At 43.2% G+C, this 288,358-nt stretch overlaps 2 protein-coding genes across 5 annotated transcripts; one reads left to right on the forward strand and one right to left on the reverse strand.

Annotated features, from left to right (window-relative positions):
* The first annotated feature begins 38,746 nt into the window (after positions 1-38,746).
* On the forward strand, positions 38,747-140,852 carry PHIP (PHIP subunit of CUL4-Ring ligase complex). 4 transcript variants are annotated; one of them, XM_075268287.1, is made up of 40 exons: positions 38,747-38,946; positions 39,060-39,118; positions 39,247-39,276; positions 39,763-39,822; positions 62,299-62,449; positions 62,536-62,634; positions 63,782-63,942; positions 65,640-65,861; positions 66,415-66,515; positions 66,766-66,836; positions 69,973-70,073; positions 72,637-72,677; positions 74,046-74,144; positions 74,299-74,446; positions 75,568-75,702; positions 80,907-81,035; positions 81,301-81,526; positions 86,115-86,249; positions 89,963-90,146; positions 92,290-92,413; positions 94,745-94,882; positions 98,095-98,189; positions 103,043-103,268; positions 106,726-106,845; positions 112,713-112,820; positions 115,693-115,817; positions 118,054-118,136; positions 118,697-118,808; positions 120,838-120,899; positions 121,120-121,275; positions 121,362-121,482; positions 126,083-126,208; positions 126,720-126,792; positions 127,260-127,310; positions 132,445-132,594; positions 134,596-134,748; positions 134,921-135,084; positions 135,725-135,972; positions 136,448-136,609; positions 138,677-140,852. In XM_075268287.1, the coding sequence occupies exons 1-40, from the start codon at positions 38,904-38,906 to the stop codon at positions 139,393-139,395; spliced, it is 5,511 nt and encodes a 1,836-aa protein (XP_075124388.1). In that variant the 5' UTR covers positions 38,747-38,903; the 3' UTR covers positions 139,396-140,852. The 4 variants fall into 4 exon arrangements, with proteins under 4 accessions (XP_075124388.1, XP_075124389.1, XP_075124390.1 ...); XM_075268288.1 differs by having other exon boundaries at positions 138,680-140,852; XM_075268289.1 differs by having other exon boundaries at positions 121,123-121,275.
* Positions 140,853-156,019: 15,167 nt separating this feature from the next.
* IRAK1BP1 (interleukin 1 receptor associated kinase 1 binding protein 1) lies at positions 156,020-159,692 on the reverse strand. Its single transcript, XM_075266665.1, has 4 exons — positions 159,406-159,692; positions 158,338-158,403; positions 156,457-156,587; positions 156,020-156,269 (listed from the first exon to the last, which is right to left on the reverse strand). The coding sequence occupies exons 1-4, from the start codon at positions 159,688-159,690 to the stop codon at positions 156,020-156,022; spliced, it is 732 nt and encodes a 243-aa protein (XP_075122766.1). The 5' UTR covers positions 159,691-159,692.
* Positions 159,693-288,358: the final 128,666 nt, after the last annotated feature.

Raw genomic sequence — 288,358 nt, forward strand, 5'->3', positions numbered from 1 at the left:
AATCTGTTCAGACATCAGAAAGTAAAGAGGAATTTTAAACATCTGCCTTGGATTCCTCTTTATTTTCTTCCCCCTGGCTCACAGTGGTGGATGCAGAGAATCAGCATGCCCTTGCAGCTTTCCACCGCTGATTAGGCCCAAATAAATGGGTCTAACCAGTCTGGAGTCTCAAGCCGCGGCCTCCGATTCAGATGCAAAATCCGCACCAAGATCCAGCAGGACAATTTTTTTTGTGCGTTCTGCACTAATTGTTTTCAATGGTCAGAATGAGGGAAGAATGTGCCCCTGATTTGGGGGCGAAATCCGCTGCAAAATCAGCTCCAGATTCCACCATGTCAACAGGACCTGATTCTGTTAACAGTGCAATGATTGCTCAATGCAAAGACTGGAAGCGCTCAATGCAGAGGCTGAGTGCCCCCCCCCCCCACAACAGATACATATATAAATATATACACAGACAGGATATAATAAATATATACAGGGACTTAACTAGCATAGTCTTGGCCCCATAGCATACTTTTGACTTGGTTCCCCCCATGGCATAGCCCCCTTTTCTGCTCAACACACAGTATAATGCCCCATTTAAAGAGAACCTTTTATGTCCTTGGGCACATGTGGTTTTATAGACCGCTAGAAAGCCGACAGTGCGCTGAATTCAGCACACTGTTGGATTTCTAGCAGTATATAAAACTGTTTGTGCTGAGTACACAACTATAACCCCTTACCATACACCAGTTTTATATGACTGTAATACCCAAACTGGGGAAAGAATGCTCAAATTGCACCAATTTCGGTCCTATCTCCTTACTAAATGTGGATTTAAAAGCCTTTATAAAAACACTGGGTATCAGGTTAGGCAACACTCTTGTAGGTCTAGTCCATAAAGACCAGGTGGATTTTGTAGCTAATGATCAGTCTGGTGAGAACACTGTAAATCTTGTGGATGTCATGGTGAAAACGGACTCCCCAGTTCCTCTTTTCAGTTTGGACAGAGAAAAGACATTTGATCCACTCCAGTGACCCTTCTTGTTTGCCACTTTTAAGAGATACAGATTGTATGAGCCTTTCCTCGTGGCACTTTTTTTGCCCTATTCCACCAAAGCTGTAAGTTAAGTCCATGGATTTTTTTTTATTTTTTTTTTTAAATGTAGATTGTGAGCCCCATATAGGGATCACAATGTACATTTTTTTTTCCTATCAGTATGTCTTTGTAGAATGGGAGGAAATCCACACAAACACAGGGAGAACATACAAACTCCTTGCAGATGTTGTTCCTGGCAGGATTCAAACACAGGACTCCAGCGCTGCAAGGCTGCAGTGATAGTCACTGTGTTAAACCCTACTCCATGGATTTTCTCCTTCAGCAGTGATACATAACAAAACATGAGGAGGTTGCCAATTTTTCCCCCCGTTTTTATGCTCTGTATGGAACTTTTAGCCACTGAAATGTGATTAGGCTCAGATGTACAATCCTGATATTGGTGGAGAAAGTTAAAAATCTCTCTTTTCATTGATAATAGCCTCCTAATTCTCTGTAACTCTCTACAGCAAAAAGAGAAGCTTTACCTATAAATTTCCCACCTCATACTTTACAGGCCCTAAAACGTTCCTTTACCTATGGGTGGAAGAATGACATTATTATGTCTTTGGGAATTCAACTTACATTGTTATACAGCAACCTGTATAAACTTTCCACCATTCTTTCATGACATCTCCTCTTTACTTTCTAGGTGGGTTACTCTCCCTCTCTCCTTTTTCTACTATTTTACCTAAATATTTATATCTCTTTGAAAAACTACACTTCCCAATTTCCTATTTTCCTTCATTTGCGCAGGTGCACGCCACATCCAAGTGAGTATGTTGCTCAGTCCTGCTTTCCCCTCTTTCAGCAGGGGGCTTCCTGTATCAGAAATGTATAACTACCAGTGCACAGCTCCACAGAATTTCTTGTTGGGTCGCATTCAAGCACTCAATAAGTGCATTGATATAGTCATGCTGTGGGTTGCCCATACCCATCCCAACTCCTTTTATGGGTCCTATGATATATACTAGGAATCTCTGCAGACTATGTGACAAAAAGTTCCCTTAATATCCTTGAAATCTCTGATCACATAGTTTCTATTCACCCCTTCTCCCTCCTAGTCTCTCTGCCAGTTTGATCAAACCCTGGGCGCTCTATTTAGATGGTATAGTTGACCTGCACATCAAGAACGTTCTACCATTTTCATCTCTTAAGTCTAAATTTGGTTTACTATTTGCCGCATCCCAAAAGAGGGAACCGGAAGTACTAATGACAGTGGTGATGTCACAGGGTAGGCCAAGCACATTCAACTCCTCCAGCCCACTTCCCAGGCTGGAAACTGACATGGGGGGGGCCTGTATGGTACCTGATGGTGGAGGTAGTTGTGTCCTCGGGGCACTTCCAGTTGGAGTCATATGGTGGTGGCAGTTGTGTAGTTGAACCAAAATAAAGCTTTAAGAATTTATATCAAACTCATGCAGCTTTCTGATGGGGGTAGTAATTTCTTCCTGGTTGGCTACTCACAGACTTGGGATGAGGAGTGGCAAGATTATAATGGTGATGGGGTGTCTTTACTCCACTACAGTTAATGTACTATACTCTGCCTCTCTCAGTATTAGATATGTGGGTTGAGCATATACCAAGATACAAAATGGGTTCCGGCTGATAGTTTCCTATGAAGCACAACAAATATCCTCCTACTAGGCACACTCTTGGACTCTAGGATATAGACAGTGAGATTTTTCCTGTCTTAGAGCTGTTTTCTGCCAAATCACCTCTTCCACAGGGGCTGGCAAGGATACGTAAATAGATCCAGTCTCTGTGCCAGCACACACCGACCTAACTCTCCAACAGTCCTCTGGAAATTTAGAATCCCCCCCCCTCCCCCCCTCCCAAACCCCCAGACCAGTGGTGTGTGATTGGCCAGGGATGTACTGAACCTCTAAACTAGAGAGGTTGAGAAGCAGTGTGAGATACCATGGGGATAGCACATAAGTGAAGCTTATGTGTTATCAGTGTAAGCATTTTTCCCTCATTGAGCCTAATCCAGAGCAGAGTGCGCGGCTTGATTCCAGTGCAGTGCACCGGCTTTCAGTCACGGCTACCCGTCATTTGGACTGGAACCTGAGGCAGCCTCCGCTTCAGGTTCTGGTCCAAAAGACCCCGTCTGAACTTACCCTAAGGGTCCTGTGCATGTGTGTGATCTGTTAACAAGTGTCTGTATGTGGTGTCTCTATATGTTTGTGGAAGTGGGTCTCCCTCCCCCAATTTGTGTCCAGTACGCTAGATAATTATTCTATTAAAGTCTGGATTATAGGCAGGGTTTATTTACACCTGCTCTAGATTTAACATTGTGAGTTTTACACCACGTACCACTGAATCACTGCTAATTCTGGTCTCATTTCAGTAACGCCCACATTTATCAGTGGTATTGTTATTAGCACCACTTTTAGAACTTTTAACAGTGAACAATTAAAATTTTAGTGCACTTTTGTTTAGTTATTTATTCATTTTATCACAGAGATTACTCTGAGACGCTGACTTTGGGTATGTTCCCATGGAGGAAAAGGTGGTGGAAACCTTTTCCATCATGTGAACTTTTTGCGCAGCTGGCCACGACGGGATGCCAATTTAGCATCGGCATTCTGTCACGGCGTTCTGCTCCTGTTTAGGCCCGAATGAATGGGCCTAAACAGGAGCGTGTCTCTAGCCATGGACGCTGCGGTTGAATCAGCTGCGGAATCTGTGGCAAGATAGAGCATCTTGCTTCTTTTTTCGCTACTAGCTAGCAGGAAAAAAAAAAAAAAGCGAACGGCTCCATTGAAGTCAATGGGAGCCATTTTTGCAGACAGAGTTTGAAGTGGATTCCACATCAAAATTGGCCTGCAAAAAACTTAGTATGAACATGTTAAATATTATGAAATTTACAATATTCTCTAGCACACTAAGGGTTAATACTCTACTGACATCATACTTTTATATTTTGGGAACATGGGTGTGGTTAGAGTACACCATTTTAGAAATCTCCTTACATAGCAACAAGATGGAAGGTAAAACCCCCTCTCATGAATATAAATGAGTAAGAAATACACGTGTCTGGGTCTTTTGGGAAGACCATGGTGGGTGACCCTGGCAAGTGGTCATTCATGGAGGACGTCCTGACTAGCCCAAGTCCATCAACCAGATGACAAGCATGAACCAAGCTGTAACTACAAGATATCCAGATCCAGAACACCCAACTTCTCTGAAGATGTAAGCTATTAAGAAATTGACTGATATTTATGTTATTCTGGACATTTTCCCTGTTCCTGTGCTTTCCCTCAAGATATTAATAAACCTCTACACAGATTTATAACAAGCTGACTCCTCCTATCATGATAAGGCCTCTCAACACGTGGTCACAAGTTTCACCGTTATACAGAATATTTTACAACATAACCTTACTCAGGGGTGAACCTGCCCCTCTCGCCGCCCGAAGCGAACGACAGAAAGCCGCCCCCCCACCCCCACCCCCACCCCGGGGGCTTAGTGAAGGGAGCGGGGCTTAGCGCCGTTCGCAGGCAGAGAGCAGGCACGGAGAAGACCTGCTCTATGCCTGAGCGTGAGGGGAGGCTGCCGGAGCAGCGCTGCTTCAGCGGCCTCCCCAATCCACCGCTCCGTGCTAAGCCAGTCCAGGACAGCTTGTCCTGGACTGGCTTAGGTAAGAAAAAATGCCGCCCTCCCTGGGGCCCTGCCATAGCGCCGCCTGAAGCGCTCGCTTCAGGTCGCCTCATGGGAGGTGCGGCGCTGCCCTTACTGTTCTGTGTTATCTCTGGTGTCCTAAGTGTTCATAAACACTCATTTAAGCTGAGTTCTTATCAGTTTGATATGATATGAGTGTTTATGAAAACTTAAGACAACAGAGATAACACTTAAAGAAAGGACAATCAGCTTCTCAGAGGTATCTCTAAAAGAAGAGGAAAGAGGAACTTGCACTATATGAAGGTAAGTGATGGCTGCAAAAGAAGGAGCAAGCGCAATTTTTAATAACTCCCTATTAGAAAAATGTTTTCTACCCAATAATATATACAATGCAATGGAGTTTAAAAAAATTACCACAAAGATGTACATATCCTAAGATTCAATACTTATCCATGTCTTTTTACAAATATGACCCATATTTACTAATTCTCTGTAATATTCAGACAACATAAACTTAGAGGAAGCAATAAAAAATGGGCCAAACACTGTCTGATGTAGCCTGAAGTTAGACACTATTCTATTACTTCCACCAACTCTTTGTTAACTTATTTTAAGACAAATAAATAATATTTAAATAATAATGCCAACACAACTCCACTTTTGAGCAGTAAAAAGTTAAAGGGATCCTATCATTTAAACTCAATTTTTCTGCCTATCACGTAGGAATAGCCTTAAGAAAGGGTATTCTTCTCCTACCTTTAGATGTCTTCTCCGCACCGCCGTTACATAGAAATCCCAGTTTTCGCTGGTATGCAAATGAGTTCTCTTGCAGAACTGGGGGCGGGCCCCAGCGCTCAAACAGCACTGGGGGCGTCCCCAATGCTATGAGAGAGCTCTCCAGCGCCGCCTCCATCTTCTTCAGGAACGGGTCTTCTTCGCGTCTTCTTCCGGGGGTTGGCTTCAAACTTCCAGGCCTCGTACAAAGCTGACTGCGCATGCCTGCTGGTCGCAAGAAAATGGCTGCTTACTATACTATGTAAGCGGCCATTTTCTTGTGGCCAGCGGTCATGCGCAGTAGGCTTTGCCCTAAGCCAACCCCAGGAAGAAGACGCGAAGAAGACCCGTTCCTGAAGAAGATGGAGGCGGCACTGGAAAGTTCTCTCGCAGCATCGGGGAAGGCGCCAGTGCTGTTTGAGCGCTGGGGCCCGCCCCCAGTGCTGTGAGAGAACTCATTTGCATACCGATGTGCCATACAGTGGCGCGGATAAGACATCTAAAGGTAGGAGACGAATAGCCTACGTAGCCTAGCTTAAGGCCTACGTGGTAGGCAGAAAAAATTGAGTTTAAATGATAGGATCCCTTTAAACGTGTTGCCTACAGTTAATATTTTCTTCACAATACACAATGAATGCATCTAGGAAGCTCTGTGTGAAAAAAATTGGTGCAAACTATGCCCTAAACAGGCGCACTGATGTATGCATGGGCCAATTTATTGATTACAATGGTACATATAATATTCCAGTGTAGAATTTGATAGATGTTTGCATCAAAAACAAAAATCAATAAGAAATAATCAATAATAACCAACTTGCTTTTTTTAAAAAAGAAAAATCTTTAAGGGCTCGTTCACATCTGCGCCGGCACTCCGTACTTCAGGTTTCCGTTTCCTGCCTAAAACAGAGGCAGGATACAGAAACCTGCAGGAGTCTCTCTCACCCATTCATTTGAATGGGTGAGAAAGCTGTCCGGCCGTGAGCGGCAGTGAGCGTTTTAGGCTCTCCGCCGCGAAACCGGGTTTTATAATCCGGACACAGAGTCGGACATGCAGTACTCTGTGTCCGGATTTAAAAAACGGTTTCGCGGCGGAGAGCCTAAAACGCTCACCGCCGCTCATGGCCGGACCCTGTCTATGGTTTCCGTCTTCTGGCATGCAGAAGACGGAAACCATAGAAGGGAGACCCTGAACGCAGGTGTGAACCTAGCGTAACAGGAAATCTGATCTTGGTAAATGGATGGTCTTCTCAAAGATCGTCAACGAGGTGGACTTTTGGAGAACTGTCATTGAAATTGAACACCAATGTTCATCTTTCTATTTTCTAATTATACCTACTTGTCTATGTAACACTCATCTCATTTTTATTATATCTTGTTACTAACATTAGGGTTTCTATAAAGCATTCGACATTTAGGTAAAACTATCATTATAAATACTAGATAGGACAAAAAAAACCCCTGAAATCTTTGTTTATATGTAGCGTGTGATGCTGTGAATGTGTCCCTTTAGAGTAGAATGAAGATGAACAGTGAAGGGATCTAGGGACTTTGTTTCCACAGTAAACAAAAAATAAGAGTATGGCATCTGTCTGTTACTTCCCTAGAGTATGCTGTGACACTGCTTGTAAATGAATGATTATATTGCCCTGTATTAGTTTATAGGGTCACAGGTACACGGAGATGGAGAAGTGCCATGAAATGTATAACTCCACTCCATTTGCATCTTTCTGGAAGTGCTGCGCCTAATTATTAAGGCTCAAAATTACTCTCAGAAATCTTTAAACATAAAGTATCACCTATTTTATTTCTTAAATTTCTTAATTCTGTTTTCTGTACCTGATTGTGCGGCTACTATATTGCCCCTCCTTTTTGGTCACATTTTCTAGCATAGTAAAATAAAGAAAGAACAAAGCCCTATTTATCACTGAAATAAGATGCAAAAATTATTTGAATAACCCAAAGGAAACATATGTTAGAGCCCTCAAAACCACATGTACAAAAAAAATCTGAAAATGTGTCCAATCCTTAACCAGGAAAAATATCTGGGTCCTGAAATGGTTAAGAGACATACAGTCCTATGAAAAAGTTTGGGCACCCCTATTAATCTTAATCATTTTTAGTTCTAAATATTTTGGTGTTTGCAACAGCCATTTCAGTTTGATATATCTAATAACTGATGGACACAGTAATATTTCAGGATTGAAATGAGGTTTATTGTACTAACAGAAAAAGAGCAATATGCATTAAACCAAAATCTGACTGGTGCAAAAGTATGGGCACCTCAACAGAAAAGTGACATTAATATTTAGTAGCTCCTTCTTTTGCAAAGATAACAGCCTCTAGTTGCTTCCTGTAGCTTTTAATCAGTTCCTGGATCCTTGATGAAGGTATTTTGGACCATTCCTCTTTACAAAACAATTCAAGTGCAGTTAAGTTTGATGGTCGCCGAGCATGGACAGCCCGCTCTCAAATGAAATGAAAACAAAGATTGTTCAACATAGTTGTTCAGGGGAAGGATACAAAAAGTTGTCTCAGAGATTTAACCTGTCAGTTTCCACTGTGAGGAACATAGTAAGGAAATGGAAGACAACAGGGACAGTTCTTGTTAAGCCCAGAAGTGGCAGGCCAAGAAAAATATCAGAAAGGCAGAGAAGAAGAATGGTGAGAACAGTCAAGGACAATCCACAGACCACCTCCAAAGAGCTGCAGCATCATCTTGCTGCAGATGGTGTCACTGTGCATCGGTCAACAATAAAGCGCACTTTGCACAAGGAGAAGCTGTATGGGAGAGTGATGAGAAAGAAGCCATTTCTGCAAGCACACCACAAACAGAGTCACCTGAGGTATGCAAAAGCACATTTGAACATGCCAGCTTCATTTTTGAAGAAGGTCCTGTGGACTGATGAAACAAAGATTGAGTTGTTTGGTCATACAAAAAGGCGTTATGCATGGCGTCCAAAAAAACAGCATTCCAAGAAAAACACTTGCTACCCACTGTAAAATTTGGTGGAGGTTCCATCATGCTCTGGGGCTGTGTGGCCAATGCCGACACCGGGAATCTTGTTAAAGTTGAGGGTCGCATGGATTCCACTCAGTATCAGCAGATTCTTGAGAATAATGTTCAAGAATCAGTGACTAAGTTGAAGTTACGCTGGGGATGGATATTTCAGCAAGACAATGATCCAAAACACCGCTCCAAATCGACTCAGGCATTCATGCAGAGGAACAATTACAATGTTCTGGAATGGCCATCCCAGTCCCCAGACCTGAATATCATTGAACATCTATGGGATGATTTGAGAGCGGGCTGTCCATGCTCGGCGACCATCAAACTTAACTGCACTTGAATTGTTTTGTAAAGAGGAATGGTCCAAAATGCCTTCATCCAGGATCCAGGAACTGATTAAAAGCTACAGGAAGCGACTAGAGGCTATTATCTTTACAAAAGGAGAATCTACTAAATATTAACCCCTTAACGACCGGCCCATAGGGAATCTACGTCGGCACTGACAGGTCCTTCCTGACTGCCCTATAGGAAAACTACGTCGGGCAGTCAGGGAAGGATTCCCTGTCAGTGCCGACGTAATTGGAGCAAGTCTTAGCTGTATCTTACAGCTAAGACCTTGCTCCATAACCCCCCATCGGAGGGGTCTCCGATCGGGGTTTTTTAACCCCTTCAGTTCCGTGATCAAACATGATCGGGGCGAGATCGGGGGGTGCCGATGTCTCTAACATGGAGCCTGGGGTCTGGCCAGTGACCCCAAGCTCCAAGAGACCCCCAATACCTGGTTGATCCTGCCCGGGGAAGAGGAAGTCAGACGCAGGCAGCCTCTGCGTCTGACTTCCTCCAGATGCTGCAAGACACTGAATGCTGTGTCCTGCAGCGTCTAATAGAGAATTAGTGATGCTTTTATCAAAGCATCACTAATCCAAGTGTCCTAAAGGGACACATGAAAAAGCAAGAGAAAAAAAGTGAAAAATAAATAAATAAAGTGTCTGATAAAAATGAATAAAGTTATAAAGCCCCAAAATTCCCTTTTTTCTATAGAAAATGAATTATATTTAAAAAAACCCTAAAAGTTAATAAAAACAATACATATTTGGTATCGTCACGTCCGTAACAATCTGAACAATAAAACTGCAACAATATTTAATGTACACGGTGAACGTCGGAAAAAAACCCCGGAAAAAACCCGCCGGAAGTAGTGATTTTTCGCCATCTTACCTTACAAAATAATCATAATCACCACACAACAGTACCAATAAAATGCACACATTGTCCCGCAAAAAATAAGCCCTCAACCAACACTGTCAACCAAAAAATAAAAATGTTACGCCTCTCAGAAGATGGCGATACAAAAAACATTGATTTATGTCCCTAAATGTGTTTTTATTCTACAGAATTAGTATCGCATAAAAAAATAACATAAATGAGGTATCGCCGTAACCGTACCGACCCGCAGAATAAAGGTCACATGTTACTTATACTGTACGCTACATGGCAAAAAATTTAAAAGTTAGAATGCAATGCCAGAATTGATTTTTCTTTAAAAAATCCAGCAAAAAAGAGTTAATAAAATGTATTCAATAAATTGTAGGCACCCAAAAATGGTGTCATTACAAAATGCATCTCATCCCGCAAACAACAAGCCCTTATATGGCCGCGTCACCATAAAAATAAAGAAAATATAGCATCTAATAATGCGAAGGCAAAAACCCCCCAAAAATCGCCAAATCATTAGAACACAACTGGCTGCGTCAGGAGGGGAATATATAAGCTGTGCGAGCGGATATCAGGGGACACCCCAGATTTACAGCTTATGAGGGAAAAGACACCAGAAATGACCCCCAGAGTGACTCCCCCAATTATAGGAGCTCCTGGAACATAGTAGGGAATTTGGTGTTTGCAATGTACTCCGCACCGCTTATATATTCCCTCTTCGCCATCCGCTGTGCAGTCACGTCTGGGATACTAATACTCACTACACCCCCTGATACATTCTTTGAGGGGTGCAGTTTTCAAAATGGGGTCACTCCTTTGAGGAATCAAGTTTTCTGGTACGTTACAGGCTCTACAAACATGGCATGGCATCCGGATACCAAACATCTGAATCTGTACTCTAAAAGTCGCATCGCGCTCCTTCCCTTCTGCGCCCTGCTGTGCGCCCAAACTGCAGTTTATGCCACATTTATGACACTGGTGTATCTGGGATAACGGACGTAATGTCATATCTGGGTATAAACTGATATTAGGGCACAGCCGGACACAGAAGGGAAGAAGGGTTATTGGGTTTTTGGAGCACAGACGGTTTGGTTTTTGGATGCCATGACACTTTTGCAGAGCTGAAGCGCCAGTAAAGTGGAATCCCCTGATATGAGACCTTATTTTGGAAACTACACCCCTGAAGGATTTATCCAGGGGTACAGAGAGCATTTTTAACCCCCAAATGTTGCTATAACTTATTATCCATAAATGAACACGAAGCTGATTGTGAAAGGTGAAAATGACCATTTTTCCAGGAATACGTCATTTCAGTGCGTAATATATTGTGCCCGCCTTGTATCAGAGATGAACGCTCTAAAAGCTGTTGTGCCCGGGATACCCGCTTACCAGTGTTTGGAGTGTGTATCTCTGCTGACATAAGTTAGGCACAACATATCGGGCACTGAAATGGCGAATCTCTGGAAAACTTCATTTTTAACTTCTCATTATCAGCCGCAATTTCATTTCTGGAAACCAAATAAATGCAACACTCAAGGGTTAAAAATGCTCGCTACGCCACTTGATAAATCCCATCAGTGGGCTAGTGTCCAAAATGGGGTGACATGTCTGCAGATTTCACTTTATTGGCAATTCAGGGGCTTTGCAAAAGTGACGTCCAAAAACCAAAATAGCGCTCCTTCCTTCTGTGCCCGGCTGTGCCCAAACAGCCTTTCTACCCACATATGGCATTGAGTCCGTTATCTGGGGTACACCAGTGTCATACATGTGGGCATACACCGCCATTTGGGTACACAGCAGGGCGCAGATGTGAAGGAGCGCTATGTGCTTTTGGAGTGCAGATTTAGATTGTTGGTGTTTGGACACCATGTCATATTTGCCGAGACCCTAAAATTTCCCATACAAAATGGGGTTACTTCTTGGCGAATTCCAGTTTACTGGCACCTCCAGGGCTCTGCAAAACCAACATGGCGCCCCGAAAGTACCTCTAACTCTGTACCCCAATAGCTAAAAAGCGCAGTGCTCCTTCCCTTCTGCGCCCTGCTGTGTGCCCAAGCAGCAGTTTACACCCACATATATAATTTTCTGCCCCTCGGGATGGCCCCTTAATAGTTTTAGGAGTGCAGGTCTCTGACAGCACAAAGTGGGTGCAACGTATTGGGCACCGAGATGGCAGATTTCTTTAAAAATTTCAATTTTCATTTTGTACATTAATTTTTGGGAAGCATTTTTAGGCTCAAAATGATAATACCCCTTGATACATTCCTTGATGGGTGTAGTTTTTAAAATGGGGGTCACATTTGAGGGGTTTCCATTGTATTGATACTTTAGGGGCTCTGCAAATGCGACATGGCACCTGAAAACTATTCCAGTCACATCCGCCCTCCAAAAGCCAAATAGCGCTCTTTCCATTCTGAGCCCCAACATGTCCCCATACAGCAGATTATGGCCACATATGGGGTATTGCCGTGTTCAGGAGAAATTGTGCAACAAACTGTGGGGGGCTTTCTCTCCTTTAACCCCTTATGAAAATGAAAACTTTGGGGATAAAGGGACATTTTAGTAATTTTTAACCTACACATCCCTAAGTTAGTAAAATCTGTGAAACGGCTATAGGGTCAAAATGCTCAATATACCCCTCAATGAATACCTTAAGGGGTCTAGTTTATAAAATGGGGTCATTTATGGGGGGGTTCAATTGTTTTGGTAACTCAAATCTTGTTTGAATGTGCAATGGGCCTAAAATATCTGCAAGCAAAATTTGTGTCTTGAAATCCAGTTGGTGCTCCCTTCTTTTTGGGCCCTGCCGTGCGTCCGTACATAGGATTAAGGCCACAAAGTGTACATTTTTGAACACGGGAGAAATGGGGCCATCTATTTTGGGGTGTTTTTCTTCATTTTCATGTGTTATGTGCAAAAAAACTGCCTTTAAAATTACTCTTTTGTGTAAAAAATATGAAATTTTTTGTTTGACGCAAATTCTTTTAAAACCTATGGGGTCAAAGTACTCTCTATACCCCTCAATGAATACCCTAAGGGGTCTAGTTTATAAAATGGGGTCATTTATGGGGGTTTTCAATTGCTTTGGTAACTCAAATCTTGTTTGAATGTGCAATGGGCCTAAAATATCTGCAAGCAAAATTTGTGTTTTGAAACCCAATTGGCCCTCCCTACCTCTTAGGCCCTACTGTATGTGTGTACATAGGACTAAGGCCACAAAATGGACATTTTTTAACACGGGAGAAGTGGGGTGATATATTTTGGGGTGTGTTTCTTCTTTTTGATGTGTTGTGTGCAAAAAAACTGGCTTTAAAATTACATATATTTGAAGAAAATGAAAATGTAATTTTTTTCATCATTTGTAATAATTCTTGCAAAACAATATTTGTTTGATCAAAATGCTCACTATACCCCTCAAAGAATAACTGAGGGGGTCTAGTTTTACAAATTGGGTCATTTAATGGGAGGTTCTGTCATTATTCCACCAATTCCTGTCTGCAAACAGAGCTTGGTACAGGAAAAAATCACACACTCAAAATTTCCAAAATTTGCTTATAAACTTGATAAACTTGTAAATTGTCTAAGTTACTCAAATATGCTAAAATTATTTCAAATATGCTTGAAACACAAAAGGAACATTTGGAAATATATAACTACTAACTTTTTTGCCCTGTATTATTGTGTATATGTGAGATATCGCAGCTAAAAATGGAAAACATTGAAAAATTTTCAAAATTTTCAGCATTTGCGAGTTTTTAAATAAATTTACGCAAGTTATATCAGTCTAATTTTAGCTTCTCAGTAAAGTACAACATGTCACGAAAAAACAATCTCAGAATCGCTTGGATGCGCTATACTGTTACAGAATTATTCACTGATAAAGTCACACAGGGCAAATTTGCAAAATTCGGCTTGGTCATTAAGGTCCAAAACAGGCTGGTCACTAAGGGGTTAATGTCACTTTTCTGTTGAGGTGCCCATACTTTTGCACCAGTCACATTTTGGTTTCATGCATATTGCACATTTTCTGTTAGTACAATAAACCTCATTTCAATCCTGAAATATTACTGTGTCCATCAGTTATTAGATATATCAAACTGAAATGGCTGTTGCAAACACCAAAATATTTAGAACTAAAAATGATTAAGATTAGTAGGGGTGCCCAAACTTTTTCATAGGACTGTATATCTCTTAAAGAATTAGATACATCTCCTACACTCCATGTTCTGGAAACTGAAATCTGCAGCCAGTTAGGAGTTGGTGTAATTTATGTCATAACATAACTATAATATATGTCAGTTTCTAAAGTAAATTATAGTAAACTGATCAGGCTGTGGGAGGCCACGCCTCCTCCACCAATACACACCCCAACATGCCCAGATGTCCTAAAAAGTCAAAACAAAAACAGTCATGTGCAAAAATTTGCAACTTTGGTTATACATTTTATATGAGAATCTGCTGTGAAATGTATGATAAATTCCCCATTGATGTTTTTTTTAAACATTGGGTAGACGTAGATTTTTTATGTACATTGTGAGCCCCATATATTGATCACAATGTACTTTTTTCCCCCTATCATTATGTCTTTGGAGTAGGGGTGGAAATCCACACAAACACAGGTAGAACATACAAACTCCTGGCAGATGTTGTACCTGGTGGGATTCATACCTAAGACTCCAGCGCTGCAAGGCTGCAGTGCTAATCACTGAGCCACAGTGTTGCTCCCATTGGGTAGAGTTATGCAAAGACAATTAATATATACATAATATTTTTTCCAGTAGGTGGTGCTCCAAACCAAAGTTCACTTGACTTATACTGATACAGGAACTGGTTAAAATTTGCTTGTAACACAAACACTGCATTCTTATAAATTTGAAACAACTATTATTGACGTATGATAATCATATATTTGACTGTGATTTTTTTCCAGTAACAAACTACTTTCTATAAATATTGTCTATGTATATTAAAGAAGCACTCTAGTAAACACACTTTTTCCATCCCTGCATCGATCACCTGATTGTCTCTCACACTCCAGGATTCTTTCATATATACTTCATTCATATCCCTGCAATCCAGATTCTCATCAGCTCCTGATCAGACACCTTTCTGGCTTTTATATTTCTCTACGGTCTGCTATCAATCCCATGATGCCTACACACAACATCACATGGACGATATAATTATAATTCTCTCTATATTCACCTAAATAATGTAATAAACTATGAGTGTATATATACAGTATATGTATATATATATATATATATATATATATATATATATATATATATACACTAGCTATAACGAATTTGTCAGCGGCCCTCTGATGCCTCCGCAAACCACCTGCAGCGCGGGACGTGGGCCCAATGCCCCTCTACTTGTGGCCAGAGCGGGCCTGCCCCCAGTATCTTGTCCCCCCCATCTCTGCCCCCGGTATCTTGTCCCCCCCATCTCTGCCCCCGGTATGTTGTCCCCCCTATCTCTGCCCCCAGTATCTTCCCCCCATCTCTGCCCCCAGCTTCATGTCCCCCCCATCTCTGCCCCCAGATTAATGTCCCCCCTCATCTCTGCCCTCAGTATCTTGTCCTCCCCCATCTCTGCCCCCAGTATCTTGTCCCCCCCATCTCGGCCCCCAGTATCTTGTCCCCCCCATCTCGGCCCCCAGTATCTTGTCTCCCCCCATCTCTGCCCCCAGTATCTTGTCCCCCCCATCTCTGCCCCCAGTATCTTGTTCCCCCCATCTCGGCCCCCAGTATCTTGTCTCCCCCCATCTCTGCCCCCAGTATCTTGTCCCCCCCATCTCTGCCCCCAGTATCTTGTTCCCCCCATCTCTGCCCCCAGTATCTTGTCCCTTTCCTATGGGAGGCTGCTGCTGATGATGACTCAGCTTCCTGTTTGCCTCACACACATAGGAGATAATAGGAGAGAGGCGGCTGCTGGGAACTTCCTGAGCTGGCTGGAAGCTCATTAGCATATGAATAAAAATGGACTTATTCAGAAACCACTGAGGCAATCTACATACTAAAGGTAGGTGTGGAATAGCATTTCTAAAGCCTATGCAAGCATGTGATTAGTTAAAAATGACTTTTCCCAGTGATAGAGCCCCTTTAATATGCTTGAAATCTCTGATCACATAGTTTCTATTCACCCCTTCTCCCTCCTAGTCTCTCTGCCAGTTTGATCAAACCCTGGGTGCTCTATTTGGACGGTATAGTTGACCTGCACATCAAGAATGTTCTACCATTTTCATCTCCAAAGTCTAAATTTGGTTTATTATTTGCCACATCCCAAAAGAGGGAATCGGAAGATGGAAGTACTAATGACAGTGGTGATGTCACAGGGTAGGCCAAGCACATTCCACTCCTCCAGCCCACTTCCCAGGCTGGAAACTGACGTGGGGGGCCTGTATGGTACTTGATGGTGGAGGTAGTTGTTTCCCCGGGGCACTTCCAGTTGGAGTCATGTGGTGGGGGCAGTTGTGAAGTTGAACCAAAATAAAACTTTTTGAATTTATAACAAATTCATGCAGCTTTCTGATGGGGGTACTAATTTCTTCCTGGTTGGCTACTCACAGACTTGGGATGAGGAGTGGCAAGATTATAATGGTGATGGGGTGTCTTTACTCCACTACAGTCAATGTATTATACTCTGCCTCTCTCAGTATTAGATATGTGGGTTGAGCATATACCAAGATACAAAATGGGTTTCGGCTGATAGCTTCCTATGAAGCACAACAAGTATCCTCCTACTAGGCACACTCTTGGACTTTAGGAAATAGACAGTGAGATTTGTCCTGGCTGTTTTCTGCCAAATCACCTCTTCCACAGGGGCTGGCAAGGATATGTACATAGATCCAGTCTCTATGTCAGCACACACTGACCTAACTCTCCAACAGTCCTCTGGAGATTTAGAATCTCCACCCCCCCCATCCCCCCCAGCCCAGTGGTGTGTGATTGGCCAGGGCTGTACCAAACCTCTAAACTAGAGAGGTTGAGAAGCAGTGTGTGATACCATGGGGATAGCACATAAGTGAAGCTTATGTGTTATCAGAGTAAGCATTGTTCCCTCATTGGGTCTAATCCAGAGCGGAGTGCGTAGATGGATGCCGATGCAGTGCACCGGCTTTCAGTCTCAGCTACCCGTCTTTTGGACCGGAACCTGAGGCGGCCTCCGCTTAAAAACCCCCGTCTGAACTTACCCTAAGGGTCCTTTGCATGTGTGTGATCTGTTAACAAGTGTCTGTATGTGGTGTCTCTATATGTTCGTGGAAGTGGGTCTCCCTCCCCCAATTTGTGTCCAGTACTCTAGATATATATTCTACTAGCTATAACCCCCGACTTCGTCAGCGGCCCTCTGATGCCTGCGCAAACCACCTGCAGCGTGGGCCGTGGGCCCCAACGCCCCTCTACTTGTGGCCAGAGCGGGCCTGCCCCCAGTATCTTGTCCCCCCCCATCTCTGCCCCCAGTATCTTGTCCCCCCCATCTCTGCCCTCGGTATGTTGTCCCCCCTATCTCTGCCCCCAGTATCTTCCCCCCCATCTCTGCCGCCAGCTTCATATCCCCCCATCTCTGCCCCCAGTTTCTTCCCCCCATCTGTGCCCCCAGTTTCTTACAGCGATGATGCTGGCTATTATGAACACCCTTCTAACAGTGGGGAGAGGTCGGTGCCAAAATTATCGGCACCGATATCTCCAGCCCCAGGGCACATAATTCAGCACACTGTCGGCATTCTAGTGGTATATAAAACTACATATGCACAAAAATGTGAAAGGTCCTCTTTAAAGGGGTATTCCCATAACTCTTGTTCTGCAGCCTGAAGGCTCTGTACTCTCTTCACTTCCTGGATTTCTTGCACATTGGTGGGTGGGGTTTCACTTGCTCTATCTGCTATGATCCACAGTATGACGCTGATGTGGAAACTTATGTAGCAGAGCTGGATTTGAGTCAGCTTGCATTATATACAGAGGTAACGGAATCCTTATCTCAGCCCTTATCAGCCAAATTCAATTAAACCGGCTGATAAGTGGAAAAGCTGAAGACAGACAGCACAGTAATCCCGGAGCTCTCACCTCCCCCTCCCCTATATGAGGAGCTCCATTGCTTGACAGCCCCTCCCTCCCCCCCTGAGAGCAGGCAGCTAAGTCACTTGCCAAATGAGCAGATAATCCCAAGGGCCAGTGTCAACAATGAAGTGAATAAATTGCTGCTGAGCGGAACAGCTAGTGAGCTGGGCAAGGCTCCGTCAATGATGGGCGACGTGATGGCCAAACAGTACCACCAGTAGTAAACAAGAAAATGCTAATCTAGTGTAAAGAGAGTATAATGATCCTTCCTTAGTCACCCCCTCCCCCACACACAGATTGGTGCTGAGGAAAGTGATGGACCGACCTGGCACTCAGGGCTCAGGAGGACAGACAGCAATATGGCGGGTACCATATTAAACAACCATTGGTTGCTGCCTGTCCTCCTGAGTGCATACCTCCCAACTTTTGAAAAGTCGAAAGAGGGACAAAATGTGCGGCTCGCGCAACGGCAAATTTAGCTCTGCCTACTTTTATGTTGACTCCGCCCATTCTCATTCATTTTTCACATGCTCCCACACAGTATAATCCTCCTACAGTCACCCGTAAATTATATGTCCCCCCTCTATCTCTCCCCCAGTTTCATATACACCCTTCATCTGCCCCCAGTTTTATGTCCCCCCTCCATCTCTGCCCCCAGATTCATGTCCCCTCCATCTCTGCCCCCAGATTCATGTCCGCCCTCCATCTCTGCCCCCAGATTCATGTCCCCATCTCTTCCCCCAGATTCATGTCCCCTCCATCTCCGCCACCAGATTCATGTCCCCCCATCTCTGCCACCAGATTCATGTCCCCTCCATCTCTGCTCCAGATTCATGTCCCCTCCATCTCTGCCCCCAGATTCATGTCCCCTCAATCTTTGCCCCCATATTCATGTCTCCCCTCCATCTCTGCCCCCAGATTAATGTCCCCATCTCTTCCCCCAGATTCATGTCCCCTCCATCTCCGCCACCAGATTCATGTCCCCCCATCTCTGCCACCAGATTCATGTCCCCTCCATCTCTGTCCCCAGATTCATGTCCCCCCATCTCTTCCCCCAGATTCATGTCCCCTCCATCTCTTCCCCCAGATTCATGTCCCCCCATCTCTGCCCTCAGTAACTTGTCCCCCATCTCTGCCCCCAGTATCTTGTCCCCCCCATCTCTGCCCCCAGATTCATGTCCCTCCATCTCTGCCCCCAGATTCATGTCCCTCCATCTCTGCCCCTAGATTCATGTCCTCTCATCTCTGCCCCCAGATTCATGTCTTCTCCATCTCTGCTCCCAGATTCATGTCCTCTCCATCTCTGGCCCCAGATTCATGCCCTCTCCATCTCTGCCCCCAGATTCATGCCCTCTCCATCTCTGCCCCCAGATTCATGTCCCTCCATCTCTGTCCCCAGTGTCATGCCATCCCCTCCTTCATCTGCCCCCAGTTTCACGTTCCACCTCAGTGTACACATTAAACTTACCTTCTCCTCGCTCCCCCGCTGCTCTCTCCGCACCTCTCTCTCTCTCTCTCTCTCGCACACAGTTGTAGGTGCGATGTGACGTCATCACATCGCGTCTACACAGCCACTAGCCGGAATGCAGCAGCAAAGCAAGGAGCTGAGCTTTGACAGCTCCTTGCTTTAGTCGCGTCTGTATTCTGCGTCCTCCGGACACAGATCTGAGTTGAGTGTGCGAGCCCACGCGCGCACGCTATTGGGAACAGTGATAGCAGCCAAACAAAGCAGTTTTGATAAACCAATGTATTTAGGAAAAGTCTTATATCCACATAAAGTAGCAGTATAGATAGGATCCTTGTTATGGGACAACCCCTTTAATTATTGAAAAACATATTTTACATGTAAACAAAAGATGGAGTCATATGCCCCAGCTAACCTAAAAAGAACAAGCAGAGCACAGAAACATAGGGCATATCCAGCCATTAATAAGAAAAATGTGACTTTTATTACACAAATACACATCCATATGATGTAGAGAGGCACAGAACCCCTTTGTTGCTGTCCCAGTAGGACAAAAGATTATAAATATAATCAATAAATTTCACAATCATATGATTTGTCAACTGCCACAGACTAAAAATAAAATATTACCTCCAAAACTGCAATGTTAAATGACACCAAACAAAAGAAAATATCAAGACATAATGTGTCACCATCACCAATAAAGAATCACTAACCCTATCCTGTCCTTGAAGTATAAAAGTGAAGGATGAAAGCCAACGAAAAAGACAAATATGTATATACAGTATGTGGATATAAACTGTGTGATCTCTTTTGCAAAAGAATGCGTAGGCATATAGACACCTGTAATAGTGCAAGAACAAGAAATCAGAGAAATAGGTAAGCTAAAAGGACATGAAATAACATAAAATAAAGAAAAAAATAAAACAATACCAACAAAAGATCTGGGAGGTGTGGGGAACGTAGCTTTGTAGCAGCAATGGTGCAGACTAGAGATGAGCGAATACCGTTCGATCGAGTAGGTATTCGGTCGAATATTACGGTATTCGAGATATTCAATTCCAAACGCAGTAAAAATTTGAATCCCCTCCCACCTTACATGGTCCTTTTTTTGCACCAATAACTGTGCAGGAAAGGTGGGACAGGAAGCAGGAAAACGTAAGCATCAGTTTGTGAACTGCAAAGGGACATTGCAAAGGGACATGGATGAGGACAGGGACGGGGACGAGGCCAGGGGCGTGGAAATGCAGCTGGGGAGCAAGGTTGCGGTCAAGCTACAGCGCATCCAATGGCTACTGGTGAGGGCAGCCAGCATCGCGCTTCTCCACAATCCCTGGCTTGATGGCTACATTAAGCAGGGTACAGGGTACAACACTGACCAGGCCCAAGCACCAGGAACAGGTTTTGCAGTGGCTAGCAGATAACGCTTTGAGCAGCTTTTTACCAGCCAGTCATCCATTACCTCCAGTCGTCTTCCTAGCCAAGAGTCTGCCCCTCTTTCCTCTCAACATGCCCAATCGTCCCACCTTTGCCCCCTCCCAGGAGCTGTTTTCGGGTCCTTCTACCATCTCACACTCTGTTCAACCACTTCCCTAATCGCAGGAGCTAACAGATGACTTTCTGTGTTCTGATGCCCAAACACTGGAGCATCCACCATCTCCTGGCGATTTTGTGCTTGTGGATCTGCAACCCATCATCAGTGATGATGACGAGACACAGTTGCCATCAGGGCAGGCTGTTGTCATGTGCGGCGTGCAGGAGGAGAAGCAGATTGAGGAATTAGAAGAGGAGGTGGTGGACGACGAGGCGACCAACCCGACCTGGGCAGGGGTGATGTCTAGTGGGGAAAGCAGTGTAGATCTGGAGGCAAGCGCAGCACCAAAAAAGGTGGCTTCAGGCAGAGGCATGTCCAGAGGCAGAGGACAGCTGCTTCACAGAAGCCAAGCCAGACCCAGCAAGGCCCAAGATGTTCCCTGTCCTAGCCACTCAAATAAAACTCCCCCATCGAGGCCACGTTCCTCGATGGTGTGAAGATTTTTCAATGTATGCGCAGAGGAAAAATTTTAGTGCGGTTTGCACACTGTGCAACTCCAAACTGAGTAGGGGCTCTAAAAAGAGCAACCTTACCACCTCAGGCATGCGCCGTCATTTGAAAGGCAAGCACTGGGCTCAGTGGGAGAGAGCAAACGCAGGATAATCATCGTCCAGCGTTGCCGCCACTGCCTCTTCCACTGTGTCCAGTGCTGTCGCTGCAGTCCAGACCACCAGCCAGGACACCTCCACATCTTCTTCTGCCTCTGTCACTTTGGGGACTTCACCCTCATCCTCCCCTTTTCCTGCCTCCGCTCCTTCTCCTACACCATCATGCGCCTCTTCCCAGCAACCCACCATCTCCCAAGCGTTTGAGCGCAGGCAAAAATATAGCGCAACCAACCCACATGCCCAAGCCTTAAATGGGCACATTTCCAAACTGCTGGCCCTGAAGATGTTGTAGTTCAGGCTTGTGGAGACTCAGGCCTTCTGTGACCTGATGGCAGCTGCGGCACCTCGCTATGCCGTCCCTAGCCGTCACTACCTTTTCCGGTGTGCCATCCCCGACTTGCACCAGCACGTGTTGTGTAACATCAGGCGTGCTCTTAGTTCCGTACTTTGCACTAAGGTCCACTTGACCACCGACGCGTGGACAAGTGCATGCGGACAGGGACGCTACATCTCACTCACGGCACACTGAGTGAATGTAGTGGAGGCTGGGACCGGGTTGCAAAGTGGGGCGGCCTACCTCTTCTCCCCGCCCAAGATTCCTGGCAGGGGTACTGAACCACCCTCCTCCTCCTCCTCCACCATAACATCAACCCCAGCTGCGAACTGGAAACGCTGCAGCACTGGCATGGGGAGATGTCAGTAGGCCATGCTGAAGCTCATCAGCTTGGGGAACAGACAGCACACGGCCAGCTTGCCAGCCTCCAACACGTTCCATGCCTGGTGGTTTTTTAAAACGTACCCCAATGTTCATAAGCTACTGGTGAAACTTGGCACTTGTGCGCCCACTTTCGTAAGTCGACAGTAGCCGCTGTTAGCCTCCAAAGCCTCCAGCAATGCCTACATCTGCCTGAACACTGGCTGTTGTGCGATGTCCGCACATGCTGGAACTCGACGTACCACATGTTGAGCAGGGTGTGTGAGCAGCAGAGACCCTTGATGGAGTAACATCTCCAAAACCCAAGGGTTCCTCAAAGTCAATTCCCGCAGTTTCTGCACCATGGGTGGCCATGGATGGCAGACTTATGCGAAATACTAGGTGTCTTTGAGGAGTCGACCAAGAGGATCAGCTGTGACAATGCTCTAGTGAGTGTAACCATCCCGCTCCTGTGTGTGATGCGAAAATCCCTCATCGCCATATGGGATAACGCATTTCATGCTGAGGAGTCAGGAATAGGAGCAGACCCATCCCAGCAGGATAGTCAATGCACACTCCTGTCAGCTTCTCAGCCTCTAATGACGGAGGAAGAGGAGGAGGAGGATGAAGTGGTAGATGAAATCATTGTCACACACGAGGCTAGCGGGGAAGTTCAGTGTGTCCCATTTCTTCAGCGCGGATGGGGTGAAGGCGAGGAGGAAGAGGAGGAAATGGAGACTGACCATTCCGGTGGGGGCAGCAAAGTCATGTCAAGTAACACTCTGGCACACATGGCTGACTTCATTTTGGGCTGCTTTTCCAGTGACAAACGCGTTGTCAAAATCCTGGAGAGCAACCAATACTGGATTTTTGCAATCCTCGACCCCCGGTATAAAAATAATATATTGTCTTTCACTCCGGTAGAGGGGAGGACCAATCACATTCATGAATGCCACAAGTAAATAGTGCAAAATATGTTGGAAATGTTTCCATCAACTCTCGTTGGTGGCAGAGTGGACAGCACCCCCTCGCCAAACTACCACCACTGAGGGGCCTAGTGTCACCAGGAGGGACAAGTATAGGCGCATGTTGCGTGAATACCTGGCCGACCACAGCCCTGTCCTCTCCGATCCCTCTGCACCCTACACTTATTGGGTGTCAAAGTTGGACTTGTGGTTGGAACTTGCGCTTTATGTCTTGGAGGTGCTGTCCTGCCCTGCCGCCAGCGTTCTATCAGAAAGGGTCTTCAGCGCAGCCAGTGGCATCATCACCGATAAGCGCAGCCATCTGTCAGCTGACAGTGCTGACGCTGATCAAAATGAACTGCTACTGGATTGACCCATCATTTGCATGTACACCAGTGTTAAGCACCCCAACATGAAGTTCCATGTGTGTGCTCCAGCTCTCCAGTTCCTCCTCCTCCACCATCACAGTTGAAAAACAAAATTTAAATTCACCCCATTAAGGCTCACCTCAAGGGCCTAATATTATACTCCGACAAGGCTCTATTCATTCATACAGCATAATATTAGGCTCCTACAAGACTCAATTCATACCAAGAGCATAATATTATGCTCCTAAAAGGCTCAATTCATCCCATAGGAGCATAATATCATGCTCCTACAATCCTCAATTCATCCCAACAGCCAAAAACTAAAACTCTGCTGTTTAAAGGCTCAATTCACCCAAAGGGCCAAAAATACTGCTGGTTAAAGGCTCAACTCACTTCAAGGGCCAAACACAACGCTGTTTAAAGGCTCAACTCACCCAAAGGGCCAAAAATACTGCTGGTTAAAGGCTCAACTCACCCAAAGGGCCAAAAACTAAAACTCTGCTGGTTAAAGGCTCAACTCACCTCAAGGGCCAAAAACACTGCTGGTTAAAGGCTCAATTCACCCAAAGGGCCAATCACTAAAACTCTGCTGTTTAAAGGCTCAACTCACCCAAAGGGCCAAAAACTCTGCTGGTTAAAGGCTCAACTTACCCAAAGGGCCAAAAGCACTGCTGGTTAAAGGCTCAACTCACCCAAAGGGCCAAAAACTAAATCTACGCTGGTTAAAGATTTAACTCACACAAAGGGCCAATAACTAAAACTCTGCTGTTTAAAGGCTCAACTCAACCAAAGGGCCAAAAACACTGCTGGTTAAAGGCTCAACTTACCCAAAGGGCCAAAAACTAAAACTCTGTTGGTAAAAGGCTCAACTCACCTCAACAGCCAAAAACACTGCTGGTAAAAGGCTCAATTCACCCAAAGGGCCAAAAGCTCTGCTGGTACAAGGCTCAACTCACCCAACGGGCCTAAAACTCTGCCAGTACAAGGCTCAACTCACCCAAAGGGCCTAAAACTCTGCCAGTACAAGGCTCAACTCACCCAAAGGGCCTAAAACTCTGCCAGTACAAGGCTCAACTCACCCAAAGGGCCTAAAACTCTGCTGGTACAAGGCTAAACTGACTTCAAGGGCCTAATACTCTGCTGGTTAAAGGTTCAACTCACCCAAAGGGCCAACAAATCTCTGCTAGTTAAAGGCTCAACTCACTTCAAGGGCCAAAAAACGCTGCTAGTTAAAGGCTCAATTCACCCAAGGGGCCTAATACTCTACAAGTTAAAGGCTCAATTCACCCAAAGGGCCAAAAACGAAAAACTCTGCTGGTTAAAGGCTCAATTCACCTAAAGGGCCTAATACTCTGCTGGTACAAGGCTCAACTCACTTTAAGGGCCTAGTACTCTGCTGGTACAAGGCTCAACTCACCCCAAGGGCCTGAAGCTTGGAAGTTTGGAAGGGTTCACCCCAAGGGCCTGAAAAGTAAATTTTTGTATGGCTCAGCTTAAGGGCCTCTAACTTAATTTGGAAGGACTCACGTGAAGGGCCAGAAAAGTAATTTTTGGAGGTCTCACCACATCACACACACATAAACAATGACAGTTAAGGGTCGGGGCTGTTGGATTTCCCATTGCTTATGCTATCTGTGGTTGTCATTGGCAACGTGATTTAAAGGGGTGCATGCTAATGTTTCTTTAGCATAAAATTTGTGCTTCTGTCCATGCTAATGTAGAGGAAAGAAGGTTTCCAAGTATTTTTCCACTTTCCATATTGAGTTTGGAGTGTCTAGTTGATAGGCTGTGATAGTGGGGTAATACTGGGACTTGGGCGTGTTAGATGCACCCAGGCATGCTTCCCCTGCTGTCCCAGTTGCATTCCAGAGGTGTTGGAATCATTTCCTGGGGTGTCATTGTGGACTTGGTGACTCTCATTAGTCGAATAGTGGTTTCCCCTGAAACAAGCATTTTTTCCCCATAGACTATAATGGGATTCGATATTCGGTCGAATATTGAGGGTCTACTCGAAACGAATATCGAATATTTCACTACTCGCTCATCTCTAGTGCGGACCCAACCAATCAGAGACAGGGACATAATGTCTGGTGCAAACAAGTTTATTTGGAAAAACAGAAAAATAAACAAAGTATGGGCACCTCAACAGAAAAGTGACATTAATATTTAGTAGACCCTCCTTTTGCATATTGCACATTTTCTGTCAGTACAATAAACCTCATTTCAATCCTGAAATATTACTGTGTCCATCAGTTATTAGATATATCAAACTAAAATGGCTGTTGCAAACACCCAAAATATTTAGAACTAAAAATGATTAAGATTAAGAGGGGTGCCCAAACTTTTTCATAGGACTGTATTCTTGATAAGAGACAAGTCCTGAGATATTGCAGGCCATAGTAGCACATTTAGGCAACAAAAACTGCTCATAGTAGGACGAGTAATATGCAGCCTGGCATTGTCCTGTTGAAAAATGTCTTCTGGGAGAAATGGCTATACTACTGCTTCCACATCCAAATCGATGTAAATCTGAAATGAAGACTAGTGTGTCTAGCCAATGTGCATTATGCCACACTACACACTCCAATCCCAGGAGTAGGACCAGTGCGATGTTTCCTTTTAAAGGCCTCTTCCTGGCGTTGCCCATGTGGTCATACCAATGTCTGTCTAACATTGAACCCAAGACAAAAGTGGGATTCATTGCTGAAGAATGGATCACTATTCTGCTCCTTGGCCCCCCCTCCGGAATAGCAGCATCGCTCCTGCCGCTGCTGGCTTCATGCAGGGCAGGAGCGTAGCGATGTCGCAGGCTCCGGCACCTGTGCTGGCATCTAACCCTCCCCAGCATCCGCCTCTCTATTACAGCGGATGCTGGTTCTGTATTGGCGGCCCCTTCCCCTAGAGGATAATCTTACAATCAGACAATCTGTACATGCAGAGGTTCACCTATGCACACTTCTTGCTTTCATTCTTATTTGTTGTTGTTCTCTCAACCACCAGGATATGTAATGTTGAACAGTGCTGACATCTTGATTTAGGCTCATAAAACTGGGATTATAAACAAAGGCTTCTCACTTCAAGTATTCTGTTCCTCGCAGTTTGCAACAAGTGGCGATAACTGGCACATTGATGAATGAGAGGCGTCGCAAAATCATCAACCACCACTTGACCCATTTTTTGAGGTTCTATGTGGCTAAGAAATTTAGCTTCAATCTGGCTTTTATGCCACTCCCACATGTAACAGACGGGAGCTAGGTGCTTGAAAATTTGATCATTTGCACATGTTAGTGACACATGCTACTATGTGGATTTGTATAAAATTACAGCTTATCCTTCTTAGGGCTGCAATTTCAATGTTGATAAGTATATATTTCTGATTATACTTTTTTCAAATGTTATGCTTTATATCAGTTAACATCAAAATGAGTAGGCAGTAACCATAAAAACATGCATGTATAAAACAAGAAATATAAATAAACAATAAAATAAGAGTAGGAAGAATAGTAAGCTTCAACATGTACCATTTATAAGTCTTTTGTAAGATTTTTAATGACAAATGCATATAATTGCCTGTGACCTATATCTAGATGGGAGGATTCTGCTGTGTCACCCATTCTAAAGACATGCCTGGTTAACAGGGGAAAAGAAGAAAAAAAAAGAAAGATAAACCGAGTTCTGACAAAGACAAAGACAAGCAAAAACACAGGAGGTGCAACGAATGGAAAGAGGGGATAGGGAACACAGCCAGTTCAAGAATACGACATTGGGACTCAGGAGAAGAAGTCAAAATTTAGCTGACTACTGAAACACCACCCACAGCCACTCGAGAGCATCAAACTTGAAGATTCCTCCACTATCAGTGTTTCCATCCTCCAGGTGTGGAGGAACTCCTGGAGCCACTCCATTAATGTGGGGCGACTACACTACACCAGTGTCTGGGGATGACTGCTGTAGCCCCTGTGTGGAAGTGACATAGGAGGTCACCGCCGTTCACCTTAGGAATTTTTCTGGGGATAACTGAGTGTTATGGTTCAGATGCAGAGCAGGAAACAGATTAGTGAGTATGTAAGAAAGAGATAGCAGGACCAGGCCTGATAACTACCAGTAATAAAAACTGCAACCAAAACGCGCCACACCCCGAGCAAATATTTTCACAAATATTTAGATTTCAAACAAATTCCACATTACAGGGTTCACACTACCATTGGATTCCCTTATGAAGGTGTCCATTAAAACCCCCCAAAAACAAAACAAAACAAAACAAAAAGACACCTATCATAACAGACAATAACGGACATTAACTGATGTTAATGTGTCCATTTTTTTTAACTGATCCATTTAATGGATCAGATAAAAAAACGGACATGCTAGAATCAGTTAAAGGGGTTATCCCATCACAAGGATCCTATCTATACTGCCTGTTAATGTGAATGTAAGACTTTTCCTAAATACACTGCTTCAGCAAAACTGCTTTGTTTGTCCACTATTTCAGATAATGGAGGGGGGAACTGAGTGCTGGAGCTATTATATATTTTTTAAGCTTTTTTTTTTTTTTTAAACTATTTTATTAGTCCCCCCCCAGTGGGCTTGAACCTGCAGTCATTTGATTGCAATTCCCATAGACAGCAATAGAACTGTATTGCCGTCTATGGGACTTTCTGTATATTACTATTGCGGCTGAGGGGGAAGGGGTCGCCAATACAGAACCGGCATCCGCTGTAATAGAGAGGCAGATGCTGGGGAGGGTGAGATGCCAGCACAGGTGCCGGAGCCTGCGACATCGCTACGCTCCTGCCCTGCATGAAGCCAGCAGCGGCAGGAGTGATGCTGCTATTCCGGAGGGGGGGCCAAAGAGCGGAATAGTGATCCATTCTTCAGCAATGAATCCCACTTTTGTCTTGGGTTCAATGTTAGACAAACATTGGTATGATCACATGGACATGGCTTCATGCAGGGCAGGAGCGTAGCGATGTCGCAGGCACCTGTGCCGGCGTCTAACCCTCCCCGGCATCCGCCTTTCTATTACAGCGGATGCCGGGTCTGTATTGGCATTGTGAAGGCTGGGGAACTGACTGGCCTCACCAATGCCTAGCTGCATCGGGACCGCGCACGCAGGGCCAGCGGCATAGAAGCGACGTCATGTTGCCGCTGGCTTTGCATATGTAACCCCGCCCCCCAATGACGCAACAAAGCATGAAGAAAGAAGATTTTACAGCAGCGAAGACTGGTGAGTATGCGACGTGGGAATACCCCTTTAACATCAGTTAGGGTGGGTTCACACAGAAACTGGACTGGAGACGGAAATCTGCAGTCAGTTTTTAAAGGGGCTCTATCAGCAAAATTATGCTAATAGAGCCCCACATATGTGTGAATAGCCTTTAAAAAGGCTATTCAGGCACCGTAAATCTTATATTAACCCCCGGTCCCGTTTTTAAATAAAAGTATTAAAACATATATGCAAAACTTACCTATTGTGCACCATGGGCGGGGATAAACAATGCGCCGTCAGGTTCGGGCACGCCTGCCTCTTCTGTCTTCTTGGAGTAACGCCCTCTGGTTCCATGTCTTCCGGCTTCTTCTCTTTAAATTCCGCGCCTGCACAGTAGCACTTCCCTACGAAGCGCTACTGCGCAGGCTCACTCGCCATTTTACTTAATGGCAGTTCGCGAGTGAACCTGCGCAGTAGCGCTTTGGAGGGAAGCGCTATTACGCAGGCGAGGGATTTGAAGAGAAGAAGCCGGAAGACACAGAACCAGAAGGCGTTACTCCAAGAAGACAGAAGAGGCAGGCGTGCCCGAAGCTGACGTCGCATCGTTTATCCCCGCCCATGGTGCACGATAGGTAAGTTTTGCATATATGTTTTATGTTTTTAATACTTCTATTTAAAAACGGGACCGGGATTTAATGTAACATTTACGGTGCCTGAATAGCCTTTTTAAAGGCTATTCACACATATGTGGGGCTCTATTAGCATAATTTTGCTGATAGAGCCCCTTTAAGCTCATTCATTTGAATGGGTTTACAAAGTGTTTGCCTGTGAGCGTCTTCTGCCTCTCCGCGCAAAACTGTTTTTTTTTTAACCGGACACAGTCAAACATGCAGAACTTTGTGTTCAGTTAAAAAAAAAATGATTTTGCCACGGAGACCAGAAGACGCTCACGGGAGGACACTGACTGCTGGGTTTCTGTCTCCTGTCGACAGAAGATGGAAACCCACAAAGCCAAGACCGGGCGCAGATGTGAACCTGCCCTTAGCGTAAGTTAGCATCAGTTAGAGTCCATTTTTTTTATACAGTCCGTTTTTTATTTTGTTTCTGCTTTCTGAGCACGCGCAGAAAACAACGCACATAAAATAACGGACAGTAACTGATGTCTATCAGTTACTGTCGTTATAAGTCTGTTGCCCATAGACTTCAATGTTAAAAAATAACGGACACTTGCCATCTGTCAAGAATCTGTTTTTTCAACTGGACACAAAAGTTTTGCATATAGGATTTGTTTGTCCGCTGGAAAAAAAGGACTTCTGACAAATTGGGTGTAAACGGACACAAATGGACACTAACAGACGAAAGATAAAATCCCATGGAAATTTTAACGGATTTCTGACGGTTTATCTAGTGTCCGTTGCCAAAATCTTGTAATGGACAATAGCTACGGACACTACTGAGGGTCACCAACGGTAGTGTGAACGCCCCCTTAGAAATGACCAGATCAAACAGAGCACTTCCATTTATGTAAGTATTTGCAGGCAGAGAGCAGGCACGGAGAGGACCTGCTCTCTGCCTGAGCGTGAGGGGTGGCCCCTGGAGCAGTGCTGCTCCAACGGCCTCCCCAATCCACCGCTCAGTGACGGTGACCCTAAGCCAGTCCAGGACAGCTTGTCCTGGACTGGCTTAGGTCAGCAAAAATGCCGCCCTCCCCGGGGCCCAGGCATAACGCTGCCTGAAGCGGTCGCTTCAGGTCGCCTCATGGGAGGTGCGGCGCTGGCCTCCATGGACATTATACTGTGTGAAGGGGCCACTATGGGACATTATACTGTGTGCAGGGGCTGCTATGGGACAGTATTCTGTATCCAGGGGCCTCTATGGACATTATACTGTGTGAAGGGGCCGCTATGGGACGTTATTTGGAGGCCACTTAGAGATGTTCTAGGATGTATAAAAGGGGCATTATATAATGTGCGGGCCGGGTCTTTACTTTTATGTTTTTGTGATTTTATGTGCATGTTTTCTATGTGAATTTTTCATTAAGTAGATGTGTTATTTTTAATTATTATGCTATGGAGCATTAAAAGTTCGATTTTATACATTTTTTGGTTTCTATTGTGTTGCTGGAAACATTTTTTTCTTCCATTTGTTTTGCTCCAAGCTGAGGAGTTTTTTCCGTGCACGCATAGATTCTTGTTTATAGCCACTGTTTTAGCTGTGGGGCAATTTTTTTTTTGGCTTTATCACCACTATAACATCTTAGGGCTAGTTCACACAGGGGCAATGAGGCAGATTTTGACAGAGGATTTCGCCTCAAAATCTGCCTCCATACAATGGTGGTCTATAGAGACTGCTAGCTTTCGTTTTTCTGCAAGCAGTTTTTTGCTGCTAGCAGAAAAAAGAAGCAACATGACCTTTCTTCAGGCGGATTCCGCCTGAGGAAAACAATAGAAGTGAATGGGAAGCAAAAAAAGCCTAGCGTTTTTTTGCAAAAAAACGCGACTGAAAACGCCTAGTGTTTTTTTTCCCAGTCCATTCACTTTAGGGGAGGGGAAAACCGCCTGGCGTTTTCTGAAGCAGTTTTTATCAAAAACTGCTCCAGGAAACGCTCCAAAAAACACCTCAAGGTAAAAAAAACTGCTTCCTAATTAGAAAGTGTTTTTTTTTCGGGACCAAAATCAGCCAGGCGGTTTTTACGTGTGAACTAGCCCTTAGGTGACACAGTAACCTGTTAAAGGGGCTCTATCACTGGCAAAAGTCATTTTTAACTAATCACATCCTTGCATAGCCTTTAGAAAGTCTATTCCACACCTACCTTTAGTATGTAGATTGCCTGAGTGGTTTCTGAATAAGTCTGTTTTTTTTCATATGCTAATGAGCTTCCAGCCAGCTCAGGAAGTTCCCAGCAGCCTCCTCTCTTCTATTATCTCCTATGTGTGTGAGGCAAACATGAAGCTGAGTCACCATCATCATCAGCAGTCTCCCATAGGAAACAACAGGGAGAGGTGTGCACGATGTATTGTGCACCAGTCTAATTAGCATATGAATAAAAACGGACTTATTCAGAAACCACTGAGGCAATCTACATACTAAAGGTAAGTGTGGAATAGACTTTCTAAAGCCTATGCAAGGATGTGATTAGTTAAAAATGACTTTTCCTTGTGATAGAGCCCCTTTAAATGTAGTTTGTTATTAAGACCCATCATATTAAAGGGGCTCTATCACTGGGAAAAGTCATTTTTAACTAATCACATCTTTGCATAGGCTTTAGAAATGCTACTTCACACTTACCTTTAGTATATAAATTGACTCAGTGGTTTCTGAATAAGTCCATTTTTATTCATATGCTAATGAGCCTCCAGCCAGCTCAGGAAGTTCCCAGCAGCCTCCTCTCTCCTATTATCTCCTATGTGTGTGAGGCAAACAGGAAGCTGAGTCATCATTATCATCAGCAGCCTCAGATAGGAAAAAACAGGGAGAGGTGTGCACGATGTATCGTGCACCAGTCTAATTAGCAAAAGAATAAAAACTGACTTATTCAGAAACCACTGAGGAAATCTACATACTAAAGGTAGATGTGGGATAGCCTTTCTAAAGGCTATGCAAGGATGTGATTAGTTAAAAATGACTTTTCCTAGTGATAGAGCCCCTTTAACTCAGCCCCACAGATAGATAGGTTAGGGCAACTTGATTTGAATCTCTGCCTATGTTGTCACGATATCATTGGTTTTGTCAATATGAAAAATCAGCTATTTGGTGCAACTTTTGCAGAGCATGAAGAACAAACCACTAACCGTGAGGTTAAAGTGTCTAAAATAAGGGCTAGTTCACACGACAGTGCACAGCATCCGGTCGCGGCTTTCCGCTCCGGAATAGGCCCAAATGAATGGGCTTAGTCCTGGAGAGTGCTGTTGTGAGGCAGACGACGTGGCTGATTCAGCCGCGGAATCCACCTGAAGAAAGGGCAGCTCTCTTCTTTTTTCCGCTAGTGGGAACAAACCGCTAGCGGAAAATAGAACGCTAGCGGTCTACATAGATCTCTTTTGGCGGATTTTGAGGAGGATTCCGCGTCAAAATCTGCCCCCTCTTGCCCCGTGTGAACTAGCCCTAAGGGTCCTGTTGTATTAGGAGATCAAAGGACCTCTGGAAAAATTAAAGAAGATGAAGAACACCTATGAAAAACGAAACAATATACTAACAAGCAGAAGCACAGATCCACAAAAAGTCCACTGTAGGTGGAAAAGTAGACATGATCTACTCGGAGGTTCATGGTCTAACTCAGGTCTCAGTGTTGTTGACAGAAGATTTTGGAGAAATTTGTTTTCCAACTTATCCTGCATTAAAAAAAATCAGAGATTGAGCTATTCTGCAAGAGAGAGTGGTTTAAGTCCATTATCTATTATGCTAGGTTCACCCTAGCATCGTGGTCTCAGTCGTTCGGGACTCCCAAGCGAAATCTCAGAATGGAATACCGAACGCGGATGTGAACCAGGCCTTATCCAGCAAACAAAACCCAAAGCAAGCCTTAATACAGCTACATTGGCACAAAAAGAAAAATATCAAGGATTTTGAACCGTGAAGAGGCCCCACGTTGTGGAAAAGCACTTTTCTTTGTTGAATTTTTTGCTGCTGGTTTATGAGTCAAGAGGCTAAAAAGGAATGGGACATATGGCATTTATACTTCTCCCTTCTGTTAAATTCACTCTCGTCTTTTGTTAAAAAAATGCAGCAAATTCTGCAGCTATTCTGCAAGACTGTACTTTAGCCTAAAGGGGTTTTCCAAGAGTTAAATGGAGTCTGTCAGCAGTAAATCCTATTCTACTAATATTATAAACTAGCTGGTACCTGCGACTTCGTCTGCGGTGATTGTAGAAGTGGGTAAATACAGGTGCGGGTAAGGTTTTAGTAGTGTGTAAAAGATATGGGATATGAAATGTAGCTTTGTATCTTAACTGGTAAAGTATATGTAAATGTCATTGTGTGGGGTTAGGGGCTAGGCTGTAGAGGGCAATAGGAAGTTTTGTGGCTTGGTATGGTTGAAAGTGTGTGAGATTGCAGAGATGGAGATGTGTGTTTTGATTTTGTGGGTGTCCTGGGAAAAACGTATGTGCGCTATTGTGACGAAAAGTTTTTTGCGCAATCGAGTGTAGTAACTTTGTGGAAACTTTCAACCAAATCGGTGGAGCGGGTTTTGCGTGATTGAGGAACAAACATCCAAACACACAAACTCACAAACATCCAAACTCACAAACGTTCACTTTTATAATATTAATAGGATGTGAAAGTTTGTGTGTTTGGATGTTTGTTCCTCAATCATGCAAAAAACGCTGAATGGATTTGAATGAAATTTGGCACATAGATAATTTGTAACCTCGATTAACACATAGGCTACTTTTTCTCCTGGTAAACGACATGGTTTCACAGCTGTTATGAATTTATGTTCACACTAGCTGTGTACCGCGACTTTGTCTGCGGTGATTGTAGAAATGGGTAAATACAGGTAAGGGTAAGGTTTTAGTAGTGTGTAATAGGTATGTGATATGAAATGTAACTTTGTATCTCGTTTTTGCTGTAATCCAGAGAATACATGAGACTTTTGTGTTGAAGTTAATTTGTATTTCAGCTGCTATACGGTGTTGTTATAAACTGTACATAGTGTCTTTGGGACACAGGTATTTCAAGTGAATATACTTCAATACAAGACATTGTATGATTTGTTATTTTCTGCCAGTACATGTAAGTTTTGGGCACAGGATATTCTTGAGCAAGCAACATAAAGTTGTCGATGTGAGAAGCATGGTGTGGCCAAATGTATTCCTGCTACTTTCAGCGTTTGTCTTAGCGATTTATTAATGGTCATTGTAAAAGCCAACTTAAGGGGAAATTGTAGTCGTTTGAATTGAAATGGGAAATTATTTGGTATAATTGGAATGCGTGAGATTAACACACTGTCACCTTTAGCTGCTCCTGTAAGAATAGTGGCTTCAATGATATTTGTTCTTAGTTGTGTGACACGTAGCCTCGTGCCATTACACAATCGAGGTGCATCGAGATTACGCATGAGTAGAACAGGAACGCCAATCTTCAGTTCTAGTTTATGTGAAGTGACGCGGGGTAATTCTACGGAGTTGAGGAATTCCACAGGGAGTCGGCAAACATGGCTGCTCCGGAGCGTTTAAGAAGTAGTCTCCTGAAGTATTGTTAAGGTGAGGGGCAAAGTGGCAAAGTATGTGTAAATGTGATTGTGTGAGGTTAGGGGCTAGGCTGTAGAGGGAAATAGGAAGTTTTGTGGTTTGCTATGGTTGAAAGTGTGTGAGATTACAGAGATGGAGATGTGAGTTTGGGTTTTGTGGGGGTCCTGGGAAAAACGTATGTCCGCTATTGTGACGAAAAGTGTATCCAGTGTAGTAACTATGTTTGTGGAAACTTTCAGCCAAATCGGTGGAGCGGGTTTTGCGTGATTGAGGAACAAACATCCAAACACACAAACCCACAAACATCCAAACTCACAAACTTTCACCTTTATAATATTAATAGGATACTATATTAAGCAGCTCTTTCAGCAGCTTATCTCAGCTTCTGATAACGCTAGGTCTGTCATCTTTCTATTTAAACACTCAGCTAACCCTCAGTGGATTGTGTACATGCATTTGCATATTATCTGATCTGCTCCAGGCAACATGCTTACACACTGGATGGGAAAACACCTTTAATCCAAATTAGCAGTTTGCTACTTTTAAACATGCTGAGGGAAAAAGAAAATCTACTTTGTTGCAAAATTCTAAAACAGTGAGAGCTATGACGGTAGCCTGAAGTCATAGAGTTCTCCTCAAGCGGAGCTGAGGAGGTTCATCGACGCCAACACCACACTCATTATATGGCGTCCCAGCAAGCTGCTGAGATGCCGGAACAATCACGGGCACAGCACAAGGAATGAGTTCAGCGGCAGTCCAGCTTGACAGCTGCTGAAATACCAGAGTAGGCGGATTATCAATGCCAACAACATGCTCATTATATAGCTTCCCAGCGAGCTGCTGAGATGCCGGAACAATCACGGACACAGCACGAGGATTGAGTTCAGTAGCAGGCCAGCTTGACAGCTGTCAAAACGCCGGAGCAGGTGGATCATCAATGCCAACAACACGCTCATTATAGGGCGCCCCAGCAAGCTGCTGAGATGCCGGAACAATCACGGGCACAGCACGAGTCATGAATTCAGCGGCAGGTCAGCTTGACAGCTGTCAAAACGCCGGAGCAGGCGGATCATCAACACCAACAACACGCTCATTATAGGGCATCCCAGCGAGCTGCTAAGATGCTGGAACAATCACAGGCATGGCGTGAGGAACAAGTCCGCAGCAGGACAGCTTAAGAGTTGCCAAAATGCTGGAGCAGGCACACAATCGACGGCAGCAATTTGTTGAATATAGGCGGATCATCGATGACAACAACACGCAGATGAAGTCGCAGGAAGAGGTTAGTAGGTTATAAATCTAATCTTATTACCTTGTAGAGGTGATTCTACAGTTTCTAAATCTGTCTCTGTTGTTCATCTTTGGAGTCCCACATTATCATGTAAATCACTATTTCATTAATACATAAATGATGGAAAGGTGCTTTGGGGGCGTGTCTTAGCTTGCCTGGGCTTTGCTGTCATCACTATATTTTAGAGAAACAGACTTATACCCTCATTTGCATATGAATAAAATAATACATTTATATAGTTTTTCTTATGGTTTAACACCAAAAATTCCAAAACTTTACAGAAAATTTATTTATTGGAGTCACCATATTCTGATGTCCATACCTTTTTTTTCCCCATGTATATAGGGCTGCACAAGGTATCTGCTTTCTTGCAGGGCCAGATGTACTTTTTATTTATTTATACGATTTTTGGGCAAAATCTGATGTTTAGATTTTTTTTACCACTACAGCAGTCATTTTCAGTTTAGAGATGCATATTTTATTTGAAATCTAGGTGATTTGAACATTTATTTATTTACTTATTTATTTGTTCTTAACAGTTATAATAGCCACTCACCCCCCACTAGGGGATTTGAACCTGTGATCTTTAGCTAGAATTCTTTGACAGTCGAGTCATTTACGGTGGATGTTGTGAAATTGCCAATGGTATAAATACTGTATTACAAATGATTACATGTTCTAGAAGGATTGCTAAAAACGTTAAAAAAAAAGTTAATAATATGTTAAAATTTTTTAAGAAGTTATAAAAATTACTAAAATTAAATTGGCATTATTTCCCTGATTTATTATGTTAAAAAATAAAGTAATAATAAAACTTATACATAATTGGTATTGCCACGTTTGATATGACCAGAACTAAAAAGTTAACATGATCTTTTACCAGCATAGTGAATGCTGTACGCAAAAATTGTTGTTTCTGTTAATGGAATGAAAATTTTCAAAAAATTGAGTGCACCCCAAAACAGTACTAGTAAAAAAAGGTGCCTTTAGACAGCTCAATGGTTTAGGGTCTTAGAATAAGGTGTTGTGAAAGCAAAAGATTTACTTTCAAAAAGCATTCTTAGTAGAGTTGAGCGAGTACTGTTCGGATCAGCCGATCCGAACAGCAGGCACACATTGAAATCAATGCACGCAGCCGGCACGCGGCGGGTTAAGCGGCCGGCTGCCGTCAAACCGGAAGCACCAGGTGCTTCCATTTATTTCAATGCGTGCGTGCTGTTTGGATCGGCTGAACAGTACTCGCTCAACTCTAAGGCCTAGTTCACACTGAGTTTTTTGCATCGGAACCTGAGGCGGAGGCTGCCTCAGGTTCTGATCCATAAAACGTGTTGCGGAACTGAAACGTGTTGCTTCCAGCTGCGCACCCGCCTCCGGATCAGGCTCAATGAATGGGCCGAGTCCGGAAGAGGGTGTGTCTTCAGGCTGACTCGCGAGGCGACTCGGCCAAAGAATGAACACCTCGCTTCTTTTTTCCGGGAGGCGGAAGAAACGGCTCCCGGAAAAAGCTCCTGCGCAGCTCCCATTGATTTCAATGGGAGCCGTCTTTTTGGTCCGGGTTTTGAGCCGTTTACGGCCTCAAAACCCTGACCAAAAAACTCCGTGTGAACTAGGCCTAATTCTTAGGGCAGGCTCACACCTGTGCCCAATCTCCGTTTTGTGGGTTTCCGTCTTCTGCCGACAGGAGATGGAAACCCAGCAGTCAGTGTCCGGCTGTGAGCGTCTTCTGGTCTCTGTGGCAAAACCGTTTTTTTTTAACCGGACACAAAGTCCTGCATGTCTGTCTTTGTGACCGGTTAAAAAAAACCGCTTCACCACGGAGAGGCAGAAGACGCTCACGGGCGGACACTTTGCAAACCCATTCAAAAGAATGGGTTTGTAAACTGACTGCCGGTTTCCATCTCCTGTCCAGTTTCTCAAGCAGAAGACGGAAACCTGAAAGCGGAGAGCGGGCGCAGGTGTGAACCCGCCCTAATTGTTCAAAAATAGTAAAATGTAATAAAAACATATTAAAATAAAAAAATAAATAGGGTTCGTTGTAATTATATGGACCTACAAAATAAAATTAACATGTGATTTATACTGCATGCTGAACAATATAAAAATGAAAAAACAGAAAATTTAATAATTACTTATTTTTATTCTATCCCCAAAATAGATTTTTTTCAATGCATTTTATGAGCTTCAGAATAGTTCCATTAAAAAATACAGTTTGTCTCAGAAAAATCTAGCTGTCACATGGCTATGGACAATGGCAAAATAAAAAAGTTATGTCTCCAAGAAAAAGAGGATTAAAAAGAAAAGTATGTCTTGTCTTGAAGGACAAAATAGGCTGTCTTTAAAGGGTTAAATCGACTCCGCTCATAATACCGTGGTACATAATGGTGTCACTCTGTAAATTCACTCCAGTGACTGCACATTCATCCGCTCACTAATGACACGCTGAAATCAGGGGGTTCTCAGGAATGTGGAAGTTATGCAGAGTCTGCAGGAAGAGCGGGACTTTTTTCTTGCCTTCTTCAGTGCTGGGCGGAGGGATACAATAGGCGGTGAGAGCAGCTCTCTCTCTGGCTTGTTGTTTCCTCCTCCCTCCGCCTGGCTTTGCATGGTGGAGAGCGGAGGCTTCCCTTTCTCCTTCCTGCTCCAGACCCTGACAGCTCCAGGGGCAGGGCCCGGGGATCCGCTCCGGCGGCGGTAGCGGGAGGAGGAGGCAGTGCAGGCAAAGTGGAGGAGGAGGGGGGGATACCCAGCAACCCCAACATGTCCTCCTCCAGCAGCCAGCACAGCACCGAGCTGAAATCCGGTATGTCCCCCCTCCCTGTCCCCGCCAGCAATAAACAATATGTGTGGATGTATAATCCGGTACGTGCAGATGTAGATGCGTGTACCCTCATCGTCTGTTTCTGTGTCTTGCAGAGCTCTATTTCCTCATTGCCAGATTCCTAGAAGATGGACCCTGCCAGGAGGCAGCTCAGGTATAAGAGAAGCCACATGAAGGGGGTGGTTCCCCAGCCATTCAGTGGACTTCGATACCAGCCCCCCAATATTTGTGTTGGGGGGCATTAGGATATGTAGTAGTAATCTTCTCCTCTCTCTCCCTCAGGTCCTGATCCGAGAAGTGGAAAAGAAGGAGGTGAGCGGGGCTGCGTATGGGGGTGGGGGGTTCTGGGATGGGTCCCCCCAAAATACTGTGCCTTCTACACTGTAACCCCCCGTTATCACAACGTCGCCCCCCTAGAGATCATATCGAGCGAATCCTCTCAAGACAACGAGAGAATAAATGCCTAAGAGCTGAGAGTGCAGCACCTCCTCCCCCTTCCTTGCTTAGGCAGCGTTTAGCAGGGGGCGTGGGGGCGACGTGTTTATTATTGGGGAGCAGCAGGGGGGCACATTTCTTCTTTCATCCCCCTGCGAGGTTTTGGGGTGGTCACCTGGCGGGTGTAGCGCAGAACCCCCCAGGGAAAGGACTGAAGAGAGGCGCTGGAGTGAGGCATGAGGGGCACGGTGCAGCCACAAAGCTCATTTATAAATGGATATAAATATAAGTAGTTTTTCTACAAGTTGACCAGGATGTGTGGAAATATGAGCAGACCCCTCACTCTATCTCCTTCCATTGTAGCTGCTACCCAGGAGGGCGGACTGGACCGGCAAGGAGCACCCCAGGACTTACCAAAATTTGGTGAGTCTCCTACTGCTGAGGAAAAGTTTTTATTACCTTATATTTTCGCACAGTGAAATAAAATTGAATTTCCCGCATTTTTTGGACTTGCCATTGATGTATAGTGCATGTTATAAGCGGTACAATAGGTGTGAGGGGACGGGACTGGGCTCGTTGCGCTTGTCGGGGAAGAGGGTGTCACGGGCTGTCATTTGGGAGGTGACAGGGTCCTGTGTCTTGAGAAAGTCAGGTGAAATCCATTTTAATGTGTGAGAAATAAAAGAGACGTCATGGATGTTGTGCGGCGGCGAGCGGGAGGCGGGGCCTGCAGCCCTGGAAGCAGAAGCGCGAGAGGAGGGAAGGAGGGGGAGGGCTTTGTGCACTGAGCTGCCTCACACACACTGCCTCAGGCACAACTCTCACAGCTCACATCAATGTCACCAAGTACTTATTCAGCCCCAAAATGGGCTCAGCTGACCGAGAACTCGCCTTTCTTTAGGCTGGTCTTGTGACAGAGGCTGTGCTGTTAGCAGCCTTCTTCTAGGCACAGCACTTGAGTTGCTTTAGTGAGTTCCATAGTTTGTTTGCTAAGCATTTCTCTCTCCGTAATTGCTAGAACTGATGTGGTGTTTTTTTTTTTTTTTTTTTCTCAAGCTGTTGGAACTAAATCTAATTAATGTAATGTTTTATCTGGGGACAATTTGTATTCTTGTTTCAGGTCTCCTAGCTTGTAGTACTTATGGGCCTTTCCCTCAGTCCTAGTTGGTCACAATTAGTATTGTACTTGTATATTTTGTATACTCTTTGTAAACCCTCAAATTTACAGCAGCATGTGATAAAAGGTGCTCTATACATACATCTTTCCCAGTGACCTGAATGGCAGTTCTTGTTTAGGAAGTATGTCAGTGATCGCAGTGTGACCACCTTCACTGGAGCTATACTGGATGCAGCACTGGTTTTAACCTTGCTTGCCTTGAACCAGTTTGAGGGTACATTCACAAGGAGGAAAATGGTGTGGAATTTCAGCGCTGAAAAAAAAGCGCCTTCCATTGACTTCAATGGGTTCCTTTTTCAGCACTGAAATTCCACACCAAATTCCTCACCATTTTCCTCCGTGTGAATGAACCCTGAGGCTGCGGGCACACATGGGATTCTGCTGTGGCATTTCTGCAGTGTAACTGCCTGTGGTAGAAATGTTTTTTTGCTGCAGGTTTAAAGAAGACTTTTCATCACTTGGGGCACATGCGGTTTTATATACTGCTAGTTGCGGGAAAGCCAACAGTGCACTGAATTCAGCACACTGTTGCCTTTCCAGCGGTATATAAAACCGCATGTGCCCCAACTGTTGAAAGGTCCTCTTTAACACCTGTTGCTAGTGTAATTTTCAATGCAATGTAAAGGTTTAAAAACTGCATCAGAATCATGCTGTATGTTTTTGCTACGGTTTGTGTGTGTGGATGAATTTGTTGAAATCTCATCGACTTCACAACTACTATAATTCACAGTGGTCTTCCTGCTGGCAGTCACCGTGGACTTGTAAAATGTGACTCTGAACTTAGCATGGTTTGAGTACATTCTATTTCCTCACAATGTCCTGATGACACTATATGCCTATTAATTTAACATCCCACAGGAGTGGGTTGGTAGTGCAGGCACTTAAAGTTATGTAATTGTCAGTGATGTGTTTTGTCTTGCCAGTCATAACTGATTTGTGAAGGTGGTTGTTGTGGATGACTGTCACTTGTGAAAGGGGTTTTCCAGTCCCAAATCAAATTTTTTTTATACTAATGACTAGAGATGAGCGAGTACTGTTCGGATCAGCCAATCCGAACAGCACGCTCGCATAGAAATGAATGGACGTAGCCGGCACGCAGGGGTTATGCGGCCGGCCGCCGTCAAAGCGGAAGTACTAGGTGCATCCATTAATTTCTATGGAGCATGCTGTTCGGATCGGCTTATCCGAACAGTACTCTCTTATCTCTACTGATGACCTATCACACAGGGTGAAGGTCTGACACCAGGACCTTGAACAGATCAGCTGTTCTTGGCATCCTCTGGGTGTAAAAAGCTGCTAGTGGATGGATGGCACATGCAGTACCGCTCCTATTCAAGTAGTTCTGGTGAATTGCTCCTATTACGTGAAGTCCACTAGCTGATTTTGGCACTTGGAGGCTAGAACAGATGATCTGTGCAGGGTCTTGATGTCAGACACCCATAGATCATATACCGATGGTCTGTTCTTTAGATAGGTCATCAATATGAAAATTGTTTGGGGGCCAGGGAACTTCTTTTGAAAATGACAAAATGGTAATCAATCTCTGCTATCTGTGAATTTATCTGGGTTTTTGACAGTGCCATTCTTTTGGAAGGAGAGATGTGTTACAAGAGAGCCTAACAAAGGCTGAAAATATCTACTCATAGATATACCTTCAGGCCTTATTTGATGTGCATTCTCAAGTCGCTGCAGGTTACCAACAGGTGGCAGAAAATGATCTAAATGGTCATTTGGCTGTCCAAAATAGTACGGGATTGTCTGGGATAAGTTAAAAATGCAATGGTAAACTAAACCCCCTTCCCCTGCCTAACTTCTAATTTACTTACCGTATATACTCGAGTATAATGGCTGGTTCACACTAGCGCTTGTATTCCGTCTGCAAGGAGACCCCCCCCGGACGGAATGCAATTGCAAGCGATGCCCGCACGAATGAATTGTGCGGGCAGTGCACGGCAAGCACACGGAGCCCATTATAGTCTATGGGCTCCATGTGCTTAACTGCACAGCGCTTGCATTAGCGTTGGTATTCCGTCCGGGTGGGTCTCCTTGCGGACGGAATACAAGCGCTAGCGTGAACCAACCCTAAGCTGACCCCCCCCCCCCCCCCCCCCCCCTAATTTTACCACAAAAAACTGGAAAACTTATTGACTTGAGTATAAGCCTAGGGGGGAAATGTAGCAGCTACTGGAAAATTTCAAAAATTAAAATGGTTTTCGGGTGCAGTAGGTGCTGGGAAAGGGGAGGGGGTGTTTTGGTTGTCTGTCTGCCCCTTCCCGGAGCTTGGTTTTCCCCCCAATTGGAACTCAGCCTGGCTGAATATAGAGTATCTGCAGTGCTCCTATTAACCCCTTCCTATTAACAAGATCACTGCAGATCCTATATTCAGACACAGGGATACCTAATGTGTATGTCTCACAGTGATTTTCTATTTGTATATGTATTCTAGGGAAAGGAGAGATTTAGAACTTTTTTTTTTTTTTTTAAAGCTTCTTTTTTTTTTTTTTTTTTTTTTTCCACTATTTTATGGGAGATTCTATACATTACTATTGCGGCTGGTCATAGACAACCAACCCCCCCCCCCCCCCCCCCAAAAAAAAAAAAAAAAAATAAAAAAATTTTTCTTTGCCTGACTCGACTATAAGCCGAGGGGGGGCTTTTTCAGCACAAAAACTGTGTTTAAAAATTCGGCTTACACTCGAGTATATACTTAAAAGAAAAAAAAAAATCTATAATTACCCCATATCATCAGGGTGGTCATGTGACCTCCCCAGTCACACTTTCTGATATTGTAGTGATGTTCTGTTTCCCCATTTCCGGAAACAGAACGCTACTAATGCTAAACCCCCCACCCATCATACTTACCAACCTTCATTCTTCTGGGAACGAAGCGTCACTTCCTTCCTTCTTTTCTACCTGCGTAATAGAGCCTATTGCTCAATGTCTGACACACCTGAATAGGAGAAACCTGTCTTCCACACTTTCATAGTAGAGCTCTAATGTGCAGACACCTCAGAAGTTCACAGAAGAAACTGATTTCCAGGACACACAAGACAGGTAAGTATGATGGGATTGGGTGCACTGAGTTAGGTAGGTAGGGCTAGTAGTCTGTGAGCTAGCTAGGGGAAGGGGGTATGAGAGAAAGGGAAGGAGATCAGAGTGAACAGCAGTGCATCATGGATATTGTAGGCTAAGACAGCAGACAGCTACTTGTAAACAAATATAGATGATTCCAAGAGCTCCCAGAGAAACTCAGAAATAACTCAAAGCACTGCTAAAGGTATTTGGGTGCACTTAATAACCCATTAATGGCACTAAAATATCTTTTTTTTTTTTTTTTTTTCTTTCTTCCCCAGAGAACTCCGTTAACATTAGCAAAGATGCTTCCGAACATACTATAGATACAATGCATTGAACAAATTATTGGTGGAGTTCTTTGTGATTTGGTCTTTTTTGATTGTCAGAAGATGGTAGATCTGATATTGGTTTAAATGGAGTGCCTAAAATTTAAAAACCAGAACAAGAAAAAAAAAAACCTAACCCAGTCAGTTCCTCCTCCTTTGCTTTTCCTAATCTGTCTAAATTTGGCTTGCGGTTATGTTGTCACATAACCAGAACACATGTTGCTAGTGCTACTGTGCGCAGCCTGCATGGCCTGCAATGTCTCCCACCAAGCATGCCTGGTACATCATTGGTTAGAAATTGCAAAGGAATCTGCCAGCATCAAATTAAAATCAATTGTATTCAGTGTGACATAACATTGCTCAGACAAAAACATTAATAACCTTCCTGAAAGCATGCGAAGCTGCGTAAGTGTATGTCTTTCTGTGCATGGCTCACACTTGGCTCTGAATAAATTGAGATGTTTTGGATATTTTGTTTGGATTTTTTTCATTTCCTTATTAGAAATGAGCGAACACTATTTGAAACAGCCGTTTCGAATAGGACGCTCCCATAGAAATGAATGAAAGCGGCCGGCACACAGATTTTGTCGGCAGCCGGTCGCTTAACCCCCCCCCCGCGTGCCGGCTACCTCCATTCATTTCTATGGGAGCGTGATATTAGCGTGTTTCGAATAGTGTTCGCTCATCTCTAGTCCTTATCATTAACATGTTTATTTGTAATTTAAAGAGTTTGCGCAGGCTAAAATAGTATTTTTTATTAGGCTGGGGGTGGTGACAAAAAATGTAACAAACAAACAGAAAAAAAAGGCTCTCTGGAGTCCTCCCAGGGCGGTCTGGTTTTGCTACTTGGCTGTCGTCTTTTGTAGAAGACAGGCTGTGACATCCCGGGTACCTTCCGCTGATTGGTCTCAGCAGTCACAATGAAGTAGCAGGACTGGACGGTGCTGGGAGACACTGGAGCACTGGGTACAGGTGAGTGTGTTTTTGTATTTGGTTCTCTGGCATTTGCCCTTCAATCCAGAATTCTACTGATATGCATGAACTTGGTCGAAGGGCTTATGTGGATGAAGTGGTAGTGCACAAATTTATATTGTTTATATTAAGTGTTCAATTTAAAAAAAACAAAACCTGAAAAACATTATCCAGACCACCGGGGCGGTCATGTGACCGCCCAGGCACACTTTCTAATATTCCTGTGACGTTCCGTTTCCAGAAACGGACCATCACCAATACTAACCACCCCCCTCAACCCATCATACTTACCTGTCTTCATTCAAGCGTGTACAGCTCCTTCAGCGATAGGTTACGTCAACTGCGCTGCAGCAGCGAAAGGTTCTGAAAGTCCTCTCCATCAGCCATTGCATACTTTAGCAGTGCGAACTAGAGGGTTGAAAAATCAAGAAACGATTGCCCTCAAGTGGCATGCAGCTTGCTGCCTCTTTGTACTAAGCCACTGTTAGCAATTCATCTACACAGTTTAATTCAAATGCTGGTATGTATTGTATCCATTTGGTTGCAAGATTTCTGTGTATGTGATGTGAGATCGGGGTCTGTATTGTTTTGTTTCTACCGGAGCTGGGGAAAATATCAACTTCCCTATGTGGACCAATAAAGTTCTGTTTTAATGTAGTGCAGACACCGTCACATTTTTAAATAGACAGGCAGTCTAAAACACAGTAGCTGCTACTAGATGGCAACTCTGACATATATCTTTAGACTCTAGTATTTATACTGACTTTTAGTTGTCTGACTTTGAGCCAGAATTTTGACACAATTTTGGCATGTCTTGGTACATTTAAAGATGTCTATCTATCTATATATAATTTTCATATTGGGCTATGGAAGGAGAAAAAAAATAAAAACAAAACAATAAAACATACTCACCTGGCTCCGGTCCACTCCTCCTGCTCTGGTGTTTTCTTCCCTGCTGCATGTGACCACTAAGGACAAACTATGTGATGTCCAGTGTCCTTTCCTTAGGCCGCTGATTGGCCTCAGTGGTCATGTGATGGGATCTCCGGCAAAACAAGACAGCGGACCAGCAGGACTGGACCATTCTGGGAGACACCGACGCATTGGGGACAGGTAAAAGTGTTTTTTTTTTTTTTGTTTGTTTATATACCTTCCCCAATATATCTATCTATCCTGGACAATCTCTTTTAATCCACACTCCTCTTTTTCTGATAGTCCACACCCATGTGTACAACAAGTCAAAAGTTGTAGCCCAAACAAGAGTTATCGGATTGCGTCACAAAGTGTCAGTCTTTCCCATAGCAATCAGGTTCCAGCTTTTGTTTTGAAAATTTAAGGCTGCGTTCACACGGAGTTGTTTGGCTCAGGAATTTGGTCAGGAAACTGACTCAAATTCCTCCTCCAAAAAACGCCTCACCATACAGTTCTATGGTGAGGCGTTTTTAGGAGGATGAATTTGAGTTAGTTTCCTGACCAAACAACTCTGTGTGAGCGCAGCCTGAAGGGATTTCTCACAAAGGAAAGGACCTTTTGAATAGGTGATAAATGTCTAATCTCTAGGGGTATCAATCTGCTCATTCCTTCTCACCCTGTGACTGTCATGAGGATGAAGTTAAACGTGGTGGTTACCAGTTTGCTCTGTTGCTCCATTCAAAGTCTGTGGCCTGCTGGTGATATATAGATTGTGTGTGCTATGTTGAAAATGAGTAATGTAGCTTGCAGTCTTTAAGTAGTAGGCACTTCCATACTGAAACTTTGTTTGTACAACAGGTGTTTCACTTATAATATATAGTAGTCACATGCAGTGTTGCTATTTGCAGTGAATAGGATTTTCCTGTGGCATGAGAAGATCACCTGGAACTGCAGATGACTGACTCTAGTAACTGCTCTTTACTTTTCTGCATCAACTGAACTAAGCTAGATGTTTTCTGATACCTGGCACGTTGCATTCGCTGTATAATTAACCCCTTCCGACCGCAGGCATTTTTCGTTTTTGACTGCCCTCCTTCTAAACCCCATAACTTTATTTTTCCGCTCTCAGATCCATATGAGGATCTGTTTGTGGGACAAATTTTTCTGTTTGTGGGACAAATTTTTCTTCATGATGCTACCATTTAGTATTCTGTATAATGTTCTAGGAAGCTGGAGAAAAATTCAGAATGGGGTGGATTTGAAGAAAAAGTGCATTTGTACGACTTTCTTACGGGCTTAGTTTTTACGGTGTTCACTGTGCAGCCAAGATGAAATGTCTCCTGTATTCTATGTTTTAGTATGATTCCAAGGATACCAAATTAATAATTTTATTTACATTTTAACCCCTTAACGAAACTCCAAAACTGTGCCTAAATTATTATTTTTTTTCTAAAAGTCGCCATATTTTGAGACCCGTAACTTTTTTTTTTATTCTTCTGTGTACGGGAATGCATAGGGCATTTTTATTTTATTTTGCTTGTGTAGGTTCAGGTGTATTAGTTATACAATTTCGGGGAATTTCTATTGTTTTGATCACTTTTTATTCAAGTTTTTATCAGAGGCAAAACGGTGAAAAAAACTTTTGACTTTTTATTTTCCCGCCATGACATTTACCGTACGGGAAAATTATTTTTATAGATTTGTAGACCAGGTGTTTTTGAACATAGGGATGCTTAATGTGTCTGTGTTTCCTAGTGTTTAAGTACTTTTATGTGATCTAGGGAAAGGAGGGTGATTTCTAATTTTTAATTCTCTATCTACCTATCTATAATTTCTTTTTTTTTTTTTTTCTTCCAATCTTGCACTTAGGGTCTTGACCCAAGGGGATCTGATCACTTAACATTGTAAAAATTTACCATTTCTATTGTAGGCTACATAGAGAACCCTGCAATAGAAAGTATGGAATGACAGGCTTGAGAGCCTTCACAAGGCTCCCAGCTGTCATGGAAACAATGCCCGCGATCAGAATGGACTCTGATTTCGGGCATTAGGTCAAGGTCTCCCAGTCAAGGAAAGGTAAATGTAGTAACAGGACAAGAACCTAAATGTTGCTCTTATTGGAAAGGAGTGTGTAGGGTAATGTGTTCAAGCACAAAACAAGAGTCCACAGCTCAATGCATCTTATTTCATTGTACTCAGTTGCGGTTCTGTGTGCCCGAAAAAAACTTCCTCCGGTTAAGGTCACGATACAGAATCACAATAAAAAACTTTTTCAGCACAACAGAACCGATGTCTTATGTCCTTAAAGAAAATAAGGACATAAGACATCGGTTCTGTTGTGCTGAAAAAGTTTTTTTATTGTGATTCTGTAGGGTAATGTGTTGCCTTTTCAGAGTCCATGCCATAGCCTCCAGGTCTCTGCTGTTTAATGAAAACCTCTCTGTTTGAAGGCATTTAACTCCTGACATGCCAGGATCAGATGAAGAGCCTTATTTTTCTATTGCATTAGTGATCAGACCCTCTGGATTTCAAGTCCTCTAGAGCAGGGGTCCCCAACCACCGGTCCGCGGACCAGTACCGGGCCGCGGGGCATGTTGCACCGGTCTGCATACCGGCGGCAAGGAGTCAGCAGCTGCTCCACAACACTGACGCTTGGCTGTTGCTCATCGGGATAAGGTAAGCAAAGTGCGGGGTTGAGCCGGGACCTGCTGGATGTCCGGGATACTAGTACTATGCAGGACATGCAGCGGCTCTTGGCTCCACCCCGCACTCGCTTACCAAACTTTGGGCAACTACATTACACTTCACTTGTCCCTGTGACGTGTAACGTAGCTGTAGAGAGGCTGTAGTGAAGTTAATAGCAGCATTAGGAGTGATATCTGCCATCAGTAGCCATCTTCATAACCTGCAATGTCCGTCAGTTTGCACTTTCTCTTGTGTTTTCATATGTACATGATTCTAACTTACACCCCCATGCTTAACCCTGCCCCCATCCACACCCCTTCCCACCCCCACCGGGTCATAGAAAAATTGTCTTGCTGAAACTGGTCCCTGGTGGGAAAAAGGTTGGGGACCACTGCTCTAGAGGGTCTAATAAATGCAAAGAAAAAAAAAAAAAAACCTCATAAAAAAATATAAGTTCAAATTCCCTCCCCCTCATCCCTAAACATATATAAAAGTACATAAGTAATGTGAAACAACTGTACACGAGGTATCCCTGTGTCCAAAATCACCTGGTCTACAAATCTATAAAAATATTTATTCCATACTGTAAATGCCATAGTGGGGGAAAAAAAATCAAAAGTGCTAAACCACTGTTTTTTCACTGTTTTGCCTCTGATAACAATTTTAATAAAAAGTGATCAAAGAAATAGCAATTCCCCAAAATGGAATAATTAAGGTACATTATTAGAAAAAAAAATGGATTTTTGTTAAGGGGTTAAAATTTAAATAAAACCATATAAATTTGGTGTCCTCAGAATTGTACCAAAACATAGAATATAGCTGACATGTCACTTTGGCTGCACGATGAATGCCGTAAAAACTAAACCTGTAGGAAAGTTGCACAAATGCACTTTTTCTTCAAAACTACCCTATTCAGAATTTTTTTCAGCCTCCCAGTATATTGCACAGAATCATTAATGGTAGCATCATATAAAAATAGTTTGGAAGGTAGGGGAGTGTGATGAGACCCTCAGTTATGTATTTTTCTTTGAAATGTATTTTTACTTGTTCATATTAGTCCTACACATACATACCTTTAGTTTTTAGGAATGTTGTGTTTAAGCTGTGTTTACATTGGTGGGCAATTTTCTTCAGTGGTTTTGGGTGTATACCATGGGAGATTGGCCTTTCTGGCAAGCCAGTTTATTACTCCTGGGCAACAGATGTCTAGGGAGGGAGAGGAGGCTAGTGACCTTGAGTTCACCCCCAGACACATACCTTTCCCAGCACCTAGGAAGATATCCCTCTTTCCCAGGCTTCTGCAGTGGGGGGAAAGAGGAGGAGGGCTACCTGGGATGGAGGTGTGGGTCGGGCACTAGCCATATGCTGAAAGGAAGACCTGGATTCTTTGTCACTCAGCAAAGAGGCAGCAAGGAGAGTTCTGATCCTGGAAAGATGTGAGGTATGTCATGCTGTGGACTTAAACTAGTGTCCTGAGGCCTAGCAGTGAAGCCGAAGTGCTTTGTTCAGCCTGGACAGCATGCAGCGGACACATGCTTTTTAACTGACTTAAGAAAGTGGCCTGAAGCCTAGGAGTGAGACTTCAGCAAACCAGACCACAACTTTTTGGTATTATACTTTTCTACTCTTTTACTCCCCTTTTTATTTTCTGTATTGTATTGTGCTTTTACCTGTATTTGCTTGATGCTACTCTGATGTATACTCTGTGTATGTTAGTACCGATCCACTCAGGGTAATAACTATATAAAGATTTATACAGTTCATTTCATAATATCCTGTGAATTCTGGCACTCACGTGAGTGGAAGGTAAGAATGGAGATCATGGGTGTGCCAAGCGGCTTGGCAAAAGACGAGATTCTTCAGAGTCAGAAACGAAAATCGAAAAATTCCTCAGGCAGGAAGGGATTAAAGGTAAATAACCTGAAGATTTCACTCCTATTCAATAGTATATCCACACAGAAAACACATAAAATAATAGATGAAGGTGTACACAATTTATATTGTAAACATCAACTACAACAACCGCTCATGCTCACGAACGCTGATACAGAAGGTAAGCAATATTTTGCGGTTATTTACGAATATATTAAAAATCTATACTACACATGGCAAACTGACACCAAAATCAAACTTTTTTTTTTTATTTTTTTTTAGGTTGCACAGCACACCATATATAAAAACACTTTTATATATACACATTTCATATATACAACCTCCTTCATGCAACTTTGCAGCAAACAACTACAAACAAAAACTGCACAAAATTTCAAATTAGCCAACATAGTGCTCAAGCAATCCCTTTCTGCCAACAAAAATGCCACCCTGGGCAGCAACGTGGATGGCAGGGAAAGGGTTAAAGCATCTCAGTTAATGGCACATAAAGTGAAACATGTCATTTTGTATAATGTGTTTTATAGGTACTAAAACATAACTCTCTAACACCCTCCCCCCCCCCCCCCCCAATTTCTTTATGGCTTCCCTGGAATATCAAATATCGTAAAGAAGGACGATTTGTCTTTCAAAAAACAAGCCTTCCTATAACTTTGAACAGAAAATATAAGACTAAGGACTCTTGGAAGACAGAATACAAAACAATAAAAATGAAATTCCTGGCCACTTTGGTGGTGTTGCTCCATGGAATACATGGTCAGTATTATAGAGCCTGTAGTTTGAGTTAATGGAAATCACTAGAGACATTTTGCTCCCATGACACAGGCAGATACAAGTGACAAGTGAATAAGGGAGTTTTCTGCGACAGTGAAGATGCTGGCAAATAGCAGGCATGATTTTAACTTGGCGTAATAATTAGAATCTATTTACAGTAGATCTTGTTTTGTGGATTTACCAGAAAATGTAGTTTACGTGTAACAATATTTACCCTTAGTATAGATACTTTCATCACATATGTTATAACACAAGGGTGGGCAATTAATTTTCCCATGGGGCCGCATAACAAATTGAAACTATTCTAGAAGGCCATGCGCGCTGTGGCACATTTAGCTCCACCCACTTCTACATTGACTCCGCCCATTCTCAATCATCTTTCCATGTGCCCCCACAAAGTATAATCCTCCTACAGTCACTTGTACATTATATGTCCCCACATAATTCTGTGGGGCAGTTGGAAGGGAACATTATAAAGTCCCTCTCCTGGTGCCCCAGTTTAAACTGGTGGAAACTAGAGGGGACATGAAACTGGAGCAGCTGGAAGGGGACATTAACAGTGGGGGTAGTTGGAGGGAAACAATAAATTAATTGTAGATAAAGTGGGACATTATACTGGGGGCAACTAGAGGGGGACATTAAATTCAGGCAGCTGGAAGGTGGCATTAAACTGGGGGCAACAGGCGGACAGGTCCCCTTCCAGCTATCTCCACTGTTTAGTGCCCCCCCTTCATCTACTCCCAGTTTCATGTCCCCCCTCCATTTCTCCCCCAGTTTCATATCCCCCTTCATCTGCCCCATTTCATGTCCCTGCCCCCCCTCCATATCTTCCCCAGTATAACATTCCCCTTCCATCTCTGCCCCTAGGTTACTGAGACACACATAAACGGACACACACAGACACACACTCACACACACTCTCTCCACCCTGCATTTCACATCTCCCTCCCAATACCTTAGGACACACACCACACGTGTCTTCGTCCTGCTGGCACTAAGACACGCTTCCCTAGTCAAGCTGTGCGGGCCAGACTGAATCAGTCAGAGGGCCAGATATGGCCCGCGGGTCGTATATTGCCCGGGTCTGTTATAACATGACTTTACATGATTTATGAACTGATTCAATATGCTTAACCAGTTTAATTTCTGTGTTGACCATAGCAGGCAACAGTGATTGGTTGGAAAATAAAAGAAGTACTTTAAAGTACAATTTCTGATCCAACCCTTATACCATTTCCCCTGTCTCCCCTATAACTATAAAGTAATAGAAACAATATTCCCTTCTGCTTTTAACATCCATTATATTTCTATAGTGTGACCACTAATATTTCAATTTCTCTGACTAGTTTGACCTTATCCTTTCATTGATAAAATACATATTATGAATTCAGCGCACTAGGAAGCAGCAGCTTTCTTCATTGTAGTCAAAAAATGTGCCTAACCTTAATTTTAGATGTAGTTTGAAGATCTAAAAACATTCCTTACATTCTTTGCTGCATATACTGGAGCTGCTAGACTCCCTTACTTTTCCTGAAAGGACTAATGCAAACGTCATTGTGAAAGCCAGTGTTTTAGAGGAATGGTCTGCAGTGTGGGACATTAGAGATTTAGACATGAGATTAGTGTACAGTATGTATTATTTGGGTAAACGTTTCATTGAAAGGAGGGGTGGGAGTATTTTTCACATTACTTATTCTCTATAACACTTCTGTTCTGATGCTGCCCAGGTCCCCCACTGGTCTCTGCTTCCTGGTCCTATTTAACGGACAGTCAATGTCCACATCCAGAAAACAGAGACCAAAGAGAAGTCAGGCATTTCTTGCTATAATGCAAATGTTGAAAACCTGGGAAGGAGCGTCAGAGAAACCTGCTGGTGAGCTTCAACATACATGTGACATACATTTTTAGGTGGGTTTCTACTGTGGCAACTTAAACAAGAACGCACTGCAGAATTTTGCTCCTAAACTTCTATAGCATTTTCATATCATGTGACCTTTAAGGGAGTCTGTCAGCACAAAATTGAGTTATAAACTAATCACTACCTTGTAGGGCTGTCGGCACAGTTTATAATGATGTATTTCTTATTCAGGACTGCTGCTCAGTTCTTGTAAAAATAAAAATAAAAAAAATTGTCCTATCTTAGGCAAATGAGCCGAAAAGGGCTTTATAGGCGTTGCTTTCCATCAAATGGCTTTATGAACTGTTGCTGGGGGTGGGGGTGGGGGTGGCTGAAGCCAGCTTCCTTAACTTCTGAGTGCAGTGTGTTGTCATTAGATACTGTATACACTTTACAGTTAGTGGACGGAGTTGAGCATCAGGTGGTATAGATATATTTTTTAATTGCCCAATATGGATGGATTGAAAACAGGGCGATTGTATTTTGAGAGGGGATTAAAGTTCATTTTCTCACTAAAGGCATATGAAATGTTGGCTGCAAGGATTACAGAAATCAATGAAATCAGTGAGGGAATTGTTTCTGTATCTAACATGAAAACTGGTACAAAGACTAGGGTAGTTACTGTGGGAACTGTAAAAAAAAATAAATTAAAAATAAATAAAACCTTGGGCTTATTTGCATTTTCTTCTGTTAATAGCTATTATAACTCTGTGCTGACATACTTTGCTGATGCAGATCTTTTATCGATTTGTAGCTCGTCTGAATCTGTTTAATAATTTAAAGGTAATCTGTTATTGGGCATTTTATGTAGTTTTTGTTTCTATTTGTTATTGCTGCCTAGTTGCCAGGTTTGTCTGTATAGATTTGTGTACGTGATATCATTTTGTCAGCTATAGGAAAATAAAACTATTTTTATGCATACATATGGCTTGTCTCAGCTATCACGGAGTATTAAACTCTTTCTGGTGTCCCCTATTACAAGGATAACTGGATCAAAGCAATCACTTTACCTTTTTAAGTTATTACATTTCATCATCTATGTGAAAAAGTAGAGGTGTCCTATAAGATTTTCAAACCTCTCTTCCTTATTCATGCCACTTTGTTACATTTCTGTTTGGAAGGCCATGGGGGGGGGGGGGGGGGGTGTTTCCACATTTAGATTTCATGCTGCAGTTTTTGAAGCCAAAACCTGGCGTGCACATAGGAAAAGATAATTGGCAAATAGTACCTTTTATCAATCTTACTTTTGTTTTAGCTTCAAAAACTCAATTTCAAAATCTAAATGTGTAAACCCAGCTTTGTTTTTTGTTTTTACTTGTATGTTTTGTCTGGGGGACAAGGTGACTTAATGAAATGTCACCAGATCTCAGCATATCAACTCAACCACAGCTTTGGAGGGATGAGGTTTGGGTAGTGACTAGAGATGAGTGAGTACTATAGCACGCACCCATAGGTATGAATGGAAGCGGCCGGCACACAGACTTTGCCGGCGGCCGGCCGCTTAACCTCCTGCATGCCAACTACGTCCATTCACTCCTATAGGTGCGTGCTATTCAAAATTGGAGTTTCAAATAGTACTCGCTCATCTCTAGTAGTGACCTCAGCACCCTCATTGCTTTAACCCTTTCCTTGCTGCCCACGTATCTATAAGTCTTCACAGGGTTGCATTTTTCTAGCCAAGGATTTATCTGAAACGTCCTTCTAATGCCGATATCTTGAAATCTTTGCATCAGATAGCATCTTAAGAGCTGTGATAGGAGGAGCAGAATGCGCACAGATGATTCATCATCACCATCATCTGTGCATATCCCCTCTTCTATCAATCATATAGCATACTATACCTTTTTCCTCTGATTGTCACATTGAGGGATTATGTCTTATCCCTCAGAGCCTTATTAAAGGGGCATTCTTATGTAATAACTATCAGCACATAACCAAAAAGTTTGTCGCTGTCACCCAGACGTTTACCATAGTCCAGGACGCAGCATCAAAAGAGTTGCACCAAATATTTACACAACACTTAGTTATCAATAAAGTTTACATTTGACCCTATCCGTACCTGAGATTTCTAGAGTAAAATATCCCTCTAGCGATATGTTACATGCTCAAATAATAGTAATAACGATTATTACTAGAGATAACATAAATTGCTATAATTTTATAGGGCATAAAAATTATATTTTTATGTGAACTCCTACCGTATTTTCCGGACTATAAGGCGCACATAAAAACCTACGATTTCCTCAGAAATCGTAAGTGCGGCTTATAGTCCGGTGCGCCTTATATATGGATGGAAGCGGCGGCAAAGTCTGCGTGCCGCTTCCATACATACATAAAAGGCACCGTAAGGGTGTATTCACACTACGGAACGCCGGCGTGTATCACAGCCGTACACGCCGGCGTTACAGCAGGGCTGCCGGACACTCCCCATTCATTTCTATGGGAGCCAGCATGCGAGCGCTCCCCATAGAAATGAATGGAAAAAAGCAGTCCATTCATTTCTATGGGGAGCGCTCGCATGCCGGCTCCCATAGAAATGAATGGGAAGTGTCCGGCAGCCCTGCTGTCACGCCGGCCTGAAACAGAACGTGAAACTTACCGAGCGGTGCAGGGCGAGCGGGCATTCAGGCCTCCTCTTCCTCCGATGTCCTGACCACTTCCTCCGGCGCTCGCGAACTAATGGCCTGGGCGCAATATCATGATGCTTCTACTACTGCGCATGCACCCAGGCCATTATCAGCGAGCGGCGGAGGAGGAGGACGGAACATCGGAGGAAGAGGAGGCTTGAATGCCCGCCCACCCTGCACCGCTCGGTAAGTTTCACATTCTGTTTCAGGCTTTTATTTTAAAACGGGGGGGGGGTAGTTTAATCTAACTTTTACGGTTGGGCTCTATCAGTATGATTTTGCTGATAGAGCCCCTCCTCGCCTGCCGAGCGCTTCCAATAGAAGCGGCTGGCACGTGGGGGGTTAAGCGGCCGCTGGCAAAGTCTGCCTGCCGCCGCTTTCAATAACATATAATGCGCACCGGACTGCGGCTTATAGTCCGGTGCGCCTTATATATGAACCTAGACGGACTATAAGGCGCTCATGGGCAATGCGGCTTATAGTCCAGTGCGCCTTATAGTCCGTAAAATACGGTATTTAATTTACATGCACAAAATTGGCGTATTTCTGCGATTTTGGCATTTAACACCCGCTCCTGTAAATATATATATATATATATATATATATATATATATATATATATATATATATATATATATATATCTCTATATATATATATATATATATATATATATATATATATATATAGAACTCTTCACACCTTGCATTTTTTTTTTTGAAAGTACATTTTGATTGCAGAAAGGGATTGCTTGAGTTGGCACTTTAGTTGCAAATTAGAATTGAGCATTATTTTTATTTTTTGTAATGTTTGCTGTAAGTTGCATGAATGTGGTTGTATATTTGAAATATTAAGTTGTGATTTTATTTATGGTGTAATTATGCTGTGCAATCTCAAAAGAGAAAACATTCACTTTAAATCAAACTAACATGAAGGTGCCTGTTTGCACACAATCTGTTTCTCACAATGCTGCAGGTGTCTACTTTAAAGAGGGCACATTCGGTGTAATACACTGCTAGAAAGCCGACAGTGTGCTGAATTCATTGGCTTTCCGGTTCTGTGCCCCCGGTGAAGAGCTATTGGCGCCAGTACTGTAGCTCTTCACTGTCAGAAGGGTGTTTCTGACACTGAGTCAGGAACGCCCTTCCTCACAGCACTATAGGCGCTGCTGTACTGTGAGAGCAGGGAGGAATGCCTCCCCTACTCCTGATAGTGCTTGTCCATAGACACCATTGATGCCAACAACACGCAGACGAAGTCGCGGGCAGAGGCTAGTGTGACATATATTTGGCATATCTAGTTTGGACTGAAATTTGTCAACTTGCTAGACATGTGGACACTCAGAAAAAGAATGTGTGGCTCAAGTGCACTAACATTGTATTGTATTTTTAAATATTTCGACTCAGAAAACTAAAGGTATAAATGTAGACTAGACATTGTAATGATATGCCAGATTTATCATCCAGTAACAGCCAGTGCTATAAATCGGGCATATTTTCAGACTGTTTGCATTGTGTCTATCTAATAGTAAATCTGACCCAGCGAACGCTTAAAGCATTGCTAGGGACAGTGTTGGAACTTGTTTTCTAAAAATAAATTAAAACTGGTTAATAAAGTGTTCCTTTCCTGATCAAAGTCGAGACTAAAAAAAACTATCTAATGATAAGTGTACTGTTAATGTTTTGCTTTGGACTTGCACATGCTGTTTCCTACTGATTTAGAAACCAGTGTATTCATTATTCCTATGTAAACATCTTGCTATTCCCTTGTTAGCCCTTGGAAGTAGCGATTTCATTATTTTATTTTTTTTTCTATCGTGGCTGCTGCACCACAAACAAGCCCCTTAGGACCAATGGGAAATAAAGCACCTGCTACTTGATTTTGTTAAACAATTAACTGTTCAAACACTTGTGTGATCAATGAGGGAAATATGATAGTTATTTTATATTCCCTTCATTCCCTTCATTTTAGATTGTCCTGACACCTGAATAAGTTCTCATGTAGTGGCAGCAAACACTTTCAACACATCATGATGTGTCTGGATAACCAGTCAAAATGAACCAGTGTTCACATTGAAGTACATTACCAAAGTGAGACATTTTTTTTACACGTTTCACTCTGGTAAAAGTCACTCTGAAGCTGCTTTGTGACCTGCTCCTTCAACCAGAATGAAAAACAGAAAATTAGCTTTTTTTTAATCATAGAGCTTTCTTCTTAACTTTAGAGAATAATAGTTATGATTTATTTAGCCATGATGAATCTATTAGAATCTAATTGTCATTTGTTAAAAAGACCAAACAAATATAATTTAGCGACATGTCATTAACCACTGATTCAACTGCTTCCATGTGTGTTATGTGGACGGTGATGGTCAGAGGCATGGATATAAAAGGAAACAGTTGTTTATAGTTGTGCAGTAAATAGATACAAAAGATATGCACTCTTTACAAGGGAAAAAATTATTCCCATAAATGGGTGCCAAAAGTATTTGGGCACAAATTGTAGTATACTGCAGGACACCAAAATTTGATGTATGAAAAAACTTTATTCCATAATCTTCATATAATAGAATGAATAAGTATGTGTAATATATATATATATATATATATATATATATATATATATATATATATATATATATATATATATTAAACCCTTTCACTGCCAAGGGTCTCTGGAAATTTTGCATCTTCGGCTGCCGGAACAATTTTCACAGTTTTGAGATGGACAAATCAAGCCTAAATTGTAACATTAGAAAAAAAATCCCCCCCCATACCTATATTTTTTTTTTTTAAAGTAGACACCTGCAGCATTGTAGAATGCCACTTGGTACTGTATACAAACAGGCACCTTTATGCAAGATTGATTTAAAGTGAATGGTTTATAGAAAAAATAAATAAATAAAATAAATATATATTAGCTGCTAAAAGTGAAAACCAAATAAAAAATTATATGCATCAAACCTCCTAAAAATAAGAGTTCAACATGTGCAGAGTTCATTCATATCACTATGGCCTATACCTGCATGCACGTGTCTTCAGAAAATCACTAGAACTGGAAGGAACAAAAATCTGCTTTGAAACTGGAAATGTTAAAAAGTATCATCCTATAAAATGTAAAGTGCACCTCTAAACCCTATATATTTCTTGAAAGTAGACAACATGAAGATTACATGTCTCAATGGGTAATCAATAACATATCTACCTTCATGTAACTTTGTGACAAGCACAAAAATTTGTTCAATCACACATTCATATACAAAATACATTAAAACAATAGCTTAAGGTGTAGACTGTGTGTGTAATAAATACATAAAATTACAAAGCTATACTGTACCTAGCAAACTGTGACACCAAAATCTAACTTTTGAGATTGCTCAGCATACCGTATATAAATACTCAACTTAATATTTCATATACACATCCACCTTCATGCAACTTTGCAGCGAACAGAGATTACAAGCAAAAATTGCACAAAAATTAAAATTTGCCACTAAAGTGCCGTCTCAAGCAATCCCTTTCTGCAAACAAAATGTACTTTCCAAAAAACTGCAAGATGTGAGGAGTTCATATATACCACATATATATCTTTATTTCCATGTGCGCATGTTAAGAAATGGCAGAAATGTGCCAACCCATTTTGTGCATGCAAAATAAATAGGACTTTACATAACAATTTTATTTTCTACCCCCCCCCCCCCATAAAATTTTTTAGAAATTTATACGTTCATCTAGTTGATTATCGTTATTGCTATTATTTTAGCTTTTTAACAGGTATCGCTAGAGACGTATTTTACTCTAGAAAGCTCAGGTATAGACAGGACAGGGATTGGGTGAAAGATGTAAACTTTATTGATGACTGCTGATGAGGACATGATAGGTCCCATAAGTAAATGTAGATGGATACCAAATGAAGGGGAGATCTGTCTGAATTCTACAGTTAGACAACAGGTAATTTCTGTTTCTCTTACACTATGATACAGAAGTTCAACAAACGTTGATAACAGTAGTGTGAACATGCACTAATGGTGTCACGTACGGGCCTTCATAACACGTTTCACTGGTGCAGCTGACAGGGGTTAACACAAATACACTACTCAAGCTTGCACTCGCCCTTTACTCAGGCTGCAAATTGAGAGCAAGTCACACCCTAAATACACGTTGCCACCACCACTGATTTATTGGTTCATTGGAGACCTTGCTTGCATATACACTTCAAAAAGATAATGGGTTCATAGAGCATCCACAAGGTATCCTTAAAGGGATTCTACCACTAAACCAAGATTTTTTTTTCTAATTGCCACGTCGGAATAGCCTTAAGAAAGGCTATTCGTCTCTTACCTGTAGACGTGGTCTCCGCGGCGCCGTTCCTTAGAAATACCGGTTTTAACTGGTATGCAAATGAGTTCTCTGCAGCAATGAGGGTGGGCCCCAGCGCTCAAACGGCAATGGGGGCGTCCCCACTGCTGCCCGAGAGCTCAGTCCAGCGACGCCTCCATCTTCAGCTGCAACCCCGCCTCTTCTGTCTTCTTCTGTCAGTCCAACCTCCGATGCCTGCACAGTACACTCTTGTATTGAACTACAAGAGCAAGAGTGGCCTCCCAACAATGGCCGCCGGCCAATACAGGAGTGTACTGCGCAGGCGTTGGAGGTTGGACGGACAGAAGAAGACAGAAGAGGCGGGGTTGCAGCTGAAGATAGAGGCGTCGCTGGATTTAGTTCTTGGGCAGCAGTGGGGACGCCCCCATCACAGTTTGAGCGCTGGGGCCCACCCTCATTGCTGCGGAGAACTCATTTGCATACCGGTTAAATCCGGTATTTCTAAGGAACGGTGCCGCGGAGACCACGTCTAAAGGTAAGAGATGAATAGCCTTTCTTAAGGCTATTCCGACATGGTAATTAGAAAAAATTCTTGGTTTAGTGGTAGAATCCCTTTAAAGTTAACACTTTAGTACCAAGATGGTTCGTTCAGTGTTAACAAGTGACACACAAAACAAACAGCTATAAAATAAAGAGGAATAAAACAGAAAAATACTTGAGTCTTTGGTTCCAGGAGCTTGGAGATCTTCTTTAGTGGCTCTCTTAGCTAACTCCACAGATGTGACAAAGAGTCTAGGTGTTCTTCTTAGTTAAGGCCACTGTCCAGCCACACCTCCTTACAAGGTATTCCACTGCAGGATCCTGGGGAATATGCAAATCAGTTTTCCAGGTTGTAATTAGGAAAACCATTCTTCTGCTTGATGCCTCTAGGACAGCCCCTTTTAAACATCAGGCATGGCTTTTCCAGATAGCGTAATACCATGATGTGAGATTATTGCCAAACTAGTATATCTATTCCAAAAGGAACAGACTCCCAGCTGTGGACATCGCTGTTCAAAATGGAAAATGGCTTGTAAGTCTCCATACGCCTACAAATGTGCACTCTCCTTTAGGAGTTTTCTTTGTCCCTGACCACTGCATGATCATGAGAAAGAAGGAAAATGTTTGTTTTGGTACCGTGTTAGCCAGTGGTTATAAAATATAAAAAACAAAAAAAAAAACTTTGCAAGTCTTCAGTAGGTGATACCTTTTTTAATGGCTAACTCATAATGATGACAGAATATGACGTTTCGAAGCTTCCTCTGAGCTTCTTCTTCAGATATAACTAAAAACACTTTCTAGAGGCTGCATATTTATGTACAACAGGACACACAGGGATAGGATTACAGGAGGGAGGGGGGGAAGAGGCTTATTACTATATACTTATAACAACAAATTGATTGTTGTTATAAGTATATAGTAATAAGCCTCTTCCCCCCTCCCTCCTGTAATCCTATCCCTATGTGTCCTGTTGTACATAAATATGCAGCCTCTAGAAAGTGTTTTTAGTTATATCTGAAGAAGAAGCTCAGAGGAAGCTTCGAAACGTCATATTCTGTCATCATTATGAGTTAGCCATTAAAAAAGGTATCACCTACTGAAGACTTGCAAAGTTTTTTTTTTTTTTTGTTTTTTTATACATGAGAAAGAAGGATGTTGTCCTGGATGGTGAAAAGTGGTGTCTGGGATTGAGCTTGGGTAATTAGTCCTCTCCCTCTTTTGGCATCTGTTTGTCCAGGGGTCATAAAACTGTGTGGCTGGAGCAAGAAAGAGCAATACACATAAAACCGCTGAAGCAAATTGACCAGCAATGTAATCCCAGTATAGGACTAACGGGATTAAGTAATTTCTACATAGAGCACCACATATCAAAGAAAATACATAACTGGGGATTCTCTCATCATTACAAATGGGAGCATGTTTATGTGTGCCTTCCATTTGCGCAGAAATCAAAACTTTACAATTTTGTGCATTTTGTTTCTTACAATCGAAATGTGACTGCATGTCTGCATTGTTAGAAACTCTGGCATTGTGGAGGAAGGCATTGTATATGGAAAATTAGGCTTTTTGGGGCATTTTAGAAAATAGAATATTTATGAATTACTTGTTGAGATTGAACCTGCTTTTCTACTTTGGGATGAAAGCGCATCTGAAACATCTATCTTGTTTTATTTTTATTTATTTATTTATTTTTCTCCCCTCCCCTAGGTAAAATACTACAGACACTTGGCCCCTGACCATTTACTACAAGTATGTCAAAGGGTAGGACCACTCCTCGAGAAAGAGATTCCTCAGAGTGTTCCTGGAGTCTTAACACTATTGGGAGCTGGCCGCCAGTCTCTACTGCGCACAAACAAAAGTATGATTGTACTGTAACTATTTCTCACTATATGTAATTAAATGTATCTTTCTTGGTGAGGTAATTTTACTGTTTCTGTTCCATAGGCTGCAAACATGTTGTGTGGAAAGGCTCTGCTCTTGCAGCTTTACATTGTGGAAGGCCACCAGAGTCTCCAATAAATTATGGAAGCCCACCAAATTTAGGTGAGTGCAGTGGATGAAAAAACATTATTCGATAAAAACATAAAACAGAGGTACAGTATAATTTGTAAAAACCTTGGTCTTACCATAGTTGTGCCAACCCTCACAGTGGACGCATGGAAAGCAGAACCTGTAAGAAAGTGGTACAAATGCAGTTTTTCAGTTATTTCACCTCATTCTGAAATTTTTTTTTTCCTAGCTACTCAGAAAATCAGATGGAATATTGAATGATAACATTACAAAGTACAGTTTGTTATGCAAAAAAATAAGTCCTCTTATGACTTATGGATGGAAACAAATCAGGGCTTTTGTAAGGAATGTAGTAAAGAATAAAAATCAGATAATGGCTGCTGCTGAAGGGGTTAAATAACATGAACTGGAAAATCACTTTGTCATGCTCCCTTCTGATAATCACCTATCTTTAGTGCAAAATGCAGAAACTGTCAACTGTATAAAGCAGTTATTAAATGTGGTGCAAAGCATGTACGTCTAGTTTTTGGTGCAAATTACGTCATGCCAGAATTCTGGTGCAATTTAATTTGGCTGTCTATATAGAAGCTTTTTTATTTTTCTTTTATATATATTTTTTTAATAGAACTAAACATATCTTTGCATAGCCTTTAGAAAGCATTTGCCCATGACTTCGTGCGCGTGTTGGTGTTTGCGCCGACCGGCCAACTCCCCTCCCGCGGGCCCACCTCTACCGCGCGCCCCTGCCTCCCCCAAACCCCCATCCTGTGCGGCCCCCTCCTCCCATGCGCAAAAGCATGTTTGCTCCAGTGCAGACTTTCTCTTACACTCCATTTGCTGCAGCTGTCACCAGCCGGTGCGGCACAGCGGGCTGAACCGATGTTGCCGACGTCCGCGCAGTTCAAGGCTATGGAAGAGTACTGTCAAAGGGATGTTCCTCACAGCAAGGCCCACATTTCTGACAGTGGAGAGATATCTGTGCCAAAATGAACGGCACTGATATATCCAGCTGCGGGGAGCATACCAGCAAAGCTGACAGTGCTTTGTAGCAGTATGTAAAACTGCATATCTCTGACAACATGAGGTTGGGTTTATATGTCAGTAGTTGAAGAATTAAAAAAGGACATCTAAAAATTTTTTATCTTCAAATGTGATAGTAATGTTCAAATTTATTTTACAGCCAGTACGCTTTTTGCAAGAAAGTTAAATGGAAAGTACAAGTTTCAGTCGTTGGTGCCAACCGCTGTCTATCAACACATGAAGATGCATAAGCGGATTTTAGGTCATCTCTCTTCCGTTTACTGTGTAACATTTGATCGGACTGGCAGAAGGATATTTACAGTAAGCTGATGTAGGGCTGGGTATTTAATCAAAAAATAACCAAAAGTGACCATCAATCTGGGTATCTGCAGGTAAGTGCTTGCAAATAATGAAATAAATGATATGCGCAAAATCATGTTGCCTATTTCGTTATTTGCGAACACGAGCCTGCAGTTTTGTTTGGACTGAGAATGTATGTCTGAACTGAAACTGCAATTATACTTTGAGGTCTCTTTAGACCCCAGAGTATAATTACTGCAGCCCCATGGGAGGTAGTGTTCATGTTCCCTGGGCTCTGGAGCTGGTCTTCATTGTGTTCTTGACTCCTGAATAATGTCTGGGGCCGCTGAGGTGTCATGATGCAAAAACACAGGCATGACTGTGTCTGTTATGTTTACGTTTTTGCATCACAATATCATGTATGATGTCATGGTCCCTTTCTTCATTCATCAGGCCTGAAGACCAGTTGCAGCGCGAGAGCCCAGGGGAGGTGAATAACACTTTTTTTTTTTTTTTTTCTTTTTTTTTTTTTTTTACACTCACCTCCATGGGCCTCCACCTATCTAACTCTGGGGTTTGAAGAGACCCCAGAATATAATAGCAGTTCTTGTTTGAAATACATTGCGGGGGCGAACTCTTGCATGGTTCGCCCAACACTTACTCATACCTGAAAAGGAGCATGATTTAAGGGGCATGGCTTAAATATTCGCCATTAGTCAGAATTGATGTAAAATGCCACATTATTCGCAAATATTTGATTTAGGTCATAATCACACAGCCCCAAGTTGATGATTTTTTTTTTTATATATGTTAGTATACGTTTTGAGGGAAAATGCCTCTAAATTTAGCTTTTTTTTTTTTTTAATTTTATTTTTAATTTTTTTTTAAACTCATTTTAGTGAAAATTGTATTTCAAATACAAAATAAGAAAAAACAAAACCGGAAACCATACGCACACCAAGAGCAAGTGAAACATAAACATAAAATGCAACATCGCCACACCAAGTAGGCCACAACCCACCCACCACACACATAACATTAGAGAGGCCCCTCAAATAAGCATAATCAACGGGGACAAATATGTAAAACATTGATAGTGCAATACAATCAGTATACCCAGATCATCAAATAAGCAAACGCAACCCATACTAATAAAGACATTAACAAGAATACATCACAAAAATATGAGAAGTTGTGGATACTCCAAGCGTCCCTCCCCTTCTCACGGCATAAATGAATTTAGGGCATTTCGCAGTAAGGGAGCCGTATATTGAGTTACAGAGGAACTGCACCATGTCGCCCATACCCGGAGAGCCACAGCCCCTTTCCAGAAAATTTTTATGATCTGACAAACCCAGATCATGTGCCAAAAGTCTGACTGTAGACAAGGACACCTGAGGCAACCTGGATGGGGCAGTCATCACATTTTATGTAGTCGGGAGGGGGTTAGGTAACATTGATGCAGGATGAAAATCTGAATGAGTTTATTGTTAGTTGAGGGGGGATACATACTGAGAGGCTTAATTTAGCTTTTTTTTTTTTTTTTTTTTTTTTTTTTTTTCTTTTTGTTTTATAAATGAGTTGCTGTGCTAGCTCTTGGTAGTTGGCTGTTGTCAACACTCTGTGGCGCTAGAATACTACTTTTTTTTTTTTTTTTTCTTTTCTTTTTCGGGTTACTTTTTTTTTTTTTTTTTAAAGCACTGTCTGTATTATTCTAGGGCTCTGATGACTGCCTTGTGAAAATATGGGCAACAGATGATGGTCGTCTTCTTGCCACATTGAGAGGACATGCTGCAGAAATATCTGACATGGCTGTGAATTATGAAAACACAATGATTGCTGCTGGTAGCTGTGACAAAATGATCAGAATATGGTGTTTAAGGACATGTGCACCACTGGCCATTCTACAGGGTCACAGTGCATCTATTACATCACTACAGGTAATGGAATACTTCTAAAGTGTTTAAAGGAGTTGACCAAAATTAAAGGGATTCTACCACTAAACCTTTTTTTTTTGTGGTTAAGATGTCGGAATAGCCTTTAGAAAGGTTATTCTTCTCTTACCTTTAGACGTGGTCTCCGCTGCGCCGTTCCTTAGAAATACCGGTTTTTACTGGTATGCAAATTAGTTCTCTCGCAGTGATGGGGGCGTCACCACCGCTGCCAGAGAAGTGTCTCCAGTGACGCCTCCTTCTTCATCAGCAGCGTCATCTTCAGCGTCGTCTTCCGCCGCAGGCTCGTAACTTCTAGGCCTCGGGCCTTGGGCAGGGCAGACTGCACAGGCCACGGGAAAATGGCCGCTTGCACAGTATTGTTAGCGGTCATTTTCACGTGGCCTGGGTGTTAGACTCTAGCTGATTTCAAATTAGTGCATGCCCCAATCATAGGCCATTTAATTTTTGGTCTTGAATAACTCTTAATAGATAAATCTTAAAAAGGACTGCAATGTACACTGGCTTCTAAGATGCTTGTTTCTGTTCTCAAATGTTGTAGTTCTCACCCCTGTGCAGTGGGTCTAAGAGATATCTATCTTCAACTGGAGCAGATGGGACTATTTGCTTCTGGCTTTGGGATGCAGGGAGTCTGAAGTTTAAGTAAGTGTTCTGTGTTACTTTCTTTGGGTTGTTAATCTATTATTTTATTAACTGGTCTTGATAAGTAAGCATTTAAGCAAGAGGTGCTACTGTTGAGAGATCACTGTACACAGTCACCAGTGTGACAAAAACAATGACAATACATGGCTAGAAGTAGTGGCTCATTCAGAATGTGAATGGTGGACAAAAATTTGACTTTGTTTTATTTGATTTTTTTTTTTTTGTTCACTTTTATTCTTTACTCTTCTAGCCCTCGACCTACAAAGTACACAGAGCGACCTCGCCCTGGAGTTCAGATGATTTGTTCCTCATTTAGTTCTGGTAAAAAATAAATGTTTTTAATTTCAATGCATACTAGATATTTACATTTGCTTCTTAATATCGTATGAAGTGTACATTTACTTTTAAAGTGCAAATATAATCTTGCAGGTTTACTGCAAATTATGGATACTCTTTTATATTGCATGAGTGCACATTGCTTTTAGAAACCATATAACCAAATAAAACCATTACGTTTCTATCCTTGACAACCATGGCATATCAGTATTAAACGCTATGCATGTCTGTTAAATTGGAGTCCCAGAAACTGAAACCTACACCTGGTAACAGAATGAAGATTCCCCTGCTCCCCTTTTTTGGTTTCGTATATACTTTTAAAGGTTTCTGTTTTGTTTTTTTTCTATCTTTTCTGTACTTTCTCATGCTTGTATTTTTATTAACTACATGGATTAAAAGTAAAATTTTAAAAAAGAAAACTGAGAGATGCTGATCCATCTTTATCTTCATACACCATAGACTTTCTTTACCTGGCACTTTCAAAACCAAACCAAAACACACATATGTTAAACTATCCCAAAAGTGGTTTTAGTGGCATGAGATGCTTACATACAAGTAGTCTCTGAGAATTAGTGGGGATAAGAGGAGCTTTCCATAAACAGCCTCTATGCCTGAAGCCCAGAGGGGGAAGAGCAGTCTGTATCCTCCCACTCTCTAGTTTAGAAAAGCTGTTGGCAGATGTACATGCCACCCACTACTTCACTACTAATTAATCACGTCTAATAAAAGTATTATAATTTACAGTGTATCTCTCTTGTGGCTTGGTTTGTCTTAATTTAACAAAGTAACACTTTTCTGCAATACCCAACAAATTGTAAATCTCTATTTTTGTAGTAAGTAGTACTCTACTTTGTTGTTGTTGCATTCTGAAAAACTATCTACAGTGGCTTGCAAAATTATTCATACCCCTTAAAATTTTTCACATTATGTCACCTTACAACCACAAACTTAAATGTATTTTATTGTGACTTTAAGGGCTAGTTCACACAGGGGCCGGTGGGGCAGATTTTGTGCAAAAGTATTCAGCCCTCCTATATCAATACTTTGTACAGCCACCTTTCGCTGCAATTACAGCTACAAGTCTTTTGGGGTATGTCTACCAGCTTGCACATCTACAGACTGAGATTTCTGCCCATTCTTCTTTGGGAAATAGCTCAAGTTCAGCCACAGCTCAATGGGATTTAGGCCTGGCCTTTGACTGAGCCAGTCTAACACATGAAAATTCTACTGTAAATTTGGCTGTATGTTTAGGGCCATTGTTTTGCTGGACGGTGAATCTCTTTCCCAGTGTCTTTTGCAACCTCCAACAGGTTTTCTTTCAGAATTGTCCTGTTTAGCTCCATCCATCTTCCCATCAACTCTGGCCATCTTCCCTGTCCCCCCTGAAGAAAAGTCTCAACAGATGCTGTGTTCAGGGTGATGAGCATTGTTACTTTTGTGCCTCATATAGCGCTTTGCATTTAGGCCAAAAAATTCAACTTTGGCCTCATCTGACCGGAGCAGCTTTCTACGACATTTTTTCTGTGTCCGCTATATGTGTGTTTGCTTGAGGCAAACTGCAAACCTCATCTTGCCACTCTTCCATAAAGGCTTGATTTGTGGAGTGCAAGACTTATAGTTGTTCTTTGGACAGAGCTGTGGATTTCTACAGCCGCTCCAGAGTTACCATGGGACTCTTGGCTGCTTCTCTGACCAGTGTTCTCCTTGCACGGCTCTGTCATTTTAGCTGGGTGGCCATGTCTTGGTAGGTTTACAGTTGTAGAATACTTTTTCCATTTTTGGATGATGGATTGAACAGTGATCTTTGGGATGCTCAAAGCATTGGATATGTTTTTAGAAACTATCCCAGCTTTAAATTTCTCCACAACTTTATTTCTGTCCTGTCTGGTGAGTTCCTTGGGCTTCATGATGCTGTTTATTCACTAGTGTTCTTCACAAGCCACTGAGGCCTTCACAGAACAGGAGTGTGTGTGTGTGTATATATATATATATATATATATATATATATATATATATATATTGATACTAAATTATACACAGCTGAACTCAATTAATGAAGTGACTTCTGAAGGCAATTGGTCGCACTGGATTTTATTTCGGGGTATTAGAGTACAGGGGCTGAATACTCTTGCATGTCACAATTATCTGCTACTTTGTGTTGATTTATCACTTAAAATCTCAATAAAATACTTTAAGAGGACCTTTCATGTCCTTGGGCACATGTGGTTTTATATACCGCTAGAAAGCCGACAGTGCACTGAATTCAGTGCACTGGTCAGCTTTCCTGTTATGTGCCCCAGGGCTGGAGATATCCTTGCCGTTATAACATCAACTATCTTAGTCCACTGTCAGAAGTGCGTTTCTGACAGTTTAGCTGTGCTGTTAGGAACACCCCTCCTGACAGTACTCGTTCGTAGCCCTGTACTGTCAGAAAGCCTTTTTGACGGTGAGGAGTGATCAGTAATTGCACCAATATCTCGTCCCCCAGGGCACATAACTAGAAAGTCGACAGCGCACTGTCTGCTTTCTGGCAGTATCTCAAACTGCATGTGCCCGAGGACATGTAAGGTCCTCTTTAAGTTTGTGGTTGCAATGTCAAAAAGTTCAAGGGGTATGAAATACTTTTTCATGCCATTGTTAATAGTATAGACAATTTAAGCACCCAGCCTCTTAACTCAAGGTACTTAGGTTTTTCCACTAATGAAAAAAAAATGAAATTTGTTTGTAGTTCTGTTTATTACAATGATGTGCTTCAGTTAAAAGAAATGTTGTCACCAGGTTTGTGCTGCTCTATCACTTGAATATATTGCAGTAGTGATAATGTTAAAGAAATCACACCATCAGCTGCAGCAGAAGTCTTCTCATTGATGCTTTATAGCTTTTTTTCTATACTGTGCATAGGGGGAAGCTGTCAATCCATGGAATGTGACCAATGGGAGCGTTTCTCCCACTCATGAAATTAAGGACTTAGTGCTTGCCTCTACTGTTGCAGTGTGATTTTATGAAAGTTATTAAAATACTCACAATAAATGACATTGTGCTATATTCCTTTTCACTTTTGTTTAAAACAAAATAAAAAATTTTTTGTATTTCCCATTTGAATTTTTACTTCTGCTTTTAGGTGGAATGTTTCTTGCAACTGGGAGTACTGACCACATCATTAGGGTTTACTACTTTGGCTCAGGACAACCAGAAAAGTTATCTGAACTGGAGTTTCACACAGTGAGTATTTGTATCTTGAAATCCATAATTCATTGTGTTATTCTGTGATATCAAGCAGTGTACAGTACTCATGGGCTGTTCGGCTTCAGGCTTCTGCCTCCCAGGTCTGCAAGGCTGCCACCTGGTCTTCCAGTCACACTTTCACAAAGTTTTACCAGATCCATTTAACGGCTTTGGCTGATGCCAGCTTGGGTCGTAAGGTTCTGCAAGCTGCTGTGTGCTAGGTTGCTCACATGGCTGTCTGTTTTCCCACCCTCTGGGACTGCTTTAGGGCATCCTATGGTGCTGTCTCCCCAAGTGAAATAAGCGAGAAAATGGGAATCCTTTTCTCGTAGTATTTCCTGGGGGGCACAGATCCCACCTCTTTTTTCCTTTTAGTTGTTTCTGCCCTGGGTTCAGGACATGGTGGTGGTTGTTGGTTCCGTGCTCCTTTTTTTCTTTTCTTTGGTTTCTACTGCTGCGGTACAAACTAGCTTAGTACACTGTGAGAGTGTATAGACTTTGAGGCGGAGCCAACAGCTTTTCATTCTCCTAGTGTTGCCCTCCTAGTGGCCGAATCTATACCCCTGGTGCTGTGCCCCCCCCCCCAGTGAATACAATGAGATGGATTTTACGGCGCATACAAAAAAAATTCCCATTTTTCTTCAAATCCAGCCCATTCTGATTTTTTTTTTTTTTTTCCCCGAGATTCCGAGTACATTCTACAGAATATTAAATGGTACTATTATGAAGAACAATTTGTCCCACAAACGTTATGGCCTTGAGAACGGAAAAATAAAAAAGTTTATGGGGTTTGGAAAGTGTCAAAAACGAAAATCAAAAAATGTCAGTAGCGGGAAGTAGTTAATGTTTGGGTTTTTTTTCACCCTTTTCTTTTTTTCTTTAATGGATGTAAAAATCTGAATGGAGCCTTAAATTGTTGTTTGCTTTTTGTCTTAAGGAGCAATAATTGTTTACATGTTTGATTTGCATAATGGCCTTTCTTTAGAATGTGTCTCCACGAAACCATATATTTCAGGGAACACTATGCTGAATACCCTCATATATTTAGACAGACTGATATAAGAACCATCTACTTTAAAACACAATTTTTTAAAATATGCAAATGAGGCTCAAACGGACAGAAAAACCCGACATGTAGGTTTTTTCTGTCCGCTTGAAAAGTCGGACATCTTTACAAGCGGACAGTGAAGGAAGGGCACGGACTGTAAAAGAACGCACCCGATTGCCATTTAAATGAATGACAAGTGTCACGGACACAGCTAGTGTCGGCGCCTAATATCCGTGCGAGATTTTGAACGGACACTAGGAGTGGACACTACCTGTCGGACACTGACGGTAGTGTGAACGCTCCCTAACACAGTGGTCTCTCAAACTGTGGTTCCTGACACCCTTGGGGGTTGTGTGAAGACTACTGGGGGTCATACTGCGCTACAGTAACAATATAGCTGCTGGTAGAGATCAGCAGCCATATCTTTAGCTGAGCACTTGCACAGCCTTCTGGTAGTTATTCTCACATAAATTAAGCCACATAGTAATATGACAGCCTGTGTGTTACAAGTAATATTATGCAAAATTTAGAATTTCCTGTCTTCCGCGGACTAGCAGAAAATAGTAGATCTTACCGTTTAACAAAATATGCTGTATTCTCCGCAAGAATACGATCTCCACTTTGGGCCTTTGCTTCAAACACATTCACCGAACTTTTCGGAACATAATGACTAGTAGTCAGTGTTTCGAAGTTTTTGAGACTGCTTCCAGGTAATGCAAGGATTCTTGTGTGGCAATAACCTCATCTGTTAACAGCACCGACCAATGTTTGCTTAGGTCTCTACGGATGGCTCTAACCTTGTTTGATTCGCCCATCTCTACTAATAAAGCATTATATTGTGTGGGGTCACTGTGGAGTACTATGCTGTGTGGAAATGCTGTTGAGCGTTTTACATTTTGTGGGGCATTAAACTGTGTGCGGAGCACTGGTGAAATGGGGGACCGCAGGACATGGTACTGTAAGATACATCAGGTAGGAGAGGGCCTACAAATTTTGCCAGTATGGCGTCCTAAAATTCCTGATGGCTGAATAGAAAAAGGCATAGTACAGTGCAAAAAGGCATATTAAAAGGAAGAATACAGTGGAATAAGATGCAGAATACAGGTCTGAACATTTATTTTTTTAATACGACTAAGTACAGTAAAGATTGTAATACGGAGACTGGTAAATACTTTTTGTTGCTTAAAACAAACAACGTGTTTTGGGGATAAAAGGACCCCATTTTCAGTTGTACCTAAAGCATAGTAAAGTGCATGTCAGAATGTGATACATTTTATAGGTGTAGAGTAAACTTGGACCACCCACCGGTAGAGGGCGTCCATAGCAGAATTTTTGTCCAAGAAGTCTGGGAACCACTGACAACGGAATGATGAAGTTTGGCATAGTGTTCCTTACACGGTACTGTTGCTGGATTGATTTTGAATCTCCTGGTGATAGAATCCCGTTAATTGAAGCTAGTTTTATAAATATATATACTGTCCTCATATTTTATTTTATTTTTTTTTTGTCTAGGATAAAGTTGACAGCATTCAGTTTTCAAACAACAGTAGCCGGTAAGTAATGGAAATGGGCAGAAGCTTGCAGGATGTTAAATGTAAAAATATTCTTGCTAACATGCCTATTACTGTGCTTTGTAATTTACTGAGAACAATCTTAGAATATGGCTTTTTTTTTTTTTTTATGTAATAGTCAATGGTAAAGACATGATGTAGTGCCAGATCTTTCATTTTGTGTCTGACTGATCTCATTGACTTATACCATATTTTACGGACTATAAGGCGCACTGGACTATAAGGCGCATTGCCCATGAGCGCCTTATAGTCCGTCTAGGTTCATATATAAGGCGCACCGGACTATAAGGCACAGTCCGGTGCGCATTATATGTTATTGAAAGCGGCGGCACGCAGACTTTGCCAGCGGCCGCTTAACCCCCCGCGTTCCAGCCACTTCTATTGGAAGCGCTCGGCAGGCGAGGAGTTAAAGGGGCTCTATCAGCAAAATCATGCTGATAGAGCCCAACCGTAAAAGTTATATTAAACTACCCCCCCCCCCCGTTTTAAAATAAAAGCCTGAAACAGAATGTGAAACTTACCGAACGGTGCAGGGTGGGCGGGCATTCAGGCCTCCTCTTCCTCCGATGTTCTGTCCTCCTCCTCCGGCGCTTGCGAACTGATAATGGCCTGGGCGCATGCGCAGTAGCCGTAGTAGAAGCATTATGATATTGCGCATGCGCCCAGGCCATTATCAGCTCGCGAGCGCCGGAGGAAGTGGTCAGGACATCGGAGGAAGAGGAGGCCTGAATGGCCGCCCGGGGGGGGGGGGGGGGGGGTAGTTTAATATAACTTTTAAGGGTGCATTCACACTACGGAACGCCGGCGTGTATCACAGCCGTACACGCCGGCGTTACAGCAGGGCTGCCGGACCCTTCCCATTCATTTCTATGGGAGCTGGCATGCGAGTGCTCCCCATAGAAATGAATGGACTGCTTTTTTACATTCATTTCTATGGGGAGCGCTCGCATGCCGGCTCCCATAGAAATGAATAGGAAGTGTCCGGCAGCCCTGCTGTAACGCCGGCGTGTACGGCTGTGATACACGCCGGCGTTCCGTAGTGTGAATGCACCCTTACGGTGCCTTTTATGTATGTATGGAAGCGGGACGCAGACTTTGCCGCCGCTTCCATCCATATATAAGGCGCACCGGACTCTAAGGTGCACTTACGATTTCTGAGGAAATCGTAGGTTTTTATGTGTGCCTTATAGTCTGGAAAATACGGTAGGTTAGGTTGTGCTAGTTGTAAAAATGGCATGCAATACTGTTCTTTACATTGAACCTTATGGAATTTGCATTGAAAGTTCAGTAATGCAAATGTGAGCACAGGCTTTAGTTACATTAAATGATTTGATTTTCATATCCTTACAGATTTGTAAGTGGAAGCCGTGATGGGACTGCTCGTATTTGGCAATTTAAGAAAAGGGAGTGGAGAAGCATTTTACTAGACATGGCAACTCGTCCATCCAGGTAAATCTTAACTTACTGGTTTTAAAATCTGTCTCCATTTGTAGAGGTCATTTGAAAAATACCATTTTAATATATTTGCTGAAGGCACAGTGTCCTGTCACACACCCGATAACATTTTATCAAGCTGTTTTCCTGTTTTCTTTTTTTGGAACAGTACTCAAGGTGTAGAAGACAAAATCACAAAGCTAAAAGTCACTATGGTGGCTTGGGATCGTCATGACACCTTTGTAATCACTGCAGTCAATAACATGACGTTAAAAGTTTGGAATTCTTACACTGGACAACTCATTCACATCCTTATGGTAAAAAGTTCAATTTTGTCATTATTTAAATTTGACAATTTGTCCAGAAAAGGCACAATGCTTTTGTAATTTGATTATGAAACTGTAGAAATAGAAGTAGTAGGATCTTAAAGAATTTGTATATTGTTTTATAGTTGTTCTTAAAGAACTGGACAATCCCTTAACACCCCCCAAACAATTAAAAAGTTTGGAAATTTATTAAGACTGACATTTCCTCCCTCTGTCTTAATAAAGTCCCTGAAAGGAAGCATCATTGTCTGTTAGTAAAAGCAGAGTAGATCATTCAGAGGCTGCATCCGAAAGATAGCTGTGCAGGAATTAATTTGTGTTATTAATTTGAAATAGTGTATCTATTAAAAAAAAAAATAAAAAAAATTACAAAGCAGCACTCCATTCTTTCCAGACTATGAAGGTATTCCTCAATTATGCAACGTTTCAAAATTTCAATGGATTCATTTCTATCTTGAAAATGACTCCATTGTGTGGCTGATATGCTGCATTTTTCTGTAAGGCCTTCATCTTTTGCGTTTTGGAGTGCCACTTCACTTGTTTGATGCTTTTGGATGTGATATACTGTATAGGTCACTAAGAACAAAGTATGAAACTAGGATTTTCCAAGCTGCATTTCAGAGGGTCTGAATGAATGAGGCAAAAAAAATTGCAGACTTAGTGATATTATTTATTATTATTATTATTATTATTATTATTTTTGAACTCCTAGTAATTAGAGATGAGCGAGTAGTATTCGTTCGAATATTGAATACTATTATAGTCTATGGGGAAAAAACGGGAATGTTCCGGTTTCCATGGAAACCAAGGTTCAACACATTGGAAACTCCAAGTTCAGGAAGTAGCAGGACGAAGAGCACGAGGATGTTTTTGAATTGAATTCAATGGAATTTTCCTGCGTGGTATTCGACCGATACGAGTATTCGATCGACTAGTAGTATTTGATCGAATACTATTCGCTCATCTCTAATAGTAATCACAATCAAATGTAAAATGTATGCTTTTCTTTGTGCTTAAACTAATGTTCAAGTTCTGCAGTTGTTATAACCACCAATTTTTTTTTCTTTAATTTTATTACTTAATAAAGCTGTTTATGTACTAAATGTTTTCAGGGACATGAGGATGAAGTTTTTGTGCTTGAATCTCATCCATTTGATCCACGAGTGTTGTTTTCGGCAGGCCATGATGGAAATGTCATAGTCTGGGATCTAGCCCGTGGGGTCAAGATCCGTTCTTACTTTAACATGGTAAGTCAAACTGATAAAATAGTTGTTGTTCTTCTTCTCAACATATGGGAAATATGCAAATCTGTCTTCCAGGATGTAATTAGGAAAACGATGCCTCTGCTTGCTGCCCTCTAGGGACAGCCCCCTTAAACAACTTGCATGACTTTTTCAACAAGCCTATTGCTATGTTGTGAGATTTAGCTAAACCAGTAAATCTATTCCAAAGTAACAGAATCCCAACAGTGGACAGTGCTGTTTTGATCTCTTGGATTTCATCAGTACAGTGTAGCAAAATTCTGTTCCTTTGGAATAGATTTACTGGAAAAGCAATAGGTGTGTTGAAAAAGTCATGCATGATGTTTAAGGGGGCTTTCCCTAGAGGGCAGCAAGCACAGCCATTGTTTTCCTAACTACTAGAGATGAGCGAACACTGTTCGGATCAGCCGTTCCGAACAGCACGCTCCCATAGAAGTGAATGGAAGCACCTTGCACGGCGAACGGCCGCCGGCAAAGTGTACATGCCAGGTGCTTCCATTCATTTCTATGGGAGCGTGCTGTTCGGAACGGCTGATCCGAACAGTGTTCGCTCATCTCTACTAACTACATCCTGGAGAACAGATTTGCATATTTCCCACAATACCCCAGTGGAGTGAAAATGGCTTTGTTAGTCTCTATACGCCTGTAAAGTTGCTCTCTCCTAAAAGAGTGATGATATCCCCAGAACCTTCTCAACATATAAAGGCTTTATCTTTAGATTTTACTGTCATGCTCCTACACATTTGTTTTTTTATTTCTGGTGTGCATTCAAGTTCTATTGTGGGTGAAGCATAGGTTTCTGGGATGGCTCCTACCCTGGGTCACACAATTGGAACAAGCACCTGGCCCTCAAGTCTCTGCCTCCTCTACCGTGTTCACTTCTAGTTACCTGTATTATGGTGACTGGCTGAATACATCATTATAATAGTACAACCACCCTCATAATACAGATAACTAGCATTGAACACTGCAGAGGAGGTATGAGGTAGAGCGGTTTGGGGTTCAAGTGTGGGTTACAATCACATGAATTGCGGTTAGAACTAGCCTATAATGGTCATCTGTAATAGAACCCAGGGAAAGTAAGTATTAAAATCCTCCCCGGAGAACCTTTTTTTTTTTTTTAAAAAAAAAAACACTTCATAGCTATCCATTGTGTTTTTTTTTTTTTAATCTGAAGTGTATTCAGGTGCGCTCATATGTCAGCATCTTGTTTTCTTACTTATCAGACACTGCAGTGGTTTAAAATGATATATACCCCACGGATACCCCAAAAGATTTGCAGCTGTAATTGCTGCAAAAGGTGGTTGTACAAAGAATTGATGTAAGGGAACTGAATACTTTTGCAGGTCACACTTTTCAGATTTTTATTTGATTAAAATTTTGAAAACCATGTATCATTTTTGTTCCACTTCACAACTATCTTAAACTTTATGTTGGTCTGTCACTTAAAATCTCAATAAAATACATTTGTGATTGTAAGGTAGCAAAATGTGATAAATTTGAAGGGGTATGAATACTTTTGTAAGCCACTGTATTTCCAATGTCCTAACAGACGGTTTTATTATCCAAGGTTGTTCAAGATGTGTCCTTGCTACTTACAGCTCAATAACGTGGTGTGGATTATGTTGCATTATTATAAAGCGTATGCTTTGCTGTTTCAAAAATTATTAGAGTTTCTCACTTATTTCATTGAGGGACAAGGCACCATGAGTATAGACCTTGCCACTAGAAGGCTAAAAATAGCATAAAATGTCAGTTCTGCCTCTGGGCTATACCCTCTCCACAGACTCTATGCTAACTGGTTTTAGTCTAGTGTTCAGATGAGGTAAGCACAACCTGACTCAGGTTTTTCTGTTTTATGTAGGTTTCTATTTATTTTTTTCCAGATGCAGGGGATCTTCAGTGTGTACGCGACACTAGTCGGACCCACCCTGCGTGCGCAGTGGTCAGCAAAACATTCCCTTGCTGGTCGCAGACTCCCCACTGCCATATCAGCAACTGAATTTCTGGTGACCCCACTTTCAGTGCGAGGCTCACCGTAGGGGTGACCCTGCAGTAGTCGAACATGGCAGATCAGGTGAGTACTCAAGAATTCCCTCCAATCCCCTCCAAGGACCCCTGGAGTTTCTGCTTCCCTAGGGCCCTCGGAACTGGAGCCATTTTGGCCAATGATCCCTTTTCTTTTGGCACTTCTCTCCCTCCTTTGCCACTCCTACAGTCAGTGGGCATTTGTGTTTGTTTGTTTACTTATTTTCTTAAAACAAATAAAATAAAACCTCCTCTTGTCCCCAGCATCTTACTTGGGCTTCTGTTGGGCCTTCTGGAACCCTCAGACAGCCTCTGCCTGCCATGGCTTCTACTTTAGTCCCCGGTCTTGATGGGAAATAGGCTGCAACTAGGCACCCCAGGCTTCCAGGACTTTTCCAAGAGGACCTCTCCTGCCGCAGTCGCTACCCGCCACAAGCCTTTTAACCATATTTTGAAGGAAGAATGGCTTCGCCTGGCCTGTTCCTTGCCTTCCACTAGGAAGTCAGATGCCCTCTTTCCTTTTTCCGGACCAGTGTGCCACCCGCAGAGGACTCCATAATAGCTAAGCTATCCCAAGCTACCATTCTGTCTTTTTATTGGACTCCGCCTCCCTCAGCGATCTTTTGGACTCTCTCCAAGGTCCCTCCTTGTGTCTTTCCTTTGCTGCATCTCGCTTCAGCAAGGCCTGCATTTCCTGGGCCAAACAGCTCCAGAGGTGATTCTACAATGGATTCCCCCTCCAGGATGACCAACTGCTCGTCTCTCAAATCCTTAACGCTTTCAACTCTTCCTGAACTCCTGTGCGATGCTTCTCTTGAAGTAGATTATTGTTTTGTTAGGGCAGATGCTAACAAAGTGGCAATCCAGTGTATTGATTTGAAGCTGTTCGTGAAACACTGATTCCGCCTCTAAGAAGACAGCCATAGCTTTTCCCTTCTCTTGGGGTAATCGGGGCCGTCTTTTTGACAAAGGCCTAGTGAAGCTCATATCTGAAGCCACGGGGGAAAAAGTGCTCTCCTCCCTCAGAGGCGTTCTATGTACCAGATACCCTCCACAGTGTTTTCACTCATTTTATGGCTTCCCCTCTCTCCAAAGGGCAGGGCTCCCGCTCAAAGAAGCCCTCCTAGACCAGACCTACCTTGAAGTTCTGCACCATGTTCTCCAGTCCTTCCTTTTTCAAGCCCTCCTCTCTCTTTCAGGAGATCTGGCTTCCAAGCGTAGACTATGACTGGGACCACCGTGAGCTGGTGTCCACTGGCTACTGAATCGATGTTTCCACCCTTCCTTACGGAAGATTTTTTTTTTTTTTTTCCTGCCCACTTTGCCTTCTTATTCCCCCGCTTGAGTGCCTGCTTTTCAACAGGCCGCATGTATGCTTCAACGGCAGGGCGTCAATATCCCAGTCTCGGCTTCATAACGTTTCCAGGACTTTTATTCCAACCTGTTCTCTGCCGCTGAGAAGGTGGGCTCCCTTGGCCCCTTCCGGATTTGAAGGGGCTCAATAAGTTTCTTCCCCTCCGTTGGCAGGTGATCTGCACCGACACCAGTCTTTCCGACTGGGGAGCGGTCTTCGGTGCTTTGACCATTCAGGGCCTGTGGTCCAAAACAGAGAACTACTTCCAGATCTACCTTCTGGAGCTGAGGGCCATCTTAGCCTTATTTCATTGACTCTCTCTCCTCCTAGGGCGTCTGGTCAGAATCCAGACAGAACTCTGCTGTGGTCGCCTACTTGAATCATGAGGGGCACAAATCGTTGTTCGCCCATGCAGAAAGCCTCCTGCTCTCTCCTTTAGACTGAGTGTCATGCTCCTGTCCTGTCAGTGGTCCACATTCTAATCTTGGAAAATTGGCCAACAGACTACCTAAGCCCAGAAACGCTTGATTGATTGGTCGCTTCAGCAGCAGATCTGCCCCGGAAACCTCATTTTCTTGTTCTCCACAAGGACAAGGTTGTTCTTCTTCCGCCACATTCTTTTCTGCATCAACGAGGACATCATCTTATCTTTCTGTGTGGCTGCTTCCAAGGCTTTCATCTTCAGATGGTTTCGGTCTGCTATGTGGAAAGCCTTTCGGCTGAAAGGTTGACTGCCGCCACTCCGTGTGACTCCTCATTCCAGAAGAGCTGGTGGAGCTTCCTGTGATGTTCAGCATCAGGCTTCCACCGCCCAGGGCTGCAAGGTTGTCACCTGGGCCTTTGTCCACACTTTTACCTGGTTCTACCAGATCCATGCTGTGGCCTCTGTCAATGCCACCTTTGGTCATAAAGTCCTGCAAACTGCTGTGCGCTAGGTTGCTCGCATGGCTGTGTTATTCCCACCTTCTGGGACTGCTTTGTGACGTCCCGTGGTGCTGTGTCCCACAATGACTATAAACGAGAAAATTTTATTTTTATACTCTGTAAAATCACTTTCTCGTTGTATCTATTGGTGGACACAGATCCCACCCTTTTTTTTTTATTGTTCCCATCTTGCTCTTTTCTGGTTCTCTTCCAGTTTCAGGAGATTTTGGTGGTTGTTGGTTCCATGTTCTGTGGCTGTGTTTTTTTTTTTTTTTTTGCCCCCGCCCTCTCCCCTTCCTTCCTCTTCCCCCTTTATTTTCCTGTTGATTTGTTCTCCTACTGCTGTGGTATGAACTGGCTAGCTTGGTGTCTGGAGATGGTATATCACAGGGACGGAACCAATATGGTTTGATTTTTTTTCTTTGCCTAGTGTTAACCTTCTAGTGGCTTGGTCTGTACCCATGGCGCTGTGTCCTTGTTGAATGCAAACATGATTTTATGGTGAGTACAAAAATCCATAGACTAGTACTGGGGGGCGTTTCTCCCCGCTCTCACAGTACAGTGTTATAGGCGCTGCTGTGAGGAAGGGCGTTCCTGAATGTCAGGAACGCCCTTCTGAGAGTGAAGAGCTACGGTACCAGCACTGATAGCTCTTCACCTGGGGCACAGATCGGGAAAGCCGACAGTGCACTGAATTCAGTGCACTGCCGGCTTTCTAGTGGTATATAATACCGCGTGTGCCCCAAGTGATGAAAGGTCCTCTTTAAACATCTTGTTTTACCATACTTGTGCTTTTTATTTTTTTTTTATGTTCTATTTTTTAAACCTACCTACACTTTTTAGATATTTTTGATTACATGATGTAATTTTTATTATTTTGCAGATTGAAGGACAAGGGCATGGGGCAGTATTTGACTGTAAGTGCTCTCCCGATGGCCAACACTTTGCTTGCACTGACTCTCATGGTCATCTGTTAATTTTTGGCTTTGGTTCAAGCAGCAAGTATGACAAGGTAAAGTGTGTTTTAAAAAGAATCCTCTAAAGGGCCAGTTACTTTCTAGTAGTTGGTTACATGGGTTTTATGCTCTCATATGGCAGTTAAAACATGGAAAGTATTATGAACATATAAACTGTTAAATTTACTGCTCTATTGCTGCAGAGATATGTATTTTACACATACGTGCGTGTTAATATTTTTTTTTTTATCTGTTTATATAATAGTTTGTAATAGTCTGCAATAATTTAAACAGCCGCCTTTTAAATATTTTGTTTTCCAGATAGCAGATCAAATGTTTTTTCACAGTGATTATCGGCCTCTTATTCGTGATGCAAACAATTATGTCCTAGATGAGCAAACGCAGCAGGCACCGCACCTAATGCCGCCTCCATTTTTAGTGGATGTCGATGGTAATCCCCATCCAGCCAGATACCAACGTCTTGTTCCTGGTCGTGAAAATTGCAGGGATGAGCAGCTCATTCCTCAAATGGGAATAACTTCATCAGGTACTTTTACTCTTCTTTGTTCAAACTGGATTTTATCTGTCCTAAATAACGCCACTGATTCTATTCAGAAGATTGGATGCTGAATTTTCTTTTTATTTTCTCGATTTTATTATTGGAGGACACAGTACCATGGGTATAAGCCCAGCCACTAGGAGGCTGACTCTAGGAATATAAGAAAGTGTTGGCTCCACCAAAGTCGGCTGTACCTTCTCCATAATCAGGAAGTTTAATCAGCCTTAGGATAGTGTTCATACGACACAGACTTGTCATGCTTGCAGATTTTCTGCTTTTTATTATATTAGTTTTATTTTTATTTTTTTTTCTTTCTAATTACAGGGGGTGTGCTCCAGATTAGTTACACCCCCCTCGTGGGTGTTAAGAGTCAGGCAGCTAGGGTATTCCTTCACAGGCCTCACTGCTGGTCACCCAGTACTTGTCGGCAGCTGTAGTGCCAGTATTCCCACTTTCAGTGCTTGTTTACTAAAGGGGGTGACCTTCCGAGGACCTGAAGACATTGGGCAGGTGAGTAAGCTTAACTTCCTGGATCCTCTCCTTGCTAGGTCCTAACTACAGTGTCCTCTGTCTTCCCGCTGCTTGCCCCCTAATGTCCCTCCAAGTATAACGCCTTTTACAAGATTGTGCCCTTCTGTGCTCTTAAATGTTGAAGCACAGCATCCATTCATGTTAGTGCCAGCCATGCTCAACTGGTAGGTGCATTGATTGTGTTGCTTTTGGGGTGTCCCTGGGTTTTTCTCCAGTAAGAGTGAAGTTCCCAGGCCCCTCCCACCCCTTTTTCTTTTTCTGGGACCTTCTGCACCAGGGTCTGCCCTGCAGGCAGTGTGGCTGAACTAATTTTAGTCCCTGGCTTCTCTCTAGTGAAGTGCCACTTCTTCCCTGCAGTTTAGGCTTTTTTTTGGTCTGCGTCTAGGGGTAGGTTCTCTCTCCGGTGTGTCAGAACAGGAGCAATCTTTTGCGAGGGTGGGAGAGGCCTTCCTATCCGGCCCATGACAAATTCTGAATGGGCTTTTTAGGGGGTTGGAGGCGGTTTCTCCTTACTGCTCCAAACTGTGCACATCAGGCATTTAGGTGCCAGTGAGGTAATTCCAGACTAGAATGCTTTTTCTCCACACTACAGGTGTGACTCTGGCCTAGCACTTTGGCCTGAATAGGCCTTCCCTCAGGGCAATAAAGTTGCTCAGTCCAAGACACAGAGGCATGCAGTGATGGGGTCCTAGCGTTTCAGCCCAATATCATCTTTTACATGAAGCTAGTGACTGCTTCTCTGGTATACCTTCTCTGAGTAGCTTCTTGTGTACTGCAGCCCCTGTTGCATGTTGGAGCTCTTGGATTGCTTCTTTTGTTCCATACCCTTTTGTTCCTAGGGCGAGGTGCAGTTCCTTGGTGGGTGATTCTCGAACAGTCTCATTTACCTCCCTCTTGGCCATTTCTTTGCAAGACTTCTGGCAAAGAAAAGCTGGTGTACCTCTCTAGGGGATCCCTCAGGCCCTGAGTTTGAACGAAATACTTTCTCTCCAAGTCTTAACCAGTTTCTGCTGGTTCTGATTTGTGGGTTCTGGGAATGATGTTCCTCTTCCCCCCCTCCCTTTTTTTTTCTTTTATATAAATACATTCCACTCTGTCTTGGACAGCAGACACACTCAATAAGCTGGGGTTAGTTGGACCCAGGGACCTAGCCTCTCCTCTTCCTTTTTAACTATCTAATCTACTGTGTTCTGTGGAGACTCCTCACAGACTAGTCCCGCTTTCCTACCGCAGTCTCTCTTTTCTCAGCTGACTGTCATCCCAAGCTATATGGTTCTTTTGAACTTGATTTCCCTTCATCATGCTGTGGTAGTGGGAACTCCTTACGGCCGCCTTGAAGTGTTCTTCTTTCCTTATCTCCTCTTGCTGGACTTCTCTGTTCTGTTTTCCTTCCTTCTGGTTGGGGTCTGTTCATTGGTCAATTTTCCCCATGCTCGGAATACATTTCAGTCCTCTGCCTCCATCTACTCCCAGCTGAGTGGTGGGTTCACTGTCCCTGCAATGTTCTTTGCCTCTGGGCCTCTCTGCGTTGAATGGGATACTATTGGTCATTGTCCTTGCTCACTGCCCCAGTATATGCCGTGCATTCCTCCCCAAGGGTGCTCACCATCTTAGATTTTGCCTCCGCCCTATTTTGGGCCATCTTGGCCACCTAATCGGCCTTTTCCTAGCCCTCTCCACCCTATGGAATCTCTTGACCCTCCTCCCACAGAGCTGATCATTCGCTAAAGGAATTCTGTTGCACACCTCTGTAGAGCTTGCAATCTGGTTTAGTCCGGATGGGCCTTGCTAACTGTTTAACCTCCCTTGGGTTCTCTCTGCAATTATCAATCTGCACTGGGTCACTAGGTTGTCTAGTTATTGCATAGAGCTCTCTCTGCCCCTTCTCAGGGCTAGGGGGCTCTCCAGCCCCTCCCCTTCTCCAAAAGTTGTATCTTATGGAGCTTGATTGGTAGTAGTCATTCATTTGGTTCATCCAATCTGATCTACTTGTTTTATTTTTCTGCAGCATGCCTAAAAATAATCACTTTTTCACTTCTTTCCCCTTTCTTGGGTAGTGCATGGTTCAGCAAATTTCGGGCATCCATCTCCTCAGGGCTTAGTATCTTAGGACATTTGCAAGTCCTATCTGGTTCTCCATTTTATTCTGTGAATCCTAGGGTCCAGGTTGGGCCCCTCATTCTTCGGGCAATTATAATTGCCATTGGTGGCAATTTAATGTTACTATCCTCTGAGCTGGCCTCTCTATCTTTTCTAGGCCTTGCCGTACCAGAACAGGGTTTCTCTTCATCTGAAGTTTAGTACCATAGTCTGCTGCCTCTGGTGCTGTTGGTCAGCTGCAGTCCTATAGTACTGTGTCCCCCAATAAATACACAAAGGTTGTTAAACAAAGTTTTTACAGTGAATACAAAAATCCAATTTTTCTCTTGCATTGAGCACTTGCCCTTCCTGTTAATTCAAATACTGGCGGTGTTGATGAGCTGGACTTGCTGTGTTCTTAACTGTCTTATGTACCAGTCTTAATAAATTGGCCCCAGTGTGTTTCTATGCCAACATACAAGAAACCAACCCTGTACAGTCTGATCCTGTTGTTATATTCCCTTCTTGATAACCTACGTTAGCATAAAGTAAGGGGTGAATATAAATATGACTGTTGGAAGTTTAGATTGTACAAGATTTGTTTGCAAAAGAACTGTGTGTGACTTAAGCCTAACTCTGGCACACCATGGGAGGATCCGTGGTGAACAGGTCAGAAAATGGAAATATTTTTGTCACTTTTTTTGTACCACTTTTGCATGTAATCTGGCTTTTCAAGATTAGTGACTCCCCCTTTTGTCTTCCAAAAAGAAACGCAGTATTAAAATTAAAAGGAATTTGTTGTGGTGGTAGTCTCCCTGGGATAGGTGCTCCATCTTTCACTTACAAACTTACAAACTATGGCTCACTCAGTTTTAATTCAACTTAGTATCCGTGTTCCAGAACCTCAATAAACAACAAAAAAAAGTTGGTGAGATGTTCTAAGTGCTTCAAACTTAAAAAATATTAATATAAAAATTAAAAAATATTAATAAAAATAAAGTGTAATCTGCCACAAAGTGTACTTAAGACACAGTTTTTTTTTTTTTTTTTTTTTTTTTGCAGGCTGATTTTGAGGTGGACCATAAAACCCTTTAAAGGGGCTCTATCAGCAAAATTATGCTAATAGAGCCCCACATATGCATGAATAGCCTTTAAAAAGGCTATTCAGGCACCGTAAACGTTTTTGAATAAAAGCATTAAAACATATATGCACGGTGTGACGTCAGCTTTGTGCACGCCTGCCTCTTCTGTCTTGTGGTAGTGACGCCCTCTGGTTCCGTGTCTTCTTCCGGCTTCTTCTCTTCAAATCCCACACCTGCGTAGTAGCGCTTTCCTCCGGAACGCTACTGCGCAGGCTCACTCGCGAACTGCCATTAAGTAAAATGGCAAGTGAGCCTGCGCAGTAGCGCTCCGGAGGGAAGCGCTACTACGCAGGCACCGGATTTGAAGAGAAGAAGCCGGAAGAAGACGGGGAACCAGAGGGCGTTACTACAAGGAGACAGAAGAGGCAGGCGTGCCCGAAGCTGACGGTGCATTCCCGCCCATGATGCATGTTCAGTAAGATTTGCATATATGAGATATATATATATATATATATATATATATATATATATATATATATATATATATATATATATATATATATATATGTGTGTGTGTATATATATATATATATATATATATATATATATATATATATATATGTATATGCTTTTATTTAAAAACGGGATGGGGGTTTAATATAACATTTACGGTGCCTGAATAGCCTTTTTAAAGGCTATTCACGCATATGTGGGGCTCTATTAGCATAATTTTGCTGATAGAGCCCCTTTAAAGCATCCCCATGTCATTGTCAGCCCATCTACATTACTCTTAAGTGATGACTCCAACATCTCTCTAGGACTCCTTATAAGTTTCCATTGTTTAATTGACCTATACTGTCTTTCTTTTTTACTACTGTACATAGGTCTGAACCAAGTTCTTAGTCAGCAGACCAGTAATGAAGTGAGTCCCTTAGATAGCCTGATCCAACGACTGCAGCGGGAGCAAGACCAGCGAATAAATGCTGAAACTGGAAACAGCAGCAACCGTTCAGCCAGAGGTAATTCATAAAGAACCTGTTAAAATGAACCCTGTTTACATTTGATTTGTTTTGTAATTTTTTATTTTTTATTTTTTTTTTAGGCAAACAGCTATTTTAACCCTTTCCATCGGGTATTTAAATATGTTGGCTGCTGAGCAGCAATATTTAAAATAATAAATAAATAAATAAATAAAAACTCAAATCACCCCCCTTTCCCTAGAACACACATAATAATATGCAAAAGTAAGGGGGGGCGTTCTCACTAGCGTCTGTGTCCGATAGCTAGTTTCCAATGCTAATGTATGCGCAAAACTTTGCGCGGACATTAGCATCGGACACTACCTGTGTCCGTTGCATTTTGCATTGATTTCATGGGACATCATGTGCGTTCTTTTACAGTCCGTGTCTGTCCTTAAGTGTCCGTTCACAAAGATGTCCGATTTTTTTTCAAGCAGACAGCAAAAACCTACATGTAACTTAAGGACAGACACGGAATGTAAAAGAACGCACATGATGTCCCATTAAATCAGTGCAAAATGTAACGGACACAGCTGACATTAGCATCGGACACTAGCTGTACGACACCGACGCTAGTGTGAACGCCCCATTAAACAAATACACATTAGGTATGCCGGTGTCTGAAAACACCCAGTCTACTAGCATATAACTTATTTTTTTTCCACTACAGTTAGTGTTGGAGGGGGTGGGGTTATAAAATAAAAACTTTATAACTTTTGTTGTCCCTGGAATTGTACAAGCCTATAGAATACAGGTGACATCTAGTTTTGGCTGCACAGAAATTTGTGCAAACACAATTTTTCTTAAATTTTACCCTATTCTGAATTTTTTTTCTAGCTTCCTATTACCGTATTTTTCGGACTATAAGACGCACAGGTTTTAGAGGAGGAAAATAGGGAAAAAAAATTTTGAAGCAAAAACTGGTAAAATATTTTAATATATGGGAGTTGTAGTTTTGCAACAGCTGCAAGGCCACATTGACAGGTGACCCTGCAGCTGTACGGGGACGCATAGTGTTTTTTTTTTTTTTTGCGGGGCCAGAAGTACTTTTTAGTTTGCCATTTTGGGGAATGTCTATTGCTTAGATCACCTTTTATTTTAAAAAAAAACAAAAACGGTGGTTTATGACATATGGTCTTCTACATATACATATACATATATATATATATATATATATATATATATATATATATATATATATATATTCTAGGGACAGGAGGTGATTTAGAACTTTTATTTATTTCATATTTTTATTATATATTTTTAAAGCTTTTTTTTTTTTTTTTACTATTTTATTCTTCCCCCCCGGGGCTAGAACCTGCGGTCGCTTGATTGCAAGTCCCATAGACGGCAATACAACTGTATTGCCGTCTATGGGACATTCTGTCTATTAGTATTACGGCTGGTCATAGAGACCAGCCGCAATACTAATATAGCAGTGACAGGCCCGGGAGCCTCATTAGGCTCCCGGCTGTCACCCGAACAGGTCGGCTCCTGCGATATCGCCGCGCAGGAGCCGGCCTGCATCTTTACAGGTACGGGGGAGGCACAGGTTCGGGGGAGAAGGGGCCGCTGATACTGACCCGGCATCCGCTGTACTAGAGAGGCGGATGCCGGTGAGGGATAGACGCCGGGGCCTGAGACATCGCTGCCCTGCCCTGCATGAAGCCAGCTCCCGCTGCTGGCTTCATGTAGGGCAGAGAAGCGCAGCGATGTCGCAGGCCCCGGCACCTGTAATGGCGTCTATCACTTGCCGGCTTCCGCCTCTCTATTACAGCGGATGCCAGGCGCCACATTTGGCCTATAAGACGCACCCTTCTTTTCCCCCCAAATTTGGGGGAAAAAAAGTGCGTCTTATAGTCCGAAAAATACGGTACATTGTACAGAATATTAAATGGGAAGTTGTCCTGCAAAAATTAAGCCCTCGTATAGCTCTGTAAATGGAAAAGTAAAAATGTTACGGATTTTTGAAGACAGGGAGTTAAAAATGAAAATTGGAAAAATAAAAAATTAATTTGGTTGAAGGGGTTAAACTGATGCACTAACCCTTTTAATGAAAGGAGTGTTATTAAGACACTTTGCACCTCTGGTAGCTCTGACAATTTTCATACTTTTGAGATGTTCAAATAAAATCTAAATTATAACAAAAAAGTCATACTAACCCCCAATACCTATAGATTTTCTAAAAGCAGACACCTGCAACATTGTCAAAATGCCCCTTGGCACTGTATACGACAGGCATCTTCATGCAATTTTTATTTAGAGTTTAAAACCCCCCCCCCCCCCCCCATAACTACCGTATATACTCGAGTATAAGCCGACCCGAACATAAGCCGAGGCCCCTAATTTTACCACAAAAAACTGGGAAAACTTATTGACTCGAGTATAAGCCTAGGGAGGAAATGCAGCAGCTACTGGTAAATTTCAAAAATTAAAATGGCCGGAGTTTTTGGGTGCAGTAGTTGCTGGGGAAGGGGAGGGGGTGTTTTGGTTGTCAGTCTGCCCCTTCCTTGAGCTTGAGGACTGGGTCCCCCCCCCCCCCTCGAATTCAGCTCCTATTAACCCCTTCCCGGCGGAACAGGAGCACTGCAGATACCCTATATTCAGTAACCGGGCACTTTCAGACACAGAGATACCTAATGTGTATGTGTTTCACAATCACTTTTTATTTTTATATGTATTATAGGGAAAGGAGGGATTTAGAACTTTTATTTATTTAACTTTTTTATAATATTTATTTTTAAAGCTTCTCCCCCCCCCCCCCCCCCCACTACTTTATAGGAGATTTTTTTTCTTGACTCCAGCATAAGTCGAGGGGGGCTTTTTCTTCTTATACTCGAGTATATACGGTAGCTAATATTTGTTTTGAGTTCAACATGCTTGGAGTTCATGCATATCACTTAGGCCTACATCTGCATGCTCATATCTTCATAAAATCACCAGAAGAGGAAGGAACAAGGATCTGTTTTTTTTTTTTTTTTAAAGAGGACCCTTCATGGTTTGGGGCACAGGCAGTTCTATATACTGCTGGAAAGCCGATGGTGCACTGAATTCAGCGCACAGTCGGCTTTCCCGATCTTTGCCCTGGGTAAAGAGCTTTATCAGGAGGGGAGGGGGCGTTCCTCCCCATTCACATTGTACAGCGCGATAGGCACTGCTGTGGAGAAGGACATTCTTGACAGACTGTCAGGAAAGCCCTTCTGACTAAAGAGCTACGGTACCAGGACCGAAAGCTCTTTACCCGGGGCACAGATCGGGAAAGCCGACAGCCCTGTCTCATTCACTACTGAATAAATGCAATGGGGCTGCCTTCTTGAGACCCTCTCAGAGGTGGAACCCACCACTATCTGGAATATATAGCATATCCTAATGGTATAGCCATAAATGCCAATAAGGGAATAGCCCTGAAAGGCTAGATTCACACCATCGCTAGCTCTCCATTGGGGGATTCCGTTCCCCATTCTGCTTTAAAACAAAGAGAGAGAAAAGTCCTGCTAGCATCTCTTATCTCTACGCATTTCTTTTGCCCTTTTCAGGCGAAACCCCGGCAGACCGCATTAAAGTCGATGAGTCTAATCACTTTTTTTTTTTTTTTTTTTAAGCGGATTAGGTTTCTCACTGGAAACCCGAATGCGATGTGAACCTTGAGTAAATATAGTAGTCTGTCAGGAAGTAAAGTCACATTCTGACTGTGCTTAATTTATATTTTATAGCTTCCGTGAGTTCTACTTCTGAAGTTCATTCACCCCCAAATATTGGCTTACGACGCAGTGGTCAAATTGAGGGTGTTCGACAAATGCACAGCAATGCACCTAGAAGTGAAATGGCTACAGAACGTGACCTTGTAGCTTGGAGTCGTAGAGTAGTGGTACCGGAGCTTCCACCTGCAGTAGCCAGGTAAAACATGTTGCATGACTTAATATAACACTTGACACTTTGATATGATTTTTTTTAGGACAGAGATTTATAAAAAGTGAAGCTTTAAAAAAGAAATATAATCTGGTTGGTTGCTATGGGCAACCAGTTTTGCTAAGTTTCATATGTTTAGATGTTAGACTAGTTTTGAGTATGTGTTGCGTATTAATTGGAGTCTACCTGCTCCCCCAAGCAGATTCAACTCCCACACAGTGATACAGAGCAATGAGTGATAAACTGTGTACATTTTAAACCTGTCATATCATTGGAATGGGCTCTGTAACATTGTGGTGGAAGTTGAATGTTTCGGGAAGGTGGCAGCCTCTCTTTTTAATGGAGGTTTCCCATGAAAAACATTTATGGCCTATCTGTGGTGATGTAGATCATAAATGTCTGATGGCTGTAGGTTCCACACCTGGGGATCTCACCTTTCTCTAAACTGGCCCCTCTCAGCCTCTGTGCCGCAAAATCACGGCCGCAAAATAGCGCCGCGTATACGATCCCGGCTCCCATTGAAATCAATGGGAGTGTATACGGCCCGCAAAAGCTCACGCGGCGTAGACGTGCCACATCACACGGCACGTTACTCCGTGTGAACCCTCCCTTAGGCGGTTTCCGTGACTCTGAGATTTAGAAGTGACATAGTTCATTATTCTATGTTGCTTAGTGCTACGCTGTTTCTGTAAAACCCTACCATGGCTGAAAGTCTGGTCAGCCAAGTAAATAGTAGAGCACAGAGGCTGGGGGGACTCATTTTAGAAATGGGTGCAGGTCCCACATCTTGCACCCACACATATCAGACATTTATGGCATATCCTGACAAAAGGACAGTTGAGTTTGCACTGTTTTTATTGTAACCTTTTTCATGAAATAAAGAAATTTCTTTATGCCTAGTATATATAGAGTGTAAGAGCTTGTGCTGTTCCCCAGCACCTATCAGACACATGACATCATTGTGCACTGTATATACAGTGATCAGGAAAGACTGTAATATACATTCCTTGCCTTCTCTTTGGAAGTCAAGCTGTCACTGACAGCTGTCTCCCCACAATTGCAGTTGCTCGATTTCATGCATGCTTACAATAGCACAAGCAACATGCAGCCTGGTGTTGTCCTGCTGAAAACGGCTCCTGGAAAAATGGCTGTACCGCTGGTTGCACAACCAAAGCAATTTAATGGCAAATTGTTAGTATACTGTAAATTTAAACTTTAGCGGTCTGGCTACCATATGTTATGCCACTCCACACCATATTCCCGGGAGTAGGACCAGTGTGATGTTGCCTTGTGAAAGTGGCTTCATGGCATTGCCCATGTGGTTACCTGATCAATCTCTGGCTATCACTATGTCCAAGCCAAAAACGGAATTCATTGCTGAAGAGGATCTATCTCCATTTTAGCCTGCACTGCTTTCTTGCTATGATAGTCTTTTAAGAGCAGTAGTGTGAGGTCAATAGAACTTTTGTAGATGGGCATCTGGTTCAAAGCCCAGTGTCATGCAAACTGCTTCTGATGGTTTGTGTTGAAAATGTTTGCCACCCTAGACTTGGGATACAGTATGATTTCCAAATTTCCTTCCAGTGCAGAATGGATCACTAAATGGCAAGTTAACAGTCAGTTTGTCTGTGCAGAGGTTTGCCTTTGTGTACATCTTGGTGTCACTCCAGTTTGTCGTCTTTTTCCCAACCTCTGGGACACACACTGTTGAACAGTGCTGACATCTCAGATTAGGCTAGTAGTAATCTAGGGGAGTGATTAAATCAAGGTCTTGGACAATAACTGGCATGTCTACACACCACTTTGATCCATTTTTTGTTGTTTTCATGTGGCTAAAAACACCTGGCTTTCCTTCTGGCTTTTTGCCCCTCTTACATGCTAGATTAGAGCTAGATGCGTGAATATTTGATGATATTCAGATCTTTGGGATATCTGCTACTTCTCAATTGTATAACCCCACAACTTGTTCCTTTTGGTGTATGGTGGCAAGATTCCTAGCTGCTATATGGTCAGAGATACAGCAGTTGGTAACCCCCTTGTCAATATGTATGAAATATGTCCTTAGCTTGAAAAATTCATTCAAAAGTCTGTATACATATTGTCAATGTAATTCTCCTCCTTATTTCTTTAGCAAACAGGAGGAATGGAGAACTGCAAAAGGAGAAGAGGAAATACATCTTTACAAAGCAGAGGAAAAGAGAAAATCCCTTTCAAACCACACTATTAGAGAAAATAAAGCAGTCTCTTGCTCAAAGGTGAGTTGCTTCAGTCTGACGGATGAGTTGAAAGGAAGATTGTGAAGGTACATGGACTTAGTGTATACGCCATTTAGCAGGCTGTAGCCTCTGTATTATGCATCTTAATGAAGTGCATTAACCCTTCTAACACTTTACACATTAGATCATATTTAAACTAGTTGTGGGAAGTAAAAATTCTTATATTGTGTTAGTGACGTATATGCCTGAATTTTATTGTTGAGCAAATGCTACTATTGTAGGATGAGCAATAAAACCTGTGGTAATGGATGACTGGTATTTACAATGATATAAAAAAACATTTGCTGACGTAACATAAATAAATAGATTGCCTTTCAGTATATCCCCCCCCCCCCCGCACAGAGATTTAAGGCCTCCGATTTTGGTGCGGAATCCACGTCATAGTCCGTCCCCTCAAAATGGTGGTCTATGTAGACCGCTAGTGTTCTTTTTTTTTTTTTTTTTTTTTTTCTTCTAGCGGCCCTTTCTTCAGGCGTTTTCCGCGGTGTCCGCCTCGTGACAGCACCTTCCGGACTAGGCCGATTCATTTGGGCTTATTCCGGAGCGGAAAGCTGCGACTGGATGCCGTGTACTGCCGCGGAAGCCGCGACGGAATATGCACACGGTAGTTGTGTGTAAGCTAGCCCTAATGCACATAAAGAAAGCAGTTACCTTATTTTTCATGTGGAGAGGGGTACGGAATCCCTGAATGCAGATGTGAAGCAGCCATAACGTATTGAACTCTGGTTAATACCTCCACCTTCTAGAATATGTATCTAAACTGTTTCTGTGAGAAAGCAACATTATTATGTACAAGAATGTTTTCTATTTGGGTCAGATGCAGGTTACATTGTGAAGCTAGGTTTTTACAAAAGAGTGAGTCGAAATTCGTATGCATGTTACAGATGATGATTCACAGCAATAGAGAAAAGAACAAAATGAAAACAGACTGCATGCTTCAGTGTGCGCCATATCATAAGAAGTAGTAAAAGTTAACCCCTTTCCAACATTTGCCATACTAGTACGGCGGATACCTGGTGTTTAAAGATGGAGGCCGTTTTATACAGCAGACACCCGGCGCTAATGCCCGCTGCGATCGTGGGCATTAACCCCTCTGGCGCCTCAGTCAAAGCTGACCAAGGTGCCATTTTAAATAATATTTCTTCCCGTATGGTAAACTCCAAAGCTGGGGGGAAAAAAAAAAATATTAAAAGTGACAAAATGTTGTTTTTTCACTGTTTTGCCTCTGATAAAAATTTGAATAAAAAGTGATCAAAGCAAAAGCAATTCCTCAAAATGGTATAACTTAAAGGTACATTTGGTCCTGCGCAAAAAAAAAAAGGCGCCCTATACATCCCTGTATGTGGAAGTATAAAAAAGTTACGGTTGTCAGAATTTTAGAGAAAAAAAAAATAAAATTGCCACAGTTTTGGATTTTTGTTAAAGGGGCTCTATCATTAGAATTTTGCCACTTGAGAAATTCATATGCCTGAATAGCGTTTAAAAAGGCTATATCAGGTGCTGCTAATCGTTTTTACAAAGACTCCCCTGTTTTTATTACATACCGGTAAAACCGATATGTAAATACAGCCTGGGCGTTCCTCCAAGCCTCCCGTGCACCTCCTGCGTCATACCTTCAAACTGCCCCCTCTTTTGTTTGAGCTCCGAAAATTCCTCCTCCTCTCTCCCTGTAACCGCCTCCAGCATCACCTCATATCGCTCCTGTACATTGAAATGTCAGGCATGCACAGCAACGCTCCCTTCTGAGTGTTACTGCACATGCCCGAGCGCCATTTTCTTGTGGACACTAGAAGAAAGCGCACAAGAAAATGGCGCTTGGGCATGTGCAGTAGTGCTCAGAAGGGAGCGTTACTGTGCATTCCCGACATTTCAATGTACAGGAGCAATACAAATTCATAAAATTTTGATCTATCATTACTTTTGTCAGATTTTAGTTATTTCTGTGACTATTGTGGGGTTTTTCTTCCATTAAACAAGGGGTACCAACAATTTTTCCATGCGTGTATAAAAAAAAAAAGTGTGTATTTGCGTGCGTGTGATATATATATTTATATATACTGTATGTATGTGTCATATTCTGTATATAGATAGATCTATAGCTGTTGTGTTTTGGTTTTTTTTTGTCGTCCCCCCCCACCCTCTTAAACATTTGGGTTTCCATTAAGTATATGCATTGTTCTTTTCTTCTCTCTTGCTTCGCTTGAATGTAACCAAGTTTAACAATCAACCTAACCTAGGAGTATCGACGCTGGACTAAATATGGTAGTGTGCTTCAGCTATCTTTTCTTTTTTTTCCCCTCTTGGCTACAGAATTCTCACGAGCCAATATTGGATCCTGGGGATGAGAGAAGGCAGCCAGCTGGACAGCATAATTATCGAACAAGGGCTACTTTAGAAGAACAAGCTGGACCTTCAGAAGACCTAGAGAATGAAAATAGCTCTTCAGAAGTAAGATTATAGTACATCAACTGTTTTTCTAATGCATATAGTACCTAGGCAATGGGTTCAAACCCATTTCAATATCACAGAGCAGTTTAGGACCTGCGCTATATAATTATTGTATCAGAACAGAGCATCAGCGCCCCACTCGGATTGCACACTTGGTTGTGTGCATCTAGCTTTACGTCTCTTCTAGCAATTACGTAAACTTATATAAGCCTGGCTTACCTTTTAAGTATTTAGACACTTTTCTGTGTGTGTCCTTTTCTATACTGTTCAGCCATTGCTAAATTTTTACTTTTATGATAGCTCATAACAGTCCTAAAGAAAATACAGGACAGTGAATTTTTTTTAAACTTATTTAATTGAAAAGTGTGTACCACACATAATAACAAGGCACAAACGTGTAACATATTGTACAAAAAAAGAAAACGGGTTCACAAAAGCATACCCAAAAATGGAAAAAAATGCCACACTATCAACCCCTCAGTCCATATCGGGCTCACAATGTAGCCCACGTGCTTCAAACCGTCCAGCAGAGCCTAAAAATCGGAGCAATTCAGCATATTGTACATATCATCAGGCAAGATGCATGAATAATGCAACAGGATAACACAGAGAAAAACAAATCAAATTAGAGGAGTCGTGGATACTCTAGGTGGCTCCCTACCCCTCATGCATAAATGAATGTAAGGATGGTGAAATTTGGTGCATTTGTGGACCCCTGATTATCACATCAATCATCCGCTATCCTGAGAATGTCATTAGTGAGAACATTCCCTTAAACTTTATTATATAATATTAAGGCCTCTTGCAGATAACTGTGGTGTGATTCAGTGTGCTATCCAGGTTTTTCCCAGATAGAACACTGACCCATTCATTTCTGCAGCCCATTCACAGGGCAATGAATTACATGGTCCCTTGTGTGGGCTGACAGTCCAGGCCACAAAACTCAGGGCAGGTTCTATTCGTGTCCAGTTTTGCGGCCGCACTTTTGCAGCTCCTATTTGTTGAATGAATAGGGCCAAGGAAGCACAGCTAATAGCACATTTTTATTCAGAATATATTACCTTTTCTCACCTAATTTTCACTGTGGGTATTAGCCCGGCCAATAGGAGGCTTGATACTAGTAGAAAAAAAAAAGTCTGTTGGCTCCACCTCCAGGCAATACCCCTCTTGCAGACATGGTGCAAATCAGTTGAAACCTAGTGTCCGTAGGAGACAGACACGACCTGACTCAGGTCTTTCTGTCTTACATTGTTTGTTTTTATTTTATTCTTTCAGGTGCAGAGGGGTCTTCAGTGTGCACACTAGTCCCCCACCCCCCGCACCACACTATGCCACCATGTTTATTATGAAAGAATGGGGGTGGGGACCCTCTTCTACCAAGGGCTTCCCCACCACATGACCCCCGATACCTATTTTCAGGTCTTTGAGTCCGCCGGCAGGCCTCCTGAGCTCTACTTTGGGCCGGCGGAGCATCGCTACTGGTCGGACGTCTATGCAAGCTCTGCTGCTCGCAGGCGCCTAGGCCACAATTAAGGCTGCCCATTTTTTCGGGCTGTACTGACCTCCAGCCACGCCTGGGGCTTTGCTGTTGGCTAGTAGGTCACTCTGACCTCTCAGCCAGCACTGGAGTTTTTCTGCGTGTCAATTCTGAGGGGAGGGGCCTCAGCTAGGCACATCTATATCTGCCACTAATTGCGGTTATAGATACTGTTTGGATATCTGAGGAACCAGAGTCTGTCTTTCAAGAAGACAACTCTTTCCATCACAGTCACCTCCCTCCTCTGGTGTTTCCCAACCATGGGGCGTTTGACCACATCTTGAAATAACAGTGGCTTCACCCGGACTGTCCGCTGTCTTCTACCAGGAATTTTTTCCCTTTTCAGACAAGTGCGTTTCCAAGTAGTTAGAGCCTGTGGTGAATCCCGCAATAGCTAGGCTCTCCAAGGGTACTATTTTGCCTTTTAACAGACTCTGCCTCTTAGTGATCCCACAGGCAAAAAAAAGTGGATTCACTCACCAAGGCTGTTTTTCTAGCGGCTGGCTATTCCATGCGGCCTTCCTTTTCTACCTCTTTGGTTTTCAAGGCCTTCATTTCCTGGCCCAAACAGCTCTAGGCAAATCTGTCAGATGAAGCTGCTCTCCAGAACAACCAGCTACTTGTCTCACAAATTTTGAACATTTCCAAATATTTTGTGATTCTGCTAAGGCGGCTGCCAACGTAATGGCTATCCGTCGTACGGTTTGGATACGTTCTTGAAATGCTCCTTTCATGGCTCCACCACTCACTCTGGAGGGACAGTGTTCTCAGGACTCCTGATCCAAGAAGCCCTCTTTCAAGCCCAGTCCCACCTGGCCGTCCCGCACCAAGTTCTCCAGGTCTACTGCTTCCAAGCCCAACTCTGCATGAAGGCCTTCCCTTACTCGGGGCCTCTCAGGTGGGGGGGATGACTGCCCTCCTTCTGGAAGATTTTGCTTGCCAGCGTCTACGACCCCTTGGTCCAAGAAGTGATGTCGATCGGCTACGTCATAGATTTCTCCTCCCTCCCAAGAGGATTTTTTCCATCCAATTTTCCTTCTTCCCCCACTCGAGCAGCTGCTTTATTTCAGGCCGTCTTTACTCTCCAGCGGCAGGGAGTCATCATCTTCAGAACGCTTCCAGGGCTACTACTACAACCTGTTCACCATTCCCAAGAAGGATGGCTCGCATATTGGCTTAAGGGTAAGCTGCCATTACGCATGATGGCTCATTCCATGAGAGCTGTTGGAGCTTCCTGGGCTGTTTGGCTACTGCCGCCCAGGTCTGCAAGGCTGCCACCTGGGCCTCCATGCTCACCTTCACAAAATTTTACAAGATCTACTCTGTGACTTCTGACGATGTCAGTTTGAATCGCAAGTTTTTGCAAGCAGCTGCGTGCTAGGTGATTCGCATAGCTGTGTATTTCCCATCCTCTAGTGTCAAGTCTCCTAGTGCCCAGGGTAATACCCACTGTGTCCCTCAGTGAAAATGTTGAGAAACAGATTTTACTTTGAGTACAAAAATCCTTTTTTGTTCTTCCTTCCGTGGGTGTGGGTGTGTGTGTGTGTGTGTGTGTGTGTGTGTATGTGTGTATGTGTATGTACACACACACACACACACACACACACACACACACACACACACACACACACACACACACACTGTAGTGATTTAAATTTTTTCTTTTTCCAACTAGGAAGGTGATGCTGAAAGTGAAGTAGTGGCGGCAAGTGGTGCCACATCTGAAGATGAAGATAAACCTAACTGGAACAGTGATGGCAGTAGTTCAAGGTAAATTAAGCCTCATATTTTTTATGACCACTTATAATGTTTGCTTGAAAAACATTCAGCATTGTCTGTCTAGTGGCAGACACACATGCACACAGTAGAGGGCCCCTGTAAAGATACAGTATATGGGTCCCTTGTTTCATGTTGATAGCCATGAAATGTAGTTCAGGCACTAATAAGCAAACTAATAAGCTATTTGCATAGCCTTTAGAAAGGCTATTCCACACATACCTTTCGTTTGTAAATCCTCCCAGATGTTTTTGAATTAGCACACTTTTATTGATATGCTAATTAGCCTCCAGCGTGCACCTGGAAGTGTTTGTGATTTTCTGAGCACTGCTTGTGTGATCTGCGTACAAAGGGGGCGGCTGCTGACTCATCAGCCTCCCTGCATTCACCTCCCCCTCTGTGTACAGAAAGCAGATAGTGCTCACTGAACTCACTGAATATATTCTTAGTTAAAAATGAGTTTTCCCAGTGTTTAGAATCCCTTTAAGGTAAATATTACCGCCAGTGGGGGAAAAGTGCTTTGGAATTGTGTGTTTTTCTTGTTTGGGCTCTGGTTTCAGCTTCTTTTCCCTTCATTTTGTATATGATTAAAGTAATTTGCATATTATTGGGTTCCATAGACAAATAACATCCATATCTGGAATCTGTAATATCACTTCTACAAGGTACTGTGATTTGGTTTATAACCAATTTAATGCTGACAGACTCAATTTAAAGGAATCTTCAGATAACAAAAAGCCTGCACTAGACTTAAAGAGGTCTTGTCTGGCTCATTGTGATGTCCACACTGAGGAAAGCATTATAAAATTTACAGGTTCTCTTTAAATTCCTTGACACTAAAGCCATTAAGCTTGGTTCATCCCCAGTCATTGCCCAGGTATTTTTCTTATTTGGGTAGCATGCAGCTGTCAGAATAAAAGAGAGAACACTTTAAATGAGTATTCCCATCCTAAAATGTTGTGGCTAATCAACCGAATACTCCCTTACTTTATGATTTGTGGTGCTGTGACATTTTTGACTGGTTACAATTCAGGACACAAAGGAACTGATGTTCCTTTGGCACTCCTACTGAGGGAGTACAAAAATAATTTTTCTCGTTTATATTATTAGCGGTAATGACACCATGGGACATCCAAAAGCAGTCCCAGAGGGCGAGAAGAAAACAGTCTTGCAAGAAACCTAGCACACTTCCATCTGCATAACCTTATGGCCCAAACTGGCATTGACAGAGGCCATAGAATGGATCTGGTAGATTATAGTAAAAGTTTTGACAGTGGCCCAGGTGGGAGCCTTGCAGACCTGGGCGTAGGAAGCCTGTTGCCGAACAGCACTGGAGGCTTCAACAAATCTTAGAGTGAGCTGTCACCCAGATTGGTGGCATCCTATCCTTAGTTCTATAGGTCTCTCTTATAGCAGACCAAATCCATCTGTAGACAGATATCTTAGAAGTGGCCAGGTATTTGCAGAGGCCCTCACGGAGAATGAACAAGGAGTCTGAACAACGGAAGGGGTCGATGAAATAGTAAAAGACAAAAGGACTGCAAGACTATGTCCTAGTTGATGTGAAAATAGGAATCCAGTTTGGGGAGGAAAGATGGGGCGGACAGAGAATGACTGTCCTTGTGGAGGAAAAGAAACAAGGGCTTCTTGGGACAGAAGAGCCGGCTCAGAGATGGATATGACAGCCACCAGGAAAGCAACCTTCCAAGAGAGAGGATGAAGAGAGATCTCACACAGTGAATTGCAGGGTGGAGCTTAGAGAAACTCGAGGACTAGATTGAAGTCCTATGGTTTCACAGGAGGATGGTGAGAGGGGGATACAGTGTGCCACTCTCTGCAAGAAAGTCTGACAGAAGGCCAGTGTTTTCTGAAAAAGAATGTACTGGACCAACTCCTGCCCCTTAAGAGAAGACAGACCGAGAAATTCATCCAGATCAAATTGTAGAAATGCTGGGAGTTTCAGGATACAAAAGAAAAGCAGATGGAAGTCTTGACACTCGCACCACCTCACATGGGCTTTTCACCTGTGATGATAGATTTTAATGGACTGGGATTTGCAAGCCTTGAGCATGGTCTGAATAACAGACTGAAAAACCACCACGCCCTAGCACCTTGGCTTCAACAGACACACCAATAACTATTTAACTGCCAGAGGTTTTCGGATATTTTGCATGTCTGGTAGCCAAGGCAATTATCACAATTTTGAGATGGAGAAGTAAAACCTAAATTGCAACGGAAGAAAAACAGACTAACGCCCCCCTACCCCCATACCTAATCTATTTCTTGAAAGTAGACACTTGGTATTGCATATGAACATTCACCTTTTATGCTATTTTGATTTATATTGGTATTCTGATTCTGATCTATGTTGATTTTATGTTTTCGAAAAATTTTTAAAAATGCCAATTTATTTTAGTTGCTAAAATTGTAAACCAAGCAAAATGTTATATCCACCACACCTCCTAAAAATTAGAGTTCAACATGTGCAAAATTAATTTGTGGGTTTGAATGTTTGTCACTCAACCACACAAAAATGGCTGAATGGATTTAGATGAAAGAGGACGTTTCATCACTTGGGGCACATGCGGTTTTATATACCGCTAGAAAGCTGACAGTGCGCTGAATTTAGCGCACTGTCTTGCTTTCACGATCTGTGTCCCCGGTGAAATGCTATCGGTGCTGGTACAATAGCTCTTCACCGTCAGAAGGGCGTTTCTGACAGTCAGTAAAGCCTCCCTCCCCTCCTGATAGCGCTCGTCCATAGACAAGTACTGGGCTCAAGAATTCCTAATGGAGGAAGTGTGAAGAAACCGATGGAGTAGCCAATCGACAGCATCTCTCGGACCCAGGCATCATCAACGCTGGCATGCTTGGTCTCTTAAAGCTGTTGTCTCCCCAACTGAGGAATCCCAATTCGGGAAAGATAGTGGAGTACTTGGAAGAAGGAGGTCTGGAGGAATTGGGGTGAGACTGCCATGCTGGTCTTGAAGGAGGGCCTTCAAGTGGGAATGGGAGTCATGAATGCATGGTAGTAGTAGGGTGGATGAAACATCATTGAGGGTGGAGAGAGCTTTTTCCTCTCGTAGACTCAGATATGAGCTTCTCAAAGGTTCTCTCCAAAAAGCCTTTCCAGTTCGTCCTGAGTTGGGTTGAGCAATGACCACTTTTTGATGGTGGATTCTGCATTCCATGACCAAATCCAAACTGTACAGCTGAATGTCGCCGTATTGGCAGCAACTGTGTCTGACTGGTGAGCCATCTACAGAGAGGCATCGCAAAGGTGCTTTTGAGGCATGCAGAAACAAGCTTATCCTGTTTATCCAGGGGAGGATCTCCAGGGAACGGTCCTTATTGAGCCAAAGGATCACTGAGGGAGGCAAAGCCTGCCAAAGGAAGAGTAGCCTCGAACAACAAAACCATAAGTCAACCCTGATAACGTCGTGATTTTGTTCACGGCAGTTATTTCTGTTCGGTTATTACAATAATTGCAAGGATTCATCTGCAGTTGAATTTTGGACAAAAACTCTTTTCAGACCTCAGAGTAAAATTAGCAGAGGTCCAGGAATGGTGAATAAACATAAACAAACCCCCCCAAAAACATTACTTAGGGAGCGTTCACACTACCGTCGGTGTCCGACAGGTAGTGTCCGCTCAAAATCTGTCACGGACATTAGGAGCGGACACTAGGTGTCCGTGACACCTGTCATTCATTTCAATGGGCATCGGGTGCGTTCTTTTGCACTCCGTGCCCGTCCTTCCCTGTCCGCAAGTGAAGATGTCAGACTCCCATAGAAATGAATGGAAGCACCTGGCACGGCGACCGGCCGCCGGCAAAGTGTACGTGCCAGGTGCTTCCATTCATTTCTATGGGTGCATGCTGTTCGGAACGGCTGATCCGAACAGTGTTCGCTCATCTCTATTAAGAATATCTGTTTCCTTCACTAAGCCGTGATGCTCCCTGTATTCAGCTGCACACATTCAACTCCTTGGAACAGGGAGGGTTGAGTAGGATTCTCCCGGTTAATTTGCCTCATTTTGTGTTTTTCACAGACTCTTATCTACGACCTAGCAGTGTTTAAATAGAGTGTAACAGCAGCAATTATCTGAGTTTTTTTTCTAACCTCCCTCCCCTCTTTATAGGATGATATGGAGAAGGTAACAGCCTGAAAAATGGAGATGAAAACTTATTTAGTACAGTTTAAAATGTGATACTTTGTAATGTAGGTATGTTTTAAGTTTAATAAGGTTGCCAGATCCTAGGTCAGAGAGGCAGCCCTGTTGGGGGGGAGGGGGGGGTCTGTGGAGAATCCTGGGCAGGTTTGGATGTGAGGCACTGAGAGGAGAAGGGATCGTGTTAACTGGATAGCAGGTTTTTTTTTTTTTTATTACATCGGCTGCAGATATAACACTTGACAGCACTGCATAGTCCCAGAGGTTGGTTGGGACTCTTTGTGGGAGGACATGGCAGTGGAGGGGGCCCTGTGGAGAAGAGGGAAATAGCCTAAAGAACCACCAACTATTGCAGAGAAGTATGTTCAAAGAGGTAGACCCAGAAGCTGTGTCCCACCCAACATTTTTTCATATTTCCTGGTTTGTAGCCGGGCCTATACCCATGGTGCGTCTCCTCCCCTATGATATAAACAAGAAAATGTTATTTGCTTTCCTTTTGGCCTTTCTAATTCTAGAGACCCTTATACAAAAGGTTTCTCCATACATAAGAAAGATAACACATTTTAAGATGTGTACAAAATGTTTATTCTTCTTGAATCTATGATTAAACCAGAGGTTAGAATTTATCTACAAATGAACAATTTTTGAAAATAAGAGATTCACCTTATTGTTTTTAGTGACTACTCAAGTGATTACTCAGATTGGACCGCTGACGCAGGAATAAATTTGCAGCCACCAAAGAAAACGCCTAAACTTAAAAACAAGAAGGCAGAAAGCAGCTCGGACGATGAAGAAGACAATGAAAAATTTAAGCAAAAGCAAAATAAAAAAGATAGGAAGAAAGGAGCTGAGGAAAAAGATATCTCACCTAGGAAAAAGAAACCAAAAGAGAGGAAGAAAAAGGTAAGTCTACCTTAGCATAGGCTTATCTGGGTGCTTGTAGACTACAGCAGCCTGACACTTCACACTACGCTTTTTCTGAATAACAAAGCTGATCTTTGCATTTATAAAATAATTAAGATGATGATATTTACTTGGGAGTATAAATGTGTGATTTTATTTAAAGGGATCCTATCTTTTAAACACAATTTTTTCTCCCTAACATATCGGAATAGCCTTAAGAAAGGCTTGGTCTCCTACCTTTCCTTTTCTTCTCCGCGCCGCTGTTCACCTTCAATCCTGTTTTTTCTCGGTATGCAAATGAGCTCTCTCGCAGCACTAGGGGTAGATCCCAGCGCTCAAACAGCACTGGGGGCATCTTCAATGCTGCCAGAGAGCTCTCCAGCGCTGCCTCCATCTTCTTCTGCGACGAGGTCCTCACCGCGTCTTCTTCCCGCGTCTTCTTACTTCTAGGCCTCGGGCCTAGGGCAAGCCGACTGTGCATGCCCACCGGCCACGAGAAAATGGCCGCTTACAATACTGTGGAATTGGCCATTTTTCTTGTGGCCATGGGCTTGCGCAGTCGGCTTCCCGAGGCCTAGAAGTAAGAAGACGCCGCCGGAAGAAGATGCGGTGAAGACCTCGTCGTAGAAAAAGATGGAGGCGGCGCTGGAGAGCTCTCTGGCAGCATTGGGGATACCCCCAGTGCTGTTTGAGAGAGCTCATTTGCATACCGAGAAAAACCAGGATTGTAGGCGAACGGCGACGCGTAGAAGAAAAGGAAAGGTAGGAGAGGAATAGCCTTTCTTAAGGTTATTCCAGCATGTTAGGGAGAAACAATTGTGTTTAAAAGATAGGATCCCTTTAAATTCATATTGATTCAGTTCAAAAGGCCCTCTGTCATTGCCAGTGTGTCCACAAGTTCTCAGATCCCAGTGTAAAAATGATGCGCTTATTCAGTCTTGGATGTTGATGGGATATTCATAAAATAAAGACTGAACAATGCAGTCAGTTTTTTATTTAATGTGTTTAGATAGCTATAGTTCTATGACCGGTCACAATCAGGGCTCGTTCACATCTGCGCCCGGTCTCCATTCTGCAGGTTTCCGTTTCCTGCACAAAAAGGGCTAGTTCACACGTGGGCAAAGGGGAGGTTTTTGACAGCGGAATTCGCTTCAAAAACCTCTCCTTTAACATGGTGGTCTATGTAGACCACTAGCTTTTTTTTTTCCTCCTAGCGTTTTCCGCCTGAAGAAGCGACATGACCTTTCTTCAGGCGGAAAACGCCTGAAGAATTGCATAGAAGTGAATGGGAGGCGAAAACCGCGCGGTAAAAAACCGCGCGGTTTTTTGCACACAAAACCGCGCGGTTTTTTGCACACAAAACCGCGCGGTTTTTTGCAAAAAAACGCGCGGTTTTCGCCTGCAGTTTCTATAGCACATATAGGAAAAAAAAAACCCTAGCGAAAACCGCTAGCAAAAACCTCGTCAAAAACCGCTTGGAATGCAAAAAACAGCGTCAAAAAAACTCCCCGAGGTTTTTTACCTCGCACAAATAAGCTAGGCGGTTTTCATGTGTGACCTGACCCAAAGAGAGGCAGGAGACAGAAACCTGCAGGACTCTTTCTCACCCATTCATTTGAATGGGTTTGAAAGCTGTCTGGCCGTGAGCGGCGGTGAGCGTTTTATGCTCTCCGCCGCGAAACCGTTTTTTAAAATCCGGACACAGTCGGACATGCAGTACTCTGTGTCCGGTTTAAAAAATACGGTTTCGCAGCGGAGAGCATAAAACACTCACATCCGGACCCGGTCTGTGGTTTCCGTCTTCTTGCATGCAGAAGACGGAAACCACCGAACGGAGACCCTGAACGCAGGTGTGAACCTAGCGTCAGATGTTTGTTTTTTGCAGCTCTATTTTCACTCTTATGTCATTTCAGGGTTTCCCAGGTTAAATTGATCTTTATAATCTAAGTTTAACACTCTCCTTCTGGGCATGGGACATCACTTCATCTGGGTGTCGGTCACCTCCCTTTTTTTTTTTTTTTAAAAAAAAAAATTTTTTTATTTTTTTAAAAAAAGTAGATTGTGAGCCCCATATAGGGATCACAATGTACATTTTTCCCTATCAGTATGTCTGTGTTTTTTTTTTTTTTTTTTTTGAATATGAGATAGAAATCCATGCAAACACGGGGAGAACATACAAACTCCTAGCAGATGTTTGGTTTTTTTTTTTGCCCTTGGCGGGATTTGAACACCAGGACTCCAATGCTGCAAGGTTGCAGTTCTAACCACTGAGCCACCGTGTGGCCCCCATCACTTCCTCTTTTTGACATTTGCCCTCATCCAACACCGGCGTGATATAGCTGGCATGTGCAGTAACACAAATGAAGTGACATCCCGTGCCCAGAAGGTCCTGTCTGGAAGACATGCAAGCATGATGTGGTGGGAGGGGTTTGAGTATGTTAGGAAGGGGTAGTAGTGGGTGAGTTAGCTAGGGAAACAGAGGGTGGTTTGAGGGAGGGGGTGTGAGTCAGCTCTGAATGGCACAAGGCATCATGGTAGTTGTAGGAAAACAGAACAGGATGATACCCATGTAAACGAATGCAGCAAATGTCATGAGCTCACAGAGAAACCCAGAAATCGGATGTTATTGGGGCTCCTACCTTATTGACCTATTAATAACACTATCAAATGTTTTTTGAAAAAGTGTTTTTGACCTGGAAAACTCCTTTAAAATGTAATTAAACTTTCGGACAACTTTTAGATTTTTCTGGCAGTATTTATATTGAGAGCTGTTCCTGCCTCTCACTGAATGTTGTGATGTACAGGAGTACGGGGCTGTGTAAATTGGAGACCCTCCCCTACTCTCATTTTTCCTACACACAGTTATACCTTGGACATTCTAAAACGTAAAAACTTGATGTTCGAGTCATATGATAGAAGAGATCACTAGTTGAAAACACAAACTGGATGAGGATATTTATTTTATAATAAATATATATATATAATCTGCATATAGATATCCTAGTCCCGACTGTATTTTCAACCAGTGAGCTCTATGTTAACAATATTGATGGTCCTGTAATATTGTCATAAGGCAGAAGATAATCTCTTTCCATATGATTACAAAAATCAAGTTTGTACGTTTTTAATGTCCGAGATATAACTGTTTAAAGTGACCCCCACCCTCATTTTCTCTACAGCTTCCACAGCCCCATACACAATAACAATAAATGAGAGGCAGGAACAGCTTTCAATGCAGAAGCAAGGGGAAGAGTGAAAAAAAAAATCAGGTTTCACATAGAGGGTCCAAAATATGTTAATAAAGTATATTACAAAATGTATTTATGACACAAATACTGCCAGAAAGCAAAAGTGGTCTGAAAGTTTAGTTTTCAAATGCTAAAATCGTCAAAACTTTACATACATCCACGAGAGAAAACCCTATAATGGTATGGTTGTCCATCTCTTGTTTTTATAGCGTTTACCAGTCGCAGCACTAACTGAACAAGGTTTGACCCTGGAAGACTGGCTGCCTTCTGTGTGGATTACTGACACTATGCCGAGGCGATGTCCCTTTGTTCCACAGATGGGTGATGAGGTATCTGCTTGTTTTTTCACTATTACTTTTAAAGTAAATTAAATATACTTGAGTTTTTATTATTTATATATTTTTGCATAAGGTTACATGTATACTTGAAATTCCACATCGCAGTTGCTCAAATGAAGTTCCCAGCTATATAAATGAAATCTTTATTCAGTACCTGCAAAACATTTTTCTTTTAGACAGCATTTGTGACAGAAATAAATTTTTTGTAATGCACTGTATTAAATAATTTTGTCTCCTTGCTGTAAAATGCTGCACTGGAAAACAATTCAGTCCCTTCTTTTTTTATTTCCTGCATTAATCTGTTCACTGAAGTCCAGGGGTGTATAGGCCCTAATAAGGTATAATGTGAAGAAACTGAAGTGGGAGGGGGAGCCTTTCTAACAGTTATATCTTGCACACTATATAACATAACAGTGTTTCTGGAGTCTTGTGAAAACTAAGACTCTGCTTTAGTGCCTGAGATATAACTGTTTGAAAGCAACCTAATTTTCTCTGCATTATTATTAAAGCCTGTATACCTACAATGAACAGCGCTGTACAGATTAAAGCAAAGAGTAATAAATGAGGTACATAAGTGAAGCCAACATTTGTTGTTAAACTGGTTAGCCAGCATGCAAAAACTATCTTCAATTACATCCACAGCAGTGCTGACTACTCGCTGTTCCCTTGTGCATCCTTTTTGGCTTTATTTTACTTCAGACTTCTTGTATCACTCTTTTTTATATACAGTGAATTTTTTTTTTTTTTTTTTTTTTTTTTTTTTTTTTAGCAAACTACGTTTCCTGTCATGCAATCTGTCGTCTCTCCCCTCCAATGAAATCACAGGTAATAAATCAGTCACATGATGCTGTGAGGTTTCATTTGGAATCTCACTCCCCTGTGACCAGCAAACAAATGAGTGAGAGCAGACAGATGCATTATGGGAAATAAAGCCAAGAAAAGGGTACACAATGAAAGGTGAGTATTTAGCACTGCTGTGGATATATTTGCAGATAATTTTTGTAGAGCTGGATAACTCCATTAGAGTAGATTACAACATTTATTATTGTCACAAATGCTGCCAGAAAATAAAGTTGTTTCAAAGTTAAGCTTTGCTTTTATAGTTGGTTTATATTCATCATGTTTGTATATTTTTGCTACAAGGCATTGTGTAAACTCTGTGTCAGTTCAGGTTTGTATAAAACCGAAAAAACAAGTAGAATGCTTGCTATATAATGGTATAGTAAAGAAGCAATTCAGGTACTCTGAGCAGTTGGGGGTGGGATGTCTACTTATAAATTTAAAGGGATCCTATAATTGAGTGAATTTTTTTTTTTTTGTCCCCAACACATCGAAATAGCCTTAAGAAAGGCTATTCGTCTCCTACCTTTAGATGTATTCTCCATGCCGCCGTTCTGTAGAAATACCGTTTTTTAAATGAGTTCTCTCACAGCCCTTGGAGGCGGGCCCCAGCGCTCAAACAGCATTGGGGGCGTCCCCAATGCTGTCTGCGCATGCCCACAGGCCACAAGAAAATGGCAGCTTACTTACTGTGTAAGTGGCCATTTTTCTTGTGGCCGCGGGCATGCGCAGTAGGCTCTGCCCGAGGCCTACAAGTTTCAAAGCCTGCGCTGGAAGAAGACACAGGAAGATGATGTTCCTGAAGAAGATGGAGGCGGCGCTGGAGAGTTCTCTGGCAGCATTGGGGACGCTCCCAGTGCTGTTTGAGTGCTGGGGCCTGCCTCCAATGCTGCGAGAGAACTCATTTGCATACCGGCGAAAACCAGTATTTCTACGGAACGGCAGAGCAGAGAAGACATCTAAAGGTAGGAAACGAATAGCCTTTAAGACTTCCGACGTGTTAGGGACAAAAAATTCATTCTCAATGATAGGATCCCTTTAAAGTAAAGATTGATATTCTGCAGCTTCTTGCTAATTATACTATTATATTATGCCGTAGTTCTTGTGACACAAGGCCAAAGAGTGCAGGATTCCAGGATCTGAGTATAATTAAGGCTAAGACCCCATGTTATGGAAAAGTTGCCTTTTCTATTGCAGTGCTTCCTTTTTTTATATTTCCCATTCCGTTTCAAACCACTCCTGACTATGGTTAAAAAAAAAAAAAAAAAAATCTGCAAGCAACTCTTCTTCAAAATAGATCCTTGGCCTAAAGGGGATTTTTCAGGATTACTTTTTATTGTACAACAGTACCAAAATTCAGAGATATGAAATTTCTAATTTACACTTTAGATCACACCCACTGATCACATGGTTTGTTTTGGTTAGGTGGGCCCATGATTGTGTCAGTGATGTCCAGTTTAACAAAAGCTGGGGACCACTGCTTTTCTCTGCACTGCAGGAGAAAGTAGATTTTGCTGTCAGGATTCTGTACAGCAGAGCAGAGGCCAGCCTGCATTCATAACTGTACAGGAGAATGGCCTAGGGGACACAATCCCAACAGCAGGTAGCATAGTGCTGGAGAGATTACGATGTCAGTACAAGAGTGGGTGGGTATATGTATTTTATATACTTGCTTTCAAGCCCACAATAATTTGAGGGTTTGTATTTTTGCATACATGGGACAAAAAGAGCATTTTGTCATAATTTGACTTTCAACCACAGCTGCTTCTGTCTGCAGATTTTTTTACTATTTACATATTAACATGCGAAAATGAAACTAGTAGATTAACACACATCAACTCAGAAACTCTAGTAACATATACCCCTACTGGGCATGCCTCAACAATCGGTCCTCTTTTGAACTTTCAAGTTTGACATTTAATGGCTCTAAAACAGGTTTTATATCATTGTGGGACACAGCACATTGGGTATAAGCCTGGCCCATTGACACTAGGAATCCGACTGACCTTGGGATTGCTGTTTACTTTGCCATCTGCTGTGGGTGCCACTCTGACATTAGCTCCTAGTACCTGCCACCCAAGCTGCCCAGGATTACTTTTCCAAACTGGGCTATAGCCGACCTGGAGACCTTGGAACAGTTGCCCTCCCAGTTGGGCGCTGCTCAGTTGGTGACCCTGAGGCCCCTCCCAAGTCTGGCCCTGTTCCTGTTCTAGCTCTAGGGGTTGCCCCATAAATGAAACGTGCCTCCCCTTTATTGGACTATTTATCCTGAGGACGCCTGACCTTCGGTTTTTCTTCATCAGTGTGTGGGTGGTTTAACAATAAGGACAAGTCCTGCCTTGCACCTTCCCAGTATATGGAATTCTTGGGTATGACCCTCGTTACTAAGCAGGGCAAAGTTCTCCTTCCGGAGTCCTAGATTTGTGGAGGAGCTCCCCTTGCTTGATTCATCCATTCATGTGGGTTTTGTGTATGGTGTTGTCTTCTTTATAGCATGTCCCTCATGCCCAATTCCACTTTCCCGGAGGTGAACCTCTCTTCCCCTCCACAGCTTCTGGGTGTCATCATCCAACTTTGCCTTCCATCTGAACCATGAGCTTCCTGCTACGTGATCAGATCGGACCCCAAGGCCCTCGCTAACTATGCCCTCATATTTCCTCATTGATTTCTGTATTTGTTTCCCTTCTCCAGAAACTCATTGCGGAGAGGGTTCCTGCTGTTCTGGTGGCTCCAGATTGGCCCCACTGGGCCTGGTATCCATACATTATGTTCCGCTGATGGATGCACCTTAGCCTCTTTCACTGCAGTACAATGTTCTTTCCCAGGGTCCAGCCTGGCTGTTAAAGCAGAGTTTCTGAGCTTTCACTGTTTCTCCAAGCCAGTCTTCTATTTTTCCAGGCTCACAAGCATCTTGTAGGTATGTCATCACACCTGGAGGGCCCACTTTTGATGGTGCGAACCCTTCTACTTCTCCAACCCCAGGATCCTTGCTTTTCTCAGTTTGGTTTGGACCAAAGTCTTGGGCTGTTTTCTCTGAAGGAGCAGGAAGTTGTACCCTTTCTGTTCTTTCCAGATAAGCATGGCCTTTTTCAGCCTTAGTCGAAGACTTTCCTGCAGGGTGTGGCATGCTGTGCCCTATTCATCATGGTGTTTCCCCATTTGAGCCACTGTGAGTGCTTGCTCTTCTTTCTTGTGTTTTCTCCTGGAAGATTGCCCTTCCTAGTGCCAGTCGTGTCCATTTGCAGAGTCTGGGCTGACTGCCCTGCCTCAGAAACCTCCTTTTCACATCCTCCTTTATTTTTTCTCCCGAAGCTTGTTTCCTCCTTTCACTTAAACAATGAAATGGCCTTGTGTTGCTGCTCCAAACTCCCCCGTGAACACTCTACCTTGTCTTGACGAGGTTCAGGCTATTCGGCTCTAACACACCTTTTTCCTTCTTATGGATTACGTGTCAGTGCTCCCTGAGGGTCCTCTCAGGGCCTTGATGCCTCTAAGGCTGCCTCCTCCTCTTTCTTCTGCTGCCAATGTCTGTATGGCTGTCACTTTGACCTCTTATAGTTTTACCAATTCTACTAGATCCTTTCTGTGGCCTCTGTTGATGCCAGTTTGAGTTTTGTTGCTCTGCATGTGGCGGTGCACTAGGTTCTTCACTTGCAGAAACACAATCTGCAACAAAAAAATGTTTGCGCGACATGGGGCCTTAGCCTTAAAGGGATCCAATCATTGGATTCCCTTTTTGTTTTCCTCCCTAACACGTAGGAATAATCTTAAGAGGCTATTCTTCTCCTACCTTTAGATGTCATCTCCGCTGTTTGGTAGAATTCCGGGTTTTGTTCAATATGCAAATGAGTTCTCTCGCAGCACTGGGTGCGGTCCCAGCGCTTAAACAGCACTGGAGGCGTGCTGTGAGAAAAATCTGGAGGAACCGACTGCGCATGCCTAGAAGTTTGAAACCCAGCATCGGAAAAAGATGCAGGGACAGGCCGTTCCAGGCGAAGATAGAGGCATCACTGGAGACTTCTCTCCTAGCATTGGGGATGCCCCTAGTGCTGTTTGAGTGCTGGGGACTCCCCCCAGGGCTGTGAGAGAACTCATTTGCATACAGAAGAAAACCTGGATTTCTACTGAACGGTAGCGCGGAGAAGAATGATTGGATCCCTTTAAATTCCTCTTCATTTTCTGCCATGGATTCTTAGCCTTAATTTTTCTAAGACTGGGCTCTTGTTTCTATCATCTTCACCTAAACTTGATGGCTTCATCTCTGTAATAGTTCCATCCTTTCTAGACATCAGACTCAGTGTGAGCTGTCCTTTCTTCACATTTAGTCCAATGACTCATTATCCAGGTACATTGCTAAAGCCCTAATTCAGGTTTTGATCTTTATCTTCAAAGAATGCTACAACTAATAATTGGGATTTCATTAATCCAGCAGCCAGGCTGAACTTTGCCTATTGGTTATATAAATAACTCTGCTCTCTACTGATCATTGCATGGCTACCATTTCCTTAAAAGATTAAAGTGGTATTCCCTTAAGAATAACCACATTTAATACAAAGAGAGTCTGCAAAATCTCATTGTCACCCATTGAAGGTAATTTGCCAAATTTTATAGATCACAAAAAAAAAATAAAAAATAAATGTAATCCTGTTTATCCTACCACTGTTCTAGCACTGTTGCCTTGGATACATCTTGTAGGCCAATAATTATTTCTTTCTTTCTTTCTTTTTTTATCTCTTTCTTCCTTCCTACCTACCCTTCCCCTACCCTTCCTCTCTATGTCGCTCACCTCACTTTTTTGAGAATTCAAGAACATAACATCTCTGTAAATTGAAAAACAAGTGTCATCTGTATGTATTCTATAACCCCCCCCTCCCAGAACTTTGTATAACGAGGGAATAATATAAATGACACTGGTTTTGTGTACACACGTGTGGATAGATCAAAGTTCATATATGGTTTTGTGTATTTAGTTTCATTGCAAGCTAATATTTATATCATTTTTATATGTGGTTCTGCAGGTCTACTATTTTCGTCAGGGCCATGAAGCATATGTTGAAATGGCTAAGAAAAATAAAATCTATAGAATCAATGCGAAGAAACAACCATGGCATAAAATGGAGTTACGGGTAAGTTTCTTCATAATGACACCTAATAATTACAGTTATCATGAAAACTGGCTAAAGTATTGCTAAATGGAGACAGGTAGGTGGTGGGATCAATGCCACCTGGGGCTTGGGCAGTAATTTCCTGACGGATCTTATCAATTTTAGCATGGAAATACGTGGCCAGGTCATCAGCACTAAGGTCTGTGAATGGCGTCTGCACCTTGGGTGTGAGTAAGGAGTGAAAAGTTTCAAAAAGCCTTTTAGGGTTGCTGGAGAGAGAAGAGATGAGGGCGGTGAAATAGTCTTGCTTGGCGAGGTAAAGGGCAGAACTACCGTACTTTTCGGACTATAAGACGCGCTTTTTTCCCCCAAAATTTGGGGGGGGAAAGAAGGGTGCGTCTTATAGTCTGAATGTGGCGCCTGGCATCCGCTCTAATAGAGAGGCGGAAGCCGGCAAGTGATAGACGCCGGGGCCTGAGACATCGCTGCGCTCCTCTGCCCTGCATGAAGCCAGCAGCGGCGATGCTATTCCGCTCCTCCGTCCCCCCGCCGCTGGCTTCAGGCAGGGCAGAGGAACGATGTCTCAGGCCCCGGCACCTGTGCTGGCGTCTATCCCTCCCCGGCATCCGCGTCTCTAGTACAGCGGATGCCGGGTCAGTATCGGTGGCCCCTTCTACCCCGGGGCCGGTCCCCACCGGCCCCGTACCTGTGAAGTTGCAGGCCGGCTCCTGCGCGGCGATATCGCAGGAGCCGACCTGTTCGGGTGACAGCCGGGAGCCTAATGAGGCTCCCAGGCCTGTCACTGCTATATTAGTATTGCGGCTGGGTCTATGACCAGCCGCCGTAATACTAATATACAGAATGTCCCATAGACGGCAATACACTTGTATTGCCGTCTATGGGACTTGCAATCAAGTGACCGCAGGTTCAAGCCCCTGGGGGGGAATAAAATAGTAAAAAAAAAAATACAAGGTGATCTAAGAAATAGACATTCCCCAAAATGGTATAACTAAAAAGTACATCTGGCCCCGCAAAAAAAAAAAAACACTCTATGCATCCCCGTACAGCTACAGGGTCACCTGTCAATGTGGCCTTGCAGCTGTTGCAAAACTACAACTCCCATATATTAAATATTTTACCAGTTTTTGCTTCAAAATTTTTTTTCCCTATTTTCCTCCACTAAAACCTAGGTGCGTCTTATAGTCCAGTGCGTCTTATATATATATATATATATATATATATATATATATATATATATATATATATATATGTTTTAAGCATAAATTTGAAGTGGAGGAAATCTGCAGGTGAGCGTGATTTTCTCCAGAGACGTTCGGCAGACCTAGAGCACCGCTGAAGAAATAGTGTCTGTGGCGTGTTCCAGGGCTGCTGCCTCCTACGTGGGACTTTGAGTGGAGGGGGGAGCCACCTCATCCAATGCATTTTTAAGGGTTTCATTATAGTGACTGGTGGCCAGATTGGGACAGGAGATTGAGGAGATGGGGGACAGAGAGGACTGTAGAGTATCTAAGAGGTGCTGGGTGTCGATAGTACGCAAGTTCCTATATGTGTGTTGGGTAGGTGTATCTTGTGAAGGGGAGAGGGCACTGATGGTGAGAGACAGAAGGTTATGATCAGAGAGGGGCAGAGCAGAGTTAGTAAATTTAGAAACTGAGGAGTCGATGGAAGACCAGATCAATCGTGTTTCCACCTACATGTGTGGCAGAAGAAGAACATTGTGAAAGACCAAGAGAAGTGGTTAATGAGAGAAACTGTGAGGCAGCTGGGGAGTGAGGGGTGTCAATAGGGATGTTAAAGTCACCCATGATGAGGGTAGGAATGTCACTGGATAAAAAGTGGGGAAGCCAAGAAGCAAAGTGATCCAAAAATTGGTAGGGTGAGCCAGGTGGACGGTAGATCACAGCTACCTGTAAGGAGAGTGGGCGAAAAAGTCTGATAGCATGGACTTCAAATGAGGAGAACGTGAGTGAGGGTACCGGTGGAATGGCCTGAAAAATGCACTGTGGTGACAGAAGTAAGCCTACCCCACCACCCTGCCTGTTGTCAGTCAGAAGGGTGTTCCTGACTGTCTAGGTAGGAACGCACCTCCTGACGGTATTTTGTGTACTGCTATACTCGGCGGTAAGCAACTGCCCCTTGCAGTATAGCACTACACACAGCGGAGCACTGGGGACAGGTGAGCTTTTTTTTTTTTTTTTTTTTTTCCCTCTCTTCACTCTCGCCAGCAGATTTAAATGCTAAAAAGGGTCCATTTTTACATGGGCAACCCCTTTAATGTGTATGAGCCCTACAACATGTAGATAAGTCAATTGAAGTTGCCAGAGAGCTCTCCAGCGCCGTCTCCATCTTCTTCTGCGACGCGGTCTTCACTGCGTCTTCTTCTGGTGGGGTCTTCTTACTTCTAGGCCTAGGGCAAGCCGACTGCGCATGCCCACGGCCACAAGAAAAAGACGCCACCGGAAGAAGACGCAGTGAAGACCTCGTCGCAGAAGAAGATGGAGGCGGAGCTGGAGAGCTCTCTGGCAGCATTGGGGACGTCCCCAGTGCTGTCTGAGCGCTGGGGCCCGTCCCCAGTACTGCGAGAGCTCATTTACATACCGAGAAAAATCGGGATTGCAGGCGAATGGCTGCGCGGAAAAAGAAAGGTAGGAGAATAGCCTTTCTTAAGGCTATTCCAACATGTTAGGGAGAAAAAAAATGTGTTTAAAAAATAGGATCCCTTTAATCAAGGAAAGTCTATTGTCCTCTGTTGGCATTATTGTTGCTGTCAAAAGTTCTTGAGATCTTTCCAGTCCACATGTAGCAGAACTGTCTTGCTTTTAGGTGCAATAGCGCTTTAATAATGTGTGTATAATATTTTTTTTTTTTTTAGGAGCAAGAACTAATGAAGATTGTTGGAATTAAATATGAAGTAGGCCTTCCTACCCTCTGCTGCCTTAAGTTAGCCTTTCTTGATCCAGACACTGGTAAACTGACTGGAGGTGCATTTACAATGAAGTGAGTTGTATAGAGGTTGTGTTTTTTTTAAATTTTTTTTTATATAAATCAGTTTAAATAGTAATAGTAGCTTCATTAGGTAAAAGAAGTAGTTTGATCACTGCTTGCACTGTAGCTCCTCCTTGTTGACATAAATGGGCATAAGTGTCCATCTTCTCTTTACTAATGTCCCTTAGACCATGGACACCCAGGGTTAGTTTGCCACAGCATAATTGCTAGTGATTTACTTGCCAAGGGTTTAAACACACAGCATGTTAATTATTTCTGTGTGTTTGCCTGTGGTTTTCAGCCTTCAAAAGCTGAGGCCAACCTCCCAGAAATCTCATTTATTTGATCGTGCAGTTATCCCATTATGGATCATCTTAATCCCATTTATGGATCATGCACAGTGACTCTACAGCTAAGCCACGTCATCTCCATGACTACAATGAGGGTTAATGCAGTGCATGGGGCAATTAAAGTACTACTTTTCCTAATCTATGTAGAGACCGGTTTAGCTATCAAAGTTTTCTATAAGGCAGTGGTAGTGCCTTGGGTTAAAGCTAATATAACGTTAAAAAACACGATTTGTTTTTTGTCTTTTTTTTTTTTTTTTTCCAGAACTTGTGTTTTCTTTCTTCTTAACCTCTTCATAGAAATAACTTTTATTGCGATCTTGTCTTACAAAAAAAAAATGCTATAAAAAGTGGTCAAAAAGTCATATCTACTCCCAAAACAGTACCAATATAAATTACTGGTTGTCCCACAAAAAATAACCGACCAACTAACTCTGTCGACTGAAAAATACAAATGTTACACATATTAGAGGATGGTGATCCAAAAATAATTTGATTTGTCCCCAAATGAATTTTTGTTCTGCAAAACTAGTATTTCAGAAAAAAAAAATGTAGGTGCCAGAATATATATATATATATATATATATATATATATATATATATATATATATATATATATATATATATATATATATATATATATTTTTAGCCACCAAGAAAGGGTTAATAAAATTTAGTCAAGTTATAGGCAAACAAAAATGGGGTTTTTACAAAATGCATCTCAAACTGCAAAAGAACACGCCCTCGGAAGGGGAAAAAAATAAAATTGCACAATATGAAAAGTAACCCCGCCCAAAAATCGGAATATATAAGCTGGCAGAATCGGAATATATAATCTGTTCATGTGTGTTTTAAGGTAGACCCCAAATTTAGAGGATATGAAGGAAAAGACACCAGAAGTGGCCCTCCCCAAATCGTAGGAGCTACTGGGAAAATAATAGGGAATATGGTGTTCACTTCTGGAAAACTAATGCTCACTACAGCCCTTGATAAATTCTTTGAGGGGTACAGTTTTCAAAATGGGGTCACTCCTTAGGGAATTCCATTTTACTGGTATGTTGGAGTCTCTACAAACATGACATGGTGTTTAGGCACTGGACATCTAAATCTGGACTTTAAAAGCCACATAGTGCTCTTGCCCTGCTGTGCCCAAATTGAAGTCTATGCCCACATGTATGACACTTGTACTTAGGATAATGTACTTAAAGGGGTTTTCCCATGTCAGCCTTTGAGCCAGGCTGTATGCAGTGTCATTCATGTGGGCATAAACTGCAGTTTGGGAACAAAGCAGGGCCCATTTGTGAAGGAGTGCTATGTGAGCAGGAAAGTTGTGAATAAACTCTGGTAAGAATGAGGTCTCAAGGATGTTTGTGTCTATATGCTTCTCACCGTCTTTCTTCTTCCCCCTCTTTTTGCTTCCATATACTTCTTCAAACTACAAGATGTCTTTAGTGAGAATGGATGAGCAGTTTAGCAGGCAGGAAAGGAGCTGATGGGTGTATGCTACAAATGTTCTAAAAATGCTTGATTGTTTCCACAGACACCATGCTAACCTGATTTAGCCGTGTATGTAGGACACAATGATTAGATATTGCTGAGATATCCTATCAGTGTTCCATCATCCTATGTTTTAAGAACCCCAGCCAGTGGACTTTCTTCTTGGATGCACACTCAGTGTTAACATTGTTGCACAAATGTTTGGTTTTTAAACTTTTTTGTTTCTTATGTTGGAGAAGCACGATTTATCTCTCTGTACCTGCATTTAATGGTCATCTATGGTGAACAATTTGGACAGAAAATAGTACTTGGGTTCATAGTGTTGTGACATTGTTTTATTTTTCTATGTCTTAAATCTACTAATTAACATACATTTGTAACGTTGTGCTGCTGTCTTGGTCCAGATATCATGATATGCCAGATGTGATAGACTTCTTAGTTCTTCGTCAGCAATTTGATGAAACTCGACGAAGACAGTGGAGCATAGGTATGTATAGCGGGCTCTGGTTAATTAGTTGTACAAAATGTTATTCTGAGAATAGTTACTGCCGCAGAGGGCCTTTTTGGTTTTAGGTGGGAATTGAACTAAAAATGTTTTGCCAGGATATGTCATCACTATGTCAGGTTTGACTGTTCCCAATCAATCTACCAAATGTTTGCACAAGTTGAGATAACGCAGAAGGGAGTAGGTCAATAGACCCACAGACTAAGTTATTAACAGATACCAATCATTTTAGCCCCGGGGCGATGAGGGGGATTTGATAGATATTACTTAGTGTGGTGAGAGAGGGCAGCAAGAAGTGGGAGAGCTCTTATACAGAAGGATATACCATGTTGTATATTGCACTAGTCAAACAGAAGAAGGAAGGAGTAGTATGTGCAGTATGTATCACTAAAAGAAAGCAATGATCAGGCTTGTTTTCCTATAGATGCAAAAATAATGCTTTATGAATATTGAATATAATGGAATCAATAAAAAGTTTGCAAACATATTTTTTTTAATAGTTCCCACTTAAGGCTAATAAAGTGTAAATATGTATGTTGCAGGAGACAGATTTCGATCTGTAATTGATGATGCCTGGTGGTTTGGAACTATTGAGAGCCAGGAACCTCTACAGCCATCTTACCCAGATAGCCTTTTCCAGTGTTACAATGTCTGGTACGTTAAGTTTTCTCTCTTTTAGCTATACATTACTGCATCGAGCATGATGTTAAAGGGAGCAGCCTTTATTGGGCTATTTTCACTGAGATTCTGTCTTCCTAATTACATCAGGGAAGACAGGCTTGCACATTCCAGTGAGGCCCTCTATTGGTTTGCAAAACTGAGGCACCTGACTTCCTAATTACATCATGGAAGACAGATTTGCATATTCTTCCCATAGTGTATTTACCTTTTTCAATACTTTTTGAGGCCTTTGCATGCATACAGTCTCCACTCAGACTGTCTTCGTGCTCCCTCTGTCATATACTGTCTGAGAAGAAAGAAGATTGGATAAACAAATATCATATTTATATTTTATGGACAGGTCCACCACCAAGTATGCATCTTGTATGCAGACTTCCTGCAGATATGAAGTGGTTGTCCAGAATTACAAAAACTTGCGAGTTATCTCCTAAAAACAGTGCTACCCCTTCCAAGGGTTGTATTGGTTATTGCGGCTCATCTACATTAAAGTAAATATGGTTGAGCCACAATACCAAACATGACCTGTAGCCAGGTGTCGCTCCTTTATTGAAAAATCGTGTTATGTTTTGTCTTGGATAACCACTCTATTCCATTGTACAACATGGTAAACGTAAATCACCCTTGGGTGAATGAAGCTCTGCCTTACAATCAGGACATATAACCTATAACCTCCAGGTTCTGGGCAAAAGAGAAAGTCGCAGAAATGGCCTACAAATCTCCACGCCGCGGCGAATTTAGCCCCACCCACGTTTATGTTAACTTCACCCATTCTCATTCATTTTTCATGTGCCTCCACACAGTATAATCCTCCTACAGTCACCCGTACATTATATGTCCCCTTGCCATCTCTCCCCCAGTTTCATATAACCCCTTCATCTGCCCCCAGTTTCATGCCCCCCCCATCATCTCTGCCCCAGTTTCATGTCCCCCCCATCTCTGCCCCCAGTTTCATGTCCCCCATCTCTTCCCCAGTTTCATGTTCCCCCAACTCTGCCCAGAGCTTCATGTCCCTCCATCTCTGCTCCTAGTGTCATGCCGTTCCCTCCCCCTTCATTTGCCCCAGTGTCATGCCGTCCCCCCCTTCATCTGCCCCTTCATTATGTTCCACCTTAATGTTTAAAACAAAAAAAAAAAAAAACTCTTATACTCACCTTCCAACGCTCCCCCGCCGCTCTCCACGCAGTCTCGCTTACTCATATAGTTGTAGGCGCGATGTGAGATCATGACATCGCGCCTACACATGCAGAAGCCGCAGCGCAGCATTAAAGCAGGAGCTGGCTGTGACAGCTCCTGCTTTAATCGCCTGTGTGTTCAACTCAGTTGAAACCGGGACATACCGACCGGGACGGGGACCGGGACGGGGCTTTAGGCGACACCTGTGTTTTGGTCGTTCGACCCCCGCCGGGGTCGTGACCCACAGGTTGAGAACCGCTGGTCTAAAGAAATGCCAGGTTTATCACTCAGCATCAGCACTGTGATAATTCTGGCGTATTTTTAGTCTGCCCATCTAAGTTTGCACTATTAGAACTGTTATTAAACCTGGACCAAAGTGTTTTAGAATTTTAAGAACTTTCCCTTCCGCTATTTATTTTAGCTTTATTTACATAAAACACATCATATCCAGTCAAAACTGAAATTTCATGTTTCACCTGAGTGAATCAAACCTTTTCTTTTTACTCTTCCATGGATAGAAAATTTGTGTATTTTTTTTTTCCGCTATGTACATATATATTTGAAAAAAATTACTCCATATAATATTTATTATGCATTTTATTTTTTTTAACAAGCTCATCTGCTAGTCACAAGTGAACTTATTCTTTTGTTAGCATAGGAAGAAAAATAACAAAGTAATAGCTGAAGCCATCTTTAATGCTTTAATGCTTAGTATGATTTACACATGGGTTTTTTTTTGTTTTTTTTTTGTTTTTTTTTTTTTAAGTGGGGTGGTAAATTATTGCTTTCTGTTAGTGCCTGATTTTAAGATTTATTTTCTTTCCCGCAGTTGGGACAATGGTGACACAGAGAAGATGAGCCCTTGGGACATGGAGATTATACCCAGTAACGGTTTGTGTTTTTGTGTTAAAGATTTTTATTTTTTCAATCTCAAAGTAACTAGAAAATATATCTAACATAAATTGAATAAAAAAAGAAAACCCTCATTTTATTTGTTCATCTTCCTATTCATTATTTTCTTCTAATCAATAGAATCAATTGTTGCTTAGATGTATGCCACTAAAACCCAATTAATGGAAGGGTTTATATTTTTCTGTTTTCTGCCTATTAGCAGTGTTTCCTGATGAGCTGGGTACCAGTGTACCTCTAATAGAAACTGAGGTCCGATCCTTACTATACAGGCCAATTGATGGAGAGTGGGGAAGTAGAAGCAGAGATGAAGAATGTGAGAGAATTATTGGCGCAATTAACCAGCTGATGACTCTAGGTACTACTAAAATTCTACAAACCAATGTAGTGTTTAATTGTAAATGAGTTTCTGATGTGTTTTTTGTTTTTTCATTATTTACTTAGATATTGCTGCTGCCTTTGTGGCTCCTGTAGACCTACAGGCTTACCCAATGTACAGCACTGTCGTGGCTTATCCAACTGACCTAAGTACAATTAAACAGCGGCTTGAAAACAGATTCTACAGGTGAATTCTCCAAACAATAAATTTAACCCCTTAGAGACACAGCCCAAAAGTGACTTAAGGACCAGGCCTCTTTTTTCAAATCTGACATGTCACTTTAAATGGCGATAACTTTGAGACGCTTTAACTTACACAAGTGATTCTGAGATTGTTTTTTCGTAACACATTGTACTTCATGTCAGTAGTAAATTTTCGTCGATATGTTTTGTCTTTAATTATGAAAAAATAGGAAATTTGGTGAAAATTTTGAAAAAAATGCAGTTTTCAAACTTTGAAATTGCAAGCCTTTCAAATAGAAAGTCATACTACCCGAATTTTTTCATAAATATAATTAACCATGTCTCTGATTTATGTAGCAATCAAATTTTAAGCACCCTTTCATTTTTTTCAGATATTATAAGGCTTACAAGTCAAGCAGTAATTTTCCAAATTTTCAAGAAAATTTCCAAAACACATTTTTCAAGGGACCAGTTCAGTTCTGAAGGGAACTTGAAAGGCCTCTCTAATAAAACCCCCCAAAAGTCACCCCATTCTAAAAACTGCACTCCTGAAAGAATCTAAAACAGCAGTTAGAAAGTTTCTTAACCCTTTCAGCATTTCACAACAATTAAAACAAAATGGAGGTCAAATTTACATTTTTCAATTTCTGTCACTAATATATTCATTTAGCCCTAGAATTTACACATTTACTAAGGTTTAAAGGAGAAACTGCACCCCACATTTTGTTACACAATTTCTCCCGAACACGACAATACCCCATATGTGCTGGTACCCTAATGTACGGGCACACGGTCGCTCTCAGAACAGATGGAGCACTAATTGGATTTTGTAGGCCAGATTTTGCTAGAATATTTTTCAGACACCATGCCCCGATTGCAAAGCCCCCAAGGTGCCAAAACAGTGGAAAACCCCAAAATGTCACCCCATTTTGGAAACTAGACCCCTCAAGGAATTTATCAAGGGGTATAGTGAGCACTTGGACCCTACAGGTGTTTCACAGATTTTTTTTACCATTGAGATGTGAAAATGAAAAATTACTTTTTTTATAATAAAATGTCACTGTAGCCCCAAATTTTTCATCTTCACAAAGGGTTAAAGGAGAAACTGCACCCCACATTTTGTTACACAATTTCTCCTGAACACGACAATACCCCATATGTGCTGGTACCCTAATGTACGGGCACACGGTCGCTCTCAGAACGGATAGAGCGCTAATTGGATTTTGTAGGCCAGATTTTACTAGAATACTTTTCAGGCACCATGTCCCTTTTGCAGAGCCCCCAATGTGTCAAAACAGTGGAAACCCCCAAAATGTCACCCCATTTTGGAAACTATACCCCTCAAGGAATTTACCAAGGGGTTTAGTGAGCCCTTTGACCCTACAGGAGTGTAACAGAATTGGCCCAAAAAAAGGAAAAGTGACATTTTTTGCTATAAAATGTAGCTTTAACCCCAAATTATGCATTTCCACAACGGGTTAAAAAAGAAAATGCACCCCACAAATTGTCAAGCACTTTGCCCCAACTACAGAAATGCCCCACATGTGGATGTAAAGTGATCTATGGGCACACTGTAAAGTCCAGAGCTGAAGGATCGCTATTGGGATTTTGGAGGGCAAATTTAGCTGAAATCTGTTTCAGGCACCATGTTGCATTTGGAGAGCCCCTGAAGTGCTAGAACAGTGGAAACCCCCCCCCCCCCCCCCCCCAAAAAAAAAAAAAAAAAACGACCCCATTTTGAAAACTAGACCCCTCAAGGAATTTATCAAGGGGTTTAGTGAGCACTTGGACCCTACAGGTGTTTCACAGATTTTTTTACCATTGAGATGTGAAAATGAAAAATTACTTTTTTTCCAATAAATCGTCCATTTAGCGCCATATTTTTAATTTTTGCAAGTACTTAGAGAATTAAGAGCCCCCCACAATTTCCCCTGAACACGGCAATACCCCATATGGGATCATAATCTGCTGTATGGGTACATGTTGGGGCTCAGAATGGAAAGAGCGCTATTTGGATTTTGGAGGGCATATATTGCTGGAATAGTTTTGAGGTGCCATGTCGCATTTGCTGAGCCCCTAAAGTATCAATACAATAGAAACCCCTCAAAAGTGACCCCATTTTAGAAACTACACCCATCAAGGAATGTATCAAGTGGTATTATGATTTTGAGACTAAAAATGCTTCCCAAAATTTGAAATTTTTAAAGAAATATGCCATTTTGGTATCCAATGCATTGCACCGACTTTGTATTGTCAGAGACCTGCACTCCTAAAACTATTAAGTGGGCGATCCCGAGGGGCAAAAAATTTATATATGTGGGTATAAACTGCTGCTTGGGCGCACAGCAGGGCTCAGAAGGGAAGGAGCACTGCGCTTTATAGCTTTTGGGGTACAGATTTAGAGGGACTTTCTGGGTGCCATGTTGTTTTTGCAGAGCCCTGGAGGTGCCAGTAAACTGGAATTCCCCAAGAAGTGACCCCATTTTGTAGGGGAAATTTTAGAGTCTCTGCAAAAGTGCCATGGCATCCAAAAACCAAACCGTCTAAGTCTGTGCTCCAAAAACCAAATAACCTTCTTCCCTTCTGTGTCTGGCTGGGCCCTAATATCAGTTTATACCCACATATGACATTACGTACGTTATCCGGGGTACACCAGTGTCATACATGTGCCCTAATATCAGTTTATACTCACATATGACATTACCCCGGTTACACCAGTGTCATACATGTGGCATAAACTGCAGTTTGGGCACACAGCAGGGGTCAGAAGGGAAGGAGCGCAATGTGGCTTTTGGAGTACAGATTCAGATGTTTGGTATCTAGACGCCATGTCATGTTTGTAGAGCCTGTAAGGTACCAGAAAAGTGGATTCCCCAAAGGAGTGAGCGCAGTTTGAAAACTGCACCCCTAAAAGAATTTATCAGGGGGTGTAGTGAGTATTAGTATCCCGGACGTGACTGCACAGCGGATGGCGAAGAGGGAATGTATAAGCGGTGCGGAGGACATTGCAGACACTAAATTCCCTACTGTACCCCCAGTAGCTCCTATGATTGGGGAAGTCACACTGGGGTCACTTCTGGTATATTTTCCCTCGTAAGCTCTAAATCCGGGGTGTCCCCTGATATTCGCTTGCACAGCTTATACATTCCCTGCCTGCCGCACCCAGTTGTGTTCTAATGATTTGGCGATTTTGCGGGTTTTTGTCTTCACATTGGTAGAGGCTATATTTTCTTTATTTTTCTGCTGATGTGGCCATATAAGGGCTTGTTGTTTGCGGGATACTATGTATTTTGTAATGACACCATCTTGGGGTGCCTAAAACTTACTGATTACATTTTATTAACTCTTTTTTTGCTGGATTTAAAAGAGAAAAAATCAATTCTGGTATTGAGTTTTACCTTTTACATTTTTCGCCATGCAGCGTACAGTATAAGTAACATGTGACCTTTATTCTGCGGGTCGGTACGGTTACGGCGATACCTCATTTATGTTATTTTTTTATGCGATACTAAGTCTGCAGAACAAAAACAGATTTGGGGACATAAATCAGTGATTTTTGCATCGCCATCTTCTGAGAGGCGTAACATTTTTATTTTTCGCTTGACAGTGTTGGTTGAGGGCTAATTTTTTGCGGGACAACCTGTGCATTTTATTGGTACTAATTTGGGGTGCATATGACTTTTTGATCACTTTTTATAGCACATTTTGTAAGGTGAGATGGCGAAAAATCACTACTTCCGGCGGGTTTTTTCCGTTATTTTTTTACCGCCGTTCACTGTGTACATTAAATATTGTTTCAGTTTTGTTGTACAGGTTGTTACGGACGCAACAATACCAAATATGTATTGTTTTTATTAATTTTTTGTGTTTTTTTTACATAATTCATTTTTTATAGAAAAAAGGGATTTTTGGGACTTTATAACTTTATTAATTGTTTTCAAATACTTTTTTTTTTTTTTTTACACTTTTTTTTTTTACTTGTTCTTGTGTCCCTATGGGACACATGGATCAGTGATTGCATGTATGCATGCAATCACTGATTCTCTACTGTAGACTGAGACACAGGCTGCAGTGACAGCCTGCACGTGTCTCACTCGAGAAACAGGAAGTGAGCTGTGCGGACGGCACAGACTCCCTTCCAGAAGACGCCGGGAGCACCAGGTAAGTAAGTGAGTGCTCAGGGCTGTCTGGGGTCACTAACCAGACCCCAGACTACGTATTAAAGATACCGGCACCCCCCGATCTCGCCGCCGGGGGGGGGGGGGGGGGGGGGGGGGGAGGAGAGATCGCGGAACCCTTTGTTTGCGGTGGTCATGTTTGACCATCGCAATCAAAGGGTTAAAACCTCCGATCGGTAAAAGTACCGACCGGAGGTTATGGAAAAGGGTGATAGCTGTCAGTAACAGCCATCACCCAGTTCCGATTCCGCCCGCTCAGCTAGTGAGCGGGCGGAATCACCATGACGTACAATTACTTCATGGTGCGCGAAGTACCTCGCGTCCATGACGTAATAGTACGTCAAAGGTCGCTAAGGGGTTAACAAACGAGAATAAATGTTGACAAATAAAACTTATTTAGAAAGTTACTTTGTCCTTTATTTCCAGGCGTGTCTCTTCTCTAATGTGGGAAGTTCGGTACATAGAACATAACACTCGAACATTTAATGAGCCTGGAAGCCCAATCGTTAAGTCGGCAAAGTTTGTCACGGATATCTTACTGTTTTTTATCAAGTAAGTTTCATACTGTGGGTAAATTAATCTTTATATAGTACGATCACCTCTTACTTTACACTAGGTTCACACTATTGTCAGCCTCTCAATTGTTCTTATCTATTAGCGATGTAAAACTCCAATGTTCATATAAAATGGAATATGTACTCAAAATGATGAAATGAATACAAAATTAATCCTTGTTCTAATGCTAGTGAATGATAGTCCTGTTCTAACTCTGAAATAAGTGTCTTTGTAAGTACTGAGAAAACAGTGAACACAGGGGATCATTACATGGCACGAAGGTTTCCTTACTGAATATTTTCTGCATACAGTTTTGCTTCAAATACTTATAATGCTCATACTTGTGCTAAACGATGATATCAAGATTATATAGGCATTGTCATTTAAAGCAAATGAGCTGTGACAGTGCTATTTTAACACTTTCTAATTTTTTTTTAAAGCAACACTGTTTCTTGCTATACTTTATACACTATGTATATTATGTTTTAACACATTCTTTTTCACACAGGGATCAGAGTTGCTATGACATCATACCACAATATAATAGCATGAAGAAGAAGCTTTTGTCAGACTCCGATGAGGTAAAGTTTTACATTTGTAATATTTTATATTGAGGTATCAAATTGTACATTATTCAATTTGTGGAAAAATAACAAATATAAATAAGATAAAAATTGAGGGAGTGAGTGTAATAGGTTCCATAGTAGTTTTAATGGAATGAACATAAAACTGAATGGTCTAGTTCCCCACCCAGTATCTGGGTCAAAACTGATATAAAGTACAGTGTGATGCAACAATATAACGGCTTGTGTCACCTAAATATGCTACAAGTAAATTTTTTACACATTATGTTTATGTATAGGTGTATGTATATCAAATGTACTGAATCAATGTTGGACTTTGGATTTGATTTTGGTGACACTGGACTGCCTTTAAAGTTACCCTTACTTCTAAAAGTAGTAGTATTCATTTAAAATGATAGAAGTATAGAGGTATCTTGTTAATAAAATTGTTTGACATTCTTATGCCTTATCTTTACATCTTCAAGGAGGAAGAGAAAGATGCTGATATGCCTGGAACCTCTACAAGGAAGAGAAAGGTAATGTACATAAACTGGCTACCTAGTTACCTAATATAAACTTGCAAAGGTAGACTATTTTTACTCCACTAAATGATTTCAATTCTATTATTTTGTCTAAAAAGGTGTTATTTCCCATTGGATTTGGTCAGTTAGAATATAGAATTGGGCCTTACGCTAGGCCACTGTCTTTGTGGTAGCTTCCTCTAAGAACTGAAGATGTCCTGTGTTGGGTATAGCTTCTGCTTTAACAGCTGGGTTGAGTTAAACCTCTGATACCATATGTAGTTGCTCCAATCTATGGCAGTCCATAGTATTAAAAGGGTTTTAGCGAGAGGACGAGTTCCCTCTGTAAGTCATCACCTCCCACACAACATAGTAACTAAGTACAAGTGGTTTGCCATGTAGACTGGGAACTAAAACTGGCTTCTGAGTTTATCACATACAGAAGCCTGTTACTTTTTCAGAGGCATGGTGTGATAGGCCACCTGAAGTGGAAAAGCGCAGAATGTGTTTTAGAAAAGTGATCAAAGGATTTTTTTTAAAAAAATGTACAAAAAACCCTTTTATTAAAGGAATTGTCCAGCACTAGGATATTGATTAGAGATGAGCGAACACTGTTTGGATCAGCCGATCCGAACAGCACGTACCCATAGAAATGAATGGAAGCACCTGTGATGCTGACTTTGCCGGCGTCACAGGTGCTTCCATTCATTTCTATGGGTACGTGCTGTTTGGATCGGCTGATCCAAACAGTGTTCGTTCATCTCTAATATTGATTGCTGTGGCCTCTTCACTTATTACCAAGCACAGCACTCTGCTGCGATAGAATGGCCCAGTCAAAGTCTAGACCTAAATCCCATTGAGCATCTGTGGCAAGACGTGATAATTGCTGTTCACATACGCTCTGCATCCAATCTGGCTGAGCTTGAGCTATTTTTCAAAGAAAACTGGGCAGAAATCTCAGTCTCTAGATGTGAAAAACCGTTAGACATACCCCAAAAGACTTATCTAGCAGTAATTGCAGTGAAAGATAGATCTGTAAAATATTGATATGGGGGGGGGGATGAATACTTTTGTACATCACACTTGTCAGATTTTTATTTGATTAAAATTTTGAAAACCATGTATCATTTTCGTTCAGCTTAACAAATATGTGCTACTTTGTGTTGCTCTGTCACTTAAAATTCATTTGAGTTTGTGGTTGTAAGGTGAAAAAGTTGGCAGGCTGACACTAGGAATATCAAAAGATGTCAGCTCCACCTCCAGGCTATACCCTCTCCACAGACACCATGCTAGTCAGTTTTAACTTAGTGTCTGTAGGAGACAGACACCACCTGACTCAGGCCTTCTCTCTTACATTATTTCTATTTTAATTTCTTTCAGGTGCAGGGGTCTTCAGCATGGGGCTTTTGACCAATTCTTTAAGTAATAATGGCTTCACCTGAAATGTCCCCTACCTTCCTCTTGCAATCGGACGTCTTTTTCCTGGTCAGTGTCTCTTCAAGGGGTCAGAGCCTCCTACAGCAGACCCTACAATAGCCTGACTCTTCCAGGCTACTATCCTGCCTTTAGCAGACTCTGCTTCTCTCACAGTTTCTCAGACTGTGTGTGGACTCGTCCCCCACCCAAATTGCCAAGTCAGCTTTCGTAGCAGCTGGCTCTTCCTTGCACCCTTCCTTTATTGCTTCTTGGTCATCAAGGTCTGCATTCCCTTGGCCAAAAGTTCCAGAATGGGCTCAGTGATCCCACCTCCCCTTCCTCTAGGACAGCGACTTGTCCCTCAAATACTGAATGCTTCCAGTTACCTGTGCAATGCTTCCCTAGAACCATCTCGCCGTTTTGCCAGGGCGGCCTCCATCACTGTGGCTATCTGCCATTATGTTTGCTTCCGTTCATGGCATACTGGTTCTGCGTCTAAGTAGGGAGTCATGGCCCGTATCTTCTCTCTGGAATAACCGGGCCATGTTTTTAATGTAGGCCTAGACTGGGCATGATCCTTAACTCATCTCTCGGGCTACAGGAAGAAGAAGCTCTTTTCTCCCACAACGTCTGCCATCCTCCTTTGTTCTTTTGCTCGTTTTGAAGCTCCACCTTCTTTTTGCGGACAGTATTCTCAGGACTTTGGCTCCAAGAAGCCCTCTCCTCTAGCCCAGGTCTGCCTGGAAGCCCACAGCTGCCTTTCAGACATTTCCTCTTTTAAGCCCAGCTCTTTACGAGGTCTTCCCCCACTCAGGATTCCTCTGGTGGGTGAACAGCCGCTCTCCGTCTGAGAGATCTGGCTTGCCAGCGTAAGCAACACTTGGGTGCAAGAGGTGGTTTCTACTGGCTACTCAGTTTTCCTCCCTTCCAAATGGAAATTTTTTTCTGTCCACTTTGTATTCTTCCCCCGATTGAGTATTCCCAGAGTTCTCCAGACTTATTCTAACCTGTTCTCAAGGTGGACCGCTCTCTTCGCCTCTGTGGACCTGAGGGAGCTCAACAGATTCATCTGCGTTCGCAGGTAATGCATGGAGTCCATGCAGTCGCTCGTGGAATCCCTAGAGTTCAGTGATTTTCACATTTCCATTGCACTTTGCTGTCAGCGTTTTTCTTTGTTTTGTCGTGGCTTTGCCTATTTACCATGGTGATGGCGTCTCTCACGGTCATCCTTCGTTCCAGAGGAGTTGCCATGGCTCCATATTTGGACAACCTCCGGGTGAAGGCTCTCTCCAAGACAGACAATCTGATCAGATTACGGATCACTTGGACTTCCTTCGCCAGTTCGATTGTCTCATCGAGGTAAGATCCTGTCCTCAAGCCTTCTGGCTTATGGAATTCCTAGGGGGGCATGATTCTTGTCATGCACGAGGGCAGGATTCTTCTTCCAGAGTCCAAGAACCTGTCCCTCCGATCCAGTATGTACCAACTTCTGTGACACTATACATGCTCTTTTCAATTCTGCATGCGTGTCCTGAGAACCATGGTCTCTACTTTCAAGGCCATCCATTTTGTTCAGTCCCAATGTCGTCCTCTGCAATTGGTGATTCTGACCCCCTGGGACAAGTCTCCGTCCAACCTCAACCGCCTAATAGCGATTCAGCCCGATATCGTCTTTTAGATGAAACGGGGAATGTTTCTCTGGCATCCCCTCCTCTCAGAATAGCTTCATGTCTGCTGCAGCCCCCTTTGGCCCCTACTACAAGTTTGTAGCTGATTTAATGCTCCTTCTGTTCCCGCCTCCTTTGTCTCTATGGCAAGGTGCGGTTCCCTAGAGGGGCTGGATACAGGTCTCCATTAGAGGGGGTCCCATTTGCCTACCCATTGGCTTCTTTCTCATAAGACTATTTTGACAGAGAAAAGCTAGCCTGCTTTCCTAAGAGACCCCTCTGACTCTGGCCCTGAGTCCGAGCAAACTACCTACCTCCCATGCAGATTTTCATACAGACTGTACGGGACTTCCTCCTCCTCCTCTTTTTCAACTATGGATTTTATTCTATTCTGTTGCGGACTCTAGACTAGTCCTGCTTTCCTGGTGGGTCGCATTGTCTCTTTTCTTAGCTGACTGTCTTCCCAAGCTACATGGTTCTTCTGATTTCTCTGAGCTGTAGATTGCGCTTCCTCACAGTGGGCACTTCTTATGGCCTTTTGTGCAGTGTTCTTTTTTCTTACCTGGCTCCTCTTGCTGGGCCAAGACTGTTGTCCGGCTAATTCCTTGTGGTCGGGCCTGACCTTGTGGGCCTTTCCATGCTAAGTGCTTTTTTCTGATTAAGGTGTGTTTCTTGGTGCACTTCTTTAGACTCTGAATATGTCCCACTCCTCTGTCCCCATCTTCTCCCTGCTGAGTTATGGGCTCACTGTTCCTGCAAAGTTTTTTGCCTCTGGACACCTCTACATCGATGGGTTAGTGTTGATGGTTTCCCACTGTCCCAGTATATGCTCCAAGGATTTGCCAACCTTCAGGGCATCCATCTCCTTAATTGCTTAGCTCATTTATTCTGTGAATCCTAGGCTCCCCGTTCTTCAATTTATTATTGATGCTGGTGGTTATCCTACATTGCTGTCTTCTATGCTGTTGTCTTTATTCTTGCCAGGCCCTGCCGTCTCCAGTCCAGGCTTTCTTGTTTGAGGTGTAGGCGGATCAGCCTCTCATGCTATATTAGCCGACTGCAAGACTTTTTCACTTCCCACCCGTTGGGACTGCTTTAGGACATCCCATATTACTGTCCCCCAACGGTATCAACGAGAAGGGGATTTTTGTACTTAATTTAAAAATCTTTGTATCATTGGGGGACACAGATCCTGCCCTCTGCTTTTTCTGTTCTTGACTGTGGTCCTTGGGGTTTTTTCTTGGACTAAGGACATATTGGTGCTTGCTGTGCACTTTGTCGTTTTCTGCTGTTGGTACAAAACTGATTCTTACTGCCTGCAGAGAGGGAATAGCCTACGTATGCGGAGCCAAGACTTTCTTAAATTCAGTGTCGACCTCCTAGTGGCCGCATTATATGCACTCTAAAATGGTACCTTTATATTCACATTGCCCAGCAAAAACAAACCCTCATATGACCATGTAAAAATGAAGACTAGATCTTGGAATGTGACCATGAATAAAACTTTAAAACTTGCTTGGACGTTAGGGTCCAAAATAGGCTGGTTATTAAGTAGTTAAGCGTGGTTATCTGGTTTGCAGAATTGATAGCCTATCCTTGATGTGATTTAGAACCTGAATCAGAGGCAGCCAGTGTCAGAGTTTAGAATCAAACCCCTTGCCTACTCCTGTAGAGCTGTGCCAGAATCAGTGGACCAGTGTCCTTTTTTTTTTTTTTTTTTTTTTTTTTTTTTATATATATATAAATCAGTTAAAGAACTGGACTTATGTGGCGAAATGTCTTTTTGACGTCCTTTTGAAGTACTTAGGATTAGAGATGAGTGAACACTATTCGAAACAGTCGTTTTGAATAGCACGTTCCCATAGAAATGAATGGAAGCGGCCGGCACACAGACTTTGCCGGCGGCCGGCTGCTTAACTCCCTGCGCTACGTTCATTCATTTCTATGGGAGAGTGTTATTCGAAACGGCTGTTTCGAATAATGTTTGCTCATCTCTATTTAGGATAAGGTCATCAATGAAGAAGTTAGATATACATTGTGTAATTACTATATTTTTATTATTTCAGGAATACCAGCCTCGCCGCAAGTTACGAAGTAGAGCACATTCCTATGACTTGCAGTCATGGAAAAAGCAGTGCCAGGAGCTGTTAAATCTGATTTTCCAGTGTGAAGATTCTGAGCCTTTCCGACAACCAGTCGATCTTATAGAGTACTCAGTAAGTTCTCATCTTTGTATTAGATTTGGAGATGTGATTGGTTAAATACCATTTATTTCAGAGTAGATGTGGTGTTCATGTAGTCAGTAAGTTTGTGAAGCATTCAATCATTAGTATACTGGCTCTACTTTCTTTCCACAATATTTAAAGAAGACCTTTTACCACCTGGGGCACATGCGGTTTTATATAACTATAAAGCCGACAGTGCGCTGAATTCAAACCGACTTTCCCGTTGTGTGCCCCCAGTGAAGAGCTATTGGTGCCGGTACCGTAGCTTTTCACTGTCAGAAGGGCGTTTCTGACAGTTACTCAGGAATGCCCTTCCTCACAGCAGCGTCTATTGTGCTGTACTTTGAATGGGAGCGTTCCTTAATGCCCAGCAATGACGCTGAGCAGTGAGGAACGCTCCTCCCCAGTACTCGTTCTCCTCACAGCTATTTGTACCGGCACCGATGGCTCTTCAGTGTACTGTCTTTTCTATCTACTGTCTATTCTGTGGGTCAGTGCGATTACAGCAATTTAGATTTTTATTTATTTTTGCCACCCCCCCCCCCCCTTTTTTTTTTTTTTTTTTTTTTTAAATAATTGTAGAGCCAGATGTACTTCTTAGTTATACCATTTTGGGAAATATTTATTGCTTTGATTGCTCTGTATTCAAATTTTTATGAGGTGAAACAACAAATAAAAACGGCGATTCGGCTCTTGACTCCAAATTGGAGGCGTCCATGTACAGACAGGAAAATGACGCCTCGTGGGCATTGTCGCCGATTTTCCTGTGCATAGCGCAGCACAGACCAAGTGGCCATGGCAGCTGCAATATTTAAATATGGTGGATGTCGAGAATGGGTTAAAGGGAGTCTGTCACCAGAACCCAGCATATCAACCCAGCAACACAGACAGGTAAATGTCGCCTGAATCATTTGGTGCGTCTTTTGCCAAAATATCGTCATTTGTGCCATCGTGCAAATGAGCTGTTTAACCCTTAAGTACTATCATGGTAATACTATCATCTTAATGATGTGGTGTATGACAGACACCATGATAGTACTTAAAGGTTAAAACTCTTTGAGGGTGTTATTGCTTACCTTTGTAGCAAATGCAATGTCCTTTTGTCTAGTGACAAAAACGATTTCTCGTTAACAGTCATGGAAATGGGAGAAAACTCCATTGGATTCAGGTGACCCTAATTTATCTGTGGACCTGAGTTATGCTGTGTTCTGAAGACCGACTCTGTTTAAAGTTAATAAAGAAACAACTTGAACACTTTGTGTGTTGGTTTTTCACAATCCCATATACACGTCTTTGTGATCTCTATTTTTAATGACACTTAGGCTCCATTTATATCACGTTTCTGCTGTTTGTTCAGCAGATTTAACACGGTTTTTTTAAAATCGTAAATACAAATATGCATTTTTTTTTTTTTGGTTACAAACCCGATCTAAATAGAAAGTTTTATACTCTAGGGGTCTTCCAGGGAAGTGAGTAAAAATAAAGTTATTCTCCTCTTTCTGCCCTTGGATGATGTCACACGTCCTTGGGTCACTGCTGAGGCTTGTGATCAGGCCTCAATGGTCATATGGGGCACGCTCATGTTACAACATTTTGACCCAGTGTCATGACATAATCACACCCCACATGACCCCGGGGGAACATGATGTTATTCAGGGGCCAGAAGAGGACGCCAGGGGACTGCCAGATGCCCAGGAGAGGTGAGACAAAAAGTGAGCATAATTGTTTATTTTTATGCACCTCCCCTTTTTTCTTTTTTTACTTCTATTTCAGAGGACCCAGAGTCAAAAGCAGCAGTTTTTTTTTTCATTTTTATTAACATTGACGTCTGTATGCCTGCTAATGGATATGTTTTTATAGCAGTATTGTTTATTAAATTGCATCTGCCAGAATGCATTAACATGATGTGAATTCATCTTTAAAATGCTATTGTTACTGATTGATTGTTACTGATTATTTGGTTTGAGATTTGAATTTTTTTCCTCTCCTCAGGACTATCGAGATATTATTGACACTCCAATGGATTTTGGAACCGTTAGAGAGAACTTGGAGGCTGGTAGATATGATACTCCAACTGAACTCTGCAAAGATGTAAGGTTAATTTTCAGCAATTCAAAGGCTTATACCCCAAGCAAAAGATCAAAGGTGAGTCTAATTTAACTTTCGTTCTCAATATGTACATTCAGGCTATACAGAACTACAATAAACGCAGACATTGTCCTGTATAACCATTGTTATCATTGGTAAGCTATCATGATGTATTATAAACCTCAAATCATGCATGCTATTTTTAACCAATACATTTTACCTCCTTTAGATATATAGCATGAGTTTGCGGCTCTCTGCTTTCTTTGAGGAGCGTGTCAGCACTATATTATCAGACTATCAATCAGCTATCAAATTCCATCAACGGAACACAATAACAAAACGCAGAAAGAAGAGGAATCGAAGCAGCTCTTCCAGCAGTAGTGCAGCATCCAGGTAATACAGAATTAAAGAAGCAATCCAGCAAAAACACATCTCTGCACCACTCACCTGCTTGTCACATTTCATATTTCTTTCATGTGTACTACCCTTATATCCCTGCAATCCAGCATCGCCTCAGCTCCTGATCAGACTCAATATTATCTGTTAGACCTGTTTGCTCTGCTATAAATCACATAATACATTAGTACAACAACATATGGTCAGCAAAAGACTGTATTATTTCTTCCAGTAGGGCGGCAACTTGGTCAGGCAATTAACTTCACTATGTTCTGCTAAGTAATCTAAGAGACTAGAATCTTATAATTGGGGAAGCAACAATTGTCTCCCTTTCAGTAGATGGTGACAGAAATTTCTGTCTTCCCTTGTAGCACAGTTCATCATACAGGAAGTCGGGGATCTGTGTATTATTTCATTCAGATTTTATCTGGTTAGAGTGAGACTCGCTTGGCATATGTACATTACGTAAAGAAGCTTAACCATTGCAGGGAACAATCTGGTAAATTTTATGACTATCCGGATAATCCCTTTTAAGCATTTTTGTCTGATCAAATTATCAATAATTTATTTATTTTATAAATTTTTAGCACTTTTTACATTCCTATATTGAATGTTTTTTTTGTTCTTTAAATTTAAGCCCTGAAAGGAAAAGAAAATATGTAAGACATCCACAAAAGCAAGAAAGCACAGCGTCAGTAACTCCGCGATCAGCACCTCAAAAAGTTACAACGCAGATAAATGGAAAGGGATCAGAATCAAGTACTATGGCTCGAACAAGGAGCTACAAACGTCAAATAGAGCCAACTTCTCCTAGTCAACCATCTACTTCTACACCTAAGCTTCTGACTTTGAAACCCAGTAATAATGTGGCTCCAGGAAAAACAGGTACTTTATTGATCAAAATGTTTTACATTTCTGTTTACAGATTACAAATTCTGTATTTCACTTAACTCCTAACCTCAGATTACATACAGTAATATGTGAAAAGTATTTGTAGATCAGGTTTTATGAAATTTTTGAAAATGGCCCAAGATGTATTTTCCATAAGGCTAGTCTACTGGTTCTCCACTGCTCTGTTAACATCAGTGAGTATGCTCATCAAGAACTTGCAATGGGCAGCAGTAGTCTGGAGTCGACTCACTGAGGTCTCTGGCAGAATGCTAGAGGTGCTATTGTCTAGTGTAGTGATGTAAGTGAGATAATTGATACAAATGCCAGTTGATTAGGTTTGGTGGCCAGAGTGACAATTGCCAGATACATATTATTTTTTTAAGAATCACCTCATAAACCTATTTACATGGATTTTCTTTATTTCTGTAACTCTATCAAGTTCTTATATTGATTCTTTGATTATTGATAGCATCAGAAAACACTGTGAAACATCCCAGAGGTCAGACTACTGCCACAAATGCTAGCCATCCAACCAACCACCAAGTGGCAAAGAATGTTTTACCCAAAGAAACTTTGGAGAAAGAGAAACCTTTGAAGCGCAAGATGAAAGGACTGTCTAGTCCATCTCAAGGTTTGCAGTAGCTCTTTTCAATTATAAATCATGTTGGATCTGTCATAATATAACATTTATTTTGTGAAATGTTTCTTAGTCTTCTTTGAGCGACACATTGCCATGGATATAGGTTGTTGCAATTACAAGGTTTACACGCAGATTAAAAAAATATATATATTGGTTTATCTTATCCAGGCTATACACAGCCTACAGACACCAAGCTTAAGTAGTTTTGCCTTGAAATCAATCTTATGGGGTCAAAATGCTCACTGTATCCCTAGATGAATTCCTTAAGGGGTCTAGTTTCCAAAATGGGGTTACTTTTGGGGGTTTTCCACGGTTGTAGTGCCCCAAGGCCTCTGCAATGCGACATTGCACCTATAAACCATTCCAGGAAAATCAAAGCTCCAAAAGGCAAATAACACTCCTTCTCTTCTGAGCCCTCCTCTGTGCCCAAACAATGGTTATTGACCGCAAATGGGGCATCACTGTACTCAGGAAAAATTGTGCAACAAGATGGACAACTTTATCCCCTGGTAAAATGGGGGGGAAAAATGACAAAAAAAAGTACATATAACTGTAGAATTTTTTTTTTTTTTTTTTTTTTTCTCTCTCTAAAGTTTGTGGCCAAATACAGATAGGTTTACTGAAAAGCCTGGGGGTTAAAAAATGGTCATATCACCCCTAAATAAATTCCTTAAGGGGACTAGTTTACAAAATGGGGTAATTTTTGGGGGGTTCCCACTGTTGTGGTACTTCTAGAGCTCTGCAAATGCAACATGGTGTATAAAAACTATCCTAATGAAATTGCTGCCCAAAATCCCTAAAGGTGCTCTTTGATTTGTGCTCGTTGATGTATTGTGGATACATTGGGATCTAGGGATATTCTTTGAGTTGCTTAGACATCAAGAAACTGATCTTGGACTATGCTATGATCACGTTGGCGCACCAAGAACCAATTATTTCTTCAAATTTAACGGGTATGTGTAGACCAATTAAATACTCAATTAAATTGACCAGGGTGTCAAGTACACTTAAAAAATAACTTTTAATATCCTCTCATTAAAATCTCATTTATATTAAACCAAAGCTTAGAAGCTTACCATCAAAGCCGACCGGGTACCTCCGACCCGTGATTGCGCTTCCAATACAAAGGTTCACAAAATATATATTTTTTTTTTTTGCCTCTGATGAGCTATGCAGTTAGAGCAGAAATGCGTCAAGCAACCAAGTCATTTTAGCCTAGTCAGGTGTGTGTCTGTATGAATGGTTGCTGCCGACCTCCATTTAGTTCTTACCTCAGCCAGCTTTATCCCCCATGAAATGAGGTGTATATGTGGGATGCGTGTCTGTCAAATACAACACCGGACAGCAAACAGCTTAGGTCACTTGTTAACCCTGGGGGGAGGCTGTGGTGTGAATAAGATTTGATCCCTTGAAGGACTGACAGCTAAACAGTTCAGCAGTGGTCAGGGATTATATGTTTAGCAGCTTCCAGAGAACACAAAATCAGACACACATATCTGAACAGTGGTTTAATAAAAATTTTTGAACTTCTAAGCTTTGGTTTAATATAAATGAGATTTTAATGAGAGAATATTAAGTTATTTTTTAAGTGTACTTGACACCCTGGTCAATTTAATTGCGCACCAAGAACCAATACAACAACTCTGAGTGGCCTCTCCTTTGCAGATAAGTGATAAAAGGTGACAGTATGACTTAATCAGCATTGTTCCCTTTAGTTTTAATGGAAGGAGGCCCAAACCCTATGTTACCCCAAGTTAGAAGAAAAATAAAAGGGAACTGGTAAAAGACCTGGGAGAGAGAGATTTGAAAAAAAAGGTCTGTGTTGGCCTCCTACTGACTGTGTGCTAAAAACTGTAGACTGGATACAGCCTGCATAGGAGGAAGCAAGTGAATGTCCGTCTTCTAGTGGCAGAAGCCTATAGCCATGTTTGTTTCCCAAATTGAGACAACTGAGCAAATTTTAGAAAAGCCAGATGTTGTTCTGCAAATTGGTTCCATAACATTAATTACTGTTTTTTTTTTTGTTTGTTTTTTTTTGTTGTTTTTTTTCTTCTACAGCAGAAAGAAAGGAGATTTTGCCACCATCAAGTGTTCAAGTTAATGGACACAGCAGCCTACCAAACAAGCCAGCTGTGAAAGGACGTCCTGGCCGTAAACCAAAGGTAGTCGTAAACAATGCGCCCAATAACAGTGACTCCAACAACACAGTACAAGTAGTACCCAAGAAGAGAGGCCGAAAACCAAAGTATCCTAGGAAGGATGATCAGTCACAAATTGTACCCCAAAACCCTAATACGTCTGTTGTATCACCAGAGAAAAAGATAAAAGAACAGCCCACGTCTTCAACCTGCAATTCTCATGCAGGAGCAGCTGTTAAGAGTGAAAGTGAGGTACCGAAAAAACGGAGAGGAAGAAAGCCAAAAGTAAAACCTGAGCTATTGGAGGCAACAGCTCCTCCTCCTCCTCCTTCTCCACCTCCTGAATCTCCACAGATTAAGCCACAGCAAGAAAATCAAGAACATGTTAAAATCCAGACAAGAAGTAAATGTAAAAAGCCTGATGAATTGCCAGACACTTCAGAAGGACTTAATAATTCAGATTCCCAAATGAGAACTAGAAATCAGGGAAGAAGAACTGCATTTTACAATGAAGAAGACTCTGAGGAAGAGCAAAGACAGCTGCTGTTTGAAGACACTTCTTTGACTTTTGGAACCTCAAGCAGAGGAAGGGTACGAAAATTAACCGAGAAAGCTAAAGCAAATTTAATAGGCTGGTAAATGTACTTAAGCGCAGCTTTACTGAAGTAAATCTACTTTTTTGCTGCTATAAAGGACTCTTCCAGGGGAAGGGCACATTTTCATTAGCTATTTCTTATTTTAAAAGTTTTATTTATTGCCTATGGATAACTTATACGCATTTCAGTATGTGTAGTTTCAAGCCTCAGAAAGATCAGGCAGAACAAAGCCCATAAAAAAATTAAAAAATACACCGACTTGTAAATGCATTTTTGAGTTATGCACAGACGTTGAGCGAAAAAAAAAAAGCCTGCTGGTTGATAAATATTGGATGTATGAGGGAATATTATTTTAGGTGAAATATAATGAATAGTAAATACTAAATGACAAGTGTTACCTCAGATATAGGTAAAAATCTCTATTATATCTCCAGGCTTTGTGCATTATCCTGTACATAGGCAGTGAAAATCACATCTATATATATCTATATACGTATACCAGTATATATTGATATATACTTATATATCCACATTGGAAGATATTTCATTTGTGTCTAATTTTTCAGACCTCTATTCTAGTACCAATCATGAAATCAGATTAGTGTGCCAAAGACTGAGACTGAATGCGGTTAAAGCCTACAACTTCTGATTGTCAGAATTGCGCACAATCTCTGTATATAACAGACCTGGACTAATAACTTGTATATGAAGATAGTGTAAGCTGTGCTCACTTCTGTTTTGGTACTTTTGTTAATAAGATGCAGTGGCAGGGTTCTTTCAAGAGACTTTTAAAAGTGTTAGAAATGATGTAATATCATGAAAGTTAAATGGAGCAGTCCAGACAAATATATATATTTTATATATTTTTGGTGTTTCCCACCCGCTGGGAATGTCCAGCTAATGTGACTTTTAGAAGTTCTGGTTTATTGGTATCCTCAAGTTGCCTAGACTTTTTTTTTTTCTTTTTGAAACCTAAAACACAAATTGCAGTTTTATTGTACTATTCATTCCTGCATAGGCAGGAGGAATTAAACAAATCTTTAACCTACATGTATACGTACCAGATGGTATAAAGAAAATCTTTTGATACCAATTGGCAACATATTGTGGTGGTCAGTATTGTGAGCATTTTAGGGTTTGAGATTGTACTGCTTTGTTGGTAAATTTCCCATATTTGTTTGAATGTTTATTTTCTCACATGTCTAACTGCAAAAATGTGTACATAATAAAAGATGTACATATGTGTATAAAAGTATGTGTAATACAGCATTTTACACCTTGCACATTTATAATCCAAGTATCAAAACTTTTACATGTTTTTTTTAGATACACTTAGAATTAAAAACTAATTTTAAAATGTCACTGTGTAGTTTGATTTGAAATGCTGGGTAGTTTGGTTTTATAAAGTAATGTCAATGCACACTCTTATTTTTGGCAGTTCTTTTCCCTGCATTCATACCACACTGAAAAGTAAATAGGCTTTCAGAAAAATATAATTTGTGTGCCTTGTATTTTTTTTCCTTTAAACAATGTATATTACAATTACTATATTTTAACTAAATGTATTAAAGGGTATGCTGTTGTCAAATATAGAACACTCTTAATCATTTATGATAAACTGCTGCTTTACAATGAGTGTTTAATGGAAATGATCCTGCCCTGTATGAGACACATTGTTTAGTAAATGTATTACAACTTTTTTTTTTCCTGTGAATATGCTGTAGGTATTTCCAAAAGCATATTTTCATTATATACAGAACAATAATATAGGGTACTTATTGTTATTGAAAAAAAATCTAAAGAATTGTAGAAGAAAGGAACAGGTGTACAGAGTATGCCCATTCAGGGATCTATTCTTCACAGTAATGATCTGGAAACAAAATGTGGAATTGCGCAAAGTGACATTTAAACGTCTAACCTTCAATTATTTATCTTTTATAGTGCCTATGTATTCTGCAGCGCTTTACATTGTCAATCACTGTACCATATAGGGCTCAAAATCTACATTCCTTATCAGTACATCTTTGGAGTGTGAAAGGAAACATGAGGACCCGGTAGAAACCACACAAGCGAGGGGACAGCATACAAACTCCTGGCAGATGTTGTCCTTAGTCTGTTCTTCAACAGGCAGTAATGTAGTAACTTATTAAGTGCCCAATAGAAGGCTACTTGGCGTTAGTTCTAAGGAGTTCTAAGACCCTTTTAAAAAGCAGGAGATCCTTTTTATTTTTTTTGGTCATAGTCATGAATGTTGAAGCTTCCTCAAGCTGAATAAAGTGTGTTAGATCAACAGGGCACCTGAAGACAGTTTGCCAGTGTGTCACTGGTATGTAATCCTTTTCACACTCCAGTAGAGAGGACTTAAAGGGGTTGGCCACTTTCAGACCAATATTGACAGACAAATGTACAATAAAAAGATATACAATTTTCCAATATACTTTCTGTATCAATTCCTCATGGTTTTCTAGATCTCTGCTCGCTGTCATTCATTCTGTTACTTAGTCTAGTCTGACCATGGTCATGTGATTTACGGTCCATGGTCATGTGATTTACGGTCCATGGTCATGTGATTAGCACACAGGTGCCGCTCGTTATAATCACAGCGCAATAATCAGACATTGCCTGGTAATCAGCAGTGCACCTGTGTGCTCATCACATGACCATGGTCAGAGTTTTATCCACCAGAAGTAACAGAATGAATGACAGTAAGCAGAGATCTAGAAAACTGTGAGGAATTGATACAGGAAGTATATTGGAAAATTGTATATCTTTTTATTGTACATTTGTTTGTCAATATTGGTCGGAAAGTGGCCAACCCCTTTAAGGTACTCAATCAGTTGTTGAAAGCATCCATAAAAAGGAAAAAACACTGGAACTTTCCGAACTCGTTAATAGGAAGTGCAGGCATAAAATGACAAACTCTGGTCACTTGTTCAGGGACTGGCTGTTTTGCACTGTGCATGATTTACCTGGCTTTTGACTTGGTGACATCTAGGTGCAGCAGCTAAATGAGACCATCATTTAAATCAATTTCATTTAATCACACAACTATTCATGTCTTTACATCCAATAATATCATATTAGCAGCTGAAACCCCTGAATTAAAATCAAAAGGACAATGAGGGTGGGTTCACATCCGTGGCCGGTCTCTGGTTTACTCAATCCGGCCGGTTTCTGTCCTCTACCCCGCGAAACTGGACAGGAGACGGAAACCGGGTGGTCAGTTTTCAAACCCAATCAATTGGATGGGTTTGCAAAGGTGACTGCCCATGTGCGCCTTCTGCCTGTGCGTGGGGTAACAGTTTTTGTTTTTGTTTTTTTTTTTAAACTGGACACAAAGTACTGCATGTCCGACTTTGTGTCCGGCTGAAAAAAAACTTTTCCCGCGGACAGGCAGAAGGCGCACATCGACAGACTTGGAATGTTCCCTGAATTGGATGTATAAAGTTATCTTGCCTGGAATTTTCCATTGCTTAAGTCAGAGCAGGCACAACATATGGGTATTGTTTTACCTGCCGCCTACTGAGGCAGAGCACACATTAATGGATAATTAGCAGTAATTAATGTTGACCAATGAGGAGGTATGCCATCTTACATACACCTGGGGCAAGAAATCACTCATGTAATGTATGGCAATAAATTTATTAGGGAAGGAAGTTTGTTCTATCTTCCATTCAAGGAAAGGAAAATTACTGGTAAGACATTTTTCTTTCATGATCATCCTTAGCAGCACAACATATGGAACTGCAAAGCAAAAAAGGGAGGGTGTCCTGGAGAAATGCTTGTAACACCTGTCTGTCAAATTCAGAGCCCATGTAGGCAGTGATCTCCTATATGTAATTGTTGGCAAACCTAGAGGACAAGTTCCGTGTTGTAGTTCTGTATATCTGATCACAGCAAACATAGTTTATCTCTGCCCAAGAACTTGAGGTGGATCTGGTAGAGTGTGTCTGCAAGGATGAAGGGAAGGGACACAAGGAAAACTTTACCTTTGAGGCAGAAAGACAGACTAGATTTGCTTGCTTTGTAGGCCTTATTTCTTCCTTGATATTCAACAAATAGGGCATCTGAATTCATAAAGTCACTAGTTCTATCTAAGGTGGACACTGCCCTCTTGACATTAAGAGTATGCAACTTGGCTAAGGCAATAGTGATCAGAAGAAGCAGAGTCTTCCAAGAGATACTTCAGAGATAACAGTTGCGATTCAAATAGAGAATCTGAGACTTGTTTCAGGATAAGAGACAGATCCTAGGCTGGAACGGGATGTCAAACTAGTGGTTTGAGATTTATGTCAGCCCTGAATGATCGGCAGACAAGAAGCTGGTTGGAGAATGGAAGATTATGAATGATAATCTGTTTTCCCTTAGCCCAAACAGCAGCACAACTGGGGTATTTCTGCCCCTGTGAGCTGTTAGGACAGGTGGAACTTTTAATTAACTAACAGCTTTAACCCCTTATAAGAGGCCGCAAGACCTCCTCCCCCCTGTGTTAGTATCAAAGTATACAAATACAATATATACAATGACAAGGATCTGGGAGGGAGCCTTGTGCTGCTGTTTGGGCTAAGGGAAAACAGGTTATCATTCATAATCTTCCATTCCCCCTACGCCCAACCAGCAGCACAACTGGGGATTTAGCAAGTATCGCTATTACCCTAGGGTGGGTGATCCTGGCAGGCTGATGCCAAGACAGACTGTCCAAACGCTGTGGAATCCGCCGCACGCCAATCCAGCCTGTAGTGCCTGGCGAAGGTCAGCTGTGAACTCCAGGAAGCAGCGGCACATATCTGTTCCAAGGAAAGGGAACGTCTTTCTGCCCAGGACGTTGCCACCGCTCTGGTGGCGTGGGCATGGACAAACTCAGGTACCGGAAGGTCTTGAACACGCAGGGAGCAGGTGATGGCCTCCTTGATCCATTTTGACAGTCACCTTCGATGCTTTGACACCTCTATTGTGGCCAAACACATTGATCAGCACATTTTCTGATCTCCGGAAGGAGGCTGTGCGGTCCAGGTAGATCCGTAGTGCTCTGACCAAGTCCAGCTTGTGCATCTTCTCTTCCCACTCGGAAGTGGGGGAGGGAAAGAAGGCCGGTAAAGAAATTACCTGGTTGATATTCTGAAGTGAAGGTACCTTTGGCAAGAATCCTGGAACAAACCTCAGCTGTACCCTGTCTGAGAAAAAGGTTATAAAGGGTTCCGAGGCCGCTAAGGCCTGTAGTTCTCCAACCCTTTTGGTGGAGGTTATGGCCAACAGAAAGGTAACCTTGTATGATAGGTACTTCCAATCCACCTCAGATAAAGGTTCAAAGGGGGGAGCACAGAGCCCCTGTAGAACTGCAGCCAGATCCCACCGAGGGACTGGAGGTTGTACCTTGGGTCGGAGCCTGGCGGCCCCTCTTAGGAACTGCTTGATTAGAGGATCTTGTGATAGCCGAGTCTCCAGGAGAGCGGACAGAGCTGAAACTTGAACCTTCAGGTTGGCTGGTGATAGCCCCCTCTCTAGGCCGTCTTGTAGGAATTCCACAATTGAATTTGTCGGAGTTGTGCTGGTTCTCCTCACACCTGCCTCGGAATATTCGGGCGATCCTCTGATAGCTCCGGTTAGTAGATTCCGCTCTTGAATGGGCTAGTGTCCTTAGCGCTCCCTGGGACAATCCTCTATCTCCACATACGGCGCGGTTAACCTCCAGGCAGTGAGGTTGAACCTGTCCAGGTCCTGGCAGAGCTGTCTGTTTAGAGTTACCAGGTTGTGGACTGATGGAAGCCTCCAGTAGATCCCTCGACTCATCAGAATGAGGTGGGTAAACCATGCCCTTTTTGGCCAGAACGGCATGATCACTATTGCCGAGGTCTGGTCCTGCCTGAGTTTCGCCAATACCTTTGGAATCATCGGAATGGGAGGAAAAACGTATGCCAGTTTGAACCTCCAAGGTATTGACAGGGCATCCACCGCCAAAGGGTTGTCTTCCCGGTACAGGGAGCAAAACCTTTCTACTTTGGCGTTATATTGGGTGGCCATCAGATCCACCTCGGGGAGACCCCACATCTCGGTAAGATGGTGAAAGATTTACGGATCCAGGGACCATTCGCCTGACGTCACCAGGCCTCTGCTGAGCTGATCCGCAAGGATGTTCAAGCGACTTCGAATGTGAACTGCCGACAACTGGGACAGATTCTTCTCTGCCCAGGCAAATATTAGGTTGGTCACCTGCAGGAGAGAGGGGGATCTGGTTCCCCCTTGTTTGTTGATGATGTGAATTGCTGTTAAGTTGTCCATCCTTATCTTCACAGCTTGTCCCTGCAGGTGAGGTGCAAACGCCAGAAGTGCACGGTGAACTGCCGTAAGCTCGCGCCAATTGGACGAGCGCGTTTTCTCCAGACGATTCCATGTACCTTGTACTGGGGTCTCCCCTAGATGCGCTCCCCATCCTGTGAGGGAGGCATCTGTAGTCAACAGGATTCAGGAGGTCTGGACCGTGGACTTTCCGTCTTGGAGATGAGACCACCAAGCCAGTGATCGACGGGTACTGATGGATAACTGGATAGGCTTCTGAAGTCCTGAAGGACTGTGGTTCCTGACTCTCAAGATCTCGCTTTGTAACGGGCGCATGTGCCACAGGGCCCAGGGGACTGCCTCGATGGTGGCGGACATGAGACCTAGGACTTTCATGGCCGTCCTGATAGTAACCTTCCGGGTAATGGATAGGTGATGAGCCGCTCGACCAATCTTCTCCTTGCAAGGAGAGGGCAGGGAGATTGTCATACTGAGAGAGTCCAAGATGAATCCCAGGAACTGGATCCGGGTTGATGGAACCACTACTGACTTCTGCCAGTTTACTAGCCAGCCCAGCTCGTTTAGTAAAGCCACTGTGGTCTCTAGTTGTGTGACGAGAACCTCCTTTGACCGGGCTTTTAGGAGCCAGTCGTCTAGATACGGAACTGTAAAGATCCCTTGGAGGCGCAGGGCGGCTGCGACCGGAGCCACTACCTTTGTGAAGGTGTGGGGGGCCGAGGATATGCCGAATGGGAGAGCCGTAAACTGGAAATGAGACAACTTTCCGTTTAGGTACACAGCAATCCTTAGGAATCTCCTGTGGGCTGGAAAAATAGGTACGTGGAGGTATGCGTCCCTTAGGTCCAAGGTAACGAAGTGATCTCCGGGCTGCAGGAAGGGGAGCACCGATCTGATGGTTTCCATCCGGAACCGTACCTTATGGATGAATTGATTCAGGTATCTGAGATCGATGATCATCCGCCTGACGACTTGGGAACTAAGAAGACCGGAGAGTAGACGCCTTGGCCGCGTTCTGTAAGAGGAACCGGTTCCAGCGCAGCTTTGTCCACGTACTCCTGAACGGACTTCTCTAGATGAAGTTGTTTGGTGCCCTGAAAAGGGCGAGTTGTTATAAATTTCTCTGCCGGATGAGAGATGAAGCTTATTTTGTATCCTTCCTGGATCAGTTGTAAGACCCAGGGGTCCTGAATATGAAGAATCCAGGCGGCCGAATGATGGAAAAGCCGGCCGCCTACAGCTGCGGGGGCGCGGGGAAGAGAGGTCGGATAGTCAGAAGGATGAGCGCTTCTGCTGGTCACGGGAGGCACCACGACCTCTCCCTCTGGCCTGGGGGCCGGAGCGTCTCTGGCCTCGAGAACCTCTTCTGGAAAATCCGCGGCCCCGAAAGGAAGGTCTTCCGCTGCTGGAGGGTTGAGGAATCCGCGAGGCCTTCCACAATTCGGTCTAATTCCCTACCGAATAGCCTTCCAGGCTCGAAGGGGAGGGCACACAGATTAAATTTGGAGGCATTATCGGCTCTCCATGGCTTCAGCCATAATGGGCATCTGGCCGCGGTGGAAAGCGCCATTGCCCTAGAAGCCAGCTTCATTTGGTAAAAGGTAGCCTCTGATAGGTGGTCTACCATCAGATTAATATCTGACATGGCCGAGAGCAGGTCATCTCGATGTACTCCGGTGTCAATGTCCCTAGCCAGGGAAGACCACTCAGCCCGAAGGCCTGACACCACCTTGCTGGCGGAGATGCCCACCAAAGCCTGGGCGGAGGAGGCTGCATATATCCGCCTCAGGGAGCCCTCGACGCGACGGTCCATAGGATCCTGCAGATTCGATCAGTCTTCCGACGGCACCACCGTGCGCTTAGATAGCTTAGCCACGGCCATATCCACTTTGGGGGGGAACCCCCAGGTTCCCTGCTGGGATTCGGCAAGGGGGAACAAGGATCTAAAGCGTTTATTATTATTATTATTATTATTATTATTATTATTATTGTTTATATAGCACCATTAATTCCATGGTGCTTTACATTTGGGGGTTACATACAATTCACAAAATATACAGGTACATATCATACTAACAGTGATCGGCTGGCACAGTGGGGTAGAGGGCCCTGCCCGCGAGGGCTTACAATCTATGAGGGAAGGGGGTAGAGACAGAAGGAGAGGGGGAGACTGTACAGATGGCGGTGCGGTGATAGTGTTATTGGAGGTTGTAGGCCTTCCTGAATAGGTGAGTCTTCAGGGCCTTCTTGAATCCTGTGATTGTGGGGGTCAGTCTTATGTGTCGTGGTAAGGAGTGCCAGAGTATGGGGGATGCACGGGAGAAGTCTTGGAGACGGTTGTGTGAGGAGCGGATGAGGGCAGAGCGGAGTAGGAGGTCGTTGGAGGATCTGAGGTTACGTGTGGGCAGGTAGCGGGAGATGAGGTCAGAGATATATGGAGGGGACAGGTTGTGGATGGCTTTGTATGTTAGCGTAAGTAGCTTGAACTCAATTCGCTGGGCTATGGGTAACCAGTGGAGGGACTGGCAGAGGGGAGCAGCCGATGAAGATCGGGGGGTGAGGTGGATTAAGCGAGCAACACAGTTTAAGGTGGACTGGAGGGGGGCGAGGGTGTTTGCCGGGAGTCCATGCAGAAGGGTGTTGCAGTAGTCTAAGCGGGAGATTATGAGGGCCTGGACGAGCATCTTGGTAGTTTCCGAGGTGAGGAAGGAGCGGATTCGGTGGATGTTCTTGAGCTGGAGGCGACAAGAGGTGTTGAGGGTTTGAATATGTGGTTTGAAGGATAGGTCAGAGTCCAGGGTAACCCCAAGGCATCGGGCCTGTGGGACAGGGGTAAGTGGGGTTCCATTAACTTTGATAGATGGGTCAGGTGGAGGGGCCATACAGGATGGGCTGAAGATGATAAACTCTGTTTTCTCCATGTTGAGTTTGAGAAAGCGGGAGGAGAGGAAGGAGGCTACGGCCGCTAGACAATCTGGAACTCTGGCCAGCAGGGAGGTAATGTCTGGTCCAGAGATGTATATTTGGGTGTCATCGGCATAGCAGTGGTACTGAAAGCCATGAGATTCTATGAGTTGGCCCAGGCCAAGGGTGTAGATGGAGAACAGGAGGGGTCCTAGGACGGAGCCTTGGGGGACACCTACAGAGAGAGGGCGAGGTGAGGAGGTGGTGTGCGAGTGGGAGACGCTGAATGTGCGGTCAGAGAGGTATGAGGAGATCCAGGAATGGGCCAGGTCTGAGATACCAAGGGATGAGAGAATTTCTAACAGGAGGGAGTGGTCAACTGTGTCAAAGGCAGAGGAGAGGTCGAGGAGGAGGAGGACAGAGTAATGGCGCTTGGCTTTGGCGGTTAGCAGGTCGTTAGTGACTTTTGTTAGGGCAGTTTCAGTGGAGTGCCGGGGTCTGAAGCCTGACTGAAGTCTGTCAAAGAGCAGGTTGGACGAGAGATAGGAGGAGAGTTCTGAGTGGACGTGTTGCTCGAGAAGTTTTGAGGCGTACGGGAGCAGTGAGATGGGACGATAGTTGGCAGGAGAGGACGGGTCCAGGGACGGTTTCTTAAGTATAGGAGTGACAGTGGCGTGTTTGAAGGCTGAGGGGAAGGATCCATTGGTTAGGGATAGATTGAAGAGATGGATTAGGGCTGGAGTGATAACTTCAGTGAGCTTGGGGATGAGATGTGATTGAATCGGGTCGAGCGCACAGGAGGTGAGGTGGGATTTGGAGATTAGGGAGGAGAGTTTTTCATCAGTGATGGAGGAGAAACAGGTCAGGGATGGGGAGCAGCGAGTAGTTGGGTGGATGGATTGTCGGGGGAGTAGGGTGAGACTGTCTCTGATGGTGTCAATTTTAGTTTTAAAGTAGGAGGCGAAGTCGTCAGCTGAGATAAGTGATGTCGGAGGGGGGGCGGGAGGACGGAGTTGAAGGTGGAGAATAGTTGTTTGGGGTTGCGAGAGAGTGCGGATATGAGTGTGGTGAAGTAGACCTGCTTGGCGGCGGTGAGTGCGTTCTTAAATGTGAGAACTGCCTCTTTGTACCTGAGGAAGTCCTCCTGGGAGTGGCTTTTCTTCCAGAGGCGCTCTGCAACCCGCGAGGCACATCTCAGTTTTTTAGTCTGGTCAGTGTGCCAGGGTTGTCTATTGGTTGGTCGGGCTCTGGAGTTTGTGTAGGGGGCTACAGAATCAAGGGCTGAGGTAATGGTGGTATTATAGAAGGCAGCAGCGGCATCTGTGTCCTGGATTGAGGATATGTCAGCGAGTGGTAGGAGAGAGTCTGAGAGGGTGCAGGTGTCAAGGCGGTTGAGGTTCCTGCGGGGGCATGGTGGTTTAGAGAGTGGGGGGTCCGTTGGAGAAGAGAGGGCAGAGAACGTTAGCAGGTTGTGGTCAGAGAGCGTGGATGGAGAGTTAGAGAGGTTGCATATGGAGCAGAGGCGGGTGAATATTAGGTCTAGTGTGCCCCCCTTTGTGTGGGTGGCAGAAGAGGACCAGAGGGAGAGACCAAAGGAGGTGGTGAGGGACAAGAGACTGGAGGCGGAAGGGTGGTCTGTGTTAATGGGGATGTTGAAATCCCCCATGATGATGGTGGGGGTGTCTGTAGATAGGAAGTGTGTGAGCCAGGTGGTGAAGTGGTCGATAAAGGCAGCGGTAGGTCCTGGCGGTCGATATATGACGGCCAGTCGGAGGTTGGTGGGTGAGTAGATACGAACAGAATGCACTTCAAAGGAGGGGGGGTTAAGGGCAGGTAGCGCCTGGATAGGGGCAAATGAACACTTGTCTGACAGGAGGATGCCGACGCCTCCGCCAGGTTTGCTGTTGGGGCGGGGAGTATGTGAGAATTGCAGACCTCCATAGGCGAGTGCAGCGGGGGAGGCTGTGTCTGAGGGGGGTCAGCCATGTTTCAGTGAGACCAAGAAATGTAAAATCATTGAGAATGAAAAGGTCGTGGATGTAGGTAAGTTTATTACATACGGAGCGGGCATTCCACAGTGCACCGGGGAGGGCAGGGGGAGGGGTAGGAGTGAGTGAGATTGGTTTGAGATTTCGGGGGTTCCGTGCTCTAGCGCCAGTTGTGGGGAAACGGCTGACAGTGGAGATTTGCTGTGGAGGTCCAGGGTTAGGAGATATGTCACCAGAAGTAAGGAGGAGCAGGGAGAGGGACAGCAGGTGTAGGTAGGAGAGGCTGCGGGGGGGTTGTATGTGTCTGGGGCGGAAAGCCTGCAGATTTGTGAGGAGTTGTGCAGAGAAAGTTATACGGTGGGGTAGGAGAGAGGGAGAGATGAGGATTTCTTTACTGACCAGACTGGTTTGGGGTGGAAAGGTGGTTTTTACAAGGAGTGGGAGAACAACAGTGATTGAAATGAGAAACATTTCTGGTAGACAAGTGAGCAGTTTACAGCAGATGGATTATGTTACCTTCTGTTCCCTTCTGGTTCAATTCTGGTTCAATTCTGGTATAATTCTGGTATAATTCTGGTATAATTCTGGTATAATTCTGGAGTCTACACTTAGATGCACTTGGATGCATGCTGGATTACAGAATGACCAAGGCCAGAATGACCTAAGCTATTACATTTATACAAGCCTAGGTGTGTAAGATGTCTATCAGGTGTGAATATGGGTGGGCATATAAGCAGAGGCAATCAGGCCAGGTTCAAAGAGAGGGAAATGAGACAGGAAAGAACACAGTAGGGTTAAACAACAGGTATCACACTGATATAGTGGCTACAATGTGCTATGCATATCACGTACCAACAGAGAGATTGAATGATAGTAGCAGGCAAGGAAGCAGTTAAGCAGGATACAGGACTATATTTTCATGGGCATAGGAGTATATTTCCATGGGTTATACACGTACCAACAGAGAGATTGAATGATAGTAGCAGGCAAGGAGTTAAACGCTTTTTCCGGCCGTCTCCATTCAGCCTCCATCTTTCGGACTAAATCCGAATTTGCCCTGAAGGATCTGGATCTTCTGCTGGATCCTTCCCCGCTCTCACGGTCCCTTGACCGGATGGTCTTGAGCAGCCTTGGCATCTTTTCCAATGGAAATATAGATTTCTCAGCTTCCTCGGATTCCCCCTCTGAATCCACCTCCCCAATATGGAGATCCTCCAAAGGGGGGAGAGAGAGCTCACTGGGCTCTACTCGAGGTCTTTTTGCCATGTGGGAAATGGTATCTTTAACTTCTCTCATGGACTGATGAACGAAGTCTTTTACCCAGCCGACCACATCACGCAGGGGGGGTATCCTCTGATGGGGGGCCTCTGCATCCATGGCAATATCTATATTCATATCCGTCAGGTAAGGGAATCCTGCATTTACTGCAGGATAAATGCTTCCTCTTGGAAGTCGTCTTACCTCGGGAAGGGAGCACGGAGGATGAAGAGGAGGACATGCTAAGGAGAAAGCAAATACCAAGTTATTCAGGCTCCATATAAGTAACGAGGTTTGCCCGCCCCTCCCCCCGTGCCAAACCTGAAACAATACGGTTAACCACCACAATGTGCTTGAGGGACAAACCGACAGCTTGAGCACCCAGAGAGTGAGCAAGCAAAGCAGTGATGACAGGGGGGAGTTTAAATAAGCCGGGCAAACCAAGAGGGGCGGGGTTTACGATGAGGCCCCGCCCCCTCACTACATAGACCCGAATCTTGTCCAAACGGGGCCCCTGGAAACTGGACACGACCAGGAGGAGACCTGAATACTCCCCCCCTCATCACCAGCAAGGGAGGGGGGAGAAAATAGCACAAAAAAACGCAGTTAGCGGTGACAGACGGCCGGAGAACTGCGCATGCGCGGCAAACCCGGAAGCGGAAGTCCACCGCCCGGGAACACGGCTGCGCACTACAGTTCCCCTTCGCCGCTGGAGAAGAGAAGTTCCTCCCCGCCTCCTGACCCGCCGAAGTGCTGGCAGACGCGCGCCGGCACAAGGGGAGGATGAGAACACCCCGGACGGGAGGAGACAAGGAGAGGAGGTAAGAAGCTGAAAATCGGAGGGAGAGGTGCCCCCTGTAAGAGGTTGCAACACCTCTCCCCCCCCCCCCCGCCACCTGTCCTGTCCGCACAGGACAGAAAAAAACACAGGGGGGAGGAGGTCTTGCGGCCTCTTATAGGGGGTTAAAGCTGTTAGGACAGGTGGAACTTTTAATTAACTAACAGCTCACAGGGGCAGAAATACCCCAGTTGTGCTGCTGGTTGGGCGTAGGGGGAAAGAACAGTTAAACTATATTTGATAGCAGAAAAATGGGCTATATTTAGTTTGAAGCATCTGTCAAACCCTTGTTGGAAGTTCTGAAGTAGGAAGGGAAGATCTGATGGTGAGGAATTTGTCTGGGAACACTGTACCGTGAATTTTTCCAAAATTCTACCAGATTTCCTAATAGTTGTGTGTTCGATGGGCGCCAACAGGGCCTTGATGACTTGCTCATTGCAGAAATTTACCAGACCCCCAGGAATCAGCCCTGGATGCCTGCAAATTTTAATAGTCCTGGAGTACCTGCGTCTGTATCGCTTATATATTGAATGAACTAAGGGTGCCCATGACCTGTCAAAACAGACTTGGAATGTCCCTCTGTCCATTAATCTTTGCCATTCAGTCTCCACGATGCCAGCTGTAGGAATTGAGGGTCTGAGTGGACAAGGCAAGTCTGAGTTGGGAGATCTTTGTGGAGAGGAAGTTTCTAACAATTCTTCCCTGTAAAATGTAGCAGCAGGGAAAACCAGGCTCTCCTTGACCAATATGGTTATATCAGACTTGCCTGTGTTTGAACTTCATTTTTTTTTTTTTTTTTGAGGACCTTCAAAATGAGGAAATTGGAGGAAACACTCAAACTAAATCCCAGGACCAAGGAATTGGCACTGTCCAGGAAGGTGGAATGCTCCTTCTGGTTGATAAAAAAAAACAGGGAAGGTTTGTCCCACCTGATTTGGTTGAAAACTTGCTAGCTATGGCAGCACACCTGCTAATACAGTGTTCTGCTTAGCAAATCAACCTTCAGATTGAGGGCCCCCTTTAAATACATAGCTGAGAGTGAATGTATTTCTATACCCACTGGAGTAGCTTCCTGAATTCAGACAGAAGGAGAGTTTTTGGATTGGACTAGCACTGTACTGTCTTCTAGGATCTGCCAACAAAGAGTAAAGGCAAGCCATGCAGCTTTCACCTCTGAAATTGGATGAAGCTTGGTCTTCAGTGGACCTGAGCCCAAAGGGTATCTACCTGGGCTCCCCATTTCCTGGCAGAGGAGTCTGTAGTGAGGTCCACTTGTGGGATGTGGTATAAAGATCTCCCAACCAGAAAAGGCAATGGTGGCAGAGAGATGAATAGATAGAACTGGATGGAGCTGTCAGGAATCAGTCCAGTCCTAGCTTGAGTGGAGCAGCTATGACAACAATTATCTTTGTAAATACTCCTGGCATAGTAGAGATCCCAGAAGGAAAAGGCAGGCACCTGAACTGGAGGATGTTTGGGCCTTTTTTCTTTTTTTTTATTGCTAGCCTCAGGAACCGTCTGTGAGCAGAATTGGTGTGTGCAGGTACACTTTTTTTTAAAAGTCTGTGGAGCCCATGAAATCTGTGGATAGTATGTCTTTTACAAACCGAATCCACCTTGAACCTTTGTTCGTTTCCGACCTGTTAAATGCTGAGCTTAGTAGAGATTTGAACCAGAAGAATTCACTCACTGTTCTGTAGTTGAGCACAGGAAGGGCAGGTATCTGCATGAATATAGTCAGTCATGGGTTGCTGGAACTATTTAAAAAGTGTGTGATGGGACTTGCACCTCCTCTTCTTCGCAGCTGGACATATCGAAGTAAGGCTAGGGTCACACCTACAACTGTTCCTCACCTGGGGATTCCTCATTCTGCTTTAAAAATGTGGAGAGAAGTCCTGCGAGCACCGCTTTTCTCTCCACATTTTTGCCTCTTTCAGGCGGAAACCCAGCAGACCTTATTATAGTCTATGGGGTCCAGGGGTAACCTCTTTTTTTTTAAAGAGGATTAACGGGATTCTATCATTAGAATCCCTTTTTTAAAAAAAACAACTAAGTACATGTCAGAATATCCTATTCTTCTCTTACCTTTCTTTTTCTGATCCACCACGCCGTTGCTGAGAAATTTCCCTTGTGCTTTTCTAAAATTCTTCAGCAACGCCTTTGTGTTCTTCTCCCAAGCACTTCTTCGCCGAGTCATTGGCCGCATCTTTAGCAAACTGCGTGTGTCCGTCGGCCATTTTCCTGAGGCCGAACAGGCGCTCGTGTGAAAGGACACAGGAAAATGGCCAACGGACATGCGCAGTCAGTGCTTTTGACTGTAGATGCGGCTGATGACCTGGCAAAGAGGTGGTCAGGAGAAGAAGACAGAGGCAAGGCTGCAGAGTTTTTGGATAGCACAGGAGACGCTCCCTGTTCTGTTTGAGCAAAGGGGAACACCTTCTGTGCTGTCTGAAATCTCAATTACATATGGAAGAAATAAGACATTTCTCAGGAAAGTTGGGGGTGAATCAGAAAAAGAAAGGTAAGAGAAGACTAGCCCTTCTTAAGACTACTCCGTACTGAGTTAAAGGGATTTATCATTAGAATAGACTAATAGCCTGCAGTATTGCAACATTAATCTCTAATGGCTACTACTGTGTATAACATTCAGGTCACACCTGATACCCTACTAGCAATTCTCCAGCCTAGGTGTGTGAACGGACTCCAATAATGTTAACAGGAGCCTATAAAGAAATCTATGTCTGAGTGTACTGCGGTAAAGGGACGATTAGAACGTTTAAACTCAACTTAGACCCTTAATCCAGACAGGTATATGTGTATGAACAGCTCCCAATTGCTCACTATTAGGCTAAATAACACAGTCTAAAACTCACACCAAGTAGCCCATGCCTAGAAGGTTCTAAACTGTCTTGGTCACAACTGCATTTTCCAGAATAGCACTGGGATGTATTGTAACACTGGTAGCCTGCAGTATTGCAACATTCACATTGTCTTTTGCTGGTAAGAGTGCCCCTCTACTGCATGCACTTTACACCTATCACTATGAGAAGTGCTCACTTAAACAGCTACAACTACCACAGTGAAAACTACCTTTAGCCCTGCCTATAGTGGACATCCGTGAAGTAAAGTACATGAATGGATGGATGTTTTTGGTTGCGGCTTGCTAGGGCCTTAGCCTAAATCACATACACCAGTTTTTTGCCATAAGTTACGCCAGAATTTTTTGGAGCTTATTTATTAATTTATCTGTTGTGTTTTGTTTTTTTTCTAACCCAGACAACCCCTTTAAACAAAACCACTGCCATACCTTATGTAAATTATTAAATATATTTTATTAATATAAAATTGAAAAATATTTTACAATGTAAAATCTTGGAACAAATTAATCAGCAGCTCTTTTTATTTCGTTCCTTCCCCTTTATTTCAAAGATTGCAGATACTTTTGATGTTGTGGAAATTGTGGTACTTTTTATTTTATGCTGAATGGTAGAAGATGCACATTCTGCTTGATCCTCAAATTCTTTCATTTCCTCTTCTCTGATAACGATTACCTTTCCAAGTGTCTGACCAACAAGACGACAAACATCCTGAGCTTTGCGCCGTGCATTACTTACTGCATTGAGACACACTTGGCGTCTGGAATATACAAATTCATAGCAGTCATTTAACTGTATGTATATATATATATATATATATATATATATATATATATATATATATATATATATATATATATATATACACACACACATACACACACATATAGTTTTCTACTAGTAAAACTCATCATGTAGTAGTGTCCAGCACATAAGAGATTACGTACCTTAACTTTTCCATGTTCTCAGGAGAGTGATAGAACTGGGGTGAAGAAATGCAGACTGAATTGTCTAGTTTTTCAATTAACATGTTGCAAATGTTCTGCAGCTTCTCAAAGTCCTCAAAAACTACGCAGACCTACAAGAAAATAACCAGAACAGTTATAGAAAACATACTGGTAATATTAAAAGAATATACACCTCTATGCCACATTGGCTACATTCAAAAAAATTCAGAAAATCTGCTTTTCTGTATGTCTATCAAAAAAGAGAAACTGCTCCTAGTACACAAATGCATGATAATCTTTCCTTTTTACTAAGATTTGTTCTCATTTTATTTATTTTGTAAATCAAAGGGCAATCATCCTCAAACTTACATTCTATATTAACCCTTCCTCTTTGTTTTCTGTCCACAGGCTACCCGCGATGGGGTGCCGTTGCAGGGCATCGGCATTTAGTCAAGGCTTTGTGCTGCTGATTATGCCTAATTGGCAGGGAGTCATGAGCTGTGAAGTTCACGGCAATATCAAGCAGGATGCTCATATTCTCAGCATCCTGCTGCTATCTCTGTTTCTCAGGGAAAACAAAGAGGCGGAATCTGGGCAAAACCTGCCGCTGGTTTGAGGTTGGAATAAGCGGCAAATTCCTGCATGTGAACTTACCCTTACTTTGGTAGTAGGGAACGCTGAGACCATTCTACTGATCAGTGGAGGACCCATCTATTCTGTTACTGATTTATTTTGTGGGTGGGGGGGTGGGAAAGAAAAAAAAAAAAAAAGCATCTTTAACTTAACATAAGTGTTCCTATATGTTAAGCGGCGTTCACACTACCGCCACTGTCCACCCCGGGGAAACTGGACAGGGGGACGGCTTGCTGGCGGTCAGCTTTAAAACCGATTCATTTTAAAGGTGACCGCCGGTGTCCATATGTGGCCTCTCCACCTGGAAACCGGTTTTTGAAGTTTTTTTTTTTTTGCACGGACACAAAGTCCTGCATGTCAGGAATATCCATGACTTCAGTATAAGGGTGCCTTACGCGCGTATCACATTGAAAGCAATAGGTAAAAAAGCCTCCCATTGATTTCAATGTGGAGCGTGCGTATTCCGGCACCCATAGATCTGTTTTAACGCCGCTCACCCTGAACGAGTTTACATTCAGTATGAGCGGAGTGTTTACTCTGTGTGAAGGCTCCCTAAGACTGAATTTTTAGTTTGTCCCCAGAGTGAGTCTTTAGCCCTTTAGCGTGAAGGGTAATTTCACATGGAGATGTTTGGTGCAGATGAAAAAAAAAAAAATCACAGCAGGATCTATTCCAGCACAGATTTAAGATTTGTTGTAGACTGTGCCATGTATCCGCCTCAAAATCCTGACCAAAAAGACGTCTCCCATTGAAATCAATGGGAGCCGCTTAGGAGTTTTTTCCAGGAGCCGTTTCTTCCGGCTCCCAGGAAAAAGAAGCGAGGTGCTCATTTGAATCACGAGGCAACTCGGCCTGAAGACACTCCCTCCTACGGACTAGGCCCATTCACTGGACCTAATCTGGAGCGGAGTGCGTGGCTGGATGCCGGTGCACTGCAACGGCTTTCAGTTGCGGCTACCTGGCTTTTGGTCTGGAACCTGAGGCAGCCTCCGCCTCAAGTTCCGGACCAAAAATCTCTGTGTGAACTTACCCTAATAATTAGAAATCTAATTCATAAAACACAAAGTGTCTTATGCTCCCCAAAGTAGAATTAATAAAAAACCTTCCTGTAAAAACAAAACTGCAGCAGCGATGTCAGTACGTATAGCATGTCATTACCCACAGGATGTAAATAAAGACTGGCAGGGACTCATCAGAACATGGGCATTGATGCCATCACCAAAGGAAGAAAATGTCCAACATTCATACCTCAGCGTCCATTTGATATGCATTAGTTTTTCTTTCAATTTCCTTGGTAATAGTAATGTTTTCATCCTGTAGAAAAGAAAAATCATCAACAAGCTTCCCAGAGACACTTTACCATAGATGTAAGTTCCCGTCAAGTCTTCAAATATATCATACTGATTTCAGTCAAAATTGTTTTGTGGGTGCCTAAAATTTGGGGCATCTGACCTTACAGCATGATCAGAAACAAGAATCCTAACACTATTAAATCCAATTAAACTAGTCGAACAATAGCTGCTGGTTTATCAAATTAAACAATGGACTTTATTCTGAGGATCTCTGCATTTGATGATTTTCACAATTTTGCCATTGATCACCCTTTGGTTGTTCCACACTAGGTATCCATTTTGCAGACTACAGAACTGCATGCGCTCGGAATTTTTTTCTGATGCGCTATAGAGATGAGTGAGTAATATTCGATCGAATACCTCCCCACCATAGGTATGTGTGTAAGCAGTCAGACACCAAGGGGTTAAGCGCATTGAATAGTCACTGCGCTTAACCCCTTGGTGTTCGGCCACTTACACACATACCTATGGCTCGAATACTACTTGCTCATCTCTATTGCACTAGGATGTACATCTGTGTGCTGTCCATTTTTTATTTTGTTTCCCTCAGACCACACACTTGCATGGCCAAGAAGAAAACGGGAAACCATGCACACCACTAATTTTTTCTCAGTGTCTCTTGGTCTGTGAAAACCAAGAGTGGTGTGAATAGCTACAATCAATGCTGTACAATTTTTTTCATAGGTAACACTGAGAGTTAATGGGCCCTTAGGGCAGTAATATCTACTTTGGCACCAACAGAACAATTCACATACAGCAAATATCTGCTGACACATCAGACACTGCTGCAGATTAAAGAAGAAATCACAGCAGGATCTCTCCTAGCAGGGATCTAAGCTGTGTTGTAGACTGTGCCATGTATCTGAGGGGTGCCCTCCATTTACTCTTCATGTGTCTGGCACGCCTGATCCTTTCTACACACTGTAATAGCAGAATACAGATCTCGGCCTTATAAGCTTCTCACCGTGACCCCTCTCTGGCGCAGGGTCTGGACAATGTACTCCAGCCGTCTTAGTACGCTGCTCTTCGCCTCTGCAGCGGCCCCTTTGCTGCTTGACACAAGTATACACACCCGGGCCCTGTCGGGAGCAGCGCTCAGCTCAGCTGTGCCCGTCACTTGCACTTCCCGCCCTCCCTTCTGCCCGACCACAATGCCCGACTTGTTTTCTAGCTCTTCTACAGCCATGTTAGTCACATCTCCGGGCTGCAGAGACGCGAAAAGCCGTGACACCGGCAACGGAGTAGCCATTGCTTTACTGCTGCTATGGAAACGAGAGCGGCGTACGCACGCAAGCAAATTACGGCGCACGCAATTTACGCAATACGCACGACGAACGTAAACTGTTTGGGAGGGAGGGAGGACTAAAACTCAGTCTCAGGGGTTTAAACCGTAAACCGATTTGGCTCTGTCCGTGTCCTTATTTGTTTTCCTCAGTGCCCAGCTGTAATGTTTTATCTTCCCTGCCCAGTCCTAGTCCTTATTGCCATAATAAGAGTACATGAAGAGAAACCACCCCTGCAATGCCAGAAATGTGGCCCTTCATAGATACCAGCCGTATGCTCTCTGCAAGTACTGGCTATATGTAACCCCATCAATGTGCAACGTGGTGTGGAAATGGCGCAGTGAGGAGATAGATTTTCAAGATGGTGGCTACTCTGGTCAATAGTGGCTTTGTTGTCACATCCACTTACATGGCCTGAAGTGGATGAGTGAAGAAGAGTAGCACTTGGGTAATGATGAAAACGCCCTTGGGCATCTCTGCTACTATCTACGGTGTGAAGGTGGTGTTTTGGGGTGCCCTTAATGGAGTCAGCCCTTGTACAGGAAACAGGCTGCCTCGTGGTACACTTTAGGGGCTGTGCAGGTCCCCAACGCTCGGACGGTGGATAATAGGTGTCCAAATCGGCACTACCCCTTTAACCCCTTAGTGACCAGCCTATTTTGGACCTTAATGACCAAGCCAAATTTTGGAAATTTTCCCTGTGACTTTATCAGTGAATAATTCTGTATCAGTATTAGGCATCCAAGCGATTCTGATATTGTTTTTTCGTGACATGTTGTACTTTACTGAGAAGGTAAAATTAGACTGATATAACTTGTATAAATTTATTAAAAAACTCGCAAATGCTGAAAATTTTGAAATTTTTTCAATGTTTTCCATTTTCAGCTGCGATATCTCACATATGCACAATAATACAGGGCAAAAAAGTTAGTAGTTATATACTTCCAAATGTTCCTTTTGTATTTCAAGCATATTTGAAATAATTTTAACATATTTGAGTAATTTAGACAATTTAGAAGTTTAACAAGTTTATAAGCAAATTTTGGAAATTTTGAGTATGTGATTTTTTCCTGTACCAAGCTATGTTTGCAGACAGGAATTGGTGGCATAATGACAGAAACTCCCATTAAATGACCTAATTTGTAAAACTAGACCCCTTCAGGTATTCTTTGAGGGGTATAGTGAGCATTTTGATCAAACAAATATTGTTTTGCAAGAATTATTACAAATGATGAAAAAAAATACATTTTCATTTTCTTCAAATATTTGTCATATTAAAGCCAGTTTTTTTGCACACAACACATCAAAAAGAAGAAACACACCCCAAAATATATCACCCCACTTCTCCTGTGTTATAAAATGTACACTTTGTGGCCTTAGTCCTATGTACGCACATACAGTAGGGCCTAAGAGATAGGGGGGGGCCAAATGGATTTCAAAACACAAATTTTGCTTGCAGATATTTTAGGCCCATTGCACATTTGAACAAGATTTCAGTTACCAAAGCAATTGAAAACCCCCATAAATGATACTATTTTATAAACTAGACCCCTTAATGTATTCATTGAGGGGTATAGTGAGTACTTTGACCCCATAAGATTTTAGAAAATTTGCGTAAAACAAAAACATTTCATATTGTCAAAGTGTCATTTTATAGGCAGTTTTGTTTGCATTTAACACATGAAAATGAAGAAAAACACCCCATAATAGATGACCCCATTTCTCCTGTGTTCAAAATTGTACACTTTGTGGCCTTAATTCTATGTACTGATAGGGACATCAATGGATCCCTCCGTATGTTGTAGAGGTCCTAATTAGATATTAGATCGCAGGCCTGCAGAAGTCACACGCACACAGCTGATGGTGTACCAAGTGAATTCTAATTTTATTGTAAGAAAAAGGTAGTTTAAATACATTACAGACAAAGAGCTGGCTTGGCTATTCTAATCAATACAACATGATTGGTTATAGAGATATAAGATAAGCCTGGCACATGACTATTGGCTGAGGCTCATTATAATCTGCATCTCATTATAGCTTTCCAAACTGGGATGGACTTTCCCATGAAACAAAGAAGGATTCAAAATACTTATGTGTGAGCTAACATCCCAGACTGTCTATATGTATATATCATGGCAAAAGAGATAAGATGACATGTTCCAACTTAATTAACAATGAGCTACATAGATTCTGTGTCTGTACACACTCTAAGTGACCTTCATATACCATAAAATATGACAAAGTGCCCAGATACCATAAGATTAATACTTTTGTTGGTTATGTGTCCATACATCATGTAAAGGAGGTAAGAGATATACAAAGTCAGCTGCATCTTCTCAAAATGAGGCCCTTGAGAGATAAGGATTAGCAACCTATGCATTAACGTTCATTATCACATTCCTTAAAGTCTAACAAAGGGCCTCCTTGACTTAAGCAGAAAAATACATACTTATACAGTTTATATGTGAAAGAGTACAAGATGGCTGCCAAAATACAAGATTAGAGGATTTGACTCTCACAGTACGGACGCATGGTAGGGCCCAAAAAGAAGGGAGCACCGACTGGATTTCAAGACACAAATTTTGCTTCTAAATGTTTCAGGCCCATTGCGCATTCAAACAAGATTTGAGTTACCAAAACAATTTAAAACCCCAATAAATGACACCATTTTATAAACTAGACCCCTTAAGGTATTCATTGAGGGGTATAGTGAGTATTTTGACCCTAAAGCCGTTTCACAGATTTTACTAACCTTGGGATGTGTAGGTTAAAATTTACTAAAATGTCCTTTTATCTCCAAAGTTTTCATTTTCACAAGGGGTTAAAAGAGAAAAAGCCCCCCACAGTTTGTTACACAATTTCTTCTGAACACGGCAATACCCCATATGTGGCCATAATCTGCTGTATGGGAACATGGTGGGGCTCAGAACGGAAAGAGCGCTATCTGGCTTTTGGAGGGCAGATGTTGCTGGAATAGCTTTCCGGTGCCATGTCGCATTTGCAGAGCCCCTAAAGTATCAATACAATGGAAACCCCTCAAATGTGACCCCATTTTAAAAACTACACCCATCAAAGAATGTATCAAGGCATATTATTACTCTGAGCCTAAAAATGCTTCCCAAAAATTAATGTACAAAATGAAAATTGAAATTTTGAAAGAAATATGCCATTTCAGTGCCCAATACGTTGCACCCACTTTGTGTTGTCAGAGACCCGCACTCCTAATATTATTAAGGGGCCATCCCGAAGGGCAAAAAATTATATATGTGGGTGTAAACTGCTGCTTGGGAACACAGCAGGGCTCAGAAGGGAAGGAGCACTGCACTTTTTAGCTTTTGGGGTACAGATTTAGAGGGACCCTCTGGGTGTCATGTTGTTTTTGCAAAGCCCTGGAGGTTCCAGTAAAATTCCCCAAGAAGTGACCCCATTTTGTAGGGGCAATTTTAGGGTCTCTGCAAATGTGACATGGTGTCCAAAAACGAAGAATCTAAATCTGCACTCCAAAAGCACATATCGCTCCTTCACATCTGCGACCTGCTGGGTACCCAAATAGCAGTGTATGCCCACATGTATGACACTGGTGTACCCCGGATAACGTACTTAATGCCATATGTGGGTAGAAATGGCTGTTTGGGCACAGCCGGGGACAGAAGGGAAGGAACGCTATTTTGGTTTTTGGCGCACAGTTTGGTTTTTGGAAGTCACTTTTGCAAAGCCCCTGAATTGCCAATAAAGTGGAATCTGCAGACATGTCACCCCATTTTGGACACTACCCCACTGATGGGATTTATCAAGTGGCGTAGCGAGCGTTTTTAACCCTTGAGTGTTGCATTTATTTAGTTTCCAGAAATGAAATCGCAACTGATAATGAGAAGTTAAAAATGAAATTTTTCCAGAGATTTGCCATTTTAGTGCCCGATATGTTGTGTCCAACTTCTGTCAGCAGAGACACTCCAAAAACTGTTAAGCGGGTATCCCGGGCACAACAGCTTTCAGAGCGTTCATCTCTGATACAAGTCGGGCACAACATATTAGGCACTGAAATGACCGATTCCTGGAAAAATGGTCATTTTCACTTCACACAATCAGCTTCGTATTCATTTATGGATAATAAGTTATAGCAACACTTGGGGGTTAAAAATGCTTTCTGTAGCCCTGGATAAATCCTTCAGGGGTGTAGTTTCCAAAATAAGGTCTCATATCAGGGGATTCCACTTTACTGGCATTTCAGCTCTGCAAAAGTGTCATGGCATCCAAAAACCAAACTGTCTGTGCTCCAAAAACCCAATAACCCTGCTTCCCGGCTGTGCCCTAATATCAGTTAATACTCACATATGACTTTACGTCCGTTATTCTGGGTACACCAGTGTCATACATGTGGCATAAACTGCAGTTTGGACACACAGCAGGGCGCAAAAGGGAAGGAGTGCGATGAGGCTTTTGGAGTACAGATTCAGATGTTTGGTATCTGGACGCGATGTCATGTTTGTAGAGCCTGTAAAGGTACCAGAAAAGTGGATTCCCCAAAGGAGTTACCCCATTTGAAAACTGCACCCCTCAAAGAATTTATCAGGGGGTGTAGTGAGTATTAGTATCCCAGACATGACTGCACAGCAGCGGATGGTGAAGAGTGAATATGTAAGCTGTGCGGAGAACAATGCAGACACCAAATTCCCTACTATGTTCCAGTAGCTCCTATGATTGGGGGGGTCACTTTGGGGGTCATTTCTGGTGTCTGTTCCCTCATAAGCTGTAAATCTGGGGTGTCCCCTGATATCAGCTCGCACAGCTTATATATTCCCTTCCTGCCGCAGCCAGTTGTGTTCTAATAATTTGGCGATTTTTGCGGGTTTTTGTCTTCACATTGCTAGATGCTATATTTTCTTTATTTTTGTGGTGATGTGGCCATATAAGGGCTTGTTGTTTGTGGGATGAGATGCATTTTGTAATGACGTCATTTTTGGGTGTCTACAATCTATTTAATACATTTTATTAACTCTGTTTTTGCTGGATTTAAAAAAATAAAATCAATTCTGGCATTGAATTTTCCCTTTTAAATTTTGCGCCATGCAGCGTACAGTATAAGTAACATGTGACCTTTATTCTGCGGGTCGGTACGGTTACGGCGATACCTCATTTATACAATTTTTTTATGCGATACTAATTCTGCAGAACAATAACACATTTGGGGACATAAATCAGTGATTTTTGCATTGCCATCTTCTGAGAGGCGTAACATTTTTATTTTTCGGTTGACAGTGTTGGTTAAGGGCTTATTTTTTGCGGGACAACCTGCGCTTTTTATTGGTACTATTGTGGGGTGCATATGACTTTTTGATCACTTTTTATAGCATATTTTCTAAGGTGAGATGGCAAAAAATCACTACTTTCGGCAGGTTTTTTCCGGGTTTTTTTTCCGACGTTTACCGTATACATTAAATATTATTTCAGTTTTATTGTACAGATTGTTACGGACGCGGCGATACCAAATATGTATTTTTTTTTTTTTTTTTTTTACATAACTCATTTTCTAGAGAAAAAAGGGGATTTTTGGGGCTTTATAACTTTATTCATTTTTTTCAAAAGCTTTATTTATTTATTTTTCACTTTTTTTCACTTTTTATTTGACTCTTTTATGTGTCTCTTTTAGGACACTTGATTCAGCAATGATTTCACTGCTGAATCAGTATTACAGGCTGCACGTGTCTCCAGTCTGTAACAGGAAGCCAAGCGATGTAGACGCATCGCTTGGCTTCCTGACAACAGGGGCAGGATCAACCAGGTAACGGGGGGCTCAGGCAGTCTGGTGTCACTGGCCAGACCCCAGACTGCATGTTTTGTATATCGGCACCCCCCGATCTCGCCGCAGGGGGTGCCGATACCGCCAGCACCATCACGGAACCGCTTCAGTTCCGTGATCATGAAGGGGTTATGGAGCAGGGTCTTAGCTGTAAAATACAGCTAAGACTTGCTCCAACTACATCGGCACTGACAGGGAATCCTTCCCTGACTGCCCGACGTAGTTTTCCTATAGGGCAGTCAGGAAGGACCTGTCACTGCCGACGTAGATTCCCTATGGGCCGGTCGTTAAGGGGTTAAATAAATAAAAACTGATTTGTTTTTGTCCATTTTTTTGCAGTACACAATATTCTATATTTCTATCCTACAGAAATCGAACCTTTTGTATGTAACATTGACTCTGTGTTCATCTGTTTCTTGCATTAGTTTTTCCACTAATCAGTTACGCTTTGTTCACATCTGTGCTGTGGTACCCTTACCGGTCTGTTGGAGGACCATAACAACAGACTGAACGACCACTAAAATAGCGGACACATATGGAGCCCGACAGAACCTAATTATTATAATGGAGTGCTGCACTATTTTGTCCAGATTTTTTTTGCCTGTAAATAGGATGCCATTCAAATAGACAGACAGTAATAGCCACTGTTATGTCTTAATAACACCGTCTCCATCAGATTTGTAGGGTTTAGGAGTTCGTCACCAGGACTCATTGTCAAACCATCCACATTATTAGGAGCAATATCATACCCCTTTATATAAATCAATAGATTCACCATTTCCTTTGAAAAATATAAAATAAATATGCAAATAAACCTCAAGTGCAATGGGACTTGGCAGTTCCACCAAGGGCTTTGCATTCAGATTGGACACCTGAGGCTCTAGCATGCCCCATTGCACTTGAAACTTATTTTTATATTTCTTAACCTCCCAACAGTCACATTAAAATTGTAAGAACCCCCCCTAAAAATGTAATTTTTATTGCAGATCTTGAATTAATACTGGCAGATATGACTGGTGCCATATGTACATTTTAACCCTTTAGGTATCTAACACATTTAGCCTTAAACCGCTAACATTTTATCCCTCTCCATTTCAACTTTCATGTCGGGCTAGGTTCACATCAGTGTTCAGGTTTCCATTTAAAAAAAAGCAGTTACCTGCGGACTCCATGGACTATGATGGAATACAAGTGGTTTCCACTCGGTTTCCACCTGAAAAGGGTGAAAAATGTGGAGAGGGGAATGGAATCCCCATACGGAGCGCCAACGCTGATGTTAACCCAGCCTCAATTGTGTTTTTTTTTTTAATGACAAGGCAATGCCAAGCAACTTATAAGTAACATGTAAGCCACAGGCCAATTCAGGCTTGCAGCCTACTAGGTTCCTTGAGACATCTGACCAGGAACTGGCTGGCACAATGGCGTCACTCATAGGCGTAGATAGGGCTTTAGCAAACATATCCAAGTGGGTCCCTTTCTTAGGTATACTGATATTATCCCTTTACAGTGACTGTATATTGGTAGATATCGACTGTACACAGTGCTCTGTAGGCAGTTTAAGTAAATACAGTACCAGAAAAATGTGACTTAGACGACTGACTGTAACCTTTCACATTTTTTGTCTCTTTTATCTGGACTGCCACAATTACTTCTTCAAGCTGCAACTTGTCCCTGTAAAGTTTACAAAACTGACATTGTTGGCTCCTCACTTTTACAGACACCTGACCCACATTTTCCTTGCTAAACAAAGTCCCATTCCTACTGCTATCCCAATTATAACATCTGTGATATAAAAATCCACTGTAAACAAATGATACCCTGAAATGTGTCTTATATTAACAACACCCCTTTGTGCCCCTTTATTATTTATTTTTATTTCTATTTATTTTTTTAAGCTTCCATCTTATATTTTTACATTATGACAGATACTCTTCCTGCATCCGTGACTGTTCCTTCTTCTGATGCTATAACAGATCAAAACAACAGACAGAAAGATGCCAGTATGATTGTAGCTTTATAAAAACACAAAAAACTGATCAACAGATCAATTATATGCTGTATCCAGAAAAACTAATGATATCTTGGCTGCAACAAAAACCACGGTGTGAAAGTAATCTTAAGGTAGGTTCACACTGCTATTATTTAAAGGGGTTGTCCCATAACAAGGATCCTTTCTATACTGCTTGTTAATGTGGATTTAAAACTTTTCCTAAATACACTGCTTCAGCAAAACTGCTTTGTTTGTCCACTATCTTAATTTTATTCACTTCATTGTTGACACTGCGTTTCTAAGGCCCCTGGGATTATCTGCTCAAATATCAAGTGACTAGCTGCCTGCTCTCAGGGGAGAAGGGGGGGGGGGCTAAATGCACGGGAGTGAGCCTGTGTCTGTAGCTGTTCCTGTGTCTACACCACACATGTGACTTAGCTTCCTGCTCTCAGATAAAGGAGGGGGGGAATGAGTGCTGCTTTCTTATATAAAACAGTCTAAATCCTAGTGGGCTAAAGCTTTCTTATATAGAGCAGGCTAAAAGCTAGTGGATAGAAGGTCCTGGTCCCTTAGCCCACTAGGATTTAGCCGACTCTATATAGAACAAGCTAAATCCAAGTGTTATAGGACCTTTGATGACATCACAGGCCCTTCAGTCGTCCCATAGGATCACGATATGTGGTGGGCGGAGGTAAACTGGAGGTAGTCGGACAGTGTGGCTTTGCATATGAAACCCCGCCCACCAATTGACGAAAACCAGGAAGAAAGAAGTCTTTGCAGCAGTGAAGACTGGTGAGCAAGGGACATGGGAATACCCCTTTAATGTCTGTTGCTCTCATGTGTCACAGATGCAAATGGAACCTTTTCCATTGGATGTGTCTGCATTCATCTCAGTATGAAAAACACGATGGAAGCTTTCTTCGATCACGTTTTTACTTATCTGATAGAAATAAAATTGTACTTGTCAGACTTTAACATATGATTCAAAAGTAAACAAGCATGAGAGAAGACATTGTCTGTCATGTTGTTTACATTGGATTCAGTTGAAATTTACATAGATGGAGGGGCTCCATCTGTGTCTGTTACTCTGCTATAGTTAATGTCTGTTGCTACCATGCTAGGTTTCATCACTGTGTTCTTGCTCCAAATTCTGCTGCAAATCTGTACTAGCGGCTTGTTTATAGAAAAATATTCTCTCAAAAATGTCTCATATCATATTAACAGTATACTGAAAAAGTCCCTTTACTATTGTTCTTGCTTCCTTACATACACGTAATTATTTTGTCTAAAAAATAGTGTTTCTATTGGAAAACCATTAGATGGCAGTATTACACTTAACATCAGCTTGCAAGTGATCAATACTTCAAGCTTTCAGGGGACAGGAAAAAGACAGATGAAAGGTGTGGTAAAATGGTTTAAATTCTTACTCAACTTGAGATCTTAAATGGTCTTAAAATGATCTATAATGCTTGGAAGTCTCTTGGGGCACAACAGAGAAACAAGGAAGAGCTAACCAGTTTATAGTTGTATCACATTTTTCATTATAAGCCCCTTCCCCCTCTCCCACATACACTGTGTTATATTTGTGATGTGAAGAACAAGCAGTTACTCTTGTGCTCTATTTTTGGAAGAAGTGAATTGTTTTAAAGGACCATGGCTAGAGAAAAAAAACCTCAGAATCCTGCAACACCTTTTTCAACTACTTCAAATTGTATTAAATGCTTTGTAAAGAAGGGAACCCCACATTGTGATAACAATGTGTTTTACATTACCTGCAAGGTCGATGGGATTCTGGCTAATCCCATCCACACATTGCAGAAAAAAAATTACAGCAATTTGTGTTTTTGCAAATTGCAGCATGCCAATTATACTTTTGGAAAAGGTGGTGTTTTCCATATAGGCAAGGCTGGCTCCAGGTTTGTGTGGGTCTTGGGGTGACAAAGCGCCAGTGGGCCCCTGTGAAGTAACTCATGCATAAAAAAACAATCGAAATTGGGTGGGTTTTTTTTGCTGAGGGAGACCTACTGGAATAGCGTGTAATACAGTCCATTCCATACAAGTATAGGCAACCTGTTCGGACATCAAAAAGTAAAGAGGAATTTGAGGCAGACATCTGCCTCGGATTCTTTTTTTTCTATCCCCGGTTCACGTTGCTGAGCATCAGCAGGCCCTTGCTGCTTTCCACCACAGATTAGGCCCAAATGAATGAATCTAAGCAGTGAAAACGCTCAAGCCATGGCCTCAGAATCAGCGGCAGAATCTGCAGCAAGATCCAGTAGGACACTTTTTTTCCAGCTTCTTGCTCCAGTTAGTTTCAAGAGAAGGCAGAATAAGGGAGGAATCTGCTGCTGATGTGTGTGAAAACCGCTTTAAAATCAGTGCCAAATTAACCGTGTGAACAGGGCCTGATACTGTTAATAGTGGCACTCCACAGTGGCTCCCACACAGTATTATATGCTCCACAGTGGCCCCCACTTAGCATTATATGCCCAGACAGCATTTTGTGCTCTGCAGTGGCCACAAGACAGCTGGTGCTATTATTATACTCTGGGGTCACCTCAGACCCTAGAGTATAATGAGAGGCCCAGAGGAAGTGATTAAAAATAACAAACACTTATACTTGCCTTACCTCACCCCTCCTGGGTATCCTCGCTCCTTCCTTGGTCTTTTTCTACCTTGTAACTGAGGTTCTGCTCCCCAGATGTCACTGCCTGGGTCTGTGATTGGGCCTCAGCAGTCATGTGGGGCAACATGACGTCATCGCCTTGGCGTGCCCCACCTGAGGCCTAATCACAGGCCAGAAGAGCTCAGGAGTGGATGCTGAGTGCAGGACAGATGAGTAGAAGTGTTTTGTTTTTTTATCTCAATTGGGCTGGCATCTATTGGAAAGGGGACCTGCAATCGCCTGGCCCTTTTCCATTAGCAGTATGTACAGCGATCGAGGAACCAGACTCTCCTTGACCGCTATCATGGTGGGCTGGGGCCTGGCCATTTACAGCTGGCCGTGGGCCCCGTACTCTGTGCCACTGCCGAGTGTGCTCCCTCAGGAGCTTGGAGCCCCAGCACCTGCCCGGGTAAGCAGGGTGGTGATGCTGGCCCTATGTATAGCTATAATAGAGACAGAAAGTCAGAGGAAAAACACACTTTTCAGCAGAGCTTGATAAGTGGGGCTTTAGCCTACTAGTGCTTAGAAAAGGTAGGCTAAAGCAGGGCCGTCTCCAGGCTTGTGTGGGCCCTTGTGCTACAGAACCTCAGTTGGCCCCTTGGAACAAGTCATGCGCACCACAGTAAAAAAAAAAAAAAATTGGGTGTTTTTTTTTTCCTGAGGCAGACCTACTGGAGTGGACTGTAATATAGTCCATTCCGTACAAGTAGGTTTCAACCTGTTCAGACCTTGGAAAGTAAAGAAAATTTGAGGAGCACATCTGTCTGGATTCCTCTTTATGTTCTGCTCACAGTGGTGGATGCAGAGCATCAGTATTATGTTGCAGCTTTCCAATGCTGATCTAATCAGTGGGGAGTCTCAAGCTGCAGAATCCATGGCAAGATCAAGCAGGACCCCGTTCCAATTGTTTTTAATGGGAGGCAGAATGAGGAGAATGAGGGAAGAATTTGCTGCCGACTTTTACAAAATCAGCACCAAATTCCATTGTGCGAACAGGGCCTGATTAAAGTTAAAAGTGCAATGAATGTACAAGGACGTATCTAACAAAGACTGGGCCCCATAACAAACTTTTGTCTTTGCCCCCAACATGGCATAGTTCCCCTTTCCTGGCCTCTACATGGTATAACACCCCATTTACACACACTATCCAACAGTGTCCTATAGACATATGTCCCATATTAACTCATGTACACTATTTAATATCTCATAGCAGCCCCTTCAAAAAGTATTATGTCCCATAGTGGCCCCTACAGTGTTCTTTGCAAATTTTGCAAATATTCTGGATTACGCAAAACCACAAATTTTTGGGTTCACCACCCAAAAACTATTATACTCGGGGACTCTTTTCAGCTCTCCTGGGCTGAAATGCAACATTTTTTTTTCTAAAGAATTTTTCACAAAAAGTATACACTTTTTCTCTGCAAACTTTCTGTCCCTATTATACCTATACAGAAAATTCCAGCGTTTCCATAGGTATAATTGACATTCTGCGATTTACAAAAAAGTGACGGCTTTTGAAATCACACTTCCGCTGCGGATATTTTTCTAAAATGTGTGCATGAGATTCGCCAGAATCCCATCCACTTTGCAGGTACTGTAAAACAATGTGGCAAAAATGCATCGTTTTCAAAATGTTTGGCCACGGATTAAAGTTCCTGCCACTTGGTTTCTCTCTTCTAGCTAATCTGCAGTGCACACCCTGTTGTAAGGGAAGTGGCCCTTTCATACAGTATATAGTAATGTCACATATTGTCCCCTCCACACAGTATAACGTCATTTAACGGAACCTCCACGCAGTATAATGTTCAACAGCAGCCTACATACAATATAATGTCCCACAGTAGCCCCTACACACAGTTTTATGTCCTATAGTGGATCCTCCACACAGTATTCTATCTCATTGTGGCCCTAACAATGTTTGTTGCAAATATTTCAAAAATTGGGTGGGTACACCAATGATCAGAAGCACAGTCTTACTTACCTCTACCTACTTGATGTTTTCGTTCACCGTCCTGACCCACCTGATATCACTACAGAGGCCAAAGACAGAAAGGAGTCACGGCGAGGAGGTGAATAACACTGATATTTATATTTCCCCATCTCCCATAGGCCTCCGATCATTATACTTGGGGGTCTGAAGATCCCTGAGTACAATAGCTGTATTTGTTGGTGTTCATTCTACAAATACTCTTGCCGGGGGCTCTTGGCCATATTACCGATCTCCGCTCCTGCTCATGGACTCCTCTGCTTCCCTTTCTTCCTTCCAGGGGACCCTAACGATGTGATATGAGATGCACAGGCCCTCCTGAAGGCCTAACCACCTATTAATTTTTTTTTAAAAAGAGCAGGAGCCCTCTGGACCCCTTAAGGTCATGGTCCCTCTGTCAGCTGCTATGGTGGTACTTATGCCACTGAGTAGCACAATAACACCTGATTTTTAGCTCCTAATTCTGGAAAAATAAGGTAGAAAAGCACAACACAGCCCAGCACATATTAAAGGGGCTCTATCATTAGCTTTTCGGCATTTGAGATAAACATATGCCTGAATAGCCTTTAAAAGGGCTATTCAGGTGCTGCTAATCGTTTTAGAAAAGACCCCCCTGTTTTTATGATTTACCGGTAAAACAGATCTGTTAATGTGTCCCTCAGTGCACCCCCCAGCGTTATACCTGCCTCACGCCCACCTCTATTGCTTGTGCTCTATAAGTCCTCCTCTTCCTCCTCCTCCCTGCAAGTAACCGCCTCCAGGGTCTGTATTCTCGGTGGTAGCAAATTGAAATCTCAGGCATGCGCAGTAAACACATGGTTTTTCAAAATTTTAATCAAATAAAAATTTGAAAAGTGTGACAAGTAAAAGTATTCAGCCCCCTATCTCTATACTTTGTAGAGCCATCTTTCACTGCGATTACAGCTGCAAGTGTTTTGGGGTCTGTCTCTACCAGCTTTGCACATCTCAAAACTGAGATATTTGCCCATTCTTCTTTGCAAAATCTCAGCCAGAGAGGGAGAACGTCTGTGAACAGCAATTTTCATGTCTTGCAACAGATGCTCAATGGGAGTAAGGTCTAATTTAAAACTGTTAAATGCTGTGCCGTTTGCCGTGGAGCTTACGCCACGTGGGGCCCCAGCCTCAAGGCCCTATTCCAACTCTTGAGCAAATCCAGTAGTGGCTTCAGAAGGAATGTAAAATATAAAATTTGCACTTACATTTCTCCCTTCTGCTCAGTCCACTCCTGGATTTTTCCACTATGTGGGACCTTGGCAAAAATTCCTGTTTAGACTCCAATATGCTCTTGACACTCAGGGTCCATTGTCCAGGTGCGTAACAAATTTTTTTTGTTATTGATTTATAAAAGCTTAACAGTTTTAAATTAGTGTATTACCAATATAAGCAATCCAATTAATCAATTTTAAAACCATTGTTACGCTTGTATTACGTTTGGGGATTCCCCCTCCGCGTGAAAAATGTGGAGAGAAAAGCGATGCAATCAGAGCTTTTCTCTGCATTTTTTGCCATTTTTGAGTGGAAACCAAGCAGAAACCTCACGGACCCCAAAATAGTCTTTTACAAACCTTACAATCCTATTATAGGTAGAGATGAGCGAACACTAAAATGTTCGAGGTTCGAAATTCGATTCGAACAGCCGCTCACTGTTCGAGTGTTCGAATGGGTTTCGAACCCCATTATAGTCTATGGGGAACATAAACTCGTTAAGGGGGAAACCCAAATTCGTGTCTGGAGGGTCACCAAGTCCACTATGACACCCCAGGAAATGATACCAACACCCTGGAATGACACTGGGACAGCAGGGGAAGCATGTCTGGGGGCATAAAAGTCACTTTATTTCATGGAAATCCCTGTCAGTTTGCGATTTTCGCAAGCTAACTTTTCCCCATAGAAATGCATTGGCCAGTGCTGATTGGCCAGAGTACGGAACTCGACCAATCAGCGCTGGCTCTGCTGGAGGAGGCGGAGTCTAAGATCGCTCCACACCAGTCTCCATTCAGGTCCGACCTTAGACTCCGCCTCCTCCGGCAGAGCCAGCGCTGATTGGCCGAAGGCTGGCCAATGCATTCCTATGCGAATGCAGAGACTTAGCAGTGCTGAGTCAGTTTTGCTCAACTACACATCTGATGCACACTCGGCACTGCTACATCAGATGTAGCAATCTGATGTAGCAGAGCCGAGGGTGCACTAGAACCCCTGTGCAAACTCAGTTCACGCTAATAGAATGCATTGGCCAGCGCTGATTGGCCAATGCATTCTATTAGCCCGATGAAGTAGAGCTGAATGTGTGTGCTAAGCACACACATTCAGCACTGCTTCATCACGCCAATACAATGCATTAGCCAGTGCTGATTGGCCAGAGTACGGAATTCGGCCAATCAGCGCTGGCTCTGCTGGAGGAGGCGGAGTCTAAGGTCGGACCTGAATGGAGACTGGTGTGGAGCGATCTTAGACTCCGCCTCCTCCAGCAGAGCCAGCGCTAATTGACCGAATTCCGTACTCTGGCCAATCAGCGCTGGCCAATGCATTCTATTAGCCCGATGAAGTAGAGCTGAATGTGTGTGCTAAGCACACACATTCAGCACTGCTTCATCACGCCAATACAATGCATTAGCCAGTGCTGATTGGCCAGAGTACGGAATTCGGCCAATCAGCGCTGGCTCTGCTGGAGGAGGCGGAGTCTAAGGTCGGACCTGAATGGAGACTGGTGTGGAGCGATCTTAGACTCCGCCTCCTCCAGCAGAGCCAGCGCTGATTGGCCGAATTCCGTACTCTGGCCAATCAGCGCTGGCCAATGCATTCTATTAGCCCGATGAAGTAGAGCTGAATGTGTGTGCTTAGCACACACATTCAGCTCTACTTCATTGGGCTAATAGAATGCATTGGCCAATCAGCGCTGGCCAATGCATTCTATTAGCTTGATGAAGCAGAGTGTGCACAAGGGTTCAAGCGCACCCTCGGCTCTGATGTAGCAGAGCCGAGGGTGCACAAGGGTTCAAGTGCACCCTCGGCTCTCCTACATCAGAGCCGAGGGTGCGCTTGAACCCTTGTGCAGCCTCGGCTCTGCTACATCAGAGCCGAGGGTGCGCTTGAACCCTTGTGCAGCCTCGGCTCTGCTACATCAGAGCCGAGGGTGCGCTTGAACCCTTGTGCACACTCTGCTTCATCAAGCTAATAGAATGCATTGGCCAGCACTGATTGGCCAGAGTACGGAATTCGGCCAATCAGCGCTGGCCAATGCATCCCTATGGGAAAAAGTGTATCTCACAAAAATCATAATTACACACCCGATAGAGCCCCAAAAATTTATTTTTAATAACATTCCCCCCTAAATAAAGGTTATCCCTAGCTATCCCTACCTGTACAGCTATCCCTGTCTCATAGTCACAAAGTTCACATTCTCATATGACCCGGATTTGAAATCCACTATTCGTCTAAAATGGAGGTCACCTGATTTCGGCAGCCAATGACTTTTTCCAATTTTTTTCAATGCCCCCGGTGTCGTAGTTCCTGTCCCACCTCCCCTGCGCTGTTATTGGTGCAAAAAAGGCGCCAGGGAAGGTGGGAGGGGAATCGAATTTTGGCGCACTTTACCACGCGGTGTTCGATTCGATTCGAACATGGCGAACACCCTGATATCCGATCAAACATGTGTTCGATAGAACACTGTTCGCTCATCTCTAATTATAGGTTCTTGAGAGGAGTAATGCAGCAATTGGGTTCCATTGTAATAAGATCATGATCATCTACTGTTCCTACAGGCAATGCTTTGTAAGATGGGCTGAGCACTAGTAATTTCTGTGGAAGTAACATTGTTAGTACAAATAGACCTGTCCTCAAGCTTGGTGACTAAGCACAGGGATTCATTTATATGGAGTAATACAATTATACACAAAGAAAAAAAATACTGGTTACAGCTTTGAAGTGAATGAATCAATTGATGTGAAATGTTTATCAACAAAGTTCCAAGAGAATATTGGAAAATGAATCTTACATGTAGAATAAGGGTCTGCAGCAACAATATCAACTGTGAACTGCAATAACATTGTAGGTTTACCCATAGGAATTAATGTTAATTAAGATTTTATGTGTATTTCCAGTGCTTTTTCTGGTTAACTTTTGACATTTTATTATTTCCTTGTGGTCTTGCTTTGTTTTCCATTGTATATCTGCCCCCTGCTGTTGCAAGCTGACTGCTAATATAGAATAAATTCATACAGCTATGTCAGTATAAATATATTAATCTAATATATTTTAAATAATTTCAATTCTTACTTTAGTTGACTTGTAATAGGGTATACTAGTTTTTAATTTTTAAATGTGTTTATCTATAGAACAGTATATCGTATAGTCTTCTAAAGATACATGCATTTTAAATTCTGCTGACATACATTTATTATTTCAGTGCTGAACCCTTTCTGCACATTAGAATGGTCTTATCCATGGAACAGCCATGTGCAATGCATCCATGGTCTAACAAACTAGAATTATGTGTGTTTAAATTGTATTAAATGTATTTATTCAGATGGTCACTAACTTAGTTTCATGTCTCAGAGCATGAAATTCTGGACCAAAATGTAATATACTTTATTTAAAAATGTGCCTGACTCCCTGACACTAGGTGCTTTCCATCTAGTTAATTTTGAGTTCATTCCCTGTTGCTGATCAAGGTCCATCCATAGATACATTAGATAAGCAAGACGTCCTCACAGTGAGTGAAGGGGGAGCTTCTGTTTTGTCTTCTCAGAGTGAATGAAGAGAGAAAAGGTTGATTCTCAACACACACCTGCAAACTGCTTGCATGTGCAAAGGACCAAACATTCTGCAAATCGCACTGCTTATAATGTAAGGGAAAAAGTCTTCAATGTACTAATAGCTACTGACTGCTTGTGTGATTACAGATGGGATATTATTCACAATACTTATAAGAATGTGCTGCTGATAGGGTTTTGCCCCAACGTAATTCAAAGAATGTATCAGGCACTCAAAATTTCATACAAAAATTATTTTTGTCACCCATTACTCTTTTCCTGACGCTCTGGCCTTATCTGTGGTTAATTTCGATGGCAATCTGGGTCTGACAAAGGTCCCTTTTTGGACCAAAAAATGTTTCACCCATCAGCATGGATTGCATTTTCTACAAATAAAACTATTTTTGCATGGAACTTTGGGATATTATTCACAGACCGTAAGCAGTGTTTCTGACTGTGCTTATAGATTATTTTTTCCCTGTTTTTGCCCTGTTTTTCCAGTCCAGTTTTACTAGATTTCCTATACTATGGTCATTTGGGATTTTTTCAGCTATTTTATTGCAATTGTGAAGTTACTCCTGGCAGAGTAACATGTAAAGAAACTAGTATCAGTAGCAATGGATAAAAGAGTGTAGACTGTTCCTTACTGTACACACTCACAGAGTCTGTGATACATGCAGGGGCATAACTGCCGGGGTGGCAGCCGCTACTGCTGCTGATTTTTTTTTTTTAATAGGCCGTTACCTTCTGGAGAAACTCCAGCACGTAATGGCCCCTATTTACTGCAGCACCGGGTGCTGCCTGAAGTTGGGGAGGATAGGAGCTGGCTAGAGATGAGCGAACACTAAAATGTTCGAGGTTCGAAATTCGATTCGAACAGCCGCTCAATGTTCGTGTGTTCGAACGGGTTTCGAACCCCATTATAGTCTATGGGGAACAGATACTCGTTAAGGGGGAAACCCAAATCCGTGTCTGGAGGGTCACCAAGTCCACTATGACACCCCAGGAAATGATGCCAACACCTCTGGAATGACACTGGGACAGCAGGGGAAGCATGTTTGGGGGCATCTAACACACCAAAGACCCTCTATTACCCCAACATCACTGCCTAACAACTACACACTTTACACACTCAATACCACCTCTCTGACAGTAGGAAAACACCTTGAAACATGTGTATTTGGCACTTGCAGTGGGGAGAGCTTGTCACCAGCAGTGAATTTGGCCCTTGTAGTAAGTTGAGGTTGGCACCAACATTTGTTTTGAAAATCAGGGTGGATTGAGCCTCTAACCAGCAGAGTTTGGGCAAATTCATGGTGGAGGGAGCCTCTAAAAACCCCAGTTTGGACCAATTCATGGTGGAGGGAGCCTCTAAAAACCCCAGTTTGGACCAATTCATGGTGGAGGGAGCCTCTAACCAGCCCAGTTTGGACCAATTCATGGTGGAGGGAGCCTCTAACCAGCCCAGTTTGGACCAATTCATGGTGGAGGGAGCCTCTAACCAGCCCAGTTTGGGCAAATTCATGGTGGAGGGAGCCTCTAACCAGCCCAGTTTGGACCAATTCATGGTGGAGGGAGCCTCTAACCAGCCCAGTTTGGACCAATTCATGGTGGAGGGAGCCTCTAGAAAACCCAGTTTGGACCAATTCATGGTGGAGGGAGCCTCTAACCAGCCCAGTTTGGACCAATTCATGGTGGAGGGAGCCTCTAATCAGCCCAGTTTGGGCAAATTCATGGTGGAGGGAGTCTCTAAAAAACCCATTTTGGACCAATTCATGGTGGAGGGAGCCTCTAACCAGCCCAGTTTGGACCAATTCATGATGGAGGGAGCCTCTAACCAGGAGAGTTGGTGGAAATCAGGGTGGAGGGAGCCTCTAAACAGCAGAGTTGTGGGAAAGCAGGGTGGAGGGAGCCTCTAAAAACCCCAGTTTGGACCAATTCATGGTGGAGGGAGCCTCTAAACAGCCCAGTTTGGGCAAATTCATGGTGGAGGGAGCCTCTAACCAGCCCTGTTTGGGCAAATTCATGGTGGAGGGAGCCTCTAACCAGCCCAGTTTGGACCAATTCATGGTGGAGGGAGCCTCTAACCAGCCCAGTTTGGACCAATTCATGGTGGAGGGAGCCTCTAACCAGCCCAGTTTGGACCAATTCATGGTGGAGGGAGCCTCTAGAAAACCCAGTTTGGACCAATTCATGGTGGAGGGAGCCTCTAACCAGCCCAGTTTGGACCAATTCATGATGGAGGGAGCCTCTAAACAGCCCAGTTTGGGCAAATTCATGGTGGAGGGAGCCTCTAAACAGCCCAGTTTGGGCAAATTCATGGTGGAGGGAGCCTCTAAAAACCCCAGTTTGGACCAATTCATGGTGGAGGGAGCCTCTAAAACCCCAGTTTGGACCAATTCATGATGGAGGGAGCCTCTAACCAGCCCAGTTTGGGCAAATTCATGGTGGAGGGAGCCTCTAAAACCCCCAGTTTGGACCAATTCATGGTGGAGGGAGCCTCTAAACACCCCAGTTTGGGCAAATTCATGGTGGAGGGAGCCTCTAACCTGCCCTGTTTGGGCAAATTCATGGTGGAGGGAGCCTCTAACCAGCCCAGTTTGGACCAATTCATGGTGGAGGGAGCCTCTAACCAGCCCAGTTTGGACCAATTCATGGTGGAGGGAGCCTCTAACCAGCCCAGTTTGGACCAATTCATGGTGGAGGGAGCCACTAGAAAACCCAGTTTGGACCAATTCATGGTGGAGGGAGCCTCTAACCAGCCCAGTTTGGACCAATTCATGGTGGAGGGAGCCTCTAACCAGCAGAGTTGGTGGAAATCAGGGTGGAGGGAGCCTCTAACCAGCAGAGTTGTGGGAAAGCAGGGTGGAGGGAGCCTCTAACCAGCAGAGTTGTGGGAAAGCAGGGTGGAGGGAGCCTCTAACCAGCAGAGTTGTGGGAAAGCAGGGTGGAGGGAGCCTCTAACCAGCAGAGTTGGTGGAAATCAGGGTGGAGGGAGCCTCTAACCAGCAGAGTTGTGGGAAAGCAGGGTGGAGGGAGCCTCTAACCAGCAGAGTTGGTGGAAATCAGGGTGGAGGGAGCCTCTAACCAGCAGAGTTGTGGGAAAGCAGGGTGGAGGGAGCCTCTAACCAGCAGAGTTGTGGGAAAGCAGGGTGGAGGGAGCCTCTAACCAGCAGAGTTGGTGGAAATCAGGGTGGAGGGAGCCTCTAACCAGCAGAGTTGGGGGAAATCAGGGTGGAGGGAGCCTAGTATTAGCAGAATTGTGCAACGCTTATGGTGGATGAGTATGAGGATGCGGAGGAATTGGAGAGGTTGAGTACAGACATGGAGTTTCATGTTGGGGTGCTTTACACAGGTGGGCACAAAAATGAAGGCTCTATCCAGTGGTGGTTCATTTTTATCAAAGTGAGCCGGTCGGCACTCTCAGCTGACAGACGGGTGCGCTTGTCAGTGATGATGCCACCGGCTGCACTGAACACCCTCTCAGATAGGACGCTGGCGGCAGGACAGGACAGCACCTCCAAGGCATATAGGGCAAGTTCAAGCCACAGGTCCAACTTCGACACCCAATACGTGTAGGGCGCAGAGGGGTCGGAGAGGACAGGGCTGTGGTCGGAAAGGTATTCCCGCAACATGCGCCTATACTTCTCACGCCTGGTGACACTAGGACCCTCCGTGGCGGCACTTTGGCGAGGGGGGGCCATCAAGGTGTCCCAGACCTTAGACAGTGTGCCCCTCGTTTGTGTGGACCGGTGAGAACTTGGTCGCCTACTGGAGGAACTGTCCTCCCTGCCGCCAACGTCACATGCTGGAAACATCTCCATCATATTCTACACCAATTGCCTGTGGCAAGCATTGATGCGATTGGCCCTCCCCTCTACCGGAATAAAAGACGAGATGTTGTTTTTATACCGGGGGTCAAGGATAGCAAAGATCCAGTACTGGTTGTCCTCCATGATTTTGACAATACGCTTGTCGGTTGTAAAGCACCCCAACATGAACTCAGCCATGTCTGCCACAGTGTTAGTTGGCATGACTCCTCTGGCCCCACCGGAAAGTTCAATCTCCATTTCCTCCTCATCCTCCATGTCTACCCATCCGCGCTGCAACAATGGGACGATTCGAAGTTGCCCGGAAGCCTCCTGTATCACCATCACATCATCGGACAACTCTTCTTCCTCCTCCCCCTCCTCCTCCATTAAACGCGATGAAGCGGACAGATGTGTGGACCTACTCTCCAGCTGTGACGGATCGGATGCTATCCCTAACTCCTCTGTGTGATCTGAGTTATCCCTGATGTCAATCAGGGATTCTCTCAGAACACACAAGAGCGGGATTGTAAGGCTCACCATCGCATCCTCAGAGCTCACCCTCCTTGTGGACTCCTCAAACACCCGTAGGATGTCACAAAGGTCTCTCATCCATGGCCACTCATGGATGTGAAACTGAGGCAGCTGACTTTGTGGCACCCTAGGGTTTTGTAGCTGGTATTCCATCAAAGGTCTCTGCTGCTCAACCACTCTATTCAACATCTGAAACGTTGAGTTCCAGCGTGTGGGGACGTCGCACAAAAGCCGGTGTTGTGGCACATGCAGGCGTTGCTGGAGAGATTTTAAGCTAGCAGCGGCTACTGTCGACTTGCGAAAGTGGGCGCACATGCGCCGCACTTTCACCAGTAGCTCTGGAACATTGGGGTAGCTCTTTAGGAAACGTTGCACCACTAGGTTGAAGACGTGGGCCAGGCATGGAACATGTTGGAGTCCGGCAAGCTCCAGAGCTGCTACCAGGTTCCGGCCGTTATCACAAACGACCATGCCTGGGCCCAGGTGCAGCGGCTCAAACCATATTGCCGTCTCATCGAGGAGGGCATCCCTCACCTCGGAGGCAGTGTGCTGTCTGTCCCCCAAGCTGATCAGCTTCAGCACAGCCTGCTGACGTCTACCAACGCCAGTGCTGCAACGTTTCCAACTCGTAGCTGGGGTCAATCTAACAGCGGAAGAGGAGGCAGTGGCGGAGGAGGAGGCGGTGGCGGAGGAGGAGGCGGTGGAGGAAGAGGAGGAGGGGGGTGTTCTTCTTGTGTCCCTGCCAGGAATGTTAGGCGGGGAGACGAGGTACACCGGGCCAGTTTGGGAAGCAGTCCCAGCCTCAACTACATTCACCCAGTGTGCCGTCAGTGAAATGTAGCGTCCCTGTCCGCATGCACTTGTCCACGCGTCGGTGGTCAAGTGGACCTTTGTGCAAAGCGCGGAACTAAGGGCCCGCCTGATGTTGAGTGACACGTGCTGGTGCAAGGCGGGGACGGCACACCGGGAGAAGTAGTGACAGCTAGGGACGGCATAGCGAGGTGCCGCAGTTGCCATCAGGTCCAGGAAGGCGGGAGTTTCAACAAGCCGGAACGCCAACATCTCCTGGGCCAGCAGTTTAGCGATGTTGGCGTTCAAGGCTTGCGCGTGTGGGTGGTTAGCAGTGTATTTCTGCCGCCGCTCCAATGTCTGAGAGATGGTGGGTTGTTGTAAAGAAGCGCCTGATGGTGCCTTTGATGGTGCAGGAGAAGGAGATAAGACAGGAACAGGGGAGGATGAGGAAGAAGTCAACAAAGTGGCGGAGGCAGATGAAGTGGTGTCCTGGCTCGTCCTCTGGAGTGCATCGCCAGCACAGTCAGCAGTGGCAGTGGCAGAGGCAGAGGCAGTGGCAGGGGCGTGAACGGCAGGCGGCCGTTGTCCTGCCGTTGCTGCCTGCCACTGATTCCAGTGCTTGGATTCCAAATGACGGCGCATTGAAGTGGTGGACAGGTTGCTCTTCTCAGAGCCCCTAATCAATTTTGAGAGGCAAATTGTGCAGACAACACTATATCTGTCCTCGGCGCATTCCTTGAAAAACTCCACACCTTCGAGAAACGTGCCCTCGAGGTGGGAGTTTTTCGGGGCTGGGTACGAACTGGAACATCTTGGGAGATTCCAGGTGTGGCCTGGCTTCGCCTAAGCTGCTGACCTCTGCCTCTAGCTACCCTTTTTGGTGCTGCACCTGCCTCAACATCCACACTACTTTCCCCGCTTGACATCCCCCCTGTCCAGGTCGGGTCAGTGTCCTCATCATCCACCACTTCCTCTTCCAACTCCTGTCTCATCTCCTCCTCCCGCACAATGTGCCGGTCAACTGGATGCCCTGACGGCAACTGCGTCACATCATCGTCGATGAGGGTGGGTTGCTGGTCATCCACCACCAAATCGAACGGAGATGGAGGAGACTCTAGTGTTTGAGCATCTGGACACAGATGCTCCTCTGTTAGGTTCGTGGAATCGTGACGTGGAGGGGCAGGTTGAGGGACAATGAAAGGAGCGGAGAACAGCTCTGGGGAGCAGGGACAGTTGGGGTTATTGTTCTGTGAAGCTTGGGAATTTTGGGAGGAAGGAGGACAAGACTGTTGGGTAATAGGAGGAGAGGAGGCAGAGTCTGACTGGCTGCTGGACAATGTGCTGTAAGCGTTCTCTGACAGCCATTGCAAGACCTGTTCCTGGTTCTCGGGCCTACTAAGGTTTGTACCCTGCAGTTTAGTTAATGTGGCAAGCAACCCTGGCACTGTGGAGTGGCGCAATGCTTGCTGCCCCACAGGAGTAGGCACGGGACGCCCTGTGGCTTCACTGCTACCTTGCTCCCCAGAACCATTCCTCCGACCTCGCCCACGGCCTCGTCCACGTCCCTTTCCGGGAGCCTTGCGCATTTTGAATTCCCAGTTAGAAATTGGCACTATATACCAGTAGCAAAAATTGTGGGTGCACGTAACCCCAATATATTCTTTGAATTCCCAGTCAGAAACTGGCACTATATGGCAGTAGCAAGAAATGAGGGTATTTGTAACCCCAATATATTCTTTGAATTCCCAGTCAGACAATAGCACTATCAACCAGTAGCAAAAATTGTGGGTGCACGTAACCCCAATATATTCTTTGAATTACCAGTCAGAAACTGGCACTATATGGCAGTAGCAAGAAATGAGGGTATTTGTAACCCCAATATATTCTTTGAATTCCCAGTCAGACAATGGCACTATATGGCAGTGGCAAGAAATGAGGGTATTTGTAACCCCAATATATTCTTTGAATTCCCAGTCAGAAACTGGCACTATATGGCAGTAGCAAGAAATGAGGGTATTTGTAACCCCAATATATTCTTTGAATTACCAGTCAGAAACTGGCACTATATGGCAGTAGCAAGAAATGAGGGTATTTGTAACCCCAATATATTCTTTGAATTCCCAGTCAGACAATGGCACTATATACCAGTAGCAAAAATTGTGGGTGCACGTAACCCCAATATATTCTTTGAATTACCAGTCAGACAATGGCACTATATGGCAGTAGCAAGAAATGAGGGTATTTGTAACCCCAATATATTCTTTGAATTACCAGTCAGAAACTGGCACTATATGGCAGTAGCAAGAAATGAGGGTATTTGTAACCCCAATATATTCTTTGAATTCCCACTCAGACAATGGCACTATATACCAGTAGCAAAAATTGTGGGTGCACGTAACCCCAATATATTCTTTGAATTCCCAGTCAGACAATGGCACTATATGGCAGTAGCAAGAAATGAGGGTATTTATAACCCCAATATATTCTTTGAATTCCCAGTCAGACAATGGCACTATATGGCAGTAGCAAGAAATGAGGGTATTTATAACCCCAATATATTCTTTGAATTACCAGTCAGAAACTGGCACTATATGGCAGTAGCAAGAAATGAGGGTATTTGTAACCCCAATATATTCTTTGAATTCCCAGTCAGACAATGGCACTATATACCAGTAGCAAAAATTGTGGGTGCACGTAACCCCAATATATTCTTTGAATTCCCAGTCAGACAATAGCACTATATGGCAGTATCAAGAAATGAGGGTATTTGTAACCCCAATATATTCTTTGAATTCCCAGTCAGACAATGGCACTATATGGCAGTAGCAAGAAATGAGGGTATTTGTAACCCCAATATATTCTTTGAATTCCCAGTCAGACAATGGCACTATATGGCAGTAGCAAGAAATGAGGGTATTTGTAACCCCAATATATTCTTTGAATTCCCAGTCAGACAATGGCACTATAAACCAGTAGCAAAAATTGTGGGTGCACGTAACCCCAATATATTCTTTGAATTACCAGTCAGAAACTGGCACTATATGGCAGTAGCAAGAAATGAGGGTATTTGTAACCCCAATATATTCTTTGAATTACCAGTCAGAAACTGGCACTATATGGCAGTAGCAAGAAATGAGGGTATTTGTAACCCCAATATATTCTTTGAATTCCCAGTCAGACAATGGCACTATATACCAGTAGCAAAAATTGTGGGTGCACGTAACCCCAATATATTCTTTGAATTACCAGTCAGACAATGGCACTATATGGCAGTAGCAAGAAATGAGGGTATTTGTAACCCCAATATATTCTTTGAATTACCAGTCAGAAACTGGCACTATATGGCAGTAGCAAGAAATGAGGGTATTTGTAACCCCAATATATTCTTTGAATTCCCACTCAGACAATGGCACTATATACCAGTAGCAAAAATTGTGGGTGCACGTAACCCCAATATATTCTTTGAATTCCCAGTCAGACAATGGCACTATATGGCAGTAGCAAGAAATGAGGGTATTTGTAACCCCAATATATTCTTTGAATTCCCAGTCAGACAATGGCACTATATGGCAGTAGCAAGAAATGAGGGTATTTGTAACCCCAATATATTCTTTGAATTCCCAGTCAGACAATGGCACTATATGGCAGTAGCAAGAAATGAGGGTATTTATAACCCCAATATATTCTTTGAATTCCCAGTCAGACAATGGCACTATATGGCAGTAGCAAGAAATGAGGGTATTTGTAACCCCAATATATTCTTTGAATTCCCAGTCAGACAATGGCACTATAAACCAGTAGCAAAAATTGTGGGTGCACGTAACCCCAATATATTCTTTGAATTACCAGTCAGAAACTGGCACTATATGGCAGTAGCAAGAAATGAGGGTATTTGTAACCCCAATATATTCTTTGAATTCCCAGTCAGACAATGGCACTATATGGCAGTAGCAAGAAATGAGGGTATTTATAACCCCAATATATTCTTTGAATTCCCAGTCAGACAATGGCACTATATGGCAGTAGCAAGAAATGAGGGTATTTGTAACCCCAATATATTCTTTGAATTCCCAGTCAGACAATGGCACTATAAACCAGTAGCAAAAATTGTGGGTGCACGTAACCCCAATATATTCTTTGAATTACCAGTCAGAAACTGGCACTATATGGCAGTAGCAAGAAAAGAGGGTATTTGTAACCCCAATATATTCTTTGAATTCCCAGTCAGACAATGGCACTATATACCAGTAGCAAAAATTGTGGGTGCACGTAACCCCAATATATTCTTTGAATTCCCAGTCAGACAATGGCACTATATGGCAGTAGCAAGAAATGAGGGTATTTGTAACCCCAATATATTCTTTGAATTCCCAGTCAGACAATGGCACTATATGGCAGTAGCAAGAAATGAGGGTATTTGTAACCCCAATATATTCTTTGAATTCCCAGTCAGACAATGGCACTATATGGCAGTAGCAAGAAATGAGGGTATTTATAACCCCAATATATTCTTTGAATTCCCAGTCAGACAATGGCACTATATGGCAGTAGCAAGAAATGAGGGTATTTGTAACCCCAATATATTCTTTGAATTCCCAGTCAGACAATGGCACTATAAACCAGTAGCAAAAATTGTGGGTGCACGTAACCCCAATATATTCTTTGAATTACCAGTCAGAAACTGGCACTATATGGCAGTAGCAAGAAATGAGGGTATTTGTAACCCCAATATATTCTTTGAATTCCCAGTCAGACAATGGCACTATATGGCAGTAGCAAGAAATGAGGGTATTTATAACCCCAATATATTCTTTGAATTCCCAGTCAGACAATGGCACTATATGGCAGTAGCAAGAAATGAGGGTATTTGTAACCCCAATATATTCTTTGAATTCCCAGTCAGACAATGGCACTATAAACCAGTAGCAAAAATTGTGGGTGCACGTAACCCCAATATATTCTTTGAATTACCAGTCAGAAACTGGCACTATATGGCAGTAGCAAGAAATGAGGGTATTTGTAACCCCAATATATTCTTTGAATTCCCAGTCAGACAATGGCACTATATGGCAGTAGCAAGAAATGAGAGTATTTGTAACCCCAATATATTCTTTGAATTCCCAGTCAGACAATGGCACTATATGGCAGTAGCAAGAAATGAGGGTATTTATAACCCCAATATATTCTTTGAATTCCCAGTCAGACAATGGCACTATATGGCAGTAGCAAGAAATGAGGGTATTTGTAACCCCAATATATTCTTTGAATTTCCAGTCAGACAATGGCACTATATACCAGTAGCAAAAATTGTGGGTGCACATAACCCCAATATATTCTTTGAATTCCCAGTGAGACAATGGCACTGTATACCAGTAGCAAAAATAGTGGGTGTATATAGCCCCAATTCTATTGCTAGGGGACTTGCAGGGTATTTCTGAGGTGAAGGTGGGGGGGCACACCGTTGGAACGGGGATTTGGGGTGTATATATGGGGTATACGGGAATACACTGTCAGTGTGTTCCATTCAGGATCCTGGGAAAGCTGGTTTGCGGCGATTGAGCCCGTCAGTGCCACGTTACACTGACAGGCTTCTCCCTGGAATTGAAGTTATATGTAACCCCCATATATTCTTTGAATTCCCAGTGAGACAATGGCACTATATGGCAGTAGCAAAAATAGTGGGTGTATATAGCCCCAATTCTATTGCTAGGGGACTTGCAGGGTATTTCTGGGGTGAAGGTGGGGGGGCACACCGTTGGAACGGGTATCGGGGGTATATATCGGGTATACGGGAATACACTGACAGTGTATTCCATTCAGGATCCTGGGAAAGCTGGGTTGTGGCGATTGAGCCCGTCAGTGCCACGTTACACTGACAAGCTTCTCCCTGGAATTTAGCTCTTATAAGAGCTGTTGGTTGTCTTCTCCTTCCTATCCTAGCCTGTCCCTGCCTACCCAGAATCTAAGCCCTAGCTAGCTGGACGGAAACCTCCGTCCTCGGTGAATTGCAAGCTCAGAATGACGCGAAGCTGGGCGTCGCTGTTCTTTTAAATTAGAGGTCACATGTTTTCGGCAGCCAATGGGTTTTGCCTACTTTTTTCAACGTCACCGGTGTCGTAGTTCCTGTCCCACCTACCCTGCGCTGTTATTGGATCAAAAAAGGCGCCAGGGAAGGTGGGAGGGGAATCGAGTAATGGCGCACTTTACCACGCGGTGTTCGATTCGATTCGAACATGCCGAACAGCCTAATATCCGATCGAACATGAGTTCGATAGAACACTGTTCGCTCATCTCTAGAGCTGGCTCCTCCACAGTCCATTTTTTTTAAATTTTTTATAAATTCTTTATTTATGAGTACAAAATAAACAAAAAGAGAAACAGAGTGTAACAACGTTCAATTTGGAATCAGAACCACAGTCCATTTTTAACAGTAGTGAAGCGAGCAATTGCTGGCTTTAGTACTGTACCCAAGCAGGGGCCAGCTGCTGTCTGGGCCCCTGCCTCCTGGCACTTGCATGGTTACAGCGGGCAGGAAAAACTTCTGCCTGCTGTCCCAAGCCATGTGCCGGCATCTATACTAGTAGGTCACAGGACCTGTGTCATGACGTCATCAAAGGTCCTTTAACCTACTAAGACTAAGATAGAATCATTGTCTTTTGTGGGCGGAGCTATCTGGATTGTACAGGTCAGTGTACAATGGGGGAAATGGGTTCTTGGCTATCTTTGAGGAAGAGGAGGGAATGGGGGGTGTATACTGTGACCAAGAGTGTGCATGGGTGTGTAAGCTGTGTGTGAGAGTCTGCACATCCATTCCTTCCTTTCTCACACCCAGCCTGCACACCCATGCACCCCTCTTGCTCACAGTCTGCACCCCCCATCTCGCCCTGTGTGAGCAGAGGGTGACGTGGGGGCGCATGCTGTGTGAGAAAGAAGGGTGAATGGGGGTGCAGGCTGTGGGTGAGCAAGAGTGTGGTGGAATGGGGGATTCCCCCCTCCACATCACCATCTTGCTCACACATACCTTGCACCACCATTCCCCCCTCTTGCTTGTACCCCCATTTCCCCTCTTGCTTTTACACTCCCTGCACCCCACGTCACCCTTTTGTTCACATAAAACCTGCATGCCCATGTACCCCTCTTGGGGAGGCCCCATGTCAAAAGTTCGTCACGGGGCCCCACCATTCCTAGTTATGCCACTGGACACATGTAAAATGAAAAAATTGACCAGGAAAACCCTTTTGTGGGGCCACTTATCCCATGTCAAGGTGTTTCTAAAATAACAATCAATCTGGATTGCAGCAGCAACAGGGTACAAAAGAACAGCTTTCCAAAAGCTAGGACGTAAGTGAAGTTGCAAAAAATGCTTCCATTGCTAGAAATCTACCCAGACAAGAGAATTACGTTAATTTTTGCTGAGTTTGACAAAAGTTTTGATGTTCCTGAATTTAATGGTGAAGGTTGTTTATTGGTGGCGAATTTAAAGTAGAAAAATAAATAATTAATGATAGAATTGCAGGACCCTTTAATTCTCTTGCTTTTACTAATTTTAGATTTTCACCTTTAGGTATAGTACCTAAGAAAGAACCAGGTGAGTTCAGACTCATACATAACCTGTCATATCGGTGAAGTCACTGAATGATATGGTGAGTGAGTATGAGGCATCTGTGAGTTATGCATCCTTTTATTAAGCATTAGCTATGTTATGGACTTTTGGTCAAGGCACATTGTTAGCTAAGGCAGACTGCCTTAGATAAATCTGCTTTAAGACTTCTTCCCGTCAGTCCAAAGGGTTTTAATTCCTCGGGTTTCCAATTCAATGGCTCATATTATTTTGATAAGCATCTTCCCATGGGCTCCTCATTATCCTTTCGATATTTTGAAGCATTTTCTACTTTTTTACATTGGGTCATTGAATTTGAAATGCCTGTTGAAAAAATCCTTCATTATTTAGATGACTTTCTTTTCATTAGTAGTGCAGACTATCGGTTGTCAGTTATTAGATGAGTTTTTAGAAATCTTGAAGCTGTTTGGTATGCCAATGCAGAGGAGAAAACAGTTTTATCTTGTTCCTCTTTGGAATTTTTAGACATTGTTATTGGTTCGGACAGAATGGAATTCAGATCCATGTCTGTGGAAAAGATTGATAGAATTAGATGTCTGTTACTTAACATGTTAGCTAAAGAAAAGACTACTCTGACAGAAATGCTGTCACTTTAGGGTATGTTAAACCTTGCTTGTAGACTTATCAGTATGGGAAGAGTTTTTTTTCTATATGGCTTTATTTTGCTACAAGAGGTTTAAAATCTCCTAAAGCACATATTAGATTGTCAAAAAGTTTAAAAAAGGATTTATACATATAGTTGAAGTTTTTATCAAAATTCAACAGTTGTATTTGTTGGTAACGAGATTTTATTGAAGCAATTGCTTTAAATTTTTTCACTGATTCAGCCGGCAGTTTAGACTACGGTGCCTATTTTAACAGTCAGTGATCCGCTGAGCAGTGACCTTTAAGTTGGGTTTCTAATGGAGTAGTTAGTAGAGATGAGCGAACAGTGTTCTATCGAACTCATGTTCGATCGGATATTAGGCTGTTCGGCATGTTCGAATCGAATCGAACACCGCGTGGTAAAGTGCGCCATTACTCGATTCCCCTCCCACCTTCCCTGGCGCCTTTTTTGCTCCAATAACAGCGCAGGGTAGGTGGGACAGGAACTACGACACCGGTGACGTTGAAAAAAGTAGGCAAAACCCATTGGCTGCCGAAAACATGTGACCTCTAATTTAAAAGAACAGCGCCGCCCAGGTTCGCGTCATTCTGAGCTTGCAATTCACCGAGGACGGAGGTTTCCGTCCAGCTAGCTAGGGCTTAGATTCTGGGTAGGCAGGGACAGGCTAGGATAGGAAGGAGAAGACAACCACAACAGCTCTTGTAAGAGCTAAATTCCAGGGAGAAGCTTGTCAGTGTAACGTGGCACTGACGGGCTCAATCGCCGCAACCCAGCTTTCCCAGGATCCTGAATGGAATACACTGTCAGTGTATTCCCGTATACCCGATATATACCCCCGATACCCGTTCCAACGGTGTGCCCCCCCACCTTCACCCCAGAAATACCCTGCAAGTCCCCTAGCAATAGAATTGGGGCTATATACACCCACTATTTTTGCTACTGCCATATAGTGCCATTGTCTGACTGGGAATTCAAAGAATATATTGGGGTTACGTGCACCCACAATTTTTAGTACTGGTATACAGTGCCAGTTTCTGACTGGTAATTCAAAGAATATATTGGGGTTACGTGCACCCACAATTTTTACTACTGGTATACAGTGCCATTGTCTGACTGGGAATTCAAAGAATATATTGGGGTTATAAATACCCTCATTTCTTGCTACTGCCATATAGTGCCAGTTTCTGACTGGTAATTCAAAGAATATATTGGGGTTACGTGCACCCACAATTTTTACTACTGTTATACAGTGCCATTGTCTGACTGGGAATTCAAAGAATATATTGGGAATACAAATACCCTCATTTCTTGCTACTGCCATATAGTGCCAGTTTCTGACTGGTAATTCAAAGAATATATTGGGGTTACGTGCACCCACAATTTTTACTACTGGTATACAGTGCCATTGTCTGACTGGGAATTCAAAGAATATATTGGGAATACAAATACCCTCATTTCTTGCTACTGCCATATAGTGCCAGTTTCTGACTGGTAATTCAAAGAATATATTGGGGTTACGTGCACCCACAATTTTTACTACTGGTATACAGTGCCATTGTCTGACTGGGAATTCAAAGAATATATTGGGGTTATAAATACCCTCATTTCTTGCTACTGCCATATAGTGCCAGTTTCTGACTGGTAATTCAAAGAATATATTGGGGTTACGTGCACCCACAATTTTTACTACTGGTATACAGTGCCATTGTCTGACTGGGAATTCAAAGAATATATTGGGAATACAAATACCCTCATTTCTTGCTACTGCCATATAGTGCCAGTTTCTGACTGGTAATTCAAAGAATATATTGGGGTTACGTGCACCCACAATTTTTACTACTGGTATACAGTGCCATTGTCTGACTGGGAATTCAAAGAATATATTGGGGTTATAAATACCCTCATTTCTTGCTACTGCCATATAGTGCCAGTTTCTGACTGGTAATTCAAAGAATATATTGGGGTTACGTGCACCCACAATTTTTACTACTGGTATACAGTGCCATTGTCTGACTGGGAATTCAAAGAATATATTGGGGTTATAAATACCCTCATTTCTTGCTACTGCCATATAGTGCCAGTTTCTGACTGGTAATTCAAAGAATATATTGGGGTTACGTGCACCCACAATTTTTACTACTGGTATACAGTGCCATTGTCTGACTGGGAATTCAAAGAATATATTGGGAATACAAATACCCTCATTTCTTGCTACTGCCATATAGTGCCAGTTTCTGACTGGTAATTCAAAGAATATATTGGGGTTACGTGCACCCACAATTTTTACTACTGGTATACAGTTCCATTGTCTGACTGGGAATTCAAAGAATATATTGGGAATACAAATACCCTCATTTCTTGCTACTGCCATATAGTGCCAGTTTCTGACTGGTAATTCAAAGAATATATTGGGGTTACGTGCACCCACAATTTTTACCACTGGTATACAGTGCCATTGTCTGACTGGGAATTCAAAGAATATATTGGGAATACAAATACCCTCATTTCTTGCTACTGCCATATAGTGCCAGTTTCTGACTGGTAATTCAAAGAATATATTGGGGTTACGTGCACCCACAATTTTTACTACTGGTATACAGTGCCATTGTCTGACTGGGAATTCAAAGAATATATTGGGAATACAAATACCCTCATTTCTTGCTACTGCCATATAGTGCCAGTTTCTGACTGGTAATTCAAAGAATATATTGGGGTTACGTGCACCCACAATTTTTACTACTGGTATACAGTGCCATTGTCTGACTGGGAATTCAAAGAATATATTGGGAATACAAATACCCTCATTTCTTGCTACTGCCATATAGTGCCAGTTTCTGACTGGTAATTCAAAGAATATATTGGGGTTACGTGCACCCACAATTTTTACTACTGGTATACAGTGCCATTGTCTGACTGGGAATTCAAAGAATATATTGGGGTTATAAATACCCTCATTTCTTGCTACTGCCATATAGTGTCAGTTTCTGACTGGTAATTCAAAGAATATATTGGGGTTACGTGCACCCACAATTTTTACTACTGGTATACAGTGCCATTGTCTGACTGGGAATTCAAAGAATATATTGGGAATACAAATACCCTCATTTCTTGCTACTGCCATATAGTGCCAGTTTCTGACTGGTAATTCAAAGAATATATTGGGGTTACGTGCACCCACAATTTTTACTACTGGTATACAGTGCCATTGTCTGACTGGGAATTCAAAGAATATATTGGGGTTATAAATACCCTCATTTCTTGCTACTGCCATATAGTGCCAGTTTCTGACTGGTAATTCAAAGAATATATTGGGGTTACGTGCACCCACAATTTTTACTACTGGTATACAGTGCCATTGTCTGACTGGGAATTCAAAGAATATATTGGGGTTATAAATACCCTCATTTCTTGCTACTGCCATATAGTGCCAGTTTCTGACTGGTAATTCAAAGAATATATTGGGGTTACGTGCACCCACAATTTTTACTACTGGTATACAGTGCCATTGTCTGACTGGGAATTCAAAGAATATATTGGGGTTATAAATACCCTCATTTCTTGCTACTGCCATATAGTGCCAGTTTCTGACTGGTAATTCAAAGAATATATTGGGGTTACGTGCACCCACAATTTTTACTACTGGTATACAGTGCCATTGTCTGACTGGGAATTCAAAGAATATATTGGGAATACAAATACCCTCATTTCTTGCTACTGCCATATAGTGCCAGTTTCTGACTGGTAATTCAAAGAATATATTGGGGTTACGTGCACCCACAATTTTTACTACTGGTATACAGTGCCATTGTCTGACTGGGAATTCAAAGAATATATTGGGAATACAAATACCCTCATTTCTTGCTACTGCCATATAGTGCCAGTTTCTGACTGGTAATTCAAAGAATATATTGGGGTTACGTGCACCCACAATTTTTACTACTGGTATACAGTGCCATTGTCTGACTGGGAATTCAAAGAATATATTGGGAATACAAATACCCTCATTTCTTGCTACTGCCATATAGTGCCAGTTTCTGATTGGTAATTCAAAGAATATATTGGGGTTACGTGCACCCACAATTTTTACTACTGGTATACAGTGCCATTGTCTGACTGGGAATTCAAAGAATATATTGGGAATACAAATACCCTCATTTCTTGCTACTGCCATATAGTGCCAGTTTCTGACTGGTAATTCAAAGAATATATTGGGGTTACGTGCACCCACAATTTTTACTACTGGTATACAGTGCCATTGTCTGACTGGGAATTCAAAGAATATATTGGGGTTATAAATACCCTCATTTCTTGCTACTGCCATATAGTGCCAGTTTCTGACTGGTAATTCAAAGAATATATTGGGGTTACGTGCACCCACAATTTTTACTACTGGTATACAGTGCCATTGTCTGACTGGGAATTCAAAGAATATATTGGGAATACAAATACCCTCATTTCTTGCTACTGCCATATAGTGCCAGTTTCTGACTGGTAATTCAAAGAATATATTGGGGTTACGTGCACCCACAATTTTTACTACTGGTATACAGTGCCATTGTCTGACTGGGAATTCAAAGAATATATTGGGAATACAAATACCCTCATTTCTTGCTACTGCCATATAGTGCCAGTTTCTGACTGGTAATTCAAAGAATATATTGGGGTTACGTGCACCCACAATTTTTACTACTGGTATACAGTGCCATTGTCTGACTGGGAATTCAAAGAATATATTGGGAATACAAATACCCTCATTTCTTGCTACTGCCATATAGTGCCAGTTTCTGACTGGTAATTCAAAGAATATATTGGGGTTACATGCACCCACAATTTTTACTACTGGTATACAGTGCCAATTTCTAACTGGGAATTCAAAATGCGCAAGGCTCCCGGAAAGGGACGTGGACGAGGCCATGGGCGAAGTCGGGGGAATGGTTCTGGGGAGCAAGGTAGCAGTGAAGCCACAGGGCGTCCCATGCCTACTCCTGTGGGGCAGCAAGCATTGCGCCACTCCACAGTGCCAGGGTTGCTTGTCACATTAACTAAACTGCAGGGTACAAACCTTAGTAGGCCCGAGAACCAGGAACAGGTCTTGCAATGGCTGTCAGAGAACGCTTACAGCACATTGTCCAGCAGCCAGTCAGACTCTGCCTCCTCTCCTCCTATTACCCAACAGTCTTGTCTTCCTTCCTCCCAAAATTCCGAAGCTTTACAGAACAATAACCCAAACTGTCCCTGCTCCCCAGAGCTGTTCTCCGCTCCTTTCATTGTCCCTCAACCTGCCTCTCCACGTCACGATTCCACGAACCTAACAGAGGAGCATCTGTGTCCAGATGCTCAAACACTAGAGTCTCCTCCATCTCCGTTCGATTTGGTGGTGGATGACCAGCAACCCACCCTCATCGACGATGATGTGACGCAGTTGCCGTCAGGGCATCCAGTTGACCGGCGCATTGTGCGGGAGGAGGAGATGAGACAGGAGTTGGAAGAGGAAGTGGTGGATGATGAGGACACTGACCCGACCTGGACAGGGGGGATGTCAAGCGGGGAAAGTAGTGTGGATGTTGAGGCAGGTGCAGCACCAAAAAGGGTAGCTAGAGGCAGAGGCAGAGGTCAGCAGCTTAGGCGAAGCCAGGCCACACCCGGAATCTCCCAAGATGTTCCAGTTCGTACCCAGCCCCGAAAAACTCCCACCTCGAGGGCACGTTTCTCGAAGGTGTGGAGTTTTTTCAAGGAATGCGCCGAGGACAGATATAGTGTTGTCTGCACAATTTGCCTCTCGAAATTGATTAGGGGCTCTGAGAAGAGCAACCTGTCCACCACTTCAATGCGCCGTCATTTGGAATCCAAGCACTGGAATCAGTGGCAGGCAGCAACGGCAGGACAAAGGCCGCCTGCCGTTCACGCCACTGCCACTGCCTCTGCCACTGCCTCTGCCACTGCCACTGCTGACTGTGCTGGCGATGCACTCCAGAGGACGAGCCAGGACACCACTTCATCTGCCTCCGCCACTTTGTTGACTTCTACCTCATCCTCCCCTGGTCCTGTCTTATCTCCTTCTCCTGCACCATCAAAGGCACCATCAGGCGCTTCTTTACAACAACCCACCATCTCTCAGACATTGGAGCGGCGGCAGAAATACACTGCTAACCACCCACATGCGCAAGCCTTGAACGCCAACATCGCTAAACTGCTGGCCCAGGAGATGTTGGCGTTCCGGCTTGTTGAAACTCCCGCCTTCCTGGACCTGATGGCAACTGCGGCACCTCGCTATGCCGTCCCTAGCTGTCACTACTTCTCCCGGTGTGCCGTCCCCGCCTTGCACCAGCACGTGTCACTCAACATCAGGCGGGCCCTTAGTTCCGCGCTTTGCACAAAGGTCCACTTGACCACCGACGCGTGGACAAGTGCATGCGGACAGGGACGCTACATTTCACTGACGGCACACTGGGTGAATGTAGTTGAGGCTGGGACTGCTTCCCAAACTGGCCCGGTGTACCTCGTCTCCCCGCCTAACATTCCTGGCAGGGACACGAGAAGAACACCCCCCTCCTCCTCCTCCTCTACCGCCTCCTCCTCCTCTACCGCCTCCTCCTCCGCCACCGCCTCCTCCTCCGCTGTTAGATTGACCCCAGCTACGAGTTGGAAACGTTGCAGCACTGGTGTTGGTAGACGTCAGCAGGCTGTGCTGAAGCTGATCAGCTTGGGGGACAGACAGCACACTGCCTCCGAGGTGAGGGATGCCCTCCTCGATGAGACGGCAATATGGTTTGAGCCGCTGCATCTGGGCCCAGGCATGGTCGTTTGTGATAACGGCCGGAACCTGGTAGCAGCTCTGGAGCTTGCCGGACTCCAATATGTTCCATGCCTGGCCCACGTCTTCAACCTAGTGGTGCAACGTTTCCTAAAGAGCTACCCCAATGTTCCAGAGCTACTGGTGAAAGTGCGGCGCATGTGCGCCCACTTTCGCAAGTCGACAGTAGCCGCTGCTAGCTTAAAATCTCTCCAGCAACGCCTGCATGTGCCACAACACCGGCTTTTGTGCGACGTCCCCACACGCTGGAACTCAACGTTTCAGATGTTGAATAGAGTGGTTGAGCAGCAGAGACCTTTGATGGAATACCAGCTACAAAACCCTAGGGTGCCACAAAGTCAGCTGCCTCAGTTTCACATCCATGAGTGGCCATGGATGAGAGACCTTTGTGACATCCTACGGGTCTTTGAGGAGTCCACAAGGAGGGTGAGCTCTGAGGATGCGATGGTGAGCCTTACATTCCCGCTCTTGTGTGTTCTGAGAGAATCCCTGATTGACATCAGGGATAACTCAGATCACACAGAGGAGTTAGGGATAGCATCCGATCCGTCACAGCTGGAGAGTAGGTCCACACATCTGTCCGCTTCACTGCGTTTAATGGAGGAGGAGGAGGAGGAGGAGGAAGAAGAGTTGTCCGATGATGTGATGGTGATACAGGAGGCTTCCGGGCAACTTCGAATCGTCCCATTGTTGCAGCGCGGATGGGTAGACATGGAGGATGAGGAGGAAATGGAGATTGAACTTTCCGGTGGGGCCAGAGGAGTCATGCCAACTAACACTGTGGCAGACATGGCTGAGTTCATGTTGGGGTGCTTTACAACCGACAAGCGTATTGTCAAAATCATGGAGGACAACCAGTACTGGATCTTTGCTATCCTTGACCCCCGGTATAAAAACAACATCTCGTCTTTTATTCCGGTAGAGGGGAGGGCCAATCGCATCAATGCTTGCCACAGGCAATTGGTGCAGAATATGATAGAGATGTTTCCAGCATGTGACGTTGGCGGTAGGGAGGGCAGTTCCTCCAGTAGGCAACCATGTTCTCACCGGTCCACACAAACGAGGGGCACACTGTCTAAGGTCTGGGACACCTTGATGGCACCCCCTCGCCAAAGTGCCGCCACGGAGGGTCCTAGTGTCACCAGGCGTGAGAAGTATAGGCGCATGTTGCGGGAATACCTTTCCGACCACAGCCCTGTCCTCTCCGACCCCTCTGCGCCCTACACGTATTGGGTGTCGAAGTTGGACCTGTGGCTTGAACTTGCCCTATATGCCTTGGAGGTGCTGTCCTGTCCTGCCGCCAGCGTCCTATCTGAGAGGGTGTTCAGTGCAGCTGGTGGCATCATCACTGACAAGCGCACCCGTCTGTCAGCTGAGAGTGCCGACCGGCTCACTTTGATAAAAATGAACCACCACTGGGTAGAGCCGTCATTTTTGTGCCCACCTGTGTAAAGCACCCCAAAATGAAACTCCATGTCTGTACTCAACCTCTCCAATTCCTCCGCATCCTCATACTCATCCACCATAAGCGTTGCACAATTCTGCTAATACTAGGCTCCCTCCACCCTGATTTCCCCCAACTCTGCTGGTTAGAGGCTCCCTCCACCCTGATTTCCACCAACTCTGCTGGTTAGAGGCTCCCTCCACCATGAATTGGTCCAAACTGGGCTGTTTAGCGGCTCCCTCCACCATGAATTGGTCCAAACTGGGGTTTTTAGAGGCTCCCTCCACCATGAATTGGTCCAAACTGGGGGTTTTTAGAGGCTCCCTCCACCATGAATTTGCCCAAACTGGGCTGGTTAGAGGCTCCCTCCACCATGAATTGGTCCAAACTGGGCTGGTTAGAGGCTCCCTCCACCATTAATTGGTCCAAACTGGGCTGGTTAGAGGCTCCCTCCACCATGAATTGGTCCAAACTGGGTTTTTTAGAGGCTCCCTCCACCATGAATTTGCCCAAACTGGGCTGGTTAGAGGCTCCCTCCACCATGAATTGGTCCAAACTGGGCTGGTTAGAGGCTCCCTCCACCATGAATTTCCCAAAACTTGGCTGTTTAGAGGCTCCCTCCACCATTAATTGGTCCAAACTGGGCTGGTTAGAGGCTCCCTCCACCATGAATTGGTCCAAACTGGGGTTTTTAGGGGCTCCCTCCACCATGAATTTCCCAAAACTTGGCTGTTTAGAGGCTCCCTCCACCATTAATTGGTCCAAACTGGGCTGGTTAGAGGCTCCCTCCACCATGAATTTGCCCAAACTGGGCTGTTTAGAGGCTCCCTCCACCATGAATTGGTCCAAACTGGGGTTTTTAGGGGCTCCCTCCACCATGAATTTCCCAAAACTTGGCTGTTTAGAGGCTCCCTCCACCATTAATTGGTCCAAACTGGGCTGGTTAGAGGCTCCCTCCACCATGAATTTGCCCAAACTGGGCTGTTTAGAGGCTCCCTCCACCATGAATTTCCCAAAACTTGGCTGTTTAGAGGCTCCCTCCACCATGAATTTGCCCAAACTGGGCTGTTTAGAGGCTCCCTCCACCATGAATTTCCCAAAACTTGGCTGTTTAGAGGCTCCCTCCACCATTAATTGGTCCAAACTGGGCTGTTTAGAGGCTCCCTCCACCATGAATTGGTCCAAACTGGGCTGTTTAGAGGCTCCCTCCACCATGAATTTGCCCAAACTGGGCTGTTTAGAGGCTCCCTCCACCATTAATTGGTCCAAACTGGGCTGTTTAGAGGCTCCCTCCACCATGAATTGGTCCAAACTGGGGTTTTTAGGGGCTCCCTCCACCATGAATTTCCCAAAACTTGGCTGTTTAGAGGCTCCCTCCACCATTAATTGGTCCAAACTGGGCTGGTTAGAGGCTCCCTCCACCATGAATTTGCCCAAACTGGGCTGATTAGAGGCTCCCTCCACCATGAATTGGTCCAAACTGGGGTTTTTAGGGGCTCCCTCCACCATGAATTTCCCAAAACTTGGCTGTTTAGAGGCTCCCTCCACCATTAATTGGTCCAAACTGGGCTGGTTAGAGGCTCCCTCCACCATGAATTTGCCCAAACTGGGCTGTTTAGAGGCTCCCTCCACCATGAATTTCCCAAAACTTGGCTGTTTAGAGGCTCCCTCCACCAATAATTGGTCCAAACTGGGCTGTTTAGAGGCTCCCTCCACCATGAATTGGTCCAAACTGGGCTGTTTAGAGGCTCCCTCCACCATGAATTTGCCCAAACTGGGCTGTTTAGAGGCTCCCTCCACCATTAATTGGTCCAAACTGGGCTGTTTAGAGGCTCCCTCCACCATGAATTGGTCCAAACTGGGCTGTTTAGAGGCTCCCTCCACCATGAATTTGCCCAAACTGGGCTGTTTAGAGGCTCCCTCCACCATGAATTTGCCCAAACTGGGCTGGTTAGAGGCTCCCTCCACCATGAATTGGTCCAAACTGGGTTTTTTAGAGGCTCCCTCCACCATGAATTTGCCCAAACTGGGCTGGTTAGAGGCTCCCTCCACCATGAATTTCCCAAAACTTGGCTGTTTAGAGGCTCCCTCCACCATTAATTGGTCCAAACTGGGCTGGTTAGAGGCTCCCTCCACCATGAATTTGCCCAAACTGGGCTGTTTAGAGGCTCCCTCCACCATGAATTGGTCCAAACTGGGGTTTTTAGGGGCTCCCTCCACCATGAATTTCCCAAAACTTGGCTGTTTAGAGGCTCCCTCCACCATTAATTGGTCCAAACTGGGCTGGTTAGAGGCTCCCTCCACCATGAATTTGCCCAAACTGGGCTGTTTAGAGGCTCCCTCCACCATGAATTTGCCCAAACTGGGCTGGTTAGAGGCTCCCTCCACCATGAATTGGTCCAAACTGGGTTTTTTAGAGGCTCCCTCCACCATGAATTGGTCCAAACTTGGCTGTTTAGAGGCTCCCTCCACCATTAATTGGTCCAAACTGGGCTGGTTAGAGGCTCCCTCCACCATGAATTGGTCCAAACTGGGTTTTTTAGAGGCTCCCTCCACCATGAATTTGCCCAAACTGGGCTGGTTAGAGGCTCCCTCCACCATGAATTGGTCCAAACTGGGCTGGTTAGAGGCTCCCTCCACCATGAATTTCCCAAAACTTGGCTGTTTAGAGGCTCCCTCCACCATTAATTGGTCCAAACTGGGCTGGTTAGAGGCTCCCTCCACCATGAATTTGCCCAAACTGGGCTGTTTAGAGGCTCCCTCCACCATGAATTGGTCCAAACTGGGGTTTTTAGGGGCTCCCTCCACCATGAATTTCCCAAAACTTGGCTGTTTAGAGGCTCCCTCCACCATTAATTGGTCCAAACTGGGCTGGTTAGAGGCTCCCTCCACCATGAATTTCCCAAAACTTGGCTGTTTAGAGGCTCCCTCCACCATTAATTGGTCCAAACTGGGCTGGTTAGAGGCTCCCTCCACCATGAATTTGCCCAAACTGGGCTGTTTAGAGGCTCCCTCCACCATGAATTGGTCCAAACTGGGTTTTTTAGAGGCTCCCTCCACCATGAATTGGTCCAAACTGGGCTGTTTAGAGGCTCCCTCCACCATGAATTTGCCCAAACTGGGCTGTTTAGAGGCTCCCTCCACCATGAATTTGCCCAAACTGGGCTGGTTAGAGGCTCCCTCCACCATGAATTGGTCCAAACTGGGTTTTTTAGAGGCTCCCTCCACCATGAATTTGCCCAAACTGGGCTGGTTAGAGGCTCCCTCCACCATGAATTGGTCCAAACTGGGCTGGTTAGAGGCTCCCTCCACCATTAATTGGTCCAAACTGGGCTGTTTAGAGGCTCCCTCCACCATGAATTTGCCCAAACTGGGCTGGTTAGAGGCTCCCTCCACCATGAATTGGTCCAAACTGGGCTGGTTAGAGGCTCCCTCCACCATGAATTTCCCAAAACTTGGCTGTTTAGAGGCTCCCTCCACCATTAATTGGTCCAAACTGGGCTGGTTAGAGGCTCCCTCCACCATGAATTTGCCCAAACTGGGCTGGTTAGAGGCTCCCTCCACCATGAATTGGTCCAAACTGGGTTTTTTAGAGGCTCCCTCCACCATGAATTTGCCCAAACTGGGCTGGTTAGAGGCTCCCTCCACCATGAATTGGTCCAAACTGGGGTTTTTAGAGGCTCCCTCCACCATGAATTTGCCCAAACTGGGGTGTTTAGAGGCTCCCTCCACCATGAATTTGCCCAAACTCTGCTGGTTAGAGGCTCAATCCACCCTGATTTTCAAAACAAATGTTGGTGCCAACCTCAACTTACTACAAGGGCCAAATTCACTGCTGGTGACAAGCTCTCCTCACTGCAAGTGCCAAATACACATGTTTCAAGGTGTTTTCCTACTGTCAGAGAGGTGGTATTGAGTGTGTAAAGTGTGTAGTTGTTAGGCTGTGATGTTGGGGTAATAGAGGGTCTTTGGTGTGTTAGATGCCCCCAGACATGCTTCCCCTGCTGTCCCAGTGTCATTCCAGAGGTGTTGGCATCATTTCCTGGGTTGTCTTAGTGGACTTGGTGACCCTCCAGACACGGATTTGGGTTTCCCCCTTAACGAGTATCTGTTCCCCATAGACTATAATGGGGTTCGAAACCCGTTCGAACACACGAACATTGAGCGGCTGTTTGAATCGAATTTCGAACCTCGAACATTTTAGTGTTCGCTCATCTCTAGTAGTTAGTAATATTGTCTTGTTGGAGTTATTTCCAGTCTTGGTTTCTATGGTCATTTGTGGAGTAGAATTTTCAGGGAAATTAATTCTTTCACACACTGATAATAAACGTGTTTGGTTTTTTTGCAATAAAGACATTGGGGCACATTTATCAGTCCAAGTCTGACACTTTTCGGTCTAGATTTGTACCAAAGTTTATAGTGCACAGCATTTATGACATATTAATGAACAGTGTGCACCAGAATAAATAAAAATATGATAAGCTAGACACTTTAAAAAAATGTGCCCCAGAATGGGCGTAGTTTAGAAGTGTCTCACTTTATGACACATTTATGAAAAGAACGAATATGGCAGAGATTTCCTGTGCAAAGTAGACCAAATTTAAAATGGTGTAAAGAATTTACGGCAATTTACTTCGTGCGCCAAAAATTCCTATTGTGCGCCACATATTTGTCTCAATAAGTAAGGGATGATTTGTGTCTGCCAAGAATTGTAAGGTCTTGACACTGTTGTACACAGGATAATGTACTTAATGTCATATGTGGTGTGAGGGATAAGCGTCAATAGTGTTAGACAGAACAGGTTCTCAACAGATAGAGACAGTGACACAGCTGGTAGGTTGCCTGTTTTTTTGTTTTTTTTATAGTTCAAAACAGATTTAGACAGTTTGGTTTTTGGATGTCAGGACACTTTTGCAGAGCTCCTGAAATGCCAGTTAAGTGGAATCCTTTGATACATAAGCCCATTTTGTAAACTCTTATGTAAGCGGCTGCAGATATTTTCACTTGGCTCTACCTGAAGCCCAAGAAAAATCATTTGCATACCGCAGTTTGGGAAATTTTCTTTTAGATGTTTAAATCCCAGTTATGCTTAAGTTTTATACCATTCAAAATAAAATTAAAGGACTATTAAAAGATGATGCAAATATAAAGAGATATGGTAGATAATATTTATTCACTTATTTGGGTGGTATGACTGTCTGAAAAGCCAAGCATTTTACATTTTAAAAATTGCAATTTTTTTTCCAAGTTTCCATCAATTTTCCTATTTTCTTTAATACATAAATACTAAAATATTGATCAATGTTTACCACTAACATGAAGTACAATGTGTCAAAAAACTATTTCAAAATCACTTGGGCCTCAAAGTTATTTCAATATGAAGTAACACGTCTGTTTTGAAAAATGAGGCCTGGGGCTTAGGGTATTTTTAGACTGTGTCACCAAGGGGTTAAAATAAATAAGTTACCCAACACAATCCTTCTTATGTGAAGTAACTGACTCGTAATAATAAATCAAAATATCACGTAATATCTGGTTGTACTATAGCTTTTTGACCCAATCTTATTTTTGCTTAAATTGAGCCATTGTGCAAAAATTTCAAGAATGAAGTCCCCTGCCATGGCATGGAATTCAAGTCAGGACTATGACTAATGCCAATCCAAGTTTAACGTTGTCTTTTTACAATAGTCCATATAAAAGGTTAGCATTTGTGATTCCGCCATTAGAAAGATTGAACTAAATTCCAATTTAGAAGGCAAATTACTTTTTTATACTGATTTTATCCAGGATCTGCTGCGGTGGAAAGGTCAACAGTATGAAACATAGAAGTTTGCCCAAGTTTTCTTTGAAGATCTGAAAATTACATTTATGATAAATATGTAAAAAACGTAAGTCATTAGGGCATAAGGTTCAAAGACAATGAGATATAAGTTAAGAAAATATTTTAAATTCTGATCATAGGTTTTAAGGTGGTGGGGATGGGCACCTTGAACAGTTGATTCCTCGCACAGGAAGGGGTTAAATGCCCCTTACTACAGGCATAGTGCAGGGAGGCCTGGAAAAAGTTAGTAAAGTTAGTGCACCACAACTTGGCTTAGTTTGGTTCATTGGTAGAGTTATAAGTGTTGTACAATGTGTTATCATTTACTTGCACTATGTTGTATGGTGTGTCAAATACATATTCATGTTGCAGGTCTACTTTCTGTATTGTGCGAAGATTCTTTAGAGGCTGAACAAAGTTACATCCAGGAGTTGCGCCATGAGAGAAGTTGTTTGCTGCCAAGTGTTACCCTGGCTACCTAGGACAAAGGAATACCCAATATTTAAGGGTTTTTCCCACACTTCGGAAAGGGAAAGACAGAGAGATGGCTTTCAGGAGCAGCAGAGCCACTCCATGTTGGAAGACAACTTATGGGAGAGAATGAGTTACAGGCCTGGTGAGTTAGGGGTAGCTGTGCAGATATCTTGTGGAGGAAAGGGACACAGCTATCAATACATAATTTGGTTCAGTGTTCTGTGTCCTGCCGAGTCCTGTGGTGCATCTTCTGCTACAGTGGAAACGTATCATTGCCACAGCCTTAAAGGGGTATTCCCAGGACGCTTGTTCACTAACCTGCAGACTGTTATGCTCTCTTCACTTCCTGCTTTCCTCGGCACATAGGTGGGCGGGGTTTCACTTGCACGGGATTGGTTGTAAATGAATTACCACAGTGTGAAGCTGATGTAGCAGAGCTGGATTTGAGTCAGTTTGCATTACATACAGAGGTAACAGACTCCCTATCTCAGCCCTTATCAGCCAAATTCAATTAAGGGGGCGTTCACACTACCGTTGGTGTCCGATTTCAGTGTCCATTGCTATTGTCCATTCATGATTTTAGCAACGGACACTAGCTGTGTCCGTTATAATTTCCATTCATTTAAATGGGATTTCACATGTTGTCCGTTTGTGTCCGTTAACAACCATGTCCGTTTTTTCAAGCGGACAGAAAAATCATACATGCTGGATTTTTTTGCCCGTTTGAAAAAAACGGACAGAAAGTGTCCGTTTGTTTTTAACATTGATGTCTATTGGAAACGGACTTAAAACGGACAGTAACTGATGGCCATCAGTTACTGTCCGTTTTTTCTGTCCATTTTTCCTACAGAGCATGCTCAGAAAGTCCTAGGCAAAAACTGGTAAAATATTTAATATATGGGAGTTGTAGTTTTGCAACAGCTGCAAGGCCACATTGACAGGTGAGCCTGCAGCTGTACGGGGATGCATATAGCGTTTTTTTTTGCGGGGCCAGCTGTACTTTTTAGTTATACCATTTTGGGGGATATCTATTGCTTAGATCGAAAAATAGAGAACTGTAGATGGCACAGCTTATAATTCCAAATGAAATGTATAGTCAGGACAAGCAATGAAGATCAGCTAAAGTCCTTGGAGTATAAAAGAGCCAAGGAAAACGATGGAGGTGCACAACTACCCGGAAAAAAGCTGAACAGGTGATAGAACAAAAAAGAGCAGTAATGGGTGGGCACTCACCAAACATTCTCCAAAGGACGACAGTCGTCTTCTCTTTTCTCTAAAACATATCCTTTTATTAGGTGCATAAGTAAAAGAAATCCAAAGGGAGGGAGTGATAGCACAATTGGCAAAAAAGAGGCAACAGCCGTTTCGCGTTCACAGTCACGCTTCTTCAAGCCTAAGGTGCAATACCATGCACCTTAGGCTTGAAGAAGCGTGACTGTGAACGCGAAACGGCTGTTGCCTCTTTTTTGCCAATTGTGCTATCACTCCCTCCCTTTGGATTTCTTTTACTTATGCACCTAATAAAAGGATATGTTTTAGAGAAAAGAGAAGACGACTGTCGTCCTTTGGAGAATGTTTGGTGAGTGCCCACCCATTACTGCTCTTTTTTGTTCTATTGCTTAGATCACTTTGTATTGAAAAAAAAACCCAGGAGGTGATTTAGAACTTTTATTTATTTCATATTTTTAACCCCTTAGTGACCAGCCTATTTTAGACCTTAATGACCAAGCCAAATTTTGGAAATTTGCCCTGTGTGACTTTATCAGTGAATAATTCTGTAACAGTATAGCGCATCCAAGCGATTCTGATATTGTTTTTTCGTGACATGTTTTACTTTACTGAGAAGGTAAAATTAGACTGATATAACTTGTATAAATTTATTAAAAAACTCGCAAATGCTGAAAATTTTGAAATTTTTACAATGTTTTCCATTTTCAGCTGCGATATCTCACATATGCACAATAATACAGGGCAAAAAAGTTACTAGTTATATATTTCCAAATGTTCCTTTTGTGTTTCAAGCATATTTGAAATAATTTTAGCATATTTGAGTAATTTAGACAATTTAGAAGTTTATCAAGTTTATAAGCAAATTTTGGAAATTTTGAGTTTGTGATTTTTTCCTGTACCAAGCTATGTTTGCAGACAAGAATAGGTGACATAATGACAGAACCTCCCATTAAATGACCCAATTTGTAAAACTAGACCCCTTCAGGTATTCTTTGAGGGGTATAGTGAGCATTTTGATCAAACAAATATTGTTTTGCAAGAATTATTACAAATGATGAAAAAAATTACATTTTCATTTTCTTCAAATATGTGTCATTTTAAAACCAGTTTTTTTGCACACAACACATCAAAAAGAAGAAACACACCCCAAAATATATCACCCCACTTCTCCCGTGTTAAAAAATGTACACTTTGTGGCCTTAGTCCTATATATGCACGTAAAGTAGGGCCTAAGAGGTAGGGAAGGCCAAATGGATTTCAAAGCACAAATTTTGCTTTCAGATATTTTAGGCCCATTGCACATTTGAACAAGATTTGAGTTACCGAAGCAATTGAAAACCCCCATAAATGACCCCATTTTATAAACTAGACCCCGTAAGGTATTCATTGAGGGGTATAGTGAGTACTTTGACCCCATATGTTTTTAGAAAATTTGCGTTTAACAAAAAAATGTCATTTTGTTACACAAAAGTGTCATTTTATAGGCAGTTTTTTTGCACATAACACATGAAAATGAAGAAAAAACACTCCAAAATAGATGACTCCATTTCTCCTGTGTTCAAAAATGTACACTTTGTAGCCTTAATCCTATGTACGGACGCACGGTAGGGCCCAAAAAGAAGGGAGCACGAACTGGATTTCAAGACAATTTTTGCTTCCAAATGTTTCAGGCCCATTGCGCATTCAAACAAGATTTGAGTTACCTAAACAATTGAAACCCCCCATAAATGACACCATTTTATAAACTAGACCCCTTGAGGTATTCATTGAGGGGTATAGTGAGTATTTTGACCCCATAGGTTTTAAAAGAATTTGTGTCAAACAAAAAATTGTCATATTCTTTACACAAAAGAGTCATTTTAAAGGCAGTTTTTTTGTACACAAGGCATGAAAATAAAGGAAAACACCCCAAAATAGATGGCCCCATTTCTCCCGTGTTCAAAAATGTACACTTTGTGGCCTTAATCCTATGTACGGACGCACGGTAGGGCCCAAAAAGATGGGAGCACCAACTGGATTTCAAGACACAAATTTTGCTTGCAGATATTTTAGGCCCATTGCACATTCAAACAAGATTTACGTTACCAAAACAATTGAAAACCCCCATAAATGACCCCATTTTATAAACTAGACCCCTTAAGGTATTAATTGAGGAGTATAGTGAGTATTTTGACCCTATAACCTTTTCACAGATTTTACTAACCTTGGGATGTGCAGGTTAAAAATTACTAAAATGTCCCTTTATCCCCAAAGTTTTAATTTTCACAAGGGGTTAAATGAGAAAAAGCCCCCCACATTTTGTTACACAATTTCTCCTGAACACGGCAATACCCCATATGTGGCCATAATCTGCTGTATGGGGACATGGTGGGGCTCCGAATGGAAAGAGCGCTATTTGGGTTTGGAGGGCAGATTTTCCTGGAATAGTTTTCAGGTGCCATGTCACATTTGCTGAGCCCCTAAAGTATCAATACAATGGAAACCCCTCAAATGTGACCCCATTTTAAAAACTATACCCATCAAAGAATGTATCAAGGTGTATTATCACTCTGAGCCTAAAAATGCTTCCCAAAAATTAATGTACAAAATGAAAATTGAAATTTTGAAAGAAATCTGCCATTTCGGTGCCCAATACGTTGCACCCACTTTGTGTTGTCAGAGACCAGCACTCCTAAAACTATTAAGGGGCCATCCCGAGGGTCAAAAAATTATATATGTGGGTGTAAACTGCTGCTTGGGCACACAGCAGGGCTCAGAAGGGAAGGAGCACTGCGCTTTTTAGCTTTTGGGGTACAGATTTAGAGGGACCCTCTGGGCGCCATGATGTTTTTGCAGAGCCCTGGAGGTTCCAGTAAACTGGAATTCCCTAAGAAGTGACCCCATTTTTTAGGGGCAATTTTAGGGACTCGGCAAATATGACATGGTGTCCAAACACCAACAATGTAAATCTGCACTCCAAAAGCACATAGCGCTCCTTCACATCTGCGCCCTGCTGTGTACCCAAATGGCGGTGTATGCCCACATGTATGACACTGGTGTACCCCGGATAACGGACTTAATGCCATATGTGGGTAGAATCGGCTGTTTGGGCACAGAAGGGAAGGAGCGCTATTTTGTTTTTTGGCGCACAGTTTGGTTTTTGGACATCACTTTTGCAAAGACCCTGAATTGCCAATAAAGTGGAATCTGCAGACATGTCACCCCATTTTGGACACTAGCCCACTGATGGGATTTATCAAGTGGCGTAGCGAGCGCTTTTAACCCTTGAGGGTTGCATTTATTTAGTTTCCAGAAATGAAATCGCAACTGACAATGAGAAGTTAAAAATGAAATTTTTCCAGAGATTCGCCATTTCAGTATCTGATATGTTGTGCCCAACTTATGTCAGCAGAGATACACACTCCAAAAATTGTTAAGTGGGTATCCCGGGCACAACGGCTTTTAGAGCGTTCATCTCTGATACAAGTCGGGCACAACATATTATGCACTGAAATGACGGATTCCTGGAAAAATTGGTATTTTCACTTCTCACAATCAGCTTCGTATTCATTTATGGATAATAAGTTATAGCAACACTTGGGGGTTAAAAATGCTCTCTGTACCCCTGGATAAATCCTTCAGGGGTGTAGTTTCCAAAATAAGGTCTCATATCAGGGGATTCCACATTACTGGCGTTTCAGCTCTACAAAAGTGTCATGGCATCCAAAAACCAAACCGTCTGTGCTCCAAAAACCCAATAACCCTTCTTCCCTTCTGTGTCCAGCTGTGCCCTAATATCAGTTAATACTCACATATGACATTACGTCCATTATCCCGGGTACACCAGTGTCATACATGTGTCATACATGTGGCATAAACTGCAGTTTGGGCGCACAGCAGGGCGCAGAAGGGAAGGAGCGCGATGCGGCTTTTGGAGTACAGATTCAGATGTTTGGTATCTGGAAGCCATGTCATGTTTGTAGAGCCTGTAAGGTACCAGAAAAGTGGATTCCCCAAAGGAGTGACCCCATTTTGAAAACTGCACCCCTCAAAGAATTTATCAGGGGGTGTAGTGAGTATTCATATCCCAGACGTGATTGCACAGCGGATGGCGAAGAGGGAATATATAAGCTGTGCGAAGAACATTGCAAACACCAAATTCCCTACTATGTCCCAGTAGCTCCTATGATTGGTCGAGTCACTCTGGGGGTCACTTTGGGGGTCATTTCTGGTGTCCGTATGTATGTGTAAATATGGGGTGTCCCCTGATATACTCTTGCACAGCTTATACATTCCCTGCCTGCCGCAGCCAGTTGTATTCTAATGATTTGGCGATTTTTGCGGGTTTTTGTCTTCACATTACTAGATGCTATATTTTCTTAATTTTTCTGGTGACGTGGCCATATAAGGGCTTGTTGTTTGCGGTATGAGGTGTATTTTGTAATGACACCATTTTTGGGTGCTTACAATCTATTGAGTACATTTTATTAACTCTTTTTTTGCTGGATTTAAAAAAATAAAATCAATTCTGGCATTGAGTTTTCCCTTTTAAATTTTGCGCCATGCAGCGTACAGTATAAGTAACATGTGACCTTTATTCTGCGGGTCGGTACGGTTACGGCGATGGCTCATTTATAGTATTTTTTTATGCGATACTAATTCTGCAGAACAAAAACACATTTGGGGACATAAATCAGTGATTTTTGCATCGCCACCTTCTGAGAGGCGTAACATTTTTATTTTTCCGTGGACAGTGTTGGTTGGGGGCTTATTTTTTGCGGGACAACCTGCGCTTTTTATTGGTACTATTGTGGGGTGTATATGACTTTTTGATCACTTTTTATAGCATATTTTCTAAGGTGAGATGGTGAAAAATCACTACTTCCGGTGGGTTTTTTCCGTTTTTTTCCCCCGACGTTTACCATATACATTAAATATTATTTCAGTTTTATTGTACAGATCGTTACGGACGCGGCGATACCAAATGTGTATTGTTTTTATTAATTTTTAGGTTTTTTTTTACATAACTCATTTTCTATAGAAAAAAGGAGACTTTTGGGGCTTTATAACTTTATTCATTTTTTTCAAAAGTTTTATTTATTTATTTTTCACTTTTTTTTACTTTTTATTTCACTTTTTTATGTGTCCCTCTTAGGACACTTGATTCAGCAATGATTTCATTGCTGAATCAGTGTTACTGGCTGGAGACACAGGAGACACAGGCTGCACGTGTCTCCAGTCTGTATCAGGAAGCCAAGCGATGTAGACGCATCGCTTGGCTTCCTGACAACGTGGGCAGGATCAACCAGGTAACAGGGGGCTCAGGCAGTCTGGGGTCACTGGCCAGACCCCAGACTGCATGTTTTGTATATCGGCACCCTCCGATCTCGCCGCGGGGGGTGCCGATACCGCCGGCACCATCACGGAACCGCTTCAGTTCCGTGATCATGTTTGATCACGGAACTGAAGGGGTTAAAACCCCCCCATCGGAGACCCCTCCGATGGGGGGTTATGGAGCAGGGTCTTAGCTGTCAGATACAGCTAAGATCCGCTCCAGTTACGTCGGCACTGACAGGGAATCCTTCCCTGACTGCCCAACGTAGTTTTCCTATAGGGCAGTCAGGAAGGACCTGTCAGTGCCGACGTAGATTCCCTATGGGCCGGTCGTTAAGGGGTTAAAGCTTTTTTTTTATTTTATTTTTTTTTACTATTTTATTCCACCCCGGGGGCTTGAACCTGCGGTCACTTGATCGCAAGTCCCATAGACGGCAATACAACTGTATTGCCGTCTATGGGACATTCTGTCTATTAGTATTACGGCTGGTCATAGAGACCAGCCGCAATACTAATACAGCAGTGACAGGCCGGGGAGCCTCATTAGGCACCGGCTGTCACCCGAACAGGTCGGCTCCTGCGATATCGCCGCGCAGGAGCCGGCCTGCAACTTTACAGGTACGGGGCCGGTGGGGACCGGCCCCGGGGGAGAAGGGGCCACGGATACTGACCCGGCATCCGCTGTACTAGAGAGGCGGATGCCGGGGAGGGATAGACGCCGGGGCCTGAGACATCGCTACGATCCTCTGCCCTGCATGAAGCCAGCAGCGGGGGGACTGAGGAGCCCCTGCCGCTGCTGGCTTCATGCGGGGCAGAGGAGCGCAGCGATGTCTCAGGCCCCGGCACCTGTAATGGCGTCTATCACTTGTCGGCTTCCGCCTCTCTATTACAGCGGATGCCAGGCGCCACCTTCAGACTATAAGACGCACCCTTCTTTTCCCCAAAAATTTTTGGGAAAAAAAGTGCGTCTTATAGTCCGAAAAATACGGTAATTATTTTTTTATGAATTAATTAATAGGCGAAAAAAAAGAAATAAAAGATTTTTTTTTTCTTTTTTTTTTGCCAGGGAAGAACCCAGAACAGAACACAGATGTCTAGGACTGAAACTTCACACTAGAGAACACAAGGCCTTCATAGTCCTGTAGTATGTATTCTTCAAATTTATTATTATTATTATTATTAATTTTTTTTTTTTACAAAAAGTAATTTACCGTATTTTTTGGACTATTAGGTTAAGGCCCCATGGCCCGGAAACGCAGCGCTAAAGTGCTGCGGGAACAACCGCAGCGTGAATGCATTGCGGTTCTTCCCACAGCGTTTTTAACAGAAAGTTCACTGAGTTTTCCTCCGCGGACTTTCTGTTACAGTTATATATATAGAAAGCTGCCGGCGTTTCCGTAGATATAATTGACATGCTGAGATTTTCAAAACCGCGACATTTTTGGAAATCGCAGCGTTTCCACACTGCAATTTTTTCAGCAAAGTGAACATGGGATTTGCATGAATCTTACCCACTTTACAAGTACTGTAAAACGCCGTGATTTCTCCCGTGGTGTTTCCGCAACGGACAAATCTTGGCGTCTCCGGCTCATGAGGCCCCAGCCTAAGACGCACTTCTTTTCCCCCAAATTTGGGAGGAAAATAGGGATGTGTCTTATATTTCAAAAGAAGACTATAAGAGGGGGCTTATAGTCTAAGGGTAAGTTCACACAGAGTTTTTTGGTCAGGATTTTGAGGCCGTATTGAAATCAAATGGGAGTGGCTCAGGAGCTATATGAGAAGCTATATGCTCATTCTTCAGGCCATTTTGCCTCGTAATTCAGACTGAAGACACACCCTCCTCTGGACTAGGACAATTCATTGAGCCTAATCCGGAGGGGAGTGCGTGACTGGATGCCGGTGCAGTGCCCTGGCTTTCAGTCGTGGCTACCTGGCTTTCGGATTGGAACCTGAGGCGGCCTCCGTCTCAGGTTCCGATCCAAAAAAACCCTGTGTGAACTTACCCTTATGGTCCTGTGTGTCTTATAGTCCAAAAATACAATAATTATGTATATTTAATTAATATATTTATATGTATTTTCCAATAGAAAAAAATATCAATTTACATTTTTTCAATCAATACAAATTTCAGTCCTCCAGAGGAAGAGCCCGGAGCCAGCAACGTGGAGCTGGTCAGAAATGTGCCCCCGGTAAAAGACGGGTAAATTGTTTTTCTTTTTTGTATATATATATATATATATATATATATATATATATATATATATTTAAGTATTCTGAAAAAGTGTGGGTGGTGTATTGTGGAGGAGCTTTGCAGTGTTTTGACATGTGGCTATATATATATATATATATATATATATATATATATATATATATATGACAACGATGTATCTGGCAAACGGATCCATACCAGCCAATCAGACAGTCAGCTTTGTATCATTATTGCACTCCTCTTCTTGGAGTTGACTTGAGTTGAAATTGACTTGAGCTGACTCTTGTACAACTTTTAATATATAAATGATATTTTGTTGAATATCCAGGCCTTCAAAACTGCTTTGGCTAATTTGTTATATTTTTGCTTTAATTAAATTTTTTTCTTTTTTTCATCTGGTCTCCACCAGCGAAGAGCCCGGAGAGGAGCTTGTCTGGCTCCTGGACAAATGCTGCTGACCAGCTCCACTCAGATAAGCACGTGACGGAGCGCCTCTGGAGGGATATTGCCTCACAGCTTGTGCAGTACTATGAGGGCTTGTCAGATACCAGAGTCAGAGTCTTGTTGTGAGTACATATATTTTCTAATTAAATATAATTAATGATTTTTACTTTACAGGTATGTATTTAGAATTGAACATATTCTAAATTTGTCTGTAAAATATTTTTTTTCAAGGGAAGCATGTCCGGATGAGGTGGAGGTCCATGAAGGATTGCTTCACAAGGGAGATGAAAGAGGAGAGAGAGAGAGAGGCTCAGCGGGTCAGCACCCAAGAAGGAAAAGCCATATTGCTACCTACAGAAACTGATGTTTCTCCAGAAAGCCTCTCAATCACGAGCATAAGTGTAGCTCAAAATAATTTATGTATATTTTTGTTCGGTTTCATTGTTGTTGGGGGTGGGGGGTCATGTTTTCTTTTAATTCTGTTCAATACTGCAATGTAATGATATGAATAATTAAAATTATTTCATATAATATTTTTAACCTTTTTTCACAGAAAATCATCTCGTCGGGATCTCACTTGTGAAGCGATCCCAATGGAAGAACAACTGGCTGGCCCCTCATCTGATATACCTGTTCAGGAAACAGAAGGTCCCCGGCCAGAACTCTCTGCCGCCTTAACAACTTGGCAACAAATACATAATACATTTGGGCAGCTGTTAAGGCGGCAGAGAACTGGCCGGAGACAAGAAAGGGACATAGAGGATCTCACATAGGCAATGAGAGATTGCCTGTTGAGATTAGAAGATCATGTTGGTCAGTTTATGGAGTCAGTTGAACGACAACTGGAGGGAGTGGGGTCTTCGTCAACCCTTACACCAAACCAGCATTTTGTTCAAACTCTTGTCCCTTTATTGGACCAATCACCGCCCGAGCAGGTATATGAGGCCCAAATAGCACTGCTCAGCTGTGTCCGGGATTTCCAGTGCCACTCCCAATCCCTTACCCCATACCAACACCACCCCAGTTCCATTTCCCTTCTCCCATCCCACTCCTACCCCCCTTCCCACCTCCCACTTCCACCCCCCCCGTCTGTTTCCTACCCCCCTTCCACTCCCCTTCCCCCATCCCACTCCCCTTCAGCCATCCCACTCCCACCCCCCATCCCACTCTCTCTGCTTCACCTTCTATTCATTTTCCACATGCCTCTTCACTACCTACTCCTTCTACATCTCATCTTCTTCCTACTCATTCCTTTTCTGATTCTTATTCCCTCCAAACACCTCCCCCTTCCACTCCCACTGGAAATCCTCGGCTCAGCGAAGCCATTTCAGGTGCTATGAGGCACACAGCAAGTGAGGCAGGCCAGCTTAATCATCGCAGTTCCACACCTCATCCGGACATACAAGGATTGTAGTTGCTACCTGTTTAAAAAAAAACTCAAACCACAAATGCAAATAAGGCTGAAAAAAGTAAATCCACTATACAATATAGAACACAATGTCAAAAAGACAGGATTACTTATAAATAAAATACAAATGTTTATTGAAATAAATAAAGATAATAATACACAATTAACCACAATATATTAAATATGGGAAGGACCAATACAAAATGTATACCATAGTGGGGTGGCTAATATGCTGTAATATAATAGTGGTACATCTGTGCTGGGTCATATATAAAGAACTGTGTAAACAACCTGTAAACAGCTAAATAAACTACAGTGCCATAAGCATACCAATAATGAAGTGGACACAGAACATATAACAACAGTGAACAACACAACCCTAAGGTGAAGTGTAAAAAGACCCAGTACAGAATACAGTCCACATTATAATGAGCCTACCCGGCTATGGAGCGCCCGACGCGCGTTTCGCCACTTCCTGGCTTCGTCAGGGGGTAGTTTTAATCCCAGAAAACCCGCTCTTATAAAGCCCGACCAATAAAAGTCATTACCCAATGACACAGAAGAAAATAAACAGCATCGGCCGTCATTGGTGGCAGCGGTCGTATGAAAAATATATATTGCGCATGCGTGTGTACAAAAGTTCTCGCGAGAGACATTATCACTGATGTGCCGTTACCTAGAGCGCATTCTACCATTAAACTACCTTTTTTTCTAATGAACACGTCGGAATTGCCTTAAGAAAGGCTGTTCGTCTCCTACCTTTAGACGTGGTCTCCGCCGCGCCTTTCCGTAGAAATACCGGTTTTAACCGGTATGCAAATGAGCTCTCCGCAGCAATGAGGGCGGGCCCCAGCACTGAAACACCGATGAGCGTATCCCCATTGCTGCCCAGAGCTCTTTCCTGCGCCGCCTCCTTGTTCTGCAGCAACTCCGCCTCTTCTGGCTTCTCTTGCTCTTGTAGTTCTATACAGGAGCATAGAGAGGCCACCCCAAAATGTCCGCCGGCCGGCATAAAACGCTCACCGCCGCTCACGGCCGGACCCGGTCTGTGCTTTCCGTCTTCTGGCATGCAGAAGACGGAAAGCACAGAACGGAGACCAGAACGCAGGGGTGAACCTAGCGTAAGCTTGGTATTGACATCCGAAGGTAGTCATGGAACTTCTCTGGATGTTGCCGCAGTTCTCCATAAAGGCTGGAATACACTCCCCTTGTCATGCGGGCTGATGTGATGGGGTGGACCCAGAAGCGTCGCCTTCTCTGCCGTGTCTGTCTTTCCCACTTCGCCCTCAGCCGGATCACCTCTAGATAAAAAAAAAAACAGATGGAGGAAACATTTTCCAAAAATAACAGCAGCACCGCAAAGAAAACTGGACAACAGAATAATACTCTCCTCTCCAAAGCTGGCTCCAGAATGAATTGTCAGCTCTTCTTCCTGCTTTTATATTCTCTCTGTTGTCATTCTGTGTTATGGCAACCAAATAAACAAAGAAAACTGGAGTGTCAAAAAAAACGGACACTAACAGACACAAACTGATGCTAATATATCCGTTTTTTAATTGATCCTCTTAAATGGACAGATAAAAAAACGGACACATTAGCATCAGTTTGTGTCCGTTAGTCTCCGTTATAATAGGTGTCCGTTTTTTTTCTTTTAAACGGACACCTTCATAACGGACACCAACGGTAGTGTGAACGCTCCCTAAACCGACTGATAAGAGCTCAGAAATCCCGGAGCTCCGCTACTTAAAAGACACAAACAGCTAAAAGCTACTCCCAGCTCCTCCCTCCCCCCCTGAGAGCAGGCAGAAGCAGTCAGCTACATCACTTGACAAATGAGAAGATAATCCCAAGGGCCATAGAAACGGAGTGTAAACAATGAAGTGAATAAATTAAGATAGCGGCCAAACAAGATAAGATAAGATAATCCTTTAATAGTCCCACCTTGGGGAAATTTCAGCGTGTTACAGCAGCATAGTAATACAGATACAGGATAATACAGAGTAATATGTTACAGACGTAGACACAGATAAGCTGAGAAGAGAAGATATACTAGGAGTCCATGGCAGCTAAGGAAAACAGAAGAGAAAGAGGAAGACCTCATGGTCATCCTCATAATCATTAGTTCTCTGTGCGGAGAGCTCTTCGTTTGGTCTGATGTAGATTATACAGCCTGGTCGCGGTTGGAAGGAAGGACCTGCGATAGCGCTCCTTCTCACACTTGGGGTGAAGCAGACGGTCGCTTACAGTGCTGCCAAGTCCCATCAGGGTCCCATACATGGGGTGGGATTTGTTCTCCCGCATGGAGGTCACCACAGACAGTATCCTTCTGTCACCCACCACCTGTACTGGGTCCAAGGGGCTCCCCAGGACAGAGCTGGCCCTCCTGATCAGCCTGTCAAGTCTATTTCTGTCCCTGGTTGATATACTGCTTCCCCAGCAGGCCACACCGAAAAAGATGGCTGAGGCAACCACAGAGTTGAAGAAGGCCCTAAGAAGTGTCCCCTGGACTCCGAAGGCCCTCAGCCTCCTGAGCAGGTAGAGTCTGCTGTGGCCCTTTCTGTGCAGCGCCTCCAGGTGATCAGCCCAGTCTAGTTTATTATTGAGGAGCACGCCCAGGTACTTATAGGTCCTGACTATCTCAATACATGTTCCTTGGATCTCCACCGGGGTCGGAGCACCTCTCCGTTTACTAAAGTCCACCACCATCTCCTTGGTCTTCCCAGCATTAATCCTGAGCTGGTTCTGCTGGCACCATTCAACAAAATCCCGGTTTAAGTCTCTGTATTCCCTATCATCGCCATCAGTGATAAGGCCGACTATAGCAGAGTCATCGGAGTACTTCTGTAAGTAACAGCTGGATGAGTTGTGCCTGAAGTCAGCAGTGTACAGTGTGAAGAGGAATGGGGCAAGAACTGTACCTTGAGGTGCCCCCGTACTACAGATCACAGTGTCAGACACACAGTCCTGGGCTCTCACATACTGAGGGCGGTTTGTCAGGTAGTCTAGGATCCAGTTGGACAGGTGATGGTCCACACCACCAAGGTTCAGCTTCTCCCTCAGTAGCCCTGGCTGAATGGTGTTGAACGCACTGGAGAAATCAAAGAACATTATTCTCACAGTGTTCCCGGGTTTCTCCAGGTGAGAGAGAGCTCTGTGAAGAAGGTGGATGATGGCGTCATCTACCCCAATGCCTGGCCGGTAGGCAAACTGGAGGGGGTCCAGAGCGGAGCTCGCTAGGGGGCGTAGGTGTGTCAGGACCAGTCTCTCTAGGACCTTCATTAGGTGTGATGTCAGTGCTACAGGTCGGTAGTCATTGTAGCCCATCGGGTTGGGTTTCTTTGGGACTGGTACCACGCAAGATGTTTTCCACAGTTGAGGTACCACCCCCAGCTTCAGGCTCATATTGTACATGTGCGTTATAATACCACACAGCTGGTCACTGCACATTTTAAGAACTCTTGCGCTTATACCATCAGGTCCCCCCGCTTTGTTCGCTCTAATGTTCTTCATTTCCTTACATACCTGAGACTCCTGCAGGATCAGATAGTCAGATTGCAGTTGACCGCAGGTCGGTGGGGGTTGGGTCTTGGTGTGTGAGGGGAGGGCGGTTGGCTGACATGCTGGTGGAGGGAGCATTTGCTTGGAGTCGAATCTATTGAAGAATAGATTAAGCTCGTTAAGCCACTTCCTGTCCCCTACTGTTCGGTGCCTTGTCTTTTCCTTGTGTCCTGAAATTGCCTTAAGGCTGTCCCACACCTCAGAGATTCTACCCTCCCCCATCTGTAGCTCCATCTTCAGTCTGTAGTTGGCTTTCCCTTCCCTGATCAATTGTCTCAGCTGTTTCTGAACCGCCCCCAGGCCATCTCTGTCCCCAGACCTAAAAATTCTCTTTTTTTGCTTGAGGAGAGTTTTAATCTCAGAGTTAATCCATGGTTTGTTATTGGAGAAACACCTCACCTTCCTAGTTGGTACCGTGCTGTCCACACAGAAATTAATGTAGTCCGTTATGCAGTGTGTGAGTCCCTCAATGTCCTCTGGAAATGAGTCTTGAAACACTTCCCATAAAGTTATATCAAAGCAGTCCCTTAGAGACTCGACACTTCCCTCTGACCAAATCTTCACGGTACGGGTAACCGCCGGTTCTCTGCGCACCAGTGGAATGTATGTGGGTCGCAGATGTACCAGGTTGTGATCTGATCTGCCTAGGGGTGGTAGGGCAGATGAGTTATATGCATCCCTTACATTGGCAAAGAGCAAGTCCAGCGTCTTGTTGTCTCTTGTATGGCAGGTTACATACTGTGTGAAGCCTGGTAGAGTGGATGCTGAGACATGGTTGAAGTCTCCAGACACTAGGAGCAGGGCATGGGGGTGAGATGATTGCAGCTCACTCACAACAGCATGGAGGACTTCACAGGCAGCGTCAGCTTTAGCAGAGGGGGGGACATAGGCAGCTAGTACAATAACATGTGATAGTTCCCTTGGCAGGTAAAAAGGTCTCATGCCCACGGCTAGCAGTTCAATATCCTTTCCACACAATTGTTTCTTAACCACAATATGTCCTGGATTACACCATCTCTCATTGACAAATATTGCAATTCCTCCGCCTATTCGCTTACCGCTCTCCAGTGTTCTGTCCGCCCGAAGAAGTTTGAAGCCCTCCACGGAGGCAAGTATGTCCGGAGTGATTTCAGTAAGCCAAGTCTCTGTAAACAGCATCATACTGCACTCACGAAACTCCTGTTGATGTCTGGTCAGTGCTGTCAGTTCATCCATCTTATTCACAATTGATCTCACATTCCCCATAATGATGGACGGGATCACATGCTTTTTGCGGTTTCTTCCTTCGCGTCTCAGTATGCCGGCTCGTTTTCCGCGTTTTCTGCGTTTTCTAAGTCTCCTTATTAGTTCGTGGGGGATGGTAAGAGCATGCTTGTCCAGCTTGTCCTGCAGCATGCTTCTAAGGTGTAATAGTGTCTCCTTAGTGTAAACCAGCCTTCCTTGTCTGTGTGGAGGCATGCTTCAGACAAAAAGGCTCAAAAAGGATTTCTTTATAAGAGTTTCTGCATCAAATTCCAGCCCATGGTAAGTTCTTATACTAATACTCCTTATAGTAATAGAAAAAAGTGAAGAAAAAAGGACGGGATAGAGAAAGATCAGTTTAGTTTCAGCAGCTGTAAACACATGCAGCCACACTCTAGGCAGGCGCATCATCAAGATGTGTTCCTCCCGCCTCTCACAGCACAGCGCAATTGGCTGTGCTGTGAAGAAGGACGTCTCTGACTGAGTGTCAGAGACGCTCTTCTGACCATAGAAGAGCTACGGTACCGGACCGTAAGCTCTTCACACTGGGCCCACATCGGGAAAGCCGACAGTGTGCTGAACTTAGCGCACTGTCAGCTTTCCGGCAGTATATAGAACTGCCTGTGGGCAAAATGGTGGAAGGTCCTCTTTAAACATTGAGGTAGAATGAAGGGGCTCATGACACTGGGGGCAGACGAAGGGAGGGGGGAGAACGGCATGACACTGGGGCAGAAATGGAGGGACATGAATCTGGGGGCAGAGATGGGGGGGACATGAAACTGGGGGCAGAAATGGAGGGACATGAATCTGGGGGCAGAGATGGGGGCACATGAATCTGGGGCAGAGATGGGGGGACATGAATCTGGGGCAGAGATGGGGGGACATGAATCTGAGGGCAGAGATGGGGGGACATGATTCTGGGGGCAGATGAAGGGTGTATATGTAACTGGGGGAAAGATGGAGGGGGGACATATAGTTTACGGGTGACTGTAGGAGGATTATACAGTGTGGGGGCACATGAAAAATGAATGGGCGGAGTCAACATAAAAGTGGGTGGAGCTAAATTTGCCGCGGTGCGGCCCGCCGACTGGCTGGGATCTTGCTCTGCGGCCCACATGCTGAGTTGAGTTTGAGACCCCTGATCTAGGACTACTGTACTACTGATACTACTGTATTAGTCCTTTCTTTCTTCAATTTCAGCAATAATAGTAGTTTATGGCACAAATAATGTGATTTTGTAAATTGTCTTAAATCTGTTGTTCATGTATTCTGTTTTGATATGCATCAGTGATTTTGTTTGTTTGTTTGTTTGTTTTTTTATCTATGATGGACAGTTTATATTTGGTAATCCTAAACCCACCAATGTGCGAAACTGAATATTAGAAACTGATTTACATTTACAAATTGAAAGTCCCTTAAAGGGGGCATTCACACAGAGTAATGCCGGGCGTGTATTACAGCCGTACACGCCGGCGTTACGGCAGACTGCCGAACACTTCCCATTCACTTCAATGGGAGCGCTCGTAACAGCGACGTTTACGAGCGCTCCCATTGAAGTGAATGGGAAGTGTTCGGCAGCCTGCCGTAGCGCCGGCGTGTACGGCTGTAATGCACGCCCGGCGTTACTCCGTGTAAATGCCCCCTTAGTGTGTGGATCATTTTACAGCTAAAAAAGGTTTATTTAATTTACCTTTTTTTCCAGACAACACAAAATCCCTCAGAGGCCGAGTTACTCTGTTAGAACGATGTGTTGTGTTCTCTATAACAGTCTGAACTTGTATTTCTTCAAGATTTCCTCACAGTAAAGTCTCTACTGTATTGCCATCGATGTCAGTTATAAACGCAAGTACACTTTTAGTTATCATTTTGTGACCTTGTCTTAAGAGACTATAATTAATACTGATAAGCGCTAAATCACTGTAAACAGGAACTTGAGATTAATTAATCAGAAATCAAACTAACATCAGAGTCAACAAGTTAAATATAGCAAAGTAGCCATTTTGTATATGTATAATAAATACACAATACAAAGATAATATTTCACATAAACGCACATAATAAGGAGTTTTTATGATTGAAAAACAGACTTCTAATGCCTCCTCCTTAGAGCTGGACAAACTTCTGCCATAAAGCAGCGTTCACACTGCCGCTGCTGTCTTCCCCGGGGTGTCCGTGGTAAACGTTTTTTTTCCGCGGACACAAAGTCCTCCATGTCGGATTTTGTGTCCGCGAAAAAAAAACAGACACCAGGCAGAGAGGCTGAAAACACTCATGGGCGGTCACCTTTGAAAACCCATTCAAATGAATGGGTTTTAAAGCCGACCACTTGCAATCCGTCTGCTGTCTGGTTTTCCCAGGGTGGACAGCAGTGGCAGTGTGAACACCGCTTAAATGAAAACCATACACAGAAGAAGCTAAAGTTTACTATTATCTGCTCTATTGAATTATGAAATTAAAAAAAGTTTGCTTTGCCGTTAAGGTCACTTAGAATGTCACCGTTTGGAGCAAGTGTTCAGATACATATATTTGGATGTCTTAAAAGGAGTCTTCAACTTCCCCCTAGCATATTCAACTACTACACTCATATCACAGAACACATTAGAAGTGATAAATAGCATACCTGTTAGGAACTTGATGCAACAAATAACTAAGTCTTGGGCAACTAGAATCCCCAAGCGCAGAGGCAAAAACAGTCCTGGGTGTGCTATGCTCTCCTAACTGAAGCGGAACCAGGCCCTGGAGTTCTTCACCAGAGCTTCTAATGGTGGACTTGGTAAAAGTCCGAGGCCCGGATCCGCAACTGCCCAGAGAGCGATGCACACCCAGAAGGACCCCAAATAGGAGGACCCAGAAGGACCCAGACACTAAGCTTAGAGTGAAGTCCCAGAGAGCAGGATGGTCTGGAGTTGCAGGTGAGCAGGAGCGTAATCCAGGGGAGTCACGCAGATACGCAAAGAACAGGTTTGTGGTCAAGCAAGCTGGGTCGATAACTGGAGGTCACATGGTAGAAAAAGGCAGAGGCAGAAGCATAGTCAAGGAAGCCGGGTCATACACAGGAGGCAAATGGAGTAGCCAAATCAGGATCCAAAAAGGAGGTCAGGTGGAAGCCAAAGGTCATACACAGGAGGTCAAGAAGGTGCCAAATAAGGATGGAGAGGTCTGTAAAGCATGCCTGGTCATACACATCCAAGGAAATCCAGGTACAGGGAAAGAGGAAGTAGGTAGCAGGACAGGAGACAGGGAACTGGAGAGAGGCTGTTCGCTAGGGGAGCTGATTCCGCAGGGAAACGAATAACCAACCAGGACCAGAATGAGGCCTAACTAACCTCAGCCCCACTGCTGATCACAGAGCGGGCCAAGAGCCTCCACGCAGTACAGCGGACGCTACAGCCCATCCTAATAATACGATTGTTATATATTTCACTTTTTTATAGATTTGGAGAAAAACAACTTTGAGTCTGATGCAAATTTAGAAATTGGTGCAATAGTGGCAGACATTATGCCCCTATTCTGTGCTAGCCACAGCATACACCAAAATGCCCTGTACAACAATATGTCATAATTGCTCCCTAGAATCAGTCACAGTACACCTTAGGGCCCGTTCACACGGGCACAGAGGGGGCGGATTATGGCGCGTAATCCATATCATAATCTGCCCCCTCACAATGGTGGTCTATGGAGACCGCTAGCGTTCTTTTTTTCCGCTAGCTGCATATTGCTGCTAGTGAAAAAAAAGAAGCGAACTGCCCTTTCTTCAGGTGGATACCGTTGCTCGCTGAGCCACAGTGTCCGCCTGGCGGCAGCAACCTCCGGAGTTGGCCCATTCATTTGAGCTGACTCCGGAGGGGGAAGCTGTGACACTGACAGTTGTGGCAGGCGGGTTTTGACCCGAGAGTGACGCGGCTCCCCACGTCACTCTCAGTGCCAAAATTCGCCTCACCACCCCCATGTGAACTAAGCCTTAAAGTTAGTCACAAAGACTATCATTGTTATGGATTTGACGTCCTCACATCTTCTTACTTCTGTATAGAACCACTTCTAATTGTAAAGGGTGTGATTGAACTACTAGATCAACATTTCTTATTAATGGCTTAAAGGGATTATATCATTAGAATCCCATATTTTACTACTAACACATAGGAATAGCCTTAAGAAAGGCTATTCTCCTACCCTTAGAAGTGTTCCCGATTTTTGTCGTTATGCAAATGATTTTTCTCGCAGCACTGGGGGCATTCCCCTGTGCTCAAACAGCACTGGGGGCATCCACTGTGCTGCTTGAAAACTCTCCAGCGCTGCCTCATCTTATTTGGGCACGCCTTTCTGCCGCGTCCTCTGCATTGTCTACTTTCGGCACTGGTTACTTCGGGATCTAAATCCCAGGCATGCACAGTCGGCTCTGCCATCGGGCTTCGGGCAGAGCCAACTGCACATGTCTGTGTGGCCATTTTCTTGTGACTGCTTGCGTGAGCGTACTGCATGCACAGCACGGTCGTGTAAGCAGCGACAAGAAAATGTCCATAGACATGCACAGCTGATCCCAGATTTGTCCTGGTGAGCCCCCTGGACCCAGTACAGGTGGTGGGTGACAGAAGGATACTGTCGATGGTGAGCTCCATGCTGGAGAACAACTCACATCCCATGTATGAGACCATAACAGCACTGGGCAGTACTGTCAGTGACCGACTGCTTCACCCCAAGTGTATGAGAGAGCGCTATTGGACATCCTTCCTCCCAACCGCTGTCAGGCTGTATAACCAAAATCAGGCCAAGATCACTCTGCACCGAGAACTAAGTGATCCTGAGTCTTTCTTTTCTTCTTAGTTGCTATGACTCCTAATATATTTTCCTATCTGAGCTTATATGTGTTCTTTTCTTGTAATATATTACTGTATTATCCATGCCGCTGTAACATATTGAAATTACCAATGGTGGGACTATTAAAGGATTTTCTTATCTTACCTTATCTTATTTTAATAAATTGCAATGACTTTTTTACGCACAAACATTAAAAGGGTTGTCCCATAACAAGGATCTTTTAGTTTATATGGATATAAGACTTTTCCTAAATACATTGCTTTATCAAAACTGCTTTGTTTGGCCGCTATCTTAATTTATTCACTTCATTGTTTACACTCAGTTTCTATGGCCACTGGGCTTATCTGCTCATTTCCCAAGTGACATAGCTGCCTGCTCTCAGGGGGGGAAGGAGGGGCTGACAAGCAATGGAGCTCCTCAGATAGGGGAGGGGGGAGGTGAGAGCTGCGGGATTTCTGAACTCGGCTCTTCCACTTATCAGTTGGTTTAATGGAATTTGGCTGATAAGGGCTGAGATAGGGAGTCTGGTACCTCTGTATGTAATGCAAACTGACTCAAATACAGCTCTGCTACATCAGCCTCTACATCAGCTTCATACTGTGGTAATGCATTTACAACCAATCCCTCATTACTGACTGCAAACATAGCAGATAGCAGAGAAAGTGAAACCTTGCCCACCAATGTGCCCAGAAAACCAGGAAGTGAACAGAGCACAGAGCCTGCAGGTTGGTGAACAAGGGTTATGGGAATACCCCTTTAAGAATGAGCAAAAGAGTGAAGTTCTAGAAGCTGACTCTATTCTACTTTATGCTCATATCTGAGGTCGATGCTAATGCAGTTCTTTTAATGTTTTGTAGACTTTGTCATTTATTATTGAACAAATGCATATAGAATGTAAAATTATATGAAGTTGCCAAATAAGATTAAGAAAATTATATAGGATATTACATGTGACTGCAGGATCCACGGTGCTGGCTTGGTATGTAAAGAGTAGCAGCCATTTAAAATAAATCCTATTGTGACATAAAACATTAAAACATGGGAAGAATCTCTATGTAAGGATAGAAGCATAAAAGAACAAATAGGGAAATTATAAAGAAAAACTAAAGACGTGCCATTGATGCTATTATTCCAAGGAGCCTCTAAACTTCATTTCACATTCTTAACTTTCAGGATAATTTGCAGAAAGCCAAATTCATTGTATTCGCTCATGATTTATATTATGGAAAGTACAAAGCATATTAACTTTTAGTTTACCCTGGTCATTAGTGGGAATAGATACTCTGATAATTGTATGCATTTCTATTACCAGGGTTTCTGCTTCATTAAACTTCCATAATATTGACTTAGAGGTGAGCAGATGATTTATACCATTATGATCTGTCTTCCTTATTGATTCTCGCTGTCCATCTGAAGATTTTTGTAATATAGTGAGACCTATTATACCTCAGTGCCAGCTATTCTCCAATTGATCCAAAGTTTGTATTTTGCAGAAAGAAGCAATTCAGTTTATGGTGCAGCGAGGCTGAATTCAGTATGTACTGTATGTCTAAGGTATTATTAACACAACAGTGAATATAGACCATGTGATGGCCCTTTTTATTGACCGTCACATAGCTGCATTGAAATTCATTTATGTCAGTAGAGCCTATTCACATGACCATTATAATGGACCATCGAAAAATAGGTCATGTTATAATGATATTCACTGAAATGTATGAGGATCCTGTGAAAATGGGTGGGTATGAGGGGCTGTTTACATAGCTATGACTTATCCCCATCAACAGTAAAAAGATATAGGTGGTGAATTGAGTGACCCTAGGAAAATCGTTAATTTTCAAAAACTTAAGTTTTATTTGTAAAAGCAGTAAAACATGATAAAACCAATATAAATATGGTATAGCCATAATTCTAATGACCCACTGGGCAAAATTGCCATGTTAATTATAATGCAACGTGAATGCTATAAAAACAAAATACAAAACATTATGATAGAATTGTGAGTTTTTTCACACGGACATCCCCCAAAAAGTTAATAAAAGCTAATCAAAACAATATATTTACAATATAAGTACAACTCAGGGGCCACACGGTGGCTCAGTGGTTACCACTGCAGCCTTGCAGCGCTGGAGTCCTGGTGTTCTAATCCCACCAAGGGCATAAAACCATCTGCAAGGAGTTTGTATGTTCTCCCCGTGTTTGCATGGATTTCCATCCCATATTCCAAAAAAGACATACTGATAGGGAAAAAATGTACATTGTGAGCTCTATGTGGGACTCACAATCTACAAAAAAAAATAATATATAAGTACAACTCGTCATGCAAACAATAAGCTCACATAGCTATATCGACAAACAAAAAAGTTACGAATTTTGGAAGGTGGGGAAGGAAAATATGAAAAAAGTCATACAAACTTTGTTCTCCCAATATATGGTCTAGCCTGCTCTAATATAAAAACAATTATTGTTATTAAAGTTGAGTTTTCCTGAAATGCTTGTTTGTATAAAAAAAATAAATAAATCAGACACGCAGTGTCAGAATTGTTGGCAATCACTATAATTAAATTAAACAGGGCAAGTTCTAACAATAAGAATGCAATAGTTTGTATGTTCTGCTTGTGTTTGTACACTCTAAAGACATACAAAAAAGGGAATGTAGATTGTGATCCCTATATGGCATAGTGACTGACAATATCTGTAAAATGTTGTGGAATATGATGGCACTATATAAGTAAGCAAAATAAGTAAATGAGAGGTACAGCAGCACTACAGCGTTGTCATAGTTAATGGGAATAAAGATGTTTTTAAAAGCAGTGAACCACAAATATTGAGTGAGGGTTCTGTATATTCCTCTTGAACGTACCATATTGTCTTTCTGCACTACCATGTCTCCTTTTTTTTTAATCTTCACTGACACAGATCCCATTCTCTAGTGGTCATGTGGCATCTGCTGAGAGAAATATTTCTCATAGCTGAAGTCTTCTTCTTCTTCTTTTTAATGAGTTGGATGAGAACTGCAATTGCAGGAGGAATACGCCACTGAGTCCAACAGATATAAGAAGATATGAACAGTAGTTTGTTGAGAAAAAGTGGGCACAGGTAGTGAAGCTGGGCTGAAAGTATTGGAAAGTAGACATATTGGGCAAGAATTCATCATTCTCTCTATACCAATTTTCTGGAGTAGAGGGATAATATTGTGGCTCATATTTACACCTTGTCCGCCACATTGTGTGAATATGGAAATTGGAATGGAGACCTCAGCATGAGTTATAATTAGAGATGAGCGAACACTAAAATGTTCGAGGTTCGAAATTCGATTCGAACAGCCGCTCACTGTTCGAGTGTTCGAATGGGTTTCGAACCCCATTATAGTCTATGGGGAACATAAACTCGTTAAGGGGGAAACCCAAATTCGTGTCTGGAGGGTCACCAAGTCCACTATGACACCCCAGGAAATGATACCAACACCCTGGAATGACACTGGGACAGCAGGGGAAGCATGTCTGGGGGCATAAAAGTCACTTTATTTCATGGAAATCCCTGTCAGTTTGCGATTTTCGCAAGCTAACTTTTCCCCATAGAAATGCATTGGCCAGTGCTGATTGGCCAGAGTACGGAACTCGACCAATCAGCGCTGGCTCTGCTGGAGGAGGCGGAGTCTAAGATAGCTCCACACCAGTCTCCATTCAGGTCCGACCTTAGACTCCGCCTCCTCCGGCAGAGCCAGCGCTGATTGGCCGAAGGCTGGCCAATGCATTCCTATGCGAATGCAGACTTAGCAGTGCTGAGTCAGTTTTGCTCAACTACACATCTGATGCACACTCGGCACTGCTACATCAGATGTAGCAATCTGATGTAGCAGAGCCGAGGGTGCACTAGAACCCCTGTGCAAACTCAGTTCACGCTAATAGAATGCATTGGCCAGCGCTGATTGGCCAATGCATTCTATTAGCCCGATGAAGTAGAGCTGAATGTGTGTGCTAAGCACACACATTCAGCACTGCTTCATCAAGCCAATACAATGCATTAGCCAGTGCTGATTGGCCAGAGTACGGAATTCGGCCAATCAGCGCTGGCCAATGCATTCTATTAGCCCGATGAAGTAGAGCTGAATGTGTGTGCTAAGCACACACATTCAGCACTGCTTCATCAAGCCAATACAATGCATTAGCCAGTGCTGATTGGCCAGAGTACGGAATTCGGCCAATCAGCGCTGGCTCTGCTGGAGGAGGCGGAGTCTAAGATCGCTCCACACCAGTCTCCATTCAGGTCCGACCTTAGACTCCGCCTCCTCCGGCAGAGCCAGCGCTGATTGGCCGAAGGCTGGCCAATGCATTCCTATGCGAATGCAGACTTAGCAGTGCTGAGTCAGTTTTGCTCAACTACACATCTGATGCACACTCGGCACTGCTACATCAGATGTAGCAATCTGATGTAGCAGAGCCGAGGGTGCACTAGAACCCCTGTGCAAACTCAGTTCACGCTAATAGAATGCATTGGCCAGCACTGATTGGCCAATGCATTCTATTAGCCCGATGAAGTAGAGCTGAATGTGTGTGCTAAGCACACACATTCAGCACTGCTTCATCAAGCCAATACAATGCATTAGCCAGTGCTGATTGGCCAGAGTACGGAATTCGGCCAATCAGCGCTGGCTCTGCTGGAGGAGGCGGAGTCTAAGGTCGGACCTGAATGGAGACTGGTGTGGAGCGATCTTAGACTCCGCCTCCTCCAGCAGAGCCAGCGCTGATTGGCCGAATTCCGTACTCTGGCCAATCAGCGCTGGCCAATGCATTCTATTAGCCCGATGAAGTAGAGCTGAATGTGTGTGCTAAGCACACACATTCAGCACTGCTTCATCACGCCAATACAATGCATTAGCCAGTGCTGATTGGCCAGAGTACGGAATTCGGCCAATCAGCGCTGGCTCTGCTGGAGGAGGCGGAGTCTAAGATCGCTCCACACCAGTCTCCATTCAGGTCCGACCTTAGACTCCGCCTCCTCCGGCAGAGCCAGCGCTGATTGGCCGAAGGCTGGCCAATGCATTCCTATGCGAATGCAGACTTAGCAGTGCTGAGTCAGTTTTGCTCAACTACACATCTGATGCACACTCGGCACTGCTACATCAGATGTAGCAATCTGATGTAGCAGAGCCGAGGGTGCACTAGAACCCCTGTGCAAACTCAGTTCACGCTAATAGAATGCATTGGCCAGCGCTGATTGGCCAATGCATTCTATTAGCCCGATGAAGTAGAGCTGAATGTGTGTGCTAAGCACACACATTCAGCACTGCTTCATCAAGCCAATACAATGCATTAGCCAGTGCTGATTGGCCAGAGTACGGAATTCGGCCAATCAGCGCTGGCTCTGCTGGAGGAGGCGGAGTCTAAGATCGCTCCACACCAGTCTCCATTCAGGTCCGACCTTAGACTCCGCCTCCTCCGGCAGAGCCAGCGCTGATTGGCCGAAGGCTGGCCAATGCATTCCTATGCGAATGCAGACTTAGCAGTGCTGAGTCAGTTTTGCTCAACTACACATCTGATGCACACTCGGCACTGCTACATCAGATGTAGCAATCTGATGTAGCAGAGCCGAGGGTGCACTAGAACCCCTGTGCAAACTCAGTTCACGCTAATAGAATGCATTGGCCAGCGCTGATTGGCCAATGCATTCTATTAGCCCGATGAAGTAGAGCTGAATGTGTGTGCTAAGCACACACATTCAGCACTGCTTCATCAAGCCAATACAATGCATTAGCCAGTGCTGATTGGCCAGAGTACGGAATTCGGCCAATCAGCGCTGGCCAATGCATTCTATTAGCCCGATGAAGTAGAGCTGAATGTGTGTGCTAAGCACACACATTCAGCACTGCTTCATCAAGCCAATACAATGCATTAGCCAGTGCTGATTGGCCAGAGTACGGAATTCGGCCAATCAGCGCTGGCTCTGCTGGAGGAGGCGGAGTCTAAGGTCGGACCTGAATGGAGACTGGTGTGGAGCGATCTTAGACTCCGCCTCCTCCAGCAGAGCCAGCGCTGATTGGCCGAATTCCGTACTCTGGCCAATCAGCACTGGCTAATGCATTGTATTGGCGTGATGAAGCAGTGCTGAATGTGTGTGCTTAGCACACACATTCAGCTCTACTTCATCGGGCTAATAGAATGCATTGGCCAGCGCTGATTGGCCGAATTCCGTACTCTGGCCAATCAGTGCTGGCCAATGCATTCTATTAGCTTGATGAAGCAGAGTGTGCACAAGGGTTCAAGCGCACCCTCGGCTCTGATGTAGCAGAGCCGAGGCTGCACAAGGGTTCAAGCGCACCCTCGGCTCTGATGTAGGAGAGCCGAGGGTGCACTTGAACCCTTGTGCACCCTCAGCTCTGCTACATCAGAGCCGAGGGTGCGCTTGAACCCTTGTGCACACTCTGCTTCATCAAGCTAATAGAATGCATTGGCCAGCGCTGATTGGCCAATGTATTCTATTAGCCTGATGAAGTAGAGCTGAATGTGTGTGCTAAGCACACACATTCAGCTCTACTTCATCGGGCTAATAGAATGCATTGGCCAGCGCTGATTGGCCAGAGTACGGAACTCGACCAATCAGCGCTGGCTCTGCTGGAGGAGGCGGAGTCTAAGATCGCTCCACACCAGTCTCCATTCAGGTCCGACCTTAGACTCCGCCTCCTCCAGCAGAGCCAGCGCTGATTGGCCGAATTCCGTACTCTGGCCAATCAGCACTGGCTAATGCATTGTATTGGCGTGATGAAGCAGTGCTGAATGTGTGTGCTTAGCACACACATTCAGCTCTACTTCATCGGGCTAATAGAATGCATTGGCCAATCAGCGCTGGCCAATGCATTCTATTAGCGTGAACTGAGTTTGCACAGGGGTTCTAGTGCACCCTCGGCTCTGCTACATCAGATTGCTACATCTGATGTAGCAGTGCCAAGTGTGCATCAGATGTGTAGTTGAGCAAAACTGACTCAGCACTGCTAAGTCTCTGCATTCGCATAGGAATGCATTGGCCAGCCTTCGGCCAATCAGCGCTGGCTCTGCCGGAGGAGGCGGAGTCTAAGGTCGGACCTGAATGGAGACTGGTGTGGAGCGATCTTAGACTCCGCCTCCTCCAGCAGAGCCAGCGCTGATTGGTCGAGTTCCGTACTCTGGCCAATCAGCGCTGGCCAATGCATTCTATTAGCCCGATGAAGTAGAGCTGAATGTGTGTGCTTAGCACACACATTCAGCTCTACTTCATCAGGCTAATAGAATACATTGGCCAATCAGCGCTGGCCAATGCATTCTATTAGCTTGATGAAGCAGAGTGTGCACAAGGGTTCAAGCGCACCCTCGGCTCTGATGTAGCAGAGCTGAGGGTGCACAAGGGTTCAAGTGCACCCTCGGCTCTCCTACATCAGAGCCGAGGGTGCGCTTGAACCCTTGTGCAGCCTCGGCTTTGCTACATCAGAGCCGAGGGTGCGCTTGAACCCTTGTGCACACTCTGCTTCATCAAGCTAATAGAATGCATTGGCCAGCACTGATTGGCCAGAGTACGGAATTCGGCCAATCAGCGCTGGCCAATGCATCCCTATGGGAAAAAGTTTATCTCACAAAAATCACAATTACACACCCGATAGAGCCCCAAAAAGTTATTTTTAATAACATTCCCCCCTAAATAAAGGTTATCCCTAGCTATCCCTGCCTGTACAGCTATCCCTGTCTCATAGTCACAAAGTTCACATTCTCATATGACCCGGATTTGAAATCCACTATTCGTCTAAAATGGAGGTCACCTGATTTCGGCAGCCAATGACTTTTTCCAATTTTTTTCAATGCCCCCAGTGTCGTAGTTCCTGTCCCACCTCCCCTGCGCTGTTATTGGTGCAAAAAAGGCGCCAGGGAAGGTGGGAGGGGAATCGAATTTTGGCGCACTTTACCACGTGGTGTTCGATTCGATTCGAACATGGCGAACACCCTGATATCCGATCGAACATGTGTTCGATAGAACACTGTTCGCTCATCTCTAGTTATAATGGAAATCTATACCAGTTTCTAACTAGTGTAGATTTCCATTCTGGCACAGGGACATTTGGCTGATGTATGAGGAGGCCAAAGCCCCTTTATAAACTTCTCTTTACCTGCGGGTCGTTTATTAAGATTGGCGCATGCTTCATCAGTCTTAATAAATCCGCCCTATTCGCTCTTTCTTTTAATATAAGTAGCAGCAGAAAACATAGAAAGCAGCAGCAGAAAAAAAATGCACAGTTTTTATTTTGCATGTGTCATAGAAAAATAACAAGAAAAATGAGAATGTTCCTTGCTGATTTTACATAGAAAAGGCTCAGATTAGAGGTACAGTGAAAAGCCCCAATGAATGGCATACATCCATGGCAGAAAGTTTCACTCTTGTATTTCTGATGTGGTTTCACAAACAGACCAAACAGATATCACTTCAATATCTGGAAATTATGTTGGACTCATTTGGCTTGTCCTCCACACGTGTGGGCCTTCAGGATTGACAGATTGCACCTCCAACATTATCTTCTTTTTTAGGGAACACCACTTAACCTTACCAATTGAGGGAGAGTGAAACAATAAATCAACTACAAATTATGAACCCGTCATCTAGAACACTAAAAGTATATGAGAGCTCAGTTTTTCAAAAGGGACTTTCATTTGTTCTAGTCACTAAATTCAATAGATTCTCATGGATCAAGGATTTTCTACAAAGACCATATTGGAATAGCCTTTAGAAAGGCTATTCTTCTCCTACCTTTCTTTTTCTGATCCATGCCGTTGTTCCTGTGAATTTTCTTTTTTATTCCTTATGCAAATGAGTCTTCAGAAAGTACAGGGGGAGTTCCCTGTACTCACCGAAGAAGCTCCAGCAACACCTCTTCTTCTTCTGCTGACGCCTCTCCACTGTGTCATCAGTCGCGGCATCAGCCAACAGAGCCAAGTGCGCATGTTTGTTCGGCCATTTTCCTTTCTGAGCACAGGGGGAATGCTCCCTGTGCTTTGTAAAGACAAATTCTTAGGAACGGCAAAGTCCTGCATACATGACTTCTTCTTCCATGACATATTATTTTGCAATGGTAGGGGAAAGAGTTCGGAAAAAATAGGTCAGGTAGAATATGATGGGGTAATATGTCTCCTTAAAGGTGCATTCACATGGTGTAAAGTGGCGCTGATTCTGCCACGATAACTCGTGGCAGAATCAGCGCTGATAAAAAGACTCCCATTGAGTTCAATGAGTTCCATCTTCCGCGCGGACACATTGAAATCAATGGGAGGCTTTTTAACATATTGATTTCAATGTGTTCTGCACGGAAGACAGAACCCATTGAAGTCAATAGGAGTCTTTTTATCAGTGCTGATTCTGACACGAGTTATCGTGGCAGAATCAGCGCCACTTTACTCTGTGTGAATGACCCTCAAAAGAACTGCCTTTGCAGGGCAGCTTTTTTTAGCTGTGCAGAGTTTTAAAAGACATGCTAAGAATTCTGGAAAGGAATACACAAATAGATTCTCTTTGATGGCAAAATGAAAACTTTCTCTAGCTCTCTATAAATAAATGCCTGGGTTACAAGAAACCTATTGACATCTCTCTTCCTTTTGAAGAAGATATTCTGTTTTGGCTTTAATACTAGTTCATTTTACAAGATTTCTGGAAGACCAAGGCATAGATCTAGAGGGAGCTTCCTTTCAAAAGCTGGTGCTAGAGAAAGTTTTCCCTTGTCATTCCCAGAGTGTGCAGACAATAGCAGCATTTTACTGGATAAAAAGCCACTGGAACTTATTACTGTTTCTCTAGGAATACTGTACTGTATACTGCTATTATCTAGTATTAGAGGAGCATATGACTCTTCTACTGTATCTTTCATACATTCTCATACAGAATTTTCTTATATTATGAACATTTTATTTAAAAGACCATTTAACAATTATCAGGGCTTTTCTAGAATGTTTATAAATTATTTTACTTGGATTCACAGGTTGCAAAGTTTTACTGCCTAGTGCATTATACTTTATTCTTTCCTCCCTTTTTGTTCCTGTTTTGTTCTTTTAAGGCATAAAATTGACAAAGCACATAATTATTAAATATAATTAGAGCTGTGTTATGTGAGCTATAGCTGATGACTATCAGGGCAGATACTCAGTAACTTTAATTACTTGATTTCCTTTGTAATCTTGTCATATTCTATCACAATCCCTTTGGAAATTACTGCAGAAATGTTCTTTTTTTAGAGAGCAATAAACCAAAGCAATTTAGTGGTAATGACATTGAAAGATAGTTAAATAGACTTCTGTCAGTGTTTTCTAAGGCAAAGAGTTACTGGTGAAAAAAACCCAAAACATCTAGGTAAAGAATAACCTCATAATCCCTCCATTAATGAACCTGAATGTTTCATATGTGGAAAATATATAAGAACTTTGTGTACAGTTACCAACCACTAATAGCTAAGGTGACCTCTGCTGAAGAGTCTTACCAAGGGGTTATCTCCCTCATAGATTCTAAGAAATAATGTTTGTAATAGAACACAATGTTGTACACTTCTAGGCTAATTGTATTTATTAATCAGCTAATTTTCAGTATTATTTACAATATCAAGTACATATGAAGAAGAGTACAGCTGATAAAACATGGCTATGCTATAGTATGCAACCTTGAAGCTTGCCATGCATAGAATCCCTGGTATTTGCTGAACTCTAAATAATTTACATTATTTCATATAGTGGAGTACACAGTATAACCTTAAAGGGGTTCTCCTATCTCAGCCTTTCAGCCAGGATGTATGCAATGTCTTCTTCTCACTTCCTATATTTCTATCCCTCCCCCTCCCTCCTGCTGAATGGGACAAACAACACTTTTGCAGGAAAGATAATATGCAGATTCTTGTACAAAATGGACTCCATGTTATCTGTCTATTTCTATAGAGAGATAACAAACCAGACTTGATCAGCAAAGTGCAATTATCCTGCCGGCAGTAAATAAGTGGCATCTTTTGTCCTATCTCCCAGGTCCGTGGTTATGGCAACACTGTGTAAACAGTGGGAGGAATAAGTTCACATACCAGGCAAACAAAGCAGAATTATATATATTTAACAATATATTTAGAAAAAGGCTTCAATTTACATAAACTACCAGTATAGATAAGATCATTGAGATGGGACCACCCCTTTAAATTCCTATTGTGAGTTTAGCCTTGACCCACAACTTGTGAATGATGTGCATTGTAGGATAATAGGCATTTACTCCCATTAGATGTCCAGCCTCTTGCTGTTATGCCCTATCCTCATGTACCACCAAAGTAGGTGATATTGTTTCCCATCCCTAAGATGCTGTAGACTGACAAAATATGATAGAAACAGCACCGTGCAAAATCTAGCGTAGTAGGTCAGAATGAATAAAACAGCAGACAAAAGGATGAGTGGATGTTTGCTCACCTTATGGTGGTGTGATCAGATCTCCTCAACATGCAGAGATATAAATCACACGTCCCCTTCAGGGCAGCCGCAGGATCAGCATCACACAAGTGAAGGACAACAAATCTTCTCCAGAAGGACCAAAGGAATAAATAGTCTGCGTTCTCCAGGACATCTTCAAGTTCAATTGCTTTATTATAAAACCATTTACTTTATGTGTTTCGGAGCTCAAATGTAATGTTTGGTGGGAACAGAGCAAACCACATACAGACATAAATAAAGGACGCATACCATAGAGTGCATACTCACAAGGGGTGCGACCTAATGAACACACATGTCAAACATTAAAAACAAATCCCTGGACGTGCAAAACTAATTTCTAAAGGGATCTGACGTTTGTTAATACACAAAAGACAGGCTAAAAACATGTACATATGTCAGTATGTGGTTTGCTCTGTTCACACCAAACAATACATTTGAAAAAGGAGCATATAAGCTCCGAAATGCGTTATGTAAATGGCTTTATACTGTAATAAAACAATTGAGCTTGAAGACGTCCTGGCGAGTACGGACTATTTATTCCTTTGGTCCTTATAGAGAAGATAAGATGCTGTAGAAACAGAGAGGTAGTAGAGCCAAGGATTTGGGACAGTATGTCCTCTACCCTTATTAGGACTGTGGAGGGTCTCTTATTCATAGAGACCCTAGCTTGTTTTAACCTGTATGCCCCTATTTTCCTGGTCTCAGAGAGGGTCTCATGGCCCACTACTGCACAATTTCCTAACTGTTGATGAGTTAACATTCTGGTCTTCCCACTGGCAGGTAGCATGCTTCACGTATGAAAAGGAGGGACATGAGAGGCCCAGAGAGAAGGCCATTGTAACTGGAATACATTCTATTTGCCATATCTTGAGAAGGAAACAGTTTCCATTGAGTGAGAGTACACTGATATCACAAACACATGACTGCTGGAGGCCATTCCGTCTCCTTAGCCTGACATGAGAAATATAATGTCACGTGATCAGTCGGCTATACGAGACTGTGGAGTTCTCTAGTGAATAATACCCAGAGCACCAAAGACTATGTCCAGTCTCATATAGATGTCCAACCACATGACACTAATGTTACTGCTGTTCTGACAGAACAACAGAGTCACGTTCTTGTGATATCAGCTTTCTCTTACTCACCAAGTGGCGAAACACTGTCGCCATCACAGGATAAGGACAGTGCCACGGTGTCTACAATTGACAAGTGCCCCGGTGGCTCGGTTTGAATCCAGCCAAGGACAACATCTGCAAGGAGTTTATATGTTCTCTTGACAATGCTTGTAAAAACAGTATGGAAAATTTTGGCGCTATATGAGTAAGCAAAATAAATAAATAAAACTATATGTGCAGGTTAAAGGATACAGTGTGTTCATGCTGCTTCAGAAGATCCTTGATGAGTGTGTAAGAAATAGCAACAGTCCTCTTCTCCAAACTCAGCGATGGTGAATTCTAATCTCCCATTTTTATCTCTGCGGCACTCTTTGGAATCCAGGAGCGCATCAATATTGATCTCCTACAAGTGCTGCCACTCTTCTGCTTCTGGACTCCAGAGAGCTTGACAGAGATCCCAAAGGAAAGGTAGAAGTTACTGCTCTTCTGCTTCTGGACTCCAGCAACTGCCAATATTGGGGCAAGCGTCCATGAATTGAAAAAATCCAGCATCTATTCCTTTGTATAAAACGTAACTTTTATTATGAAAAAGTTTTCCGGAGCATGAGCCGCTCCATAAAATCAAATACAAGTATGCATGATGGCAGAGATGAAATGACATCTGACTGACGCGTTTCGGGGCGTTATTGTAGCCCCTTAATCATAGTATGTAGCCCCTTAATCAGACTATGATTAAGGGGCTACAATAACGCCCCGAAACGCGTCAGTCAGACGTCATTTCATCTCTGCCATCATGCATACTTGTATTTGATTTTATGGAGCGGCTCATGCTCCGGAAAACTTTTTCATAATAAAAGTTATGTTTTATACAAAGGAATAGATGCTGGATTTTTTCAATTCATGGACGCTTGTACTTACACCTTGGGCTGAGAGGCCGAATTTTCCGAGCACCTTCCTTTCTTCATAAGGTAATGGACATTTTTTTCTTTTTAAATCAGAAGATCTGTGGGTGAGCTAACATATGTTATTTATTTAGTCAATATTGGGGCAAGGTGCATCTTTTGAAGTGGACCGTATCCCCTGACCTGTGCCATACAGAGCTGCACATACCCTGTTTCCCCAAAAATTAGTCATCCCCCGAAAGTAAGACATAGCAGAGGTTTTGTTGAATTGCCTAATACAAGGCACCCCCGAAAGTAAGACATCCCCCAATAATAATAATAGTTCTGCGTAAAGATTGTATGAAGAAAAACATTGCACAGGTATGCCGGCTGCTGACGCCGCTGCGATATGTCGTATCCACTGTTCCTGCTGCTGTAGGATGAGCTGGGAGATTCCGCTGTGCATACACTAAGCATCATATGCGGCGGAGAGTCCACTCTCCCAGCTCATCCCACAGCAGCAGGAACAGTGGATATAACATATGGCAGCGGCAGCATCCGGTTTTCCTGTGCACACAGAGCACTGCACACAGCGTTCAGCCGGCTGCAATGTTTTTCTTCATACAGTCTTTGCGCAGCAAGCACATCTCAGCGTAGCGCAGTGGTGGCAGCAGCACACAAAAATAAAATAAGACATCCCCTGTTAATAAGACATAGCATATCTTTAGGATCAAAATTTAATATAAGACACTGTATTATTTTCGGGGAAACACGGTAGTAGAAATTTTAGATACTATAGCACTGTCCATGGGGAGGAAAATATGTAGCTCTCCTCTTCTGATGCCAGGGTAAGGGGTGGGCAAAGTTATCTGTGAAGATAAAGATTAGGATACAATTGGACATAATCCAAGCTGCTTTGTAGTCCTACTTGTATATAGTGCATACATATGAATATGTCACAAATATTTTTCTGACACTGATTTCAATTCTTAGGGAAATGGAGAGGTGAAGTTTGAGGGATAATTGAGCAAGGAGTTGCACTGGGTAGTACTTTGCATCTCAATCTGAGTGCAGCACAAGCATCATGAGATTTGTAGTAGAAGAGTAGAGGAATTCCAGAAGAGGAAATTACAGATGTAAACAAATGTTGAGCTTTTTAGCAGCTCATAGAGACTTAGAAAACGCATAAATTTATGCTAAATCTATTTGGTTGAATTAATTAGTCTATAAATAGCACTGGCAGACATTTAAAAAAACAACAATAAAAAGAAACATTTTGTGCCAGGAAAACTCCTTGAGGCTAAGGCAAGGCCCCACGTTGCGGAAACGCAGCTTCTTTTGTTGCAGATTTTGCTGCTTTTTTTGCGCCAAACCTAGGAATGACCACAAAAGGAATGGGAAATATATAGGAAGCTTCTTATACTTCTCCCTTCTGCTCAATCCACTCCTGAATTTGACTCAAAAAACCACTACAAAATCTGCAACAAAAAAAGCTGTATTTCCGCAACTTGGGGCCTTAGCCTAAGGCCCCACATTGTGGAAACGCAGCTTTTTATGTTGCAGATTCTGTTGCATTTTTTTTGAGCCAAAGCCAGGAATGGCTACAAATGGAATAGGAAATATATAGGAAGTATTTATACTTCTAACTTCTGCTCAAACTAGTCCTGGCTTTGGCTCAAAAAACGCAACAAAATCTGCAACAAAAAAGTTGCATTTCCTTTGTGGAAATGCAGCTTTTTTTGTTGCAGATTTTGCTGTGATTTTTTGAGCCAAAGCCAGGAGTGGATTGAGCACACAGTAGAAGTATAAGAGCTTCCTATATATTTCCCATTCCTTTTGTAGCCATTCTTGTCTTTGGCTTTAAAAAAAACGCAGCAAAATTGCAACAAAAAAAAGCTGCATTTCTGCAATGTGGAGCCTTAGCCTTAAGGCTGTAGCTCCACGTTGTGGAATCACAGCTTTTTTGTTGCAGATTTTGTTGTGTTTTTTTTTTAGTTAAAGTCAAGAATGGCTACAAAAGGAATGGGAAATATATAGGAAGCTCTTATACTTCTACCTTCTGCTCAATCCACACCGGGCTTTGGCTCAAAGAAACAAAAAAAAAATCTGCAACAAAAAAAGCTACATTTCTGCACCGTAGGTCTTCAGCATAAGGCTAAGGCCCCACTTTGCAGAAACGCAGCTTTTTTTGTCGCAAAATTTGCTGCAGTTTTTTGAGCCAAAGTCAGGAGTGGATTGAGCAGAAGGTAGAAGTATAAGGACTTCCTATATATGTCCCATTCCTTTTGTAGCCATTCTTCATTTTTGCTCAAAAAACGCAACAAAATCTGCAACAAAAAAAGCTGCATTTCTGCAACATGGGGCCCCAGCCTAAAGAGGACTTTTCATGTCCTCATGCATATGCTGTTTTCTATAACGCTAGAAAGACCACTGTTGGCTCTCCCGTTATGTGCCCCAGGGCTGGAGATATCACTGTCGTTAATTTCAGCATTTATCCCTCTCCACTGTCAGAAGGATGTTCCTGACAGTCTATAGCAGGGGTAGGGAACCTTTGGCTCTCCAGCTGCTGTGAAACTACAACTCCCATCATGCTCCATTCACTTCCATGGGAGTTCCCAGAACAGCAGAGCCAGTATGCATGCTGGGAGTTGTAGTTTTGCAACAGCTGGAGAGCCATACGTTCCCTACCCCTGGTCTATAGCGTCATCACTTAACTCTGAGTGACGCCTCCCCCCAGTACAAGTCTATGGACGAGTACTGTTGGGGGGGTGGGGAGCGTTCCCACAATATATATATATATTGTGAGAAGGTGACAGTCCGAGTGCTGGAATCACGCTATATCTTATGTGTGGTCCAGTGTAGATCTTGAGTAGGCCTCAGCTCCAGGTGTGAGTCCTTGGCTCATTACTGGGCCAGAAAAAGGCTGCAGATCCTGCACTTCAGTGCAGCTCCAGGGAGTGAAAGGAGGTGGCTGGATCTGTCCTGGTACCCTGAGTTCGGTGAGACAAAGTTGTGCTTGTTTTGTTCATGTGGTTGGTAGTAAGTCACACGTATAGTTAATTTAACATTTCTGTTTATTTAGTTGCTCAGACGAGCAGGGTTTTGTTTTTGTCATTTTGTGCCTGAAGTCACGGTTTATTTATTTTCCTGTTCTTTTCTCTAAATAAACTGCTTTGCTGCAGTTGTGTCCCTGTCCTTGACTGTTTGGGTCTGCACTACTGCTTCTACACAGAAAGTATGATATTAATACAAGGGTTCAGGGTGAGAATTCAATAAGACTGGCATTTCATTTGAAGATCCTAAGTGGAGTAGCAGTTATAACTGTCGGAGCATGAATTATATAAAGATAATTTGTAATATAAAAGTTGTAGCCCAAGGCTTAATGCATTGAATTCTGTGTGAATGCTTATCCACTCATGGCAATACTTACAATTTATGTATTGCAAAGACAGAGAAAAGGAGATCATTTCTGCTATATCTTGTTGTGATCAATAGTTGGCTGGGATAAGTGCATAATGCTGCAAAAGTTGTCATCAGAAGAATTTTACCATGATCCTGAACTAAGGTTCTTCTTGCAGTTGCAGTGATCCTTGACATATAGGGTAGGATGTATCTAATATTCACATGTATTCTAGAGTCCGAAATTTCTGAGCTAAGGTATTTTATAATTTTTCAGACAGAATTGCTTTTAAATGAAGAAAGTAGGGTAGTTTGAGGCAGGGTCGGACTGGGATGTCTAGGGCCCACCAGTGGAATTGTTTCTAGGGGCCCACCGCCAGGACCCTGCAGATCAGCGGTACCGAGACAGGGCGGTTAAAGGTAATAACATGTTGGGAGCCATGCTACTCACGCACTATACCATGTGCAGTACATATACCTAATGCTACAGCCTGTATGGCAAGTGAACAGCATGGCTCCTAGAAATGTTACCATTACCCGTAGCTGAAGTGTCCTGGAAAAGCTGATCTGCAGAGGTCCTGGCTGTTGTATCATCGCAGATGTAATATTGATGGCCTATCCTAAGGACAGACCATCAATATTAGAAAGATGGATAAATCCTTTAAAGTGGTTGTCCAGGAATTGGAGCAACTCATGTGGTGGGAGGGAGGTGTAAAATAAAAAACAAATAAATAAAAAAAGAATACTCATCTGTCCTTGGCGCTCCGTTGTCTGCCGCCAGTGTCCATTCAGTCTTGTACTGGCACTACTTGTTGGGAGTCCTGCACCTCATGTGATCGCTGAGACCAATTAGGTACTGGAACTCCAGAAATGAGGCCATGAGACAAACACAGGCGGGGACAACGGGGTGCTGGGGACAGGTGAGAAGGCTCTTTTTTTAAAAAAAATATATATATATTTTACACCTCCCTGGCGGCCCAGTGATCACTCCAGTTTATAGACAACTCGTTTTAAGGGGTTGTCTGGCCAAATATTTTATGGCCACTTCACTGGTCCCCCATAATGTATGGGGAATAGTGATGGGGCCATTATACTGTGTGGGAGCAGTGATGGGGCTAACATTGTGTGGAAGGGGGATGTTAAAACGTGTGGGGCATATTAAAGGGGTTTCCAGGGTTAAACTTTTTTTATGGCCTATACTCTGGATAAGCCATAAATACCTCAAACCTCACATTGCAGAAACACAACGTCTTTGGCTACTACAGAAAAAACCAGCAAAGTGAATGAAACATAATCAAATTTATCTCATCCGCACACTGCAGGAAAAAAGATGTGGAACAGTCACAAACTCTAAAATGTGAGCGCTTCTAAAAACATGGCCGGTTACTTTCAGCTGCGCAATTGGGAGAAAGTGCGGGGAAAAAAACACTGTGGAAAAAATACATTGAGATTCGCCGCTATTTTTTTCCACAGCTATTTTTTTAGCCGCGTCTCACTGTTGGGCCTCATCCTTATTATCTCAATAGACTGAGCATTATACTATAAGGCTGAGTTCACAAAGAGTTTTCTGGTCAGGAATTTGGTTCTATTGGGTTAGAGTTCTATTGGGAGGCTTTTTTGGAGGATGATTTTGAGGTGGATTCCTGACCAAACAACTCTGTGTGAACTCAGCCTTAGGGCTCGTTCACATCTGCACCTGGTCTCCGTTCTGCAGGTTTCCATTTCCTGCACAAAACAGAGGCAGGAGATGGAAACCTGCAGGAGGCTCTCACCCATTCATTTGAATGGGTGAGAAAGATGTCCGGCGGTGAGCGTTTTATGCTCTCCGCCATTAAACCGATTTTTTAAAATCGGACACAGAGTCGAACACGCAGTACTCTGTGTCCGATTTAAAAAAAAAACGGTTTTGCGGTGGAGAGCATAAAACGCTCACCACCGCACCCGGTCTGACAGCTTTCTGTCTTCTACATGCAGAAGACGGAAAGCTGAGAACGGACTGCCGAACGCTAGTGTGAACCTAGTGTCAAGCTAAAGCCCCATGTAGCAAGACAAAGCAAAAAGCGCTGCGGGAAAAACCCCGGCGGCAACACATCAGTTTTTCCTGCAGCGCTTATTGCAGAAACTCCGCAGAGGTTTCCTCTGAGGACTTTGTTTCCTTTAGGGTAAGTTCACGCAGGGATTTTTGGTCAGGATTTTGAGGCCGTATCTGCCTCAAAATCCTGACCAAAAAGATGGCTCCCATTGAAATCAATGGGAGCCGGTCAGTTTTTTTTTTTTCCCGGGAGCCGGTTTGTTCCAGCTCCCAGAAAAAGAAGCGAGGTGCTCATTCTTCAGGTCGTTTCGCCTCGCGATTCAGCCTGAAGACACTCCCTCCTCCCATCTAGGCCCATTTATTGGGCCTAATCTGGAGCAGAGTGCGTGACTGGAGGCCGGTGCAGTGCACCGGCATTCAGTCGCGGCTACCCGATTTTTGGTCCGGAACCTGAGGCGGCCTCCGCCTCAAGTTCTGGACCAAAAAACCCAGTGTGAACTTAGCCTTATACCTATAGGGAAACTGCAGGTGTTTCTGTAGATATAAGTGACATGCTGCAATTTCCAAAACCGCAACAGTTTTGGAAATTGCAGTGTGTCCGCCGTGTGTGTTTTTCTGCAATGTGTGGATGGGATTGCACTCACTTCGTTCAGTAATGCATTCGGGGAGTCCGCATGGGGACCCTCCCAAACAGACTACCGAACGCATTAGCAAGTGGTGTGCAGTGAAAGCACACATAGACTATAATGGGGTCCATGTGCTTTCCGTGCGGTGTCCGCATACAACATGTGGACAGAAAAGTACTTTACAATCTACTTTCCTGTCCACATGACTCATGCGGACACCGCGTGGAAAGCACACGGACCCCATTATAGTCTATGCGGTCCGCGTACTTTCACTGCACACCGCTTGCTAATGCGTTTGGTAATCCGTTCGGGGGGAAGGGGGTTCCCATGCAGACTCCCCAAACAGATCACCGAACGCAGATGTGAACCAGGCCTTATACATATACCATATATACTCACACATATACAATACAATATACAATATACACATACAATACTATAGCACATATACATTTATATACATTCATATACCATATAAGTCATATATATACTTGTATGAATACTATATATACTTGTATGAATACTATATATACACACACACACACACACACACACACACACACACATATATACATACACATTATTATAGCATACAGTATATACTCACACATACCTGTATATACACATAACGGAGAGGTGCTCCGACCCCGGTGGAGATCCAAGGAACATGTATTGAGATAGTCAGGACCTATAAGTACCTGGGCGTGCTCCTCAATAATAAACTAGACTGGGCTGATCACCTGGAGGCGCTGCACAGAAAGGGCCACAGCAGACTCTACCTGCTCAGGAGGCTGAGGGCCTTCGGAGTCCGGGGGACACTTCTTAGGGCCTTCTTCAACTCTGTGGTTGCCTCAGCCATCTTTTTCGGTGTGGCCTGCTGGGGAAGCAGTATATCAACTAGGGACAGAAATAGACTTGACAGGCTGATCAGGAGGGCCAGCTCTGTCCTGGGGAGCCCCTTGGACCCAGTACAGGTGGTGGGTGACAGAAGGATACTGTCTGTGGTGACCTCCATGCGGGAGAACAAATTCCACCCCATGTATGGGACCCTGATGGGACTTGGCAGCACTGTAAGCGACCGTCTGCTTCACCCCAAGTGTGAGAAGGAGCGCTATCGCAGGTCCTTCCTTCCAACCGCGACCAGGCTGTATAATCTACATCAGACCAAACGAAGAGCTCTCCGCACAGAGAACTAATGATTATGAGGATGACCATGAGGTCTTCCTCTTTCTCTTCTGTTTTCCTTAGCTGCCATGGACTCCTAGTATATCTTCTCTTCTCAGCTTATCTGTGTCTATGTCTGTAACATATTACTCTGTATTATCCTGTATCTGTATTACTATGCTGCTGTAACACGCTGAAATTTCCCCAAGGTGGGACTATTAAAGGATTATCTTATCTTATCTTATCTTATACAAACATACAGTACTCACACAGTATACAAGACACATACTTTACACAAATGTACATACATACATATTAAACATACAGATTTTACAAAAAGAGTTTACTCACCTATTCCAGCAGCAGTCGGCTCCTGTCCTCCCCACACGCTGCGATGTAAGAGGACTCAGTGTGAGGAGGAGGGGGGAGGGGGAGAGAGGAAGTGCCGGCAGCAGGGGAGACCTCACAGGAGAGAAGCATAGCAGTTGCAGGTAAGTGAAGGGAGCGACCGTTAGCTGATGCTGAAGAAAGACACGTTGTCCTCCGATGTGTACTTCTTCAGCATCAGCTAATGGGGGCCCCTGTGTGTGGAGGCAGATGCTTTGGCCAGGGGCCCGGTTGGGGCCCCTGGCCATCCCGATCGGGCCCCGACCAATGCATCTGCATTGGTAAAAATCAAAACTTTAAGTCAGGGCTCGGGGGCCCACCGGGGGATTCCCCGATACACCGGTGGGCCAGTCCGAGCCTGGTTTGAGGTACATACTGTATTTCAGGGGGAAGATTGGATTTTAGCCCTTGTGGGAGGAATCTATTGTATGGTTTATCATAAACCATAAGTCCTTAAAGAGGACTTTTCACCACCTTCACCAATTCTAGTTCTTAGAATAATAGGTGTCACTTCTCTGATTCCAGCAAAGTTGGAATTTTTTCTCTCAACCTCCACTGTTCTTGAGCAGCTAAGTGCCATTAATTTTGGAGCCTGATGTGCCAGAAAGACGGTGTCAAGCAGGGAACAGTGATTCAGAGCTCCAATCAGAGGTAGCTAGTCTCAGAATCATGCCCCTTATCTACTCCTTCCAGACAATACAGAGACTACATAGCATATTATGCATCCAAACTAGCAGCACTGATTGCTCGGGACCGGTGGCAACTAGAAAAAAATTCCAACTGTGCCAGAATCTGTGGGACGACACCTATTAAATGATGTAAAAAGCTGGAATGGAGGTTGTGAAAGGTCCTCTTAAAGGGGCTAAAATTAATAAAAAACTATATAAATGGGGTATTGTCATAATCATACTCATCTGTAATTTTTATTACACAATAAATCTGTAAAAGAAAAACCCATAAGAAAATGTCATGGCATTGGAGTTTTAATTTTCAATTCCATCTCTTTTAGAGTGTTTTATGGCTCCCCGATACGTTGTATTGCGCAATAAATTTTACGAATAGGAAATACAATTTATCCCACAGAAAATAAGCCCCCATACAGCTATGTGAATGAAAACATATAAAAGTTATGGCTTCTGGAAGGCATAAGATAAAAATGAAGCAGAAATGGGTTAACTGTGACATTAGAGCTCCTGCAGTGCACAGTATAGTATTTAGCTATGTATAGGAATTAAGAAAGAGAAAACGTACTATGGCATGCAAAATCAGTGGGTACACACAATGGCATTGTCATTCTTTTCTGGATTATGTAACCATGTTTGGCTTGTTTTTTAACCTCATTTTGCCTCAAACGATTCTACCTAACTAGATTTAGACACAGCCACAATGTGACCATATGTCTGCACTTTATACTGATGCAAGAAGCAAATTACAGGAAACCTTTATATATAACCATGTTCACTAAAGCAAGTCATAGACCTGACACATTGCGGTGGATTTTCCCCAAGAATACAATGAAAAGTAGTTCTTATTGTTATAACTTTTACATGCGGTGTGATAAATCTTTTAGGATGAGTATACTTGGAGGGAAATAAATGTGAATGTACTGTGGCTTGGCTATGGTGAAGGCTCCTAGGCAAAACATTTAGTAGGAACTTCGATTCAGCTGGAAAGGGCTGAATAACAGGCAAGAAGAAGGCCCTAGGTGGCAAGTGTCTCTTGGGTTACATGTAGTAATAATAACAGCACAAGAATATACAGATTGAGAAGAATTGTGACATATTTCTAAAAGGATTTTATGATATTTCAAACATCTATTTCATCCTTATCAGTTTTATGGCATAAAATATCAACAAGTGTCAAGTGCATGGATGCAGACCAATCTAAAATACACTCAGTATTTCATGTCCCTGATATCCATTAAAGCTTTTACAAAAGTTGTTGTTTGTTTCTACTCTGTATATGACACTTTATTCAGACATGTTGGATATGTGCTGTCAATCTGTCACTATATTATTTCTTTTGCCCTTTAAATGTTGACAATTTTGTCATGTAACTCTGGTGACATATTGTCCTTGAGGCATTTTAAAAGAGAGAATCATTTTCCTTTGGATCAAAGATTTCATCTAAACATTGCTATCTAAACACCGTTATATGTTCTGTACATTTATGCCTAAGCAAATGGTACAAAAAATTTTTGTTATTGAAATAGTGCATGTAATATTGCCAGTAATGTCTAAAATCACTTTAGTTTTATAGATAAGATTTTTTGCTTTGCAGTTGTCATAAATTGAGAGTAAAGATGCGCAATCCATTACTTGTCAGCTTGCAACTAATCATAGCACATCTCATTGTATACATTGATTTTCCATATGTTGCACCAAAAACAAGTATGTAAATAATATATCACTGAAAAATATGAATCATTTATGGTTTACAGTCAGTTCTGTTCAGTCATTTAAGCATTTGGCATGTTGGAGCTGTGTGTTCTCTGAACAGTCAGTTACATCAACTACATCATGTCAGAGTTGTCTTTCTAATGGCAAAAAGATATGTGAAACTTCAATGCATAGCTTTCTGGTTTGCACCTTGGGACTAAAAAAACAAGAGGAAAAAATATAACAAAAAGCAATGTTCGGAATAAAAATATTTTCTTGTAATCAAGAAGTGGTAACTAAATATCTGTGATTCTTCTTCTCTGCAAATGGTGATTTTCATTCAATTAATGCAGTCTATAGATGCATTGTCCCAAGGGAATATGGTTGTGATGCAGTTTCCTGCTTGTGGGCAAGAGCTCTGCTGTGCAAGGAGAATTTAAGAGATTCAGAATGAAACCCTCACTATATTGGCATCCAAATTAGTATAATTGTGCCAGAATTGCCCTAAGGTAATTCCCAATGACAGCTGCTAAGGAAAGGGAAGACAGAGGTAGTGAGCCCTAAAACCCAGTGTCCTTACCTATTTCCCACAACTGTCCTAATGACAGTGACAACTGGATGACAAACCCTACTCTAGATAAGTTATACATAGAACAAAACAAGACAACGCAACACAGAAAAGGAGTCAGTAAGCCAAGGGTCAAACCAGAGAGACAAAACAGTACCACATTTTCTATCCAAAAGACTAGACAAAAAGCCAAAAATCAGAGGTCAGTAAATACAATACAAGAGCAAGGGGAAAGCTTAGCAAGGTCAGAGACACAATATCCAGCAACCATGTGTGGGCTGATGGCCAGTTTAAGGAAGTCCAGAACCTGCCCCAGGCGTGATTGACAGATAAACTGTCAATCACAAGCACACAGAGGTTAACCGTAACAGTGCCAACACAGAATGACAAGAGTCCGTGAGCAGATAATAATGAGCGGACATGCCTCCTGTGCTGTACAATGAGGCCAGATTGTGGCGCAGGAGTTTGAACAGGTGAGCATGTAACAAATTGGTATATGAGGTCTCAGAGAATCATACACAACACAGTAGGATAGTATGCCCATTCTTCTTTAGTGAGTGAAAAGTTGAAGGTTAAATACATTCTATAGTTAAGAATACATGGCTAAACATTTCATAAAAAGAGAGAGAGAGTGATTGGCTTATTATGATTTTTCAGAAAGATGTATAAAGAGATTCAGTTTTATGGCAGGTTGAACTCTGGACAATGCCTTAGCAAGGAATGCAAGATGCCTATAGGCACAAGGTGGTATCCTTCACAACATTAATATAACGGGGTCACAACATTAATATAAAGGGGTCCTTTTAAGCTTGATTGATCCCCACAGCTGTTGTATGTTACTATCAGCGAAAAACCATGGGGGTCTTAGTCAAGCATGGAGTGGTGGAATTAGAGAGCAAACCGTTTAACTTTCTAATATTGTAAATGCCCGGCTGGCTCTTTACCATGATGACTGTTTGAGTAGTATTGGACCTTACAGTTTCCAAATTTTAATAAACATTGTTTTTATTTATTTAAGACTTTAGAAAATATAATCAAATTTTAGGAGATAGGGACACAAACCTTCATTTTTGGCCACAATAAAAATAAAAAGCTTTCTACTCACCTCGCCTATGGACTTCCATCACCAGAACAGTACCATACCTCCAGCACTTACGCAGTGAAGCCAAGGTGTACGTCCTTGGCTTTATTGAAGTTCTACGCATGTGCTGGGAGCACCAGAGATTCATTGGACTCATCTCTAGGCAAGGTTGAAAGATTATATTTTTTAAATACAGGCATGGATGGATTTAAAACAGGGTGATTTGGGACACTAAACCGCAGATCTATAAGGATATGTGGGTGGTTTAGTGTCCCAAATCGACCTGACAGCTCCCTTTAAGCTCCCAATCCACCTCTCCTGAGTATGTACTATTAATAACCACCTTCTGTTTTACATAACTGAAACAGTTCTTAACATATTTGCACATTTTTCAATAGTCAAAACATTTTCATTTTATGGAAAAATTTGTTTGCTTAACTACTAACGTTTTTCTTAACTATAATGTATTGAACTAGGAAAACACAAATACCGGATCTCAAACCTTGAGCTCGATGGCTTCATGATGTTGCCATATTAACATTCCAACTGCAACATCTCTTGTAATTCGATTTTGTGCCTACTGTGGATTTACTGCAAAAGTACTGAAAAAAGCATAAACCTGACTGTCTGACATTTGTAAGAAATCAATAAAGACGAGGATTATAAGATGCAAATATTTTTTCTAAATAGTTGTTATGCTCCATAAAAAATCTGAAAAATTTAAGGCAAAATTAATTGCTGCTATAGGAAAAAAAGTTTAATCTAGCATCTTTTTTACTTCAAGAATCTGTTTTCGAGATTCTTGGAATCTTTTTGCCTGTGAATAGTATGTAATAGACATATCTGCATAAAAGTTTGTATGAACCAACAAGGAGAATGTCACTGGAAAGGTTAAAATCCTGTCAGGTTTATTTGGCTTTTAGAAAAGGTTAGCGAGAAGCAATCTTCCTCACTTTAGTTTAATGCTTTTCAGATGAACACTAAGGCGCCAGCAGTTTTACCTACTTTGTGCTTAGGGGCGTGCACAGAAATGCAATTAGATTTTGATTATCTCCTCCAATACTAAACTAAGTCCCTTGACTTTCTTTTTTTAAGAATAAGTTATAAAAACTTTTAGATTTGTGGAGTTGGGAAAACACTAAATATCAATTCTCTCTAAATTTAATGGCCCCATTCAGAAGATCAAAATATACTCCTTGCCAGAGCAAAACAAAGGTTGTTTGATGAGAGCCAAGGGGCTTCACTATTTGACTATTTCAGTTGTCAAAAATACAGACACTAAAATGCAGCCATGTAAGAGGCCTTTGTTAGAGATGAGCGAACAGTGGGATATTCAATATTCTTTATTCGATTCGAATAACCGCTCAATATTTGACTATTCGAACAAATATCGAACCCCATTATAGTCTATGGGGAAAAATGCTTTGTTTCAGGGGAACCCACAATTCGACTCAGGAGAGTCACCAAGTCCACTATGACACCCCAGGAAATGATGCCAACACCTCTGGAATGCAACTGGGACAGCAGGGGAAACATGCCGGGTGGCATCTTACAAGCCCAAATCACAGATTTACCCTACCTTCGCAGCCTATCACCTACACACTTTCCACACTCAAAAAAAAACTCTATCAGTGGGAAAATACCTGGAAACCTTCTTTCCTTCCCAATTGGATGGACAGAAGCCCAAATTTTACTCTAATGAAACCTTAACAAGCACTCCTTTAAATCACGTTGCCCATGACAACCACAGATGGAATAGGCAATGGGAAATCCAACAGTATCCATCCTTAACTGTCATTGAGTGTGTGTTTGATGTGATAAGACCTTCCAAAATTCACATTTCTGGCCCTTAACATGAGCCCTTCAAAATTAAGTTAAAGGCCCTTAAGCCAAGCTACCACCAGGGATCGAGGCCCTTGAGGTGACTTCAGCCTTTTTCCTGCAGAGTTTTAGGCCCTTTAACTTAGGTCATCCTTGCACCAGCAGAGATTTGTTGGTCCTTTGGGTGAGTTGAGCCTTTAAACAGCAGAGATTTATTTTTTGGCCCTTTGGGTGAGTTGAGCCTTGCACCATCAGTGTTTTTGGCCCTTGGAGTGAGTAGAGCCTTGCACCATCAGTGTTTTTGGCTCTTGGAGTGAGTAGAGTCTTGCACCAGCAGTGTTTTTGGCCCTTGGAGTGAGTAGAGCCTTGCACTAGCAGTGTTTTTGGCCCTTGGAGTGAGTAGAGCCTTGCACCAGCAGTGTTTTTGGCCCTTAAAGTGAGTAGAGCCTTGCAACATCAATGTTTTTGGCCCTTGGAGTGAGTAGAGCCTTGCACCATCAGTGTTTTTGGCCCTTGGAGTGAGTAGAGCCTTGCACCAGCAGTGTTTTTGGCCCTAGGAGTGAGTTGAGCCTCTAGGAGTAGAATTGTGCAACGCTGATGGTGGAGGAGTATGAGGAGGAGGAGGAATTGTAGAAGGTGAGCCCACACATGAAACTTCATGTCGGGGTGCTTGACACCGGTGGACTTGAAAATGATGGGTCTATCCAGTGGCTGTTCATTTTGATCAGTGTCAGCCGGTCAGCCCTGTCAGCTGCGCTTATCCATAATTATTCCATTGGCTGCTCTGAAGACCCTTTCCGAAAGCACATTAGCGGCAGGGCAGGAAAGGACCTCCAATGCGTACAGCGCAAGTTCCAGCCACAAATCCAATTTGGAGACCCAATAAGTATAGGGTGCAGAGGGATCAGAGAGGACAGGTCTGGCGTCAGCCAGGTACTCCCGCAACATGCACCTATACTTGTCCCTCCTGCTGACACTAGGCCCCTCAGTGGCGGTAGTTTGGTGAGGGGGTGCCATTAACGTGTCCCAGACCTTGGAGAGTGTGTCCCTGCTGGGTGTGGACCAGATGGCAGTTGTTAGTCGGTTGGAGGAACTCTCCTCTCTGCCGCCAACGAGAGTTAATGGAAACATCTCCATCATATTCTGCACCAGTTGCTTGTGGCAATCACTAATGCAACTGGCCCTCCCCTCTATCGGAATAAAAGACGATATGTTATTTTTATACTGGGGGTTGAGGATTGCAAAAATCCAATAGTGGTTGCTCTCCTGGATTTTGACAATGCGTTTGTCAGTTGAAAAGCACCCCATTATGAATTCAGCCATGTGTGCCAGAGTGTTACTTGGCATGACTTTGCTGTCCCCACTGGAATGGTCACTCTCCATTTCCTGCTCTTCTTCCTCCTCCTCCTCCATTTCGCCCCATCCACGCTGCAGCAATGGTACGCAATGAACTTCCCCGCTAGCCTCCTGTGTGAAAATGAGATCATTTGCCACTTCGTCATCCTCCTCTTCCTCCCTCAATATAAGCTGTGAAGAGGACAGGAGTGTGCACTGACTATCCTGCTGGGATGGTTCTGCTCCTATGCCCAACTCCTCCGCGTACGATGCATTATCCCTGATGGCGATGAGGGATTCTCGCATCACACACAGGAGCGGGATTGTGACACTCACGATTGCGTCGTCACAGCTGACCCTCTTGGTGGACTCCTCAAAGATACGCAAGATCTCGCATAAGTCTGCCATCCATGGCCACTAATGGTGCAGAAACTGCGGGAGATGACTTTGAGGAACCCTTGGGTTTTGGAGATGGTACTCTATCAAGGGTCCCTGATGCTCACACACTCTGCCCAACATGTGGTATGTCGAGTTCCAGCGTGTGGGGACGTCGCACAACAGCCGGTGTTCTGGCAAATGGAGGCGTTGCTGGAGGCTTCGGAGGCTACCATGTTTCCCAGAAAATAAGACACTGTCTAATATTAAATTGCTGTCCTAAATATAAGACCTGTCTTATTTTCGGGGGGCGTCTTTATGACAACCGGCAGTCATGCTGAAACTTCCTTAGTGGAGCGCTGGTATGACTGCTGGTTGTAGGTAGGGGAGGGGGGGAAAGTATCCTACTTACCTTTCCCATCTTTGTAGCAGCGCTAGTGCTGCTGTTCGTCCCGGCAGTGGTGGGCGGGGCTTAGTTGGGCTTTCGTGGGCGGGGCTTAGCGATCTTCACTTCACTGACACTGAGGCTGCTGCCTCTGTCTCTTGGATGAGCTGGAACAGTGAACCTCCCGCAGCCTTGAGCCGCAGATACTGCGGGTGACTCAGCCACGGAATCCGCTTGAATATAGGTCATGTCACAGTTTTTTCCCGCTAGCTTATAAAAATCGCTAGTGGGAAAAAACTGCGAGTGACTTCCATTGAAATGAATTGGAGGCGTTTTTTCAGGCGGATTTTGAGGCAGATTCCGTGTCAAAATCCACCTGCAAAACTTTGTGTGAACTTATTCTTAGGATCGAGTAGTACATTAAGGCATTATGGAGTGTAAGCATTTTCTAAGTTGTACCTTTATTATAGAGGCATGTGGAAGTTCTTTCCTATTCTAATGATTGCTTTCATAGTCTGCAATGGCAAACGGAAGGTAGTGGATTTTAGGCGTTCTGTCCCCAACAATCGCCTTGTAGAGTAGTGCAGTTTTAAAAGCATTAAACAGACTACATCGTAGTGCAGTAGACGGCTTTCAAGTTAAATCCATTATACTGTGAGAAAATACAATTGACCTGTTACAGATTTAGCATTGAGATGAAAGTCTATCTCACATGTATCTATAGTATATTTTTTCAGCCTATTGCTCTACAAGTTCAAGGTATGATGTCACAAAACCATAAAAATGGAAAAAAAACCATAGTTTCTTTCTAACATCCGTTTATTGCTACCGATTTGTAACCCATGGCATTTTGTAGTCAACAATAGAATATTATGTTAGGAAACTGAACTCTCTCAAGCTCATTGATACCACGTATGTTGACTTCAGTATATCACTGGTATAAATCCAAAATAAATTGATGCTAAGCATATGAAATTAAAAAAATAAATTTATAACTGGTTGCAAATACTTTTTTAGGCTTAGGCCCCACATTGCGGAAAAGCAGCTTTGTTGCTATTTTTATTATGTTTTTTTTTTCTTCCAAATACAGGATTTGAATGAGCAGAATGGAGAAGTGCTTCCTATATATTTCCTATTACTTTTGAAGCCACTTAGTACAATAGAAAGATGAAATGGGAGAGACACCGAGCGCCAATATAGTGTAGTAATTACAAACACTCTTGGTGATGATATGTAGTTAGTCTCTTATCTATTGGTGTTGTGAAATAGTCACAACTCCATATTAGCATATAAAAGGTGTTAAAGCAGCAGCTCTTTCCCTTACAGCGTGAAACAGCGTGATACAATGATAGGTGATTCCTCAGGCAAGCCCGACAGGAGTGGAGGAGTAGGGAGTAAGCGCGCACACCAACGTATGATCTTGAACAGTTTATTAAACACTTAACTTAGTACAATAGGTACAGTATTTTATAGCAGAAGTTACAGTAGACAGAGCTATGACAATGGGGCAGATTTATTTATTTTAATGTAGATTGTGAGCCCCACATAGAGCTCACAATGTACATTTTTCCCTATCAGTATGTCTTTGGAATATGGGATGGAAATCCATGCAAACACGGGGAGAACATACAAACTCCTTGCAGATGGTTTTTTGCCCTTGGCGGGATTTGAACTCCAGGACTCCAGTGCTGCAAGGCTGCAGTGCTAACCACTGAGCCACTGTGTGGCCCCTATGGGACAGATTTATTACCACCTTAAGGACACAACCTAAAAACACTTTAAGGCTAAGGCCCCACATAGCAAGCTGCAGTCAAAAAGCACAGTGGAAACACATCACATTTTTTCAGTATCACTTCACTCCGTAAGGGATGGCTCGTGCCGGTAGGGTTTGCGGCCTTCCTTCTGTTATGATAATGTTTCCTTTCCTTGGTATGATATGTACTGTGTTGCTCTGAACTGTATGGGTGGTGGGAGAGGGTTTGGGGACGGGAGGGGATAATGATGTGGCTCATCTTTGTTCGTTTGTGCTCTTTCCTTATGTTTGATTTGTGCTTCCATTCTGTGTTCTTCACCTGTATTATTTGCTCTCTTGTGCACTTTTCAATAAAACGAATTAAAAAAAAAAAGTAAATAAAACTATATAAATTTGGTATTCTTGGAATTGTGCCATAATGTAAAATATAGATGACTTGTAAGTTTGTCTGAAAATGCTGTTAAAACCAAGTGCGTAAGAAAGTTGCACAAATTCACTTTTTCTCAAATTCCACCTAATTCTGAATTGTTTTCCAGCTTTCCAGTACATTGTACAGAATAATAATTGGTACCATTATGAAGAAGAATTTGTCCTGCAAACATTAAGCCCTGATATAGCTCTGTGAATGGAAAAATAAAAAAGGTGAAGGGGTTGTCCCATCTCAAGGATCCTATCTATACTGCTAGTTTATGTGGATTTAAGACTTTTCCTAAATACATTGCTTCAGCAAATCTGCTTTGTTTTGCTGTTATCGGAGATTATTCACTTCATTGTTTACACTCCGTTTCCATAACTACGGACCTGGGGATGATCTTATCTGTCACCCAGGACAAGTGACATAGCTCTCTTCTCTCAGGAGGGGAGGGGGAGCTGACTGCTTGGGGCTCGGGAGCAAGCTTGTATTTCTTAGCTATTTATCTCCCTCTCCCAGTTATGAGTCTGCTAATTGAATTTTGCTAATAAGGACTGAGACAGGGATTCTGTTACCTCTGTATGTAAAGACAAACCTAAACCGGAGTTTATTGCAAGCTGACTCTTGATCCTGTAGCATGTAAATTTGGGAATCTATCAAATCCAGCGCTGCTACTTCAGCTTCATATTGTACATCTTCCAGTGATACTGTGCTAACTTATTTACAACCATCCCTCATTACTGACTGCAAACATGTACTGCTATGAAGGGAGCTAGCAGAGTTGGCTTTGTCTGGGAGACAGCAAGTGAAACCCCGCCCACCAATTTACCTAGAAAACCAGGAAGTGAACAGAGCAGACACCTGCTCGTTGCTGAACATGCGAGTTGGGAATACTGCTTTAAGGGGTATGGTAGTCAAAAATTAAAATCTAAAAATGCCTCCTGCTCTAAGGGGTTAAGTATAGCAGGAGCCTAGTGAATGCAGTTTTGAAAATCACAGCATGTTATTTATACCTACGGAAATGCCAGTGGTTTCTAAAAAGCATTGCCAGAAATACTGTGATGCGTTGCCTTAGCCTGAATGGGATTTTGCTGTAGCTCCCTGCTTATTATACATTAGTATTACTTTAAACTGTGAGATTTTACTATAACAATATCTCCAGTGTAAAAAACAAACAAACCCCAAAACAGCTGAAGTATAAAATGCAATGAATATTAAAAAAAAGTAGCTCCAATTCTAAAAGTTGTTTAGTTAAGCACCTTTTGACATTAGAGTTACAATCCATTGATTTTGACAATTCCTAAATGAGCTTTGGTGCATTCTGTAATCTATAGAAATTGATCTTTCAGTAAAATAGAGCTCTTGTAACTGACCTGGAGAAATCCTGTGCACATCTTACTATATTCTAGCTATATATTAATTAGACAGCAGGTGGTGCTGTTTACCTAAATTGTTGGGATTTATCAGCTACCTGTCATCATTCATGACACTACATAATGGAGATGACAGGTATAGACTGATTACTGTTCTGCTGGTTACTTGGGATAAGTAATTCATTCTTGACTTGACTATATTTTCTTACTGGTGGTATTACTCTATATGATAATTTATGAATTTCTGAGCTTTGGGGATTGTGATCCCATTGTTTCGGCCATATGTCAACCACAAGTCATTTCACGCTCTGTATACACATATCCTTTGTCATTCAGAGAGTGTGATATTTGTGATACCTTGGGATGCACTAGCTATCCTACTTTAATAGTAAGTCATTTTAAATGTTATAACTCTGAAAATGCATGAAGCCCAGGCTTACAAAATAATCAAGAGAGCATAAAATTAGAAAAGGCTCTGAAAAATACGGACATAGAGATGTCTGACAAGCCTTGTTTGTGGTCTCTGTGAGCATCAACTTCATATGTTTTAGAAGAATGGGAAATACAATATTTCTCATTGGATTTTTCTAAGATGTAGACATTGGTTAATACAGTACAAGCAATCAAAATCCATATTAACAAGAGATGAGTGAATCTTTCAAAGTTCAATTCATATTCACAGGGCTGCCGATAGGCCAGTACTACTGCTACTGGCGTCAGGGGCCCGGCCAAATTGAAAAATGGGGGGGCCCGGTTTTGGCCCGCCACCGTGTGCCGGCCCCCTGGCGCCCGCAGCAGTCATTGTGTATGTCCTATTTCAACTCAGATCTGCATCCAGAGGACGCAGATCTGAGTTGAAGACATACGCGGCTGAAGCAAGGAGCTGACATGTGCCAGCTCCTCGTTTCGCTGCCGCCGCTGCTACTGGCTTGTAGACGCGATGTGATCACATCGCGTCTAAAAGCCAGTAGCCGGCGGCAGCGGCGAAGCGAAGAGCTGACACAGGTCAGCTCCTTGCTTCGCCGCTGTGCGCCTCTCTCGCTGTCACATATGCGGCTGAAGCGAGGAGCTGACCTGTGTCAGCTCCTCGCTTCGCCGCCTCCGCTACTGGCTTGTAGACGCGATGTGATGACGTCACATCGTGTCTATAACTGTGCGCCAGTGAGAGAGAGAGGTGCACAGAGAGCTGCGAGGGAACGAAGGAGAAGGTAAGTCAGTCAGTGTAATGTGGAACGTGAAACTGGGGGCAGAGAGAGGACGGCATGACACTGGGGGCAGAGATGGAGGGACATGAATATGGGGGCAGAGATGGAGGGGACATGAATATGGGGGCAGAGATGGAGAGGATGGCATAACAATGGGGGCAGAGATGGAGGGGACATGAATATGACGGCAGAGATGGAGGGGACATGAATATGGGGCAGAGATGGAGAGGACGGCATGACAATGGGGGCAGAGATGGAGGGGACATGAATATGGGGGCAGAGATGGGGGGACATGAATATGGGGGCAGAGATGGAGGGACATGAATCTGGGGGGCAGAGATGGAGGGCATGAATCTGGGGGTAGAGATGGGGGACATGAAACAGGACAGAGATGGAGGGGACATGAAACTGGGGGCAGAGATGGATGGGCGGACATGAATCTGGGGGCAGAGATTGAGTGGGAGACATGAAACTGGGGGCAGATGAAGGGTGTATATGAAGCTGGGGGAGAGATAGAGGGGGGACATATAATGTACGGGTGACTGTAGGAGGATTATACTGTGTGCGGGCACATGAAAAATTAATGAGAATGGGTGGAGTCAACATAACAGCGGGTGGGGCTAAATTTGCCGCGGCGCGCAAAGCGCGCCGCACATTTTGTCCCTCTTTTGGTTCTTCAAAAGTTGGGAGGTATGGGTACAGGGGGCAGTGGAAAGATGTTAGAAGGTGGATGGGGGGGAAGGGGGATTGTTGGGGCATCGGGTGTGCGGCACTGTGGAGAGGGAACTGGGGCAATAATATATAAGTTTTTAGCTGGAGAACTACAAAGCACACAATAGCTCCAAAGGTATGTGTGCTTTGTATTAATAATGATGTAGGCCGCTATGCTACTAGCATAGCAGCCTGTTTGGGGGTGGGACTTTCACTTTAAAGGAGTGTTCACATTGCGTTTTTGGCCTCCCTTGCCGGGATACGTTGGTAACCAGTCACAATCAGCTCCCCACTTATCCCTGCACGGAGAACTACAGGCCCCCCTTTTTTTTTAATGGCCAGTTCTTCGTGCAGGGATAAGTTGACAGCTGATTCTGACTGGTTACCAACGTATCCCGGCAAGGGAGGCCAAAAACGCAATGTGAATAAGCCCTGAGGATTTATTAGGAGGGCTCTTATAGATGATGTTGGCTCTCTATAGGGGCTCTCACACGTAGCAGATTTTACCTGCAAATAGAATCTGATTAAGCCTTGTAAAGCTGCTAAATAAAGGGAAATGTAATACATAATGGGTATGTCGCAAAATAAAGTAGTTTTAAAATGGCGGCAGGGGGGCCCAGACACTTCTGTATGGGGCCCCAAAATTCCTGATGGCGGCCCTGCATATTCAGGCCTGTTGGTTTGGACCAAAGTTTAATTTGTTATGACTCAGAAGTGCACATTGGTTTAACATGTCTTGTAGGATACCATGAGGGCTCCTAGTATTCTACCCATACCATTTCTAGCTTTCTAACACACACACACACACACACACACACACACACACACACACACACACACACACACACACACACACACACACACACACACACACACACACACACACACACACACACACACACACACACACACACACACACACACACACACACACACACACACACACACACACACACACACACACACACACACACCCCCTTAGTAATATTGCAGTTGCAACAACAGATGGTAACAAACAAACAGCTTCTTTAGGTTAAAGGGGTTGGCCACTTTCTAACTAACAGTGTGTAATGTGTAGCCTAAAGATAAATAATAAACTTACTCATAGACATTCATTTTTAATTCTACACCTGTCTCTTTATTTTTGAAGCCACGCCTCCCGCTTACTTGGCTCTGCCTGCTCTCTGACACTCCTCCTCTGACCACTGAGCTCGTGACACGGAGGGGCATGTGACCCATGTCACGTGTCTGTGCCTGCTCTGCTATTCTGCCTGGTCTTTCACTACTCAGCAAGGACCTTATGACATCACAGTCACATGACTCTCTAGTCTTGTTACTAGGTAGGCATGTCTGTGCTTGCAAGAAGGTCCTTGCACATATAATAAAGTTGTATGCCATTGCAGTGGAGGAACATGCAGAGATGTGAGGTGCCTGGTGTAATGTGGGGATGTGAAAGATGTGGGGTTTATTGTATAGTGTGGGTGAGATGTAGGGTGCATGGTGTGGAGGGGAGGACAAATCTGGGGGATATATCTAGGCTGCATTGTGTAGTGGGGCTGAGAGATGTAGTTGCATGGTGTACTCTGTATGTATGTGTGTGGGGGGGCAGATCTCAGGTGCATGGTGTACTATGGGGTAAGAGTTGTAGGGTGCATGTTGTAGTGTGGAGGTGGAGAGATGTGGGGTGTATTGTATAATGTGGGGTGCATTGTCTAATGGGGAGAGATATGGGGTGCACAGTGTACTGTGGGGGGGGGGCAGATTTGGGGTGCATTGTGTAGTGGGGGTGAGAGATGTAGGGTGCATGGAGTACTGTGGGGGGGAGATCTTGGGTGCATGGTGTACTATGGGAGTTGTCGGGTGCGTGTTGTAGTGTGGAGGTGGAGAGATATGGGGTGCATTGTATAATGTGGGGTGTAGTGTGTTCTGTGGGGGGAGAGATGTGGGGTGCATAGTAGAGAGGCACATGGAGAGCCTGGGGGGTGGTTGTGTGTGCTCCTTGCACTGAAGGTACATTCAGGAAGGGGGGGGGGGGGGTTGGCGATGCACAAGAGGCTCATGAAGAATGGAGGAATCTTTCATATCTGTGTTAGGGCTAGTTCACACGGGAACATGGAGGTGGATTTTGACTGCAGAATCCACGTCATAATCCGCCTCCATACAATGATAGTCTATGTAGAGGGCTTTTTTTTTTTTTTCGCTAGCGTTTTTTTACGCTAGATGAAAAAAAAAGTGACATGTCCTTTCTTCAGGCGTTTTCCGCCTGAAGAAAGCAATAGAAGTGAATGGGAAGCACAAAACGCGCGTTTTTTACCACGCTTTTTTTTGCATAAAAATGCATCACTTTTTTTTTACAAAAAAAGTGCGGTAAAAACGTGATGCATTTCTTGCAGCCCGTTCTTTTTTAAGGGATGGGAAAATCGCCTGGCCTTGTTGGAAGCGGTTTTTACAAAAAAAAAAACTCCACAAAAAGCGGGCCAAGGTCCCAAAAAACACTTCCTAATTAGGAAGCGTTTTTTCCGGTGACAGAATAAGCCGCACGGTATTTACGTGTGAACTAAGCCTTAGGTTTGCATGAGAGGCACAAAGAAACTCTGGAATATGCTGCAGTTTTTGCCGTGCCTTTACCACCACATTGGGCTTCGGCCATAAAAGACACATGGGGAGCTGTGTGAAACTTGTTTGGAGTGTTCTGAGCTGTGGAGTGCTTATTAACACTATGGAGGTGCACTAGAAAGATATAGAATGCTTGTCTGGGGGTGCACAGGAAATATATGGCTATTGGTGAAATAACTGCTATCAGTGCGGGGGTAGACTTACAGGGCTTATCCCCTCCCCTGTGGGAATCTTGCAAGGGGGCGTATATCTTGTGAATAATGAACCGTCACTCGGTGATTAGGCTGGTGCTCGGAAATGGCGTCTCACGGCCATCATGATATAGTAAATGAAATTCCCGGCACTCTAAGTATACTTCCAAAGTGAAATTTTATTCCGACAAATAAACGTTTCGGTCTACAAGACCTTCCTCAGTGTGTCGGTAGGAAGAAGGAGGTATAGGAAACCAAACAAAATGGATAGGGAGTCCTGGGCACTCATCCACCAGGACTCCCTATCCATTTTGTTTGGCTTCCTATACCTCCTTCTTCCTACTGACACACTGAGGAAGGTCTTGTAGACCGAAACGTTTATTTGTCCGAATAAAATTTCACTTTGGAAGCATACTTAGAGTGCCGGGAATTTCATTTACTATATCCTGCAAGGGGGGGTCATAAGAATTTGGACGCTTCTCTGAAATTTGGACTGGTGAGGACTGGTGAGCACTCTTTGGGGCCCTTGGTACCAATTGAGCATCGTTGCAACGCCAAAGCCTACCTGAGTATTGTTGCTGACCATGTCCATCCCTTTATGACCACAATGTACCCAACATCTGATGGCTGCTTTCAGCAGGATAATGCGCCATGTCATAAAGCTGGAATCATCTCAGACTGGTTTCTTGAACATGACAATGAGTTCACTGTACTCCAATGGCCTCCACAGTCACCAGATCTCAATCCAATAGAGCATCTTTGGGATGTGGTGGAACGGGAGATTCGCATCATGGATGTGCAGCCGACAAATCTGCGGCAACTGTGTGATGCCATCATGTCAATATGGACCAAAATCTCTGAGGAATGCTTCCAGCACCTTGTTGAATCTATGCCACGAAGAATTGAGGCAGTTCTGAAGGCAAAAGGGGGTCCAACTCGTTACTAGCATGGTGTACCTAATAAAGTGGCCGGTGAGTGTATATATGTATGTACATGTATGAGTCACTGGTGAGGACCTGGTCCTTCTGGAGTAGGGGATTTGGCCATTTTACTGTGAGCTGGCTAAATACTACTTCAGTTCAGATCCTGACCACTAGGGGGGAAAAAAGTCCTGACCAGTAATGGGAAATAGATCATACTGAGGCGGCTAATACTATAAGTGATAAGGACCAGGTCCTTACTGAGTATAGTATTTAGTCACAACCCTATTGTAATCGATGGTGTTCGGTGGCATTTTATTGAATTTAGCGCTAAAGAAGGTGTTTTGGGGCTCCATTCAAATTGGATGAATCATAGCGGCCCTCAGCGGCTATTAGTTGTGCAGGACCCCTAGGATTCAGCCCAGTGTTGTGACAGTGACAGCCATTGTGAGCGCATTCTGCTAGCTGGAGGTGCTGAGGTGAATGAAGCTGTGTGATCACATCCTATGTGTGGGCAGCGCTGTGATGCGCCTCAGCCTGGAATGCAGGCCGGGAGTTTTACTTTCAGTTTATTGATGTCCCGCCCACACAGGCCGGCTGAACTCACACTGCAATATCTCATTTTAATGGGGAACAGGTAAAATAAATTTCATTTTTACAGCACATTTGTCCTATAACCATCTTTCTGAGTTGCCTGGGGCACTTTGGTTTTTTCAGCTTAAGGGTGGCCAACCCCTTTAAGGTCCCCCCTAGCGATCTGCAGCAAAAAGCGTTATGCGAAAAAGTGTGGCAGCAACACATCATGGTTTTTCTCCCAGCACTTAAGCCACATGGGACCCTGGCCTTAAACACACTGCACTTTTGGATATTTAGTTATAATGGGGACAGAAATCCACACAAGAAAACTTTCTATGAAAAGTGCTGCAGAAAAAAACACAATGAGTTTCTGTTGCGACTTTTGGCTGCGGCTAGTTAAATGGGCCTTTAGCCTTAAGCAAATTTAAGGTGTGGTTCGTACTGAACTTGTTTGACCAGAAACAAATTTTGATTCTGAGCCATCCAAATTTTGTGAGGTTCGCCCATCTCTATGCTATATCCGCAATTGGTTTCAATTTTGAAATAACTATTTAAGTGCAAATATAAGAGAGAGACCAGAGAAAAGAAAAAAGGAGGGGTTTTAGGGGAGCAGCTAAAGGGTGTGAGTAGGGGGCCAACAGAAAGACATACCATATAAGGGTCCTGAGAACCAGCTGTGTCGGGTCTCTATCAGAAGGACCTATAATCCATAATATAAAGACATAGATTAACATAGAAGCAGTTATAGTATTGTGGCTGATGGTGAAAACCATGCACAGAGCACCACACTCAGGCCTAAGAGGAAGACCCAGAGCGAAGAAGTGTCCGATACATGCCAGGGCGTTGCAATTCCAACCAGTAGAACCAGGTTTTATTAAAGTCTTCAACCCTCTCATGCAAGAAGGAAATGAGGTAATCTCACTGACCTTTAAAATCCAGAGGGGGAGAGTGAGAGGTTCTACTTGCCTCCAGTACTGCGGAATGCAAGAACGGGCAGCGAGAACCAAAAATTGGAGTAGTCAGCGCTTGTAAATTCACACTGACACTTTTATTATATGTATGTATGTATGCTGTACCCTCGGATGTTGTCTGTCCATTACTGGTTTGGTACTGCTATTTTTACCATTTAGTAGACTATGTAGCCTCCCAATCACATTTTGGGTGAGGGAGAAATGGAAGCGGTGGGTAATGCTAGTACAATTTGCAATTCCTTATGCATTTGCACTTGTTATAATAGCTGACCCTCCTCCTACATTATATAGACACTTATGTATGTGCCTGTCATGGGGATGTAAGCCGTGTACCGAGGTGGGCTCCCCAGGATACAGCGAAGTCACGAACAAAGGAAGTGAGTCCAATTCAATTCAACCAAGATAGGATTTTACTTAGTGTAGTTAACCTCTCTTTTCCCCAAAAGAACACTCCCAGGTATTACAGTCACACAGCCTAGAAACTGGGACCTTGGTGTTATTCAGCACGGTGCCCACTAATGTGGCCTTCAATATACTCCAAGCTTTTACCTACCTGCAGGCTGCGCCTATGCAGCTGCCTGTTACCTGTTATTACCCTATTACACAGGAACAATTCAGTGTGTGTGACACAGGCACCGGCGGTATAACACCAAAGTTTACAATCTTATCACAATACTACTAATTCCCCCCCAAACCAAGTACAACTAAGCAAGCATAATAGTTGGTTAGCTTGCAAGCCAAACAGTGTAAAGTTAAACTAAATGTTGCTCCCAGACTTCCTTAAAAGTCCCTTTCTGAGAGATACGACTCTGTAGAAATCCTCTGTGACTTAGTCCTTCTACCAGACAGGTAGATAGTTCACCAATATTGCAGCCTGGGGTGATGATTATACCTAACTAGCTAACTACAGGCTCTTACTCAGTCCCAAGCAATCTGGCGCCAAACTTGCAGTGTGGTGCGTGCACATTTACTTCTGTTGGGTACCTTTTAGTCTCTGTTAGCAACAGTTTGAAGAAGGGCTCCTCGGACAGCATGCGGTCTCACTGACAGTGTCACTTCTCAGCCAAGTCTCTGACAGTAATATTCTCCTTAGGATGGTGTCTGGACAAACTCTGAAAGTCTCGAATTCTCAGCTATGCTTGCTGTGGCTTCTCCCTCCAAGGAGCCTCTCCGCACAGAGATATCTCCACAGAACTCTCCTCTGCTTCAGATTCAAGCACACACTGTCTCAAAATGGCTCAAAAACACCTCCTCTGAACAGGGTCTACACATCAATCCTCCAGGGGCATACAGCCTTTTCCCTTTGTCTTAAGATCTTGCAACAGCATCCTCTTGTGGTCAAACAACAAAATGTCAGATTATGAAAACACAAACTTAATTACAGAAACAGGCACATTCACTACACAGGGGCTGTTTCACTCTCTTACAGGGATGCCATGGCTTTCTATGTCATCATGATCCTCTTCATCCTGTAAGTCTCCATACAGTGGTCCCATCTATGATTCAGTAACTTACCTTATCCTTTTTCCAGACATATATGCTTACTTTTGGTGATGACAAATTTAGATGACATCCTGGTACGCCGTTTCATTGCCCTTTCTGGGTGGAGCTGAAGGCTATTTATACTTCAGTTGCATGCCAGCTGCATAGGTCAAACTGCCAACACAGTGAAGCACATATCAGGCAGTGTCACTAGACGGTGGTTGCCTATGCTCCCTGTCCTTTTTCTGTCCCCTCTATTCTCCTGATGACGCATTACACCTTATGCTGAAACGCGTTGGATAGGATTACCCTATGGGAATTTAGACAGGCCTATATTCAGTTATAGCTTTGTGCTGAACTAGGAGTTGATTAGTTGCCGCTATCTTATTAACAAGGCCGGTCAGATTTACATGTTACCCGCGTCCACAATAGCACATGTGTCTGATAGCCCTTGAGTATTCAGCACAACACAATATGTGGCTTTAGGTGGTATATAAGACCCCTAATCTTATGTAGCTGTCAGTTATAGCTAGGGAAACGATGGTGTAGCTTATTTTACTATAGCCACTGTGTTCTTTTCCGAAAAATTACCTTACAACATTGTAAGAAGTGAGACAGGGGAGTCTGGGGACAGTCATTCATTATTCACATTGCAGCCTATTACTCTGCACTCAAACAATAGTATAGCAGTTTGCAGGCGACGTGATATAAACAATATGGACTCTCCTAGCACACAACTGTCCCTTTGAATTAATAGCCCCATTTTTATACAAGCCCATGACAGCACTCTTGGGCCTTTACCAATATACATTGTCTGGAATGGTATTCTTTTTGATATACTTTTTACATGATAACCAGTAAAAGTTTTATGTTTCAGTCAATTCAGTTTTTAGACTGAATAATTCATGTTTGAATAAAGTTTAGTGAAGCAGATTTACAAAGCTGTCTAAAAGAACTTTCTGTTTCAATTGTTTTTATTGTTTTGCTGCAAACAGTGCATATTCCTATAAGTGACATATCACTGGGAAAAGAGCACATTTACCTCATATCAGATGAAACCATACGGAACTCAGCCAGGCCCCTGTAATATATGAGGAAAACAGGAGGGCAGTGCAGAGGGGTGCTGGTACTAGTGGGGACAGCCCGGCGGATCTAATAGCATGGGTCTGACTAATAGGCCGTTTTTTGACATTGTCCACCTCGTATTATCTTGTGACCAGCACCTTATACAAGCTTTATTATGTCCAAATGCTGGCATCCACCCCCCTCATGAATTATTGGAGTACAAGTGGTTGCTTCACCAGCATTATTCACCATGTATTACATGGGCCTGTCTCCTGTCTGCAAAGAACAATGGTTTCATCTGGCACCAGGTAAATGTGGCCTTTTTTGCAGCTATTTATTTTTATACAATGTCCTTTTTCAGCTATATACTCATATAAGTAACATTCAAGACAATAGGGATGTAGGCATGTCATAGTACAAGTATATTCATTTCCATCAATAAGTCATTTTTCTGAGATATGTTTCGTATGTTTCTTCTTTAGGGCTCTGCAGAAAAATGTTTTTCAAAACGTTTTTCTAAACGTATGTCTGAAAGAGCTTTCAACTTCATATCTTTCTTTGGTCTAGTTCACACGGGGACAAGGAGGACTGTTCTCTTAAAGGATGGGAAAACCGCCTGGAAGCGGGTTTTTTTTTTTAAAAAAAAAATGCTCCACAAAAAGTGTGCCAAGGTCCAAAAAATGCTTCCTAATTAGGAAGCGTTTTTTTCCGGTGCCAAAATAAGCCACACATTATTTACATGTGAACTAATCCTTAAACTATTTCTTTGCCCAAGGGCTGCCAGAGACAGCTGAAAGCAAGAACGGTTATGGGCCCCTTGTTTTGCAATATCTCAGTGTAGAGCACCCTATTATCTATCTAACAATCTACCAGTAATTGTTAGCCATGACGTTTATTCACTTAGACATTTACCTAAAATTTAATAGACAGTCTGAAGCTACTGTTAAGCTGATAGGCCCCTCTTATTTACTGGACCCCTGTGCAGCTGCACAGGTTGAAGCCATGATATGTCTATGTCCCTGAATGATAAACCACAGGCATCCTTGCGCTTCCCATAAACCCAGGTCCAGCTTCAGGCCTGTGTGGGCCATTGGAAGATACACTCACCGGCCACTTTATTAGGTACACCTGTCCAACTGCTCGTTAACACTTAATTTCTAATCAGCCAATCACATGGCGGCAACTCCGTGCATTTAGGCATGTAGACATGGTCAAGACAATCTCCTGCAGTTCAAACCGAGCATCAGTATGGGGAAGAAAGGTGATTTGAGTGCCTTTGAACGTGGCATGGTTGTTGGTGCCAGAAGGGCTGGTCTGAGTATTTCAGAAACTGCTGATCTACTGGGATTTTCACGCACAACCATCTCTAGGGTTTACAGAGAATGGACCGAAAAAGAAAAAACATCCAGTGAGCGGCAGTTCTGTGGGCGGAAATGCGTTGTTGATGCCAGAGGTCAGAGGAGAATAGCCAGACTGGTTCGAGCTGCTAGAAAGGCAACAGTGACTCAAATAGCCACCCGTTACAACCAAGGTAGCCAGAAGAGCATCTCTGAACGCACAGTACGTTGAACTTTGAGGCAGATGGGCTACAGCAGCAGAAGACCACACCGGGTGCCACTCCTTTCAGCTAAGAACAGGAAACTGAGGCTACAATTTGCACAAGCTCATCGAAATTGGACAATTGAAGATTGGAAAAACGTTGCCTGGTCTGATGAGTCTCGATTTCTGCTGCGACATTCGGATGGTAGGGTCAGAATTTGGCGTCAACAACATGAAAGCATGGATCCATCCTGCCTTGTATCAACGGTTCAGGCTGGTGGTGGTGGTGTCATGGTGTGGGGAATATTTTCTTGGCACTCTTTGGGCCCCTTGGTACCAATTGAGCATCGTTGCAACGCCAAAGCCTACCTGAGTATTGTTGCTGACCATGTCCATCCCTTTATGACCACAATGTACCCAACATCTGATGGCTACTTTCAGCAGGATAATGCAATGCCATGTCATAAAGCTGGAATCATCTCAGACTGGTTTCTTGAACATGACAATGAGTTCACTGTACTCCAATGGCCTCCACAGTCACCAGATCTCAATCCAATAGAGCATCTTTGGGATGTGGTGGAACGGGAGATTCGCATCATAGATGTGCAGCCGACAAATCTGCGGCAACTGTGTGATGCCATCATGTCAATATGGACCAAAATCTCTGAGGAATGCTTCCAGCACCTTGTTGAATCTATGCCACGAAGAATTGAGGCAGTTCTGAAGGCAAAAGGGGGTCCAACCCGTTACTAGCATGGTGTACCTAATAAAGTGGCCGGTGAGTGTATATCTTCAGTGGACCTCTTTCTGGCACAACTCACGTGGCCACAGTGTTTTCCTCTAAAATGTACCGAAGCAAAATAAATAAAAAAATACCCTTAATTGGTTAGTTTTGCAATGGTCACCTGCTGGAATTCTGTGGCATTGCAAAGATTGAAAGCCATGGGTGAAATCTGCAGCTATAATTGACCTGCCCTCACATGTACAATGTCTACCAATAAGTATTTGGACACCCATGCAAATGAAGATAAGATAAGATAATCCTTTAATAGTCCCACAATGGGGAAATTTCAGTGATACAGTTTCATAGATGGTACAGTAGTATATAACAAGAGAGAAACACATACAAGCTCATGGCAGATAGAGAAATCCTAGGAATCAGAGCAACTAAAAAGGAAAGAAACACAGACACACTGCAGGATCATTTAGTTCTCTGTGTGGAGTGTTGTTAATAATAATAATACAGCCCGACCGTGGTTGGAGGACATGAGGAGGGGTCACAGTATGTGGATATAACAAGCAGAAAACATTTTTGCAGAGGTGGGGGACATATGCAGCTATCATGATAACATGTGGCAGTTCCTTTGGTAGGTGGTGAGATCTCCTGCTCACAGCTGATAGTTTGGTATCTTGTATCAGCGCTATTGTCCATTAACCACAAAAAATGCCCCAAATGTCCTTCATCACAAGCCCTCCTCCTCCTCCTTACCACTGTGTTCTACTTCCCCAAAGAAGTCTGAAGCCATCCAGGTAGACAGGGTGCTGCTCTCTTGCCAAGCTTCCATAACTCCTGGGGGTAGGTGGGTGATGGTTCCCAGGCTGTAACAGAGTCCCACATGTCCACAGTAATAGAAAGAAATACCAGTCAGCTGTAGCATCTTCACACACCAGCAACAGACTCCAAAAATCATCTCCTTGAAGGAAGAAGTCCGCATTTCCATGTAGGTTTCTCCTCCTTGCCGCATGGTGAGCCATTCTGTCCTAGCTGGGGGGATGGTAACAGGCACATGTGGAAACCAGCTGAACCAGGTCTTGTCATTGTCCATGCTTTACAATAGAAACAAAATACTCCACAGGGTCTTCCATTCGATTTTATAGTTGCTAATTCATAATGCTAGATTGCTTAGTTACACGATTCTTGAAGATATAGAGGAAAAGAGTGAGAAAGGAAAGATAGAGATTGCTCCCAGCTTGGAGCCCTGTATCGAGGCAGCCACTAAGGGCGCCAGGAAGATATCTGCGGTTGTGATGTACGTCACGCCTTCTGCCCTTAAATATCGTGTAGGAAACAGCATTGGCATTAGTCGAATGCAAGATGCCACAAAGTGCAGAGTTGTTCAATTTCGAGAAAGGGGTAATTGTCGGGTACCACACAAATGGTCAATCCTTAAGGGACATAGCAAGCAAAATGAATTACCAAAATCAACAGCGGCCTATGTGATTATGAAGTGGAAGGTGAACGGTGATTGTCAGAATGTGCCCCGAGTCAGCAGACCCCCGAAATTGGGAGATAGAAACCGACGGATGCTGGCCAGAGAAATTTGGAAGAACCGCACTCAACTGATGGCTCACATACACCAGGAGCTTTAACAGGCATCTGGGAGTATTGTGTCGATCCATACCATCCGTAAGGAAGCATCTGCTGGGTTCTACCAACTACTGAATACGAATAAATGTTTTTTTATTCTACCAGTAGAATAATAGACTGGTAGACAGTTTATAATGACACATTATACCCATATACAGTTCACTGGTTCTTTATACCTCCAAACAGTACAATAGCCTCCTTATGCCCCCATATAACTCCCCTATAAAGTACAATGCTCCATGTTCACAAATAGGACATTTGCACCCACTTATGACGAGAAGCAGACTTCTTGTCTGTCCTATCTGCATCTTGTAAACGGCAAGCCTGAAGTGGCATACAGTTTATAAGATAAGAGAGCATTAGTATGCCTTTTACCTAGATTGATGTCCACCAATCTAATTAAAAGAAGTAACTTCACAGAATCAGTAGGTCCGCGGCCACTGCCCCCCGCTAGCAACCGCTCTGACCCCCCCATTGCAGGAAGTGAGTGGTAATTGCAAATTTTGCACTCACTTACCACTTGTAGCTCCTCAGACTCAATGCAATGCAATAAGTACTTCCATTTGTATTGCTGGAAAGACTCATTGCAGAAACTGAATGGGCCCACCCAGACTTTCTGGGCCCCGCACCCTGCTTGGGTTTGCTGGGTGATGGTGCTGGCCTTGCACAAACTATTATTGGAAATGTAGACCAGATAGAGATTGTGTTCCTAACATGCTGAACTCTACCAATGTACTTTTGTTGAATAGTAACACATAGTGAGCGCTAATAATTTTTACTCTGCATTTACAAGATTGTAACGGTGACATTTAGTCACCTTTACTGAACTATTTAAAGCAAAATGGGAAAAAGAAATCAAACACCTTTTTATTTTAAACAATACAGTTAATATAAAATGTAATGTACAATTAAATGAAAAATGTACTGTAGAATTGGGTGACTTAATAATGGTTGGGGATTCAACGTAGATGGAGATTGATGGTATTATGTACCTTTTAGCAATGACAGTAAAGTGGATAAAAGTATATCAAACAATAAAGTAGATTGCATCAGTCACTGTAACAAGTGGAATCCTGATACAATGCAGCTATGTACAGATACATTAGGCTACTAATTACCCGGCTGCTTAAGCTGGATGAAAATTAAGTGACAAAAATAATATCATTAGATAGTAGTGAAGTGGAAAATAGAACTAAATTGATTTAGATCTTAGCTATATGAAAAAAGAAGCCTCATTTTTGTGCAGTTATCAGATCTTTAAAGAGCACCTTTCATGTCCTCATGAAAGTGCATTTTTATATACGCACTGTTGGCTTTCCCTGTATGTGTCCCGGTGGCGGAGATATTGGTGCCGTTAGTTTCATCACTGGTCTGTGATGAACGCCCCCTCCCCAATAGTACTCTAATATACTGTAGCTATGTACTGGGGGGGCTCCACTATGTATTCAACTTCTATATGTGTCCTAAGGACACAGACAAAAGTGAAATCACTGCTTGCCATCTGGAACAGCGGGAGAGCACCTGAATTGTGGGCCTGTCCTGCTCGATCCAGGGTGGCTGAAGGGGGGCCCCGCAACCATAGGGCCCAATGCAGTTGCAATGTGGCACTTATGGCTAAAGCAACCATGCTGAGGGGCGTTCCTCACAGACCAGCGATGACGCTGAGCTCTGAGGAACACCCTTCTGACAGTGGGGAGATATCGGTGCCGAAACTAACAGCACCGATATCTCCTCTGCATGGGGCACATTCTGGGAAAGCCCACAGTGTGTTGAATTCAGTATATTCTAGCAGTATATAATACCGCACTTTCATGAGAACATGAAAGGTCCTCTTTAGAATGTACTATATAAAATATAATACTCAAATTACTGTGTCTAGCAGTTACCACCTCCCCTACACTGTATGTTACTGCTAGATTTAACCTTTGTAGTTTCAATTTATGTTGTACATTGCTGATGTTATTAAGCATAATAGTTAGGACTGTGTTTTGAAGAGTGGCAGTATATATAGATTTATTAGCTGTATCTGACAATCAGTCACACAGTATGTATACTACTGAAACTCGTAATTAAAGTGATGTAGGGGAAAAAAAAGATAACCCACCGTCTGATAATGTCATCCTGTATTTCCAGTTGTCATAGCAGCACAATTTGATCCCCGGTAATGGAGCTCCTAGTTATTGTCGTGTCTTCTGATGACGTCATGAGATGAGATTAGTTGCAGTAGAAACCAAGGAAGTCAGAACAGAGGTGTGTCACGACAAATATGTAAATAGCATATTTAGTTTTTTCAAGTATAATTTTTTGTAAGTTCTTGAATGATAATTCATAATACAAGACAAAAGAGGTCCACTGGTAACTGTTTCATTGCAATATGCCCTTTTAACTCCTTAAGGACACAGTTCTTATTTTTATTGACTATGAGATTGTTTTTTCATAACACATTGTATTTGATGTTAGCGCTAAACATTGATCGATATTTTTTTGTTTTTATTTTATAAAACTATAGAATTTTTTTTTACATTTAGCAATTTTCAAAAAGTGAAATGCTCTGCTTTTCAGACATATATATACTATTTCTTATTTCTGGCCATCTGGTTACAACCAAACTGACAGTCAATAATGAGAAGTAGCCCATAATTAAAGTGTAATTAAACTTTTGGACAGCTCTTGTTTTTCTGGCATTTGTACATTTTGTAATATATTTTATTAATAAATTTTTGCTCTGCTCTGTGAAATTCAGCATTTTCCACTCTTTCCCTTGTTTCTCTTTGAGACATGCTCCCTGCTTCTCATTGTATACAGACTGTGTGAAATGAAGAGGATAAAGAGGGTAACTTCAGATGGCTTTATCTCTGGCATTATAAAATGTAGAAACTTGCTTTTGGTCTCAGGATATATATACTGTATATATATATATACAGCATTTCACGCAGACACTGTATACAATGAGAAGCAGAGAACATCTCTCAATAGGAAAAGAGTGACCACCCAAGGCACATTTTTCAGATTTTCCGGTGATGTTTTGTTTACCATTTCTGGAAACAGAATGTCACCTATACTAACCCCCTATACCTCATAATGCCTGTATTTCTGCCTAGATATTCTTGGCACAGGACACCAGTACACGCTGCAGCGCATGTTGGCACTCTAACTCTATTGTGCAGGCACAAAAAGAGGTGAAGTGATCTCCTGTGCCCAGAAGATCCGGACAGCAAGATGAGTAAATATGATCGGGTGGAAGGTGATCTGAGTTAGTTAGTTGGGGAAGGCTAGTAGTGGGTGGGCAACTTAGGAAAACAAGGAGGAGGTGTGAGGGAGTGAGAGAGGGAGGGGAAGGGAGTGAGAGGGGGTGGTGGTGTAAGTCAGCGCTTACACTTACATTCTCAGTGAAGCACAATGCATCATGGTAGTTGTAGGAAAACAGAATCTATGTAAACAAATGCAGGAGCTACCAGAGAAACCTAGAGATCACTTAAAAAACTGCTAAAGGTATTTGGTTGCACTTATTAACCTATGAATTGTACTAATTAACCTTTTTTTTGCCCAGAAAACCTTTTTAAGCATGACAATAAGAGGGAACAATTCTTTTTCACAATGCTGTGACAATCCTTCTTTGATTTGAAGCAGTTTACCCAATCCTATATACAGCATATGATGTTACTCTCAGGTCGTGATCTCACATATTTCTTTTACATTTTCAGAAACTGCCATGCTTACTAAATAATGCAAATTTCTACTTTCATTGATACTGCAAAGTGCTCTATTGAATTTAGGATATTGTTGTCATGTGTATGATGAATGTTAACATAAAACCGGGGAAACATGTTGACACAGAAAAATGGGTTATCTTTTTTTCATTGATATTTTTTATATGTATTATTTTTATGGCATTTACTGTATGTATTCTGATGTGGATTACCATATAAATACATTATTGAGGTATCTTATTTAGATCCTGTAAAGCTCAGTATTGAAGAACTTTGATCCCTTTATGTAACTTCAAGCTCCTTCCTGTTACAGTAACAAATGTATCGTATACAGTGAGCTACACCTAACTGCATTATGCATAATATGACAAAATAAACATGCTGCATGTTGAAGGGTTTGTTTTATTTTTAATGGTTTGTGTGATTTGCACCACAGGCATTTTCTACTCTGTAAAGTTACTTATTTTCCAAACTCCCAAGATGTTTTCCATACTCATGATTTATCCACTGGATCAGTGTTGGACTGGAGTATATCAATCCACTAGGTTCAATGATTGAGAAGACCCCATCTCCATCTTTACAGGACAAGTGCATATCCATTTAGGATATCTGATCAATAAGATCTAATCATCTTTAATTAATATATATATATATATATATATATATATATATATATATATATATATAGTCAGTCCAGTTTCTTCAGTCCAAAACAAAGGTAGAGTTTATTTTCACTCAAAAATATAGTGCAGCAACAAAGGAAACCATACAAAAATAAATACCTCCCCGGCTAGGCTCTAACTAAACATAAGAATAGGTTACCTCACCTAGAATAACAGAAATCCAAAAAGAATCATTCAGGACACTGCTCCCAAAAATATGACCTCTGTGTCAGCTCTCCAGCCAAAGTCTGCCAAAGTGTTGCTGCTGGAGCTGGCTTCTTAAGCCTCCTTGACGAGGAGACTCTCAACAGCTGAGTTGCTGCCGGAACATCCCCAAAGTGTTGACTGGAGGGGGGTGGAATGACAGGTCCCACTACCAATCCTACCTGTCGTTCCTAAAAATCCAGCCCAGTACTTAGCATTTACAAAAATGCTCAGCAGACGAAACTTGTTTGCTGAGAACAAACATTCCTGGAGTTTTCTCATCTCACCCACCTGAGTAGTCTGGGTGAGATGTACACCCCCTCCATTACCTGACCAGCTATATATATATATATATATATATACACTCACCGGCCACTTTATTAGGCACACCTGTCCAACTGCTCGTTAACACTTAATTTCTAATCAGCCAATCACATGGCGGCAACTCAGTGCATTTAGGCATGTAGACATGGTCAAGACAATCTCCTGCAGTTCAAACCGAGCATCAGTATGGGGAAGAAAGGTGATTTGAGTGCCTTTGAACGTGGCATGGTTGTTGGTGCCAGAAGGGCTGGTCTGAGTATTTCAGAAACTGCTGATCTACTGGGATTTTCACGCACAACCATCTCTAGGGTTTACAGAGAATGGTCCGAAAAAGAAAAAACATCCAGTGAGCGGCAGTTCTGTGGGCGGAAATGCATTGTTAATGCCAGAGGTCAGAGGAGAATGGCCAGACTGGTTCGAGCTGATAGAAAGGCAACAGTGACTCAAATAGCCACCCATTACAACCAAGGTAGCCAGAAGAGCATCTCTGAACGCACAGTACGTCGAACTTTGAGGCAGATGGGCTACAGCAGCAGAAGACCACACCGGGTGCCACTCCTTTCAACTAAGAACAGGAAACTGAGGCTACAATTTGCACAAGCTCATCGAAATTGGACAATTGAAGATTGGAAAAACGTTGCCTGGTCTGATGAGTCTCGATTTCTGCTGCGACATTCGGATGGTAGGGTCAGAATTTGGCGTCAACAACATGAAAGCATGGATCCATCCTGCCTTGTATCAACGGTTCAGGCTGGTGGTGGTGGTGTCATGGTGTGGGGAATATTTTCTTGGCACTCTTTGGGCCCCTTGGTACCAATTGAGCATCGTTGCAACGCCAAAGCCTACCTGAGTATTGTTGCTGACCATGTCCATCCCTTTATGACCACAATGTACCCAACATCTGATGGCTACTTTCAGCAGGATAATGCGCCATGTCATAAAGCTGGAATCATCTCAGACTGGTTTCTTGAACATGACAATGAGTTCACTGTACTCCAATGGCCTCCACAGTCACCAGATCTCAATCCAATAGAGCATCTTTGGGATGTGGTGGAACGGGAGATTCGCATCATGGATGTGCAGCCGACAAATCTGCGGCAACTGTGTGATGCCATCATGTCAATATGGACCAAAATCTCTGAGGAATGCTTCCAGCACCTTGTTGAATCTATGCCACGAAGAATTGAGGCAGTTCTGAAGGCAAAAGGGGGTCCAACCCGTTACTAGCATGGTGTACCTAATAAAGTGGCCGGTGAGTGTATATATATATATATATATATATATATATATATATATATATATATATATATGGTATTGTAAGATACCATAACCATAATTAGTTATTTCAATTCTACTTATAACCCAAATTCGTCTGGCTATTGCTAAATGTATAGAAGCCTGGAAGCCTGATTTCTTTGAACTGGTATTTTAGTATATAAAGACACCATTGGGCCCCATTATAGTCCATGTATTCCCTTGTTCATGTCCATCATAGAAAGGAGCCAATTGTGTCCATTTTTCCATTTTTCCTCCATCGGACCTGAGGAACAGAAAGATATACAGTGGGGCAAAAAAGTATTTAGTCAGTCACCAATAGTGCAAGTTCCACCACTTAAAAAGATGAGAGGCGTCTGTAATTTACATCATAGGTAGACCTCAACTATGAGAGACAAAATGAGAAAAAAAATCCAGAAAATCACATTGTCTGATTTTGTAAGAATTTATTTGCAAATTATGGTGGAAAATAAGTATTTGGTCACCTACAAACAATCAAGATTTCTGGCTCTCACAGACCTGTAACTTCTTCTTTAAGAGTCTCCTCTTTCCTCCACTCATTACCTGTAGTAATGGCACCTGTTTAAACTTGTTATCAGTATAAAAAGACACCTGTGCACACCCTCAAACAGTCAGACTCCAAACTCCACTATGGTGAAGACCAAAGAGCTGTCAAAGGACACCAGAAACAAAATTGTAGCCCTGCACCAGGCTGGGAAGACTGAATCTGCAATAGGCAACCAGCTTGGATTGAAGAAATCAACTGTGGGAGCAATAATTAGAAAATGGAAGACATACAAGACCACTGATAATCTCCCTCAATCTGGGGCTCCACGCAAAATCTCACCCCATGGGGTCAAAATGATCACAAGAACGGTGAGCAAAAATCCCAGAACCACGCGGGGGGACATAGTGAATGAACTGCAGAGAGCTGGGACCAATGTAACAAAGCCTACCATTAGTAACACACTACACCGCCAGTGACTCAGATCCTGCAGTGCCAGACATGTCCCACTGCTTAAGCCAGTACATGTCCGGGCTCATCTGAAGTTTGCTAGAGAGCATTTGGATGATCCAGAAGAGTATTGGGAGAATGTCCTATGGTCTGATGAAACCAAACTGGAACTGTTTGGTAGAAACACAACTTTTCGTGTTTGGAGGAAAAAGAATACTGAGTTACATCCATCAAACACCATACCTACTGTAAAGCATAGGGGTGGAAACATCATGCTTTGGGGCTGTTTCTCTGCAAAGGGGCCAGGACGACTGATCCAGGTACATGAAAGAATGAATGGGGCCATGTATCGTGAGATTTTGAGTGCAAACCTCCTTCCATCAGCAAGGGCATTGAAGATGAAATGTGGCTGGGTCTTTCAACATGACAATGATCCAAAGCACACCGCCAGGGCAACGAAGGAGTGGCTTTGTAAGTAGCATTTCAAGGTCCTGGAGTGGCCTAGCCAGTCTCCAGATCTCAACCCTATAGAAAACCTTTGGAGGGAGTTGAAAGTCCGTGTTGCCAAGCGACAGCCCCAAAACATCACTGCTCTAGAGGAGATCTGCATGGAGGAATGGGCCAACATACCAACAACAGTGTGTGCCAACCTTGTGAAGACTTAAGATAAGATAAGATAATCCTTTAACCGGTTAAGGACCAGGCCCAAAAGTATGTTAAAGACCAGGCCTTTTTTTTCAAAACTGACATGTGTCACTTTAAATGGCAATAACTTTGAGACGGTTTAACTTACACAAATGATTTTGAGACTGTTTTTTTCGTAACACATTATACTTCATGTTAGTGGTAAATATTAATCAATATTTTTGTATTTATTTATAAAAAAAACTAGGAAATTTGATGGAAATTTGGAAAAAATTGCAATTTTCAAAATGTGAAATTCTCTGCTTTTCAGGCAGATAGTCATACCACCCAAATACATGAATAAATATTATCTCCCATATCTCTGCTTTATATCGGCATCATCTTTTGATTGTCTTTTTATTTATTTTGGACGTTGCAAGGCTTACAAGTGTAACAGCGATTTTCTAGATTTGCTAGAAAATTCTCCAAACCAATTTTTTAGGGACCGCTTCAGTTCTGTAAGGAATTATAAAGGCCTGTATAATAGAACCCCCATAAATCACCCCATTTTCAAAACTACACCCCTCAAATTATTCAAAACAGCATTTGGGATGTTTGTTAACCCTTTAAGTTTTTCATAAGAATAAACATAATATGGAAGTGAAATTTAGACATTTCATTTTTTTTCATTAATACATTCATTTAGACCTAAAATTAACACATTCACAAAGGGTTAAAGGAGAAAATGCATCTCACATTTTGTTATGCAATTTCTCCCGTACACAGAAATACCCCACATGTGGGCGTAAACTGATTTTTTGGGTACACGGCAGTGCATGGAAGGGAAGGAGCGACACTGGGGGTGTGAACAGCAGATTTTGCTGGAATAATTTTCAGGCATCATGCCTCATTTGCAGAGCCCCTAGAGTACCAAAACAATGGAAACCCTCCAAAAGTGACCCCATTTTAGAATCTACACCCCTCACAGAATTCATCAAGGGGTATAGTCAGCATTTTGACCCTACAGTTGTTTCACAGATTTTACTAACATTGGGATGTGTAAATGAAAAATTACTAAAATGTCACTTTATCCCCAAAGTTTTAATTTTCACAAGGGGTTAAAGGAGAAAAAGTCCCCCCACAGTTTGTTAAACAATTTCTCCTGAACACGGCAATACCCCATGTGTGGCCATATTCTGCTGTATGGGGACATGGCGGGGCTTGGAATGGAAAGAGCGCTATTTGGCTTTTGGATGGCAGATTTTGCTGGAATAATTTTAGGTGCCATGTCGCATTAACAGAGCCCCTAGAGTACCAATACAGTGGAAACCCCCTAAAAGTGACCCCATTTGGGAAACTACACCCCCCACAGAACATATCAAAGGGTAGAGTGAGCATTTTGACCCTACAGCTGTTTCACAGATTTTATTAACATTGGGCCATGAAAATGAAAAATTACTTTTTTTCCAATAAACTGTCAATTTAGCCCCACATTTTTCATTTTCACAAGAGGATAAAGGGGAAAAAGCTCCATAAAGTTCGTTAAACAATTTCTCCTGAACACAGAAATGCCCCATATGTGGCCATAATCTGCTGTATGGGAACATGGCGGGGCTCAGAATGGAAAGAGGGCTATTTGGCTTTTGAAGGACAGATTTTGCTGGAATATTTTTCAAGTCCCATGTCGCATTTGCAGAGCCCCTAAAGTATCAATATAGTGGAAACCCCCTAAAAGTGACCCCATTTTGGAAACTACACCCCTCATAGAATTTATCTAGGGGTTTGGTGAGCATTTTGGCCTCACAGCTGTTTCACAGATTTTATTAACATTGGGACGTAAAAATGAAAAATTACTTTTTTTTCACAATGAATCATCCATTTAGCGCCATATTTTTAATTTTGCAAGTAGTTAAAGAATTAAAAGCCCCCCACAATTTGTTACACAATTTCTCCTGAACACGGTAATACCCCATATGTGGCCATAATCTGCTGTATGGGTACATGATGGGGCTCAGAATGGAAAGAGCGCTATTTGGATTTTGGAGGGCAGATGTGGCTGGAATAGTTTTCTCGTGCCATGTCACATTTGCTGAGCCCCTAAAGTACCAATACAATGGAAACCCCTCAAAAGTGACCCCATTTTATAAACTACACCTGTCAAGGAATGAATCAAGGGGTATTATCATTTTGTGCCTAAAATGCTTCCAAAAAATTAATGTCCAAAATGAAAATTGAAATTTTGAAAGAAATATGCCATTTCGGTGCCCAATACGTTGCACCCACTTTGTGTCGTCAGAGACCTGCACTCCTAAAACTATTAAGGGGCCATCCCGAGGGGCAAAAAATGATATATGTGGGTGTAAACTGCTGCTTGGGCACACAGCAGGGCTCAGAAGGGAAGGAGCACTGCGCTTTTTAGCTTTTGGGGTACAGATTTAGAGGGACTTTCTGGGGGCCATGTTCCTTTTGGAGAGACCTGGAGGTAACTGTAAACCCCATTTTGTAGGGGCAAGTTTAGGGTCTCTGCAAAAGTGTCATGGCATCCAAAAACCAAACCATCTGTGCTCCAAAAAACCCAATAACCCTTCTGTGTCCGTCTGTGCCCTAATATCAGTTTATACCCACATATGACATTACGTACGTTATCCCGGGTACACCAGTGTCATACATGTTGCATAAACTGTAGTTTGGGCACACAGCAGGGCGCAGAAGGGAAGGAGCGCTATTTTGGTTTCTGGAGCACAGTTTGGTTTTTGGACGTCACTTTTGCAAAGCCCCTGAATTGTCAATAAAGTGGAATCTGCAGACATGTCACCCTATTTTGGACACTAGCCCACTGATGGGATTTATCAAATGGCGTAGCGAGAATTTTTAACCCTTGAGTGTTGCATTTATTTAGTTTCCAGAAATGAAATCGCAACTGATAATGAGAAGTTAAAAATGAAAAATTTCCAGAGATTCGCCATTTCAGTACCCGATATGTTGTGCCCGACTTATGTCAGCAGAGCACTCCAAAAACTGGTAAGCGGGTATCCCGGGCACAACAGCTTTCAGAGCGTTCATCTCTGATACAAGGCGGGCACAACATATTACGCACTGAAATGACGGATTCCTGGAAAAATGGTCATTTTCAGTTCTCACAATCATCTGCGTATTCATTTATGGATAATAAGTTATAGCAAAACTTGGGGGCTAAAAATGCTCTCTGTACCCCTGGATAAATCCTTCAGGGGTGTAGTTTCCAAAATAAGGTCACATATCAGGGGATTCCACTTTACTGGCGTTTCAGCTCTGCAAAGGTGTCATGGCATCCAAAAACCAAACCGTCTGGGCTCCAAAAACCCAATAACCCTTCTTCCCTTCTGTGTCCGGCTGTGCCCTAATATCAGTTTATTCCCACATATGACATTACGTCCGTTATCCCGGGTACACCAGTGTCATACATGTGTCAAACATGTGTCATAAACTGCAGTTTGGGCACACAGCAGGGCGCAGAAGGGAAGGAGCGCGATGAGGCTTTTGGAGTACAGATTCAGATGTTTGGTATCTGGACGCCATGTCATGTTTGTAGAGCCTGTAAGGTACCAGAAAAGTGGATTCCCCAAAGGAGTGACCCCATTTTGAAAACTGCACCCCTCAAAGAATTTATCAGGGGGTGTAGTGAGTATTAGTATCCCAGACGTGACTGCACAGCGGATGGCGAAGAGGGAATATATAAGCTGTGTGGAGGACATTGGGGACACCAAATTCCCTACTATGTCCCAGGAGCTCCTATGATTGGGGGAGTTGCTCTGGGGGTCACTTTGGGGGTCACTTCTGGTGTCTGTTCCCTCATAAGCTGTAAATCTGGGGTGTCCACTGATATTCGCTCACACCGCTTATATATTCCCTTCCTGACGCCGCCAGTTGTATTCTAATGATTTGGCGATTTTGCGTGATTTTGTCTTCACATTGCTAGATGCTATATTTTCTTTATTCTTTTGGTGACGCGGCCATATAAGGGCTTGTTGTTTGCGGGATGTGATGTATTTTGTAATGACACCATTTTTGGGTGCCTACAACATACTGAATACATTTTATTAACTCTTTCTTGCTGGATTTAAAAAAAAAAAAAAAATCAATCCTGGCATTGAGTTGTACCCTTTAAATTTTGCGCCATGCAGCGTACAGTATAAGTAACATGTAGCCTTTATTCTGCGGGTCGGTACGGTTACGGCGATACCTCATTTATAGTATTTTTTTATGCGATACTAATTCTGCAGAACAAAAACACATTTGGGGACATAAATCAGTGATTTTTGCATCGCCATCTTCTGAGAGGCGTAACATTTTTATTTTTCGGTTGACAGTGTTGGTTGAGGGCTTATTTTTTGCGGGACAACCTGCGCTTTTTATTGGTACTATTGTGGGGTGCATATGATTTTTTGATCACTTTTTATAGCATATTTTGTAAGGTGATATGGTGAAAAATCATTACTTCCGGCGGGTTTTTTCCGTTTTTTTTTTCAGATGTACACCGTATACATTAAATATTATTTCACTTTTATTGTACAGGTTGTTACGGACGCGGCGATACCAAATATGCATTGTTTTTATTAATTTTTAGTACTTTTTTTATATAATTCATTTTGTATAGAGAAAAAGGGATTTTTGGGCTTTATAACTTTATTACTTTTTTCATACACTTTATTTTTTTTTAACTTTTTTTTTTTTTTACTTTTTCATCTGTCCCTTTAGGACACTTGAATCAGTTGATGCTTTGATGAAAGCATCAACTGATTCTGTATAGTAGCTTGCAGGACACGAGCAGGACATGAGCCTGCTCGTGTCCTGCAAGCTGCAGAGGAAGTGAGACACATCGCTCACTTCCTCCATCGGTCGGCAGGATCAACCAGGTATGTGGGGGCTCCGGTAGTCTGGGGTCACTGGCCAGACCCCAGACTACCTTTTACTGACATCGGCACCCCCCGATCTCGCCGCGGGGGGTGCCGATCAGCTTCAATCTGCGGCGGATCCCTTTCGATCGCACCGTGATGTTTCATGGCACGATCGAAAGGGTTAAAACGTTCAGTCGGAACTGAGTCCGACTGAACGTTGTTGAGGGGGTGGTTAGGTGTCAGTAACACCTAACCCCTGCCCTCCCCCCGCCCCACCCCCTGCCTAGTGAGTCTCTGAAGACCGGCCGTAAATTTACTATCGGCTGGTCTTAGAGACCAGGACTGCTGGCCGTAAATTTACGGCCAGCGGTCCTTAACCGGTTAATAGTCCCACAGTGGGGAAATTTCAGTATGTTTCAGCTGCATAGTAATACAGATACATGGTAATACACAGTAAATATTACAGAAGTAGTAGACACACATATGCTGAGAAAGATATACTAGAGGTCCATAGCAGCTTAGGAACATTAGTTCTCTGTGCGGAGTGATCTTCGCTTGGTCTGATGTAGATTATACAGCCTGGTCGCGGTTGGAAGGAAGGACTTGCGATAGCGCTCCTTCTCACACTTGGGGTGAAGCAGACGGTCACTTACAGTGCTGCCAAGTCCCATCAGGGTCCCATACATGGGGTGGGATTTGTTCTCCCGCATGGAGGTCACCACAGACAGTATCCTTCTGTCACCCACCACCTGTACTGGGTCCAAGGGGCTCCCCAGGACAGAGCTGGCCCTCCTGATCAGCCTGTCAAGTCTATTTCTGTCCCTGGTTGATATACTGCTCCCCCAGCAGGCTACACCGAAAAAGATGGCTGAGGCAACCACAGAGTTGAAGAAGGCCCTAAGAAGTGTCCCCTGGACTCCGAAGGCCCTCAGCCTCCTGAGCAGGTAGAGTCTGCTGTGGCCCTTTCTGTGCAGCGCCTCCAGGTGATCAGCCCAGTCTAGTTTATTATTGAGGAGCACACCCAGATATTTATAGGTCCTGACTATCTCAATGCATGTCCCCTGGATCTCCACCGGGGTCGGAGCACCTCCCCGTTTACTAAAGTCCACCACCATCTCCTTGGTCTTCCCAGCATTAATCCTGAGCTGGTTCTGCTGGCACCATTCAACAAAATCCCGATTTAAGTCTCTGTATTCCCTATCGTCGCCATCAGTGATAAGGCCGACTATAGCAGAGTCAACGGAGTACTTCTGTAAGTAACAGCTGGAGGAGTTGTGCCTAAAGTCAGCAGTGTACAGTGTGAAGAGAAATGGGGCAAGAACTGTACCTTGTGGTGCCCCCGTACTACAGATCACAGTGTCAGACACACAGTCCTGGGCTCTCACATACTGAGGGCAGTTTGTCAGGTAGTCTAGGATCCAGTTGGACAGGTGATGGTCCACACCACCAAGGTTCAGCTTCTCCCTCAGTAGCTCTGGCTGAATGGTGTTGAACGCACTGGAGAAATCAAAGAACATTATTCTCACAGTGTTCCCTGGTTTCTCCAGGTGAGAGAGAGCTTTGTGAAGAAGGTGGATGATGGCGTCATCTACCCTAATGCCCGGCCGGTAGGCAAACTGGAGGGGGTCCAGAGCGGAGCTCACTAGGGGGCGTAGGTGTGTCAGGACCAGTCTCTCTAGGACCTTCATCAGGTGGGATGTCAGTGCTACGGGTCGGTAGTCATTGTAGTCCATTGTGTACAGAAAACGTTTGACCTCTGTCATTGCCAACAAAGGATATATAACAAAGTATTGAGATGAAATTTTGTTACTGACCAAATACTTATTTTCCACCATAATTTGCAAATAAATTCTTACAAAATCAGACAATGTGATTTTCTGGATTTGTTTTCTCATTTTGTCTCTCATAGTTGAGGTCTACCTATGATGTAAATTACAGATGCCTCTCATCTTTTTAAGTGGTGGAACTTGCACTATTGGTGACTGACTAAATACTTTTTTGCCCCACTGTATGTAGGTGTGAAGTTAATGTAGCTGTCATGGCATACTGATATTTGTAGCTTACTTTATACAGCACCAGGGCTGCTTTAACTGTAGGGCCAACAGTGCATTTGCACCAGTGAGACAGTCCTGTATATGCTGTCCAGCCGTTCTGGGCTACCCCAGTTGCATACAATAATGAAGCAGGGAGCTGACTGCTCCCTGCTTCACCATCCTTCTACGGAAGCTGCAGGCATGATGTGATGGTGTCACTTACATGGCGCCTGCAGCTACCGAGACAGCAGGGAAGCAAAGAGAGGTGAGTATTTTTTTTATTTCTGTGTGGTAGGAGAGGAATATTAAACTCTGGGGACATCTGCTCTATGAAGATAACCTTGGATTCATTTTAAAGATGATCCCAATGTAGATCTCAATTCCTAACAGCATTTTTAGCAGCAAATCACTCATGATGATTTTGGTATCATGATGATTTTGGTGTAATTTTAAAGATGAGATTCTCATCTTTGGAATGAATCCAAAGTCATCTTCATAGCCCTAACAGAACCTGAGGTATGGGGCTCTAAAGCGTGCTCCCCCTCTTGCTGGCAACTGCGTGAAGGAGTAAGGAGGGGGAAGGAGCATAGCTGCAGACTGCAGAGTCACATTGTCTGCATATAATCTGTATGTGACTTCAAGGGGCGGGCTAGCGAGGACTTCTATCCATGTTATCCTATCTTCTGTCACTCAGAGAGCATACTATACTTTTGCGCTCTGATTGTCACATAGAAGAATAATGTTGTTCTCCCCTGAGCCTAATCACAGGGGTATTCTTCCTTAATTCCCCTCTGAACATTACCAGGAAGTTATTGGCACTGTGACACAGACGTTTACCATCGACGAGGTTTCAGCGTCCAAAGAATTGCACCAAACACTTACACAACACATACACAAAGTCATCAATAAAGTTTGTAATTTTTCACTATCCCTGTCCTGTCCATACCTGATCTTTATAGAGTAAAATACGCCGATCGCCTCACTACTGATATTCGCTAAAATAATTGCTAAAATAATTGCATTAACGATTATTACTAGAGATGAACGTATAAAAATTTTCTGACAGGCAGAAAAGTTCCATTAGTCAGATAATACATTTTCACCCATTGAATGTCATCATATAAAATTCCAGTTTTTGGCAGCTTTCAGATGGGTATAATAGTGGGTGGTGAAGGGGGGGGGGATCCACTTATGAACCTTTTGCACTGGGCCCACCAATATGTTAAATGGCCCTGTACAGCAAATACAGCTATACCAGTGTTATTGTAGACCCTGTGACATGTATTGTAAATAGTTTTTTTCTTTTACTTTTTAGTCTAGTTGACTAGAAGCTTAAAGTTAACTGCATTAAGCAGAGACTTGCAATTGTAAATAAAAAAAACATTACAAAGATTAAATTTGCACTTTATTTTGTTGATTTATCATTTGATTGTTGAAAATTATTGCGTCTGAATAATCTTATTTCTTGCTACTTTTAGCTTTTCTGTTTAAACATAAAGTTATTAGTTGTGTTCCGTCAATCAATATACTGTAGCTGCAAAGTAGAAAAATAAATGTGAAAGGTTGAAATAAGGAGTTTAGTAGCTTGTTCAGCAGGAGTTCAGTCACACTCAATCTCAAAGACATTTCCCTCTGGAAATGTTTAAAATATAATACTCTACAATTTAGTTCTTACTCATTGGCTATGTTTATACTGCTGTTGCCATTCTGTCCGTTCTTCTGATCCTTCGTAAGATAACAATAATGGATTGAAATGTTGACATCAAGTACTCTCAAGTTAAAAAATATGGAACCTTTCTTCTGCCATGTTTGTTTTTTATATCAACGTCTTACAATGCTACGGTTAAGTATTATAACTATTCATCACAATTACTGGACTGTTTTATATCATCAGATCGTTTCATTTTATATCTGTGTATCCAGCTTTGGTGAGATAGAGATTTGTATGTATCATTTTTAAACTGTGATTTTTATTGAAATTTTTAACAAAATAACAAAGAAATAAGTACAAATGGCAGCTGCCTAAACATTAGACAACAGTCAGTGCAAAAACCGGTCTATAAAGCCGCAAAGGCAGAATAACAGCAAATCAGTGACAAAAACAGAGGAGGGAGGAGAAAGAAGACTAAGGAACAGACTGTAAACACTGGGGAAAAAGAGGGGTAGTGAGAGAAGGGGGGGGAATGAGAGATCAGAGACCATTAGTAGAACAATAGGAATCCCAAAGCGCCCATACAGCTCGGAACTTCTCCACAGTATTGTTCAGAGAAGCCATAAGGGACTCCAAGCATTTAACGTCCTTAATACGGGCAAGGAGAAAGGGGAGTGAGGGTGGCTGGGTAGACTTCCACTGACGGGCTATGAGGGATTTAGCCGCAGTGCAAACATACAGAAATAACAAGGATGAAGTTTTGCTCAGAGAGTGGG

This window comes from Leptodactylus fuscus, chromosome 3 (assembly GCF_031893055.1).
Source record: "Leptodactylus fuscus isolate aLepFus1 chromosome 3, aLepFus1.hap2, whole genome shotgun sequence".
Lineage (NCBI taxonomy): Eukaryota > Metazoa > Chordata > Amphibia > Anura > Leptodactylidae > Leptodactylus > Leptodactylus fuscus.

Bases quoted from the DNA above. Each gene is read 5' to 3' on its own strand.
- PHIP (XM_075268287.1), top strand. From the start codon at position 38,904: ATGTCCTCCTCCAGCAGCCAGCACAGCACCGAGCTGAAATCCG. The intron at 38,947-39,059 runs GTATGTCCCCCC...TGTGTCTTGCAG, and splicing joins CAGCACCGAGCTGAAATCCG to AGCTCTATTTCCTCATTGCC. The intron at 74,447-75,567 runs GTAAAAAGTTCA...AAATGTTTTCAG, and splicing joins AACTCATTCACATCCTTATG to GGACATGAGGATGAAGTTTT.
- IRAK1BP1 (XM_075266665.1), bottom strand. From the start codon at position 159,690: ATGGCTACTCCGTTGCCGGTGTCACGGCTTTTCGCGTCTCTGCAGCCC. The intron at 156,588-158,337 runs GTATGAATGTTG...ATTTTCTTGTAG, and splicing joins CATATCAAATGGACGCTGAG to GTCTGCGTAGTTTTTGAGGA. The intron at 156,270-156,456 runs GTACGTAATCTC...TGTATATTCCAG, and splicing joins GAGAACATGGAAAAGTTAAG to ACGCCAAGTGTGTCTCAATG.